This window comes from Euprymna scolopes, chromosome 36 (assembly GCF_053919585.1).
Source record: "Euprymna scolopes isolate OS-2025 chromosome 36, ASM5391958v1, whole genome shotgun sequence".
Classification (NCBI taxonomy): Eukaryota; Metazoa; Mollusca; class Cephalopoda; order Sepiida; family Sepiolidae; genus Euprymna; species Euprymna scolopes.
Window position 1 is genome coordinate 95,112,409 of NC_136517.1, and position 242,500 is coordinate 95,354,908.

The following is a 242,500-nucleotide window of genomic DNA, read 5'->3' on the forward strand; positions in this document are numbered from 1 at the left end:
GGATAGCGATACAAAATAGCTTTAAAACTAACAAAAACAATAGAAAATAAACAAATAAATAAATTAAATAAGCATGAATATACATAAACGATCACACATATATGTATGTATATATATATGTATATATATGTGCATATATGTATGTACACATATGTATATTTATATATATATATAAAAAAAAGGAGGAAAAGGGCTGCCTTAAACCACTAAACTAGTTCTTAAACGGATCCTTTGTTCGATAAAATGCATGCCCATTGGCTGATAGGAAGGGGCGCAGTGGATACTAGAAAGCTGATTGGCTAACTAAAATCCTCAACAGAAGAGAACCATATAAAAACGAGAAACAACAACAGAATTCGCGCATAAGCCTGACGAATCCTAGAGTGAATGAAACGCCGAATATTCAGTGTAGCTTAATCGCCATATATATTTTATAAATTACTATATATATATATATATATATATATATATATATAAAATAAACTATCCATTCACTTGAAATCCAGACCATCCATTCATGTGATATCACCTTTTTCTTTCCTCTATTCCCTCTCCTTCACTATTTGTTACCAAATAAGATCTATGACTTGCTTGTAGTTTCATTAAGTACTTTTGCAAACAAAATCCGATCCCGCATTTTGCTAATTCCTTCCCTCTGATGAGAAGGAAGGTATTTGTTTGAAACTCCGCCGATTAAGGACTATCCACTTATTTTGAGCTTCCATTTTTTGAAATTAAATATGTTTTTAACTCTTTTTCAAAGTGTTTTTTTAACATGTTTTATTAACTACTGAATTTAAAAATTTATGACGTGAAATGTTTGAGTTTCATATCAAAGATTTTTATTATTCTATGCAAGACAAAGAATACATTAGAAATATTTTACTCCGTATCCTATAGGGTTTCGATGTCTACTATGTATATCGAGCAATTCTTATTTAGGTGGGATGATACTTATAGAATATTACTGCCAGTAATATTTTGTAAATCTTATAATCATAGGTTTCCATACCAACTGATTGTTCGATAACTTTATTCTGAAGTATATTTATATATATATATATATATATATATATATATATATATATATATATATATATATATATATATAAAATAAAATAAAAATTACAATTAAATTTACCAAAATGATCCAAGATGGTAAAACTAAAGTATATTGTAAATATTAAAGAATTAATATTTATAAAGTAATCTCAACCAGATGTAAAAGCTCGATAAAACCAAATAGGAGATAGAGCTTATAATAGGAGCAAACAGTTAATAAAACATGTTAAAAAACACTTTGAAAAAGAGTTAAAAACATATTTAATCTGAAAAGGAAACACTTGATAAGTGGATAGTCCTTAATCCGTGGAGTTTCGAAGAAATACTTTCCTTCTCATCAGAGGGTAGGAATTAGCAAAATGCGGGATCGGATTTTGCATACAAAAGTATTTGATGAAACAACAAGTAAGTCAAAGATCTTACTTGATAACAAAAAAGTGAAGCGGAAGGAATATGGTGAAGAAAAAGGTGATTACACGTGAATGGATAGTTTGGTGAATACAGACTATCCATTCACGTGGTGTTGGGTAAGTGAGGACTCTTTATGCCATGGCATTTCGAAGCCTAATGTAAAATAAACAGCCTCAATAATTTATTTTGTTCCTAATGTAACAATCGCTAGATGTTGCATTCACATTATGTTACCTAGCACCTTCTCCACTCTTCTGATGAGAAGCATTAGGCTTCGAAATACCATGTATTAAGAGTTTGTTACAGTTCAAACCTCTCTCAGACCCCCATGCCGACTTCGCTTTTTTTTTAACACACGTCATTTATTACTGTTTTTTCTTTCACTCTGTCTCGACACCAGCTTAAAAGTTTATCTCTGCCACTGCGCTGCCACATGTCCATTTCCACTGGCTAGCGTTTTTCTTTCTGCTCCACTACACGCCAGCCGTAGACGGCCATTTTTCATCTCTAACTGTACATGTCCATCTTTTTCAACCAAACTTTTTATTTTTTTTTGACCACGTGGTGTCCTTTATATTTTCCGTTTCACCTACACTTCCTAATTTGCATTTTTGTTTTGGCTGCTGCTTCTGCTAATATCTTTGCACGCCAGCTCCTGCTGATATTTTCTCATGCACTCATACGCGCGCAGTTACACTTCCATGATAACAAAAATATATGCTCTGCCAGTGTTTTTGCCAACTATTTATCTAAAATATTATAAATTTGTCAGACATGTGTATGCAGTGTGATCATGTATGAATTTGAAACCTGTTGAAGACATGTGTTGCATGGGAAGTAATGATATGATGATAATGATACAACGATGTGTCGGTGTTGCATGGAGGGAACTATTACGTTTCTGAATTTTTGAGATGAGGATTGGTTATTCGTATTATTCGGATTCATCGGACTACTGTTCTCATCTGAAGTGCCATTTTCGCAAGGTTTTGGCTGATGTAACTTCCGACCTTCTTCAGGTGTATCTTGTCGAACTCGGGAATGTTTTTCGTCGAACTTGGGAATTTGGAAGGAATTTCAAACGGAGCCCTTTATTTACTTCACGGGGAAGCATGTTCTTCTGTCAGCCATAACTGGATAGAGGTCCTAAGTAATTCGCACTTGTATTTTTCGGTCGCCCACACTAAGAATTGAACCCTGACCTTAACTTTAAACCCTGACCTTCAGGAGAATATCACTTTTATCATTGAATTTTCCAAATACTCTAATCACTGTGCCACAGGTCCTAGTACGAATTTTGGAAGCCTTAAACCTATTTTTATTTCTAGTTGTAAATACCACTATTTATTTCTCTCTCTCTCTCTCTCCCTCCCCCTCTCTCTCTCTCTCTCTCTCTATATATCTATATATATATATATATATATATATATATATATTTAAATGAACTCATTTTTTCCCGTCTGATTTTGGCATTAATAGGATTAAAAATCAAGATATTTCATGCAAATATAATATGCACAAACGGCAGAACAATATCTGAGGTGTGTTATAGGCTTATTATTTCTCAAATTCCTCGATAATCTTAGATTTCTATACTTTTTCTGCTGAGAAGTCACGGCCAAAATCGGTTAAGATCAATGGAAGTGGTAAAATATTTTCTCTCTAATAAATTCCTCCTCCCCCTGCCACCACTTAACACCGTTTGGGGATCGTTCACAAGGAACAGTTGAGAAGAGAACACCGGTTTGGCTTCGTAGTTCTTTCATGTGAAGTTATTTAAAATCACTAAACTAAGCTGCAGTGTTCTGTGGCGTAGTGGTTAGCGTGCTGGACAATTCACATTATATTTTCACGTTCGCGCCGACCTACCGTAGTCGTTTTTTTTTTTTTCCTAAACAACTGGAATGGACTTTTCTTGGTGGCCGAACTGTTAACGTTGCAGATGTTTTTTTTTTTTTTTTTTTCACACTTTATTTTCCTACTTTTACTCATGACTCCGGGTTTGATCCTTCCTACTTACCTACCATAACATTTTTTAAAACTCCCCCCCGCCCCGTCCCGGAAACAAACACTCGGGCAACGCCGGGTACCCCCGCTAGTATATATATATATATTTAAAAGAGTGTAGCCATCAACAATTGTGGGGTTTTCAGCCGTGTATCATATTTTTATTTTAAAATAAAAATATGATAAAAGGCTCTTTTAAGTATACATTTTTTTCTCTTGTTGGAACTACACAACCATCACTTTATATATATATATATATATATATATATATATATATATATATATATATATATATATATATATATATAAAATTACTGTATTACAGTCATGGCTGATGGAACAAGAACATGCTACTCCATGAAGTAAATAAAGTGTTCCGATGGAAATCCCGAGTTCGACAGAAACATTCCAAGTTTGACAGAAACATCCTCGAGTTCGACAAGATACACCCGAAGAAGGTTGGAGGTTACATCGACCGAAACGTTATGAAAATGACACTCAAGTTGAGGGAAATATTATGAGAATGATACAATAGATGTGAAACTAAAGAAAGTTATAAAATTAAACAGTAGTGAGATATCTTCTGGAGCGGTAGAAGGATCCCATCATTTTCCCAACAACCTTGGCAACAGACCTGATGTACGTGTTCCATTTCAGATCAGGAGTAAAGGTCAAACCCAGAAGCTTGTCAAAACATGTAGCACCCCCAAGACGAGAGCCATCCATTTCAATTAATGCCAGATGGGGATCAGAGCGTTGATGATGTAAAGATAGAAGCTTGGTTTTGGATGCATTAAAAGTGACCAGCCACCTCTTCCCGCACTGTACCACGCGCTCAAGATCAGAAGAGAGAGAATTTGAGAGAACCTTGTTATTTACAGCCTTTGATGTGTTGCCATAGATGGTCGTGTCATCAGCATAGATGTCAACGAATGATTTAAGTATGTGTTTTGGGAGATCATTGATGTAGATCAGGAAGAGAGTTGGGCCCAGGATGGACCCCTGATGGACTCTAGCATTAATACTGCGGGCCTCTGATTTTTGCCCAGCAACCACTACTCTTATGAACCTATCAGAAAGAAATGATTTAATGATTGAGAAAACATTTCTAGTGATACTGTAGCAGAAATCTTGTGAAGTAGGCCCTTGTGCCATATGTTACCGAAGGCCTTTGATATGTCAAAAGCAATTGCTCTGGAAAGGAAGCCTTTGTCAAGAGATTCACTAATTCTATGAGATTTAACTAATGCTGTGGGATATAACCGTCAGCACATCTGCGGTAGATCTTGCAGAGCGGAAACCATATTGTGTGTCACTAAGAAGGTTGTTTCTGTTGAGGTTGTTGACTACTTTATTTGATATGGATTCCAGCAACTTACTCATAACACACAGGAGACTTATTGGTCTGTACTGAGAGGGAGATGACTTATCACCTGAATTCTTAAATACAGGGCATACTGATGAGGTTTTCCAGGGTGTTGGAAAGCACTTTTTTTTTCTTTTTTTGTTACATGGGGGTCACCATTTATCAAGGCCCAAAGGCCACTCAGGGATAGGGTTATTGCGTGTACAGTAATCAATGAGATAGTATTGTAGTAATCATTAGTATTAGGGGTTTTGATAGAGTGTCTTACTTAAGGGGACGGTTTGTCAGGAGTTTGTTTATGTTGGACTTGAAGACGTCCAAGTTGTAGTCAGGTGGGAAACAGGCAAGCAGCAGAGAGTTCCACTGGCGTGCAGTTCTAAGAAAGAAGCTTTGCTCATGGAATCTACGTTTTGATTTAGGCACAGATAAAGAGTGGGGAAAATTATTGACAGTAGTCCTTCTTAAGGCAACGCTTAAACAGTTTTGTAAGTATGGGGGCAAGTTCTGGTTGGAGCTTTTTCAGTACTATAATTGGAATGCCATCAGGGTCAGTTGCTTTACTGGAATCAAGGTTCTTGCTTAGCTTGGCGACCTCATGCACAGATATTTGTATGTTGCATAGCATGTTGTCTGTTATAGGAGGGAATACAGGGAGTTGATGGTCATTGTCGCATAGGGTAGAATTAGCTGCAAAGTTCTTGGCAAATAGTTTGGCCTTGTCTGATGCTGACGAGATGAGCTCAGGACCATTGATGATGGTCGGGATAGAACGCACGCTTCTGTTCAGAATCCTATTTGCTATTTGCTATTTGCCAAAACTGGTGGGAACCAAGCCGCTGCTCAGCTACTTTGGAGTTAACGGACTGAGCATATAGCTCTCTTGCATTTTTTATTACTCTTTTACAGAGGTTGCTGGAAGTCCTGAAAGCAGCTTTAGTCTCAGTACATCTATTACGTTGGTAGTTATGGAAAAAGTGATTTCTATGCACGATGGCAGCAGCACATTTTGGGGAGAACCATGACTGGCTGTTAGGTTTTTGTTGGAATTTTTGGATGGTATGAATCGGTCTATGCCTACAATTAACCATTCAGTCAGGTCTGTTACTATAGAGGACACATCCTTTTTAAACATGGAATGCAGAGGTAGGTCTGATATGAATGTACAGAAGCAATACCAGTCAGCCATAGAGTATCGATATACAATACAGTGGAGCGGTACGTTTGAAGACTTATTACATTTCATTTTTATCTTAACTGCTACAATGGAGTGGTCGGAGTATCCCAGAGGAGACAGAACGGAACATGAACATAGCTCAGGGGAAGTTGTGAGGAAAAGGTCTAGAAGGCTTGCTATCTGACCGGTAATATCGGTCACACGGGTGGGTTCGTAAACAATCTGAGTGAGGTCATAGGCAGTAACATTCAGTCAGGTCTGTTAATATCCTTTTTAAACATGGAATGCAGAGGTAGATCAGTTATGAATGTACGGAAGCATCAGCCATAGAGTATCGATATACAGTATGGCGTAGAACGGATGTGCCGAACTTGAGGGTGTTGTGCATTGTGTCCATGTGAGCAATTAAATTGTATTGAGCTGCAAGTTGTAATAAAATTCTAATTGTCGTTAAATTTGTCGGTGACAATGTGGCAAAATATTCCACTCCAAAAATTTGTGAAAAAAATGTTTAGCAACAAATCTTGCTTTAAAAGTTTCACTGCCAGAAGCTGTGATATTTTGGAAAAAAACCCAGCGAGAAGAAATTATATTCTTATCTTTTGATTTGGCCACCATTTCATATGTATTATTTTCAGATAAAGCTTTCAATTCGGATATCATAGCTTTTTTCCATTCTTGGTGATTTTCTGAATTAATCGCCTCATTATAACTTTCTGGAGCGCTTTTCAAGGAGTAACAGTAATCCACTGCATAGGCTGGGCCCATAACCTATTAAGTGCATTATGTTGAATAAAGATGGCGACAGTAAATCAAAGTTGGCAAAGAATCGATGTAGTCTCGAGCTTGAGTGTTAAGTAATTCCTAGTAACAAAGATGGCGGCGAAGAATCAGTGCAGTTCCAATATTGTAGTCTTTTTAAGAAGTCTGGCCATTTTTACTCCCTTATCAGGTATCAACGTGTCGGGTTAATATTTATGTCAGTAGTTTTACTGCAATTGTCATCAGTTTTAATATTTTCATGATGATTGATTAAGATGCTAGGTAATATTTCCTCACGTTTTTCATCCACTAGTTTGTCATTTTTTAAATTCAATGTATCATTGAATTTCACACATCTAACCTTTTTTTTATGGCATTTTGGTCTGGAAAGTAGATTTAATATGCTGGGCTGCTTTTATTGTAACCTACGAAAATACCTTTTTTGCTTTTAATATGTAGTTTACAGGTATTTTTTATAAATGCAAAGCAATTTAAACCAAATATATGCATTCAGTTCAATTTTGGTTTTACACCGCGAAATGCTTCATACAGGGTTTTGCCCAATCTTCTATTGAACGATCTATTTCTGATATATGCTGCTGCCATTAAAGCGTACGTCCATAAACTATGCACTAATTTTGATTTGATAAGTAGACAGCTTGCCATCTCAAAAAGTCTAGAGTTTTAATTCAGATACTGTTATAATAAAAATGCTAAGAAATAAGGACATTTTTTTTTCTGTTTATTTTACAATGTAAAGCTTACTTTAATAAAAAGATGGAAATTATTTTAAAAGTTTAATTAAAAAAAAATATTTTTAGCTCCAGTTCTTTTTATCACTTATTTTAAAGGCAAAAATTCTTTAAATAGAAATAACCTATAGTTTAAGGCTAAACTAATATTTTTCAAAAACTTTATAACTATACATACATACATTTTTTTTTTTAATCGCAATGACTTATGGTTAAAAATAAATGAAATTATTTCTAAAATTAAAAAAAAAAAAATCACTTTAAAACCAAAGGGTAAAAATAAATAAAAATCACCTATTTTAAAATCCAAAACTAAAACTGACTCATGGGTGATTTTTACTTACACAAGATTAAAATAATAATGTCTTCAATTTGGGTATAATAAAAAAAATAGTATATTCACTTTGATTGTAATATTTTGCTAATTCTTACCCCAATTACATTTTCAAATTGGTTTAGCAAAAAAATTAAAGTGCATATTTAATAAAACAAAAATAAATAAAATAAGAACAATATCAAAAATGTTTATGGTTATTTTGTTTTACGGCATATCACATTCAGTCCTTAGAGGTGACTGGTTTGCAGTAGACAGTTCCACAGAGCAAAATATTCTTACCGTGTCGAGACGAAAAAAAAACGTGTGAAATTGCTACGGAAAAGGTTTAATATTTATGGAGCAATTCTGGTTTCTGATTGGTTGGTAGCAGAACGTGAATTAATTCGATTCGTTAGTTCCTAGCAGCATCGTTTATAAATAGAATCGTCTGACTGTGTGGGACCATACCTCATTATATGTCCAAAATATTGCAACAAAAAGGGTTCACCATACTCTTTCAGCGGTGCCATTTTGAAATGAGGAATACGGCGCCAATTTCTCGTGTGACGGTTAATTAATAGAATTTCAAAGTCTTTACTAGTAAATTCATTCCCATTGTCTGAGCAAATACATTTTACCGAGCCGTACAGGGCAATATCAGCTAAATATTTCTTAGTGGCAAAGATAGTGCCGGATTTGTTTTTTAGAAAATAAACTATAATTAAACCTGAATAATCATCAACAAAATTTCAAACATACCTTAAATTGTTCCTTCCTATCAGGCTTATCAGGCCTGCCAAGTCACAGTGCACAAGTGAGAGAATTTTCGAGGCCTTTTTGTCTGGTGTTTTGCTTATATATTTTGTCATTTTCCCCTGTGCATAAACATCATAATTTGGGAGATCGTCTAAAGGTATTTCATGCCTTCGACTACATTTGGTAATTTTTTTAATATCAGCTGTATTGCAGTGTCCTAGAATTTTTTGCCAGGTTTCCAAGTCGTGACAGGCAGTTTTTGAGGGAACCATACGTTTTAAATAATATAGTCGGCCATTTTCTTTAATTGTCAAATACAGTTCAATTAGGGTATATCAATTTTGACTTGTTTTGGCCAAACTTTATATTCGCGCCTTGTTTAATGGCAGTCTGCACGGAAAATATGTCTTGCTTAAATGTAGGTATGAAAAGAGCATTTTTTAGAATACAGTTACAAATTTCACGGTTATTATTTTTTAGGAATATTTTAGCATCGCCTCTTTTCAAGACTATATCATTTATTTGACTACCATCGGCAAGTTTGACAAAATGACTCTGTGGATGAAAGTTTGAATCAAGCTTAATAAAACCAGAATCCTTGGTGATAATGTGTGCTGTAGTGCCACAGTCTACAAGAAGATTTTTACCGTTTTTGGTATTGTCAAAGTTACATATAAATAGAAATGTATGTTCTTCCTCAAAGTGCTCAACGTTTTTTATAGAGTCCATTTTTGAGCTTTTATATCGACATTGGAAACTTTTGTGGTTGGGTCGTCCAGAATTATAGCAGATAATTTTATTGTTTCTTTTGGGAAAATTACTTTTGGGGAAAACGTTGCGGTGAGATATGTAATTTGGTTGCGCCGGTTTACGAGAAACATTTTTGAACTTCATGATATTGCTATCGTTATTAGTGTTGATGAGCATATGATTAGTCTCTTCGTAACTGTGCAATGCCACTTTAAATTCACTGAAATTTATGGGTTTGTCTTTTTGTGTTATAACAGTTGTAAATGGTTAAAATCGGCTGGAAGTCCCTTGAGGGTCGTTGATATCAGCAAGCTATCGCTTATTATTTCACCCAAGAGTTTTAAAGCATTTGCTGTTGTTTCTGCCCTTATAAAGTAATAGTTTCATCTTCGTTACGTTTTAGAGACGTTAGTTCTGTATATAGTGATATAATTTTCGGTTTCCGTTTTGATAAATAATGTTCTCTTAATATGTTCAATGCTTTCTGTTCATCATCCAAGGCATCTCTTATAATCAGAGACAGACTTCTATCATCTAAGCATTGAATCAGTTCTGCAAAAACAGTCGCATTCTTTTTGAGAAATTTGGGGCCATTAGGATTCTCTGTTGGAAATTGTATCACTTTGTGTAGTTTCCAAATCTTTAGATACTCCAGAAATTTCACCTGCCACAATTTGAATTTAGATTCTGAACCATCAAAGAAGAGACGATGGCTGGGCGCATAACCTATTAAGTGCTGAGACATTATGTTGAATAAAGATGGCGACAGTAAATCAAATTGGCAAAGAATCGATGTAGTCTCGAGCTTGAGTGTTAAGTAATTCCTAGTAAAAAAGATGGCGTCGAAGAATCAGTGCAGTCCCGATATTGAGTCATTTTGAGACAGAGGCCAACGGTGAACTGAGCTTAATCCAAAATTCAACATTTTTTATAGTAACACTTAAGCTTCTGATTGGTTGGTTGTTATAACTGTGGTTATAAAAGTGATCGTCAAAATCATTGCTGTCATACCCTCATTATGTTCAAAAACATTTTAACAATAGGTCTTTAGCTGGTTCCAGTAGTCTTTAAGGGACCAAAAATGGGTCACAATTGAAAACATTGTCATACATTTTGTACATTCATCTTAGTTTATTTTTAATCAGTTCATATACGTGTCACGTTGGTACAGTGGTAACGTCACCAGCTTTGAATGCTAGTTTTGATTTCGGTTTCGATTCTAGCTGATGGCACCCAAATATTTTTTTTAAATCTTGAAATCATGACTCAATAATAATATATATGAAATCTGGACAAATTAAAATATCATATTTAAGCGTATTTTATGACCGGGCAAAGAAGGCCGCCCCCTCCCCCTCCTCCTGCTAGTGTGTTTATAATTAGGAGGAAAAACATAAATTTCCCCATTTTTCTCAAGATCCTTCAAGATAAGTGTTTTAGCTTTATGAATTTTGTGTCTTCGAAAGGCTTTTACTTCTGTGGAATTAATTCTTCGTAATTGTTTTGTCATGGGAAATTATTGTTGTTTTTGTGTTTAGCTTTGTAGAACATAATTATGTTTTATGAAGGGAAATGAAAAAAAACAAAACAAGTGAAGCATCCATGGTCCCCCGTGAGTGCACAGTGAACGAGGCATAAATAAAATGACTAAGTTCAGCATTTATCCTCCCTCCCCATATTAAACCTCAAAAGTCCCCAGGGGTCTTCAAATCCTGATGAAAATGAACAAATGGTGTAGTTTTAGGCCTTAACATATGTAAATTTGAGTTCTGCACCATGCAAAAAAAGAAATGACTAAGTCCATCATTTGTCCCCCCCCCCATTTAACCCCAAAAGTCCCCAAAACCTTAACATATTTAAATTTGAGTTCAGCACCATGCAAAACTGCTAAATAGACATACACATAAAATTTTGGACAAATATAGTAAAATAGTCCCCAAAAATGGAGTGTTTTTATTAGCCCTAAAAGAGCCCCTGGGGCACACCGAAGAGTTATCGCGAAGTATAGACAAGCAAAATTATGTAGAAATGAATTAGTTACAACTTTTCAGAAAGTTTTATAAAAATCCAAGGCATCAATTTTTTTTAATAAGCACAAAAGTGTCAATTTTAGCCATTTTACCCCGAAAGGCACCCCTAGGGGGGGCAACTGGATTTTTCCTGGAAAATCCATTCTGTTACTTTTTTACTCATATCATGTTTAATGTTTGTGCAAAATTTCAAAAAATTCAAAGGCGTAGTTATTGAGAAAAGTGCGGACAGACGAACGGACAAAGGTGAATTTACAGGTCCACCCTTCTTTTGTCGGGGGATCAAAACAGGCACCAATATTTGGTGCATCTTAGGTCAGAAAGCCAATATCTTCACATAGCCTAATCTGGTAGCTGCAGCTTATTTTTGTCACATGAGCTTTTTTTTTTTTTTTAATAAGGGAGTCGTCACTTATCAAGACTCAGAGGCCACTCGAGGATAAGGGTTAATAAGTGTACAGTAGTCATTGGGACAATATCATAGTAATCGTTAGTAGTGGAAATTTGGTAAATTGGATTACTTAAGGGAAACGGCTCATCAAGAACTTGTTTACATTGGACTTGAAGATGACCATATTGTAGTCAACTGGAAAGTAGGGAAATGGAAGAGAGTTCCACAGAGTGTATTGTATTTTTAAAATTAGTTTTGAGAAATTGTTGCCAGGTTGAGTAATGCGATGTATGGTGTCAAACTAAATCTGTTCAATTCAGACGTCAGCAAATTTGGTCTGTTGGCTTTACAATCGGTTAATTTCTCACCAATAAATCATTTAAGATAAGAAATAATTGCAGGGCAAATTAAAATCGATATTTTAGTGGAAAATTCCCAATATTTTAGGTTCGATGGCCAATCAATAATCTAATCGATGGTAGTTGTTTAACTGGCAGATCCGTTGCCAGCATCAACGATCGTGGTTTTTCCAATTTTCGTCCATTTTTTTTTTCTTTTGGCTTTTAGTCATTTTCTTTGTAAATTACTCATCTGCGATAATGTCTTCTTTTTTTTTCTTTTTCTTTTTTTTTTTTTTACTAACGGCAGGGGCACAACTCTGAGAAGATGAAAATATCACTTAGCAGGATTTAAAAAGGGTACCAAAAAAATGATCCACTGAGTCATCCATTGAGCTCGAGAAATTATTTGAATCATGAAAAGGCTAGCTGGCATGCTCAGTTAAATTAAAAAAAATAAAATAAAAACAAAGACAAAATGAGTTGTTCTATTCACTATATATCCTCATCCTCTCTCTCCAGCTATGGGTTAAATAGTATTGATATTTGTGGTAATATTTCTTATTGTTTGTACTGGACTATTCCAATCTTCTATTTTTTTTTTTTTTTACATGGGGGTCACCACTTATCAAGGCCCAAAGGCCACCCAGGGATAAGGGTTATTGCGTGTACAGTAATCAATTAATCTATTAAGAGCAGGGAGAACCAACGTTGCCCGGGATTGAAGGAGGATGAACAAATGTTTCACGCGCCCATATTTTTATAAATGGCTCTCGTCTTGGGGAGGCTCCATGTTTTGACAAGCTTCTGGGACTGACCTTCACTCCTGATCTGAAATGGAACACATACATCAAATCTGTTGCTAAGATGGCTGGAAAAATGGATCACTCTACCGTTCCAGTAAATATCTTACTGCCGATACAATCCTCTATCTGCATAAGAGCCAGGTGCGCCCTAAAATGGAGTATTGCTGTCACATCTGGGCAAGAACTGCTCTGCATATCCTATCCAGCCTTGATAGAGTTCAAAACTGGCTTCGAAACCTAGTAGATAATGCCCCTTTTTCTTCCCTGCAACCTCTTTCCCACAGAAGCGATGTTGCAAGTCTGTCTCTGCACTATCATTATTTTCATGGCAAGCGCTCGACTAAACTTCAATCTATGGTTCCCCTCGCCAAACTTTCACAAAAAACACTCGACTAGCTACAATTACTATATATGATTTCCCCCACTCTCTAGCTGTGTCCAAATCTAAATGCAGATTCCATGAACAAAGCTTCTTTCCTAGAACTGCCCGCCTGTGGCACACTTTTCCGCTGACCTGCTTCCTGATTGAATACAACATAGTAGCCTTCAAATCTAATGTAAACAAATTCTTGTTAAGCCATCCCCTTAAATAATCCAAATTCTACCCAATTTATACCATTAATGATTACTACACTACCACCTTACATTCATTAACCCTTATCCTCGAGTGGCCTTCAGGCTTTGATAAGTGGTGACTCCCAAGTAAAAATAAGTTTAAAATGCAAAAGTCAAGTACGATGGTTCTGTTGTGCTCTAAACAGAAATATTCATTCCAAACGCGCCCCTGTCTTAATAAAGGATCAATTTTTGATTCTATGAAATTATTTTTACATCACGACTTAAATTAAAGCGAAATGTATAAAAGCCAAGTACGTTCAAGGATGGAGTACTGCTGCCACATCTAGGCAGGAACTGCTAAAAACAGCCTATCCTGCCTTGGCAGAGTACCAAATAGACTTTGTAGCCTAGTGGGGGGATGCCCTTTTCTCTTCCCTGCAACCTCTCTCCCACAGAAGGGACGTTGCGATCAGGTCTTTGTTTTATCGTTACTTCCATGAGAAGTGCTCATCTGAGCTCCAATCTCTGGTCCCCCCCCCTCACTAGTCTTTCATGAAAAACGCTCGTCTAGCTGAAACCACTGTCAGTAATTTTCCCCACTCTTTATCTGTGCCTAAATCAAAACGTAGATTCCATGAACAAAGTTTCTTTCTTAGAACTGCACGCCTGTGGAACTCTTCCGTTTGCCTGTTTACTACAACTTGGATATCTTCAAGTCCAACATAAACAAATTCCTGATAAACCACTCCCTTAAGTAAGACACTTTATCAGATCTCCATTACTAACGATTACTACTATATTGTCCCATTGATTACTGTATATGCAATAAACCTTATCCTCGAGTGGCCTCCGGGCCTTGATAAGTGATGACTTCCATGTAAAAAAAAAAAAGTCAAGTATCATAGTTCAATTATACTCTAAAAAGAAACACTCATTTTGAATGTGCCCCTATCTTATAAAAACAATCTACAGTTGAGATTATAGGCTGAGCGTTTCTGCTTGTGCGATAATAAGACTTCTCAGGTGAACTTGTGATGTTAGGTTGTATAAAAGTGTTCATTTTGGTTGAAATCTCCTGTTCCTTTTTTTATATCAGATGTTTTTGTTTATCGATTTTAAATACTTATCAAAGACATTCCAATACAAAACCTATGAAGGACACTCCCAGACACATCAAGTACATTGAAAAATTTGTGAAATTTCAAAAAAAAAATTGGCCGAGCCGTTTCAGAATCGATAGGGAACGAACTCACACACACACACACACACACACACACACACACACACACACACACACACACACAGTTCCTTTTATAATATAATGTATCTATATATCTATTAAAATGAGAATTTGTGTGTGTGTGTGTGTGTGTGTGTGTGTGTGTGTGTGAGAACAAATTGAAATTTGGCGTATAGGTTATTCAGACATGTGGAAAAGTTTTAATCAGTTTTCAACAAGAAAATAAGGCTGCTAAGCTGTCAAAATTGAAAAATTGGTACTTAGGGGTTATCGGATTTTTATCTGTTTGTCAACTGTTTCATGACTGCGCATGCGTGAATCGTTCATATGACAGATTACTTATGTTAAGAATAAGTAAGTTTGAAAACACTTTTTAAAGAACGTGGCAAGCTGACCTAATGGTTATCGTTCTTGACTCACTGTCTTTAGGTTTTGGCTTCAATCTCAGCTCGAGTATTTTTTTTTTTTACTTACGAGAAGTGAACCGTTTAGTAAAAACATAATCCTCACATGCACATGTTTCAGTTTCTTTTTGTTTGTCTTTGTACTTCATATCATTTTAAAGGAACAACGCCGGGTACATCTGCTAGTAGTAGTATAAGAACTTTCAAGAACTTTCAAGAACTTTCAAGTTTACAAACTGAATAATTTCTCAGACTATGCAAGCGAGCGATTTTGCTTTTTCTCTCTCTTAGTGTGCAGCCAATGTTAACTTTTTCACTTACACCCTTTTCATATGAAAAAAATCTCCTCCAATTTTAAGAACATCTGGAATTTATCTTCACATCTGGAATTCATCTTCACATATGGAATTCATCTTCACATCTGGAATTTATCTTTACATTTGGAATTTATCTTAACATCTGGAATTCATCTTCACATCTGGAATTTATCTTCACATCTGGAATTCATCTTCACATCTGGAATTCATCTTCACATCTGGAATTTATCTTCACATCTGGAATTCATCTTCACATCTGGAATTTATCATTACATTTGGAATTCATCTTCATATCTGGAATTCATCTTCACATCTGAATTCATCTTCACATCTGGAATTTATCTTCACATCTGGAATTCATCTTCACATCTGGAATTCATCTTCACATCTGGAATTTATCATTACATTTGGAATTCATCTTCATATCTGGAATTCATCTTAACATCTGGAATTTATCTTCACATCTGGAATTTATCTTCACATCTGGAATTCATCTTCACATCTGGAATTCATCTTCACATCTGGAATTTATCATTACATTTGGAATTCATCTTCATATCTGGAATTCATCTTCACATCTGGAATTCATCTTCACATCTGGAATTTATCATTACATTTGGAATTCATCTTCATATCTGGAATTCATCTTCACATCTGGAATTTATCTTTACATTTGAAATTTATCGTTACATCTGGAATTCATCTTCACATCTGGAATTCATCTTCACATCTGGAATTCATCTTCACATCTGGAATTCATCTCTCTCTATTGTCTCTATCTTTATTTTGATCAAGTTTTAAAAAAATCTCTGGTTTCCAGTGTTTGTTTGTCTTTTTCATATAAATAAAGCAAAATTAATTGAAGCGAATGCACACTGCCTGACCTTCTGGGCCGGGATGTCTTGAAGGCAATCAGCTTTGATCAATGTGAGGGAAATCCTTCATATCAGACAATTGCTATTAATTTGGACACTGCCAAAGTTCCCCTTTCTTTTTGTGGGGGGGGGGGTCTGGTTTTAATAGTACCACTCCCGTCTTTGTAGTTCTTCCACTTTTTTTAGTTAAAAAAGTAGGAGTTTTTATTTTTGGAACGATTCTTGTATTTTGACTTCGTGTAACCCCCCCCCCGCCTCCACCACCACACACACATCTCTTCTACACGCACAACATATGTAAGTTTGTAATACTTCTCCAACTGTGATGCATGACATTGTTTCCTATGGTATATGTCAGAAAAATATTATTTTCATCTTTTATGAGTGCTGTTGCTGACAAAGGGAGAAGAACTGCTGTTTCCAGTTTCAGAATCTATTCATCTAACATTTATCGTTCGATGGTTTTTAACCGTTGAAGTATTATTTTTTTTTTTCTGTTTCTTACATCAATTGGCTTTATGCATTATCTGGAGCGATTTCTATGAAAAAAAAAAAATTGCTCTTTTCTCCTACACCGAACACATTTAGCATTTCACATAAACAGCAGCAATCATTCTTTTTTCTTTTTTTCTTCAACAACAAAAAAAAAAAACAACAAAGAAAAAAACGCGTGTATGATATAATTATCAGACAAAGAAATCCATCTGTTATTCGGCCATTTTAGACTAGCAGCAGCGCCTAAATTTACATAAATTGCCTTCGTTTTGTATTTAAACCACTCTGTTGCATAGCTGGAGTCTGAATATAAACGGCATGCTGTCTCTTTAACATTGTGACCTCTCATATATGTATATACAAGTCACCACTTATCAAGGCCCAGAAGTCACTCGGGGATAAGGGTTATTGCATGTACAGTAATCAATGAGATAATATCGTAGCAATCGTTAGTAACGGAGATTTGATAAAGTGCCTTACTTAAGGGGGCGGTTTATCAGGAGTTTGTTTATGTTGGACTTGAAGACATCCAAATTGTATATTATTTTATTTTTATTTCGGACTACTATTCTCATCTTTATTAGTTGTTGTTTTTCATCTTTTATTGGTTTGTTTATTCACAACGTTTCGGCCAACTATTCCTCTGGCCTTCGTCAGGTGGTAACAAAAATAAAAATAAATTAATATGTATAATGCTCATCTCAAAAATGAATTCCAATTAAGGAATAATATATATATATCCAAGTTGTAGTCAGGTGGGAAACAGGCAAATGGAAGAGAGTTCCACAGGCGTGCACTTCTAAGAAAGAAGCTTTGTTCATGGAATCTACGTTTTGATTTAGGCACAGATAAAGAGTGGGGGAAAAATTATTGACAGTGGTTTCAATAAGTTTCTAGACTCTTTTCGTATGCGCACTTTTATTGATAGTACACACATAAAATTCTAGCGCCCTTTGAAGTAATCTTCTCTGGCTGCGATGCACTTGTTCCATTCCAACAACTTTTGGAAGGCCCCATAGAAGTCCTCTTGTGTGAGCGTGTCAATGACCCCTGTCACAACCTCTTTCATCTCCTCAGTTGTCTCATAACGACAGCCTCTAAGATTTTCGTTGAACTCAGGGAATAACCAAAAGTCACAGGGAACAAGGTCTGGAGTATAGGGAGGTTGAGGAACTGTCTTGATGTCCATCTTGGTCAAATAGTCTGCGACAAAGATGGAGTTATAGACTGGTGCATTGCCCTGATGGAAATGCCATTGACCCAATTTGAAGAGTGCTGGCCTCTTTTGAGGAAATTTCTTCCTGAACTCCTTTAAAAGCTCAACATAATATTCCTTGTTGACTGTCTGTCCAATAGGAACACGATGCATGTAGATCATGCCTGTACTGACAAAAAAAGTATCATCATAAGTTTCTCGATGGATTTGCTCTGTCTAGCCTTCTTGGGTCTGAAAGAGTCAGCATGCTTCCACTGGGAACTCTTTCTCTTGGTCTCTGGGTCATAGCAGTAGATCCAATTTCATCGCACGTCACCAGAGCATCAAGAATCGTGGGATCTAATCTATATATATAAAAGTGAAAATCTGTGTTAGTGTGTGCGTGTGTATGTGTGCATTTTTGTGTATGTCCGCCAAAGGCTTTTTTTTCCGCAGCTTCTCGGTTGGCTCACTCCTTAAAACTTTTTATATGCTGTCTAAATCGTAATATCTACGACTTAAGAACAGGGGTCGCGTCTATCTTCAATTTTCCTGACTTTTACGGGCTATTTTCGAGATATTTTTCGATCGCCGCGTCTTCGTTACGCTTTTCAGTATAAAAAAAGCGAATGATGGGGCGGGGGAAACAGAAACTGGCTTGCAGCACAAAACTAGGTCAAACATCACACGACTTTACTTTCTCGCGCCTGTCAATTTCACTTTATAAACGTTAACTTAAGTCACTTATCGCATCCTCTCCCCTCGTGGCCGAGATGGTTAGGTCTCAGGTTTTTTTTCCATTTCGTTTCCACCTACTAAAACTTTTTTTACACCTCCAAACACCCGGCCAACGTTTTTTTTTTTAAACAGGATTGTTTTGATCTACCCCCCCCTCCGCCAACACACACACCTCCAAACACCCGGGCAACGCCGGGTACCCCCGCTAGTATCTCCTAAAGGAGAATCTTTGAAACGTTATGTTTAACGTCAAAATCTTTTTTGATGGAGAACAGTTAGCTTGCGTCCTCTCCTGAGACTGGCCAAACGTGAATTAATGTAAACGGGCAAAACGCCCTTCTTTACCTCCTCGCTCCTATCAGGGCAAGGAAGGTGACAGCGAGAATAGTTGATGATGATGAGAGGCAAAGAATCTCAGTGCCAGCGCCAGTCACACCAGGTCAAGAACTGTACACTCTCCACTCTATCAAAGCAGAAAGGAATGAACCCCCACCCAACATCTCGGCACCGCTTGATGACTGCTAGGATTAAAAAATAAACTTCTCAAAATAGCAAGGCAGATAAGACTCTCGTATTTGTGCAACTAGCCTAGGAGAAGGAAAAAATACTGAAATGAAAATAGTTTTTCTCTGCTTCCACAGGCAATGCTGGTTCAGGTGAGATGCAGTTGGGGATTGCAGACTGCACAAACCTTGCTTCACTGTAGACTATGTGAGCAGGTACCCTAGCAGGGAGTATAAATTATTTCTTAAGACTGAATTCAAGAGTCCTTTCTGGGCCCAACTCTCTTCCTGATCTACATCAATGATCTCCCAAATCACATCCTCAAATCATTCATAGAAATTTATGCTAACAACACTACCATCTATGGCAACACTTTAAAGGCTAGCAATGATAAAGTTCTCTCTGATACTCTCTCCCCTGATCTTGATCACGTGGTGCAATGGGGAAAGAGGTGGCTGGTTAATTTTAATGCATCTAAAACAAAACTTTTATCTTTACATCATCAATACTCTGATCTGCCATCCGGCATCAATTGAAATGAATGCTTTCATCTTGAGGAGGCTTCATGTTTTGACAAGCTTCTGGGTCTGACATTTACTCCTGATCTGAAATGGAACACACGCATCAAATCCATTGCCACAGTCGGAAAAATGGTGGGATCATTCTACCGCTCCGGTACATATCTTGCTGCTAATGCAATTTTCTATCTGTATAAGGGCCAAGTACGTCCTAGGATGGAGTATTGATGCCACATCTGGGCAGGAGCTGCTAGAAGCAGCTTATCCTATCTTGATGGAGTCCAAAATAGACTTCGTAGCCTAGTAAGGGATACCCTCTCCCCCTTTTCCCCCTCTGCAACCGCTTTCTCACAGAAGAGACCTTGCAAGCCTGTCTCGGCTTGATCGTTATTTTCATGGCAGGTGCTCGTCCGACCTCCAATCCCTGCCCCCCCCCATGCGAAACTTTCACAAAAACACTCGTCTAGTTGAAACCACTATCAATAATTTCCCCATTCTTTATCCGTGCCTGAACCTAAACGTAGATTCCATGAACAAAGCTTCTTTCTTAGAAGTGCACGCCTGTGGTACTCTTTTCCATTTCCCTGCTTCCCAGCTGACAACAAGATGGTCGTCTTCAAGTCTAACGTAAACAAGTTCTTGATGAGCCGTTTCTTAAGTAATCCAATTTACCAAATTTCAACTAACAACGATTACTAGAAAATTGTCTCATTGATTACTGTACGCTCATTAACCCTTATTCTCGAATGGCCTTCGGGCCTTGATATGTGGTGACTCCTTTGTAAAAAAAAAAAAAAGAAAGACTAAAAATAAACAGATTGAAAAAAAAAAAAAAAATGCCCAAAAAGCAGACGACGACTCTTGTGCGCATGCGTGAAGCGCAGGAAGAAAATGGCGGACGCCGCGTTGGCAGATTTGAGTCGGAACAATTTTAACGACGATATTTTTGTTTATTTTTGCCCCCACTTGTGTCCAGCTGTCGGCGATTATGATGTCGAATATTATTGAAGATTCGCTTGACGGAGAGTAAAAAAGAAGGCGAATCATCATGTCATGGCTCGGTGGGAGTCTTTCCACAATAACTGGTCAGTTGTCCAACTTTACGAAAGATATATTGACCGAAGGTACAGAAGAAGTTAGTGGTAAGTCTGGTTTGTTTTCGAAACAAACAATTAATTAATTAAAATAACGGAGAAAATTGTCTTTTACGAATAATAATAATAATAATAAACGATATTTAATTTTATATAAATCTATTTTATTTATTTAAGTATATATATTTTTTTTACTTTGGTTTAAAGGCGATCAATCACCACGTCAAAAAAAAAAAAGATAAAAATAAAAACAACAAAAAACAGTTATTTTTATTTTAAGATTGAGTTTTGTTTATTTTAATAATTGCATTTTTATTCAATGTCGACGATTATTTTATAGTAAAATTACCGAAATAAATGTTTTCATTTTGACTTCGAAGTGTTTAACAATATGTTCAGAAAAAAAAAAAAAACATTGTTTAGATCGAAGAAAAATGTCATTAGAGATCGAAGTCTAAATATTGATTTTAAAAAAAATCGAGCAACACATTCTAAAAACAAATTATATTTTCGAATTATATTTTTTATTGTTAAATAAATTAATTTCCCTGTTTGCATCTAAAAAACAAAATAACACAAATAAATAACAAATCCAACATATTCTAATCTCTCCATATAAAAACTGTTAAACAACTTCTCGTCGAACCGTAACTCTTGGTAATTATTGCAAACGGCCATTAGCAGTCAATACTTTGGACTGACTCCGTAAATACTGAAATCCCTGGGATACCCATTGTATTAATCAACTATTATTTGACGTTGTCGAACACTGGATCTGTATATCGATCAAATGGTACTTGTGCAGTTTAACAGCCCCCGACAAATTTAGAAGGCCATTTCTTAACGTAGGAAAGAAGGAGGAGGACGACTTGTTGGTGCTTCCTGCTTCTGTAGTTTGGTGATCTTTTAAACCAACGCATTCCGGGTGAAAACATTATTACGTATTTACGTGTCATGTCGAAATTAGTATAAATTACGAAAAAAAAAAGAAGAAAAAGATAAATAAATAAATAAAGTTCCCTTGCGCGGACCGATCTGAATGAAAACGATCGATTTTCCGAGAGTTGTTAAAATGCACAAGTACGAATAAAATTCTATGATCACATAAAAGACAATTTTTATTTATATTTCTTAAAATAACAAAAAACTGAAACAAATTGTTTCTCTTTCTCCCTCTCTCTTCCCCTCATCCTCTCTCTCTCTCTCTCTCTCTCTCTCTCTCTCTCTCTCTCTCTATATATATATATATATATATATATATATATATATATATATATATATATATATATATATATCAAGTTAGTATTCACGAATGATAACTAATGAATTTGACGAGGTTATTTGACAAAGTGCTCAATAAAAGAAGAGCAAGCAAGATATATTTTTATTAATATAAACAAATTTACATGGCCACGCACGACACTGGACATGCTAATATTTCGGACAAATGGTTGGTTAAGACCAGAAGTCCTCGTCAGGCGACTTAATAAATTGTTGCTTTCTACAGAAGTCAGTCCTCAGTGTGCGTGGTTGGTTTGTGTAAACATGACTATATTTTGAATTTTTCTTATTCTCTAAGCCCCTCTACCCGGGCGACGCCGGGTAAATATTTTTAATTATTAAGTGTACCCCCCCCCATGTTTTCATTACTTAACTTTCATTAAAAATGTGTTCGTTAATCAAAAGTTAAAAAAAGAAAAAATTTAAAAAATGTCATGTCAGCACGTCGAAATAATAAATGTCCACGTCTCTCGGTTTGTTGTCACTAAAAAATCAAAGAGGGTGGGACCTTTTTTTATTTATAAGTTATCTCCCTTGCTTTGCCAGCCTTTAATTAAGAAAAATGAGGGTCATTCTGTTTTTAGGGATGGGAGATAATATTTGATGATATTCTTTTTTTATCATCATATGTTCCAACTGGCAAAAAAAAAAAAAAAAAAAAATGCGGTGCTTATTTACATTTGTAATTTTTTGAATCTCCGTATTTCAGGTGAAAACATTATTCGTATGTGTAATCCCGAAATTAGTATACATTCCAAAAATTACGAAAAATGATTCCGTTGAAAAATAATTACAATTAAAAATAGAATTTATTGAATTATCGAGTTTTTTTTTTTTTTTTTTTTTTTTTTTTTTACACAGTGGTCACCACTTATCAAGGCCCGGAAGCCACTCAGGGATAAGGGTTATTGCAAGTACATTACATTAGTGTGGAGATTTGATGAAGTGTTTAATTAGGGGGGCGGTTCATTAGGAATTTGTTAACATTGGACTTGAAGACATCCAAGTTGTAGTCCGGAGGGAAGCAGGCAGACGGAACAGAGTTCCACAGGCGTGCAGTTCTAAGAAAGAAGCTTTGTTCATGGAATCCGCGTTTTGATTTAGGCACAGATATAGAGTGGGGGGAAATTTTTCACAGTGGATTCAGATAGACGTGTTTTTCGTGAAAGATTGGCGAGGGGGGACCAGGGATTGGAGTTCAAACGAGTACCTGCCATGAAAATAACGATAAAACAAGGATAGGCTCGCAATGTCTCTTCTGTGGGAGAGAGGTTGCAGGGTAGAGAAAAGGGCATCCCCCACTAAACCACAAAGTCTATTTTGTACTCTGTCAAGGCATGATAGGTTGTTTTTGGCAGCTCCTGCCCAGATATGGCAACAGTATTCCATCCTTGGACGTACTTGGCTTTTATATAGATAGAGAATTGCATCAGTAGTGAGATATCTTCTGGAGCGGTAGAAGGATACCACCATCTTTCCAGCGACCTTGGCAACAGACTTGATGTACGTGTTCCATTTCAGATCAGGAGTAAAGGTCAAACCCAGAAGCTTGTCAAAACACGGGGCCTCACCCAGACGAGAGCCATCCATCACAATTGATGCCAGCTGGGGATCAGAGCGTTGATGATGTAAGGATAGGAGTTTGGTTTTGGATGCATTAAAGGTAACCAGCCACATTTTCCCCCACTGAACCACGCGCTTGAGATCAGAGGAGAGAGAATCCGAGAGAACTTCGTCATTTACAGCCTTTGATGTGTTGCCGTAGATGGTCGTGTCATCAGCATAAATGTCAACGTAGATGGTCGTGTCATCAGCATAGATGTCAACGAATGATTTAAGTATGTGTCTACTAAGACATTCTAAGTTCAATACTTAGTGAAGGAAGGGTCTATAGATTGGCTAAAAAGAGGATTGTTTCCACTATGATAAGGAGAGAATTATAATAGCTGCCCAAGAGCAAGGTTTGATGACCAATGCCTTGAAGAAGATGAGTGGTCTCGGAAATAACAACAAATGCAGGTTTTGCTACACAAAAGTAGAGAGTGTAAGCCACATGACATTCAGATGTAAGGTTCTGTTTTAATGTAGAAGAGTTGTGCAACATATTCAGTATGACAAACAAGGGAGATAACCCTTGGGCTTTGTTCAAATTCTGCATGTCTATGCGTACTCCCGGTTTCTGCTGACCTATCTGCTTGACGATAAATGCCCTGAAAAAGTCTTTTCTGGTGTGTACCCGGTTAGCAAAACATTCGGCGCTTCTACAGAATTGGGACGAGATTTTCGGAAATCATAAAACTGAATTTCACATGAAAACAATGGTATCTACGTATTCTCAGGATGATTATATCAAAAAATTACGAAAATCGATAAGGTAGAAAATTTTTTATTAAAAGAAAATTAAAAAATAGAATTTGATGAAAACGATCGTAAAACACGAGAATTCAAAAAAGGAGCTAATTTTCCGTTTCGATTTAAACAAGATGGCGGAAAATTTTCACCTGCTAGCACAAATTTGTTTTTTATTTGTTTTTTTTTTGATAATTCAATAATATTCAGGTAATTTCAACTGCATAATTTGGGAGCTACCATTGTAACTTATTAGAATTGAAAAAAAAAAAATCAGTAGAAACCATTGTATTTTATGTGAAAACTCCATTTATTGACTACAAAATTTCTTCCCAATAATGTAGAAGCACCAAATATCTGTTATTCTGAAATGCAGCCAAGTTCGTTTGCTTAATTCAAAACTGGTAAACATTAATCAGAAGGGACGTTTTCAGGGCATTCATTGTGAAGCAGTACAGGTAGTAGAAGGCGGAAGTAAACAAACAAAACTTAAACAAAGCCGTTTTTTTTTTTTAAATGCTTTTAGCATGTCATCTACCGGATCATTTATTGAAATTTTTATACTAATTTCTCCATGTCATGTAAGTATGTAATGTTTTTACTTGACATGCGTTAGTTTAAAAAGCCACCAGTATAAACAAGCAGCAGAAATAGTTATATCTTGAAAATTAAAATATAGTATCTGGATACAATTAAAAAAAAATCGACGTCACAGTTCCAAATGACTTTGGCCATAACAGAACTGAACGGGAAAAGATAACAAAATATCAGGCCTAAAAAATGATGGAAAGATGACATGGTCTCTGAAAGAAATGAACATTATACCAGTTGTGACGGGAGCAACTGGCCTAATAAAAAAGAACCTTCAGAAATACTTAGAAGCAATGCCTGGAAAACCAAGCTATAAGGAAATACAGATAGCAACTATAAAGGGAACAGTGTCTATTCTTAAAAGAGCTCTCGGATATAAATTTAAACTATAATAGAATCAAGTGTTAGCCCCAGGAAGGAGCCTCTTGATCTCTTCAAATTAACAAAAGTAAAATAGTAAAAAAACCAAACAAAAAAAAAAAACCAAACAAATAGTTATATCTTGAAAAGTAAAATTAAAGTATAGTATCTGGATACAATTAAAAAAAACCCAGTAAATATAGAACTTCTTTACAAGAGTCAACAAAACAGATAACACAAAGCAAACGAATCGTTTGGTTAGGATTTAAAAAAAAAAATATTAACTCCACAAAATGGTGTCATTCAAATCGTAAACTGTTCGGCCATTTCCTGGACTGACGCAGAATTCTCTATCAATATTTGAGACTGACTCCTTTACAAGTACAATTTTTCTTTAAAGTTTATCGCATCTATAAAAATGCTACCAACATTTTTACTTTAGGGTGCCAACTTGCCATATAAAAAGTGATAAGTTAATTCTCAACTTATTTTTACATTTAAAAAATTAAATTAAGACATTTTGTGGGGGGAAGGGATAGTTATATCTTGAAAAGTAAAATTAAAATATGGTATCTGGATACAATTAAAAAAATCGACGTCACAGTTCCAAATGACTTTGGCCTTAATAGAGCCAAACGGGAAAAGATAACAAAATATCAGGACCTAAAAAATGATCTAAAAACGACATGGTCTCTGGAAGAACTAAACATTATACCAGTTGTGATGGGAGCAACTGGTATAATAAAAAAAGAACCTTCAGAAATCGAGGAAATGAACATACCTGGGTGGGACTAGGTTGGTGGGGTAGTGTCATCCTTATTACCGTATCAATTCGTCATTTGATACCTCATTGTAATAAAGCTTAATTTTTTTTTTTTTTTTTTTTGCAAGGAGTCACCACTTATCAAGGTCGACTCAAGAATAAGTGTACAATAACCAATGGGGCAATAACGTAGTTATCGTTAGTAGTGTAAATTTGGTAAATTGGATTACTTAAGCGAAACGGCTCATCAAGAACTTGTTTACATTGGACTTGAAGATGACCATATTGTAGTCAGCTGGAAAGCAGGTAAACGAGAGAGAGTTCCACAGGTGTGCAGTTCTGAGGAAGAAGTTTTGTTCATGGAATCTACGTTTAGGTGTAGGCACAGATAAAGAGTAGGAGAACTTATTGATAGTGGTTTCAGCTAGACGAGTGTTTTTCATGAAAGTTTTGCAAGGGGAGGACTATAGATAGGAGCTCAGATGAGCACTTGCCATGAAAATAACAATAGAGAAAAGACAGCTCGCAATGTCTCTTCTGTGGGGAGAAGGTTACAGGGAAGAGAAAAGCGCATCCTTTACTAGGCTACAAAGTTTATTTTCAACTCTGTTAAGACAGGATGCTACTAGCAGCTCCTGGCCAGATGTGGAAACAATACTTTATCCTTGGATGTACTTCACTCTTATGCAGGTAAAGAATTGCATCGACAGTGAGATAACTACTAGAGTTTTACCGGAAAATCCGTTCTGTTAGTTTTTTACTGCTGGAAAAATGGTGGGATCTTTCTATCGATCCGGTAGATATCTCACTGCTGATGCTATTGTCTATCTATATAAGAGCCAGGTACGTCCAAGGATGGAATACTGTTGCCACATCTGGGCAGGAGCTGCTAGAAAGGACTTGGCCTGCCTTGATAGAGTTCAAAATAGACTTCGTAGCCTCGTAGGAGATGTCCTTTTCTCTTCCTTGCAACCTCTATCTCACAGAAGAGATGTTGCGAGTTTGTCTCTGATGTATCGTTATTTTCATGGAAAGTGTTCGACTGAGCTTCAATCTATGGTCCCCCCTCGCCAAACTTTCACAAGAAACACTCGTCTAGCTGTAAACACTATCAATAATTCCCCCCCACTCTTTATCTGTGCCTAAACCTAAACGTAGATTCCATGAACAAAGCTTCTTTCTTAGAACTGCATGCCTGTGGAATTGTCTTCCGTTTTCCTGCTTTCCGGCTGACTACAATATGGTTGTCTTCAAGTCTAACGTAAATAAGTTCTTGATGCGCCGTTCCATATAAATTATCAAATTTACCAAATTTTCATTACTAATGATTACTATATTGTCCAATTTCTACTGTACACTCTTTAACCCTTATCCTTGAGTGGCCTCTTGGCCTTGATAATGTGGTGATTGCCTATGTTAAAAAAAAAAAAAATATCATGTTTAATGTTTGTGCAAAATTTCAGAAAAGATCCAAGGTGTAGTTATTGAGAAAAGTGCGGACAGACGAACGGACAAGGGTGAATTTACAGGTCCACCCTCCTTTTGTTGTGGGACCAATAATCCAAAATACGAGATATGGTTCAATTTTACAATAGAGCCTATAAGAATATATCGCTCGTTTCATGTACATTTTGGAGAAAACTGGTCGTTGCTTTTAATTTATAATTTTTATCCTTGAATAAGAATAAGATTGTACTTTATAAAGTTTTTAAATTTGAACTTTAATTTAGTCTTTTTAAAACTAAACACACACACACACATACACACAAAGGTAATGGAGCTCATTAAAAACATCAATACTTCTGCATTTACTTACCACCAATTTCCGCAAAGTTTCTCTGATGTGCTCGGTCGCTGACAGGAATAACGAGAAGTGGCCGATCGCGAAACGTTAAACTGCTACGAGAAAATTATAATAATGAACAGGAAAAAACAAAGAATCAAATTACAAACATTTATCTTGCCCTAACCTGTGCGATTAAAATTCATTTTTTATTTCTTCTAATTTATAAAAAAAGTAATCTTCATAAATTTGTATTAACTAAAAACAACGCGTTTGTCAAAAATTGAGGAACACTTGGCCGATCTTTTTCGGTTATTTTCGTGAACTGCTGAGCGAGCCATAGCTAACTTCATGAAAATCTAAGATCAGTAAATACAGAAGCACCAAAAAATCTTAGGCCATTTACTGTAAGCATCTACTAGTAGTGTAAACATGGGCTGGGCTGAATGTTTTAGTGTTGCATGTGAATAGTAGATATATATTAAAAAATTTGACTCATGCGCTAGAAAGCTACTAATACCCGAAAGTATCCTGTACCTCTATAAGGTCACCATTCGCCCATGTATGGAGTATTGTTGTCATATTTGGGCTAGTGCATCTGCTACTAGTCTCTCGCTCCTGGACAAGGTTCAAAAGAGAGTTGCAAACCTGTCATCTAAGCTTCAGCCTCTATCCCATCGACGAAATGTTGCATCCCTCTGCCTGTTCTACAAGTACTTTAACGGTGAATGCTCTGACGAACTGCAAGCACTTGTACCTCCTCAACATAAATACCCCTACAGACCCGACAAGCAGCTAAATCCCACCCTTTCACAGTAGAGATCCCCAGATGTAAGAGAGCCTTCTACTCCAGTAGTTTCTTCCCCAGAACCGCTAGACTTTGGAATTCCCGTCCGGGACCCTGCTTCCCCAACTGTACTGACATGCAGAAGTTCAAGTGTAACGTGAACCAGCATCTTGCTGCCCAACTCCCTACATAGTACCCCTGTAGCTTATCTCCCTGATAGTAGCCCCTTACATCAAAGTGGCAATGTGCTTTGTTTGGGGTGAAAATGTAATAATAAAAAAAAAAAATGTCCAGATAATCTACATCTAAAATTTCAAGTGTTTAGACCAAAAATTGGTGGAGGAGTTTGGTAGAGTCTGCAAAGATCAACTCTGTCAACTTTGACCTCTTGGCAGCCAAATTTTCGGCCAAAAACTGATTAAAAAGCTTGCTGCATATCTGAATATCCTTTATGTAAAATTTCATATGTTTAGATCCAGAATTGGCTGAATAGTTGTTTAGAGACCTCAAAGGTCAAATCTTTTGAACTTTGACCCCTTGGCAGCCAAATTTTTGGCCAAAAATAGATTAAAAAGCTTTCTGTATGTCTGAATACACTTTATGCAAAATTTCAAATGTTTAGACCAAAAATTGGCTGAGTAATTTGATAGAGACCGCAGAGATCAAATTTTTTTAAACTTTGATCCCAATTTTAATGCCTGAACATTTATTGTTTTGGGATCAAGTCAAATTAAAATGTTTGATCCATGTCCAAGTAATCTACATCTAAAATTTCAAGTGTTCAGACTCAAAATTTGTGGAGGAGTTTGGTAGAGTTTTCAAAGGTAAAATCGTTGAACTTTGATCCCTTGACAGCCAAATTTCTGTCCGAAAATGTATTAAAAAGAATTTCCCAAATATCAATATTCCTTATGTCAAATCTCGAGTCTGTCGACTGAAAATTGACAGAGTAGTTTGGTAGGGAAATGTACACACACAAACACACACACACACAGACAATTTCATTTTTAGAGATATATAGACATTGGATTCTCTTATTGAAGTCGATTAATGAGGGTTCAGCAAATAATTTCAACAATTCTAGTTTCTAGAGTATCGCATGTCATGTGTTTTCAATCTAGCAGATGTCTTGCACACCTTATCGCAGATGATTACTTGTATGGGTTTGTTGGTTCAAAATATTGTCTCAAATGGGCAGCTAACCCAGCTTTGCTTTGAAACCACAGTGACACACACAATCATTGTTTGGTAGATCACTGTTTGGTGGATTTTGCTAATGCTTTCTTTTAAATTTGTACAGAGGGCATCACTATGATGGAGGCAGTAGTTTTCAAATTCTCTAGTGTTCAGAAAACACATTTTCCTCCATTTGCTGCGATCCCCTTCTGCACTCTCCCAGGAGCTCAGAACAATGTCACAACGCTTCAGATTTTCTTTTAGCTTGTCCTTGTAACAAAGAGTAGAACTCTCTATTGGGTAAGAAGAATTTGTCAGGACTTTGTTTTATAAGAATTTTTCGTCTCCTATGTCAGTTGTGAAGGTCAACACTAAAGGTTCTGTTCGTAGTGAGTTCTTTCTTTCACTGTTTCCGTGTTTCAACTACCTAATTGCAAGAAAGCCAGTTGGAAATATCCCCAATTGAACCGTTATTATCTTATTGCTTATGTCATTGTATGTTGTTCTGGCAGACAAGATGAACACCTTACAAGCTCTTACAGTATAGGAAATGTTGGTCAGCTCACAAATTGATCTGACCTACAATCAAGATGAAAATCAAATGCTCTCTTCGAAATCAACCTACTTTTCTCATCAAGATTAAGGGAGGTAATTTGTTTCGCATTAATTATTGTTTGCGATGATGATGGTTTTTTGTGACATTGTACGGATGGACCAGTAAATTAATATTTAGATAATAATTATAATAATATTAATAATAAAAATAATAATTATAAAAATAGTATCATAATAATAATTAAAATAATAATAAAAATAATAAATATAATACTACTACTACTACTACTACTACTACTACTAATAACAATCTATAATATAAATATCACCTGTCTGTTTAAATGTATGTATGTATGTATGTATATCTGCCTAAAATTTTTGATAGAGGTGACAGATTTTCATGAGATTGGTATTGTTTTAAAGCTCAACCTTTCGGATGACAAATATAAAAAAATTGGCTAAAAAACATTAATTCTTTTACCCTCAACTGGGAAGTTTTCTACAAGGAGGGGGGGGTCGCTTTTTCGCTGATATTTTCGAAGGTCATCCCTTCTTTTTGATTGACTAGCCTTAATTTAAACCTTCGCCACTTCCGGTTTGGCGATGGATGCAATGACTAAGACGTCAAATAGGCTAGTAAAATAAGAAAGGAAAAAAGGATGAAATTAAAGTATTTTGAGTTTTTCAAAATAAATGTAATCAACAAGCAAAAACAAAAAAACACGCAAAAAAAAAAAACTTTTTTTTTTTTTTTTTTTTTTTTTGTAGAATAACTAAAATAAAGAATTGGTGTGAGAATTCTCAGCAAATGACTAAAACTAATTCCACAAAATTTGTATTCACGTGAAGACTACAGTTGATAAACAATTGTGTCCACACAAGGATTATGGATTTAGAAAATTTTGCAGCTTCAAATGCTAAAAGCATTTTAGAAATTATGTGAGTGGGTGTTCTTATGACAGAAACACTCGGGGTCTACAGCTAATTAGTGTGTGTGTGTGTATTTTATGAACATTATATATTAATACGATAGCGTGTGTGTTCTTTTGTGTATCATGCTTACATCTTTCTCCTTCCGAGTGATTGTCGTTTGTTATGACCTTCAATTTCTTGTAAAAAATAGTTTTACCAAGAATTCTTTATAAGTTTTTGTTTCAATTTTGATTATAGTTCCTATTTACAATGCCTCCCCATGGGACAGAGTTAGACACCAGGGTCGTTTTTTAACGCGGAGAAAAGGAACCAAAATAAAAATTGTCTCAGTCGTGAAGGATTTCTCCTCCACTGACAGAGAACAAGAAATTGAAGTGCTGCATCTGAAGAACAGATACTACACTTTGATCTTGTCCCGAATTCATTATAGTTGATGACACTCAAGTCATCTATTTTTTATAAATAATTTTACTGAGAATTTTTTATAAGTTTCGGTTTCGATTTCGATTATAGCTGAAGAAAAAAAAATATGTATACAACGCATGTTGTAGATATCAGTTGTAATCTGTTTGTGTGATATCATTGTGAGAAACCACTCTCTAATCGCTAACGCCCACATTTTAGTTGTCTGTCGAAGTTGTTCTCTTGATCTGATCCGAGCAACCAACTGCTGTCAACTGTCCCAAACTGAAAACTGCCGTAAAACTAGCTCTTACTCTTAAATTTATGGATTCAAAATCAGTAAACCCCTCCAGAATTTTGTATAAGTCATTGCCATCTAACTAGGTCAACACTTTCAATCAGCCTCTTTGTTCTCAACTCATCTCGATCTGCTCCGAGCCATAACCTGCCGTCAATTGTTACCAACTGGACATTTGTCAACTGTTGGAAAACTCAATCTCACTCCTAAACTAACTCTAAATATATTGACCTCTACGTTCAGTCTTTGGTTACAGTCACCGCTTCACCTTGATTAACAATCCTATTTCTGATCACCTTTGTGCGCCACCTCCCCTGTTTTCTTTCTACTATAACCTGACTTTCTATACCTTTGTTCTGCTAATCAACTATTTCTTTTTATAAATCACTTTCTCATACTCTGGAGGGGAGGGGCATCCTTAGTAGCACAACAGTAGCTTGCAAGTTTTTGTAGGGAATGATTTACAGGGAAAAAACATAGATTGGAGCTCAGTCGAGCATCTATGATTAAAATAACTGATTTGTGCAATGAAAAATAAGACTGAATCTTGGGAAATATCTCTTACACTGAAAGATTTATAAAATTAGAAAAAATATGAAATTGATCGTAATTTCTAAATTGACTGGCTATTCAGAATAAAATATTGATTTTGTAGAAGTTGTATTAATTATTGATAATCGAAAAAATCTGATGAAAGCAGGAATGGCCTGATCTTGACTAAAGTTAACACTTTTATACAGCCTAACATCCTTGCATTTAAGGAGTTTTATCACTGAACACACAGAAGGGCTCAATGTATAAAATTAACAGTAGGTTCTTTGATAAGACAAGGGTGCATTTGAAATGAATGTTTTTGTTTAGAGTACATAAAATTAACAGTAGGTTCTTTACATTACAATGTAGACTACAATGTACTGTAGACTGTGCTTTCTCCCAGTGCACCACAGTGAGTTTCCAAATAGAACAGACAATTGATTTCATTGAAAAATGAGTGATTTCACCGATTTTGGTGACAATAAAAGTATTGGAAGTGTAGAAGATTCGGTGATTTTTATTCGATCCCAGGCAACGTCAGGTTTCCCTGCTAGTATATATATATATTGCATGTGATCACATATTAAAGTTTCTTTGTTCATATTTCTATTTTGTCTTCCAGATCATGTAACTGAATTACATTTGGCTCAAGGAAAAATCCGTGAATTGGAAGGTGTAATTGCATCACAGAAGTCCGAAGTACGTATCACCCAATTTTGTATTAATTTTGTGTTTCTAGAAACTACTAATTGCATAAACATAAATGAAGAGAAATCCCTTGGAAAGTAAATTCCATGGATGAACATCTTTAATGTCATCATTCGCAGGTTGGTGTTTCGTGTTTTTTCGATGCATTAACTTATTTAAAAAAAATTTTTTTAAATAATTTTTTTAAATAAATTTTTTAAATAAATTTTTTTAAATAAATTTTTTAAATAAATTTTTTTAAATGCTTGAATATGAAGGTCATCTATATATATAAAAGCGAAAATGTATGTATGTGTGTTCGCTTTTTCTGTATGTCAACAAAAGGCTTTTTTCAGAGAAGCGGTCGCTCGCTTCACAACTTTTTAAAATTTTTTTATATCACATATAAATCGTAATATCTCACAGTTAACAACGAAGCTCACCTGCCTATTTAATTTGCTCGATTTCGGGAAGATAAATATTCAATATTTGTCACTCGTCGCATGTGGGTTAGTCTTTTTCCTATAACATCTTGGGGGGGGGGGAAAAAAGCGTTCAGTAGTAATGAATACTATCCCGCAGTCAAACTTGACCTCATTAACTCATTAAAACGGGCACCTGCTAAATCTAAATAATTAAATAAATTCAAACGTGTTTCTGTTAGCATCTCGCGGTGGGGCAACGGTTAACGTCGCACGTTTTTTTTTTTTTCACTTCACACTTTAATTTACAACTTTGCCTCAACGGTTCAGGTTCGATCCTCATACTTACTTTTTTTTTTACCCCCCCCTCCAAACACCCGGGCAACGCCGGGTACTCCTCGCTAGTTCAATATATAAGAAGAATTTTTCAGTACAAGGAGTTTTCCTTATTTTAAACGTAGTCTCCCAACAATATTACACACTTTTCTCATCTGTGTACAACCTTCCATATTCTCAGCCAATCACTCACAACTCTTTTGACTTTATCGTCACTTTCAAATTTTGTGCCTCTTGTGAATACTTTGAAGGGGCCAAACAGGTGATAGTTTGAAGGGGCAAGGTCTGGGCTGTAAGGAAGATGAAGGAGCAGTTTCCAACCCAGCTCATTGATTGCCTGCACCATTTGGGCTGCTGTGTGAGGCCTTGTGTTGTTATGCTGCAAGATGACTCCTTCTGACTGCGTTTGTTCTTTGTCTTTTTTTTTTTTTTACAGGGGGGGTCACCACTTATCAAGGCCCGAAGCCCACTCAGGGATAAGGGTTATTGCGTGTACAGTAATCAACGAGATAGTATTGTAGTAATCATTAGTATTAGGGGTTTTGATAGAGTGTCTTACTTAAGGGGGCGGTTTGTCAGGAGTTTGTTTATGTTGGACTTGAAGACGTCCAAGTTGTAGTCAGGTGGGAAACAGGCAAGCAGCAGAGAGTTCCACTGGCGTGCAGTTCTAAGAAAGAAGCTTTGCTCATGGAATCTACGTTTGGATTTAGGCACAGATAAAGAGTGGGGAAAATTATTAACAGTAGTTTCAGCCAGACGGGTGTTTCTCGTGAAAGATTGGCGAGGGGGGACGAGGGATTGTAGCTCAGATGAGCACCTGCCATGGAAATAACGATAAAACAAAGACAGGCTTGCAACGTCTCTTCTGTGGGAGAGAGGTTGCAGGGAAGAGAAAAGGGCATCCCCCACTAAACCACGAAGTCTATTTTGTACTCTGTCAAGGCAGGATAGGCTGTTTTTAGCAGCTCCTGTCCAGATGTGGCAGCTTGATCTGCCTCAGTAGTTCACAGTAGTTGGCACTGTTCATAGTGTTTCTTTTCTCAAGGAATGAAATGATGATTGGGCCTTGCATATCCCAAAAAACGGTCATCTTCCTTGTGGACCGCTGTGACTTCTTCTTCACTAAAGAGCCTACATGTTTCTACTCCATAGACTGCCGTTTCGATTCAGGCTCATTGTGCGAAGCATATGTTACCCCCTTCATCAGAAACTCATTACCATCCTTCTCATAGCAGGAGAAACACCACTGAAACAACTCAACCTTCCTCTGCAGTAAGCATCTTTGGCACCCACTAGCAGCTGGCTTTTGAGTAGTCAAGGTCGTCATGGACAATTCTGTGTGCTGATAACCTCAAAATCTTTGCAATGTCATCCACTGTATTTCTTCCATTCGAATGATTTGATCATCTCAGGCGACCTCACGTCTCTACGCCTCTCATGCTTGTCTTCATTCTCAACAATGCTCTGTCCTTCTTTAAACAATTTAGTCCACTTATAGACATTTTTTTCAGCCGAAACATGTGATATTCTCCTAGGAATTTCCAAATTCCTAGTTTTTTTCACCCTTCAGTAACCAAAAACTTTGTAATTGAACGCTGTTCAATCCCGGAGTATGTTTTTTTGGTGGTCTATCTTTATTAATCGACTCTCAAAGTTTTTCTTGAATTTGCAAAAGAAATGAAAATCCATTTGAAAAGGAAGTAAAAAAAAAAAAAAAATAAACTTAATTCTGTATTAGAAGTGTTTATATCCCCCCCCAAATCACCTTATTTATTGAATGCCATTTATACATAAAAAAATAAATAAATTCATAAATTGCATCTTAACGAAACACATAATATAATTATTACTGATAAAATATAATAATAATTTAATATGAAACATAAATGCGAATTCACACTCTTGAAAAAAACAAACAAAAAAAACTACCCAACAGATTAGTTGTACATATATTTTTTTTCCTGAAGATGAGATTTACCTTGAAAATTCAAAGTAAATAACACCATCAATACTATCCTAGTTCAACATTATGTTGATAAATAATATCCAACGGTGTAAAGACAAAACTGCACAACTCCTTACACACTATACACAATGCTTTAAGCAAACTACAGCATCAAATTTTTAAAAATGTTTTACTTTTATTCACCTGAAACAAAGCATTAGGATAGTAATTGTCTGTATTTTTGAGATGAGGTGTTTTCATTGATTGAGATTGTCGGACTGACTTCCTCATCTAACAAACGGTTCCCCAGTTCGATGCAAAACGGCCGAAACGTTGTGACTATAACAACCAAGATGAGGAAGTCAGTCCGACAATCTCAATCAATGAAAGCATTAGGAGTCAGATTTTTTTGAGGGGGAGTAACTTTAGTGGGGAGCTAGGCAACAAGATATTTGTTCACATTACATTTAAATTTTTTGCATGATTGTATGATTAAGGAAGCAGGGAGGAATTCCAAAGGAAAGTGGCCTGAGGAAAGAATCCATCAGAGTAGAAAATCTCTCAGCATCTAAAGACCTGTACAATAAAGGGGCAGAATCTTGCTTTTAGTTTGGTGAGCTGAAAGTATTTATGTTGGGTGGAGGTATAAGTGCACTAAGTTCATCGGAGCACATTCACAGAAATACTTGTAAAACAGGAACAGGAATGCAGTTCTGAAGTGATTCAACAGGGGCTGAAGCTTGGCAGACTGTATGGGACCGATTAGATTTGAAGATGCTTTTGAACATTCCATCAGTATCACACTTTAGTCTGAAATTATATTTTAACATCGACTCCTGCATCAATAGGAGAAGTTCTGTTCATTGGTCTGTCATGCTTCAATTGTTTCTCTCCCCTTTTCTTTTTCTTTGCCCTTTTTCATTTTCTCTTCTTTCGCACTAATGTTACCAGGTGAGGCTGGCTGAAGATATCGGCTTCCTGACCTAAAGGTCCTGGATATGACCTTAAACTATATCCAGTGGTGAGGCCCCAGCTTGTGGGTTTTGGGGAGTGTGGAGCCACCCTTTAATTACCATTGCTCCCAGGTCAAGACACAGATGTGAAGAAATCTCGTCTGAGCTCCAATCTATGGTTCCCCCCCTTGCCAAACTTTCATAATGAACACTCGTCAATAATTTCCCACACTCTTTATCTGTGCCTAAACCTACATGTAGATTCCATGAACAAAGCTTCTTTGTTAGAACTGCACCCTGTGGAACTCTGTTCCATTTGTCTGCTTTCCAGCTGACTACAATTTGATTGTCTTCAAGTCAAAGTCCAACGTAAACAAGTTCTTGATGAACCGTTCCCCTAAGTAATCCAATTTACAAAATTCCACTATTTATGTTTACTACGCTAGAATCCCATTGTATACCCATTGACCCTTATTCTCGAGTGGCCCTCGGGCCTTGATAAATGGTGATTCCTATGTAAAAAAAGAGATATAAAAAGGAAGATATCAACATTTTCTTTTGGAGACTTTAACCTGTCATGTTAGTGACGTTCAAGAAGGCCAAAATCAATTGATGAAGACACAATTAAAGACACCGTGGAAGCCAATCAAAAGTAACCAGCAGAGATTAGCTCAACAATTCAATATAACCCATTCCACAATCATTTCATGCCTTCACGAGTTAGGAAAAATTTAAAAACTTGGACATTGGTTTCCCTACGATTTGGCCGACGCTCAACAAGATCAAAGATTGACTGTTTGCATATCTTTGTTTTCTAGGAATCTTTGAGAACCATTTTTGCAAAGAATTGTGACTGGAGATGAAAAATGGATTCTTTAGAAGAATATCCGGTGCAAGTCTATAAATGGTCCACTAGTAATCTTTTTTATTATAAAAATCTGAAAAAAATCCTTATAATGTACGTACTTGTCACTGCATGAAAATGTCATATTCCAAAAATCACATAAATCGATCAAGTAGTTTTTTTTTTATTTAAGAAAATCAAATATTATGAGAAATTTTATCGAAGAAAAACTTCCCACCATCTTGTTTTTGAATGATACACTGCTAGCGACACCTATTGGGAATGTTGGGAATATAAGATCGGCAAGGGGGCAGACAATCGACTTTTCACACTATAGAAAAAAAAACTTGGAAAATTAAGACATAAGTTTTTGAGGATGTTGCAAACGAAAATAACGTTTAAAATTCCAGCAAATGAGTAGTTTCCAAGATATGAAGAAATGTTAGTTTAAAGAAAGTGGGGGATCACTTTTCTATAATAATTTAATGTATAATGATCACCCACTTTATGGCCACCACTAGTGTAAAACTTGAATTTAAGCCGCTGAAATACACATTTGCCGAATTTTTGTTGGAGGAGCGTCAATGTGTGGGTGCTTAATTTACGTAAAATTCTTCATACCTTGGAAACTACTCGTTTGTTGGAATTTTAAATGTTATTTTCGTTTTCAACATCCTCAAAAACTTAAAAATGTCTTAATTTTCCAAGTTTTTTTTCTATAGTGTGGAAAGTCGATTGTTGATCTTATATTCCCAACAGGTGTCGCTAGCAGTGTATTATTCAAAAACAAGATGGTGGGACGTTTTTCTTCGATAAAATTTCTCATAATATTTGATTTTCTTAAATAAAAAAAAAAAACTACTTGATCGATTTACGTGGTTTTTGGAATATGACATTTTCATGCAGTGACAAGTACGTACATTATAAGGATTTTTTTTCAGATTTTTATAGTAAAAAAGATTACTAGCGGACCATTTATAGACTTGCACTGAATATCCAATGCAAAAGACAATGGTCAGACTGAAACCAAAGTAAACACCCTGTTCCAAAATAAGGACTATCTTATGCTCTCTATACTGATTCATTATAAGTTGATGGAACATAACCAAACAATGACAGCAGTAAAATATTATTTGCAGCTGGATGATCCAAGAATTGATTCTGGGCCTTCACCTTCAGGGGTCTATCATTGGATCCATGAATTGCTAGCATTTATAACGGAAGTAGCCTTGAATTGCCGTGCCTGGTCAGCCAGTGTTCAGGATGTTGTGAACTTGTTGGAAAGAGCCAACCCAACTGACCACTGCAATCATGACCATGTATCTATATATCTATATAAGTGAGAATGTGTGTATGCGTGTGTGAGGACACTTCTCAACCTATATACTCAGTGAATTTTTGATCTACAGACTTGAAATTTGTTATATACCGTATTCAGTTATGTGGAAAACTTTTTAATCTGTTTTCATCTGGAAAAAATGGCTTCTAAGGGTTAAAAATTGAAAAATTGGTACTTGGGGGAGGTCATTGGATTTTTATCTGCTTGTCAACTGTTTCATGACTGTGCATACGCAAATTGTTCACAATATGTTAAGAATAAGTAGGCTTGAAAACACTTTGTAAAGATTGTGTCATGCTGGCCTGATAGTTATCGTACTTGACTCATTGTCTTTAGGTTTTGGTTTCGATCTCAGCTCAAGTATTTTTTTTTTACTTCCAAGAAGTGAACTGTTTAGAAAAAACAATGCTCACATGCTAAACAGAAAATAACCATCCTTCGTAATAGTTAGTACTATAGGTACGTGACTGTAGGACTTCACTTCTGATGTTAGCATGTCACATGATTTTTAGTGGAGAGGCCTACTATTACGGAAGCCACGGTCAAGCTCACAAGTAGAGATCTTCAGCTTATTAAAGATATCAGCAACAATGGCTAAGTGATTAATGACATGGATGGACAACCTGGATGTGCCATGTTTGAATTTCACTTAGGGATGTTGGCAACCTTCACATAGTCCCTCCTTTAAGTATTCAATGTTTTTCATAAAAAGAAAAAATTCTAACTTAATTCTTGTGTTAATATCAGACGAGGATCCAGGAAGGATTGAATAAAAAACACAAAATCTTTAGTTAATAGCAGGGCTTTACATTGCGAGTGAAACAGTCGCATTTGCGAGTGATTTTTCAAAGTGGCGACTAGAAATAATGAAGCGCTTATCTTTTGACGATTGTACTTCTTTCATTGACAATCTTCCAAGGTTCACTACTGAGTGAAAAATATCTTTTTAACTTCTATTTTAATAAAAAAATGAATAAAGATAAATTATTTAAACAATAAAAGTTTAATAAAACAATGTAATCTTTTTTTTTTAACGAAGGCTGTTTAAAAAAAAACATCTCAAGAAATTAGAATGTTTATACCTTCAAGTAGCAACATAAAATTTGTTGTATATTTAGAATTACACTTATTTAAAAATATACAGAAAAATCTTTATGATGTACATACTTGTAACAGAACAAAAATGTCATATTCTAAAAATCATGTGGGTTTGGCTAGTAACTTTTCTATTTGGTTAGTAAACGAAAATATTTAGTTGTCAAAGGTTAACTAAAGATAAATTTATCCATAGAGCCCTGAATAGTCAGCTTGTTTCTAATATCAGCATTTCTTAATCTTTCTCAGTTATTCCAAGTATTTTTCTTAAACATTTAATTTCAAAGACATTGAGATTCTTCTCATGATCTGCTATTCTAACCCATGTTTCATTTGCATATATGGCAATAGGAACTATTAATACAATTTAAAGTCTTAGATTCAGAGACGTTGCTATTTCCTTCTTTCTGAATATCTTTTGTTTTGAACATCCAAATACAGAAGTCGCTATTCTTCTTTTGCTAATGTCAAATAAATATACTGGAACCACTAAACGAAGAAACAAAATCTTCAGATTTTTTTTACTGTTTTGTTGTCTATTGAGATATGATCTCCAAAAGAGGAAAAGATATTGCATTTTCCTGGTTTTGCTTTCGTCTCCCATTTTGTTGTCATAAAGTGGTTTGTGAGTGTTCGAGCACGAATATGAAGAAATAAAATGGATGAAAACGATTCTCTAAAAAATATTTTCCCATCCCAAAATCTGAAAGTCAAATTTTATTTGTGTTATAAAATGGTTTGTAAGTTGGTAAAACACAAATGTGAAGAAATAAAATGGGTGAAAACGATTAACTAAAATAATATTTTCCCATCCCTTGGGTTCATGTTTATCTCACATTTCTTGCAAGAGCATCAAGCTCACAAGTAGAAGCCTTCAAGTTGTCAAAGATATCAACAATGGGAGGTGACAGTGGCTAAGTGGTTAACGACATAGACTGACAACCTGAGTTCGAATCGTTCATTTTATAGATACGCTTTCACTTGGGGATGTTGGCAACCTTCACATGGTCCCTCCTATAAGTACCCAATGTCTTTCTAGAAATAATTCTAACTAAAAATATATCGGGGAAACCAATGCCAACAATAGGATCATAAGAAACACTTTTATTTAGGATGTTGGCAACCTTCATGTAGTTCTTTCCATATATACCCAATATCTTTCTAGAAATAATTCTAACTAGAAATATATCTGGGAAACCAATGCCAACAATAGGATCATAAGAAACACTTTTATTTAGGATGTTGGCAACCTTCATATAGTTCTTTCCATATATACCCAATATCTTTCTAGAAAGAATTCTAACTAGAAAGATATAGGGGAAACAATGCCAATAGTAATCATCTGATTCACACAAAATGAATGATAGATGCTCACCAACAACAACTACGTCATGATCATAACAAATATTAGTCATTCATTGCTAAGCATTATTTCTTTTTCTAACGAAATCTCTTATTTTATTTCAGAATGAATGGCTTAAACGACTCAATAAAGAACTCGAAGAAAGAGCTGAAAGTTCCGAACTGCAAATCAACTCCATTTCTAGAGAATATCGAGGCGTGTTGGAAGAAAAGGAGGTAAGAAAAGGGAGTCTTTTGTTTTTGATTACACAACCATTGCTAAATTAGGACAACAATTGAATAAATTGGTTTGTTAGTGATAAAATAAAAATATGAAGAAATAAAATGGATGAAAACGATTCAATAAAAATATATTTTCTCATCCCAAAACCTGAAGGTGAAATTTTATTTATGTTATAAAGTTGTTTATAAGTGGTAAGACACAAATGTGAAGAAATCTCGTCTGAGCTCCAATCTATGGTTTCCCCCCCTTGCCAAACTTTCATAATGAACACTCGTCTGGTTGAAACCACTATCAATAATTTTCCCCACTGTTTATCTGTGCCTAAACCTAAACGTGGGTTCTATGAGTGGAGCTTCTTTCTTAGAGCTGCATACCTGTGGAACTCTCTTCCATTTGTCTGCTTTCCAGCTGACTCCAATATGGTTGTTTTCAAGTCTAATGTAAACAAGTTCTTGATGCAAATCAACTCAATTTCTAGAGAATATTGAGGTGTGTTGGAAAAGAAGGAGGTAAGAAAAAGGAGTTTTTTGTTTTTAATTACACAACCATTGCTAAATAAGGACTACAACGGCACCTAATAAAACCTAATTATCCACTAAAATCAAATTTATAAATGTGGAACCCTTATATATAGGGTGCCTACTTCCCCTAGAATGTCACTTTTTAATTAAATCCAGAATTTTTTTTCTGCAATTGGTACAAATAAACATCAATCTCTGTCTGACTTGCCCACCAGTTTTCAGCCATGTATCTCCAACAGTCTTTGTTTTATCACCACTTAATGGTACAACATACAAAATTGTCACTAAGTTTGATAGCCTGCAATGCAGAGATGTATTGCTATGCCTCCGTTCAGTGTAAAGAGACAATGGATACCCACTGTAAGACTAGCTGCATGTGTAATTGTGAGGCAAAGGTTGCACAAGAAGCAACCACACTTCTCCTGAATCGACACTGCTTGAGTCCAGTGGCAAGAAGAAATGCTAGACGACTGGAAACAATGCCGAGATAAGCGGAGAGAACTAAGCACCTGGAATTCCCAAATGGTCACCCATTTTAGTACTGACCAGGCTCAACGTTGCTTAACTTTGGTGATCTAACGGGAACCAGTGTGTCAACTTGAATTATACCGTACATTAATGTGTGTGTGTATATATATATGATGATGATTGCAATGTCTTGTCAGACGAGTGCCACTCCCTCAGACACTTACAGTCCATGAGCCCAAAAATGACTTTTTTTTAGTCCTACCGGTGAATTCACATGCTCAAGCAGGCATGACACTGAAGATGGTCATTGAGATCAATTATTACATGCTTCCAGCATTTCAAGTCTCCACGTGTCACAACTTTTCCATCGCTACAGGACCATTTTTATAGACAAATGCCTGAGGGAGTATCTATACACAGAGGATGTTACAGAGTCTTAGTTTTGTACGACAGCTAAGTCTTTCTCTCGGTTCAAAATGTTGAGATCCAGCAACAAGCAAGAGCAAGATAGCCAGAAACAAGTTAAACTGCAGACCAGCTTAATGCGGGTACTGGTCTCCCGCTTTTGCATCAGAATTCAATGACCAGGACTTTTTTTTTTTTTTGCGTCAGAGTTCAATGACCAGGATTTTTTTTTTTGCGTCAGAGTTCAATGATCAGGACTTATTTTTTTTTTTGCGTCAGAGTTCAATGACCAGGTAGGTCTTTTGTTGTCGTTTTTGTTTATTTTGGGTGCCCTGATCCTATTACCCAACAATACCTGTTTATCTTTGTAACAATAAATCACATATTTTTAATTATGCTTAGAGGATCTTCATTTAACACTAGTGTATATCCTTTGTCCAGAAATAATGGCAAAAAATTGTGTTTCAACAGTGTTCACACTAATAAGCTGATAAAATCATAGAATTATGTCGCTAACAAAGAAAGGGAGTCAAATTGCTTTTTTTTTCCTTTGCGTCTGTCTCTGCATGCAACGTGTAGGTCCTTGTTTATATGCAGTGACAGCTTAAAAAAATTAGAGGAATAAAATGAACTGACGGCAGAAAGTCATCAACATTTGGTGCTTTTCTTTTCGCACGATATCTTTTCTTCGTTTAGCAATATACAACATCGAGTCAAGGGGATGAGAAAAATGCAAAAATTGGTTTCTATTACTTGAGCCTCAGTGTGTTTAACTTTGGTGATCTAATGACATGGTAATGACAACGTTACACCGTAAGTGTGAAGCCTATTCAAGATCAAACCTCCTACTGAGTGTTTATATACTTTCCGCAAAATTAACCTGGCCCAAGGCCATAAGATGGGAGGCAATTCAAGTTGAAGAGCCAGGCTGGCCTCTAAAAATAGCCTAGACAGCTCTGTTAGAATTCTCCTGTAGAGGCCTTTTGGGCAGTTAACAATTAACTAAGTCCTTTTAAAAAAGGAAAGGCAAGCTCTTGGAGATTGAACCTCCTAGGACTACTCGAGACATATACTACAATCCAACAAATAAAAGTACACTGAAATGCCCAATTTCTGTTGGACTGAGTGCCAAGGATGTATTCTTGACTGGTGTTTAGGAAAAAGAATCCTTAGGCGAGTTTTACCCTTTAAATCATTTTCTACTGATGAGGTGATCACCAAAGTGTCCCTATACATATTATTGAAGGGCAATAGAAAAAATTAAAAAAAGAGTGTTGGACATTAATGGTTGAAAATTGGTGGGCAAGTCAGGCATAGATAGAATTTTATTTGTAGCAAATATGGTTAGATTGCAAAAATGATTTTTGAATTTTATTAACAACTAGTGAAGGGTACTCGGCGTTGAAAAAACCCCGAAATGTGAAAAAAAACAGGTGCCCGTGAAAAAAAAACGAAGCGTTGACGCGCAGTTGGAAAATAGTAAAGTGTGAAAAAAAAAACAGGTGCGCGTTTTTGATTGACGTGACGGCGATAGGTATTCAGCAGTTAGCATTTTGTGCGAGACAGTTTTTAATGAGGTCAATAAATCGGTTTGTTTCTTTTTAAAAACCCGCTCCCTGTTTATTAGGGGGAGCGTCTCGTCTCTCGAAATGAAAGCTACCGTCTGATATGACGAAGTCGACATTGACCAAACGTTACTTAGCTCTCTAGAGACCACTGGCTTTTGGCTAGTAATTAGAGTCGAGTTTCGCTTTTTGTTTATACCAAAAACCGAATGTAACGCGTGCCGATGTGGGAAATGTGGAATAATTAACGTTTGAAAGTCAATAAAATTAAATAGACAGGCGAGCTCCATGGTTAAGTGTGAGATATTACAATTTATAGATGATATAAAAAGTTTTAAGAAGTTGTGAAGTGAGCGAGCGCTTCTCTGAAAGAAGCCTTTTGTGGACATCGAGGAAAAGCGTACATACATACATACATACATTTTCGCTTTTATATATATAGATCACCCATTCCTGGTTCGGCAGAATACAAAACTGACTTTGAAATCTAATGGTGATGTCTGTTTCCCTTGCCTACTACCTCTTTCTCATGAAAGAGACGTTGCTAGTCTTTCTCTGCTTTGTCGTTATTTTCATGGCAGATGCTCAACAAAAACTCATCTAGCTACAACCACTGTCAATAGTTTGCCTTTCTCTGTCTATACTTTAAACTAAATGAAACTTCTACGAGCAAAGTTTCTTTCCTAGAACTACTCATCTGTAGAACACAATATAGCAGAAATGCTTCCCAGCTGACTACAACATGGTCATTTACAAATCCAATGTGAACAAGTTCTTGTTGAGCCCTCCTCGTTTTTGTCCAATATCACCATAATCATTGCTAATCATCACGGTGTTATCTCACCATCGATGTGACACGCGTTTAACTTTTATCCTTGAGTGACTTTTTGGGCCTTGATAAGTGGTGACACGCCAGTAAAAAAAAAAGCATCTCATGGGTGTATCTCCGTACTTTACATTGTAGAGGGAAAAAAAAAAGAAAAGAGGAAGTTTTTAGAAAATATTAAATTCACAAACTGTCTTCAGTCTCGTGAATATCCGAGTCAAGGGAGATGACTGTGTTAGTTTTTGCACTTTTTTACAGGTAAGTGTCGCCATTCTCCTGTATTCAGTGTTCAGCATTCTATTAGCTCCAATCTATAGTCCCTCCTATCCTGACTTTCATAAAAAACACTTGTCTGGTGCTATCGGATCAGGCTGTCTGAAGATATTGGTTTTCTGAGATGAAATGCACCTAATATTGATGCTTTTTTTGTTTTTCTACTTTTTTTTTGCAAAACTTAATGTTCTACAAAACCAAAAACAAAAACAGTCCACCTTTTCCTTTCTTCCCATTTCCCCTTTCTCTTTCTACCTCCCCCTACTTCCTGACTGGTTTCCTAACTTAAAATGTACAAAACATTAATACTGTAACCCCTTTTCCCTCTCCTATTGCAAAACTCATTCATGTTCCGCAGGGCAAGGAACAAAAACGATAAAATCCACTATAAAACAATCAAACCAAACACTACAAACTATCGATTGAAGATACAAAAAGCTTGAAGAATATAAACCTTCTACAAAATAACTGGACGCAACATGAATAATATTTCGAAAATAACTGGATTTGGCATAAAATAACCCAAAAAGGGTTTATATGCCGTAAAACAACCAAACCAAACTCTACAAATAAATATTTGAAGATATAAAAATCTTGAAGCATAAAAACTGTTTCCAAAATAACTGGATTCGGCATTAAATAACCAGAAAAGGGTTGATATGCTGTAAAACAAAACAACCAAACCAAAAACGCTCGTCTAGCTGAAACCACTATCAATAATTTCCCCCACTCTTTATCTGTGCCTAAACCTAAACATAGATTACATGAACAAAGTTTCTTTCTTAGAACTGCACACCAGTGGAACTCTGTTCCATTTTTCTGCTTTTCAACTAACTATAATATGGTTGTCTTCAAGTCCAATATAAGTAAATTCTTGATGAGCAGTCCCCTTAAGTAATCCAATCTACCACTACTACCGATTACTATGATATTGTCCCATTGATTACCGTTCTCTTATTAACCCTTATCCTCGAGTGGCCTCTGGGCCTTGATAAGTGGTGACTCCGAAAAAAAAAAAAAAAAAACCCCAGCTAAATGTTAATTAACTTGAATTATCTAATGAGAATCGATGTTTCAACATAGTATAGAGTATGCTGATTCTAATTTGTGTGTGTGTGGTTTGCTTGCCGATGAAGTTGATGTCAATTTTTGTCTCTGCTTCTAGGGATGTTTTAATGTCAAAAACCTCGTATTAATAAATTGATCTTGTATCTAATTTTAGGGAAAAGTGAGTTTTTTTTTTGTTTTTTTTTTACTGCATATATCCTTTTTTTTATGTATGTTTCTAGCTGTCTAAGATAAGAGGGGTGTATAATTAACCTAGTGGATGCTTTCATGGGCGGTGGAATCGACTCTGCCAAATTCAATTTTTATTGTTTATTTAAGTATTAATGCAGCTGCAGAATGTAAAAATAAAAAACTCGTATTGGCCGTGTTGCCCAGACTAAATTAACTCTTTCCATCCACAGATCTCTCCACAGATCTCTATCTTTCATGGCTATAGGAAGAGCGGGTTTGTATTACTGTACACATAGATTCGAAAAAGTTGTCAAAAAACAAATATAGAACAAATAAATGTTATCAAAGGCAAGATAAGTTACTTTTCTACCTAACTGGATATAATTCACGTGTTTTTATTCAGTGTAACATGTTTATTCAGCTCGAAAAACATGCAATGTTTACCGATGTATTGGAAAATTCAAAATGGCAGCCGACTGTCTCTCGGAGAGGGTACGTTTGGGAAAAGGTATTATAAATAATAAACTAGACAAAATACTGTTAGAAATTCGCTCAATATATGTTACCGTGACATAAGTTGACATATATTCGGTTGTTTTCTAACAGTATTTTGTCTAGTTTATTATTTATAATACCTTTTCCCAAACGTACCCTCTCCGAGAGACAGTCGGCTGCCATTTTGAATTTTCCAATACATCGGTAAACATTGCATGTTTTTCGAGCTGAATAAACATGTTACACTGAATAAAAACACGTGAATTATATCCAGTTAGGTAGAAAAGTAACTTATCTTGCCTTTGATAACATTTATTTGTTCTATATTTGTTTTTTGACAACTTTTTCGAATCTATGTGTACAGTAATACAAACCTGGAAGATCTTTAAATTGTAAGCCAATGTCTTCTGTCAATGATTTTGTGAACGTCTTAACAGGTTTTCCTACTGTATCAGGTTTCCACAGTATCACATCCCTGACGGCCGAATTTTTTCTTCTGTAGCAATGTCCGGCATATCATGTTCTTCTTTTTCTTATTACTGAAGATCTGCTGGGCAACAGACAATACAGACAGCTAATGGTTGGGTGTTTTTTTTTTTTTTTTTTTTTTTTTTTTTTTTTTTTTTTACACAGAGATCACCACTTATCAAGGCCCGGAAGCCACTCAGGGATAAGGGTTATTGCAAGTACATTACGTTAGTGAGGAGATTTGATGAAGTGTTTACTTAAGGGGGCGGTTCATTAGGAATTTGTTAACATTGGACTTGAAGACATCCAAGTTGTAGTCCGGAGGGAAGCAGGCAGACGGAACAGAGTTCCACAGGCGTGCAGTTCTAAGAAAGAAGCTTTGTTCATGAAATCCGCGTTTTGATTTAGGCACAGATATAGAGTGGGGGAAATTTTTCACAGCGGATTCAGCTAGATGGGTGTTTTTCGTGAAAGATTGGCGAGGGGGGACCAGGGATTGGAGTTCAGACGAGCACCTGCCATGAAAATAACGATAAAACAAGGATAGGCTTGCAACGTCTCTTCTGTGGGAGAGGGGTTGCAGGGTAGAGAAAAAGGCATCCCCCACTAAACCACAAAGTCTATTTTGTACTCTGTCAAGGCATGATAGGCTGTTTTTGGCAGCTCCTGCCCAGATATGGCAGCAGTATTCCATCCTTGGCCGTACTTGGATTTTATATAGATAGAGAATTGCATCAGTAGTGAGATATCTTCTGGAGCGATAGAAGGATCCCACCATCTTTCCAGCGACCTTAGCAACAGACTTGATGTACGTGTTCCACGTGTTTTCCAGTTTAACACAGCCGAGAGCATTCTAGTATAAATTTTATTTAACTTACTTTCAAGTTTTTTTTACTGAGAGTCCGCGCTGGTGAACCATAAAACAGCACCGTCTCTACTACGGCTTTAATCTTAGAGCTGCAAAAGGTATGAACCTTTAAATTTACCTTCTAACTATGAATAAAAGAAGTGACCTGTGTTTAATGTTTAGTTTTGGCAAAAATATTGTCTTATATGATAAAATAATTAAATAATAATAAAATAATTAAATAATAATAAAATAATTAAATAATAATAAAATAATTAAATAATCTCAAAACAGTTGATTTGGTAGAAAAAAATCTTTCTACCAATCTTTGCATTTATCAGCCCTTCCCCACCCAAGTACTCGACTCCCCTATCAGCCCTCCCAACCTCTAACTCCCGACTTTACTATTTCTTTTTCTTTACCTCCTCCTCTTACCTCAGTTTATCTTTCCCTGTGACCTACACGACGTTATACCACCACCAACCCACCCACCCCACACTTTTATCTTTCCTTTATGTCCTCTTTACATACACTTGACATCCAAATATCTAGAAAAAAAGAAAAAACAACAAATCATTTTTGAATTTTTAAATCTGGTATACCTCCATTGACGATTTGATGTTTCGCAAAATTGTCGGCCATTAATAAAGATCCACAGCATTGTTTAAGAAACTTGTGTCAAAAATTGAACAGAAATCAATTGGACAAATCCAATTTTTGGTTGAATGATTCAACAGCATGGGTATCAATATGTATACGTTTGATAAACTTTTAATACTTTTTGATATGATCTCCTAAATTAATAAAAATTAGCGGGACCTGTGGAAATTCCACAAAATGAGAAATTATTCATCTACTCTGATGAAGTATCAACCCTTTATTTACTTCATGGGGGTACTATGTTCTCGTTCTATCAGTCATAATTGGATAGAGCTTGATACTCCATCAGACTAGATGAATTCTTGTCCTGGAATCCAGTAATACCAAGCGACCACAAAAAAGACATACCATCACATATTTAAATGGTCAATTGCGGAGACGGAAATTATGTTCTCACCTTCTTTATTAACTCAGTGTTTGGTTAGTTAAAAGAGAAGTTTAATGGAATATCGAATATCTATGTATCTCATAGAGATATCAAGTGTTAGCCCCCACCCCCTTACACTTCACCCCTGGAAGAAGGCCCCTTGATTACTGAGATCTTTGACTGAAGTAAAATGAAACAAATTATTCAGAAGTTTTGTCATCTTTGAGCACAGGGAGGAGGTGGTCCTAGTGTGATTGCAAGAGTTAGGGGTGGATAAAGTTAGAATTTAGGGACCTTTTGGCATGATTAACCCACAGAGTGCTACCACTGTTGACCAAGGAAAGAATCTATCACGCATGTGTGTGCAGTGTGATGATGTATGGAAGTGAAACCTGGTCAGTGAGGGTTGAGGACATGCATTGCATGGAGAGAAAATGATATGATAATGATCTGATGGGTGTGTAATGTGAGGCTTAGATCTGATCAGCTCAGAAAAAAAAATTAAATCTTGATAATTATAGGGAGTTGTATGCAAAACGGAGACTTTGTTGGTATGGTCACGTTGGAAGAATGGATGAGAGTTCTTGGGTTAATAGATGTAGAACAGTTGAGGTAACAAGGTTAGTTTAACAGGAAAAACATGGGATAAAAATGAAGAGGAACAGAGGGAAAACATGAGAGGAAGCGATAAAAATGGACATGATTAAGGGATAAATAAAAAGGCAAAGGTCAGTTTCAAGTCAGGAGTATGTACGATGAGGGAGCACAAGTGCGATAAGTTCATCAGAGTACATTTAATTAAAGTATTTGCAAAACAGACACAGAGATGCAATATTGCAGTGATGGGACAGAAGCTGGAACTTGGTTGATAGTGTGGGATCTATTAGATTGCAGACTCTATTTTTTGGACCCTGTCTAAGAGTGAGAGACTATTGCTAGATGCACCAGCCCAGAAGTGGCACCAAGACTGCATGTGTAAATGGTGGGCTTGTAGAGATATAGGATATTACCAAGCATGAATAGTTTCCAACACTGCCGACGTGAAATTCTTTGAATTCATCTCGTCTCATTTCATTTTAATCTATTTTTTTTTTTTTTATTAAAAAATGTTTCATTTTGATTTTAGAAAGAAAACCAGTCATTGAGGCAAAAGCATCACGAACTCGAAGAAGTTCATGTGAAATCAATGGTTTCGAAAGATAAAGAAGAGACGGAACATCATCCGATCTATTACGGTTCCTCTTCTCACAGAGAACCTGGTAAGGCGACAGTTTTTTGTTTCTTTAAAAGTAATATATTCGTAACTGAAATCGATAAAGATGCAAACTTTAAGCAAAACAAATTTATCATTATGGTAGAAACTCTACACGATTAAAAAGGAAGAAAAAAAAATAAGAGACAGGAAAATACATTTACAAAAATGTAAATGTATTTTCCTGGATTTTTTCTCTTCTGATGAGAAGCATTTAGCTTCAAAATGCTATGGTGTAAAGAAATTATTTTTCCTGATCTGATGATATAATGAAGTTTTATTTAACTTTTCTTGTTTTTTTTTTTATTTATTATAAAAACATTATATATATATATATATATATGTGTGTGTGTGTATGTGTGTTTATAATGGACACATTCATAGAAAGTATTATGTGTGCATGCTGAATGGATTTGGTGGCAAAAAGCGTCTTTTAGATACTTTTTGCCACGAAAACCATTCAGTATGCACACATAATGCTTTCTATAAATGTGTCCATTGTTAACATTTCCTATAAATGTGTCCATTGTTAACATTTCCTATAAATGTGTCCATTGTTAACATTTCCTATAAATGTGTCCATTGTTAACATATCCTGTAAATGTGTCCATTGTTAACATTTCCTATAAATGTGCCATTGTTAACATTTCCTATAAATGTGCCATTGTTAACATTTCCTATAAATGTGCCATTGTTAACATTTCCTATAAATGTGTCCATTGTTAACATTTCCTATAAATGTGTCCATTGTTAAAATTTCGTATAAATGTGTCCATTATAAACATTTCCTGTAAATGTGTCCATTGTTAACATATCCTATGTGTCCATTGTTAACATATCCTATAAATGTGTCCATTGTTAACATTTCCTATAAATGTGTCCATTGTTAACATTTCCTATAAATGTGTCCATTGTTAACATTTCCTATAAATGTGTCCATTGTTAACATTTCCTATAAATGTGTCCATTGTTAACATTTCCTATAAATGTGCCATTGTTAACATTTCCTATAAATGTGCCATTGTTAACATTTCCTATAAATGTGTCCATTGTTAACATTTCCTATAAATGTGTCCATTGTTAACATTTCCTATAAATGTGTCCATTGTTAACATTTCCTATAAATGTGTCCATTGTTAACATTTCCTATAAATGTGTCCATTGTTAACATATCCTATAAATGTGTCCATTGTTAACATTTCCTATAAATGTGTCCATTGTTAACATTTCCTATAAATGTGTCCATTGTTAACATTTCCTATAAATGTGTCCATTGTTAACATTTCCTATAAATGTGTCCATTGTTAACATTTCCTATAAATGTGCCATTGTTAACATTTCCTATAAATGTGTCCATTGTTAACATTTCCTATAAATGTGTCCATTGTTAACATTTCCTATAAATGTGTCCATTGTTAACATTTCCTATAAATGTGTCCATTGTTAACATTTCCTATAAATGTGTCCATTGTTAACATTTCCTATAAATGTGTCCATTGTTAACATTTCCTATAAATGTGTCCATTGTTAACATTTCCTATAAATTTGCCATTGTTAACATTTCCTATAAATGTGTCCATTGTTAACATTTCCTATAAATGTGTCCATTGTTAACATTTCCTATAAATGTGCCATTGTTAACATTTCCTATAAATTTGCCATTGTTAACATTTCCTATAAATGTGCCATTGTTAACATTTCCTATAAATGTGCCATTGTTGACATTTCCTGTAAATGTGCCATTGTTAACATATCCTGTAAATGTGTCCATTGTTAACATATCCTGTAAATGTGTCCATTGTTAACATATCCTGTAAATGTGTCCATTGTTAACATATCCTGTAAATGTGTTCATTGTTAACATATCCTATAGATGTGTCCATTGTTAACATTTCCTGTAAATGTGTCCATTGTTAACATATCCTGTAAATGTGTCCATTATAAACATTTCCTGTAAATGTGTCCATTAACATTTCATGTAAATGTGTCCATTATTAGCATTTTCTATAAATGCTGACATTATTACTATTTTCTATAAATGTTACTGTTATTTACATTTCTTATAAATAGGAAACATCTCTGCATTGTATTGCTTCTTATAAACCTAAATTTCTTTTATATACACATTAAACAATGCTTCAAGCAAACTACATTAACATTTTTCTTATTTTGTTTAAGAATTTTGCGATTTTTCTATTAATAACAAAGATTTTTTTTCTAAAGTCAAATATGCAAAAACGAAATATTTTTTAAATGACACATTCAAAAAAAAAAAAAAGTCTAAATCAAAACGTTGCGAGATAATTTTATTTTTAGAATTGTGTCAAACAAAAGTCAAATTTATGCAAACATTAAAGTTTGTTTAAAAACTTGATTATTTCGAATGGTTTATTTTTCAAAAACAAAAGAGCAAAATATAAACCTATTCTCTTCCCTCCTTTGAACTTTGACCTTTAAAACTTATTGTCACTGCATTTTCTAGTTGCACTCCCTCTTCCTCTTTTTTTCTGATGGTCATAAAAAAATATCAAATCTCTGTGTGGGACATGCATTGTCTGATTGTGGGGCTCAGTTGATTTAACAGCTGAGAAATTTGGAAGGTAATTTTTTACTCTTTTAATTTAAATGTAATGTGAACAAACATCTTCCTGCTCAACTCCTTACATAGTAGATATGGCCCCAAAGAGTAATAATTTTTTTTTTTTTTTTACACGGTGGTCACCACTTATCAAGGCCCGGAAGCCACTCAGGGATAAGGGTTATTGCAAGTACAGTACGTTAGTGTGGAGATTTGATGAAGTGTTTACTTAAGGGGGCGGTTCATTAGGAATTTGTTAATGTTGGACTTGAAGACATCCAAGTTGCAGTCAGGTGGGCAGCAGGCAGACGGAACAGAGTTCAACAGGCGTGCAGTTCTAAGAAAGAAGCTTTGTTTATGGAATCCACGTTTTGATTTAGGCACAGATAAAGAGTGGGAGAAATTTTTCACAGTGGATTCCGCTAGACGGGTGTTTTTCGTGAAAGATTGGCGGGGGAGGGGGACCAGAGATTGGAGTTTAGACGAGCACCTGCCATGAAAATAACGATAAAACAAGGATAGGCTCGCAACGTCTCTTCTGTGGGAGAGAGGTTGCAGGGTAGAGAAAAGGGCATCCCCCACTAAGCCACGAAGTCTATTTTGTACTCTGTCAAGGCAAGATAGGCTGTTTTTAGCAGCTCCTGCCCAGATATGGCAGCAGTATTCCATCCTTGGACGTACTTGGCTTTTATATATTAAAAATTCTTTGTTGCAACATAAATTATAAAAACTGTGAATATCTACTATTATATAAAAGTCACTTTGTGTGTGTGTGAGTTCCTTCCTTATAGATTCCGAAATGGCTCAGACTATCTTTTGCAAATTTCACACAAAGCTAATTTATATTTCTGGTAGTGTTCTTAGATATTTTTTGTACAGAAATACATCTGATAAGTATTAAAAAAATCTGATTCTTAAAATAGTCTTTCTTTCTTAAAGATCAAAAATAATTTTTATAGGGGAATATTTTATGTTACACCAGCCAAGAGAGATAATAAAATCTCAACAAATCATTTCTTTTTAAAAAAAATAACAGAATTATTGACATCTGGAAATATAGCTCGATGGTAGAGCATTCGACTACAGATCAAATGATCCCCTGTTCAAGCCTGTGGCTACCTCACTATTTTATTATTATTGCTTTTTTTTTTTTTATTAGTGAGTTCAATTTACGATAAAACTAGAGGTACTATTTAAAACCGCTGCAAATCATTTCTTTGTTTGCATATTTTAAAACTAAACATTAATCAGAAGTGACTTTTCCAGGGCATTCATCGTCTAGCCAAAATATCAGCTGACATGATAAACAAGAACCGGGATGTAACATTTCGTTAATGGGACAGAAATTGGAGTTTGATTGATAGTGCTGGACAAAATCTGAATTCAGGTGCATATATCCCTATAAGAATGTAGATATTTGAGTTTCTTATTTGAACACCATAGAGATCAACTAAATAAAATAAAAAATATTCAAAGTTCTATCTAAGAAAAATTTGCAATATTCACGCCGTTATCCAAAAGTGACAACTCGGGGGTTAAGCCCCGTAACTTGACGGCCACAATCAACAAAATACAAAAAGAATAAAAGGTCTTGTATATGTCACTTAGCTTAAGGGTTTGATGAATGTTACGTCTGTTTAGAATAGGTTTTAAAGAAAAAGAGCCAACTTGAAAGAGAACTTTGACAAACAAAAGAACGCCGACTGCATGTATCATCCGGAGTTTTGTAACGTGATCTGAAAAATGCTGTTTCATGCGTTCTGATTTCTTGTTTTCTATTTTTTTAAATTTTTATTTTTTTGCTTTCTGTTTTCGGCAGCTTTTTGTGCAATTTCCTTGTGGTTGAACATCGGGGAAACATGTGAGCAGGCCTGGTAACAATACTCCATGCATGGGTGAATGGTGGCTTTGTAGAGATATACAATACTCTCAGGTGTCAATAATTTTCTTGCATGGTAGAGGACAGCTTACCTTCTTCGCAGCAGCCTTGGCAATGTCCTCAGTGTATTTGTTCCAATTCATGTTGTCTGTGAATGTTAAACTGAGGAATTTGGATGGAGAGCTTTCGCCTGTGGAATTGTCTTCCGTTTTCCTGCTTTCCGGCTGACTACAATATGGTTGTCTTCAAGTCTAACGTAAATAAGTTCTTGATGAGCCGTTCCATATAAGTTATCAAATTTACCAAATTTTCATTACTAATGATTATTATATTGTCCAATTTCTACTGTACACTCTTTAACCCTTATCCTTGAGTGGCCTCTTGGCCTTGATAATGAGTTGATACCTATGAAAAAAAAAAAAAAAGAAAAAGTCCAATGTGAACAAGTTCTAATTGAATCGTCCCCCTAAGTAATCCAAGTTTCAAAATTCCCACTGTTTACTATGCTAAAATCACAATGACTAATGTATACCTATTAACCCTTATCCTCGAGTGGCCTCTGAGCCTTGATAAGTGGTGACACCCTTGTAAAAAAAAAAAAGAGAGCGTTCAGGTAGCATATTATTAGTCGTGGCAATCAGTGATTTGAGAAGGTTTCTTGTAATTGGTAAAGGAAACAAGCTTAGTCTTGGCAGCATTGAATGTGACCATCTGTTTATGTCCTCATTCCATTACAAATTGGAAGTTTCAACCATTTCCTTAGATATGTGTTCATTCGTTTTTCTCTCATGTCCGTTATAATGCATGTTGCCATTAGCAAATACACCCATCTCGGAGACCAGGGAGGTCATTTATGAATATCAGGAATAATAAAGGGCCAAGTATCAACCCTGGTGGCCCACTCGCATTTATATAATGTTGTTTTGACGTACGACCAATAATTTGGAGAATAATTTGTGGGGAATTTTACCTGTTCTTAGATGGGCATGTTTTTTTGTTGTATATGAACTGTTTTAGTTTGTTAACTTATTTTCTATTGCAGGTTGTACGGACGAGTTGGATTTTGGTGAAAATATAAGCCTCCAATACGAAGTGAACCAACTGCGAGGACAGGTTAATCGACTCAAGTCAGAATGTCAGCATTGGAAAACGCTTGCCTCACAAATGGTAACGTGCAAAATCTTTTTTTTTTTTTTTTAATTACTTTGTAACTTTTTAGTTTTGTGCACACATCTCTATAAAAAGCATTAGTCTGTTGGTCTGTCATTCTTATATCAAGGAGGGTAGAAAGTGGGACGTGAGTTTATTTTTGATAGCTTTGTAACTGTTGCTTCCTTTCTTTTCTTCTTTAGTCCTTATATTTCATGAACGATGTTTCTGACAAAGAGGGAAGAATTGCTGTTTTCTCGGTCAGAATCGATCCGTCTCGCACTTACGTTTGGCTAGATCTTGACTTTGAAGTACCCTATATACGTGTGTATACGTTGCACTTTTTATTAACTTCTGTCCCATCACTGCAATGTTGTTTTACAAGTACTTTTATGGCGTGTGCTCTGATGAACTCCTAGTGCTTGTGCCCCTTGGATGTGTAGGGGACGCCGGTGACAAACATCCTGCAGTTGAATGATACACAGAAAATTGGCAGTTACAAGGATCATAAATATATGTACATTTATTTACATGAATGAATACAAGTTTTATAAAGATAGTCCATACCTGGACTAGAGTTCAGTAATACGTGTGTGGAGGTAGACGATGCGTATATGAGTTCTTGGTATGCATGTCTAACTTGAGGTGCGATCGTGTGGAGCTAGGGATTGTGCATCCGTCTTGGTCAGAGTCCAGCGACGAAGAGAAAGAAAGGAAGTGACGTATCCAATTTCACCGGATGTATATGTGATGCGTAGCAGTCGCTTACATAACAGAACAAGGAAAGATACGTTGTGTTGCCTTAATGGTTCAGTCTTGTGTCTGTTGGCTGGGAATTTCAATTCCCACAGATGTACATACTCTCAACTAACTCGACAAACAGTAAAATCCCACCTCTTCACTGCAAAGATCCTTAGATGCCACAAAGCCTTTTACCCTAATAATTTCTTCCCTCAGAATGCTAGACTTTAGAATTCCCTTCCTGTTCTTTGCTTCTCTGACTGCACTGACATGCAGAAGTTTGAATGTAATGTGAAAAGACATCTCGCTGCTCAACTATATCTATAACTAGCAGGCCACCCTGCAGTGCTCGGTCGTAAAATAATCACCTGGTAGACATGATCTCGAATAGTAGCCCCTTACATTCAAGTGACAAGACTTGGCCTATGCGGGCTAGTGACCTACACAAACTGGAGATATTCGGCGATCACAGATTTTACTACATCCTCCGTGTCTGCTGGCAACAGTTTGTCCACAACAGTACAATCTGCGCTTGCTGAAGGATCCACTCCCTCCAAAAATCTTTCCTTTCACAGATGCTTTCGTTGGTTCGGGCACACCCTTCGTCAACACTCAGGTGAAGTCATCTGTGGAGTCATCAATCAAAGGCTGGAAGATAAGTCGTGATGGTCAACTCAAAACCTGGTTCAGGACAGTGAAGTAGAATGCTGAACCGATTCTGGGCTCCCACCTTTATGGCGTCCATTGTTGGAACTATGAATGGCTTGCACTTATAACAGAAGCACCCTTGAATTGCCGTGCCTGGTCAGCTAGTGTTTAAAAACATTGTAAAACTCCTTGCCAATCCTCAATATCATAAAATGCATTGTCAATTCTAAAGTACGCACAAACCAAATCTAAATATATCCACATCCATTGTTCTGTGCTTATTTGTTATTATTATTTGTCACATCCTAATTTAAACCCTACTCTTAGCTCTCTTTTGTCTACCTTAGTGAACAGCTTCTTACTTATTGTCTATTGATAAATCCTTTTGTTACTCATTAAACTTACTTCCTTTTCTTTATTCTTTTCTCCTAACACGTGAGGTCGACTATAGTATGATGATAGTGAGAACAATATTAAAGATAAAAATATTATTATTTGAATTGTTCAGACTACAGTTCCCATCTTGAGTGTTATTCTCATAATGTTTCGGCAAAAGTAACTTCCAATCTTCTTCAGGTTTATCTTGTTGAACTTGACAGATTTCCGAGATTGTGTAACATGTTAAAAAGTGCCTTTGGCTCCTGGAAATCATCAGCTGGAATCGAAACCAAAACATTTACTGCGCCAGCCGCATTCTCTACCATTTGAGCTAACCCGGCAAACAGATAAGAAAGTTTTAAAATGAAACCACTTTTATCTATAACTAGCAGGCCACCCTGCAGTGCTCGGTCGTAAAATACACTTAAATAAGATATTTTGATTAATGCAGGTTTTGTATTTATAATTATACTAGCGGGGGTACCCGGCATTGCCCGAGTGTTTGTTTCCGGGACGGGGGGGGGCGGGGAGGGGGGGGAGTTTTAAAAAATGTTATGGTAGGTAAGTAGGAAGGATCAAACCCGGAGTCATGAGTAAAAGTAGGAAAATAAAGTGTGAAAAAAAAAACAAAAAAAAAAACATCTGCAACGTTAACAGTTCGGCCACCAAGAAAAGTCCATTCCAGTTGTTTAGGGAAAAAAAAAAAAACCGACTATGGTAGGTTAGCGCGAACGTGAAAATATAATGTGAATTGTCCAGCACGCTAACCACTACGCCACAGAGCACTGCAGCTTAGTTTAGTGATTTTAAATAACTTCACATGAAAGAACTACGAAGCCAAACCGGTGTTCTCTTCTCAACTGTTCCTTGTGAACGATCCCCAAACGGTGTTAAGTGGTGGCAGGGGGAGGAGGAATTTATTAGAGAGAAAATATTTTACCACTTCCATTGATCTTAACCGATTTTGGCAGTGACTTCTCAGCAGAAAAAGTATAGAAATCTAAGATTATCGAGGAATTTGAGAAATAATAAGCCTATAACACACCTCAGATATTGTTCTGCCGTTTGTGCATATTATATTTGCATGAAATATCTTGATTTTTAATCCTATTAATGTCAAAATCAGACGGGAAAAAATGAGTTCATTTTATTTATATAGAGACTAGCCTGGGTGCCCGGCATTGCCCAGGTGTTTGTAGGTGTATGTTGAGCAAAAAAAAAAAAGTTATAGTAGGCAGGCTCGAACCCATGACATGAAGGTGAAAAAGAAAGTGGAGGTTTGTGCAAGGATGTTGGTTGAGTAAAAAAAAAAAAAGTGGTAGTAGGCAGGCTCGAACCGTAACGCGAAGGAGGAAAAGAAAGTGAAAACGACAATATCGTTAATAATTGAAATTCGGTAAATTTGTTAACTTATATGGAACAGTTTATCAAAAACTTGTTTATGTTAGACTTGAAGACAACCATATTGTAGTCAGCTGGAAAGCAGGAAAACGGAAGATAATTCCACAGGCGTGTAGTTCTAAGAAAGAAGCTTTGTTCATGGAATCTACGTTTAGGTTTAGACACAGATAAAGAGTGGGTGAAACTAGTAATAGTGTTTTCTGCTAGACAGTGTTTTTCTGAAAGTCTGGCGAGGGGGGACCATAGATTGGAGCTCAGTCGAACACTTGCCGTGAAAATAACGATAACGCAGAGACAAACTCGCAACATCTTTTCTATGAGAAAGAGGTTGCAGGGAAGAGAAAAGGACATCCGCTACGAGTCTATAAAGTCTATTTTGAACTCTATAAAGGCAGGGCAAGTCCTTTCTAGCAACTCCTGCCCAGATGTGGCAACAGTATTCCATCCTTGGACGTACCTGGCTCTTATATAGATAGAGAATTGCATCAGCAGTGAGATATCTACTGGATCAATAGATGGTTCCAAATAATCTTCCGTAGTTTGTATGTATGGTTTCATAAATGAAAAGAAATTCGATGTTGAAAGAAAAGCCATTTATTACTGGTCGTTTACACAAGCCGTTTAACACGTATTTCCCAAACCAGCAACTATATGGTAGCATTCTTGCTTTTCCCTTCTCTGGGTCAATTCATTTTTTTCTTAATCTGCAGCTATAACCAGCTGTTATGCATTTAATTCGTTTAACAGTTCACGGCTGCCCAAAAATCTGGCAAAAGTCTAGAGGATTAGCGTGTCTTGCATCTTGTGTAAAAGTTCTTGTCGTCTGCCATGTGGTTAAAAAAAAAACTCTGCCGTGTCGACGCATGCTTTTTTTCGTTCCGCGTCGATGCATGCTTTTTTTTCCTTTTCCTCCGCTGTGACGTCACCTTGTGCCACAGCTTGGTCATTTGCATACATGAGATGCCACCATTGCTACATATGTGCCAGTGGCTTTGTTACACTTGTACCTCTCAGCATAATATCCCTGATCAATCGGACTTGCAGCAGAATCCCACCTTCTTATTATAGAGGTTCCCATATGTCGGAAAACTTTCTTTCTAACAGCTTCTTTCTTTGGACAGCTTTCCTTTGGAATTCCGTCCCTGCTCCCTTGAATGGATTAACATTCAGAAATTTAAACGTAATGTGAACAAAAATCTTGCTGCACAACTCCCTACTTAGAATCCCCACTCCCCTTCCCCAATCTGGCTCCTAATCACATTAACTGCTTGCTGGCAGTCCACCTTGTTTGGGGTCGATAAAAGAAAACACAGAAAACAATTTTTTTTTTTTTTTCGAATATGAGATTTAAAAAAAAATTAATTTAACACTGCTCAAAAATAATTGTGTTTCCAACATCTTCGGACAAAATAAATGTTTACATACTGAGTTCTAAATAAGACCTTATGCCATGTATCTTTTTATCATTTTCCTGGTGAAGCAATTATAGTTGAGTAATTTAACGAACGGCGAAGCACTCTCTCACCTCGTTGGACAATCGCCTAGAGATGGCATCTCAATAAAAAAAATTGGTCCGCATTAACCTCACTGGCTTGCCATCAGGATATGCATCCAGCCTATAAAAATCTTGTTTCAATTAAGAAAATGACTTTCAAACAAACCTTACCAGAGATAAGTTCCTATTTACTTGCCTCCCCACGAGGGCAGAGTTAGGCACAAGGTCGATTTTTAATGTGGGGAAAATCCAGCTCCTCAAAAAGGGGCTCTTATGGATAGGAACAAAAATAAAAATTGCCTCAGTCATGAAGGATATCTCCTCTACTGACTGAGGATAGAAAAGGTGAAGTGTAGCATCAGAACAGATACTACACTTTGATCTTGTTTATATATTTTATTGCTTTTAAAATTTTGTAAATACAATTAAGTAAAAAAACAAAACATTTTCAAACAACAAAATTAGGCACAAGGCCCTACAAGAAATTGGGGAAGGGTTCAGGGTCTTTGTGACTAAAGTGATTAAAAAGTAATAAATGTAGACTTTGGAGTCTTACTCTTGACTGGCAACATTTACCAAAATACCTCATTCACTCTATGGATCTTAAACTAACTAATAAATCCCCAGTGTTTAAGAATCAAAACCATATTTACAATTTAAAAAAAAAAAAAAAAAAAAAAACACTGTGATCTTGACCCGAAGGCTTTTTGTGAAATAAATTTCTAAAAGCTGTCCAGCATATGCCAGCATGTAAACTGGACAGTTATTACAACTACTGTTTTCACTCCTGGTTGCCTCTTCCCATGTTAAGAATGTTTTTTTTTTTCTAAATAGTAAGGCAAAATAAAGCTCAATTCTAAAATTTAACAAACAGAATGTAATAGAGCTTTAAATAAGTAAAATGTCTAATCAATTATATCATACTGTGATTAAATATCAATTGCAGAGTCGGCAAAAAAAATCTTACACATGTTTCGGTAGAAAAATTAACAACTTACTTGAACAAATCCAAGTTATCATATGACCCTCCCTCACTTCCTCCCCTTTCCCCTGAAACACATGTAAGATTTTTTTTTGCTTTGAAATTAACATTAAATCACTGATACCAATATCAAAGCGGCATTCACCCTAGGCAGATTGAACTGGCTTTCTCTAAAGGGGGAAGTTTCATGGGAAATATCAGATTTATAAGCAGTTACCAGTTACTTGTAAGCAGTCCCCAGTCGTTATACCACAGTATGATATAATTTTAATCTAGCATTTTATATATATATATATATATATATACTAGCAAAAGTACCCATCGTTGACTGGGTTCAAAAACAGCCAACAGAAAATGGACTCTGATTTATGAAAATATGATAGGTTATGAAAAGGAAGGGTTGTAAAGAGATAGCTTCGAATTTGGGGGTATGAAAACCAAAGCAAAATATGATGAAAGTAAAAATAAAATAGATAAACCCCATAATTTATTATACCATACCTATTCACACTGCAACACTTATCACAATATTCTGTGAATCTATATTAAAAAACCTTGTTAAACTTTGTGACATATTTCCATTCTATGGAGGTCAGGCGCGAACGAACACCCCATAATTTTATTATACCATATTTCTTCAAACTGAAACATAATTATCAAAGTATACTTACGCAGATAGATATGAAAAGTCTTTATTAAAGTTTGTGCCTATCTCCATTCTATGGAGGCCAGACGTAAACGCAGACCCCACAATTTTATTATACCATCCCTATTTAATTTAAAACATACTTATCAAAGTATTATTATGTACATCTATATCAAAAACACTTAATTTTTAAATTTTTTATTTCCATACTTTGTGGACTAGGCGCGTACGCAGACTCCACAATTTTAATGAATCATCATTATGCCAGATCAAACATACCCATTCCTGTGTCTCGATACATCTTCTATCATTATATGTGATCAGTTTTCTATAATAGTCAACCATATAGGAGCCTATTCGTGACTACACACACACACACACACAGACATTCAGCTTTATATTATAAGATATATATAGTCTTATTTATAGTATTCCGAATTTTACTGGGTTTATATAATTAAAAATTCAGTAATTGTTCATGTACCAATAAGTTTTAAGTAAAAAAAAAAGAGATGACTTAAACTGTAAGCTACAAAATTATCATATTTCATAATTGAGCATTTACATATTGTTTTAACAAAAACCAAGACTTCAAAGAATGGGTTGATAGCACAAATAGTGTATTTCATTGTTAGTTACAATTCTTTCAAGACTATTCGGACAAATTCAAACATTATGTCGTTTGAAAATTTTCACAAGAACAGCTTTTCGTCAGACTTGTAGAAATTTTCATTTTTAACAATAAAACATTATGGAAACCATTTTCCTTATAAGGAAAAGAAAACAAGCGAAAATATTTTACTATATCTCATCCTTGTAAAGTTATATATATATATATATATATATATATATATATATATATATATGCCAGTCATTCAAACACTCTGGATTGTCTAAAGTCTGCGCCTGAATTGAGCATTTATTAGTTCTTCATTATCATGGCAATTGTTTGGTAGCTCGAAGATAAGGGCTTAGCAAATGGAGTCAAAAGTAACTTTGTGGCTTGGTTTGAATCTCTCAACCGGCAGGAATTGTCATCCTACACTGATGATTGCATCAGCATTAAACACCAGTGTCTGTAGATATAAAAGAATAATTATTATTTAATTGTAATATATATATAAATATATATATATATATATATATATATATATATATATCCATACTGGAGCAACACTCACCCTAGGTTGGTTGAAGCAGCTTCCTATATATATGCCTATATATATATAAATAAAAAGGAACAAATTGAATTATGTATACATCAATGTTTTGTCTTTATTTCGAGACTTCCTCTGGATGAATGAGATTAAGAAAACAAAAACACCAGTACAAATATTTGAAAATTTTTCATGTGCAAAGTGTGACGCTGTTCTATTTCAGAAACGGAATAAGACGTTCTAAATTCAAAAAAAGGAGTGGGGATTGCGTTGTTAAAGAGAGGGAGATTTTTAATAACGTCATATAGTCGTTAATATGTTTTTAAAAGATATGAACGCAGTTAATATTCTTTCTGAAAAAAATATATCCGTTAAAATTCACATATAGGTGTGTAACAGAAATGAAATGAGTGTGTGTTTTTTTTATGCAATTCATTGATTGAGATTATATGTATTATTTATTACAGGGTGTGTTTCTATGGTGTGAGAAGGTTAACCTGTGTCTACAGTTAAATTATGTTAATAAAAGTTTACTTATTAATGGCGCTATGTTATAGAAACCTGCATGTTGTTTAATTGTGCTTGAATTTGCGATAAGTGCTGATTAAAGAAGTCTCCGGCGCGGTTTATTTGAAATAAGTTTAACCATTTTTGCTTGTTTAAGGTGTGATTATGCTGCAATGAATGAGAAAATAATGCACTTAGTGAATTGCTATCTTTTATATCTCTTTTGTGTTTATTGATCCTTTTTTCTAATTTACGCTGGGTTTCACCAATGTATCTATGATGGCAATTTTGGCACGAAACAGTGTATACGCCTGCATTGGAAACTGGTTTGTTTTGGAGATGTTTTGTTGTTTTTAATACTTGTCTTATAATTTGTGATGTTGTTTGTATGATTGGAATCAATAGTTTGTTTAGTGCTTTGCAAATTATTGTATCATTGGTGTGTGTGTAGGTAAAAGAAGATGTCTGTTTATGAGAGAAAGGTCTGGTATATATGATTTTTGATTATTTATCCCGGAAAATATTTGTGTGGCTTTTCGCTTAGCATTTAATATGAAATATATGGGATATTGCAAGGTTTTCAAAATGTTTGTGAGGTATTTGAATTCTTCGTCCAGATATTATGTATATGTTGCCATACATTCTGGAAATTCATGTTTCAATTGGCGACCCCATAGCTTTGGATTTGTGACCCACAGGTTGGGAACCCATGGTTTAAATATATATAAAATATCACACCTAAGAGTATTCTCTACAAAGCCACCATTCGCCTATGCATGGAGTATTGTTGCTACATCTGGACTGGTGTGTCTACTGCTAGTCTCTCCCTCTTTGATAGGGTCCAAAAAAGAGTCTTCAACCTAATAGGTTCTGTTTTGTCAACTAAGCTCCAACTCCTGTCCCATTGCCATAATATTGCATCCCTGTGCCCGTTTTACAAATATTTTAATGGAATGTGCTCTGATGAACTTCTTGCGCTTGTGCCCCCTTGACATACATATCCCTGATAAACCCGCTTAGCAACAAAATCATTTCCCTTTACTGTTGAGGTCCTTAAATGCCAGAAATCTTTCTACTCTAATAGTTTCTTCCCTCGAACAGCTCGACTTTGGTATTCCCTTCCTGCTACCTGCTTTCCTGACTGTACTGATATGCAGAAGTTTAAATGTAACGTACACCAACATCTTGTTAACCTTTCTTGTACATGATCTCAATTAGTAGCCCCTTACGTCCAAGTAGCGATATACCTTGTTTGGTTAGAACAGGAGTAAAATAAATAAATTAATTGTAGTGATTCAATGAATTTCAAAAAACCCTTATTGAAATGAAGTGTTTGAGTTTCATATAAAAGATTTTTATTATTCTAAGCAAGACAATGAATGCTTTAGAAATTTAATCTCCTTAACCTATAGGATTTCGATGTCTACCATCTCATCAGAGGAGAGAAAATATAAGCAAATATTTATAAACGTATGTATCCTATTTGCTAAAGTCAGTGAGACATGGAAAGTCAAAATTAAAAGAATTAATTAATCCGAAGTCATGTAGCAAGAGGATGTACAATTTTCATATCCTTTTCTTCAAATCCTCTTGCTACAGGACTTCTGATTAATTATTTTGACTTTGACTTTCCATGTCTCACTGAGTTTAGCAAATAGGGTACATACCTTTATAAATATTTGCTAATATTTTCTCTCTTCTGATGAGATGGTAGACATCAAATTGCACTGTAGTGATCTTACTGTTGATTTTATAAACTTATTTTTATATATATCATGGCTTGAATTGAAGTTTAAAATGGAAAAGCCAAGTATCATGGCTCAGTTACACAGAAACATTCATGTCAAATGTGCCCCTGTCGTCTCAAGGAACCTACTCTTTTTATATGCAGTGCCTTTTTGCTTGTGTGGTAATAAAACTCCTCAAATGCACTTGTGATATTAGGCTGTATAAGGTGTTAACTTCGGTCAAAATCGTCTGTTCCTTCTTTTATTGGATTTTTTTTTATTATTATCATAGACATTCGATACAAAAGCTATCTAAGAACGCTGCCAGATACATAAAGTACATTTGTGTGAAATTTTTGAAGTCCCTAGGGAACACACACGCACAGTTCGTTTTTTTTTTTTTTTTTTACAAGGTGGTCACCACTTATTAAGGCCCAGAAACCACTCGGGGATAAGGGTTATTGCGTGTACAGTACGTTAGTGTTGAAATTTGATAAAGTGTCTTACTTCAGGGGGCGGTTCATCAGGAATTTGTTTATGTTGGACTTGAAGACATCCAGGTTGTAATCAGATGGAAAACAGGCAGACTGAAGAGAGTTCCACAGGCGTGCACTTCTAAGAAAGAAGCTTTGTTTATGGAATCTACGTTTTGGTTTTGGCATAGATAAAGAGTGGGGAAAATTTTTGACAGTGGTTTCAGCTGGGCAGGTGTTTTTTGTGAAAGATTGGCAAGGGGGGACCAGAGATTGGAGCTCAGACGAACACTTGTCATGGAAATAACGATAAAACAAAGACAGGCTCGCAACATCTCTCCTGTGGGAGAGAGGTTGCAGGGAAGAGAAAAGGGCACCTTCCCCACTAAGCCACGAAGCCTATTTTGTACTCTGTCAAGGCAGGATAGGCTGGTTTTAGCAGCTCCTGCCCAGATATGGCAACAGTACTCCATCCTTGGGTATACTTGGCTATAGATAGAGAATTGCATCAGCAGTGAGATATCTTCTGGAGTGGTAGAAGGATCCCACCATTTTTCCAGCGACCTTGACAATAGACTTGATGTACGTGTTCCATTTAAGATCAGGAGTAAAGTTCAAGCCCAGAAGCTTATCAAAACATGGAGCTTCCCCTAGTCAAGAGCCATCTATTTCAATAAATGCCAGATGGGGATCAGAGCGTTGATGATGTAAAGATAGAAGCTTGGTTTTGGATGCATTAAAAGTAACCAGCCATCTCTTCCCCCACTGTACCACACACTCGAGATCAGAAGAGAGAGAATCAGAGAGAACTTTGTCATTTACGGCCTTTGATGTGTTGCCATAGATGGTCGTGTCATCAGCATAGATGTCAACAAATGATTTAAGTATGTGTTTTGGGAGATCATTGATGTAGATCAGAAAGAGAGTTGGGCCCAGGATTGACCCCTGAGGGACTCCAGCATTAATACTGAGGGCCTCTGATTTTTGCCCATCAACCACTACTCTTATGAGCCTATCAGAGAGAAATGATTTAATGACCGAGAAAACATTTCCAGTTATACCGTAGCTGGAAATCTTGTGAAGTAGGCCCTTATGCCATTCTTTATCGAAGGCCTTTGATATGTCAAGAGTAATTGCCCTAGAGAGGTAGCCTTTGTCAAGAGATTCACTAATCCTATGAGATATAACCGTTAGCACATCTGCTGTAGATCTGGCAGAACGGAAACCATATTGCATGTCACCTAGAAGGTTATTTCTGTTGAGGTGGTTGACTACTTCTCTATGTTATATGGATTCCAGCAACTTATTCCTGACACACAGAAGACTTATTGTTTTATATATTAGTAGAAAGGAAACAGATACATTATTACAAGATACTATGAGATATCATAGAATTAAGTAAACAGAATCCGTTTTAATGTTAATATAGTTAGGACAGAAGAAATAATTTTTGCATTTATTCATTTAGGTTAGAAGATTAAATATTTAATTGGGCACTATTATATTCTATACAAATATTTCTAAATAGTATGTATTAATAGTGCTCAATGCTATGACATGTAGAGCAGCTATAATATTATTGTACACTAGATTTTTTAGCCTGTTAAAAACGTGCAAAAGTTACAACCCATTGACTTAGAATAAGTGCTTTATGGCAAATTGATAGTTAAATATGGTTAAATTTGTGTTCATTTTTGCATTAAACACTCATCCTTATTAATCCTTAACTTTTGCATTGAATGGATAGCATTAGTTTGCTGCACCTTGTCATAACAAAGGTCCATACAAAATTTCAGCCAGATCGGGCCAGTACTTTCTGAGAAAAAAATGGAATAGACAGAAAGACAGATGAAGAAATATGGTATAAATGACTTATACCGACGTTCTTTTAACCTAACGGTTTACTTCATAGTCATATAACTTAACGCAAAAATCAAGTTTATTTATTTAAAACAGTAATGTATACAAATTCAAATTTTTTTTTTTCCGTTAATATACACATTGCGCTCATTCGCCAATTCGAAATGTTTGTCAGAAAAAAAATTATGAAACGAAGATAAAAAAATTTCTCTCGCTTTTCACTGAACCTTTCGATGTAAACTCGTTAATTTACCTGAAAAAAAAAAACTGTTGACCTATATGTCTTCTCATATTTCAAATGATAAGATTCCTGGTTGTGGATTTGAAATTGGCGAAACCTTTGCTGGGGTAAATATCAGCATTATACTTCAAATAAAGATTCCCATTTATCATTTGAAAAAAATATACAGTTGCTACGAAGCCAAAAAATGTCTTTTTGTCCACCACATACCCCATGTCCCACCCCAGTAACTGTCGTTATTGATAGCTTAAGCTGTTACAGCCAAGGAGTGGTAGTTGTTGTTGTTACGTCCGCTGTTAGGGCTAATCACTAACAACTGTTATCAGTGGACAATTAGCAGGACACACACACACACGCACATGCTGTGTTCGTTCTTATTCAAAGGTGTGACCTTCGCACATAACAGGCTTTGAGGAATAACTGAAGACGATTAAAAAAAAAAAATTATTTTACTTTTTTGTAAAAAACATTTTTATTGGACGTTATATCACGTACAAACCCACCCTCTCACCGAGGCGGCGACCACTTTCTATTCGTAACGTTCCAAAGTTGCACAATTTAATATTGCTTTTTGCGGCCTGGTCTTACCTCCAATTATTTAACATAAGGTAAGTATTTTTTTTATATTATCGTCAGGTGTTTTAATAGAAGATTGCGATTTTTCTCATTTGTAAATAATTTTCGTTTCTTGTATATCTAAAATGAAGCATAACTTCCATGGACAGCATCTTCCCATCTGCTGAATGCAGTATTACAGTGCTGCTTCCCATGGTCATTTTCAAGTCTTGTTGAACCGTTCTCTATTTAAGGACGGCTCAAGAAGAATTAGTTAATTTCTGTTTCTGAATTTTTGAGATGAGGTTTGATTATTTGGATTATTTGGACGACTGTTCTTATCCTGAGTGTTATTCTTGCAACGTTTCGGCCAATGTAACCTCCGACCTTCAGGTGTATCTTGTCGAACTTGTGAATCTGTATGGAATTTTTCAACAGAACCCTTTATTTAAGCCATAGATAACATGCTCTTGTTCTGTCAGCCATGATCGGGTAGAAAGATTCCCAAGTTTGACAAGATACGTCTGAGGAAGGTCGGAGATTACATCGACTGAAACATAATGAGAATAACGCTTAAGATGAGAACATTAGTTTGAATAATTGAAATAAAATTACATTTCTCACCATTTCGTGGACTATTTTAATTCACTCTATAATATTGTTCATCGCCAGATAACATTTAGCCTTGAGTGGCCTTTGGGCTTTGATTAACGTAGACATATTAGTAAAAAAAAAATTAATCAAACAATCTATAATTTTTAAACCCCCTAAAAGCTGCAGCAAAATTCTTTATTATCTTTTTTTTTTTTTTAATTTTTTTTTTTATTCAATTTTCACCCCAAACGAGGCACAGTGTCACTTTGATGTAGGGGGCTACTATCGGGGACATAAGTTACAGGGATATTATGAAGGGAGATGAGCAGCAAGATGTCTGTTCACATTACACTTGAACTTCTGCATGTCAGTACAGTTGGGAAAGCAGAATCCTGAAAGTTCTGGAGAATAAACTATTAGAGTAGAAGGCTTTCTTACACTTAGGGATCTCTATTGTGTAGGGGTAGAATTTCGTATGAATCCAAAGATTCTATTGTTGGCATTGGTTTCCCTGATATTTTTCTAATCAGAATTCTTTCTAGAAAGACATTGGAGATTACGATAGGGACCATGTGAAAGTGCCAACATCCTAAGTGAAAATAAATCTTGTGGAACGAACTGAATTCGAACTTGGATCACCCAGGTCATCAGTCCGAGTCGTTAACCACTCGACCACCGTCATCTCTCATCTTATATGAAAAAAAATAAATAAATAAAATTCAAATTTGCAATAATTTTCGTATCAATGCAAATTTTAGTGTTCATCTGTAACTGAAGCTACGTCACATTTTACAAAAATCTGCTGACAATATTCAACCATTTAAAAAAAAATTTCATTGCTCTCTTGAAACTATGATTGAATTTCTACTGCATATTATTTTTACAATTTTTTTTCATAACTAGAAGTCTATCTGTCCCAGGATAGGTAAAACGAATCCCCCGAACAGAACAGTGTTTTTTTTTTTTCATTTTTATGCCACTTTATGAAAATAAAAATATAACGATATCAAACCTCATATTTAGAATCCTAATTCCCATTTTGATCAAAATCAATTACATGATTTGTCTAAAATTTAAGGCTTAAGCCTAAGTGATCTTTGGAAGAAATTGAAATTCAGAAAATCTTGCTGCTGGCTTTTCAACCCTTGTGTCACATCTTTCCATTGTTTGGGTGGGGGAGGTAAATAAATCTTCATTATGCCATTCAGTTTAGCATCTGTATTTTACATGCTGTCATGTGTTGAATGGCTTTTTAGAAAATGCCTTCCAAACTAACTTATCTCTGGCCAGGTCTTTATTTATCCCTCTTTCTTTCAAATTCATCCTCCTATGGTTTTCCTTGTTGTACTTCTATCAACTGACCCTGCTATCTCAACTGTTCTGCATCTACTAACCCAAGAACTCTCATCTGCTATTTCAATGTGACCATACCAACAAAGTCTCATGTTTTGCGCATATCCCCCTATACTTTTTGTTTTTTATAGTTGATAGATTTATACGAATGAATTTCAACATGACTTGAAATAGCATCCAGTGATGAGACTTCAATTTGGGATTTTTTTTTTTTTTTTTTTGCGTGGGTGGGTGGGAGAGGGAGTCACCTGTTATCTCTTTCTTTGTTAATAAAATTTTCTCTTGGATGAAATGAATATGTACGATTGGTTTGTCACAATAAAAGCGTTATTTTTTTTTTTTTACAAGGGAGTCATCCCTTGTCAAGTTCCGAAGGCCACTCAAGAATAAGGGTGCATAGGTGTAAGATGATCACTGAGACAACAACATAGCGATCGTTATTGGTGGAAATTGTGTATAATTTGATTATTTAAGGAGACTGCTCAACAAGAACTTGTTTACATTGGACTTGAAGACAACCATGTTGTAGTTTACTGGAAAGCAGTCCAGTGGAACAGAATTCCACAGGTGGGCAGTTCTAGGAGAGAAGTTTTGTTCATGGAATTGGCATTTAGATTTAGACACAGATAGAGAATGGGCAACATTGTTGATAGTGGTTGTAGTTAGATGAGTGCTTTTTGTGAAAGTTTTGCAGGAGCAACCATAGATTGAAGCTCAGACAAGCACTTGCCATGAAAATGATGATAGAGCAGAGACAAGCTTGCAACGTCTCTTCTTTGGGAAAAAAGTTGAAGAAAAGAGAAAAGGGCATCACCTACAAGGTTTTAAAGTCGGGTTTGAACTATGTTAATGCAGGATATGATGTTCTGACCAATTCCTCCCCAAATATGGCAAGAGTACTCCATTTTAGGGAGCATTTAACTCTTTACAAGTAGAGGATTGTGTTGGAAGTGAGCTTCCTTCTTGAAGCAGTAGAATGTTGCAACCATTTATTTCAAACTTACATGACTTGGATGCATCTAAAATGTTTTGATTCAATTTTTTTTAATGAAAATCACTTCAGACAAGGCATGAAGCCACTTGATGTAAGGAGCCCCAAAAAATGCTATTTCAAGGTCAAAAACTTGCCAACGATAAATATTAGAAAGAATAGATTCTGACCCAGAAAACAGCAATTTTTCCCCCTTTTATTACAAACATCGCTCGTGGAATGTGAGGACTAAACGACAAAAATAAAGAAAATTATGAGGGTGCCGAAATGAAACCTAAATTCCACTTTCTACTCTCCTTAAAAGTTCCAAAACTAAAAAAACCCCGCTGAGAGATAGTAGACCAAATCTTCTCCTGTTTGGCAAAAAATTATGAGTTGCAAACTGTTTTTTCTTTCTTCACTCTTTCCCTTTTATCAACAAAACCTGCATATCAACCATTAAAATAAAATCTGTTCCCACGCAGAAAGACAGGTTTGTTTCGTTACAATTTTTGTGGAGAAACATTTTTACAGTTCTGGATTTTTTAGATGAGTATTGGTTATTCGTGTTATTTGGATTAATCGGACTACTGTTCTCATCTTGAGTGTGATTTATACAATGTTTTGGTTGATGTAATCTTCAACCTTCTGTATTTAGTAGTGTTGGGAGGATTCCAATATTTTTCCCAATTCCGATACATTCACTGATTCCAATTCTATATAAATCTCTAAATATTTAACTATAAAATTGTTTCTTCTGATCGCCATAAAAACACACGTTAAATGTGCAGATATTTTCTCAAACGTAAAAATACATTTGTGAGGGATGATCTATCGATTTTAGTTTTACTGGTAATTTATTAAAATCGATAGATTTTCATTATTTTGTCATTGCTATCAGCAGTTGAATGTTTTGCTTTAAATTATGGGCACAAATTTTTCCGATATCCTCAAAAGTTTCGATTTTTTTTGATTCCCGATTCCGATTAATTGTCTCAACACTAGTATTTAGGTTTTAATTAAAAGTAAAATAAAAAAAAAAAAAAATTATCAAACAACAATGGCCTCTCATTTTCAAATTTTTTTAAGAACTTACGATTGGTTAATGGTTCTAATTAAACTTTAACCCCCCCCTCCCTTTTTGCTATAAATAATTTAGAAGAAATATTTCGTAATTTTTTGTTTGATGATTTTTATTCATTTTATTTAAAATTTTGCTTTTAACTAGGACTTAAATATGAAACATTGGAAGTATAGAGCTAACCCTTTCCCATATCAAACATGGTGACTTATATACCTGAAGAAGGTCAGAGGTTACATCAACCAAAATGTCGTACGAATAACACTCAAGATGAGAACATTAGTCCAAAATAAATCTAAACGTAGATTCCATGAACAAAGCTTCTTTTTCAGAACTTCCCGCCTTTGAAACACAGTTCCACTGGCCTGCTTCCCAGTTGAATGCAACATAGTGGCCTTCAAATCCAATGTAAACAAGTTTTTGTCAAGCCATTCCCATAAATAATCAAATTCTACCCAGTTTACACTATTAACGATTACCACACTGTCATCTTGCATTCATTAAACTTTATCCTCAAGTGGCCTTTGAGCCTTGATAAGTGGTTACTTCCTTGTAAAAGTAATAATGCAGAAACTTTTTTGTTTATTTAGTAACAAAAATGTTATTTAGTATTTATTATCTACACTCCTAGAAATTTTTTTTTTTGGTATTGATATTCATATTAAAAACCCATTTTTCTATTTAGTTATTTATTTGATTCCCCACGTAAGCAAATGTGACACAAGGCTGTTTTTTAATGTGGAGAGCGAGGGGAGGGGGATCAGTTCCCCCGAGAGGGAACTGGATAGTGACAATTGGTATGAAGGGTTTCTCCTACATTGACCAAAACTGATTGCTCAAGAGAGCAATGGTCTAATATGTGGGGTTGCCCCCACGTATAACTTTGACTGCAGCATCTGCCGAAACAGCTACTACACTTTGATAACAGAAAAAAGATCTTGGCCCAAAGGCCAAGAAGAAAAAGAAGAAGATTTATACTTGCGTAATATTTGCGTAAAACGGTTATAGTAAACACAAACGTTTTTCTGTATATATTTATGCATGCGTATATATATTTATTTAAAAAATTTTGCCTACCAAACTCCTGTCAATTTTTGATCTATAGACATGAAACTTAATATATAGGGTATTCGAACACACGTAGAACTTTATATTTGGGTTTTAGCCGGGGAAAATCGGTGCAAAAGTGTGAAAATTAAAAAAAGGGAATTTGCCAGGTGGAGATCGAACGACGGCATTACGAATATGCATGTGTAACGTAATAGCTATTGGTTCAGGGGTTAATTTTTAGCCTAGCAGCAAACATTTCTTCCTATCTCAGGCATTAATGCCAAAGGAAAAAGTAAATCATAAGCTAAACGTTTTGGTTTCGATTCTTAGTGATGGCGCATGAGTTATTTATTTTTTTTTTTAACTTTTTAAATCATTACTTTAGTATAGTGTCCAAGATGATCTATAAATATAAAAGCGAAAATGTATGTATGTGTGTATGTGTTCGCTTTTTCTGTGTGTCTACAAAAGGCTTTTTTCAGAGAAGCGGTTGGTCGGTTCATAACTTTTTAAAACTTTTTATATCACATACGAATCGTAATATCTCAGAGTTAACAACGAAGCTTGCCTGTGTATTTAATTTGCTTGATTTCGGGAAGATAAATATTCAACATTTGTTGCTCGCCGCTGGGGGGGGGGAAGCGTTCAACAGTAAATGAAATCCCGCAGTCAAACTTGACCTCATGAACTCGCGCACCTGCTAAATCCAAGTAATTAAATAAATTCAAACGCATTTCCGTTAGCATGTCGCGGTGGGGCAATGGTTAACGTCGCACGTTTTTTTTTCACAACTTTGCCTCAATGGTTCGGGTTCGATCCTCATACTTACTTTTTTTTTTTAACCCCCCACACACCTCCAAACACCCGGGCAACGCCGGGTACCCCTCGCTAGTATGATAATAAATATGAAATCTGCATTAATCAAACTATCATGTTTAAGCATATTTTACAGCCGTGCAATACCGGGCAGCTTGCTAGTTTAACTATAAAAGGCCAACCGGTAGAGAAAGCCTCCTGTAAAGATTGTGTTTATTCAAAAACCAAGAGATAAGAAACATGAGAACATTTTTGTTGTCTACAGATGTTTTTTTTTTTTTTTTTTTTTTCTTCTTTTTTTTTTTTTTCGTTTTTTTTTCTTTTTTTTCGTTTTTTTTCTTTTTTTTTTCTTTTTTTTTGCAGATGTGAAAATTTTTTTTTCTTTTCTTTTTTTTGAGCTTATTTTTTTTCTTTTTAAATTTTTAAATACATTTTTTTTTTAATAAATATCCAAAGAAAATTATCCCTTGTAAAATTTAATTAACCCCAAACTACAGTGAGATGTTTGTCCACATTACATTTTAATTTCTGCTTTTTTTTTTTTTTTCAAACAAGTGAGTAGCCATCAAGTCATTTATCAAGGCCCAAAGGCCACTCAAGTCTAAGTGTTAATGAGTGCATGGAGGTCACCGGGACAAGAATGTAGTAATCGTTAGTGGTGGAAATTGGGTAGAATTTGATTCTTTAAAGAACTTATTTACATTGGACGTGTTGGTACAGTCTTGGAAACAGGTAACAGGAAGGGAATTCCGAAGGCCAGCGGTTTAAGGAAAGAAGTTATTACATATATGCTAATGTATATAAATTTAATTATTAATTGAATAAGGAGAATACATCAATTGAGGTGTAGATTTACACTCTCAATTCATGTATTCTCCCTATTGAATCAATGATTAAATTTACATGCATTGGTATTTTTATATTATTGTTCTTTCTCTTGTATATAAGCTCCTCCTCCTCCTCCTCCTCAGTTGTTGAACTTTGGATTATTCTGATAAATCTCCTTTTAAAGACGTTTTCTAATTCTCTTTGCCCCCCCCCCATATATATATATATAAAAGTGAATGTGTCTGCGTGTCTGTCTATGTACATTTCCCTACACAATAACTCTGTTAATTTTTAGTCTACAGACTCGAAATTTGATATACAGAGTACTGAGATTTTGGAAAATCTATGTGCTTGGTTTTCGGCCAGAAATTTGGCTGTTAAGGGGTCAAAGTTCAACGATTTGACCTTTGAGAACTCTATCAAACTCCTCCGACAATTTGGGGTCTAAACACTTGAAATTTTAGATATAGGTTCCTTGGGCATGGATCTAACTTTATAACTTGATTTGAGCTCAAAACAATAAATATTAACGGGTCATAATAGGAGTCAAAGTTAAAAAAAATTGACCTCTGTGGTCTCTACCAAATTACTCAGGCAATTTTTGGTTTAAACATTTGAAATTTTACATAAAGGGTATTCAGAGATAGGGCAAGCTTTTTAATTGGTTTGGATCGAAAATTTTTAGTTACCAATATATAAATGTATGTATGTATGTTTGCATGTCTGCCTAAAACTTTCGACAGAGGTGACGGATTTTCACAAGATCAGCATCGTTTTGAACTCGACCCTTCAGACAACAAGTACCGAAAAATTGGCTAAGAACATTAATTTCTTCACCCTCAACTGGGCACTTTTCAACAGGGAGGGATCGCTTTTTTCACCAATATTTTTCGAAAGTCATCCCCTCTTTTCGATTGTCTACTTCCAGTTTGCTGGTGGTCATAACAGCAAAGACGTCACATTATTTTCACATTCTTTTCTTCCTTTGCGGTATGGGTTCGAGCCTGCCTTCCTACTACCACTTTTTTTTTGCTCAACACACACCTTCAAACACCCGGGCAACGCCGGGCTAAAATGCTAGTAAATATAAATAAATGTATATCTATAATATAAAGCTGAACGTCTGTGTGTCTGGTCATGAATAGGCTCCTATATGGTTGACTATTATAGAAAACTGATCACATATAATGATAGAAGATTTATCGAGACACAGGAATGGGTATGTTTGATTTGACATAATGATGATTCATTAAAATTGTGGGGTCTGCATACGTACCTGGTCCACAAAGTATGGAAATAAAAAATTTAAAAATAAAAAATTAAAAAAAACGTTTACAAGTGTTTTTGATATAGATGTACATAATAATACTTTGATAATATGTTTTAACTTAAATAGGGATGGTATAATAAAATTGTGGGGTCTGCGTTCGCGGCTGGTCTCCATAGAATGGAAATAGGCACAAACTTTAATAAAGACTTTTCATATCTATCTGCGTAAGTATACTTTGATAATTATGTTTCAGTTTGAAGAAATATGGTATAATAAAATTATGTGGTGTTCGTTCGCGCCTGACCTCCATAGAATGGAAATATGTCACAAAGGTTAACAAGGTTTTTTTTAATATAGATCCACAGAATATTGTGATAAGTGTTTCAGTGTGAACAGGTATGGTATAATAAATTATGGGGTTTATCTATTTTATTTTTACTTTCATCATATTTTGCTTTGGTTTTGATACCCCCAAATTCGAAGCTATCTCTTTACAACCCTTCCTTTTCATAACCTATCATACTTTCATAAATCAGAATCCATTTTCTGTTGGCTGTTTTTGAACCCAGTCAACGACGGGTACTTTTGCTAGTACTAAATATAAATAATTAAATTAAATAATTAAATAAGAGTATTGTTTGGTATTTGTACAGTTTAATCAAGACATTAAAAAATGAAAATATCGAAAAAAAAGTTTATATTGTACGTATCCGGTATGGAATGAAGTTTTCTGAAAAAAAAATTTCACTTAATTTCATCAAGTAGTTTTTGTTTTACAGCGGAAAAAACAATTTGTTATGATACCGAGCAAAAGGTTCGATTTTTAGGAAGAACAGCTAGAATTAAAGATGGGGAGGGAGTGTCGGCATTTTAACTGGAGTTATCTCCCCGTGGCATTTCTAAAATCCAAACAAAAATTAAAAAAAAATCCAAGATGTCTGCTTTCAACGTGCTGTCATAAAAACGTGTTTTTCCGCTGTAAAAAAAAAAAAATACTCAATCAAATTAAATGAATTTTTTTTCGGAGATCTTCAGTTCAAAACGGATATGTACAATATAACCTTTTTTTTTTTTTTTTCGATATTTTCATTTTCTAATGTCTTGATTAAACTGTACAAGTACCTATTTTTTTAGCTTTATAAGAAATCAATTTATATATAAGAAATGTACATAACTTTGAACGTTTTAGATAGCACAATTTCGCAAGGAGGGGATCCATCAGCAAAGAAAATGTTATGTTCTTATCCTGTGTTATTAACTATCTATTCACTCTCTGGAACTGCCAGAAAAATTACATATATATATATATATATATATATATATATATATATATATATATAATTTTTCTAGCAAATCCAATGTAAACAAGTTTTTGTAGAGGGATTAACCCCTTGATCTCTTAAAACTTACTGAAATAAAATAAATAAATAAAATTCAATATTTTCCCAGCAACAAACAAAATTTTAGCATAAATATGATTGAAGGAAGGTCAAATAAACAATCTAAATGCACATCCAATAAACAAAGCTTCTCTCCCATAACTGCCCATTTGTGAAACACTGTTCTGCTGATCTGCTTCCCAGTTGAATACAACATTGTATCCTTCAAGTCCAATGTAAACAAGTTCTTGTTGAGCCGTCCCCATAAATAATCAAATTCTACCCAATTTACACCATTAACAATTACTACACTACCAGCTTACATTCATTAACCCTTATCCTCGAGTGGCCTTAAGGCCTTGATAAGTGATGACTCCTAAGTAAAATATATATATGTATAAAATAAATATTAATAATTATTTTTATTCTTAAACCTACAGACATGTTTCATACCTCTGTTCTCATCAGTATGTATATAATATATATATATATTTTATTGATGGGCGATTCTTTATAAATCTCTAAATATTTAATTATAAAGTTGTTATTTTTATTTGATTACCGTTAAAACACATGTCAAATGTGCAGATATTTTCTCAAATGTAAAAACACTTGTAGAGAGTGTGTGTGTGTGTGTGTGGGGGGGGGTGATCTATAGATTTTAGTTTTATTGGTATTTTAAAATAATTAAGTATTTATTTTATTATTACTACCAGCAGTGAAAGATTTTGTTTTAACCAAACTCAAATATATATATATATATATATATACATATATATATATTTATATATATATATTTATATTTATATATATATATATATTTCTACTAAATAAATATATATATATAATATTTATTTATTTAGTAGAAATGGTAATTAATAAAAACTGAAGAAAGTGCTCAATACTGTTGTAGAGCAAATATGCGTTTTATTTTTTATTACCGTATCTTTCTGTTAAGTTAAATTATTGTTTCAGCTACCCGGCCGTTTTTTTTGGCCATCTGTAGCTTCTTCAGACTTTCTGTAAAAGTCTGAGGAAGCTCCAGACGTCCCAAAAAAAACGGCTGGGTAGCTGAGTCTGAGGAAGCTATAGACGGCTAATAAAACGGCCGGGTAGCTGAAACAATAATGTAACTTAACAGAAAGATATGGTAATAAAAAATGAAACGTATATATATATATATATATATACACATACACTCATGAGCAAAAAAAAAAAAAATATTGGTAAAATCACTCATTTTTTAAGCAAATCGATTCTCTGCTCTAATTAGGAACCCCTCCTTCAGTGTACTGGAAGGATGTATCACATGCCTCCCTGCAGTCATTTAGTCCACAATACATCGTAGTTTACATTGCACTGTAGAGAATCTACTGTTTATTTTATAAAATTATCTGTAAATAATGGCTTGCATCAAAGTTTAAAATACAAAAGTCAAGTATCATGGTTCAATTGTGCTCTAAACAGAAACATTCATTTTGAACGCGCCTCTGACTTATCAAAGAAACAGCTGTCGATTTCATGAAATTATTTTTTACATAATCACTTGAATTAAAATTAAGCGTTAAAAGTCAAATATCATGTTTCAATTGTGCTAGAAAAAGAAACACTCATTTCAAATGCACCTCTGTCTCTATAGTTGATTTTATAGGCTGGACCTTTCTGCTTGTGCGGTAATAAAACTTAAATGCACTTGTGATTGTAGAATGTATAAAAAGTGTTAACTTTGATCAGAATCAAACTTTCTTTAATCAGATTTTTTTTATATACTTATCGGAAGCATTCCGATACAAAACCTATGTAAGAACACTCCCAGATGTATCAAGTATCTTTGTGTGAGATTTCAAAAAAAAAAATCGGCCTGGCTGTTTCCAAGTCCATAGGGAACTCGCACACACACACACACACACACACACACACACACACACACACACACACACACACACACACACACACACACACAGAGTTTATGTTTATATATCAGGTTGGTGCAAAAATAATGTCGTTTTTTACGTTTAACTTCAAAAGATCATAACTCCTTTCATAAATAAACTTCATTAATCGAAATAAGAACCATTAGAATCGACACATCCAACCACTGTGCCGAACATTGCTGATTGTCGTAGAGGATCCACTTCTCATAGCATGCCACAATCCACTTGAGAAATGGGTCATTTTTGTTGCGCAGAAAGAGCATAGAAAACGCTTCAAAATGACGATTTTTTGATTATCATTCAATTCATGCGGTATTCATTTATCCAACTTTTTTGACTTTCCTATATGCTTTAAATAGCGAACGACTATTGAGTGGTCAACCTCAAGTTCAACAGCAACTTTTCCTGCGGTTTTATGAGGATCGGCTTCAATTAAGGCTTTCAAATATTCATTATCAACCGCAGTTGGCTGGCCGCGATCGTCTACATCTTTAAGGCTTTCATCACCATTGCAAAATTTTTAAAATCCTCTTTGTGCACACATTTGTTAGTGGTTTCCGGGTCAAACACATCATTGATATCATAATAATAATCTATGATCCCCCCTTGCTAAACTTTCACAAGAAACACTCGTCTAGCTGTACACACTATCAATAATTCCCCCCCACTCTTTATCTGTGCCTAAACCTAAACGTAGATTCCATGAACAAAGCTTCTTTCTTAGAACTGCACACCTGTGGAATTGTCTTCCGTTTTCCTGCTTTCCGGCTGACTACAATATGGTTGTGTTCAAGTCTAACGTAAATAAGTTCTTGATGAGCCGTTCCATATAAGTTATCAAATTTACCAAATTTTCATTACTAATGATTACTATATTGTCCAATGTCTACTGTACACTCTTTAACCCTTATCCTTGAGTGGCCTCTTGGCCTTGATAAGTGGTGATGCCTATGTAAAAAATAAAAAAAAATAAAAATAAGCTGTCTCGGCAGCTTTTCGGCCTAGTTTGAACTGGAACAAGAAAATTGTGCGGATTTGAATTTTGTCCATGCTGTCGAAAAGCCTGCAAAAGAATGAGTAAAGAAATTGAGAACGGTAACGAATAACACGATTCGATAGAGCAAAAAACGCGCTTCAAAATGATATATAACATGACTATATATATATGAATGAATTAATTCAGAAATCATATATAAAAGTAACATATGTGAGAAATTGATAGTTTTTGCGCCAACATAATATATAGTAGAGTTTGAATAAAATAAAATACGTATTATATACGTTTGAAGCCAAAACAACGCATTATTACAAAATAAACAGGCATTTATTTTGTTTGAAATTTATTTATTTATTTATTTTTTTTTTTTACATAGTCATCACCACATTATCAAGGCCAAGAGGCCACTCAAGGATAAGGGTTAAAGAAATTCATAAATATATTTTGAAGGAAACCTCCATCTTCAGTATATCTTTCTTTCTTGTTTTTGCCATGTTGTTGTTGGAGCAGATAATCAGCAAGTAGAAGTCCGTTTGTTGTTTTTACGGTAGTTTTTTTAAATCTCAGAACAGTGCGTTTGGTCACGTGGGATTCACGTTAAGATTTTTGTTCCTTAGAAGCGCTGGTTGAGTTTGAATAAAATACGTATTATATACGTTTGAAGCCAAAACAACGCATTATTACAAAATTTGGCTTCGAACGTATATAATACGTATTTTATTCAAACTCAACCAGCGCTTCTAAGGAAACAAAAATCTTATAGTAAAGATGTTTATCTTCATCTTGTCAACATCCATCTTCCCCACTTTATCATTCTGCCAACCATATTTCTGATCTGATCAATTACTTTGAACATTTTTTATTCCCAACAATCGTGGCTATGGCACAAAATTCCATCTTCTGCTGAAGTCCTAATAATCAATCCTCATCTAAAAGAGTTCAGAAAAATTAGCTGATCATGATGATATTCATACTATTCAATGGTCTCTGGAAGAAATAAACATTATACCCGTTGTGATAGGAGCAACTGGTTTAATAAAAAAGAATCTTCAGAAATGCTTAGAAGCAATCCCTGAAAGACCAAGCTGTAACGAAATACAAATAGCAGCCATAAAGGGAACAGTATCTATTCTTAAAAAAAAGCCCTCAGATATACATTTAAATCATAACGGAATCAAGTGTTAGCTCCAGGAGGGATTAACCCCTTGATCTCTTAAAACTTACTGCAATAAAATAAATAAATAAAATTCAATATTTTCCCAGCAACAAACAAAATTTTAGCATAAATATGATTGAAGGAAGGTCAAATAAAAAATCTAAACGCACATCCAATAAACAAAGCTTCTCTCCCATAACTGCCCGTTTGTGAAACACTGTTCTGCTAATCTGCTTCCCAGTTGAATACAACATTGTAGCCTTCAAGTACAATGTAAACAAGTTCTTGTTGAGCCGTCCCCATAAATAATCAAATTCTATCCAATTTACACCATTAACAATTACTACACTACCATCTTACATTCATTAACCTTTATCCTTGAGTGGTCTTCAAGCCTTGGTAAGTGGTGACTCCCAAGGCAAAAAAAAAAAAAGAAAAATCTTGATGTTTCTGAATTTTGGAGATGAGCATTGGTTTATTTGTATTATTTGGATTCTTCAGACTACTGTTCTCATCTTGAGTGTCATTTTCATCATGTTTTGGTTGATGTAACCTCCGGCCTTCTTCAGGTGTATCTTGTCGAACTCTGGGAATGTTTCTGTTTAACTCAAGAAGGACCTGTGGTATAGTGGTTAGAATACTTGGAAAAATTGATTGTAAAAGTGATATTCTCTTGAAAGTTGAAGGTTCAATTCTCAGTGAGGGTGACTGAAGATTACTCAGGACCTCTATCCAGTCATGGCTGACAGAATGAGATCATGCTACCCCCGTGAAGTAAATAAAAGGTTTCATTAGAAATTTCATCATTGACTCAATAACACTTATTCTTGAATAGTTTGTAGGCCTTGATAAATGGAGACACATTAGTAATAAAAACTTTGGATCTTTCTTAATTACTTACTCTCGATTTCAGAATTTATTGCTTAACATTTTTTTTTTAACATCACTTATCAAGGCCCAAAAGCCACTCGATGATAAGAGTTAATGAGTGTATGGTAGTCACTGAAACAGTGTTATAATAGTGGTGGAAATTAATTATTTTTTTTGGGGGGGGGGCTCAGAAGGCATTCAAGATTAGAATAGTAGTCCAAAAGGATCAAAATAATACAGGGTGACCCCCCCCCCCCCCCCGCAAAAAAAAAAAGGGCCCCAACACTAATTAGGCCCCGTTTCTTAGTATTTTGTCCGAATGAAATGAAACTTTGGTCATAACTAGTTTATTATATTTAAAACATCACATCAAAACACTAGGGTTTTTGGCCTTTTTTCTCCGTTCTACAGCATATGTAGATATGGCCTCCATTTAGCTTTTATTTTTTTTTGGGTCACCCTGCATAAGTATAAAATCTTTATTTGATGCAGATGAAAATTTTATTTTTGCTTAAATTTCTTGAAACTATGATTCACAATGAAAGAAATGAAGCAATTTGTTTCAGTGCATGAGATTAAATGCTTTGCTCGCTTGACGTGAATAGATTAAGTTTGTGCGCCGCAGTTGAGTATAGACGCTAATCTCGTTTGAGTATCCTGCGTATGTGAAAAACCTTGTCAAAGTCAATCGCTGTTGATTCCATTCCAATCGATCGTTTCCTAGAAACAGTTTGTGACTATAACTGACATTTCTGATAAGAGATAAGACCGCAGTCGTTAACGGATTTTTAAAGAAAAGAAAAAAAATGCATAAATTAAAACAAAACTGATATTCATAAAATATCTTTTCAGTCAATGAATTTAACAAAAAAGAAGCGATTTCGAACTTAAGCATAAGAGGTGAATGGAAAAGTGATTTCAAATTTAAGCATAACAGACCATTGAAAAAAACATTTCAAACTTAAGCATTACTTTTTACATGTGTAGATCAAATTGGAAATGTGTGTGTGAGGCTCCTTGTTTTGACAAACTTCTGAGTCTGACCTTTACTCCTAACCTGAAGTGGAAGGTTTGCAACAAATCTATTGCCAAGGTCGTAGGAAAAATAGTTGTGCCATTTTACTGTTCCAGTAGGTATCTAAATCCCAACTCAAACCTCTACGTATATAAGAACTAGATACATCTTAAAATGGAGTACTGTTGCCATATCTGGGCAGGAGCTCCTTGGAGTACCCTATTCTGCTTTGACAAAATTCAAAACTGGCTTTGAAACCTAATAGGTGTTGCCATTTTTTCTTCCCTACAACTTCTTTCCCAGAAGAGCTGATCGTTGTGGCTCAATTGGTAACCAAGCATTAATTAGAGGCAGAAGTCATGAGTTCAAATCTCACCAAAGTATTTTTATTCGGATTTTATCCTAAAATGAACTAAGACATTTCAAATTATAATATTAAGCAGAAAATAGTTTTATTTTACTTCTATTTTTATGTAATCTATGTAATTTACAAAAATTAGGATCCTAAACAACCACTCTATCTCTGGCCAGGTCTTTATTGATTCCTCTTTCTCTCAAATCTTGTTGCGAGCCTATCTCTGCTCTGTCGTTATTTTTATGGCAAGTGCTCATCTGAGCTTTAATCTATAGCCCCCCCCTCCCCTGCCACGTTGTCAAATTTTCACCAAACACTTCTCTAGCTATATATCATCATTAACAAGTTCCTCTACTTTCTATCTGTGCTTAAATCTAAGCGCAAATTCTATGAACAAAGTTTCTTTTCTAGAACTGCCTGTCTGTGGAACTCTGTTTCGCTGGCCTGCTTTCCAGTTGACTACTATATGATCATCTTCAAGTCCAATGTAAACAAGTTCTTGTGGAGCTGCCTTCCTAAATAATCTATTTCTATCCCCATTTCTACCACTATTATTATGCTGCTGTTTCAGTAACTACCATACACCCATTAACCCTTATCATCGAGTGGCTTTTGGACTTGATAAGTTGTGTCTCCCATAAAAAAAAAATGGTCATCCATGAAAATGCTCTATGAAAATGAAGCACAATAGATTCATTAAAGAAAACTCTTCTTGATGCATGTGACACATGTAATCATTCAATTAAACACAACAAAAACTGCATGCATTACAACACTATGCTAGAAGAGATGGAATTTACGAAATAACGGCAGCTCTTTTCCAGCATTTTTTTGCAGATTTCTCTCCGCAACTGGAAATTGAACAACACTTGTGTCAGTATCGATCAGGGGGTATGTTATGAGCTCAAATGAAGAATAAATCTAGAAAGTTATAGAGAGAGGTGTTCAGAACAGGAGATTTTGTTGGTTTAGTCACATTGCAAGAATGGATGAGATTACTTGGATTAATAGATGTAGAACAGTGGAGGTAGCAGGATCAGTTGGCAGAGGTAAATCAAGGAAAAACATAGGAGGATGGATTTGAGAGAAAGAGGAATCAATAAAGACCTAAGAGATAAGTTAGCTATCAAGGATCCTAAGTTTTGTAAATTACATAGATTATATAAAAATAAAAGTAAAATAAAACTATTTTCTGCTTAATATTATAATTTGAAATGTTTTAGTTCATTTTAGGATAAAATCAGAATAAAAATACTTGGGTGAGGTTAGAAACAATGACTTATGACTCTAAGTAATGCTTGTTAACCAATTGAGCCACACAATCAGTTCTTGTTCTCTCTCTTTCTTTGTCGAATGTCGATTAAAACCAGAACAGACAGAATTCTTTCTGCCTTCCTTCCCTTTCTCTCTTTGCTTTCTCTTTCATTCCTCTTGTCAGCAAAAAACAATAAAAGAAATAAAATAAAGCTAGTGAAAGGACAAACCAAATCTTGCTTTTTGCTAATAAATCTGCAAAGATTTGTCTTACTAATTTTTTTTTTTTTATCTGGTGTCCATGATGAGAGTAGGAGTACATTTGAATTAGGGGGTGAAAAACTTTCATCTCTTTCTTTATTCATGACTAAAGCATATTGATCACGATTAAATATTAAAATCAATGAAATCGATTAAGAATAAAAATGTTCTTATTTACAATGCGGAATAATACTTGTCATATCTGATGAAACAGTTTTAAATTTGACCTTTTGTCATTCAAACTATTAACGTCAAAGAATAGTTGGCTATGTTCTATAGGATTTAAACTTGGTTCATCTAAATGACTGCATTCAAAACGTGGGCGAGTTTAATCTAAATTATGACAAAGGAAGTACATTTTATGCTTTTTTTGGTACAAAGTCATAAAACAAAGAAAATAAAGGCAACGTAATAAAAGTCCAAAATAAAATCGCTTTATTTGCTTACAGAGATTTGTTAAAAATGTTTATTGCGTCTCAGCTATTCATGCTTTTTTTTCATTAATTTTTTTTTGTTATTCTCTCGCGCCTTACGTTTAATCTATTTTCATTCAATCATACTACATTTTCTGTTTTTTTGTTTTTTTATTTTTACTTTTTTATGCGGAAGTATTAGAGATAAACGATTAACTAAAAATAGAATAAAAATCTATACTATATTTCTGTCTGTCTGTCCGTCCGTTACACTTTTTCTCAGAAACTACTGAGCCGATCCGACTGGAATTATGTATGGACCTTTATGATATGGTGCAGCAAAGTATCATGGTATCCATTTGATATACAGTTAGAGATTTATATAGATTAGTCACTACAATACCACAATCTAGAGCTTTTCTATGGAAATTACTGGGCTGATTTGATTAAAATTTTGTATGGACATTTGTTATAATAAGGTGCAGCAAACTAAGTATCATGGTATCTGTTTGATGCACAGTTAGGGATTATTCATCACAATCTAGAGTTTATCTTGGAAACTACTGGGCGATCTGGTTAAAATTTTGTATGCACCTTTGTTATAATATGGTGACGCAAATTAAGCATTATAGTATCCATTTGATACACAGTTATAACTTTTGCTTGTTTTAATAATATAAAATGTCTAGTCTAATATAAATGTAGCGTTTCTCTGTCTTTCTACTTCTCTGTCCGGGATGTAATTAAAAATAAAGCCCTATATTAAGATCAAGCTGGAATAATTCAGAAGTGATGATAACAAAATAAATTTTTGGGGTCTGTTTGATGACCTATTTATGAGAATTTAATATTCACATTATAGATTCTATAAGATTGTGGATAATCCCTCCTTTATGTCTCTCTCTCTTCCCTCTCCCTTTAATATACGCACACACACACACATATATTCAAGCAGGTCTGATTGAACACGATAGAGTTATTCTTTTTTCCGATCTTTCTGGATATCTTTTCCATTTGCAGAGCGGTCTTTTTAATTTCAGCTGGCATGTTATATAGAATGGTGCCCAAAAGTTGTTGTTCGGTTATATTCTTCTCAAGCGCTTTCTATTGGTGCATCCGATTATCATCAGGAGCGATTGTTGTTGTTTTTTTTTTCTTTTCTTTTGAGACTTGGTGTATTTATAGTTTTTTTTTTTTTTTTTTTTTTAATAGACTATAAAGGTAGATGGGGCAAAAATTATTTATATTTTATTTTTATTTTTGTAATTTCGATTTTCCTATTTTATAGTTTATTTATTTAGTTTCATGTTAGTTATTAAATACTGTTAGTGTATTTGTACTGGTGTTAAATGAGATCCGGTTTAAAAAGAGCTGTCGTTTTTTGATAAGTATCTGTTGTGTTCAATCAAACATGCTTGAATAATGACTTGCTGCCAATATATATATATATATATATATATATATATATATATATATCTCATTAAATAAAATACACGTTTTTTTGTCTATTAATTCTATTTTTGATCCTTTCCAACTTACGAATAACGATCTTCATTTCTGGCAGGAACTGACTGATGTAATTGCCATATTTATCGTAAGTCCGAGTACCTTCCAATCCTTCAGTAATAACATCTTGAAATGTTTGCAAAATTATTAAAATAATTAAACAATGAAAAAAATATATATGCTAAAAAAAAATTATATAAATTGTTCAAAACCAGTTAGATTAATCTATCCCTAATGATGATTTCTAAATGATTGGAAAGTACTCTGACTTATGATAAATATGGCGATTATATCAGCCACTTCCTACATTTATAATTTGGAAGGATTTATTTATTTTTTTTTTATGGCCCTGCAAAATATATATATATATATATATATATATATATATATATATATATATATAGAACAACAGGGGTATGAAATGAAGTCACAAAACTATATATTGGTGGATATACATTGGTTCATTTATTGAGTAAGGGAATACAAGCAATTATTTGGGGGATAGAAGGGACTCTTTATCCCAAGGCATTTCGAAGCCTAATGCTTCTCATCAGAAGAGTAGAAAAGATGCTAGGTAGCATGGTGGAGATGCGGCGTCTAGCGTAGAGTTCATTAGGAGCGAAAAAGACTAAGTGAAATTATAGAATGTTGGGGGAATTGAACTCTCTCTTTTCCTCTAACGCATTAAGCTATATATATATATATATATATATATATATATATATATATATATATATATATATATATTACTGTGAAAATATTCTTTATTTACTTATATTTCCTTTTTATATTTACCAATCCTTATTTAAGAAGCTCAATGTAATTACAGAGCATATAATGAAACAGAAACTTGTTTACATTAAATTTGAAAATGGTCATAATATAATCAGCTGGGAAGCAGCCCTGTAGTACTATGTTCCACAGACAGACAGTTCTAGGAAAGAAACTTTGCTCATGAAATTTGTGTTTAGTTGCAAAGATAGAAAAGATACGGCACAATCATGTTTCCACACCGGTTCTTGCCAGATCACTAAAGTTAAGCAATGATGGTCCTGCCCAGTACCAGATGGGTGACCATTTGGGAAGACTTTTGTCATTTATTCATTATATATATATATATATATAATGCTCGTGTGTAATTTGTGTTGCTTTTCATGAGAAATCTTAACTGAAACATGTATGCACATATGTAGCTAATAAGGTTTGTATAAAGGAAGTTATACTATAAAACTGCTCTACTTGTTGATAAGTTCCAGAGTTTCATTGGATTAACATCTCAGAAACTGCAATACAATCATTATAATATTATCTGTAGACACAAGTATTTGAGGGCATCCATTGTTTTTATTAGATCAGAAATATTATTTGGCAAGATTTCAGGTAATGTCTTTTTCTTCTCCTTGCAATCTCTTTCTCAGAAAAAAGACTTTGCGAATCTATCCTTGGTCTGTAAATGTTTTAATGACAAGGGCTCGGGTGACCCTCTATCGTGACCTCCTATAAACCGTTCGCATATATGTACGGCATAATCATGTTTGACATACCAGTTCCAATCAGATCACTGAAGTTAAGCAATGATGAGCCTAGCCAGTACCAGATGGGTGACAATTTAGGACTTCCAGGTGCTGTATGTAGTCTCCGTTTATCTTGGCATTGTTTTCAGTCATCCTGAACTTCTCCTTGCCGATTCAGGAGAATTGTGGTTGGGGATTGCGCAACCCTTGCCACACAATTACATGCTCGGCTGTCCCTATAGGAGTATCCTTTGTCTTTTGAGACTGAACGGAGGCATCGATCAAGAGCATTCGCAACAATCATCTAGCTAAAACAACTGCCAACAATTTCATTTATTTTCTGTCTTTCTTCTTCTTCTTTATGTTTATGCCGAAGATGAAATCATGATTAGCGTTCTTCAAAGGCTTCGGTCCATTGTTGTTCTGATTCCTTTTCTTTTTTAAAGACGTCACATGATTTGAACTTGGCAGAATACATGGGGTAGGTTGCCATTACCTTCCCCAGCGCAGTGGCATTTGGCTCTCCTGTTTGCACGTATCTGTTGTCTTTAGATTATCTGCATAGCTGCAGTCGAATAACGTAATTCTTAATACCATAGAACCGTTGATATGCTAGAGATTCATCCTCCTCCATTCCCATCCAACGTCCTGCTGCCGACGTCATCAGAGTTACCTTCTCCTAGATGCATATTTTAACTAAGACTAGAGGTGCATCTCTCCCAATGAATTAATTTGCCTCCATATACCAATCTGGAAATTTCTTATGACTCGGCGCGGTACATACAGTGCCTAGCCTTCCCAAATGGCCACCCATCTGGTACAGGTCAGAACCATCATTGTTTAATTTCGATGATCTGGCGAAAACTGGTGTGTCAACGTGATTGTGTTCTATCTTTTATATCTTTGCCTAAAACAAAATGAAAATTTCATGAGCAAAGTTTCTTTCCTAGAACTGCTTGTCTGAGGAATATAATACCACAGAGCTGCTTCTCAGCTGATTATATCATGACCGTTTTCATATCTAATGTAAACAAGTTTCTGTTGAGTCGTCCTCTTAAATGAGCCTACCTAAGTTCCACCATTACTGATCATAACAATGTTGTTCCAACAGCCACTTGGCACTCATTAACTCTTATCCTTGAGTACTCTTCATGTCTTGATAAGCAGTGACTCTCAGTTGAATCTGTGGTGTTGTGAACATCAGATGAATAGCATACAGCATTAAAAAAATTTTTTATAAAATGTTTATTAACAACTTGTCCTTGACTTACATGTCCATTAAAATTACAAATGTAATTTTAATATTTTCTAGGGCTCCGATGGAAATGAATCTTCTCAACTGCTCGCAAATATTGCCAACTTACAAACCAGCAATAACGTAAGTAATGCTTTCTAAGCCTTTTTATATTCGCATGTAAAAGAAATGTAACCTGTGCGCCACTGAAAAACTGAGGGTGCAACTTTACTATAGTGTGTCTTTGAAAAAATACATTTCAGAGAAAACCGTTATGTACTTATGTATCATGCCGAAATCAGTATAAATTCCGAAGACTACAAAAAATCGTTCAGTAGAAAAATAATTATAAGTAAAAGCAGAATTTTTCAAAGTCGCGATTTTTTAATGTAAATTGACTCTTTAGATGTTCAAAATCAGGGGGAGATAACTGCTTTCAGATCGTCCATCTTGCTTATTCTCGATAATATTGCACGCTTTTTTTTCCTGAAATAAGTTCTATCACGTCTTCTATTGGACAATGTTTTGTTAATTTTGGAATTTATAATAATTTCGGCAGGACACATAAGTGCGTAAGAATGTTTTCCCCCGAAATGCCTTTGTTCGAAAATGAAGGAAAGAAATAAATAAAAATCTGGGTTGGCATTTTTTCTTTTTTAACAAGAGTTTTTATTACCATTTTCGCAAACGTCTTGACACCACTTGAAAGTCTCTCGCCATCCTCCATCTCGCCCGGTGTACACTTCTTTTCTTCGACCATATGCCGGTCACAGTCGGCCTATTCTTGTTCTTGACTTTACATGTCCATTTTCTTTGACGCACACTTTGCATCTCCCTCAAGGACGTGGTGCATTTTTTCTCCTTTTTTTTTTTTTTCCTTCTCGCGTATACTTCCTAATTTGCATATGTGCATTTTTCGGCTAATCCAGCTGGTGCTAATCTCCTCACAAGCCAGCTATCCTTCGCTACTACTTTCCCACGCGCTCATATGCACTATATTACATTAGGTTGGACGACAAATTAAAGTTGCACCAAACTGAGAATTTGAAAAGTCAAAAAATGTCATCTTTAATTTCTTAAATCGGATCTTATTGTTACGCTTTCATAAAAAAATGTTCATTTTGATTTTTTTTTTCAGTAAAAATACGAAATTTTTTCATCTCTCAAAAGTCTAAAATCGACACAAAAAAAACAATTATTTGTCAAATTAAACTTGTATCATATTTGTCTTTCGATAAAAATGAAATATTACATGTACGTTGTGCACCGCAACCTCATGTCTCGTTCTATCAGATCAGGCTGACTGTAAAACATTTTCAACAAAACCAACAATTTTCTCTACAAACCAACCAAACCAAACATCATGAATAAATATTTGAAGATATAAAGAAATTGAATCATAAAAACTTTCACTAAAATGACTGGATTTGGCGTTAACCCTTTATCATCAGAATTTTTTTTTATGCGATAAATTTTTTAATCATGAAATCCACACGTGATGAAGTTCAGCGTGCAACTGATGCACAAACATAAAAAAAACCCTCATTCACTTGTTGAACCATGCATCATAGACCTGTACTTTGTAGACCAGTTGGACTAACAAACCATAAGAATAAGAAATATTTCCTATACAGGTGTTTTTTGGAAGGCGACTTGAAAGTACAATTTGGCGGTAAAGAGTTAAATAACCCAAAAGCGTTGCTCTGCTCTAAAACAAAACTATCAAACCAAACCAAAACACGGATTTCGTTTTTCGGACTCATTTCCTCATCTTCTGTGTTTTTTCCACTACGTATCGGCTGTATCATCCTTCGGCCTTCTTCAGGTGTATCTCGAACTCGGGAACTGTTTTTTTTTTAATTTCAAACCCAACCCTTTATTGTTACGGGGGTACCATATTCTCGTTCCATTCAGGCCGTCCCTGCTGCGGTAGCTTAATGCTGTTGCTGCTGCGTCTATCGCTGCCATTGTGTTGTCACTGCCACTGCTTTCGCTCAGGATTGAACTCAGCTCCTTGGAGATTTGCAATGTCTGTTCCAACGTCTTAGTCGCCTCAGCCATGGCAATGGAGCTATTTTTCATATAGTTGGTGAAAATTTGAACATATTTCCAATTTTAATAATAAGTATTATATTATTAATAAATTTACTGCCCTCAATTATCAGAGATATCCTGGACTTATAATCTTAATAAAACCTTTGGTCATTTGTTTTTGTTCCTACATCACATTCACCATTCCAGTTTCCTACATTGCTACAGCCTTCTTATACATGTATATATTTTTCTTCTATATTTTTTGTTTTGTAGGAATTACAGCAAAAGTTGCAAAAAGAAAAGGAAAGTCGGCAAGATGAGGTCGCCGCATTGCAGAGTATGTTTGCGCAGAAGATCGCCTTACTTAAGCGAACGCAGCAAGAGGAAACTGGAAGTGATGGTAAGAATCTTTTTCATTGACTGCATCCCCATGTGATCAAGAAACAATTCAATTAAATCTTTTTTTTTTTTTAACATACAGTCCGATCTCCATTCTTTCCATTGTCACTTCCCATCTTTGTAGCCGTTGATCTGGATTGTTACATCGTTTAATTCTGATGGATAACTCGTATGAAACAATGATGGCTTTTTGGTGGTTTTAAAGGTTTTATTTGGGAGAGAGGTACATTGTCAAGGGGAGAGACCAAAATTAACTCCTTATCAAAGAAAGGTTGACGAATGAACAAGTCTCGAGGAAATATACTACATCATTGGATGTCTCGTCCTGCCGCTTCCTCATCGCGGAACCGTCCGAAACTCTGTTCCAACCCCCAAACACGTGATCATTTCTGATGTAATTATCAACACATGCTTTTAGCATGTTTTGTCTAGAGAGTTAGACTCTGAACTTTTTCATCAACAAACATATCTGCTGCATTTGTGGGTTATCACTGATGAACAATAAATGAACAAATCAATAAAAGTCTTTTCTACATATGTTGCACAGTTTCTGCTGGTGTTCTGTTTTTTGTTGTTTTTCTCTGTATGCCATTCCTTATTGCATTGTCTAGTAGCCATTGATTGACTGTTCAACTCTGCAATTAAACCCATGTATGGCACAATGGAGACTTGGTGGCTTTAAAGGTTTTGTTGAGGAGAGAAGTTCGTTCATAAGGGGAAAGACCAAAATTAATTCCTTGTAAAAGAAAAGCTAAAATAAATTCTATTTTATTTAATTTTCTTGGTCTTAAAGAAATGGTCAATGAACGGACAGTCTCGATGAAATCTTCACTCAATTTTCTATGAGTGTTGGGATAATTAATTGGAATCGTTAATCGGAAATTTTACGGGTATCAGAATTGGAACGATGTGTGTCTATTTTCCGATGCCAAAATGATTCTTTTGATTGTCTTTTTTATTTGATTTTTTAAAGCAAAATCTTCCACTGCTGGTAGTAATAATAAAATAATAAATATTTATTGATTTTTTAAACTACCAGTAAATATTTATTGATTTTTAAACTTCCAGTAAATATTTATTGATTTTTAAACTACCAGTAAATATTTATTGATTTTTAAACTTCCGGTAAATATTTATTGATTTTTAAACTACCAGTAAATATTTATTGATTTTTAAACTTCCAGTAAATATTTATTGATTTTTAAACTACCAGTAAATATTTATTGATTTTTAAACTTCCAGTAAATATTTATTGATTTTTAAACTACCAGTAAATATTTATTGATTTTTAAACTTCCAGTAAATATTTATTGATTTTTAAACTACCAGTAAATATTTATTGATTTTTAAACTTCCAGTAAATATTTATTGATTTTTAAACTACCAGTAAATATTTATTGATTTTTAAACTTCCAGTAAATATTTATTGATTTTTAAACTTTCGGTAAATATTTATTGATTTTTAAACTACCAGTAAATATTTATTGATTTTTAAACTTCCAGTAAATATTTATTGATTTTTAAACTACCAGTAAATATTTATTGATTTTTAAACTTCCAGTAAATATTTATTGATTTTTAAACTTCCAGTAAATATTTATTGATTTTTAAACTACCAGTGAATATTTATTGATTTTTAAACTTCCAGTAAATATTTATTGATTTTTAAACTACCAGTAAATATTTATTGATTTTTAAACTTCCAGTAAATATTTATTGATTTTTAAACTACCAGTAAATATTTATTGATTTTTAAACTTCCAGTAAATATTTATTGATTTTTAAACTTCCGGTAAATATTTATTGATTTTTAAACTACCAGTAAATATTTATTGATTTTTAAACTTCCAGTAAATATTTATTGATTTTTAAACTACCAGTAAATATTTATTGATTTTTAAACTACCAGTAAATATTTATTGATTTTTAAACTTCCAGTAAATATTTATTGATTTTTAAACTACCAGTAAATATTTATTGATTTTTAAACTTCCAGTAAATATTTATTGATTTTTAAACTACCAGTAAATATTTATTGATTTTTAAACTTCCGGTAAATATTTATTGATTTTTAAACTACCAGTAAATATTTATTGATTTTTAAACTTCCAGTAAATATTTATTGATTTTTAAACTACCAGTAAATATTTATTGATTTTTAAACTTCCAGTAAATATTTATTGATTTTTAAACTACCAGTAAATATTTATTGATTTTTAAACTTCCAGTAAATATTTATTGATTTTTAAACTACCAGTAAATATTTATTGATTTTTAAACTTCCAGTAAATATTTATTGATTTTTAAACTACCAGTAAATATTTATTGATTTTTAAACTTCCAGTAAATATTTATTGATTTTTAAACTACCAGTAAATATTTATTGATTTTTAAACTTCCAGTAAATATTTATTGATTTTTAAACTTCCAGTAAATATTTATTGATTTTTAAACTACCAGTAAAGCCAAAATCGACAGACACCCTCTCCCCTCCACACAAGCATTTTTACGTTTGTGAAAATATCTGCACATTTAACATGTTTTTATGGTAATTGAAAAAAAAAACCAAAACAATTCTATAGTTAAATATAAAGAGATCTATAAAGTATTGGAATCGGGAATTTAGTATGGAATCAGTAATTGTATTGGAATCGGGAATTTAGTATGGAATCAGTAATTGTATTGGAATCGGGAATTTAGTATGGAATCAGTAATTGTATTGGAATCGGGAAAAATATTGGAATCGTCCAATCACTAATTTCTACATTATCAAGCAGCTAAATCCCACCCCTACACAGTATAGATCCCTAGATCTAAGAAAGCCTTCTACTTCAATAGTTTCTTCCCCAGAACTGCTATACTTTGGAACTCCCTTCCAGGATTCTGCTTTCCCAACTGTACTGACATGCAGAAGGTCAAGTGTAATGTGAACAGACATCTTGCTGCTCATCTCCCTTCATAATATCCCTGCAACTTATGTCCTCGATAGTTGTCGCCTTACTTCGAAGTGGCACTGTGCCTTGTTTGGGGTGAAAATTAAAAAAAAAAAAAAAAAAAAAAAAGCATGTCTTGTGCGATCACTTCCTAAAACTGCCTCATCGTGAACACTTAATGTAATTCCTATCTAATACTTCAATACTTGCTTCTAACGTGTTTTGTCTGGACCCCACTCACTAAGTGCACTGGGTCTATTTCCGTTTGCTGCCAGGTTGTCCTGACATATAACTAATGAAACACTCTCAAAATTCATACTCGTTAACATAATTTTGACTTGTTGGTGTTGGGTTAAAATATCTAACACTGTTACAGAGTTTGAAAATGGTTCTGAGTTCATATTCTATCGGATCTACTGCGTTCGATTGGACACTGATACTACCTTTAACCCTTTTTATCTCAGAAAAACACGTTGCTAGTCTCTCTTTAATGTATTATTATTTCCATGAAAGTTGCTCGACTGAGCTCTAATCTTTGGTTACTTTTTCTAAGACATATACAGAAAAGAACTCATTTTACTATCACGACGTTCTGTGGAATGTCTATTGACAGAGCTTCTTTGCAAGAGCTTCACTCTTGTGGAACGTGTTGCCGTAGGACTACTTTCCTGTTAATGGCAACTCGATAGTACCTTCTCACATTAAAGCTAGAAATGATAAGATTTACATACTCCTTGTTGTACTCTATGATCTGGAGTGCATAAATTTGCTGGCTTCATTGCTGCAGAAAAATAGAAACATTTCAAAATCATCAAACGAGATTCATGACTGACATCAGACTTACAGATCACATTGAAATTAAAGGACTTCATCAGATCGCATTGAAATTAAAGGACTTCATCAGATCACATTGAAATTAAAGGACTTCATCAGATCACATTGAAATTAAAGGACTTCATCAGATCGCATTGAAATTAAAGGACTTCATCAGATCACATTGAAATTAAAGGACTTCATCAGATCACATTGAAATTAAAGGACTTCATCAGATCACATTGAAATTAAAGGACTTCATCAGATCGCATTGAAATTAAAGGACTTCATCAGATCACATTGAAATTAAAGGACTTCATCAGATCACATTGAAATTAAAGGACTTCATCAGATCACATTGAAATTAAAGGACTTCATCAGATCGCATTGAAATTAAAGGACTTCATCATATCGCATTGAAATTAAAGGACTTTATCAGATCACATTGAAATTAAAGGACTTTATCAGATCACATTGAAATTAAAGGACTTCATCAGATCGCATTGAAATTAAAGGACTTCATCAGATCGCATTGAAATTAAAGGACTTCATCAGATCGCATTGAAATTAAAGGACTTCATCAGATTGCATTGAAATTAAAGGACTTCATCAGATCGCATTGAAATTAAAGGACTTCATCAGATTGCATTGAAATTAAAGGACTTCATCAGATCGCATTGAAATTAAAGGACTTCATCAGATCGCATTGAAATTAAAGGACTTCATCAGATCGCATTGAAATTAAAGGACTTCATCAGATCGCATTGAAATTAAAGGACTTCATCAGATCGCATTTAAATTAAAGGACTTCATCAGATTGCATTGAAATTAAAGGACTTCATCAGATTGCATTGAAATTAAAGGACTTCATCAGATCGCATTGAAATTAAAGGACTTCATCAGATCGCATTGAAATTAAAGGACTTCATCAGATCGCATTGAAATTAAAGGACTTCATCAGATCGCATTGAAATTAAAGGACTTCATCAGATCGCATTGAAATTAAAGGACTTCATCAGATCGCATTGAAATTAAAGGACTTCATCAGATCGCATTGAAATTAAAGGACTTCATCAGATCGCATTGAAATTAAAGGACTTCATCAGATCGCATTGAAATTAAAGGACTTCATCAGATCGCATTGAAATTAAAGGACTTCATCAGATCGCATTGAAATTAAAGGACTTCATCAGATCGCATTGAAATTAAAGGACTTCATCAGATCGCATTGAAATTAAAGGACTTCATCAGATCGCATTGAAATTAAAGGACTTCATCAGATCGCATTGAAATTAAAGGACTTCATCAGATCGCATTGAAATTAAAGGACTTCATCAGATCGCATTGAAATTAAAGGACTTCATCAGATAGCATTGAAATTAAAGGACTTCATCAGATCGCATTGAAATTAAAGGACTTCATCAGATCGCATTGAAATTAAAGGACTTCATCAGATCGCATTGAAATTAAAGGACTTCATCAGATCGCATTGAAATTAAAGGACTTCATCAGATCGCATTGAAATTAAAGGACTTCATCAGATCGCATTGAAATTAAAGGACTTCATCAGATCGCATTGAAATTAAAGGACTTCATCAGATCGCATTGAAATTAAAGGACTTCATCAGATCGCATTGAAATTAAAGGACTTCATCAGATTGCATTGAAATTAAAGGACTTCATCAGATCGCATTGAAATTAAAGGACTTCATCAGATCGCATTGAAATTAAAGGACTTCATCAGATCGCATTGAAATTAAAGGACTTCATCAGATTGCATTGAAATTAAAGGACTTCATCAGATCGCATTGAAATTAAAGGACTTCATCAGATCGCATTGAAATTAAAGGACTTCATCAGATCGCATTGAAATTAAAGGACTTCATCAGATCGCATTGAAATTAAAGGACTTCATCAGATCGCATTGAAATTAAAGGACTTCATCAGATTGCATTGAAATTAAAGGACTTCATCAGATTGCATTGAAATTAAAGGACTTCATCAGATTGCATTGAAATTAAAGGACTTCATCAGATTGCATTGAAATTAAAGGACTTCATCAGATCGCATTGAAATTAAAGGACTTCATCAGATCACAACTTTAACACGAGTCACTCCTAACATTAATGCTTTTTGTTTTTTTACTTCCTTTTGCAAAACTTAATTATGTTCTGCAAAACTAAAAAAACAAAATAACAACCACCCTATATATATTATTTAATTGAAATTCATTATTGAGATGAGAATTATTTATTAATTTTATTTATTGTGGACTACTATCCTCATCTTTGGGGCCCGTTGCGCAGTGGATAGAGACGTTGAATCTCTACGGTTCCAGGTGAGAATTGTCTGAAGATAGCGGTTTCAATCCTACGCAAAGCTGGCCAGAGGCTTACTTGGCCAAAACCTGGTGAGACGACAACAACTACGAAAGGCAGTTAGGAGATTCGGAATTCCTATCATGTTGCAGTTACCTCCTGACGAAGGCCAGAAGAATAGTTATCTGAAATGTCGTGAAACAATAACTAAAAAGATGAGGATAATAGTCCGCAATAAATAAAATTAATAAACAACCACCCTTTCCCCCTTTTCACTTTTCTCCTTTTCCTTTTCCCCATTTCCCCTTTCACTTTCTATCTCCCTCACTTCCTGACTGGTTAAACAAAACAACCAAACAAAACTCTACAAATAAATATTTGAAGATATATTTGAAGCTTTTTTTTTTTTTTTTTTTTTTTAAAAGATATATTTGAAGCTTTTTTTTTTTGAAGATATATTTGAAGCTTTTTTTTTTTTTTTGAAGATATATTTGAAGCTTTTTTTTTTTTGAAGATATATTTGAAGCTTTTTTTTTTAAAGATATATTTGAAGCTTTTTTTTTTTTTTTGAAGAAATATTTGAAGCTTTTTTTTTTCAAAATAACTCGCTTCAGCATTAAATAACCCGAAAAGGGTTGATATGCCAAAAAAACAAAACGACCAACCAAAACGAGACACTCCAGTAATCACGAGCAAGATAGTAAAACTCTTTGAACAATACCAAAATGTCTGAAAAAAATCTTCTCAGCACTTGTTCGTAAATAAATGTCTCAGGAAACAGTTAATAAACCTATCCTCTCTTAAATGAGGAGTTAAAGCCTGGAAAGATGTCTTCTTGAGACTAAACAGATACTAAACTTTGATCCTAACCTGAAAGTTGGATAAAAATGCAATTAGAATTTGTGTATGAAGATTTGAGAATTTAAAAATTTTTGTTCCTTATACCAATATTTGATGCATAAAATTAATGAGAAATTAATATATTTTTTTTTCTTTGTTAGTTTCAGTTGAGCAGCAAGATATTTTGCCTGATCGTAATAAATTACAGGTAAGAAATCAAAATGCAATCTAAAATAATGTCATTAAAATCTAATTAAAAATCTAATGAAATTATTAAATTGTTATTTAAAATGTATTAAATGCAATTAAAAAAAAAATGTCATTAAAAATGTTATTGAAATCTATTAAAATGTCATAAAAATATTACAAGTGATATTAAAATGGCATAAAAAAATGCAATTAAAATGTCATTAAAAACATTATTCATTAGAGGAAAATTTATTACATAATATGATACTAGCAGATATATGCTGCATTGCTTGGTATTAAACGTAATGTTAAATTCCTTTTTTAAAAAAATGAAGTAAAAAAAACGGAACAAACTGAGACATGTGCATGCGAATATTGTTTTTTTTCTAAACAGTTCACTTCTTGTAAGTAAAAAAAATACTCTAGCTGAGATCAAAACTAAAACCTTAAGACTGATTCAAGTACGATAGTCATTAGGCCAGCTTGCAACGATCTTTAAAAAGTGTTTCCAAACCTACTTATTCTTAGCATAAGTCATATGTCATGTGAATGATTTGCGGATGCGCATTCATGGAACAGTTGACAAACAGATAAGAATCCGATGACCCCCCCCCCCCCTCCATGTACTAATTTTTCAATTTTGACCCCTTCTCTTTTTTCTGGATGAAAACCAATTAAAAAATTTTCGATCAAGTTTCAAGTCTGTAGATCTAAAATTCATTGAGTATATAGGTTGAGAGTTGTCCCCCCACACACATTCTATCTTGTATAGATATATGGATTAGGCAAATCTATGGGAGGTCACCTAATTCAGTAAGGTCTTGAGTGAGGAACAAGATGAAAATCAGTCAAAGTCTCAACAATGTTTCCAGTCAGAAGAGCCTAACAAGACCAACATTCGAGTCAGTGAATAACGACTGCACCTTATCTATTATTGGCAATTAAACCCGTTTCCCCAACAGATTTGTAGGTTCGATCAAAAAAAGTATAGTAAAATTTTAATACAAGTGTCGTGATTAAAAATACTATGTTTCTGAATTTTTGAGATGAGGATTAGTTATTCATATTGTTTGGATTCATCAGACTTCTATTCTCATCTTAAGTGTGATTTTCACGTTTCGGTCGATGTAACCTTCGACTTTCTTCAGGTATATCTTGTCGAACTTGGGAATGTTTCTGTTGAACTCGGAAATCTGGGCAAAATTTTGAACAGAACCCTTTATATTTACTTGACGGGGGTAGCATGTTCTTGTTCCATCAGCCATGTCCTAAGTAATTTGCAATTATATTTTTCGGTCGCCCACACTGAGAATTGAACCTTCAACCTTCGGGAGAATATAACTTTTTACTATTGATTTTTTTCAAAGTACTCTAACCACTGCGTTATGAGTCCTTGCGGACGGTTGTAGTATGAATTTTGGTAGCCTTAAACCTATTTTATTTCTAGTTGTTTAATAGTTGCTCTCTCCGGTCATCACTGATGGAACAAAAGCATGCTTCTCCCGTGAAGTAAATAAAAGGTTCCGTTTGAAATTCTATCCAAATTTCTGAGTTCGACAGAAACATTCTGGAGTTGGACAAGATACATATCTGAAGAAGGTCGTAGGTTACATTGTCCAAAACGTTCCGAAAATCACACTCAAGATGAGAACAGTTTTCGAAAGAACGCAAATAATTAAAAAAAATGTTTAAATTGAAATTTAAAGTAATTATTATCATATTTAGTTTAACATTCATTTTACGTGATGGCATGTGTTGGCCAGCTTTTAGATCTCCTTTTCTAAACTAACCTACTTCTGGCCAGGTCTTTATTTATTTTTCTCTTTCTTAAATTCACCTGTATCACTTTCTCTCATTCCAACTGACCCTATTACCTCAACTGTTCTACATCTACCAACCCAAGAACTCTCATTCATTCTTTCAAAGTGACCATACCAACAATGTCTTCTGTTCTGCACGCATCTCAATATACCGTTCAAATTTAATATTTCTCCGAGATCCAAGTCTTTCTTGAAGATATTTTAAATGTTTGTATGCGTTTTTAGATGAAGATTTTTGGGCGCTGTTTTACAATTTGCAGAGAGAGACAACTTTGTTTATTTTTTAATCCCATAATTTAGGACGCTCAATGCGACAGTATTTTTTATTAAATCAAAACATTAAAAAAAGAAAACTGCAACAAATTTTTTTTTAATGTAAAATGTAATATAAAAGTTGATAACATTAACAATACAAAATGTAGTCTTTATGCGACTATTAAGAGAATCATTTTTGTTTTCATATCACAATTTACGATGCTAAAACCAACGAACCAACGATATTTAAAAACATTTAAAAAACGTGACGTGTTAGCTGTTGCGCCCATCACCAAACTGGAAGTGATGTAGGTTCAAATTAAGGCTAGACAATCAAAAAAAGCCGATTACTTTTGAAAATATTGGCGAAAAAAGCGACCTCTCCCTGTAGAAAAGTGCGCAGCTGAGGATGAAGGATGTTTTTGGCCAATTTTTCGATATTTGTTGTCCGAAGAGTCGAGCTTCAAAATGATACCGATCTAATGAAAATCTGTTGCTTCTGTCGAAAGTTTTTGCGAGACATACAGACATACATACATTTAAACAGACAGGTGAGATTTATATTATAGACTAGCGGGGGTACCCGGCATTGCCCGGGTGTTTGGAGGTGTAAAAGAAAAAAAAAGAAGTTTTTGTAGGAAGGTAGGCTCAAACCTGAAGTCTTGACATGAAGGTGGAAAAGAAAGGGAATAAAAAAGACTCGTATCCTACCCACTCGGCAACAAAGGGAGAGGAATGAAAAAGCGTTTTAATTTAACGGTTAAAAACTTAAGTGACAGGTGCGTAAACTTAATGAGGTCAAACATCACGCCATATGGGGGAACTTAACTTTGGCTGCAAGCCAGTGTCTGCGTTTCCCCCAAGATGTTAGGGAAAACCTCCTCATAAATAGGAGAGTGTCAAAATGAATAGCAATTGTCTGATATGACAGGTTTTGGCCGCATTGATCAAACTTCGTTGCTTTCTGGACGTCCCGAGCATGAGTGGCAGGGAGGCTAATTTTGCTATGGGATCAGTTTCGTTTATATACGGAAAAGCCAAATAAACATGGGGAGACTAAGAAATACTGTGAAAATAGCGTGTAAAAGTCGCCCAAATAAAAGATACCACCCCCTTGTGTAAATCATAGATATTATAATCTAGGTACCATATAAACGGTACTAAGAAAGAGTAACCACCCAGAGCACCTTCCCCTCCCTCCAAAAGCCAGACATACACAAAAAAAATGCACACACACATTTTCGCTTTTATATTGTAGATGTTATAGTTATTAATATTATAAACTTTGTTCAGTAAAAAAAAAAAAAAGCTGGCACAGCCTTTTCATATTTTTATCCTTGTTGTATTAAAAAGTTTTTTTTGAAAAAAATTATAATTTCTATCATCGCATTTAATCTCTTAGTAAGTCGTAAAAAATGTAGAAAAAAGTTGCCGCAGCTTTTTTAAAAAATGTTTTCATCCAATAAAAATATTGTTGGTTCGTTGGTTTTAGCATCGTAAATTAGGATATGAAAACAAATGATTCTTTTAATAGTCGCGTAAAGAATACATTTTGTATTATTATTGTTATCAACTTTGTTAAATTAAAAAAAAATCAGCACGGCTTTCTTTTTTTTTTTTTTTTTAATGTTTTGATTTAATAAAAAATATTGTTGCATTGAGCATCCTAAATTATGATATGAAAACAATGAATCTCTTAGTAAACGAGAGTTGTCTCCCTCTACACAGTGACAAATTTTAAAACAGCGTCGATTTTTGTTTGAATTTTGTCTTTTAGGAACAAATTGATTTATCTGAGAAGGAAATTACCAAGCTCAAGGAAAAAATATCACAACTGGAAAATGAGCTAGAGTCATCCGAAGGATATGTTTCCGAATTGAAAAAATCACTTTCAAGTAAGAGACCATCTTTATTTTGTACATATTTTTATAGAGACCTGAATGAAATATGGCAGTTGAAAATTAAACTAACAAGAAAATTTATCAGTGAAAAATAATAGTGTATACCAAAAATTACACAAAATTATTGAGTAGAATTTAAATAGAAAAATAAAATTGATTTAGTATTTGAAATCCACAAAATCCAAATGACATTCACATGAAACAAGCACTCGGCACCAAACTCAACAGAGACTAGGCAATTCTTGTAATGACTTGTTGATTGCGGTATAAGAGTGGTCCTGAGCAGTTCTATGAGGTTTGGTTGGTTGGTTGGTTGTTTTTGTTTTACGGCATATCAGCCCTTTTCGGGTTATTTAATGCCGAATCCAGTGATTTTGAAGAAAAAATTTTTAATAAAATATATTTGTTGTTTTCAAGTCGGTTTCTATTTAACCCATAGTTGGAACCCTAACAGGTACTACCACTCTGGGTCAGAGTGGACCTGGGAGTAATGGCAATTATAGGGTGACTCCACACTCCCCAAAGCCCACAAGCTGGGGCCTCACCACTGGATATAGTTTAAGGTCATATCCAGGACCCCCATTGAGGGACTTTTACCCTCTGCAGGGGGGGCAGTCGGTGTATTCTAATGCCCCACCGACAGGGCCTATGAGGTTTGGCCTCTCAGGCTCTGCTTTCCCCTTTGAGAAGTTAGTTTATTGCTAATCACCTGAGGCACCTCTGCTGCGGAATGTAGACGGGGGTGCTTCTCCTCGGGATGCTGACTTTTCAATCCTACTTTCCAACCCTTGTGTTACATTTCTCACTGTGGAATAGAAATAACTATCTTCACGTCAAGCCAGTATAGCATAAAAGATTATCTCCCTTCTTTTGATATGAAGACTCCATACAGTCTTGTCGTGCAGAGTTGTCTGACTCTGAATAGTCTAACAAAGTGGTGCATTCTTATTGTAACAGAGCTTGTCTGAGAAAACCAGCAGCAGCCTATGATAGCTGGTTAGTGAAAATATACAAATTTTAGCAAGTGTGCGCATGCTGACGTCATGGGAAGAAGGAGAAAAAAAGGTAGCACGTGGTCAAACAAAGGAAATGATTGGACGTGTTTTGACTCTTATGTGGTGAGAGAAAATGCACTGCGTGGTTGAAAAAAACGGAAAAGCAAGTGAGGAAAAAGACGTGCATGAAAGAGCATCTCGATAGACATGTTCGACGCATGAGTGATATTTTGAAACACATTGAAGTGCGTTGTCGGAAATGACAGGAATAAATGCTTTTTGTATTCACCTAAAAAAAATGCTGAGTCGTATTTTTATGTCCTTCCTTGTTTGTTTGTTTCTGTGATGGTACCAGACAACGTGCGGGTCTGAGTAATTGAAGTGTAACGGCCATGTTACAATAGTAAATTTTATTTTTTATTCAAATTCTACTTGATGATTTTCCGTAATTTTTTGTGCACTAATATTTTTTTTTACTAATAACTAAGTATATTTATAAGTTTTCTGGTTATTTTATTTTGAACTGCTGGATGAATTATGTTTCAAGGATTTCAGAAAATAAGCAACTTTGAGGCGACACGGGTTGACTTTCGAGGCATATAACATCTGTAAACAAACCGATAATAAACTAGAGTTGTTTGGCTTTTCATAAAAACGTTGATTTAAAAAAAAAATTTTTGATATGGGGAAAGGTTTATTTTAAGAAAAAGAGAGGTTTATTAAATATTTATTTTTTAATGTAGGGTTCTGGTTTTTATTTTTAAAAATTTTTTACAAACTTTTTAATAAAAAACTCTGCAGAGATCATGTTCCTAGTATTCTAAAATCTAAAAAAAACAAAAAAACACACCCTACATTAAAAAATAAATATTTAACATATCCCCCACTTCCTTTTCTTAAATGCATTGAAAGTCAGTTGGCGTCAACCCAGAATTGTCCTTTTCATTGTTTATCTTATGGGGTCTTTGAAACCTAATTGATCCAAACTGCCATATTTTACTTGAATCACAGTGAAAATAAGCACTATTTATGGTATTTATTTGCTTCCCCACCAAAGGAAATTAGGCACAAGGCCGTTTTTAATGTGGGGTAAAAACCAGCTCCCCTAAAAGTAGGCAAAAAGGGGGCACTCTGATTACCAAAAATAATAATTGCCCCAGTATAGAGGGTTGGCCCCTCTATTGACTGGTACAAATTATCTTAAGTGCAGCATCTGCAGAACAGATGGTATTTATTTGCTCCCCCACCGAGCAAATTAGGCACAAGGCCGATTTTTAATGTGAGGAGTGAAGGGAGGGGGAAGGGAAAAAGGGGACCAGCTCCCGAGAGGTGGGAAATGGGAGCTGGTTAAAGGTCAGGCATGTGGGGTTGCCCCCACATCTGGTCTTTGCTAGTCATAGCTAGTCATAGCTTGCAGTATCTGCCGGAACAGATGCTACACTTTGATCCTGGCCCGAAGGAAGCACCATTTATTAAAAAAAATTCTTTTTAAAGACATACATCAAATATCCATTCTCCAACAGACAAAGACCTACCCACCCTCCAACCTTCAGAAAACTCCTCCAAAAGAGATGAAAAATTAATAATGCACGTGTGGTCCCTCTGTTCGCAACTTGTTAAATCATATAAACAACCATCGATAATGATTGTTTAGTTGGATTTCTTGTAGATGTTTGTGAAAATGTGAATTTAAAAAAAATTTAATGCCTATTTAGTATTGAACTTATTTTCAAAACGAAAACACAAAAAAAAATCTTAAAAAACTTTATAATGTACATACTTGGTATGGAACGAAAGTGTCACATCCCAAAATCACATAAATTGATCAATTATTTTTTTTTATAAAAAAAATCAAATTTTATGGTAGAGCAACACCTTATCTTTTGATCCGCCATGTTTAATAAATAAGGGGAAGACAACTCAGTTGGAACTATCGAGATCAGAATCAGCCTTGCAATGGGTACAATTTACTGTTAAAATCGCTAAAAATTGTAAAAAAAAAAAAAAAATGATTTCCTATGTAAAAAAATCAATGATGTGATTTTTGGAATATGACATTTTTTGTTGCATGATGTGTATATATGTCATAAAAAAAATTCCAGTTCTTTTATATAAATAACAAAAATATGAGATTTGGGGGGGAAAAAAAAAAACTTATATTTTTCTTATTTAGTGTCCTTTCTTTTATATCCTGACTGGTGCTCTAGATCAGGCTGTCTGAAGATCCTGGTTTTCTGACCTAAAATGCACCAAACATTGATATTATTGTTTCTTTCCTTTTCCTTTGCAATGTTGTTGTTAATCTTCTTCAATGGTGTGATTACGGTTTAACACTCTGACCCAACACTTTGTGGCTGAGACAGTCGCAAGGAAACAAACAAAAGGAGAAAAATGCAACTCTGCATATTTGTTTCAGTTTTAAGAAAAGTCTTTTTTTTTATTGTCTTTCACTCCAAACAAGGCACAGGGCCACTTAGTCGTAAGGGGCTACTATTTGGGATCAGATTTGCAGGGATACTATTTAGGGAGTTGAGCAGCAAGATGTCTGCTCACATTACACTTGAATTTCTGCATATCAGTACAGTTAGGGAAGCAGGGGCTCGATATGGAATTCCAAAGTGCAACAGTGCGAAGGAAAAAGATATTCAAGCAGAAGGCTTTACAGCATCTAGAGATTTCTACAGTGTAGGGGTGGGATTTTGCTGCTTGTCGAGTTTGTTGAGGGTATTGTCGAAAGGGTACTAGTGCTTTGAGTTTGTCAGAGCACATGCCACTGAAATACTTGTAAAACACGCACAATGATGTCACGTTTCGGCGATGGAACAAAGGTTGGAGTTTAGTTGAAAGTTCAGGACCTATTAGGTTGGCGACTCTTTTTTAAACCCTGTCTAGGAGCGAGAGTCTAGTGGCAGATGCACCAACTGAGATGTGGCAACAGTACTCCATGCATGGTCGAACCGTGACCTTGTAGAGATACAGGATACTCTCAGATGTGAGTAACCTTTTAACACAGTAGAGAGAGCCTATCTTCCTCTCAGCAGCCTTGGCAATTGCCTCAATGTATTTATTCCAATTCATGTTGTCTATGAATGTTAACCCTAGGAGTTTGAGGGAAGTACTTTCAGGCAGTGTATCATTAGCCATGGCAATCAGTGGTTGAGAAGGTTTCTTGTAATTATTAAAGGAAATAAGCTTAGTCTTGGCGGCATTGAACGTTACCAACTAATTACGATCCCATTTTTCCAAACAACATATGCCATAAAAGAAAAGGACCAGATCTATTATATCTTGTCTTAGTTTCATAGATATCAATGTCTTCAACTGATAAAAACAATGTGAAAAAAAAAGAATGATTTGTGATTGTATTTGTTTGGTGAACTATGAAAATCGTTTTAATGTCAATGCTGAAAATAAAAGTTGACCTGTTCTAAGCTGAAATTTACTTGTTCTACTCTTTCATTCATAAATTTACTTGTTCTAGTCTTTCATTCATGAATTTACTTGTTCTACTCTTTCATTCATAAATTTACTTGTTCTACTCTTTCATTCATAAATTTACTTGTTCTACTCTTTCATTCATAAATTTACTTGTTCTACTCTTTCATTCATAAATTTACTTGTTCTAGTCTTTCATTCATAAATTTACTTGTTCTACTCTTTCATTCATAAATTTACTTGTTCTAGTCTTTCATTCATAAATTTACTTGTTCTACTCTTTCATTCATAAATTTACTTGTTCTACTCTTTCATTCATAAATTTACTTGTTCTACTCTTTCATTCATAAATTTACTTGTTCTAGTCTTTCATTCATAAATTTACTTGTTCTACTCTTTCATTCATAAATTTACTTGTTCTAGTCTTTCATTCATAAATTTACTTGTTCTACTCTTTCATTCATAAATTTACTTGTTCTACTCTTTCATTCATAAATTTACTTGTTCTATTCTTTCATTCATAAATTTACTTGTTCTACTCTTTCATTCATAAATTTACTTGTTCTACTCTTTCATTCATAAATTTACTTGTTCTACTCTTTCATTCATAAATTTACTTGTTCTACTCTTTCATTCATGAAAATTTTATGTACTTGATGAAGGTAGCATGCTCTTGTTCCATCAGCCATCATATTCATCAGACTGGATAAAGGTCGTAAGTAATTCGCAATTGTATTTCTCAGTCGCCCACACTAAGAATTGAACCCTCAACCATCAGAAGAATATCATTTTTACAGGGTTTTCATATTCATGCTCATTACAAACTTGTATTCAACTAATTGTATACAATTAACTGTTCACGATGTGTATGTATGTGTCCATGATGTGTATTATTTTGGCATTAAATGACAAAAAAGAGGTTGATGTGCTGTAAAACAGAAATTTCGAATGTAATCATTTTTTAATTTTCTTTCATTTCCTTATAATTTGAGTAAAATGGTGTTTTTTTTGTTGTTTCAGGGGCTGATGAAGAAATCGAAAAATTGAAAGAAGAAAATCTAGAAGTAAGTGACTCGTTTTTTTTTTTTTTTTTCATTCGTCGATCGGATGTGACGATAGAGTCATTGGAGTATGTTTTTTGCATAGGTGACTGACAACGCTGAAAAATATCTGATCCGGGCATAAATCGGATTGCTGGTGTTGATGTGAACCCTACATTCTGATCAAGACCAGATTTGCAGGGAAACTATTTAGGGAATTGGACAGCGAGATGTCTGTTTACATTACATTTGAATTTCTGCATGTCAGTACAGTTAGGGAAACCGGGACTTGGGAGGGAATTCCAATACACAGCAGTTTGAAGGGAAAAAGCTATTTGAGTAGAAGACTTTACGGCATCTAGGGATCTCTACAGTGTAGGGGTGGGATTTTGCTGCTTGTTGGGTTTGTCGAGGGTATTGTCGTCGAGGGGGTACAAGTGCTTTGAGTTTGTCAGGACACTTGCCATTGAAATAGTTGTAAAATAGGCATGAGGATGCCACGTTTCGACAATGAGACAGAGGTTGGAGTTTAGTTGAAAGTTCAGGACCTATTAGGTTGATGCAGAAATCAAAAAATTGAAAGAAAAAAAATATAGAAGTAAATGACTCTTTTTTTTTTTTTAAAATCATTCATTGATTGGATGTAACGATGGAGTCACTGGAATATTTTTTTGCGTAGGTGATGGACAACGCTGGAAAATATCTGAACCGGGCAAAACCAGTTATAAATCGGATTACTGGTGTTGATGGCAAGCCTAGATTCTAATTGAAGAATCGGGATTATGAAAAAATGCGAGAAGTATTTAACTCTGGATTGGAATTGCTATAAATCAAAGGTCGAAATAAGAGGTCAGTTAAATTCCAATCAAGAAATGTAAAGTGATGTGAAAAAAAAAAAAACAAGTCGAAACAATCAGACAGGGGGAAGGAACAAAGCTAGCGACACACTTCTGCCATCATCCATACCAACCAAATCACACGCCACCACCCCGACTGACCTCAATTCTCTCACCTGTCAGATTACCATTTTGTAAAATAAATAAACTTTGTTGATTTAATAAGTTGTCGTTGATTACAAAAACCATGGTCATCGAAGTTTACGCATTTTGTAAAAGTGCCTCTATGAAATATATAGATGAAATGTAACGTCGTTTTGATGCTGTGACCATCAGAAATTGTTACAATATTTTCACGCCTTCACGATTGATTGATTATAACCTTGTTTAGTTTTACATGATAATTATTTTATGAAAGTTTTTTCACTGTTACCCTGAAGTAATTCCTAATGCAATAAAGATGTGATCAATATTGAGGATAAAACATTACTTCTTTTTCAATCCTTGGACCATTATTATTCCTGATATTCATAAAAGACCTCCCTGATATTATTGTGTCCGAGATGGGTATATTTGCTGATGATACAACGCTATAATATGCATGAGGAAAGAACAGATGTACATAAATCTAAGACAATGGCAGAATTGTTAGAAAATGACCTCCAGACCATAATAGAACGGGGCCGCAAATGGATGGTAATATTTAATGCTAGTAAGACTAAGCTGCTTTCCTTTGATTACGAGACACCTCTCCAACCACCGATATCCATGACAAATAATCCCAACCTGAGAAGTCTTCCTTCAAACTCCTTGGCCTAACATTTGCGGGCAATATGAACTGGAACAAATATATAAAGGATATTGCAAAGGCTGCTGCAAAGAAGGTAGGTTCCGTCTATCGAGCTAGAAGACTACTCACGCCTGAGAGTATCCTGTACTTCTTCAAGGCCACCATTTGCCCATGCATGGAGTATTGTTGCCACATCTGGGCTGGTGCATCTACCACTAGTCTCTCCTTCTCGAATAGGGTCCAAAAAAGAGTCAGTCTAATCGGTCCCACTAAGCTCCAGCCAAATCACAGCTCAAATTAAGGTGACCTCCCTTTACTGTGCTAGAAAATTTCTCACATCTGCCAGTATTCTATATTTTTATAAAGCCACTATTCACTCATGCTTGGAGGATTGTTGGAACATCTGGGCTGGTGCACCTGCAACTAGCCTTTTCCTTTTGGACATGGTGAAAAAGAGAGTTTCTAACCATCCCTGTGTTTGTTTTACAAGTATTTCCATAGAATGTGCTGCAACGAACCTCCTGCTCTTATGCTCCCTCGACATAAATACCTCTGACCAATCCAACTAGCAACAAAACCCCACCCCTTAAATGTAGAGGTATCCAAATGCCGGAAAAAATTTCTGCACTAACAGCTTTTTTCCTCGGACTGCTTGACTTTGGAATTACCTGCCTGTGTTATATATGGAAGGGGACAGATCCTAGTAATTAAAGAAAGACGTAAATAGGATTAAAAATAATATTTATTATAAGGAAAAGGCTAGAATCGAACCCAGTATTCAAAATTTAAAAGTGAATAATTTAGTGAATTGACCATTGTGTTTAGAAATGACTAAATCACAATACAACTAGTTGGTCAGATATTGGACAATGTAAATTAAGGAATGTTTTTATTTTGTTAGAAATGTGTTGGACATATGTGTATGTAAATCCACGTGAGGAGAGCACGTGTTTGAGCACGTTTCTGACGTCACAAAGAAAGATAGATTTTCAATATATTCAGTTAAGAGGCTTCAAGTCAGTCAGATCAGAGAGAGCAGTAGAGACGGATCACTCAGGGTTGAGTCGTGAAGGAAAAGAGTTAGTTAAGCTCCTTTCGGAAGCGAAAGAAAGGGAAGAAAGATGACATAGAAATCAGCAAAGCAATTGAATTCCTGATCATCATCTCATCTGGATGGAATAAAGATCATCATATTTATAAGTCTTCGTTTGTCATCTTTGAACTTGAAAAGTTAATGTGTTTTTGTGATCATTTGTATGAAACACCTTTCCAAAGTGTAACTGAGTCCCTCTCCTCAAAAGTGTTAATGGAATCCCTTCCTTCAGTAATGAATTTGTATCTCATATGTGTTATAAATATTGCCATCACAGTTGTCAGCGTGTATACAAAATTATAAATGCTGCTATCAGTCCCCGTTCTATGTACCCTCCACTATTTAACACCCACTCCCCTGACTTTAGACCGACATTTCTGCATGTTGGTAATGTGAACAAAAATTTCTTGCAGCACAACTCCCCACTTCAGACTCCCCTTCTCTCCAAATTTGCCTCCTTAATCACAGACCCCTGAGGTGTAAGTGGCAGTGTATCTTATTTACAAATGTAAAAAAACAATTAAAAAAAAAATGTTTGTGGAAAGATCTCTTCTTTAATAGCATCAATAAAAAAATGAATTATTTTTCAAATAGAAATGCTTGTCTTAAATGCTGGAACAAAATTGTTTGAAGTTAAGAAATATCAGTAAAAAAAAATGATACTTATTGTACGAGGAATAACTTTTTTTCTTGTGTTTTACAAATGTTAAACGTTTCATTTCTTATATAAATTATTTTTTGTTTCAATGAAATATTTTCAGATTGAAGAATTAAAACAATTGAAATTAGAACATGAAGCGAAAATTAAAGAACTTTCTGAAAATTCCACTCGTTCTTCACAAGGTTTGTTTCTGTTTTCTTTTTTTTTTGTACAAAGGAATCACCTCTTATCAAGGCCCAGAAGCCACTTGTGGATAAGAGTTAATGAGTGTACAGTAGTCAATGGGAAAATGTTGTAGTAATTGTTAGTATTGGAAATTTGATTACTTAAAGAGATGGCTCATCAAGAACTTGTTTATGTTGTACTTGAAGATGACCATATTGTAGTTAGTTGGAAAGCAGGAAAAAGGAACAGAGTTTCATAGGTGTGCAGTTCTAAGAAAGAAGCTTTGTCCATGGAATCTATGCTTAGGTTTAAGTGCAGATAAAGAGTGGGAGAAATTATTGATAGTGGTTTCAACTAGACAAGTGTTTTTCATGAAAGTCAAGGCAGAGGTATTATAGATTGGAGCTCAGACAAGCACTTTCCATGAAAATAACAATAAAGCAAAGACAGGCTGGCAACATCTCCTCTGCAGGAAAGAGATTGCAGGGAAGAGAAAAGGGCATCACCTACGAGGCTATGAAGTCTATTTTGAACTCTTTCAAGGCAGGATAATTTGCTTCTAGGAGCTCTTGCGCAGACACTGCAACAGTACTCCATCCGTGAATGTATTTGGCTCTTATACAGGTAGAGAACTGCATCAGCAGTGAGATATCTACTGGAGCGGTAGAACAATCCCACCATTTTTCCAGCAGCATTGGCAACAGACTTGATGCACGTGTTCCATCTCAGATCAGGAGTAAAAGTCAGACCTAGAAGCTTGTCAAAACATGGAGCCTCCCCAAGACAAGAGCCATTCGTTTCAGTTGATGCCAGATGGGGATCAGAGCGTTGATGTAAAGACAGAAGTTTGGTTTTAGATACATGAAAATTAACCAGCCACTTCTTTCCCCATTGTACCACGTGATCAAGATCAGAGAAGAGAGAATCAAAGAGAACTTGGTTGTTTACGACCTTTGAAATATTGCCATAGATAGATGGTAGTGTTGTCAGTATAAATGTCTACGAATGATCTTGGGATATGATTTGGGAGATTATTGATGTAGACCAGTAAGAGAGTTGGGCTCAGGATGAACCCCTAAGGAACTCCAGCATTAATACTGTGAGCTTCTGATTTCTGCCCATTAACCACTACTCTTATGAACCTATTAGAGAGAAATGATTTAATAATTGAAAAGACATTTCCAGATTTTGTGTAATAGACCTTTATGCCATACCCTATCAAAGGCTTTTGATATGTAAAGAGAAATTGCCCTAAAAAAGAAGCCTCCATCGAGAGATTCACTAATCCTATGAGATATAACTGTAAGCACATCTGCTGTAGATCTAGCAGAACGGGAACTAGATTGCATGTAACTGAGGAGGTTATTTTTGCTGTGGTGTTAGACTGTTTTTCTATTTAACACAGATTTCAACAACTTACTCATGATGCTCAGTTATTTTATGGTTTATTTTTTTTTCTTTGCTTTCCTCTATTTTTTTGCTTCTCTTTGTTTCTTTTTATTCTTTGCCTTCCGTCTTTGCCTTTTTATTTTTACCTTTTAATATTTTAGCCTTTTTATTTTTGCCTTTTAATATTTTTGCCTTTTTATTTTTACCTTTTTTTGCCTTATTTTTTGCCTTTTTATTTTTCGCCTTTTTATTTTTCGCCTTTTTATTTTTCACCTTTTTATTTTTTGCCATTTATTTTTCGCCTTTTTATTTTTTGCTTTTTATTTTTTGCCTTTTTATTTTTCGCCTTTTTATTTTTCGCCTTTTTATTTTTCGCCTATTTATTTTTCGCCTTTTTATTTTTCGCCTTTTTATTTTTCGCCTTTTTATTTTCGCCTTTTTATTTTTCGCCTTTTTATTTTTGCTTTTTTATTTTTCACCTTTTTATTTTTAACCTTTTTATTTTTGCCTTTTTATTTTTACCTTTTTTTTCCTTATTTTTTGCCTTCTTATTCTTTGCCTTTTTATTTTTTGCCTTTTTATTTTTCGCCTTTTTATTTTTCGCCTTTTTATTTTTTGCCTTTTTATTTTTCGCCTTTTTATTTTTTGCCTTTTTATTTTTTGCCTTTTTATTTTTCGCCTTTTTATTTTCGCCTTTTTATTTTTCGCCTTTTTATTTTTCGCCTTTTTATTTTTCGCCTTTTTATTTTTGCCTTTTTATTTTTCACCTTTTTATTTTTAACCTTTTTATTTTTGCTTTTTTATTTTTACCTTTTTTTTCCTTATTTTTTTCCTTTTTATTTTTCGCCTTTTTATTTTTTGCTTTTTATTTTTTGCCTTTTTATTTTTCGCCTTTTTATTTTTCGCCTTTTTATTTTCGCCTTTTTATTTTTCGCCTTTTTATTTTTCGCCTTTTTATTTTTGCCTTCTGTCTTCAAGTTTTTATTCTTTACCTTCTGTCTTCTTCATTTACTGTTTTTTTCATCTTCTTCTTCGCCTTATTCTGCTTTGCCTTTTTCATTAACAGATATATTTCTAAACTGGTCAAAATCTTCCAAGGTTATACTAAAAAATTGAATGTAAAAAATCAGTTGTTCATTTTTTTCAGGTGATTTAAAAGAAAATTCCAATAAAAATACAGAACTAAAAAACTCAAGGTAAAAAAAAAACACTTTTTCTTAATCACCCCATCTCCTCTTCATCCTGTACCCTTTCTTGTAATAAATGATAAAATCCATCTCAGAATTAGTAAAAATTGTTTGTCTAAATTTTAAACGTGTGAAATTTGTGTTCATTTGATTTACATGTGAATTTTGTTTTATAGAAATAATTTTTGTAATATTATATTTTTCCCATTACAATATTTTCATTTGATTTTTATAACAAATTACAATTGGTTTCACGTTTTTTTATGTCTATAAATTGAATCTGTATACATTACACATTTATATCTATAAATTAAATCTGTATACATTACACATTTATGTCTATAAATTAAATCTGTATACATTACACATTTATATCTATAAATTGAATCTGTATACATTACACATTTATGTCTATAAATTAAATCTGTATACATTACACATTTATGTCTATAAATTAAATCTGTATACATTACACATTTATGTCTATAAATTGAATCTGTATACATTACACATTTATGTCTATAAATTAAATCTGTATACATTACACATTTATGTCTATAAATTAAATTTGTATACATTACACATTTATGTCTATAAATTAAATCTGTATACATTACACATTTATGTCTATAAATTAAATCTGTATACATTACACATTTATGTCTATAAATTGAATCTGTATACATTACACATTTATGTCTATAAATTAAATCTGTATACATTACACATTTATATCTATAAATTGAATCTGTATACATTACACATTTATATCTATAAATTGAATCTGTATACATTACACATTTATGTCTATAAATTAAATCTGTATACATTACACATTTATGTCTATAAATTAAATCTGTATACATTACACTGTATTAGAATTTTTCTTTTTTTTTGTTTACAAAATGTTATTTAATTTGTTAGACTGTTTTATGCTTGAATATTTCAGTTTCTCCCAAAACTATTTTTTGTGTTATGTTTAATTAAAAAAATAATCCAATCATTGTGTACAATGTTTTTCCACCACAACTCATCAAAAGTCTATTCAGTCAGCCATGTTCGAGTAGAAGTTTTAAGTAATTTTTATTATTAGTAGCACTCATACTGAGGATTGAACCTTTAGCCTACAAAAATTTCTCATTTAGAACTTATTAGTCTGGGTTCCTGGCATTGCCAGAGTGTTTGGAGGTGTGTGTTGAGCAAAAAAAAAAAGTGGTAGTAGGCAGGCAGGTGCAAACGAACCTGTGACACGAAGGCGGAAAAGAAAGTGAAAGAAAATCTGACGTCTTACCACTACTCCATGATACGACCGGAAGTTCGGAACGTTAAAATTAGACAAAGTCAGTCCAATCAATACGATGACTTGCAAAAATAGCTCGCAAAAAATCGACCCTTCCTTGTAAAAAAGTGCCCAGTTGAAGGTGAAGGAATGAATGTTTTTGGCCAATTTTTCGATATTTTTCATCTGAGATATCGAGCTTCAAAATGATGCTGATCTTGTGAAATCCGTCGCCTCTGTCAAAAGTTTTAGGCAGACATATATACATACATTTAAACAGACAGGTGAGATTTATATTATAGACTAGCGGGGGGGGGGTACCCAGCATTGCCCGGGTGTTTGGAGGTGTGTGTGGTTTTAGGTAAATCAAAACACCCGGGTTTTTGTGTCTGGGGGGGGGGGTTAAAATAAAAAAAAAAGTTTTTGTAGGTAAGTATGAAGGATCGAACCTGAACCCTTGAGTCAAAGTTGGAAATTAAAGTGTGAAAAAGAATGTGTGATGTTGACCACTGGGCCACCACGAAATAGTAACGGAATCATGTTTGAATTTATTTAAGTATTAAAACTTGGCAGGTGCCCGTACTTAATGAGGTCAACTTTGACTGCGGAGCAGTATTTTATTTACTGCGGGGCAGGATTTTTTTATTTTTTTTCTTGTTTCCCCAAGATGTTGTGGGGAAAACCCGCTCCCCATAAAAAGGGGATTGTACAAATTGAATAGCAATTGTCTGATATAAAGAAAAACTCCACATTAATCAAAGCTGATTGCTTTCGGACGTTTCCGGAAAAATGCTGCTAGAATTAGTTTCGCTTTTATTATACGAAAAAGCTTAATGCACATGCGGCGATCGAAAATTGTTGAATATTTATCTTTTCAAAGTCGAGCAAATTAAATAGACAGGCGACCCCTGTTGTTAACTCGTAGATATTATCATTTAGACGTGATATAAAAAGTTTTAAGAAAAAGTGAGTCGACCGATTGCTTCTCGGAAATACACAAAAAGCTTACAACCGGAAAAGCTGACTTGGAAGTTATGACTGTCCCTTGCGCCTTTGGTGTGCGATGATGGAATCAAAAATGGCTGAGACATGCTGAGAAGTCGGCAGCGGACAGACCTGGATGGACTGCTTTGATGTGTAATGTGGTCAATTCACTTGGATCACGGGTGAATGCGATCGCAAGTACAATATCATTCTTCGTATGCAGCTATTGTAGACCTTATCATTGGTAATAATTGGGATGGCTCAGGACATTACGATTGGGAGAAGTTCTTTAAAACTTTTATTTCTAATTTCTGCTAAAGGTGGGTATGTCGGCTCGGCATAAATATTGTCAATACTTCTCTAGTTGTTTGCTGTTTTTGCGTGATGCTGATGATGATTAAATGTGTATCTTATTTATTTTCTGTTCGTAGTGCCTCACATTTTCAGAGTCCTGCCGACCAAGCAAATGCTAAACATTCATCTCCTTCGAAGACTCGGATCCTAGATGAGCAGGTATCCATGTTACAGAAACAAGTTGAAAAATACGAGCAAGAAATTGAGCAATTTGAATTCATGAAATCTGATTGGCAAACCGAAAAAGAAGCCTTGGAGGAAGTTTTATTGGGTTTAAGAAATCAATTGAAGGAAAAAGAAACGTCTTTAAATGTGGCACAAGCTCAAAGGGTAAGCTCCCCCTTACTTTCTCCTGTTTTATTTCTCTTACCCTCTCCCCTCTATCTTACCTTCTTCCATCTTACCCTCTCCCCTCTCTCTTACCATTTCCCCCTCCCCTCTTTCTTTTACCCCCTTATTTCTCCTCCCTCTCTTTCTATCCTCTTTCTCCTACCCTCTCCTTCCCTTCTTTATCTCTCTCACGTTTTATGTAAACTAGAACATTTGTAACCCGTTAGGTCAGTATTTGTTGTATATACAGAGTATATACAGATTGATAAAAGTTGTTGCCTTAAAGAAAACAACACTACAGCATTATTTTAAAACTTTTATTAAAAAATCAATTCAGGTAACTTGATTATGTAGTAGAGCTGACATCTATTCAGTCCTGGATATGACCTTAAACTATATCCAGTGGTGAGGCCCCAGCTTGCGGGCTTTGGGGAGTGTGGAGCCATCCTTTAATTGCCATTGCTCCCAGGTCCACTCTGACCCGTAGTGGTATTACCTGTTAGGATCCCAACTATGGGTTAAATAGAAACCGACTTGAAAACAACAAATATATTCTATTAAAAAATTTTTCTTCAAAATCTTTGGATTTGGCATTAAATAACCTGAAAAGGGTTGATATGCCGTAAAACAAAAACAACCAACTAATGAACGACATCTATTGAATGTAGCCACCTGTCCTGCTGTCGCACCCAGGGTTTGCCAGCAGCCACTTGATTGCACCAGAAGATCATCACACTCTTCAGCACCTCTAAGTACACTTTCGGGTTGACTTTTAAGCCAACTATGAAGATGTGAGCTGGCATTATGTTGACCTCATTCGAAACCAAAGATCATAACGATCATGTTGCATAACTTGGATCAATAGACAGCGTAAATTGTACAGCAGTGCATCTTTGATCTCGCTCATTGAACATCGTGTCACTTTCAGACATGATAGAATACTTCTATCGCTCTTGGGATTTGTACACAACTGGCCAACTAGTAGATGGTCTGCAACAAAAAAAAGGAAACGGATTTTATCAAACGGAAATGGAATCATGTCGTCTTTTCTAGGGCAACAATGTTATCGTTCCACTCTGTAATATTAAACAATGATGGAAAAAAATTGTTGGTGTTTCCCCTCTCGCTATCTAAATATGTTACTAAAATATTCGTCTGTAATTACAGAATTGTATCAGTAATTTAATTTTTCATATATAAATTACTAGAACAGCGCTCGGCATTGCCAAGTCATAAAATACGCTTAAATATGATATTTTAATTTATGCAAATTTCGTGTTTATAATTATAGAGTCGATTTTCTATTGATTATCATATTGTACCCAATATATAGTAGTGATTTCAAAAGTAAAAAAAAAAAATGATTTGGGTGCCATCAGCTAGAATTGAAACCAAAACATTTAGTGCTCTAGCCTTAGTCGTCACCGTTTGAGCTATCGTCAGATATATAAGAAATAGTTAAAAATTTGTGCATACGTACAAGAGTACTTTAAGTCGATTTATACATACCAAGTTCCATTTTTTTTGTTTTTCAATTTTTACTCTTTAACAGCTGTTTTTATTGACCTAAAACCTAGAAAAGCTGAAAACGGTGTTTAGCTATTTTTGTATTAATTATAGTTAACGATTGATGGAAATACTCTCAAAGTATTTAATTGCTATAAAGTAAACATATGAAGTAAACATTATATCAGAGACGGATTTTACTAGCATGGAGACCCGCATTTAACTGGGAGTATGTAAGGACAAATGATATTTTAACACTCGCAATACTTTTATTGTCATCGAAATCGGTGAAATCGTCCATTTTTCAGTCTAATCTTTATTGGCCTAAAACCCAGAAAAGAACAGTCCACAGAAAATGCAATCATTTGGTCTGCCTCATGCCGCTCTGTGACCTTGTGTCTTGGAGGAGATGAACTTTGAAAAAATGGAAACAGGCAGACACATAAACATATTGAATTTTATAAATTAGATAATCATTTTTGATGACCTAATGTAAAAAATAGCCATCGTTGGTTTTGTATTATAGAATCAAGGATTTCTTTTCACATTTATTTCAAAGGTCCATCCTGAGCCCATCTCTTTTCCTGATCTACATCAATGATCTCCCAAAACACATACTTAAATCATTTGTTGACATCTATGCTGATGACATGACCATCTATGGCAACACATCAAAGGCTGTAAATGACAATGTTCTCTCTGATTCTCTCTCCTCTGATCTTGAGCGTGTGGTACAATGGGGGAAGAGTTGGCTGGTTACTTTTAATGCATCTAAAACCAAGCTTCTATCTTTACATCATCAACGCTCTGATCCCCATCTGGCATCAATTGAAATCGATGGCTCTTGTCTTGGGGAAGCCTCATGTTTTGACAAGCTTCTGGGATTGACCTTTACTCCTGATCTGAAATGGAACACGTATATCAAATGTGTTGTCAAAGTCACTGGAAAAATGGTGGGATCCTTCTACCGCTCCAGAAGATATCTCACTGCTGATGCAGTTCTCTATCTATATAAAAGCCAAGTACATCCAAGGATGGAGTACTGCTGCCATATCTGTGCAGGAGCTGCTAAAAACAGCTTTGACAGAGTACAAAATAGACTTTGTAGCCTAGTGGGGGATGTCCTTTTCCCTTCCTGCAACCTCTCTAACACAGAAGGGATGTTGCGAGACTGTCGTTGTTTTATTGTTTTTTCCATGGCAAAAAGAATTGTTTGGGGGTGGGAAATAAATAAAACAAGTGAAGCATGCATGGTACGGCACAATCACGTTGACACACCGGTTCTCGCCAGATCACCGAAGTTAAGCAACGTTGAGCCTGGCCAGTACCAGATGGGTGACCATTTGGGAAGGCTAGGTGCTGCATGTACCTTCTGGGAAGGTTGGGCGTGGGGCCAGCACCCTCACCCCTTAAAAAGAACTCCTCGCTACTAAAGCATCTACAAAAAAGTTGCAGATGGCCTATGCCCCTCCCCCAGGGGCTCAAGGGTTATGGATGGATGGAAGCATGCATGGTCTCCCGTGAGTGCACAGTGAACGAGACATAAAAAAAAATGACTAAGTTCAGCAAAAGAAAATCCATTCTGTTACTTTTTTACTCATATTATGTTTAATGTTTGTGCAAAATTTCAAAAAAAATTCTAAGGCGTAGTTATTGAGAAAAGTGCGAACGGACAAGGGTGAATTTACAAGCCCACCCTTCTTTTATCGAGGGACCAACTAAAGTAGATGTCATAAAACATTAGATCTCTTCCCCCTCCTCCATTTTGTCGATTATTGTTCACATCTCATGAGCAAGTTTTCTGACAGAAGGGGAAAAATTGCTGTTTTCTGGATTAGCTGTAGTAAGTCGGTGCTAGTTGAATATGTTCAATCCTCTCATAATATTCATCATTATTCAGCTGTCAATTTATCCATTTCATTAACATTTATCCTCGAGTGGCTTTTTACTTTGATAAGTGGTGTCTCAAGGACAGAATCATCTAAAAAAAATAATCGACAAATAAAATATCTTAATATTATCGAAGATCATTGACTCCGTTTTGTCTTGAAAGTCAATGGATACTTGCTGTAAAGTTAGCTGCACGTGTAATTATGAAGCAAGGGTTACGCAATCCCTAACCACCCCTCTCCTGAATCGGAACTGCTTGAGTCCAGTGGCAAGGAAAAGTTCAGGACGATTGGAAACAATGCTGAGATAAGCGGAGAGCATATGCAGCACATAGAATTCCCAAGTGGTCACCCATTCTAATCCTGACCAGGCTCAACATTGCTTAACTTTGGTGATCTAACAGAACTGATGTGTTGATGTGATTGTGCCGTATTATCAAAGATAGATACAAGATAACATTTGAAAATTATTGAAAAAAAGAATTACATTGGAATTTCTACAAAAATTTTTACGAAAATGATTGAATTTTATAATCTGAAAAAGGGTTAATATTGCATAATACAAAAAAATAATACAAAGAAAAAAATAATTTGAAGAAAAAAGTGCAAAGAAAAAATAATACAAAGAAAAAATAATTTGAAGAAAAAATAATACAAAGAAAAAATAATACAAAGAAAAAATAATACAAAGAAAAAAAATAATTCAAAGAAAAAAATAATTCAAAGAAAAAAAATAATTAAAAAAAAAAAATAATACAAAGAAAAAAAATAATTCAAAGAAAAAAATAATTCAAAGAAAAAAAATAATTCAAAGAAAAAAATAATTCAAAGAAAAAAATAACTCAAAGAAAAAAATAATTCAAAAAAAAAATAATTCAAAGAAAAAAAATAATTAAAAAAAAAATATAATTCAAAGAAAAAATATAATTCAAAGAAAAAAATAATTCAAAGAAAAAAATAATTCAAAGAAAAAAATAATTAAAAAAAAAAAATAATACAAAGAAAAAAAATAATACAAAGAAAAAAATAATACAAAAAAAAATAGTACAAATCAACCTACCAACGAATCCATAAGCATTTTTACTTTTTATTCACACAAACTTTCCAAGCATTTTTTTCAGTTTTATCAGCAGGATCTTCAAATCTTTCCTGTGTTTGTCCAATGAAAAATGGTTAATAGATGTAGAACAGTTGAGGTAGCAGGTTTAGTCTGCAGAGGAAGGCCAAGAGAAAAGATGGGAGGAGGGATAAATGAAGACCTGGACAGAGGTAGATTATTTTGGAAGTCAATTTCTTCAGCCGTCCAACACATGTCAGTCAGTAAAACAGATGTTAAATCTAATGATGATCAAAGAATGGATGAGAGAGTTAGTTTGTGGGGGGGGGGCAAGAAAACGTGGGTGGAAATGATAAGGATGGACTTGAGGGATAAATAAAGACTTGGCCAGAGATAGGTTAGTTTGGAACTGAATTTCTAAAACATACCTGGTGTTAAACCAAAGACGATGATGATGCAAAATTTATTTATTTGTCAACTTTTATCTTCATCTTCATAGTTTTTGTTCTTTCATCACATTTCGGCCAACTCATCCTTTGGCCTTCTTCAGGTAGTTAACTGCGACAGAATAGGAATGCTGTGTCTTGTAACTGTATCCCCAGTAATTACTGCCTTCCATAGTTGTTGTTGTCTTACCACGTTTTGCCAACTAATCCTCTGGCCTGCTTTTGAGTAGGATTAATACTGCTATCTTTGGACAATTCTCACCTGGACCATAGAGAGTCAACGTCTCTATGCTCTGCGTCATGGGCCTCAAATAGTAATCACGGTTGGATTTTTTGGTCTTATAAATCCAAGTTTTGTTCGTATTTGGTCTTCCATTGTTGAGTTCATACCGAATGGTATTATATATTATTTTTAACTATGAAGATGAGAATAACAGTCTGCAAATGAATAAATACACAAGTTATTTATCTCAAAGGATTCCAATAAAAAAAAATAATTATGATCCAAAATTTGGGTGCTAGTGCAGAGAGTGATCTGCGCTATTTTTTAAATCGTATTTCCAAGTTTAATTAAAGTTTTATGGTATGTTTTTTTTATTCAATTGTAAGGTTAAAGTATAGAATAGGTACAACACACCATCCCCTCCCCATATTAAGAATGACTTTTTAAATAATACCGTTATTATTTACGTCCGGATCACTCTCTGCACTGGTACCAAAGTTTGTTTTTATTTTGATACTTTTCTGTATCTTGAATTGAAATATTTTGAATAAAAGGTTACACATTCTATTTTTCTTTTCCAGGGATTGGCAGAAGTTGAAGAACAAGAAATGGATGAGAACATGTCTTTTGAAACGGTAAATATGAAAGAAAGCATTTGACATTTAAATTGGGATCGATCCTGTTATAAACATGTCTTTCATTCACAGCATTCATACCCCCCACCCCCCCATTTTTGCTTGATGCATAAGTATATCAAAAAGTTATACTTGTACATATTACAAACCGGATTTCTGTAAATGTCTGCTCAGCACCTATCGTAAACTGCAGGAATATTCCAAGCACCACCAGCAGATCTTAAAAACACTAGGAAACAGAAAATAGCAACATTCATCAAATACAAATTACAATAAAAAAAACAATGGAAAAGTAATAAAATAAAATTTAACAACATATGTTTTATGAATGAATAGTTTTTTTTTTTTTGTGTAAATAAGAAGAAATATATATATTTTTTTCTTATATGATTTAAAACTAAATTTTGGGTGGTGGCAGTTAGGGTTTAGGATTAGGGTTAGTTCCTCCAATCAGCAATGCTATGTTCCGAGCCCATTTCCTATTTGACTCCATTTCAGCTTTTTTTTTGTTGCGATGTCTTTCACCTCATTTCAGATCTCATCAGGTTGTTCCATTGACAGTCATCTACAACTTGCTCCTGCGTTTGTACTAACTTGTCCAACATAGATTAATTGCTATGTGCTGCTCCGTGATTTAAAATTAATAACTAAAGCTGTCTTCTTATAGGCTAATTTTTTTTTTTTTTTTTAATTTGTTTACACGGTGGTCACCACTTATCAAGGCCCGGAAGCCACTCAGAGATAAGAGTTATTGCAAGTACAGTATGTTAGTGTGGAGATTTGATGAAGTGTTTACTTAAGGGGGCGGTTCATTAGGAATTTGTTAACGTTGGACTTGAAGACATCCAAGTTGTAGTCAGGTGGGAAGCAGGCAGACGGAACAAATGTGTTTGTTGTCGCATTCTGATTGGCTGATCAACTTGACCAATGCTCAGTATATTCTGACAGTTTGTAAGTTTCTGGTCCAGCACTACCTGACATGTACAAAAATCCGGTTCACAATATTCATTAGTACTGAAAAAGTTTTACTGTTAATTTATTTTGGACAGCCATATTACATTTGTGTATTTCTATCCATAAGCACCAAATTAATTATTCATTCATTACAAATTAAGTTATTCCCCATTTTTTTTTTTTTTTGACATTAAAAAGTTTGGTGCCGTATCTTGGACAATTGCTGAGAACTCTGTGACTGATTTATGCTTGATATAACTTTGCACTATTTACTAATATTTATTGTTCATTCCAAAGGAAAGGACTTTAAAAGATTTTAAATACTAATTACTATTAATTAACTACTAATGCAAAACTAATTAATCCTATACTAACACTAAGGGAGAGAACTGTGGTTATCTGTTTAATACGTTTGAAGTATAAACAAGAACGGTGCTTTACAGTTTAATCAAGACATTAAAAAATGAAAATATTGAAAAAGTTAGATTGTACGTACCTGTTATGAAATGAAGCTTTCTGAAAAAAAAAAATTCACTTAATTTCATCAAGTAGTTTTTTATAGTGAAAAAACAATTTTTTATGACGGTGAGCTGAAGGTAGCCACGTTTTAACTTTTAGACCAGGAGGAAGGGAGGGGAACGCTACGGGAAGATAACTCAGTCTAAAGTACCGACCCCCATACTCATGTTAAATAATAGCTTCTCTTCTTTCTGTATTCAAACATGGCTACCTTCAGCTCACTGTCACAAAAAATTGTTTTTTTGCTGTAAAAAAAAAACTACTTGATCAAATTAAGTGAAATTTTTTTTTGGAGAACTTCATTCTATAACAGGTACGTACACTATAACTTTTTTTTCAATATTTCAATTTTTTTAATGTCTTGTACATTTAACTGTACAAGTACCACAAGAACATTAGTCAGTCTTGAGATAGCTTCCCTTTTTCCGATAGAATAAATGAGTCAGTTTGTTACCCACTCATCTTAGCATGTCCAGGCAGATTTTGTTCACCATTGAGACTCATTGTGGCTATCACCCGAGGTGAGTTTTTGTTATGTTTTTTTTTTTTTTTTTTTACAAAGGAGATACCTCTTATCAAGGTCCAGAGACCACTCGAAGATAAGGGTTAATATGTGTACGATAATCATTGAGACAATAGCATAGAAATCGTTTGTAGTGGAAATTTGGTAAATTTTGATTATTATTTGATTATTGAATCAACTCCCACCAATTTGAAGAGGAAGATCGTATATTGCTGCAGGACAGACGTTGTGATTTTGAACTTGTTCAATCACAATTTGTTCATTATTTTAACATCTAAGGCTGTAGATATTGAGGCCAGACATGAGTTCGAGTTCTCTTTTCGTATACGATTGTCTCCTTTCTTTTACTGGCCCCCAAAATACGAAAGCTGTTGCAACAAGTATGCAACATCAAATCATTAAAGATCTTTTTTGATATAGCCAACAATTTATTGCAGTAGAATGTCAACATCCTCTTAGCACACTTTATCGATATAGTTAACTGTTTAATTCCAGCTCTGGTGCTACCAGATCACGCTGTCTGAAGATATCGGCTTCCTGCCTCAAATGCATTGTACATTAAATTTTTTATTTTTTATCTCTTTGCAAAATCTTTTATTCTGCAAAGCCAAAAACAAAAACAACAAACTTTCCCCCCATCACTCTTTTTTTCTTTCTCCCCTATTTTACTGTCAGAAGTTACCGGCTTCCTGATTAAAACATTTCGCTTTGGAAAACAAGTTGTTCAAATAATTGACAACATTTTACCTTGAAAACAAAATTTTCAAGAAAATGACAACATTTTACATTGAAAAGAAAATTTTCAAGAAAATGACAACATTTTACTTTGAAAAGAAAATTTTCAAGAAAATGACAAGATTTTACTTTAAAAACAAAATTTTCAAGAAAATCACAACATTTTACTTTGAAAACAAAATTTTCAAGAAAATGACAACATTTTACCTTGAAAACAAAATTTTCAAGAAAATGACAACATTTTACTTTGAAAAGAAAATTTTCAAGAAAATGACAACATTTTACTTTGAAAAGAAAATTTTCAAGAAAATGACAACATTTTACTTTGAAAAGAAAATTTTCAAGAAAATGATATTTTACTTTGAAAAGAAAATTTTCAAGAAAATGACAACATTTTACTTTGAAAAGAAAATTTTCCAGAAAATGACAACATTTTACTTTGAAAAGAAAATTTTCCAGAAAATGACAACATTTTACTTTGAAAAGAAAATTTTCAAGAAAATGACAACATTTTACTTTGAAAAGAAAATTTTCAAGAAAATGACAACATTTTACTTTGAAAAGAAAATTTTCAAGAAAATGACAACATTTTACTTTGAAAACAAAATTCTCCAGAAAATGACAACATTTTACTTTGAAAAGAAAATTTTCAAGAAAATGACAACATTTTACTTTAAAAACATGTTGTCATTGAAAACTATAGCAAGAGGATGAAGAGAAAATATTGTTCTAAGTTCCCCTATAAACTATTTTTATGGTTAAATAGGTTTAAACATAAATAAGTTTCTGGCCTTAAAAAAACTTGTACAGGTTGATTGGCTGTTAAAAACAGCCAATCAGCCATCTTCAATTTCAGTTGGGGAGAGTAAAAGCTGGAACTCACTTTAATCGTCAGTCTTGCTCTGATGTTTTTCCCCTGATCTCCTCTCAGTTGGTGACATAATTTCGCTGTTGTTTTTTAATATGTTTCTCAAAGCAGCATACCTCAAAATATAGGCAATTAAAATACTTATAATTTCAATTTTAGTCTCAACTTTGAAATTATCAAAACAATCATAGTCGTATTCCGAATGCAATGTCTACCCACACATCTGATCTTCACTTTGTTACAATCTAGGTAATAATCCTTATTCATTATTCTGCTTTATTCAGTTAATCTGGTTTAATCTTGTTACAGTAGAGAGTTCTGTCTTTTTCACCAAGTGGATATTAATATCGGTGAGCAATTAATTTCCCCAACAAAGTCCACATGAAAAATTAGGTTACAGTTATTGAGAGCCAGATGTAAATATTCAACTTCTACCCGTTGTATATTTTTAAAACACAATCATGTTCTGCATAGTTAAGAACAAAAATCAATTTTCTCTACAAAATAATAAAAACCAAGCATCATGAATAAATATTTTTTTTTGTTTTTTACATTGGCAACACCACATATCAAGGCCCAGAAGCCACTCGAGGATAAGGTTTAGTACAGAAGTTAATTGGACAATATAGTAATCGTTAATAATTAAAATTCAGTAAATTTGTTAACTTAAGCATAAAAACTTTTATCAAAATTACTGGATTTGGCATCAGATAATCCGAAAATGGATGATATGTTGTAAAACAAAACAACCAAACCAAACATTATGAATAAATATTTGAAGATATAAAGAACTTGAAGCATAAAAACTTTTACAAAAATTACTACATCCATCATTACGTAACCCAAATTTTCCAAATTTTCATTACTAATGATTACTATATTGTCCAATTTCTACTGTACACTCTTTAACCCTTATCCTTGAGTGGCCTCTGGGCCTTGATAATGTGGTGATGCCTATGTAAAAACAAAAAAACAAAAAAAAAACCCAAAGAGGGTTGATATATGATAAAACAAAATAGCGAAACAATTTTAAAAGTTCACAATCGTCTACTCTTTACCGATAAGATTTTTATTTCATTGCTCGACATCTTTGTATAATTGTTGCTTTGAAATTGTTTTTGAATTCATATTTGAAGTTAATTTTGTTTTTCTTTTTTATGTACAAAAATCTTCTTTGCGAATGCTAGGTGTATAAACTAACAAAAGGAAAGCGTGTTGCATTCGGTACAAGTTACAAAATGATGGAGATTGATGCTAGGGTGTCTTGTTATTTTGAAGGCCGAGTACCTGCTTGACAAAGCGGCAGCAAATATGTATCCACTTCGGATGGGATATCGCCGCGACTCTCGCTCGTTGATCAACGAAGATGAAGAAGACGATGACGACAGTGACATGAGTGTTGATATCGAGAAATTTGATCGGCAAGTCGCTCTCCTTACGCAAGCAAATGCCGATCTAGAAAGGGAACGAGAATACCTGCTTCACGAAAAGGTTCGCATTAGCTGTGGCGGCCATGCATTCGCGTTGAATATATTTTTATTTATATGGCTATGGTAGTTTGCTTGAAGCATTTCTGATAAATAAGTATATCAGCATTTAATAAGGATGTTTGCAATGTGGAAATAAATGGAACAGTGAAAGATGAGATGTACAAAAAATAATAATTGGAGATAATATATGCAATATTTTTTATTCAAAAACTTGTGCATTTATTTTTCAGTAAATATTTTGCTTATTATAAATAGTCTGTGATGGTGAGAAATATTTTGATATTTCAGGAGAAACTCTCTCCTTATCAAAAATCAAAAACATTTCATCTGTATGCAGAAAAGAATTGGGGATAATATATGCGATATTTTTATTAAAAAAATTTATCTATTTAGTTATCAGTAAATATTTCTTTTACTGTTAATAGAATCTGGCGTGGTGAGAAATATATTGATATTTCAGGAGAAAATCTCCTTATCAAAAAAACAAAATAAATTTTGTTTCTTAATTTTTAAAAATTTTTGTAATATTTGTATTTTTTGGACTACTCTTCTCATCTTGAGTTTATTCTCACATTTCGGATAATGTAATCTCCGACCTTTTGTAGAACTCTGGAATCTTTGTCGAATTTGTGAATCTTCGTGAACCCATGGCATAACGGATAAAGCATTAGGTAATGCAGTTCTAAGTGATGTTTTCTGGAGGTTGAAAATTCAATCCTCGATGCGGGGAAATACTAAGAATGCAATTTTGAATTAAGACTTCTATCTGGTCATGGCTGACAGAACGGAAGCATACTACTCCTGTGGATTAAATAAAGGGGTCTGTTCAAAATACTGTGCAGATTTACGAGTTTGACAAAATGCACCTGAAGAAGGTCGGAGGTTACATCGTCCAAAATGGTGTGAGAATAAGATTTGATACAAGAACAATAGTTCAAATACGAGGTGCCTCAATAAGTTTCCAGACTTTTTCATATCGGCACTTTTATTGGTAGTATACATGAAACTCTGGGCACCTTCGAAATAATCTCCACCGGCTGCAATGCACTTACTGGATTTGGCATCAGATAATTCGAAAATGGATGATATGTCGTAAAACAAAACAACCAAACCAAATATTATGAATAAATATTTGAAGATATAAAGAACTTGAAGCGTAAAAACTTTTACAAAAATTACTACATCCATCATTACGTAACCCAAAGAGGGTTGATATATGATAAAACAGCGAAACAATTTTAAAAGTTCACAATCGTCTACTCTTTATCGATAAGATTTTTATTTCATTGCTCAACATCTTTGTATAATTGTTGCTTTGAAATTGTTTTTGAATTCATATTTGAAGTTAATTTTGTTTTTCTTTTTTATGTACAAAAATCTTCCATTCCACTAACTTCTAGAATGCTCCATAGAAGTCCTCATGTGTGAGAGTGTCAATGACTCTCGTCAGAGCTTCTCTCATCTTTTCAGTTATTTCATCCCGACAGCTTTTAAGGTCTTCTTTGACCTTTGGGAATAACCAAAAGTCACAGGGAGCAAGGTCTGAACAATAGGGAGGGTGAGGAACTGTCTTGATGCCCATCTTCGTCAAATAGTCTGTGACAAGGATGGAGTTGTGGACTGGTGCATTTGCGCAAATCTTCTGCAATTTCAGTTTCTTGCAAATAATTGTGTGTACAGTTTCTACATTGACATCAAACTATGATGCACTTATTGTCTCTAGGGACACATGACAGTCCTTATCCATGAAATTCTTTATTTGGCCAATCAACTCTGGTGTTTTGACTTCCTTACCCCTCGCACAACTTTCATCATCCCTCATAGACTTCCTGCCTTCCTTGAATCTCTTATGCTACTCAAAAACTCATGCTTGATTTATGCAAGATGGTCCAAAAGCAGTCTGAAGCATTGCATACGTTTCTGTGGCATTTTTTCCAAGTTTAAAACAGAATTTTATTGCATATTGTTCTTCTAAAGTGTCCTTACGTCCAGATTTCATTTTTGAAATTCACCAGCTGTGACAATCAGGCTTTAGTAGGGTGTATTCCAATTCCTGCTGTAGCTGTTCATTTGAACTTGAAATCATAAAAATCAGTCATCTCATAAGATGTATAGCAATAACACAGTGAATTTTCCAGTGTTTATAACAATTTTAAATGCATGTACAAAAAAATCTGGAAACTTATTGAAGGTGCCTCATAATTCAAATAATACAAAACGCGTTCTTTCTGTTTGTAGAAAAGAAACGTCCCAAGATGGTTGTTCCTTAAAGGATGTGCGGTTCATGTTCAAAATTGCCCCTATATTAAAAAACAAAATTAAAGAAAATCTGTTTGATGTATATACCCATGACAAAATGAAAATATCGTATTCCAAAAATCACGTAAATTGATCAAGTAGTTGGATTTCTATGAAGGAAATCATTTTTAAACGATTAATGCGAAATCGGTAGACATAAATCTAATAACTATGAATTATTGTTGAGTTATCTCCCTTTGTTTCTTGACATTTTTTTCAAAACGGCAGGCAAGAGAGTCACTCCAGATATACATAAAATTTGATTTTCTTATCTAAAAATAAAATCACTTGATCAATTTTATTTTTGGTATATGATGTTTTCATTTTATCAAGTATGTGTACATCGTAGAGATTTTTCTTTACTTTTGTTTGTTAATATAGGGGAAATTCAAGACCAGCACCAAATGTCATGGAAGGAACAGCCGTCTTAGGGCATTTTTTTTTTTTTTTGAGAAGGGGGAGTGTTTCTCCTGAAAGATTTATTGAAAAATACATTTTATAAAGTTTTTGTCTTCAATTATTTTTTTTTTCACATTTCTGGTTTTTCTGCATTGCAAACAACCTTATTAAATACGTATATAGATATTTTTATTCTTTTATTTCTTCTATTTTTATTTTTGCTCACTGGTTGTTGGTGGTGTCTTGATTCTCGTCTCAATTTCTGCAATATTTTCTGAGCTTTGGTGCACATTTTTGGTGTAGAATTTGGTTTTCTTTTGTATGAATATTTGTTATTTACCATAAAAGTGTCTTTGTATTTAAAAAAAAACTCTTCCAATTTTGGGATTGAATAGCCAATAGTCATGAACCCGTAAAATCATTGAATATTTCAATGAAAAACAGAAAGTTTTTGTTTTTTAAAATTTCGTTTTAAATTCAGAGATTATAATTTTATAATAACTCAACATATTAAGATTTGCTGAAAATACTAAATTTGGTGTTTGTGAATTATAATTGAATATTTAAAAAATTAAAAAAAGAAGATATATTATTAACTAAAAACACTATCGCAGTGGAAGAATGCTGGGCCCATAACCTCTTGAATTGAAAGCCATGCTTAATTTATAAGAGTTTCCAATGGGTAGCTATTCTGTACAAACGAAAATCCTCGAAACTTAGACTAGCTGAAGAAGTTAAAAAAAAAAAAAGGGTCAAAGTCAAAAATGTGTCAACTACTGTTGTACCTTTTTCGAAAATGTAATTTGGTAAACATAATTTTCTATATGTTTTGTTTGGAATCGTTTTGAAATTATTTTAAAGATTTTAAATCATTTGGAAATTATGCAGAGAAAATACCATGCTATTTTTTTAATAGTATTTTCAAGTTGAATTAAAGTTTTATTACATATTTTGTTTATTAAATTGTGAGGTGAAAGTACAGAATAGTTACAAAACACCCAAGATGTGCTGCAGTGACTACAATCTGGCAAGGGCTTTGCCACTGTTGCAGGCCTCCGATGAACAACACCAGTATCTTTCTGCCTGCATCGGTGGAATGAATCAGTCAAAGACAACAACAACGTGGCTCTTCTGGCACTGAAAAAAGACCTCTCAGCAGCCTCTGAACATTCAACCGGGTCTGAGTAAAGACTGCCAATGTAACAACCTACACAAGTGGAACGATGTACAGGACACTCGGTGTTCCTATGGTGCTGACGTGCAAACTATCGCACACATCCTCACAGATTGTCCCTTAGCAAGGCATGCTTCGATGTGGATCTGAAAAATCTTGAGATGGAGGGAAACTATACAATGAAAACTCTTATGTTAAGAATGGTTTACTAAATAATAACATTATTTCAGCATGGTCTATATTCTGCATAAGTACCGTTTCAACAGTTATATAGCAGCTGTATCATGAGTATAGCGTTATATACGAGTTAATGATTGGCTTTCACCTTGTCTTCTCTTGCCTGTCTGCAACGCAATGACAGATTCATGATTGGATGAACCTGCAAATTGAAATCTGACCAAACCCAACACGTTAGGTTGGAGGATTTGCTGAAAGCACTATATTTATCCTTAGGACAAATTAGTTACATTCGTATGGTCAACATGGGGTGTTCAGCCCTTGGATAAATTGTTGAAGATACATGCTTTGAATCGCAGGAAAACTTGGAAGCAAACGACACAACAACAGTCGTAATAAGTAAACAAAAAATGAAGAAAACAAAACCAATTTCTTTTGTTCTTGAAATGCATTAAGATTCTATGTTATTATGACTATTGGAACATTCTCTAAAAAATTGGCAGATTTCAAAATAATAAAACACTTTTGTTCATGGTTGGGTGATTATAAAGTAGCAACCTTTTATTTATTTATTCAAAGCTTGCTTCATTTCTCATCTCGTATATTTTATGTGTCTGACAAGTTGTTTGTTGTTTTGTGTTTTCAATATTTAAAAAAAAAAAAAAAGTACTTATCCAGGACCTGACCCAAGGCCATGTCGGCATCTTCCAGCAGTTCATGGTAAGAATCCGGAAAAGTCGCTGGAAAAAGCCAATGCGAATACTGTAGATGGTAAATCGAAAACACTGAAAATAAAACTTTAACACAAGAAGCTAAGTTTAATTAATGAAAGAAATTTTTTTATTTTTCCAGAAAATTATATCAAATTTTTTTAACAAATGTTTCAAAGAAATATTTTTTAAAGGCGAAAACATGGAAAATTACTATGAGTGAAAATTAGAAATGTTTTTCTTTTTTTACATAGAAAGTATCTAAGAATTTTCTTTCTTTTTTTTTTTTTTTTTTTGCAAAATAATTTGGTGCTTTTTCAGATAGTTGACAGATCGAGTTTTTAATTATGTCCTTGTAACCAAAAAAAAAATTACTTACTAAGTTGTTGAAAATGGTAATATATTCAAATATTATAAAATTTTATTGAGTAGAAAAACTGCTATTGCGTTTTTAGTAAAAAAAAGTTTATTGCTATCTGCTAAAATGTTGGTTGCCATTTGAAGGTGGTCAATGTCCCTTGTGTTTGGAATCTTACCGTCTATGTTAGGACATATATGAAAAATACAATTTTCTTCCATTTTTCGTAAATATTACTTTCAACTACAAATAACTTTCTCCTTGAATTTTCGTAATATTTGGATATATTACTATTTTTGATATGATAATTAAGTAAATGATATTATTTTCGCTTACAAATTATATTTAAAAAAATTATTTAAAATATTTAAAAATTAATCTGTTGACTATCTTAACAAGACTAATAATTTTTTATTTTCTCTTAAAACAGAAAATTTTTTTTTCATGGAAACAATTATGATTGAAAACATTTTTTTTTTCATGGAAACAATTATGATTGAAAACATTTTTTTTTCATAGAAACAATTATGATTGAAAACAATTTTTTTCCTAGAAACAATTATGATCGAAAAAATTGTTTTTTCATAGAAACAATTATGATCGAAAAAATTGTTTTTTCATAGAAACAATTATGATCGAAAAAATTATTTTTTTCCTAAAAACAATTATAATTGAAAACAATTTTTTTCATAGAAACAATTATGATCGAAAAAAAAATTTTTTTCATAGAAACAATTATAATTGAAAACAATTTTTTTCATAAAAACAATTATGATCGAAAAAAATTTTGTTTTTCCTAGAAACAATTATAATTGAAAACAATTTTTTTTCATAGAAACAACTATGATCAAAAAATTATTTTTTTCCTAGAAACAATTATGATTGAAAACAATTTTTTTCATAGAAACAATTATGATTGAAAATTTTTTTTCAAGAATAGTTTCAGATAAATGATGTTTTTCCTATAATGAAAAATGTCTGCTGAGAGCTAATTACTGATTGGCTAATGGCATTAACTTTTTTCAGGCAACTTACCCTAAACTGCCAGAAGATGCCACTGCAACCATGAGTCACATTCTGGATCAGTATAAAAATAGAATTTTTTTAAAAACAAATTTTTATCCAATTTATTAAATTATTTCTTTTTGTCCCACTTTAATTTGGTTTATATTGTGATTCCATTACTGTGATGTTGCATCATTTCTGTTTGGTGGAGTTTTTACTTTTTTGTTTAGTTTTGTATCGAATTTGTGTTGTTTGTTGTTAAAGATACAAGTGTTAAAAGCAATAACAAAAAGATGTTTGTGTATTTTTTAGATAATTTGGTTTATTAGGACTCGGTGTTCGCACAGACTTGAAAATTCCTTGAATTTTGTCTTTTACCTTGAAAAGGTCTTATTTCTATTATTACTTGAAAATATGGAAAATGTCTTGAAAATCGTATTCTTTATGTTCAGTAAAAATTTGTGTCAAAATATTAAAAATAAAATCGAAATAAATCTCCTGCTATTTTTGCTCTCATTTATAATTTATTTTTTTTTGGGGGGGGGGGGTAGTGTGGCCCCCATAAATAAAAATAACCTCTTTCCTCTATAAAACCTTTGCTTCTGCAGACAGGGCTCTCCAATGGGGATTCTCCCCCCCCCCCCTACCCCCTCCCACAAATGAAGCTGAACGGGCCGAAAAAATGGACAAAACAGTAGCAATCTGGTTTGGAAATTTAAAAGCCGTAAAGAGAGTTAATATTATAAATGATATAAAAATCATTTAAATCTACTTAAAAACACCAAAAAGTGATGCAGGTTGCAAAGTAACTTTGATTGGTTATTGCTTTGAAAAGGCCTTATTTTTGTTATTACCTTGAAAAATCCTTGAAAATATGGAAAATTTCTGGAAAAAAGTTTTTAAAAAGCCTTAAAACTTGCATTCTTTATGCCCCCTCCTCAAAAAAAACAAACTTTCCTTGTGTGGACAGGACTCTCCAATGGTGAGCCCCAACCCACCAACCCCAAAAATTGTGATAACTAAAGATGAGGCTGGCCGGGACAAAAAGTGGGAAAGACAGAAGCCATCTTGGTTGGAAATTTAAGTCATAAAGAGAGTGAATATTTGAGATGAAATAAAAAGTATTTAAAACTACTTAAAAACGTTTTTAAAAAATGATGCAGGTTGCAAAGTAACTTTTATTGGCTATGGTAACATTTATTTGTTGTATATTTGATTTTTTTACCACTTTTTCAAATCACTTTGGACTGTAAAACAAACTCCAAATTTTGTTTTGAAAACTTAAATTTTGTCTAGAGAAGGCCTTGAAAATCTGTATGAACCTTGGAACTACTGTTCTCATTATGGATGTTATTCATACAACGTTTCAGCCGATGTAACCTCCAACCTTCTTTGGTGTATCTTATCAAACTTGTAGATGGCATGCTTGAGTTCTGTCAACCATGAAGTTTTAAGCAATTTGTATCACCCACACTGAGGATTGAACCTTCAACCCTGAGAACATCATCACTTAGAACTAAATTTTACTTAGTATTTTATTCTTGATGCTATGGGGTTTTGATGTGGTTTAAATAAATGGTTCCATTCCAAATTTTATGAAGATTCCCGAGTTCAACAAAATATACTTGAAAAAGTGTGGAGGTTGCATCGGTGAAAATGTTGTGAGAATAACATCGAAGATGAGAAGAGTCATGCAAATAATACAAACAGCAACAAACTCTAAAATATTTTATAAAATTGACAGTTCTTTTATTTTAAGCATCTCAAAATCAGAATCCATTAAGGGCCATGTCAGTCAATTTGTGTTTTCATAAGGAGCGCACACATGACTGATAAAATTGCGGTATCTTTTATATGGGCTGCCAAGGACTGCATGCATGTGACCCAGAGGCTGTTATGTTTTGGAAGGGTGTAACAGTATATATATATATATACAATGTTCATGTAATTGTGTACATATAATCAAGTGTGTATATTTTTGCTGTTTCTTGTTGTCGTTCCTAATTGTTCATTGGGTATGTGTGACATACAATACGATCCACCATATAACATTTAATACACAAAATGGCACTAAATTGCTGTGTGTTGCATTGCGCGTGCACAGATATGAGATGACATTTATAATAGAAGAGAAAGACGGTGCAATTCTTATGACGGATTAAGAGATAAATGTAAAGAGAAGTGTTAATGAAAGTTCTTTAAACAGGAGGGATATGCATTATCGAAGAGGGACATACAGTCAACCTTTGGAAGGAGGCTTTCATGCAAAATTCTTTATATAAGACGATGAAGACAAAACGCATTACCTTTGAATGACGAGCGAAGACAAAAAGCTTACGTAACAAATACAAGACGTTTATTCATCCAGATGGTGATGGGAATTCAATGCCTGCTATATTGTCATCATTTACTGACCCTCTTCGCTTCCTAAGGAGTTTCTGTCAGTCTTCCCGACTCACTTGTTCTCCTCCAACTGACTGCCCTGGACTGTCTCTTTTCTAGTCTAACTTAAGTGTATATATTAATCCTATACTTCTTTGTGACGTCAACACGCGGGCGAAACATGTGCATCCCATACACATGGACAATGCACATGGCTTCGAACACGTCGCCTGGCAACAAAAGTCCCAGATTTTCTCTGTGGAGATTCTTTAACTCATTGTTCTATTATTCTTGCTCTGACTTGCAGGAGCTGCTAAAAACAGCCTATCCTGCCTTGACAGAGTACAAAATAGACTTCGTGGCTTAGTGGGAGATGCCCTTTTCTCTACCCTGCAACCTCTCTCCCACGGAAGAGACGTTGCGAGCCTATCCTTGTTTTATCGTTATTTCCATGGCAGGTGCTCGTCTGAACTCCAATCTCTGGTCCCCCCTCGCCAATCTTTCACGAAAAACACCTATCTAGCTGAATCCACTGTCCAAAACGTTCCCCCACTCTTTATCTGTGCCTAAATCAAAACGCGGATTCCATGAACAAAGCTTCTTTCTTAGAACTGCACGCCTGTGGAACTCTGTTCCATCTGCCTGCTTCCCACCTGACTACAACTTGGATGTCTTCAAGTCCAACGTTAACAAATTCCTAATGAACCACCCCCTTAAGTAAACACTTCATCAAATCTCCACACTAACGTAATGTACTTGCAATAATCCTTATCCCTGAGTGGCTTCCGGGCCTTGTTAAGTGGTGATCACTGTGTAAAAAAACCCAAAAAACTTAAACTTTGCTGCATAGTTACCGTGTATTTCGTCTCTGTTGAAAGTTTCAGGCATACATACACAGATACATTTACACAGACAGGTGAGATTTATATTGTAGAAGGCTGAGAGATATGAAAGGAGAAGGTTTTAATGAACAGTTCTTTAAACAGGGTAGGGGAATGCATTATTGAAGAGGGGGACACAGTCAACCTTTGGAAAGGGTTTGCATACAAATTCATTATACAATCAATGGAACAGCATGATGGTATAAACAAACAGAACACAACACATTATCTTGGTTGAAATGACCAATGGAGACATTTTTTCCAGCTGGTAATAAGAATTTGATGCCTGCCTAAGTTGCTACATTGCCTCGTTTTTGTCTCCCCCTTCGCTTCCTAAGGAGCTAGGCCAACTCAGTCATTCTGCCAGACTAACTCGAACTGTTCTCCAACTCGCCTTAAACTCTCTCTCCAACTGAACTGACTTGGACTCCTTAACTGTATATATAAATTCTATGTGACGTCAACACGCGGGCGAAACGTGCATCCCAAGCACATGGACAATGCACATGGCTTCAACACGTGTCCTGGCAACAAAAGTCCCAGATTTTCTCTGTGAACATTTTTTAATTCCATTGTTCCATTATTCCTGCTTTGACCCAAATTAACACAACACAACTTTCTGCTTACCGCATTCTTTGTTTTATAATTTATTTCTAATTTGCATGCCTCACTACAATGGATAATTCACTGCATTCCTGGAATCGTATCTTAACTAACAAAAAATGTATTCATTTTAACTTTTAATAACTGCGTTCAATTTCAAAATTCTTTTCAATAATAATATTAGATCCTAATTAGTTTGTTTCGAACTAAAAACCGGGAGCTGTCCTCTTCAATATACAACACTGTACGTTTGATGTATTTAGCATATTCTGTGATTTGACGATTTGTATACATCATGATGTATCAAATGTTTTTTTGCATTACAATTAATCAGTATCTTTTCTATAAGAGAATTTTTATATAAGAGAATCAAGGCCTGAAGGCCATTCAACAATAAGGGTCTTATAAGTGTACAATAGTCACTGAGACAACAGTGTAGTGATTGATAGTGGTGGAAATTGGCTAGAATTTGATTATTTAAGGCGACGGCTCAACAAGAACTTGTTTACATTGGAGTTGAAGATGACCATGTTGTAGTTAGCTGGAAAACAGGACTACAGCACAGAGTTCCATAAGTGGGCAGGTCTAAGAATAAAGCCTTGTTTGTGGAATTTACATTTAGATTTAAGAATAGATAGAGAGTGGGGGAATTGTTGACAGTGGTTGTGGATAGATGAGTGCTTTTTGTGAAAGTTTGGGAAGAAGGGATCATAGATCGAAGCTCAGACGAGCACTTGTTATGAAAATTACGATAGAGAAGAGATTGACTAACAATGTATCTTCTGTGAGAAAGATAACATTGCAAGGAGGAGAAAAGGGCATCGCTTACTAGATTCCAAAGACAGATTTGAACTCTGTCAAAGCAGGAAACGGTGCGACGCGCAGGTCCTGCCCAGCATATACTGTACAAGAGGAACTACATACTCTCCTTCTTCTTCAACGGTTGTTGTCTTGGTTACCATTTTGTGCATGTTGGTGTTGTTGCCCCCCCCCCCACACACACACCTTCACTGCATGTTTAGAGGTTTTTATTTAATTTTTTTCGGGGGGGGGGATAAGTGTAGATTTTTTTAGATGAAGATCGATAATTTGAATCATTCGAACTATTGTTCTCATCTTTGCTATTATATTCACAAAAGTTTTGCTGATGTCAGCTTTTTGGTGATTATGTAAAATAATGTGATATTTTTAAAAAAAATTAATGAAAAACTTGTTTTTTGTTATTACATGATCCAATTACTTTTTTTTCTTTTTTTTTTTTTTTTTACAAAGAAGTCACCTCTTATCAAGGCCTGGAAGCCACTCATGGATATGGTAGTCAATAGGACAATATCATAGTAATTGTTAGTAGTGAAAATTTGGTAAATTAGATTATTTAAGAGGACAGCTATTCAAGAACTTGTTTACATTGGACTTGAAGACAACCATAATATTGTAGTCAGCTGGAAAACAGGCAAACGGAACAGAGTTCTACAGGCAGGCAGTTCTAAGAAAGAAGCTTTTGTTAATGGAGCCCATGTTTAGGTTTAGGCATAGATAAATAGTGAGTGGGGGAAATTATGGATAGTGGTTTCAGCTAGACGAGTGTTTTTCGTGAAAGTTTGGCAGGGGGGAGGGACCATAGATTGGAGCTCAGACAAGCACTTGCCATGAAAATAATGATAGAGCAGAGACATGCTCGCAACGTCTCTTCTGTTCCATTTCAGATCAGGAGTAAAGTTCAGACTTAGAAGCTTGTGAAAACATGGAGCCTCCCTAAAACAAGAGCTATTCATTTCAATTGATACCAGACGGGGATCAGAGAGTTGATGATTGAAAGATAGAAGCTTTGTTTTAGATGCATTAAAATTAACCAGCCACCCTTTTCCTCATTGCAATATGTGCTCAAGATCAGAGGAGAGAGAATCAGAGAGATCTTGCGTTTTTGTCTCTATTAAAACATTAGTGCGAAAATAAAATCCATATGGCATGAAAACATGAAAATAGCATTTTGTGGTCTCATAATTTTTACAAAACACGTGAGTTCTCCACTTTTTCATGAAATTCTGTCTTTTTTAATCCAGAAAAAGTGGATTTCCACTTAAAATTGCTAGAGCCACCCCTGGTTATTCAGCTTTGATCGAATATATTTTTGTTTTATACGAAAATGACCTCCCTGATAAAATTGTGTTAGGGATGGGTATATGACACTATGCTCTATAACAGAAATATGGGAGCAAGGCATATCAAAAGCAATGGCTGAAACCATAGAAAATGACATTCAGTCTATAGTGGAATGGGGTTTAATGCTACTGAGATTAAGCTTCTTTCCTTTAACAACTACAAAAACCTTCTCAACCAAAGATTGCCATGACAAATAACACCCCACCTGAGAACCCATCGTTCAAATTTCTTAGCTTAACATTTACAGGACCAATTATGTTAAAGATGTTGCCAAGGCTGCTGCAATGAAGATGGATTATCTCTATGCTAGAAAACTATTCTCATCTGATAGTATCCTGTATCGCTACAATGCCACAATTTGCCCATGCATGGAATATTGTTGCCACGTTGGGGCTTATGTGTCTACCACTAATCTTTCCTTCTTAGACAGGGTCCAAAAAGAGTCTTGAATCTAATATGTCCCGCACTATCAACCAAGTTCTAATCCCTGTCCCATCTCCACAATGTTGCATTGCTGTGCCTGTTCTACAAGTATTTTAATAGAATGTGTTCTGACGAGCATTGTAGCATTTGTGTCCCCTTGATGTAAATTTGACCAACTAACTCAACAAGCATCAAAATCCTAGCCCTTTATTGTAGAGGTCCCTAGCCTTCTACTCTAATAGTTTCTTCCCTCGGACTGCCAGGCTCTTTGGAATTCACTCCTTTTTTAAAATTTTTTATTTTTGCTTCCCTGACTGTATTTCTATTCAGAAATGTGAAGGTAATGCAAACAGTCATCTTGCTGCTCAACTCCCTACATAATCCCCTGTAGACATGGTCCCAAACAGTAGCCCCTTATGTCCAAGTGGCAATATACCTTGGTTGAGGTGAATAAGAGTTAAAAAAAAAAAAAAAAAAAAAAAAAAGAAGCTGATTCATTTCAAATCACTAAAACCTTACCTTCTTACTTATTCCCCTCGCCACTCTGCAAATTCGTCTCAATTTCAGGATTTTTTTTCCATCGTCTACTCATCTTTTTGGTTTTAATAAAAAGACAACATGTTCACACCTGTAATCAGATAAATGTCAAAGAATATAAGAAAGGATTGTCAAAAGATAAACAAATTCTTTGAATTTGATAAAATCTTTTGGTAATAATGTAAAATAACAAATTAAAAAAAAAATGTTATTTAGACCCCCCCCCCCCCCCAAAAAAAAAACCCAACAATTTTTATTATTAATCCTCTCCCTATATAATTTTTTCGGTCTACTAAATTTTCAATATTAAATTGTCTAAAATTTAAAAATTAATTTCTTCATTTGTTTTTTTGTTTTTGTTTTAGCAAGGCTTATAAATTGTAAAATTGTTTGTGTTTTTTTTTGTGTATATTGTTTTCTATTTTTAATATTTTTATTTTCAAAAACGTTTAAAAAATGTCATTTCTATTTAAATTGAAAATTATCAGAAAACATTTTAAGACATTAAAACTATTGCTAAAAACGGAGGAAGAGATGCCATCACAATTTTCAAACAGTCTTCTACCGTTCAAGACTTTTTCTGACCATAATGTCCACCATTTGACCAACTGTGAAGGCGGGAGTGGCACCATAAAAACGAGCAACTTTTTGTGCTGCAGATATTATTTTTCACCACCATTCTCAATGCATTTTTGCCAGGTATTCAATGACGCATCTCTACTTCTGACACACGTCCATGACAGGGGTTGTTTTCTTAGGGTCTCATATCATCAATATCTGCACCAGAAAGATAAAACTTTCAGGTTATGAATGCATAAATTCAGTCATCATAACAATGTAATTTGTAATCCCCTCTGATCCATTTGGGTGGAATAAAAAATAGAAGATACTACTTTTGGAATACTCCTTGTACAAGGCTCTACATTGCAAGTGAAATTTTAAAGTGGCGACTAGAAATAATGAAACGCTTATCTTTTGGCGATTGTATTTCTTTCACTGACAATCTTCCAAAGCTTACTACTGAATGAAAAATATCTTTTCAACTTTGTTTTTTTTTTGTTTTTTTTTTTTAATAAAACGAACAAAGTAAAATTATTTAAAAAATAAGTTTAATTAAACAATATACTCTTTTTTCTTTCTTTTTTTTTTTTAACGAAGGCTGTTAAAAAAACACCTGAAGAAATTAGAATCATTATTAGAATACCTTCAAGTATCAACATAAAATTTGTTGTATATTTAGAATTACTTATTAAAAAATACAAGAAAAACCCCAACTTTATTATGTACATAATCGTCATAGAACGAAGATGTCATATTCTAAAAATCAAGGTTTGGCTAGTAACTTTTCTATTTGGCTAGTAAACGAAAATATTTAGTTGTCAAAGGTCAACTAAAGATAAATTTGTCCATAGAGCCCTGTTGTATATATAAGGATTCTGTTTAAACTTCTTTCGAGATTCCGGAGTTAAACACGATGCACCTGAAGGTTGGAGACTACAAAATGAAAACAGTTGTGTAAATAATATTCAGTGTTTTATATTTACAAATATTTTTTATTACATTTCTGAATTTTCGAGATGATTGTTGGTCAGTTGTATTATTTGGATATTCTTCGGACTACTGCTCTCATCTTGAGTGTTATTTTCCAAATGTTTCGTTTGATATAATCTCCAACCTTTTCCAGGTGTATTTTACTCGGGAATGTTTCTGTTGAACTCAGGACCCGTGACGTGATATATATATATTAGATCTTTTAAATCTTTGAGCAGTTGTACCAAAAAGAGTGCTTGGTTCTGCACAAAGTCTTCACCATTATAAACAAATCATCTGTGTGGATTTCCGAATAACTTAGTTTTATGGCCGAGCTCATACGTTGAAATCGACAGGAGAGTCCATCATATATATCTCTTAAATCTTTTAATATATGTATATATATATATAAAAAACTTACATAAACATTATATGGAGTTCACGTGGATTGACTGTTTCAACATTAAAATCTCATCATCAGGACTCCAAAATACTTTTTTTGTTTTGAGTCTTGTTGATGACATGCTAATTTTGAAACAATTGAAAAAAATCAATTGTAAAAGTGTTCTGAAGGTTGAAGGTTCAATTCTCAGTATGGGTGATCAAAAAATAAAATTGTGAATTACTTAGGACCTCTATCCAGTCATGGCTGACGGAATGAAAGTATGCTTACTCTGTGAAGTAAATAAAGGGTTCTCTTCGAAATTCTGTTCAGATTCCTGAGTTTGACAAAATACATCTGAAGAAGGTTGGAGGTTACATTAGTCGAAACATTGTGAAAATGATGCTAAAGATAGAACAGTAGTTTTTGCAATTTTGTTTCAAGAATCTTTTAAAGATTTCCTTTTTTTTTTTTAATGTTTTTACAATTTTGTTTCAAGAATCTTTTAAAGATTTCCTTTTTTTTTTAATGTTTTTACAATTTTGTTTCAAGAATCTTTTAAAGATTACCTTTTTTTTTTAAATTTTATTTTTAATGTTTTTACAATTTTGTTTCAAGAATTTTTTCAAGATTTTCTTTTTTTATTTTAATTTTATTTTTAATGTTTTTACAATTTTGTTTCAAGAATTTTTTCAAGATTTTCTTTTTTTTTAAAAATTTTATTTTTAATGTTTTTACAATTTTGTTTTAAGAATCTTTTCAAGATTTCCTTTTTTTTTTTAAATTTTATTTTTAATGTTTTTACAATTTTGTTTCAAGAATCTTTTAAAGATTACCTTTTTTTTTAAATTTTATTTTTAATGTTTTTACAATTTTGTTTCAAGAATTTTTTCAAGATTTTCTTTTTTTTTTTTTAATTTTATTTTTAATGTTTTTACAATTTTGTTTCAAGAATTTTTTCAAGATTTTCTTTTTTTTTTTTTAATTTTATTTTTAATGTTTTTACAATTTTGTTTCAAGAATTTTTTCAAGATTTTCTTTTTTTTTTAATTTTATTTTTAATGTTTTTACAATTTTGTTTCAAGAATTTTTTCAAGATTTTCTTTTTTTTTTTTAAATTTTATTTTTAATGTTTTTACAATTTTGTTTCAAGAATCTTTTCAAGATTTTCTTTTTGTTTTAAAATTTTATTTTTAATGTTTTTACAATTTTGTTTCAAGAATTTTTAAAAGATTTCCTTCTTTTTTTCACCTCATTTCAGCACATTGCTAATGATGAGATTAGTTACTTTAAAGCGAGATTATCCACATTGGAGGAGAAATATATTGAAAAAAACAAAAATGAAAGTAAGTTTCTTTTTCTTTTTTTCTTCTTCTTTCTTCCCTTTTATCTCTTCTCGTGCCATCTTCATTTCTTGTTGCTTTCTTTCTCTTTTTTCCTCTTCTCATCTTCACAATCATATCTTCTTCCCTATACTTCACCCCTTCTCTTCTTCTTCTTCTTCTTCTTCTTCTTCAATTATCTCCTTTCTCTGCCTCTCTTTTCACTCTTATTCTCTTCTACCCCCTCCTTCTCTCTCTCTCTCTTGTCCACCCCTCTCTCTTATTTCCTCTCTCTCTTGTCTCCTCCCTTTCTCCATCTCATGTTCCCTCTCCCTTCCTCACTCTCATCCCCTCTCCTTTTCTCTCTCTCTCTTGTTCCTTCTCCCTTTCTCTTGTTCCCTCTCTTGTCCCCTTTCTCTCCCGTCCCCTCTCCCTTTCTCTCCCATCCCCTCTCCCTTTCTCTCCCGTCCCCTCTCCCTTTCTCTCCCGTCCCCTCTCCCTTTCTCTCCCGTCCCCTCTCCTCTCTCTCTCTCGCTCTCTCGTCCCCTCTCTCTCTCTCTTGCTCTCTCTCTCGCTCTCTCGTCCACTCTCTCTCTCTCTCTCTCTCGTCCGCTCTCTCGTCCCCGCTCTCTCTCTCTCTCTCTCTCTCGTCCCCGCTCTCTCTCTCTCTCTCTCTCTCTCTCTCTCTCTCTCTCGTCCCCTCTCTCTCTCTCATCCCCTTTCTCTCTCTCTCTCTCTCTAGCTCTCTCGTCCCCTCTCTCTCTAGCTCTCTCGTCCCCTCTCTCTCTCTCTCTCATCCCCTCTCTCTCTCGCTCTCTCATCCCCTCTCTTTCTCTCTCATCCCCTCTCTCTCTCGCTCTCTCATCCCCTCTCTTTCTCTCTATTTTCCCCTCTCCCTTGCTCTCTTTCTCTCTTATTCTCCTCCAATTTTTCTCATCTGTATTAATATTACTATTTACTACTATTAAAAAAATTTGTTGCTGATTAGAAAAATGGTTTGCATTTGTAATTAACAAAATTGCTGCTGAAAATAAGAATGGCTTCATTGTGGAAAACATTCTGAGTAGAATAAATTGTACCAGCAAAGGAAATCAAATTAAAATTCATCATTTTTAATTAACATGCACCACTGTTCAACAAAAGAAAATGGCTAAACAGAATCAATTATCGATTTGTCAGATACAATGCTATATGGGCCTAAAGACGAGAATGCGACTGACTAAATTTTGTCTAATTATAAATAATACAAGCAGATGCAATCTATCTTTGAGTATCTGACATTTCTTTATTATTATCTTGTAAGGGCTTTAGTTTAACGGAAATTTTATTGGTGTGATATGCTATAGTTTGAAATAGAATTTTTATGGCTAAACATCCAGATTCTATAAACAATGTCCATTTGGAATTTATTAATTCTCTATTTTTATTTTTAGGGAATGTTTTTTGTTATCTCTATATAAATAAAATGAACTCATTTTTTCCCGTCTGATTTTGACAGTAATAGGATTAAAAATCAAGATATTTCATGCAAATATAATATGCACAAACGGCAGAACAATATCTGAGGTGTGTTATAGGCTTATTATTTCTCAAATTCCTCGATAATCTTAGATTTCTATACTTTTTTTGCTGAGAAGTCACGGCCAAAATCGGTTAAGATCAATGGAAGTGGTAAAATATTTTCTCTCTAATAAATTCCTCCTCCCCCTGCCACCACTTAACACCGTTTGGGGATCGTTCACAAGGAACAGTTGAGAAGAGAACACCGGTTTGGCTTCGTAGTTCTTTCATGTGAAGTTATTTAAAATCACTAAACTAAGCTGCAGTGCTCTGTGGCGTAGTGGTTAGCGTGCTGGACAATTCACATTATATTTTCACGTTCGCGCCGACCTACCGTAGTCGTTTTTTTTTTTTTTTTTTCCTAAACAACTGGAATGGACTTTTCTTGGTGGCCGAACTGTTAACGTTGCAGATGTTTTTTGTTTTTTTTTTACACTTTATTTTCCTACTTTTACTCATTACTCCGGGTTTGATCCTTCCTACTTACCTACCATAACATTTTTTAAAACTCCCCCCCCCCCGTCTCGGAAACAAACACTCGGGCAACGCCGGGTACCCCCGCTAGTTTATAAATAATTTTGAATTTATTAATTCTCTATTTTTATTTTTAGTGAATGTTTTTTGTTATTTTTAAATAATTTACAATTTTAAAAATTTTTTGTCTGTTTTCTTTTTCAGAAGTTCTCAAAGAAAAATTAAAAAAACAGGAATCTTTACTTGGAGAGAAAGATGCAGACATTGAAAGATTGAATGCTGAGAAATTGGAACTCCAAAACAGCCTTGAAGAATTGGACGCCCAACACCAAGAAGTCGATATTCAATTGATCGAAATTCGCAACGAGCTTAACAAGAAAGTGAAAGAAAAAACCGATGAAGTTGAACGTTTGACGAAAGAAGTTGAGTCATTGAAGACGACCTTGGAAACGACGAAGGAGGATTTCTCGAGGCAGAAGCAGGAGGCTGAAAAGGCGTATATGAAAGAGATCACAGGTCTTTCGTCGGCCAAGAAAGATGCGGATGCCATCGTGGAAGATCTGAAAGAAAAGTTGCAGAAAGGTGCGTACGTTGTTAACGAACTGCACATGGATAAGACGGAAATGACCGAGAAAATGTCCGCCTTAAAATCCCGGTCGGAAGAATTGAGCAAACAGAATGGGCTGCTGAAAGAAGAGCTGCGTGAACTTACGGAGGAAATGAAGTCAAACAATTCCGAAGAACTGCGGACCGAAAATAAAGGCTTGTCTGAAAAGATCAATGAATTAACGGATCATTTAAATAGGCAAATCGAAACAAAAGAGAAAGATGATAAAGAGATATCTGACTATCGGAATAGATGTTTGCAATTACAAGAGGAACTTGAATTATTGAAGAAAGAAAATTATTTATTGAATGACAAATATTCTATGCTTAATGAAACATACGAAGCTTGTGAAAAGGATCCTGACACAGAGCATACGAGTACGTCCACAGATGGAGCCAAAGGCGATGAGTTGCGGTCTAAAATAGAAAACCTGTTGTCGGATAAAAACGCGTTACTTGAATACATTACCGAAGTAGAGAGAGTTTTTATGGACTACATCAGTGGTAGCAAAATGTCAGAACATCCGGAAGTACGGAGTCGGATTTTTGACTTTGAAACGTGCGTGAACAGTTTAAAACGGAAACTTGATGTCAGCGGAGAAAGTTGTAAATTTGATGGCGTTTCGGAGTTGATAAATTCGCTGCATGAAAAAGAGAAAGAAGTTTCTGATTTAAAGTCTGAGATCCCTTTTCTCACCCAAAAAGAAAAGAGCGAGGATGCGGAAGAGTCCGAACAATATGCCGTTAACTTAAATCGGATTGAAGAGCTTGAGGCGGAGTTAAGCTCTTTAAAACAAACAAATGCAGAACTCCGGAAGGAAATGGAAGTTTTGGTGTCATTCCAAACGGATACAGATTGTAAGGAAAGCGCGAGTTCGCAATCGCAGACTTTAGGATTAATCACAGATTTGGAATCAGAACTTGCGTTGGCCCATGATAAAATCGAATCTTTGCAAGAAACCGTTTATCGATTGCAAGAAACGTCGCAGTTAACTCAGAACGAAAGTATACTAGCACCTTTTGATGATACTGACGATACGATTTCACGTGAGCAAAACAATCGTATTCATTTGTTGGAAGCTGAAGTTTCCCGTTCCGAAGAAAGTATTTTGTATTTTAAAAACATGCTTCAAGAAATTGCTCGCGTTTTTGAGAGTTCAAAGATGAAGAATTTAGATAGTCGGGTGGCGACTTATTTAACTAATTTGCGAGAGGAACGGTTTAACAACGACTTTGTTTTGGATATGGCAGAGAATGATGTGGATGTTGATGAAGAAAAGAATGATGATAATATCCGGGATCCAGAGTCTTCCAAAGGTTACAATGACGATAAAATCCTTCCGTCTGTCGCCCAGTGCCAAGAAGGGGTTAACGAATGTGGGCAGAAAGATTTTGTAGCTGATGAATATAAAAACGGACATTCTGACGACCTTGACCAATTACAGCAGACTGTTCTTGAGAAAGATAAAGTTATCCAAGAATTACAGACTAATAATTCTATGTTGTTGAATATGATTGAAAATAAATCGATTTCCGTTTACGGAGACAAAAGTCTTTTAGAGTTGCACCAGTTGTCGAATGATGTAAAGAATCTAAAACTTGAAAAGGAACAAATGATTTCCGTTATGGAAGAGAAGATGCGGGAATGTAGTCAGTTAAAGGCGGAGGTTCATCGACTGATGACCATCATCTCGGAGGAGAGGAACGCCATTGATCGACTACAGATGCAAAACCAACAACTCTCCCAGTCGAAAAGCCGTAGTGTTTCTGTCTCGGAAGATCAGGATGACGCCGGCAGCATGCAAAAGGAAGCCTTACAAAGACTCTCTAACATCATTCGCGACAAGGACGTCGAGATTGACGCACTGAAGCAGAAAAATGAAACGCTCCTTGCGATATTCCAGGACAGTTCCCAGAACGGCCCTCAGATTAACTCCCTCATACAGGAGAAGGAAAATTTCAAAAAAGAATTAGCGCTTCTTCAGGGTGAACGAGACCAAATCGGAAGCTACTTAAACCAGAAGCATCAAGAGAGCGTCGCTTATCACAGCGAAATTCAACGGTTGAATGCCTACATAAAAAACGAGTCTGAGAAATTTGACCAACTAAAACAAGAACACGATCAGCTGATGCTGTTATTCGAAGACAAGAATCAGCTTTTAGTAAAAACGCAAAATGAACTCGTAAACTATAAACAGAAACATAGCGAAATGGAATTAAAATACGAAGAGTTATTTCAAAAAAGCAATGCCAGTGAAGTTGTTGATGTGATATCGTACAATAGCAAAGTCGAAGAGTCAAATACGCTAAGCGAGCGACTGTCAAAGCTGCAGACACACATAGCAGAACTCGAGCAGAAGCATCAGAATCTTGTGCAGAAGAACGGCGAACTCGAGAACAGCTTCCGACAGATGGAAATGGAGAAGAACAATGCCAAAAAGCACGTCGACAGTCTCCAGTTCCAGCTGAGCGAATCAAACTCGAAATTGAACGACTTTCAAACAGAAATGGCATCATCGAAACAGCAAAGTTCCGAGCAGAACGTGGAGAATTCAAAGCTTACGGAAATCAACAACAAGCTCAGCCTGACTATACAGCAGAAGGAATTTGAGTTGCGGAACATGACGGAGAAGGCGAACACGATGACGGCGTTACTTCAGAAGCAGCAGGGCAACGAAAGCCAGATCGACGTGTTGATTAAAGAATCAGAAGTTCTTCGTCAACACACATTACAGTTTCAACAAGAAAGGGACCAAATAATCCTATCGCTTAAACAGGTGCAAGCCGAAAAGGGAGAAATGATGAAAGAGGTCAGTTTATTTGGCTTTTATTATTAATACTAGCAGATGTACCCAGCTTTGCCTGGTATTAAATGTAACGTTAAATTCCTTTAAAAAAAATGAAATAAAATATCAAGACGTGTATGTGAGTATTATATTTTTTCTAAACAGTTCACTTCTTGTAAGTAAAAAAAAAACAAATGTACTCGAGATGAGATCGAAACTAAAACCTAAAAACAGTAAGTCAAGTGTGATAACCATTAGGCCAGCTTGATACGATCTTTAAAGTTTTCAAACCTATTCATTATTAACATAAGGAAGCTATCATGTGAATGATTTGTGCATGCACAGTCATGAAACAGTTGGAAAACAGATAAAAATCTGATGATGCCCACGTACCAATTTTTGAATGTTTACCCCTTAGCAGCTCTTTTTTCTGGATAAAAACTGATTAAAAAGTTTTCCACATATCTGAATACTCTATATACCAAATTTCAAACATGAAGATCAAAAAGTCATGGAGTATGCAGGTTAAGAATTGTCCTCGTGCACACACACACACACACATTCTCACTTTTATGGATATACTAGCAGATCTACTGATGTTGGCCGGTATTAAATGTGACATCAAATTCCTTAAAAAAACGGAAAGAAATTAAAACACGTGCATGCGAGCATTATGTCTTTTCAAAACAATTCACTTCTTGTAAGTAAAAAAAAAAAGAAGATATTCGAGCCTAGATCGAAACCAAAACCTAAAGACAGTGAGTCAAGTACGATAACCATTAGACCAGCTTGACACGTTCTTTAAAAAGTGTTTTCAAACCTACTTATTCTTAACATAAAGAAGCTGTGCATTCAAGAAAAAATTGACAAACAGATAAAAATCCAATCACCCTCACGTACCAATTTTTCAATTTTGACCCCTTAGCAGACCTTTTTTTCTGGATAAAAATGGATTAAAACGTTTTCCACATGTCTGAATACCCTATATACCAAATTTCAAGTCTGTAGATCAAAAATTTGTTGAGTATATAGGTTGAGAAGTGTTTTCACACATACATTCTCACCTTTATAGATATATAGATTATTTATACTCATTAGGAGTTTTCACATAGGCCATCATCAGAGATTACTCACTAATAATAACCAGTGGTGTTCCCTGGAGTCTCATTTCTCATTATCCATATATTAATACTGTAGTACCTTTAATGTACATACGTGTGTCACGGTTTCCAGATTATTAATTATTTGATCGGGAGATCCTATTTATTAAAAAGGAGGATAGAAAGTGATAATATACTGCGACCATAAAATTAGTGTATAGATACGCTAATTTAATGTTCGTAGTATGTTATCACTATGGTACTATCGCTTTCCTGGAGGGTTACTTGGTTGGGGAACGTCTTGGGAATGCAACCAGCTCCCCAACGGTATCTAACGATAGACACATGTTGGAGACATCAACAAAAATGGGTTGATATGTCGTCGGCTATAACTGTCTGGCATGGGTCGCTTCTTATGTGTTCATTGCGTCATTACAGGCAGCTTTCCGTCGTCGCATTAATGGGAGGAACTGCGGGCTGAAATCGAACACTTGTACAAAAATAGCGAACAAATGCATGTTTATAAAAAATATATAATTTATTTAACAGTTAACAAGTAGGAAGCATATTTAGTCGACCCATTGCGTGCACACCAAACTACTATATCCATGCGTATGGGGTGCAAGCTTTAACTGCTATTACAATGCAATCGTATTTCAATTCTCTCTTTTTTCATTGAAAGAGAGAGAAAGAAAGAGAAAGAGAGAACAAGAGAGAGAAATATGCATTTCACGCAATGTTTTGTTTTTCAAATTATAATGTCAACATAGTTTAACTTTTATTGTGCATTGGAATCATAAGCACCTGCCAATCTTCGTGTGCCGATAGTTTTAACCTTTAAAAAAATGTGTCCGCACTGAAATGTGGGTGTGTGTGTTTGCCTCCACATAAGTGCAAGCCAAGTTAGGCACAAGGTTTATTAATGTAGAAGCCCCCAGCTCTCTGAAAAGAGGCTACGCTATTGTGTCACATCACTAGGGCTATGACAACAGCATATTCTTTTCATTGTTTTGACTCTCGAGTGTGTATCCGTTGATATCTTATATGCTTTTATATAGACTGATGTGGTTCTTGGTTGATTAACTGTGTCTGTGTCGGATATATACTCGAGAGTCAAAACAATGAAAAGAATATGCTGTTGTCATAGCCCTGGTTATCATCTTCTATCCTCTTTTTTAATAAATAGGATCTCCTGATCACTGAAGACGCAATGTAAAAAAAAAGATTTTAAATTAAAAAAAAACGTGATGTGTCTCTTGGGCCGGATGCGGAACTAAAATATACCTTCTTGATCTTCTGGCTAGGATCCAAGGGTAGTATCTGTTATGTCTATAGATGGTATAATGACACTGTCGGAGTTTCTGTTCGCGCCAGGCGTCCACACAATGAAAATATCTCACAGATTCCTCTAAGCATATTGGAGATAAACTGTAGTAACCAGATCTATTTGTACACTACATTAACAAGATTACTTGGATAAATACTTTTACAGATTTAACAAAAGGGCTACAACTGAATTTTCAGCTAAATAAGTCAATAAAACAAATGTCACTTTTTGAAAATGTATTTTATTTAAAGATAGCAAGGTGACCCAACGTTGAATGATGATCAACGAATGTTTCACACTCCGATATTTTTATTGGCATCGACATCAGTGAAATTGCGCATTTTTCAATCAAATCAATTGATTACCTGCTCTAGTTGGGGACCCATCATGGTGCATCGGGAGGAAGCTTCACATGTCTTCCCGCAGCGACTTAGTCTACAATACATTGTAGCCTACTGTTGAGTTTATAAAAGTATTTTTTGTACATAACGACTTGAATTAAAGTTTAAAATGCAAAAGTCAAGTATCATGATTCATCTGTGCTCTAAACAGAAACATTCATTTCAAATGCGCCCCTGTCATATCAAAGAACCTACTGTTAATTTTATATGCCTGCCCTTACTACTTGTGTGGTGATAATCGCTTGAATTTAAATTTAAAGTGAATAAATCAACTATCATGGTGCAATAGTGCTTTAAACAGAAACATTCATTCCAAACGCGCCCCTGTCATATCAAAGAACCTACTGTTGATTTTATATGTCGGGTCTTTTGGCTTGTGTAGTAATCAAACTTCTTAAATGCACTTGTGATGTTAGGCTGTGTAAGGTGTTAACTTTGGTCAACATTGCCTGTTCCTTCTTTAATCAGATTATTTTGATTATTGATACTTATCGAAGACATTCTGATACGAAACCTATCTAAGAACACTGGCAGGCACATAAAGTATCTTTGTGTGAAATTTTATAAAAATCGGCTTAGCAGTTTTCGAGTCTTTAGGAAACGAACTGACTCACACACGCGCAAACACAAAATTCCTTTTATATAATAATAATAGAAATTGTACACTTTTTTTAAATGTTTTGATTTTGAATAATTTGATTTTGGAACAATTAATTTTCAAATGTATAGAATCCAATTATTTGACCATAACACCACCAGATTAATCACTAATCACCATCTTTTTTTGGATCAGACGATCTCATTTTTTAAATAGATGTTAAGAGATAATGTGTGTACGAACATTATTATTATTCATGTTTTTAGTTTTTGCTAGCATTTCAGCCTGGCGTTGCCCGGGTGTTTGGAGGTGTATGTTGAGCAAAAAAAAAAAAGTGGTCAATTTTTTTAACTTTGACCCCTATTATGACCCCTTACCATTTATTGTTTTTAGCTCAAATCAAGTTATTAAGTTTGATCCATGTCCAAGGAACCTATATCTAAAATTTCAAGTGTTTAGACCCAAAATTGTTAGAGGAGTTTGGTAGAGTTCTCAAAGGTCAAATCGTTGAACTTTGACCCCTTAACAGCTAAATTTCTGGCCTAAAACCGATCACAAAGATTTTCCCAAATCTCAGTACCCTGTATATCAAATTTCGAGTCTATAGACTGAAAATTGACAGTTATTGTGTAGGAAAATGTACACAGACACACACACAGACACGTTCACTTTTATAGATATATAGATTTATCGCTTTCGATTTAAAATAGTAGCTGATAAATTTTTCTCTTTCCAGTTGCACAAATTGCGAGAAAAAGATGTGAAACAAACAAGAGAGCTCGAACGATTACGGATGCATCTTTTGCAGGTAAACAAATCTTTTACAATTTTCACATTTTCAAAGTTAAAAAAAAAGAGAGTTTTTTTTTAATGGGATATTTTTTTTTAATTGTATGTATTTACTTGGTTAAACCGTGCAAGTGAGATGGATTAAAACACTTAAGATAACCAGTTCGTGTAAGAAAGAGATGGATGAAAACTCAAATGTGGAAAGTTGTATGATGAGCCTATTGAGGTTTTTTTTTTTTACAAAGGAATCACCACTTATCAAGGTCCAGAGGCCACTCGAGAATAAGGGTTAAAGAGTGTACAGTGGTCATAGTAATCGTTAGAAGTGTAAATTTGGTAAATTGGATTAATTAAAGGGAACGACTCAAGAACTTGTTTACATTGGACTTGAATACGGCCATATTGTAGTCAGCTGGAAAGCTGACAAACAGAAGAGAGTTCCATTGGTGTGTAGTTCTTAGAAAGAAGCTTTGTTCATGGAATCTACGTTTAGGTTTAGGCACAGATAAAGAGTTCATATTATTTGGATTATCTGGACTGTTGTTCTCATCTTGTGTGTTCTTTTCACAACATTTCGGTCAATGTGACCTTCGACCTTCTTTAGGTGCAACTTTCTAAAATCTTTGTCAAATTCTGAAATCTGTGTCTCTGGTGTGATATTATGGATGTTCCTTTACCAAGAGCCAAGATCCCCGACAATGAAAGTAAAAGATTCATTAGCAAAGTAAAAAGTTGGATCATTCTATCGCTCCAGTAGCTATTGCACTGCTGATGCAATCCTCTATCTGTATAAGAGCCAAGTATGTCTTAAAATGGAATACTATTGCCACATTTGGGCAGGACCAGCTTGGCACGCCATGTCTTGCCTTGATAGAGTTTAAAACCTTGTAGGCGATTCACTTTGCTCTTCCCTGCAACCTCTTTCTCACAAAAGAGATGTTGTGAACCTTTCTCTGCTCTATCATGATTTTCATGGCAAGTGCTCATCTCATTTCCAATCTATGCCCCCCCCCACTTGCCAAATTTTCACAAAAACACTCGATTAGCTACAACCACTATCAACAAGTTTCCCCACTTTCTATCTGTGCCTAAATCTAGACGCAGATTCCTTGAACAAAGCTTCTTCCCTAGAACTGTCCGCATGTGAAACACTGTTCCGTTGGACTGCTTACCACTTGAATACAACAATTCAATGTAAAGAAGTTCTTGTTGAGCCGTTCCCTTTAATAATCCAAATTCTACGCAGTCTACACCATTAACAATTATAAAACTACCACCTTACATTCATTAACCCTTATCCTCAAGTGGCCTTAGGGTCTTGATAAGTGTTGATGTTCTTATATATAAAAACAACAAAAAAGTGAGATAAATACAAATACGAAAGGAGAGGGACACCAAGGTACCTCAAGGTCGGTTTCAAAATAGTCAGCTAGGAGTATGTAACGCAGGTATTATTCTTCTTAGACGATGTTGTTAGATTTTAACACTGGGGCCCACACATTGTGTCTAAGATAATTGCAATGAAAAAGGAAAAGAAATTCGGCTTGGCTTTTTTAGTTGAAATGAAATGCATTTATTCATGGTACTTTCCAAAATAACGCATTGCCTCTCGTTTTAAAAGTTTCTTAGTTTATGTTGTCTGCCATGTAGTTAAAAGTCTCTCATAACCATGGGCCAAACGTTCATCTTCCACAGCATACAATATTTTCTCCGGTCCTTACCATGTGGTACATATTTTTTTCTGCTTTTCTTTCTCTTCTCTTCCTCTGCTGTGACATCACATTGCGCACTGGCTCAGTCATTTGCATATGTGTTATGTGGCTGCCGCTGCTACCAGCATTAGCAGCTCTGTAGCAAGTGATTAATAGGGTAATCCCAAAAGTATTCAAGTATGAGGGTGACTAAGACAAAAGAGTGGATGTAGGATTTCTGATTTTGAGTCGATAAAATTAAGAGTCAGAATAAGTTTATGGACAGTTTTCAGTTTGGGACAGTTGATGACGGTTGACAACTTGGAAGTGGGAGTCAAGTTCAGGAAGAGTTTTTTAGCAAATGTGATGAACTGATTAGCAAAAGATGCCTCGACAGACAACATTTAGGGTTTCCTTTATCACATATACTTGGAGCGCCACGGGTTCAGAAGAGTGTAACTTACAACTGAATTTTACAAATTAGTTTATCTACTATGCCATAAGGTTTTTGTGGACAGTTCGGTACTTTTGCAGAATTTGACTTGGATCCTCAAGATTTCAAGTCAATCATGGCTCGAGCTCAACCAGCAGATACAGAATTAAGCCGAGCGAAGTAATAGACGCAGATGAATAAACAAACTGGAAAAAAAAGAAATAAATAAAAAATTAACAAAAGAAAAATACAATAAATAAAAAAAAAACAATAAATAAAAAATTAACAAAAGAAAAATACAATAAATAAAAAAAAACAATAAAAAATTAACAAAAACCATTTACTGAATATATATATATATTTTTTTTTCAAAAGAAGTTGCATTTTGCATTGTTTATTAAATTTTATTATTTATTTAGTAAATGTCAGTACAATTGAGGAAGCAGGAAGAGAATTCCAAAGTTGAGCAGTACTAAGGAAGAAACTATTAGAGTAGAAGGCTTTCTGGCATCTGGGGATCTCTACTGGGTAGGGGTGGGATTTTGCTGCTTCATGGGTCTGTTTACCGAGGGGGTACAAGGGCTTGTAGTTCGTTGGAGCATCTACCATTAAAATACTTGTAAAGCAGGCAGAGGGATGCAACATTTTGTCGATGGGATAGAGATTGAAGCCTAGCTGATAGTGGTAATAAAGGTCCAAGTATCAACCCCTGAGATACATCCGCATTTATATCATATTGTTTTGATGTACGACCTTTGAGGACTACCTGGATTCTTTTATTTAAGAAGGATTTAATTATGTTAAGTATTAGTTCAGTAATATCATAGGATCTGATTTTTATGAGAAAACCATTGTGCTATACTGAGTCAAAGGCCTTAGATATATTTAGTGCTACTGTCTTATCCAGTGCATGATATATACGTTCAAAGATTACAGTTATATATATCGCTACTTATTACTATATATATATATATATATATATATATATATATAGTAATAAGTTATAAAATATATATTATAAATTACTCCCTAGCTCTACCTACGTATTGAACACTGTTCTTCGATAGGTTCATAAGCGTAATGGTTGATGGGCAGAAATCAGAGGCCCACAGTATTAATGCTGGAGTCCCTCGGGGGTCAATCCTGCGTCCAACTCTCTTCCTGATGTACATCAATGATCTCCGAAAACACATACTTAAATCATTTGTTGACATCTATGCTGATGACACGACCATCTATGGCAACACATCAAAGGCCGTAAATGACAAAGTTCTCTCTAATTCTCTCTCCTCTGATCTTGAGCATGTGGTATAATTGGGGAAGAGGTGGCTGGTCACTTTTAATGCATCCAAAACCAAGCTTCTATCTTTACATCATCAACACTCTGATCCCCATCTGGCATCAATTGAAATGGATGGCTCTTGTCTTGGAGAGGCTCCATGTTTTGACAAGCTTCTGGGTTTGACCTTTACTCCTGATCTAAAATGGAACACGTACATCAAATCTGTTGCCAGAGACACTGGGAAAATGGTTGGATCCTTCTACCGCTCCAGAAGATATCTCACTACTAATGCAATTCTCTAAGTTTATAAAAGCCAAGTACATCCAAGGATGAAGTACTGCTGCCACATCTGGGCAAGAGCTGCTAAAAACAGCATATCCTGCCTTGACAGAGTACAAAATAGACTTTGTGGCTTAGTGGGGGATGCCCTTTTCTCTTTCCTGCAACCTCTCTCCCACAGAAGAGACTTTGCGAGCCTGTCTTTGTTTTATAGTTATTTCCATGGCAGGTGCTCGTCTGAGCTCCAATCCCTCGTCTCCCCTTGCCAATCTTTCACCAGAAACACCCGTCTAGCTGAAACTACTGTCAAAAATTTTCCCCACTCTTTATCTGTGCCTAAATCCAAACGTAGATTCCATGAGCAATGCTTCGTTCTTAGAACTGCACGCCAGTGGAACTCTCTGCCGCTTGCCTGTTTCCCACCTGACTACAACTTGGACGTCTTCAAGTCCATAAACAAACTCCTGACAAACCGCCCCCTTAAGTAAGACACTCTATCAGAACCCCCAATACTAATGATTACTACACTACTATCTCATTGATTACTGTACACACAATAACCCTTATCCCTGAGTGGCCTTCGGGCCTTGATAAGTGGTGAGCCCCATGTAAAAAAAAAAAAAATACTTAAAATTCACGCATAAATTTATACTTTCGTATATCAATTTATGTGATTAAATGAAGTAGTCATATATATATATATATATATATATATATATATAAATTTATAGTTTTTTATATTTATATTTCATTCAAAATAATATAATTTTTCAAAACAAAAATTTATTATTTGAACAAAGAATAAAATTCAAAGTAATTTCCTTAATCCATATATTTTCGATGTAGGCTCGTCTCCTCAGAAGAAAAGTCATTAGCAAAATATTAAATCTGGTTTGATATAATTTTGCTATTCAACACATATAAAAAAATATTTTAAAGATTAAATCTAAGAAGAAAATAAGGGTTGAAACAAAAAAAGGGATATGAGATTTTGGTGTCCAAATGGAGTAATAATCTTTGTATGGAATCGGATGATGATATTAGATTCCAAATCGGTTGAAGAAATCTACATTGAAAGTAAATTCCAATTCTTTTTGGTAATGATCTTTTGGGAATAGAGAATTATAAATTTATTCTGCCTCATTTTTTGGTCGTATAATATCCCAAGAAAATATCCATAGAGAGATGTTTTCTTTTTTAAAGTAAAATTATATTTATTTATGTGCATAAAAGTATAACTATGGACAAGTGTTATGCACATAAATAAATAAGTTCCATAAAAAATATATATACAAGTTAGAAAAGCATTTCATCCAAGGCATGAAAATTGTTAAACAAAATGTTTTTACTATAGGCTTTAAAAATAAAGGTACAAGATTCAATTTGAAATTTATTTATCTTCAAAGTGCACTTTTATACATTTTACAAAGTAAGGTATTAAGTTTTTATACCTTACTTTGTAAAATGTATAAAAGTGCACTTTGAAGATAAATAAATTTCAAATTGAATCTTGTACCTTTATTTTTAAAGCCTATAGTAAAAAACAATTGTTTAACAATTTTCATGCCTTGGATGAAATGCTTTTCTAACTTGTATCGTATCTTTTTAAGATTATATTTTATTTAATTTATTAATTTAGATTTAAAAAAAAGATGAATATGCTTTTGTATGTATTTATAAAAACTCTCCGCCTCTCTATTTCAGATTGTATTTCTCCTCACACCACAACTCATTTTTGCAACCCCCTCTTTGTATTATTACAGGTCTGAATATTCTCTCTGTTTCAGTTCGTAATTCTCCTCACACCACAACTCTTTTTTGCAACTCCCTCTTTGTCATACATGTCTGAATAATGAGAAAATCTGAATTTTTTTAACAAAAACTTTAAAATAACTTTTTTAGATTAAATTTTTTTGAACTTCTTTCAGAATAGAAAATCTTTAAAATTTAATAAGGAACATATTTCATATAGGTTTCATTAAAAATATTCAGTAGATAACGAGAAAAATAGAGATGAAAATTTCAAAAGGAGTGTATAACTGGTTACGGTCAATAGTAGTCCTCGCTAGCGAAAGTCTTTGTTATTGTTATTCTATTATTATTATTTAAAACATTTTGTGTTCTGTGCTTTCGCGCAAGGACTAATGAATAACTAATAGAGCTTATAGCTCTTTAAAAAAAACGCTGAGGTAGTGGAAAAAAAAAAAAATAACAGTGTTTCAGCGTTGTTAAGATTGCTAAAACATCACCAACAACAAATCTTTTATATACACACACATTGGGTCGTGGCTTCGTTTATAAATTACAATCTAAAGTTGGATTGCAATATTCCCAAGTAAATCGATTTGAAAAGAGCTGGAAAAATTATTTTCATCCAAATTGACGGCCATAGTGTAAAATAAATATGTAAATAAAAAGCTGCCGAATAATAAACTGAAAACAGTCATCTGATTAGAAAAAACAAAACATTGAATAGTGAAGTAATGAGATATCAATTTTAAAATGAATATGCAAATTAGGCCAATTATGTCAATTGCATGAACATTCTAATTACATTTGAAGAGTGAAAATCTATTTTGTATATGAAAGGAGAGTTTTAATCTTATGGTCAGTGCAATAAACAAATTAATGCTAAGCTTGTCTTTTCTTAGATTGAAGAAGGATACACCAAAGAAGCCTTAGAATCTGAAGAACGTGAAAAAGATTTGCGTAATAAATTGGCAGCAGCCGAAGAAAAAGCTTTTACGGCAACGGCGGCCATAGAATCTGCCAGGTAAGAAGACTGATTACGAATTGGCTATCTTTATTTCTTCATATTTTTTGTGTTTTGGAGAGGTTTTCTGGCGCTAACGGAGTTTGAGACAATTATGTAAGGGAGATAACTAGTATCACCTAAGCAAAAATAAGTATGTTTTGAAAGAGATGATTTAAGACGCTAAAATAATCATCCAAATAATGAAACAATTTCAAGTAAAAAAAAACAAAAAAACCTCGTCTTTATAAGAGGATAGTCCTGGAAATTGCTGAGATAATTTTTTAAAAGGACATACACTAAATAAAAGAATTGTATTCTTTCAAAACTGGAAAATAATCTGTGATCATAAATATATTATTATTATAATTTCTAGTGGCGTGAATATATGGTTCACTATTTATTCTTTGTTAAAACGAAAACGTCCTAAATTTGACATGTTATTCAGTCTTAAGAATTTCTTATTAATCTATATAATTATAAAACTCAAATGACCTTGTAATGGGTGTTGTAACCCAACATCCGGTGGTCCTGGATATGACCTAAAACTATATCCGATGGTGAGACCCCACTTTGCGGGCCTTGGGGAGTGTGGAGCCACCCTTTAATTGCCATTGCTCCCAGGTCCACTCTGACCCGGACTGGTAGTACCTGTTAGGGTCCGAACTATGGGTTAAATAGAATCTGACTTAAAAAACAAATATACTCCATTAAAAATCGTTCCTCAAAATAACTAGATTCAGCATTAAATAACCTGAAAAAGGTTGATATGCCGTAAAACAAAAACAACCAACATCCAGTTTACAACTTCCGGTTGCGCATGCGTACATAAACATTAACCTATAACAACGTAAATGTACCTATAAGTATGGCAAACCACTTATAATTCAATGGCTGTAAGTTTTTTTTTTTTCCAAAATAAACAATTATAGACAGAACGGCTCATAGAAATCTATCTATATCCTTTTTCATTTTAATATACTTTTATAGAAATGTTTCTGTTCTGTCACAAAAACTATTTTCTTTACATCACAAGTGTCACGCTCATACATTAATTTCATAGCTAATATGACATACTGACCCAACGGGTCACGGGTAGTCTAGTCAATGATAAATGTTTACCTATGTGAAAATAAACCTTTTTTTAATACAATTTTAATTTTTTTTTCTGAATGTATATAACTTGTAATAAAATAATAGGTTTTCATCAGGAATGTTAGTTTTGTTATAGAAGCGTTGATTTAATTTGAATAAAAAGTACTTGTGCAGTTTAGTCAAGACATTAAAAAATGAAAATATCGAAAAAAGTTTAAATTGTATGTATCCGTTATGGAACGAAGTTCTCCGAAAAAAAATTTCACTTAATTTTATCAAGTATTTTTTTTTTTTTTTTTTTTTTTTTTACAGCGAAAAAACAATTTGTTATGATACCAAGCAAAATGTTCGATTTTTAGGAAGAAAAGCTAGTATTAAAGATGGGAAGGGGTGTCAGCGCTTTAACTGGAGTTATCTCCCTTTGGCATTTCTAAAATTCAAACAAAATTTTTTTTAAATCCAAGATGGCCGCCTTCAACACGCTCTCATAAAAACGTGTTTTTCCGCTGTAAAAAAAAAAATTACTTGATGAAATTAAGTGAAATTTTTTTTTGGAGAACTTCCTTCTATAACGGATACATACAATTTAAACTTCTTTTGATATTTTCATTTTTTAATGTCTTGACTAAACTGTACAAATACCGAATAAAATAAAATATGGATCAAGTGTGCTTGAAAGCCAAATCATAACATTATATTATGAAAATAAACAAATATTTTTCTTGCTTGAAATAATTTATAATGTAAATATATTTAAATATCTATTTAAGTTGGAGAAAGAATATCTTTACTGACTTTTCTTACTCCAACTTGACAACATAGCAAGAAAGAAGAAGAAAAAAAGGAAAGAAAAAAAAAAGATGTACAAAGAAAAAGAAAAAAAATTTATTTGCTCCCCCACCGAGCAAATTAGGCACAAGGCCAATTTTTAATGTAAGGAGTGAAGGGAGGGGGAAGGGAAAAAGGGGACCAGCTCCCGAGAGGTGGGAAATGGGAGCTGGTTAAAGGTCAGGTATATGTGGATTTATTTGCTTCCCCACTGAGCAAATTAGGCACAAGGCCGTTTTTTAATGTGGAGAGAGAGGTAGGGGGGAGGGAAAGGGGGGACCAGCTCCCGAGAGGTGGGAAATGGGAGCTGGATAGTAATTGTTGGTATGAAGGGTTGCCCCTACATTGACCAAGGTCTGATATGTAGGGTTGCCCCCACATCTGGTCCTTGCTTGCAGTATCTGTTGGAACAGATACTACACTTTGATCTTGTCGCCTGGGCCCCGGAGATGTACAAAATACTGAGGATGGAGTTTGTGATTTGGCTTTCCAACGCACCTGATCCATATTTTATTTTATCCAAATTAAATCAACGCTTCTATAATGGAACTCACATCCCTGATGTTAATCTTGCGTAGCCAACACAGGCATTTAAAAAATCCAACCGCTGAGAGACAGTGTGCAGATCTTTACTAACTGACTTTCTTTCTCCAACTTTACAACATGGCAAGAAAGAAGAACAAAAAAAAAAAAAAATACTGAGGATGGAGTTTGACTCCGAAATATATTTAAATTATAAATTTCAAACAAGTAAAACATCTGTTTATTTTTATAATATTGCATTGTAATTTGGCTTTCAAGCACACTTGTTGCATATTTTATTTTATTCAAAGTTTTTTTTTTCGCAATATCAATACATTCATATTTTATTTCACAATTATTAGTCGATTTAATAATACTAATAAATCGTAAACTGCTTCGGTAATTATTATTATTAAACAAGTAGACCCGCCCCACAAAATTTTATTTTTTTCATAAACTGCTTAATAATAAAAGGAAGAAGAAGAAAAAGAATTGCCGAAACAGTTTACAAAAAATTAAAAAAAAGAATTGTTTATTTTTATTATTACTTGCAATTGTTTCATTGTTCGATTGATTATTTTAGCGTCTCAAATTATCTCTTGAAAAATATGCTTAGTTTTGCTTAGTTTATACTAGTTATCTCCCTTATAAAATGGTCCTGGATATGACCTTAAACTATATCCAGTGGTGAGGCCTCAGCTTGCGGGCTTTGGGGAGTGTAGAGCCACCCTTTAATTGCCATTGCTCCCAGGTCCACTCTGACCCAGAGTAGTAGTACCTGTTAGGGTCCCAACTATGGGTTAAATAGAAATCGACTTGAAAAAAAAAAATATTCTATTAAAAATTTTTCTTCAAAATAACTGGATTCAGCATTAAATAACCTGAAAAGGGTTGATATGCCGTAAAACAAAAACAACCAACCAACCAACCAACCCTTATATAATCGTCTTGAACTCCGTTAGCGCCGGATTTCTTTGTAGCATTTGATTTCAATAGTTTTTGTTGTTTTTTTTTTTTTATTTCTAGCCAGGAAACGAATTACCAGGTCGAAAATATGAGTCACCAATTACACATGATCGCTTCCCAAAGGGACAACGCTTACCTTCAGCTTGCCGCATTACAAGAACAATGCAAACAATATGCCACGTCGCTAACGAACCTTCAAATCGTTTTGGAACAATTTCAGGCTGGTATGTTGCCTCCCGCTCTTTTCTGATTTCATGGTTTAAAAAAAAAATAATTTGTTCAGATTCAAACTATGTCGTCTTGCAAAGGTTTGGAAACCTAACAAAAGCTATGGAAAATGAGATTGTTTTTCATTCCCTACAAATTTTTGGGTACCGATCCAAAATCTGATCCAAAGCCACATCAATGTCTTCCAGCAACAAGACAAAGTCGCTGCAAACATTTGTTGCATATTTCTATCTATACTATGAGTGTTATTGTGTGTCTGTGTCAGCAAAGGCGTCTATATTGTGCAAATGAGTGTGTGGGTGTGCAACATCTATATATATATAAAAGGCAAAAGAGATGCACGTGTTTTTGTCAGCGAAGGCTTTTTCGCGGGGGTTCTTGGGGGGGTGGGTTTACTATGTTTTAGAACTTTTTATATACTCCCTAGATTATAATATCTACGATTTGCGAAGGGACGTCGTCTCTAGATTTATTTTGATTGACTTTTGTAAAAATCACGCTGTGCAATCCTCTCGCATAATGGAACTTTTTTCCTTTGAAAACAAAAACTGAATTATTTTACTTAAACTCTTCTATTTTTTTTTTTTTTTTTCACACCTCCCTCCTTAGGCTGTGTGTCTTTTTTTTTTTTCTGGTTGTATTGACTCCTTGCTACACCACCTCTCCACACTCGGACAATGCCAGGTACCTCCACTAGTAATATATAAAAGTAATATATGTGCAAAAACAATATTGTTTTTGCACCAACCTAATAATTGATATAATTTTATTTGCATTTCGAAGTTTTTTTTATTATTTTTTTTATTCCTACATTATGCTACGGTCACGTTTCCCCCCAGCTTCCCCTCAACAGATTTTAAAATATCTAAAAGAAACAAATTTATTTAAACTCCTATAAAATAATCTAGTAACATTCTATTCTAGAAAAAACGAAAACAAACTTTTCGGAAAATTTAAAGCATATTGCTTCTGGAAATAAACTTTTTAAGAAATTTAAAACTTCCTATGTCAATAAAACTTTTCTTGGCATTAAATGACCCCTAGAGGTTAAAATGCTGTTAAGTAAACACACTTACTCACTCCCCCAGCTTCCAAACGCAGAGATGATATCTTCCATGCTTTTGTACAAGTCTCTCCTCTGACTCCAAACAAACTAAAAACTGTATGTGTCCCTTCCGAATTTCGTTATGTCAATAGTACACGTAACATTAAGATCACCTGATGCCATTACTAAAATCATCTTTGTTGTTTTTGTTTTGATATTCCGCATTAACATTACCGATGTGTGGCTTCCTTCAGTCTTGACAGAGTATGGATACCCATTGTAAAGAGTGTCTGCGCGTGAAATTTGTGTGGTAAGAGTTGCGCAATCTCCAACAACATCTCTCCTGAGTCGACATTGTTGCATACCTGTGGCAAGTTGAGGTATAGGACAACTGGAAACAATACCGAGATGAGCGGAGAGCACGTACAGTGCCTAGAATTCCCAAATGGTCACCCATCTGGTACTATCCAGGCTCAATGTTGCTTAACTTCGGTGATCTGGCGAGAACCGGTGTGCCAACATGATTATGCCGTATAATTCCCGATACGTGTCTACTATAAATATTTTTATCTGTAAAAATACCTAATTCGCCTCGATATATATTTTCTAAGCATCAACAACGATCATAGTATTAATTGTTAAGGTTACTTGGCATCCCTCAGCAGTGCTCTATATAACTCATTGCCAGAAGAGAAATACAAAATGCTGAAAACAAAGCTTTGACACAAGAAAATAAGACTTGCTAGAAATTAATTATAAAATAAATTAAAAAAAAATTTTTTTAAAGAAAAGGATATGAAGACTTTATAAACAAATATTTCAAAAAAAATAATTTTTTCTTTTTAAATAAAAACATGGAAACAACTATGAATGAAAATAAAAAAGTTTTTTCTTTTTTCATGGAAAGTGTTTAAGAATTTATTTCATAGAAACAACTAAAATAGAAATTTTTTAATTTTTTTTTAAGAATAATATCAGTTTTTTTTTTTCTATTAATAAAAAATAGATTTTGTAGCTTGGTGGGGGATGCCCTTTTCTCTTCCCTGTAACCTCTTTCCCACAGAAGAGATTTTGCAAGCCTGTCTATGCTTTATCATTATTTACATGGTAAATGCTCGTCTGAGCTTTAATCTATGGTTCTCCCCTTGGCAAACTTTAACAAAAAACACTTGTCTATCCAAAACCACTATCAATAATTTCCCACACTCTTTATCTGTACCTAAACGTAGATTCCATGAAGAAAGCTTCTTTAGAACTGCACGCCTGTAGAACTCTTTTCTGTTTGCCTGCTTTCCAGCTGAGTACAATTTGATTGTCTTCAAGTCCAATGTAAACAAGTTCTTGATGAACCGTCCCCCTAAGTAATCAAATTTGCGAAATTTCCACCATTTATGATTACTATGCTATAATCCGATTTACTAATGTATACCCATGAACCATTATCCTCGAGTGGCCTCCGGGCATTGATAAGTGGTGACTCCTTTGGAAAAAAAAAAAGTTTAAAACTTTTTTATGTAAGGAAATTCTTTTTAATTTTTATGATAGAAGGAAAATATTGAATTCTGATCATTCGGACAACTAGTGTCATCTTGATATTTTCACATTTTTTTTTTTTTTTTTGTACACGGTGGTCACCACTTATCAAGGCCCGGAAGCCACTTAGGGATAAGGGTTATTGCAAGTACAGTCCGTTAGTGTGGAGATTTGATGAAGTGTTTACTTAAGAGGGCGGTTCATAAGGAATTTGTTTACGTTGGACGTGAAGACATCCAAGTTTCAGTCAGGTGGGAAGCAGGCAGACGGAACAGAGTTCCACAGGTGTGCAGTTCTAAGAAAGAAGCTTTGTTCATGGAATCCACGTTTTGATTTAGGCACAGATATAGAGTGGGGGAAATTTTTTACAGTGGATTCAGCTGGCTGATGTAAACTCTGACGTTCTTCAGGTGCATTTTTTTTCAAATTTGGGAAATTTTATGCTGAACTTATGGGAAACTTTCTTTATAGCCATCTTGCTTTCTTTTTTTTTTTTTTAAATTTTTCACTCCTCTCACACTCTTTATTCTCTCCCCTCTGTCACTCTTTCTTTATTATATTCGCCTCTCTCTTTATCTCCCTCCATCCTCTTTATCCTACCCTCTAACTCTTTATTCTTCCCCCTCTCTATTTATCCGTTTCCCTCACTCTATCCTTTCCTCCCTCTGTTTATCCTTCTATCCTTTCTCTTTATCCATCCCTCTCTCTATTCGTCCCCTCTCTTTTTATCCCTCCCCCTCTTTCTTTATATTCATCCTCTCTCTCTATTCTTCTTCTCTCTTTATCATTCTCTTTCTCTATCCTCCCTCTCTCTCTATCCCTCCTCCTCTCTCTATCCCTCCTCCTCTCTCTATCCCTCCTCTCTTTATCCCTCCTCCTCTCTCTTTATTCTTTCACCCTTTCACTTTATCCATCCCTCTCTCTATTTCTCCCCTCTCTTTATTCTTCTCTCTTTCTCTCTTCACCCTTTCTCTTTATCACTCTATATTTTCTCTTTATCCCTATCCCTTTCTCTCTCTTTATTCCTCCTCCTCTGTCTTTATTTCTCTTCCTCTCTTTAATTCCTCTCCTTCTTTATCTCTCTCCTTTTACTCTTCTGTCAGACATCCACCTGCTTTTAGCCCCCTCCTCTCTGTGTCCCTCTCTCTTTTGTTATTCATCCCTCTATTTTTTTTGTCCCCCTACCTTTTTCTTTGTCCCTCCTTTCTTTTTTTATCCCCTCTCTCTTTCTCAGTGCATTTTTCCTAGCTTCTTTTTTTTTTTTTTACATTGAATTCAAGAAACTGTAACGAAAATAGAAAATGTCAAGGGCAGGTTTTATTGATTTCTTTTTTGTCACGAATAATGATTTTCAACAAAAGTTCAATTTTCAAATCAGAAAATTTTTTTATTTGTTTTATTTTTATCGAAACACTTTTCATACAAATGTTTATTTTTCTTCTTCATGTGACAATCTTTATCGGATCTTTCTATTTTCTTTCTCACTATTTTATTTGTTTTGTATTCTCTGAATTTTCAGTAATCATTACTTTTGTCAACATAAATTATTTTAAAGCAAATATCATTAGAAAATTATTCAAAAACAATCTATTTAATTTTTATTCATTTCTGACCTATTTGCACTAAAACAATTTTAGGGTTTGTATTACTGTACACATAGATTCGAAAAAGTTGTCAAAACGACAAATATATAACAAATAAATGTTATCAAAGGCAAGATAAATTACTTTTCTACATAACTGGATAAGTTTTTAGTGTTTTTATTTAATCTAACATGTTTATTCAGCTCGAAAAAACATACAATGTTTACCGATGTATTGGAAAATTTTAAATGGCGCTGGACTCCCTGCTGAACACGGTAAGTTTGGGAAAAGGAGTTAAAAATAAAAGACTATACAAAATACTGTTAGAAACTTGCTCAATATGTGTTACCGTGACATAGGCTGACATATATCTTGCCTTTGATAACATTTATTTGTTATATATTTGTTCTTTTGACAACTTTTTCGAATCTATGTGTACAGCAATACAAACCCTAAAATTGTTTTAGTGCAAATAGATCAGAAATGAATAAAAATGAAATAGATTGTGGATTAGTTTATGTTGGTATTGGTAATGCTTAGTGAATGGTGTTGGTGGAATGTGTGTGAATAATAAAACGGTGCTACTGAAATGATGTCTTAAACGCGTCGTCGTCGTTTTGCAATGCGTAAAACTTGTTTTGTTTTTGTTTAGAACGTGAGACGCAGATGACTGCTGAAAAAGAGAAGAATGAAACTGAACAAAGAAGGCTCAATAAAATGGTGGAACAATTACAATCGGAATTGGAAGATACCAAGGTCAGTGGCAGGGAACAAAACAGCAAGGATAGATTGGTTCTGTTGATGGCGAGTTTGGAATGGTTTCCAGTTTTTTCTAGATTTCCTGTCAAAAAAAAACCCCAACCTTAAATTACAAATGTGACCAAATCCCCACCTGCACATTCCATTTGCTAACCTATATTTTGCTTAACCTACTGATTATCACGTTAAATATTGTTACGACTGCATGCTCATTTGATCTCATATCAACACATTTGTGGGTTAGTAAAAATCTAATATATAAACGGCTATATGTCTGTCGGTCTGTTTGTGTGTCTCCATATATTCAAACTTCATCTTCTCCGAAACTAAAAGTCACAGAGTGGTACTAGGGGCCTTAAATGATAGGACTTTTTACAGGCCATTCTTTTAATGGTTCTTTAACCAGTTACAATTGCTTTTAAAGGATCAAAATTGAAAAAAAATCGTTAAACATTTTGTACATTCGTCTTAGTTTATTTTAAATTTTTAATCAGTTCATATACGTGTCACGTTGGTACAGTGGTAACGTCACCAGCTTTGAATGCTGCAGTTTCGGTTTCGATTCTATCTGATGACATGTAAATACTTTTTTTTTTTTACTTTTGAAATCACGACTCTATGATAATATATGCAAAATCTGGACAAATTAAAATATCATATTTAAGCAACGCCCCCCCCCCTCCACCTCTTGCTAGTAATTTATAAAAATAAAAAAAAATAAAAATTTGGGTCAGCATTTTTTTCTTTTTCAACAAAATTTTTTATTATCATTATTCTCCCGTTTCAACACCAATTAAAAAATATCTCGTCATCATCTATCTCGCTTTTTTTCTCCAATCACATGCCGGCCGTAGCTAGCCATGTCTCGTCCATGCTTAAGTAGGAAACACGAACTCCAAGTTGGCATAAACTTTTACTCCTCATTCCTGGGTGTAAAGTATGGAAGTTGCTGAGTTTCACTCTCAAAAGCAAATAGCTGCTTCCGTATGTTGTTATATGATCCAAAATGGCAGATAACTCATCAGTACTTCCTGTATCAGGGGCAGATAACTCTTAGGTACTATTTCAACGCAGGAGTAGATAACTCTTTTACCTATACATTATTCTTAGTTGTTTGAGTGTTTTCTGCTGAACCAGAAGGGATGGCCATTAGTAATTGTACAGTTTAATCAAGACATTAAAAAATGAAAATATCGGAAAAAAAGTTATATTGTATGTATCCATTATGAAATGAAGTTCTCTGAAAAACATTTCACTTAATTTGATCGAGTAGCTTTTTTTTTTTTACAGTGAAAAAAAAAAGGTAACTATGTTTCGATTTTTCAAAAGAAAAGCTATTATTTAAGATGGGGGGGGGTAGGGTTAGACCAAGTTATTTCCCCGGGACGAGTTCTAAAAATCCAAACATGGCTACCTTCAGCATGCTGTCATGAAAAATTGTTTTTCCGCTGTACAAAAAAAACTACTTTTTTTTTTTACAAGGGTGTCACCACTTATCAAGGCCCAGAGGCCACTCGAGGATAAGGGTTAATAGGTATACATTAGTCATTGTGATTTTAGCATAGTAAACAGTGGGAATTTTGTAACTTGGATTACTTAGGGGGACGATTCAATTAGAACTTGTTCACATTGGACTTTTTTTTTTTTTTCATAGGTATCAACTCATTATCAAGGCCAAGAGGCCACTCAAGGATAAGGGTTAAAGAGTGTACAGTAGAAATTGGACAATATAGTAATCATTAGTAATGAAAATTTGTTAAATTTGATAACTTATATGGAACGGCTCATCAAGAACTTATTTACGTTAGACTTGAAGACAACCATATTGTAGTCAGCCGGAAAGCAGGAAAACGGAAGACAATTCCACAGGCGTGCAGTTCTAATAAAAAAGCTTTGTTCATGGAATCTACATTTAGGTTTAGGCACAGATAAAGAGTGGGGGGAATTATTTCAGTCCAAAACGGATACGTACAACATAATTTTTTTTTCGATATTTTAATTTTTTAACGTGTTGATTAAACTGTACAAGTACCAAACATTTTGATCGTCATGGGACAGTTTAAATGTTTCATTTCTATTTATACTTGATATTTTTTTGTTCTCACTTATAAACTTGAATTTCTCTCTTTTTTTTTTTCAATTGACATTGATAGCACATTTATACGACATGAATGTAAATAATTTCAGGAAAAATTGGTCGATGCGGAAGAAGGTCTTTTAGCTGCGGAACGGTTGAGTGAACAGATTGATCTCAAGGAAAATATCATCCACCAATTAAAAGCAGAAGGTAAGACACTAACCCAACGACACGATTCATACTAGTTAAAATCTATTATGCATTTGTAGGTGTGTAGATTTTTTGATTTTCACAAGATATTTCTATTTTTGACTAATCGTTATTTTATAGTTGTGCAGAATTCTGGTTTACATGAGAAATGAGAATGACAATGGCAAATTGGAACGGTCTCACGTCTAAATTTTTGGTGCTTGTCCAGAATTCCCCATTATATTAAAAAAAACAAAATAAAAGTATGTAGCATGTATATACATGTAATGGAAAGAAAATATTGTTCACCAAAAATCACAGAAATTGATCCAGTAATTTTATTTTCTAATAAGAAAATAAAATTTTGTGTGCAAACAGAGATGCCATTTTGAAAATAAAAGAAAGTAATCCCAAATAATTCAAACTTGCAATATTTTAGAAAAAAAAACCCTTATCTTTGTAAAAAAAAAAAAAAAAAAAAAAAGCCAGGGGGCATTGGAAAAAACTGAAATATGCTTAAAAATTATTTTCTTTATGAAAATAAAACTGCTTAATCAATTCATGTGATTTTTGGAATACGATATTTTTTTCTATCATGTACATTATATGGATTTTTCTTTTCTAAAAAAAATTTTTTTTTTTTTAATATAGGTGAATTCTGGACGAGCAGCAAACCATTTTTACTAACCAAACTTGCATGTTTCTATTTTAATTACGTATTTGTTTCAATAATTAACAGACATGCATGCGCGATATGGTTACTGATATTAGCTCTACTGTAATCATTTCCGATATATTTTTACATGATTTGATATTATTACTGAATTAATGACTGTGAATACACCTGAGTTCCTTTTCACAAGAATATTATTGGCTACTGTAAGCCGTAAATACAGATGGGTATAACAGCCTGGGACGAACAGCAAAAAATACACCCAAAATCTAAAACTTAAGCATATTACCAGTTATGATCACAAACATTTGTTCATAAAAGCGACTTCCTAGATTCTATTATTCGAGCATGTAGCCAAGACCACTCAGCTACTTCCTTTTCCATGACATATTAATTACTATCGCAGTTTATCTATACTATTAATAAAATTCTAAATGTTTATTTATGTGCATGTGTATATATACCAATAAAACTTTCAAACGGATGCACTGAATTGAAAAATTCTTTTTTTTCCTGAAAGGTGTGAGTCCTTAGATTGTTCTTATCTATATATACTTCGTAACGAACAACGCTGAGTCACACAAAAAGCCTGAAATAAGTTTTTTTGGGGCCATTTTGTGCAAAAGTTACCTGCCCATATCAACGGAATTTAGAACTGTCTGTATATAGTCGCGGTAACATCTTTCGATATATGGACAGGAGTTGTGGCACAATGGATTGTATGTCTGACTACGGATCAAAAGATTCCAGGTTCGAATCCTGGCAAGTTCGTAATAATTTTAACCATCGTTTTATCCAACGTTTACTCATTATCTTTTTAGTGATTTTGTTTTGTGAATATGGGAATTTCCCATACTCCGAGTTCAGAAGGTAAGCGTTGATAGTAAGACGATGTTAAGTGTACTCAATTTTGTGTTTGACTCGGCGTTGTGTGTGCCGACGTATCAAATATATAAAATAAGAGTCGTAAGTAAAAATCTATATAATATTCTGCTTGTTCCTACTTTAGTCAGTCTGTAGGTTTTGCTTTGAAAAAGGCCAAGAACAGATTTGGATGGTCAAACTGCTTCAAAAAAAAAAGGCCAAATTTGTGAAATTGTTCTTTTAAAAGGCCGATCTGACAACCCTGGACATGAATATGAGAGTGACCTCCCTTTACTTTAGCCTCATTTTCGAATATCATTATAGTAATTTCAATGTGCAGCGATTCTTAACCGAAGAAAGAAGTTAACAAAATGTTATGTAAAAAAGGGAATGTTCAAAATAAATAGAGAAAAAAAATGACATTATCTGCAAAGCAGTGTTGGATTGAAAGACTAAATTAAAGATTGTCTCTTACAATGTGATTTTATTATTTATATTGAACTATGTAACACAATATTACTTTCTAAGTATTTATTAGTATTTATTAATTTATCTCGTTTGGGCAAGTTCTATATTTAAAATACAGTGGACGTTATTTTCATAGAGACGTTAATGAACTCATATTTGCTTTGTGTTTTTTTGTCTAAAAAAAACTATTTTTGCATTATCCAGAAAAATATCAGTTTTATCAAAACATTTTTTCATTAAATATATTTCTAATTTCGTGGAAATTCCATGGATCTTGTTAGTTTGTATATATGTTGGTGGTATTGTCAAACAACAGTTTAAGCTGAACAGATATTAAACGATCATAGAGTTTATGTAATTCCAGGGCAATTGGAATTGAGAAATGTTCTGACAAAATAAATAATTATTTAATCTTTATAAATAAAACAGCAGATGTATATGTGTGTGTCTGTCTGTAAATATTTAACAAATAAACTCTTAAACTACTGGTTACATAACACTGAAAGTAACAGGAAATAGTATTCATACACCAAGGATGGTTTATAACGAGTAAAATCTTTGTTTGGATGGATATATAATGCGTACAAAAATATGTCAGCAAGTTGAAATGCAAAATGTTCATTTCATTCAAAACGTGGATTCCATGAACAAAGCTTCTTTCTTAGAACTGCACACCTGTGGAACTCTGTTCCATCTGCCTGCTTCCCACCTGACTACAACTTGGATGTCTTCAAGTCCAACGTTAACAAATTCCTAATGAACCACCCCCTTAAGTAAACACTTCATCAAATCTCCACACTAACATACTGTACTTGCAATAACCCTTATCCCTGAGTAGCTTCCGGGCCTTGATAAGTGGTAACCACCGTGTAAAAAAAAAAAAAAAAAAAAATCAACTTTCCGATATATTTCTATTACTTTTGCGCATATGCAAATTCATTCATAGTTTGAAGTGGCTTAATTTTAAACCTTTCTTATCTGTCTGTTGATATCTCAAATGGTAGGGAATGTGGTTGGAGCACTAAATGTTTTGGTTTCGATTCTAGCTGATAGCACCTAAGTTATGTTTTTTTTAAATTTAATTTTTTGAAATCAGTACTATATATTAGGTACAATATAATATTCAATAAAGAATTGTTTGTAATAATAAATACATAATCTGCATGAATTAAAATATATTTAAACATATTTTACGACCGGGCATGCTGGGCGCCCCCTCCCCTCTCCAGTAATAAATATTTAATATTATCTGCATATGTATATGTTTCATTTTAATGGAATCATCAGTATTGAAGATAATGGTCCACCAGTTGCATGATTTTTTAATATATCTGTATTAACAGATGACATATAAACAAATTCAGATCAAGCATTAAAAAAACAATGCTTATATTTTAGAGTTTCTGTTTTCTTCTGAGGAGTCCATGGAAGCAATTGTTTGATGTATGGATCATGTTTTTCCTTTATTGGGTATAAAACTGTTGAGGAATTTGTAGTAAAACTACTTGAACTAAATCTGGATTTTATCTTCTCTGTGTTGCTGGGTTCAAATCTACCAACCAGTAGCAATCATCACTTCCTGCACTGATAATTGCAGATGCATGGAACACTAGTATCTGTAGGTATAAAAATGATTGTTATTATTTATAATTATTAAACCCCTTTAAGAGTATAAAAGTTGAGCACTGTCTAAAAAATAAAAAACAAAAAAGGAATCAACTAGCGTTTATGCAATGTTCATGATTTCCATTCGTTCAAACCCTCTCATCTGTTTACTGTTGTGCCCAAATTTTGCATTTATAGGTGTTAAATTTCCCTTAATTCTCATGGCAATTAGTGGCCTGGAGATAACATTTTAGCAAATAGTCAAAGGTGACTTTGTAGCTTGGTTTGAATCTCTCGACCGGCAGGAATTGTTATCCTACACTGATGATTGCAAAAGCATGAAACACTAGTGTCATTAGGTATAAAAAATGATTATTATTATTTATAAATATATATATATTCTAAATTTGTCTTTACATAAGCAGTAATGTGTTGCTACACAGTCATGAGCCTATTTCGGACTTCTAGTATTTAATAACTAGAGACCTCTTCAGGTAACAACGCTTATATTGTGATGTTAAGAATTCCACTTTTCAATATAAGCGTCATTGCCTGAAGAGGTCTCTAGTTGTTAAACACTAGAAGACCGAAACATGCTCATGACTGTGTAACAACACATTACTGCTTATGTAAAGACAAATTGAAAGTGTAACTTGCTCTACCCAGGTATTGAGCACTTTTGTATTAACATCGTTATATTTCACTGGTTACCTTACCTTTGGAAAATAGCAACCTCAGGACAACCCTCCGAAAATTCCATTTATGAAATGTTAAACAAAATTCACAGTCCATATACAAATACAAAGAAACTTCAGTGTATGAGAGTCAGGTACGTCCTAAAACGGAATACTGTTGCCACATCTGGGCAGGAGCTGCTCAACGCACCCTATTTAGCCTTAACAGAGTTCATAACCAGCTTCAAAACTTAGTAGGTGATGCCGTTTTCTCTTCCCTACAACCTCTTTCTCACAAGAGACATCGCGAGCCTGTCTCTGCTCTATTATTATTTTCATAGCAAGTGCTCGACTGAACTCCAATCTATCATTACCCCTTGCAAACTTAAAAAAAAAAAACACTCGGCTAATTACAACCACTATATACAATTTCTCCCACTCTCTAACAATGCCTAAATCTAAGTGCAGATTCCATGAATAAAGTTTCTTTCCCAGAACTGCTCGCCTGTGGAACACTGTTCCGCTTCCCAGTTGAATATAACATGGTAGCTTTCAAATCCAATGTAAACAAATTCTACCCAGTTCACACTATTATCAATTACTACACTACCACCTTGCATTCATTAACCCTTATCCTCGAGTTGATAGAAATAGATACTCCCAGGGATGACCACATACAGGTTGCTTATCTTTCCAGTGAAAAGTTGCGTTATAGATGTGATCAGACTTGAACATGGCCCACCATGTGGTTAGCCTATCAGTGCATACACAACATTAAATTTTCATCATCGAACCAAATAATATAACAGTTTTAAACTCTCTCGCACACGTCCTTGATGAGGGTTGGGGGTCATATTCTCAGTGATCGCTGCTGAAAAACAAAATGGATTTATTTTGAAGACATGAAAATTCTTATTTTATTGTTGGAATCCTTTGAGATGAGTAATTTGTATATTTATTTGTTTGCCGACTGTTATCGCCATCTTCATCATTGTTTCATTGCCATGAACAACGATGAAGATGAGGATAACAGTCTACAAATAAATAAAAAAATATACAAATTAATCATCTCAAAGGATTCCAATAATAATATACCATTCGGTACGAACCCGGCGATGGAAGATCAGATAAGAACAAAAATCTTGGATTTATAAGACCAAAAAATCCAATCTTGATCATCCTTTGGCACCCGTGGCGCAGTGGATATAGGTGTTGAGTCTCTACGGTTCCAAGTGACATTGTCTGAAGATACCGGTTTCAATCCTACCTAAAGCTGATCAGAAGATAAGTTGGTCAAAATGTGGTGAGACGACAACAACTATGGAAGGCAGTAATTACTGAGGATAGACTCAGCATTTCTATCCCGTTACGGTTAACCACTTGACGAAGGTCAGAGGAATACTTGGTTGAAATGTTGTGGAATAACAACTATAAAGATGAGGATAATCGTCCACAAATAAATAAATATATAAAGGATTCCAATAAAAATAAATAATATGTAATTATTTTTTACTAAATGAAATGAGAAGAAAAATAATTTTAGAAGAGCAAAAGTTATACACATTATATTTAATTTATGAAACTCACAATGTCTGTCTGCCTCCATTTTTTTCAAAGTGCATCTCCTCCAAGACACAAGGTTGCAGAATGGTGCCAGATGGATCAAACAATCGCATTTTTGTGGACCGTTCTTTTTTATTAATGTTTGGACGATTAATTGGAATTGAAAAAATCGGAACTTTTTGGGGTATTGGAATCTGAAAAATTGAAACAACTACGAAGATGAGGATAACCGCCCGCAAAAAAAAACAAAAAAAAAACAAAAATTCTTGTTTTACATTTTTCCAGAACGATTCTATTCCCACAATTGTTACATTGTTTTCTTTGACGTTGTCATTGTTTCCCTTCCCTGTCTCCGCCTGGTGTGCCACACCCGAAATATTTGGGGGTGCTTGTATAATCTCAGCTGGTAAATAGGAGTGATTAAACGTCTCGACCTTATCAGCTGCGATTGAACTATCACCTTGCACTTTCATCTCGACCAACCTGACACATTGGCTGCTTCCTACCTGGATGGGAGCTGTCTCTTCTCCTTTCGACAATACTCCAACCCCATCCCATTCTTTTTTTTTTTCTTGCAGTTTTTCTTTTTATTTCATCAATTTTATTTTTTTTTTTATTTTTGTAAGTTCAATTCTTGTAGCAAATTAGATCATTTTTTTTTTAATATGAAAAAGTTTAATGTTTTGTTTCATATTCATCTGTTATTTCTACAAAATGTACTTTTTTTTAGTTTTTGCATTTAAAAATGATAAAACGTGAAATCATAAAGTGTGGGTATTCAATTTGAGAATTAATTAATGAAAAATTATTTCAAACTTGTGCATCACAGACTGGTCGGTGAGGGTTGAAGACATGCGTTGCATAGAATAATATAAGAATGATACGATGGATGTGTAATCATTTTTTTTTTTTCCCATCCTTTTAGAGGGTGGACACTAGTGTTTAATAATATATACAACAAATACTGACTCAATGGGTCACAGGTGTTTTAATTTGAATTATAAGTAAGAGAGAATAAGAGAGAAGGGGAAGCAGGAAGAGAGAAGGTTGGAGAAGCAGGGTAGGAAAAAGAGAGGCGAAAGCAGAGGAAAAAGAAAAGGGAGAAAAAGAGCAGGAAGGGAGGAAAAGGGAAGGGGAAAGGTGGAAGAAAAAGAGAGGGGAAAGGTAGAAGAAAGACAGGGGAAGAAGGAAGGTAAGAAAGAGTAGGGGAAAGATGGAGGGAGGTAGGAGAAAAAGAGGGGGCAAGTAGTAGAAAGAGAAGGGAGAAGAAGGGTAGGAAAAAAGATGGGAAAGTAGGAGAGAGGGAGAAAGAGAGCAGGAAGTAGAGGGTAGGGGAAAGGGGAAGGTAGAAGGAAGATGAGGGAAGGAGGAACGTAAGATAAAGAGTGGGGGAGAGATGGAGGAAGGTAGGTAAAAGAGAAGGGCCAAATAGGGGAAAGAGAGGGAGGGAAATGAGAAGGGAAGAAGGAGGGTAGGAAAAAAAGATAGGAAAGCAGGAGAAAGAGCAGTAAGGAGAGGGTAGGAGAAAAAGAGAGAGGAAAGGTGAAAACAGAGAGAAGGGAAGGGGAGAAGGTAGGAGAAAGAGAGAGGAGGAAAGGGAGCTTAGCCTTTGATCTTGTATCACATTTAAGGATGTTTCCTTTATTTTCCAATTGATTTCATGGGGAAAAATGATATAAGAATAGTACAATGGATGTGTAATGTGAGTTTTAAAGACAGGCTTAGATCTGATGACCTCAGAGGAAGATTAAATGTTGACTGTATAGCAAAAAGCGTGCAGAATAGGAGACTTTGTTGGAATGAGTTTTTGGATTAGTAGATGTAGAACAGTTAAGGTAGCAGGTCCAGTTCATAGGGAAAGTCCAAGGAAAACGTGTCAGGAAGTGATAAAAATAAACTTGAGAGAAATAAGGATAAAGATCTGACCAGAGGTTATTCTGGAAGTCAATTTCTTAAAACTGTCCAACACATGCCAGCATGTAAAATAGACGTCAAATCGAATATGACGATTTGCTCCAGTGGTGATTGTAAAACAGAAAAATAATGACGTGTGTATTTGTTCAGATTTCTTGACATGACTTCTACCTACAACCTTGGTTTTTTTTTTTCGAGACTATGATCAACAGGCATCTCCCGTGTTTGCAAAAATCAGCTTTCGTTCTTGTTAGCTCCTTACATCAAATGGCTTTATGCCTTGTCACAAGCGATTGTATGAACCTCTCGAAAATATGAGCCTATATATATAGGCTCATATTATTATTTTTAAAAATAATAAATAAATAAAAAATACGTCCAAATAAAAAATGGACGAATTTCTAAGAAAAACATCGGATCTCAGAGGCAGAGACGTTAACCTTAATATCGTTTAAAAAATCAACAACAAAACTATGCAAACAAATAAACGATAAAAAACTAAACAGTAAATGGTCTATGGCATCATAACATAATGGGTTAGGGCGCTGGATTGAAATAGAGCTCCGAAACACGCGTGTCTGTAGATTACTGTTTTTAAAAATAATATATATACACACACACGCACACCCTACCCTAAAGGAAAAAGGGAAAAAAAAAACACAGGCAGAAAGAGAGAGTGACTACAGCCGAGGTCAGCGGTTTGGACAAGCCCAATAAAAGAGTAATAAAAATTGAACATGCCAATGAATAATAGACACTTACACGCCTCCATCCCTTCGAAACACTTCAAATGAACTACGAAAATGCCATTTTTACATCTCCAACATATTTGAAAATAATTTCTGACGAGGACGCTTCACAGAACATCTGAAACGCGTAAAAACGATTTCAATGATTTAAAAACATAAACAGAATTCTCAATGAAAAACCAAGACACGGAATAATAAAATAATGTTAAAAAATACACATTGTTGGTGACTACCCCCTTATTTAAATATATATATATATATATATATTAGATAAGATTTTTCCAAATGTTTCATATATTAAAATCTATCAGCTAATGGCAATGTACATATATCAATAAGAAAAATAAGCCATGTAAATTTGACTCAAATATTAAGCAACATGATTGACATTTCGATAATCGAGCATTCATATATATATTTGCAAAAAACCAGAACAATAAGGAGAAAGATAAAATCATATTTGTATTTTTTCAAATATTGCAATTGTTTTGACATCAACCAGACAATTTTAAATTTTATCTCATTTAAAAATTTTCATGGTAAACATCTCATCGGATAAGTTGAAAAAAAATACAGGGTTAAAATGTATCTTAACAGATTTTTATTCTGTTATTCACTGTATTAAGCAGTGTGGATGGTCTCATTGTGCTTTTAACCCTTGTAATATATATATATATATATATATATATATAGAGAGAGAGAGAGAGAATTTTTTTAAAAGCCAAAAACAATGCGGAGAAAGACCGGAATCATGAAAGTAAAGAATTGATTCTGGTCTTTCTCCGCATTGTTTTTGGCTTTTAAAAAAATTCTATATATTTCTTTACCAACAATGCTTCAAGCAAACTACTACTTACTCTTTTATATATATATATATATATATTAAATTTATTTATACAAACATTGATGGCTACATATGTGCATACATGTTTCTGTAATGACCTGTGCTAGGGAGATTATGTCTTCAGACCACGAACTAGCACGGATGATTACAGAAACATATATGCACATATGTAGCCATCAATGTTTGTATAAATAAATTTAATATACCTACTCTGTTCACTAATTGAGCACTCTTTGGTAGACACATGTTGTTTCATTGGATGTACTTTTAGGAAACTAAACTCTACTGCCATAATATATATGAGGAGGGGTAGATAACTATTTTAAAAATAAATAAATAAATTAATAAAAATATCATTTGTTTACGTCCAAAATAAAAAATGGACAATTTATTAAAAAAAACAAAAACATCCGATCTTCAAGGTGAAGACGCTAACCTCAATATCGTTAAAAAAAAATCAACAACAAAAAACTATATATATATATATATATATATATTTAAATATTTTGAAAACTTTAGGTGTCGGGAAAATGATAAAATCATTTTTTATTTCTATTTGTTTTCAAAATATTCAGATTTCTATTCAAAACAAGTGTCTTCAAATAGTGTGCAACTATTTTCTTATTTCATATTCCTGCTCGAAACTGGAACGAATGCACACGTCAAAAATGTACGGCTAGTACTTTTAAATTTCTTCTCCAGGACTTTCTTCCTCTATAACAACAAAACGAAGAAAAAAACTACGAATTGATTAACTACCCTGACGAAGCTATTTTTAGCGAAATATTGGACTAGCAGTCCATCTATGAATTCTGACGAAGCTGGTCGGATCTCTCCTCATCTTCAGAGGATATCTTCCTAGCGGAAACAAAATGTAAATTCATTCTGTACGCACAGCAATAAATTTCCTATATACTGCTCTGGCTACACATTGAGCACTCTCATCCGGGGTTTTATATATATATATATATATATATATATATATATATATATATATATATGGAGAAGAAATTTAACAACAAAATTAAGGAAAATAAAATTACGAACTGACTAACTACCCTCCTGAAGCTATTTTTAGCGAAATATTAGACTTAAAACACCAACAAAAAGGACATAAAAATGATTTTATCATTTTCCTGACACCTAAGGTGTTCAAAATATTCAAATTTCTTCTCCAGAACTTTCTTTCTCTATAACAACAAAATAAAGGAAAAAAAACTACCTAACCCTAACCTCTTCCTCTATAACAACAAAATGAAGAAAAAAAACCAAAAAAAACTATGAACTGACTAAAATTTGATAATTTTGTAGCTTACTCTTTAAGTCAACCATTTTTGGCTTAAAACTCATTGGTATATGAAAATTTACTGAATTTCACGAACTCAGTATAATTACATATAAGTCTCTCTATATATAATGGCAACATTCTGTCTAATATGACGATCGCATTCTTCATCTTGTCTGATGCACTGCAGCATCTGCTGTGGCTACAGTTTGGAGCTGGAATTGGCTCTTCGGATGCAGGCCTAGGCGGGTGATAAGGAGACCTAAGTTTGTCCAGTTACCAGAATCCCCCTCTCGGCATTGCAGGCAAAGCCCTATGGAAAGGCAAGCCAATACGGTCAAAACCAGCATAGCTGTAGGAGTTGCCAGAAAGGTGTTGCAGTTTTTCACCATCCGCTTATCGGGACTCCAAACCAGATTTTATGTCAGAGTTTACTCTCTTAACGTTTGCCTGCAAAACACACACACGCGAGATGTTATATACACTCAAACGTTTTTATTATGCATACATGTAAAGACACTGCACAATATTTTATATATAAATGAGAGCCTACCATTTGATGGTTTTGAAACTTGACGTTGCATATGTAAATTTTAAAAAGGCTGATATACTGTTAATGAGATAGGCATTATACAACAAACAAAATCAATTTAAAAAAAAAAATTATTGTTAACTTTTGAATCTGTTTTAAAATCGGGAGAAAAGAAAATAATTGTATTTTGCTGAAAAGAAAAAATTAATTTGCTAAAAAAATGCTGTGGAGCTATTTGCTTATAGCTGGTGAAAATTTGAAAATAACGGAGATCCTCATTGTGCCTATGAAACCAAAATCCTTAGAAAGTTCATGTGTTGTTAAATAACTGTCCCTTAAGTAGGTAAGAGAAAATCCGAAAGCTCAGATGAAAGTCCTGTCTGTAAGGAAAGGAAAATAGTTCATATACGAAAAAATGTTTGTAACGTATCAGTCAGGTTGTGGGTAAGTAATTGCGTTGGTAGATATTATATTAAGTCCATGTGCATTCAGTGGTAGCCATGATGGATTCTTGTGTCTTCTTGTTGAACCTTACCAGGCAGCCCAGGGAACGAGATCTGTTGCATCCCAAGAAAGAAGTTTTGAGGTTGAAAGAAAAACTATGGAATAAGTCAGCTTGCTGTGATCTCCTGTCTGGAAAGAGAAAGAATCTAGCTGGCACTCCCTTTTATAAACTTCTGTTGTGTACTCAGTGTTGAAAACCAGAAAGGAAGTTAAATGATTGCACCAATCAGCATCAAGCTTAGAAATTAAGTACAGATTCAAAATTGTGAGCTGCTGTTGCTGTGTTTGTTTATAATTGCATTTTCTAATAGCAACACTACTGAAATTTAATCTGACTCTGTATGACAATGATTTATTAAATTTAAATGCTTTTTATTTCATCTCCAATATTAATTCTCTTTATGATTTACAAATTTCTAACCAAGATGTCTGCCGTCTTGTCCATTTTCTTGTTCAAGTTTTATCCGATGCCAATTTTTGTGTTAACAAAAGAATTTTTTTGGCTGTGGTTGTTTGGTTTCTTAATATCAGCTGGTAATCCTGAGCAAAAGAATCTCTCAGGCGGCTAGTTGGTATTGGGGAAACACAACCGTTAGGGACTCTGCCACTGACACCATTTCAGATGGTGTTGACGATGATTGATGACACTTTATTCTCCATCTTTTTATTTTGTTTTGTTTTCATGTCATAGGAAAGGAGACATTATCTTGCAGTATCTTTTTGATTTCATTAAAATTTAATTTTTTTTAATTTTTTTTTTTAACTTTTCAATACAATTTAACCAGCTAAAAATGATTTGAAATTTTAGAATTAAAAAAAAAAAAATTCTTTTAATTTTTTCAAATAGATTCCTTTTAATATTAACCATTTTATAAACATGTAGATTCCACGAACAAAGCTTCTTTCTTAGAACTGCACACCTATGGAACTCTCTTCTGTTTGCCTGCTTTCCAGCTGACTACAATTTGATTGACTTCAAGTCCAACGTAAACAAGTTCTTGATGAACCCTCCCCCATAAGTAATCCAATTTACAAAATTTGCACTACTTATGATTACTACGCTATAATCCCATTGACTAATGTATACTCATTAACCTTTATTCTCAAGTGGCCTCCGGGCCTTGATAAGTGGTGACTCCTATGTAAAAAAAAATGTTAGATATTATGGACGGGCAACGTTGGATGTCCAGGGTAGAGGTGTGAGTGACGGACAATTAAACTAGTAACACTGTTATGAGACTAGCAAAATATTTCAACAGCAAAAGAACGTCGTTAAAATAGAAATAATAAAAACAATAACACAAACGAATGTTTTCAGTTAAGACTGGAATTGTTAACATCAAACGAGTAGGTTATAATATAAACACAGGATTTTGAAAGGGTTCGTTAAATGACTCAAAGAAGTGGCACATAGCTTAACCCCCCCCCAAAAAAAAAACTAAACAAAAAAAACAACTAAACAAACAAAAAAAACAACTAAACAAAAAAACCCAAAAAAACAAAAAAAAAAGAACTAAACAAAAAAAACAACTAAACAAGAAAAAAAAAACCAAAAACAACTAAACAAAAAAAAACCCCAAAAAACAAAAAAAAAACAACTAAACAAAAAAAAACAAACAAACAACTAAACAGACCATAGAAATTAGCAGCATATGGAAACCTCTAATTGTAGGAAAAACAAAAATTTGTACAACACTGCCTTAAAATTAAAATTTCAACAATAAAAGGGAGATAATACCCTGTTGAACTTTATTAGAGTTGTCTCTCTTTGTCAACTATATATTTTTTTTCATACATATGAAACCATGGCAAAAAAAAACAAAAACCAACTCCAAGAATACGAAACCATCTATGGAGCCAGTAACTTTTTCCTTTCTTTTCCAAGATAACGACTAATATGCCTGACGAACTTGGAAAGCTACACCAACCGAAACTTCTCGCAAATAAAATGCAAGATGAAAACAATAGTCCGATTGAAACAAGTAATATAAACAATCAGCCCTCATCTAAAAAATTCCGAACTGAAATGAAATAAGTAGGTAATATAACACAACATTTCGGTTCATTAGTTCCCATCACATGTGAGTTTATATATGACCAGAGATTTGCAGTCGAGTCTTGGCCTTCGGACCGACTGGACACAAAATCAGGGGAAGAGGTGGCTGGTCACTTTTAATGCATCCAAAACCAAGCTTCTATCTTTACATCATCAACGCTCTGATCCCCATCTGGCATCAATTGAAATGGATGGCTCTCGTCTTGGGGAGGCTCCATGTTTTGACAAGCTTCTAGGTTTGACCTTTACTCCTGATCTGAAATGGAACACGTACATCAAATCTGTTGTCAGGGACACTGGGAAAATGGTGGGATCCTTCTACCACTCCAGAAGATATCTCACTACTAATGCAATTCTCTATCTGTATAAAAGCCAAGTACGTCCAAGGATGGAGTACTGCTGCCACATCTGGGCAGGAGCTGCTAAAAACAGCTTATCCTGCCTTGACAGAGTATAAAATAGACTTTGTGGTTTAGTGGGGGATGCCCTTTTCTCTTCCCTGCAACCTCTCTCCCACAGAAGAGACGTTGCGAGCCTGTCTTTATTTTATCGTTATTTCCATGACAGGTGCTCGTCTGAGCTCCAATCCCTCGTCCCCCCTCGCCAATCTTTCACGAGAAACACCCGTCTGGCTGAAACTACTGTCAATAATTTTCTCCACTCTTTATCTGTGCCTAAATCCAAACGTAGATTCCATGAGCAAAGCTTCTTTCTTAGAACTGCACGCCAGTGGAACTCTCTGCCGCTTGCCTGTTTCTCACCTGACTACAACTTGGACGTCTTCAAGTCCAACATAAACAAACTCCTGACAAACCGCCCCCTTAAGGAAGACACTCTATCAAAACCCCCAATACTAATGATTGCTACAATACTATCTCATTTATTACTGTACACGCAATAACCCTTATCCTTGAGTGGCCTTCGGGCCTTGATAAGTGATGACCCCCATGTAAAAAAAAAAAAAAAAAAAAAATCCACTTGATATTAGTTCAGGAAGGGGGTGGCATAAAGAATCAGACACCGATGCAATTGTGACTCTGACAGAATAATTGACGTCAATAAAAAATAAAAGCTTATAAAATTACCAAATTGTCCATCGGGTTGTTAAGAAGAAGAAGAAAAAGTATTCTCTATGTTGTATTTGTAAAATCCACACGAGATGTTATATACACTCAAACATTTTTATTATGCATACATGTAAAGACACTGCACAATATTTTATATATAAATGAGAGCCTGCCATTTGACGGTTATGAAACTTGACGTTGCATATGTAAATATTAAAAAAGCTGATATGCTGTTAACGAGATAGGCTGTATACAACATGCAAAATCAATTTAAAAAAAAATTTATTGTTAACGTTTGAATCTGTTTTAAAATCGGAAGTTTCCTTCCGATTTTAAAACAGATTCAAATGTTAACAATAATTGTATTTTGCTGAAAAAAAAAAATAATTTGCTAAAAAAAAACAAAAAAAATAGGTACTTTTATAGACGGAGACCCATATCAACCCAAATGTTTCCAATTAAGATTTATGCAACAGGCTAGAAATGGCGGAATTAAGAACTGAAATCTTTTTTAATCCTAACCTCCGTATTATTTAAATTCTTTGGACTACTGCTCTTATCTTGAGTGTTATTTGCACAACGTTTCAGTTGATGTAACCGCCAACCTTCTTCATGCGGGTAGTATGCTCTCGTTCCGAAAGCTATGACTGGATAGAAGACCTAAGAAATTCGCAATTGTATTTTTGCTCGCCCACACTGAGAATTGAACCTTCACCTTCAGAAGAATGTCATTTTTGCTACTGAATTTTTCAAGTACTCTTGAGTTCGACAGAATACATCTGAATAAGGTTGGAGGTTACATCAACTGAAACATTATGAAATCACACTCAAGATGAGAACAGTAGTCCAAAGAATCCAAATAATATGAATAACCAATCCTTATCTAAAAAGCAATCAGAAATGTATCGCTAACCTTACGCTAAACTAAGCTAATTTTGCAATTCTTTGCTTTAATGTCATCTGTCTTTTCATGTTTTTTTTTTTTTGCTTTTGAATTGTAAACTGCTTTGACCATTTCTGGTTTGTTCAATCAAATCTTTCCAATTGTGATTAACAAATGGCTAAGCCATCACCGAACAGTCAATTAGTATCAACATTAAATAAAATAAAACTTTTCTCAGTTTTTTTTTCTGACTTAAGGTTAATTATCCCTTCCTCTTCTCCCCCTCTGTTAAAAATGTGTTTTAAAAAATGGTTCTTCAAATTATTAACTTTATTTATTTTTTGAGGAAAGAAGGGGGATAAGTTTGTTTCATTTTTAACTCTAACTCAACCTGGTTTTCCATTCATATGCCTTAGTGGCAATTTTGACTAATTATCTATTCACTTCTGAGAAAACAAAATAGTTTGTCTCAAAGTTGTGTCAAGAAGCAGATGTTGATTTAAGAAGGAAAAATGGAACGAAATAAAATAAAACTTTCTTTTTTTACTTTTTTTCTTTTTAAATTGCAACACTTATTTTTAATTACTTTATTTTGTGGAATTCATTTTTTTTTTTACATTTTTTTAACACTTTTAATTTAATTTTTTTTTTTTAACACTTTTTCATTGCTTCTAGTGTAAGAACCATTCAGGTTAGTTTTTAAAGTTACAAGTGCATAAAAAGTATATGTGCTGCTTTGATAAATATTTTGATTACAATTGGTTGTTAGGGATTAGTTCCGTATATTGGTAGGGTTATTTTGAATAAAATAACAAAAATAAGTACTGCAAAATAATTAAAAATAAAAAATAAATATTTTGGAATAAAATAATAAAAAATAAATATTTTGGAATAAAATAAAAAAAAATAAATATTTTGGAATAAAATAATAAAAAATAAATATTTTGGAATAAAATAATAAAAAATAAATATTTTGGAATAAAATAATAAAAATAAGTGCAATAAGATAATTAATAATTATTAAAAATAAATATTCTGAATAAAATAATAAAAAATATAAAAAATAAGAGCTGCAAAATAATTAAAAATAAATAAATAAGAAAACTACATTTCGTTTTGTTTCCAATTTCTGGTTCAATGTTTTGATATCTTAAATGAACTTTGAGATGAACTATTTCGTTGATTCGAATCACAGAAGACAATTAGTCAAGATTACCTAGCCTTTTTTTTTTATTTTACATTTTTTTTTTTGAATCAGAAATTGCTTTGTCCATTTCCAATTTGTTCTATAAAGTCACAATCAAAAGCATTCAAGTCGATATGGGTCTCCATCTATAGAAGCATAAAAAAAGTTAAAAAAAAAAAAAAAAAAAACCCTAAAAAATTTGATGTCAAATTTTATAACATTTTCTTGCATGCTTTCAGTGTAACATTAATCAAATCTATTTTTTTTCTTCCATCTAAAATATTGCTTTTCTGTTTTTCTTCCGAATCGCAAGAGGCTGACATTTATTTTGCATGTTTTCTCCGTGATCTTTGTATAATCTCAGCTAGTAATTATGAGTAGTTTCGATAGTCTCAAGTTACTAGCCAAGATTATACAAATGTCTGACTAAACAGCATCGAATCGACACGTCGACTTGCACAACAAGTTGGATGCTTCACGCACGCATGTAACCCCTGACCATTGTTGAACTCTTTTATTTTCCTTATAAATGCATCTTGACTAACTCACATTCTTTTTTATTCTAAAAATGATAGCAAATATGATACCTGGCGCATGATGTGTCATTCACTCTGAGTTGAGCCAGATACCTCCGAAGGTGGAAGTTTCTAGAAAATATTTAATTTACAAGCGGTCTTCACTTGTATGTATGTGTCCTGTTCAGGGGAGATGACAGCAATGATGATGATGATGTTGGTTTTGCAATTTTTTTTTTCTTTGCAGACAGGAATAACTGTCTTTCTAGTGTACAGCACCCGATTATGCTATACAATTAATTAGTTGCACATGGATGTGTGGTGCAACGGATAAAGGTGTTGAGTGATGGCCATTTCTAAGTGATAGTCTTCTTTAAATTTGATAATTTTATTGAATTGTGTGATTTGATAATTTTATTGAATGATGTGATTTGATAATTTTATTGAATTGTGTTATTTGATAATTTTATTGAATTGTGTGATGTGATAATTTTATTGAATTATGTGATTTGATAATTTTATTGAATGATGTGATTTGATAATTTTATTGAATTATGTGATTTGATAATTTTATTGAATTATGTGATTTGATAATTTTATTGAATTGTGTGATTTGATAATTTTATTGAATTATGTGATTTGATAATTTTATTGAATTATGTGATTTGATAATTTTATTGAATTATGTGATTTGATAATTTTATTGAATGATGTGATTTGATAATTATATTAAATGATGTGATTTGATAATTATATTGAATGATGTGATTTGATAATTTTATTAAATTGTTTTATTTGATAATTTTATTGAATTGTGTGATTTGATAATTTCATTGAATTGTGTTATTTGACAATTTTATTGAATTGTGTGATTTTATAATTTTATTGAATTGTGTTATTTGATAATTTTATTAAATTGTGTTATTTGATAATTTTATTGAATTATGTGATTTGATAATTTTATTAAATTGTGTTATTTGATAATTTTATTAAATTGTGTTATTTGATAATTTTATTGAATTGTGTGATTTTATAATTTTATTGAATTATGTGATTTGATAATTTTATTAAATTGTGTTATTTGATAATTTTATTGAATTATGTGATTTGATAATTTTATTAAATTGTGTTATTTGATAATTTTATTGAATTGTGTGATTTTATAATTTTAATGAATTGTGTGATTTGATAATTTTATTGAATAATGTCATTTGATAATTTTTTTTTTAATTATGTGATTTTATAATTTTATTTGATGTCAGCTTACATTTTTGATTCTAATATAATTTTTTGAAAATTGATGAAAATAGTTATTCAAAAATACAATTGATTTCATTTTTTTTTTCATTTTTAATAACAAATTTTTATATCTATTTTACTTTTATGGTGTATACATGCATATTTATGTAAATTGATAATTTTAACGAATTGTGTTTCGATATGTTTTTTATCTGCAAATTGTGGATCCAAAAAGATGAGTTTCCTTCCATATGAAAATGTTCATCATTAAAACAAAATAATGTAAGAAAAACAAACAATGAAAAAACAAAACAGCAAAAAAGACAAAACAACAAAAGTCTTCTGCTTGTAATGTTTTTAATTTTCTTTCATTGAATGTACAACTTGTGAGTATTACATCAGGTACTGATGATCAATTCAACTTTAGTACATTTTGTAATATTTGCAGATTGTTTTTCGTTCTCTACAAGTCGTCATTAATGATTCTGCCAATCAGACAACAATTTCAGAATTTATTTTTCTAGTTTCCATTTTTTATTTTATTTTATTTTTTTGATAAACTTGAGTAAATTTTGTATATTTTGTTTTCTGTTGTTAAAACAAAATGGCCGCTTTTCATGTTGCGAAGAAATCGTTTGTTGGTGGAATAACGTTTTTAGTTCTTATGATTCTTTCAACTCCTGTTGGAGATGCAGACATTTAATAATGCTTGCATATATAAGGTAAAAATAACCGATTATATATACCCGATCAATCGTTACGCATTACATCAGTGGTTATTATGTTAGTAAATACATAATTTCTTTACTTTGATATTCATTATGTTTTTATAAGAATTACAGAGTCAGAATACATTGTGATGTCATAATAGACCTCTTCTCTTTCCTTCCCTTTACCTCCCCATATTTCCTTTTTCTCCTTCCTCTGCATCCATGTTCCTTCTCATCTATCTCCAACTCCTCATCATCCTCATTCTCTCTCTCATCCTCTTTTTCTCTCCTCTTTTTTCTTTTTTGCGTTCTGTCCCTGCTGTCGCCAGATCAGGCTGTCAGAAGATATTGGCTTTCTGACCTAAAATGCATCAAGCATCAATATCATTTTTATTTATTTATTTTCACAATGTTATCCTCACCTCCATAGTTGTTGTTGTTTCGCCAGAAGGCCAGAGGATGAGTTGATCGAAACATTGTGAAACAACAACTATAAAGATAAGGATAACAGTCTGCAAATAAACAAATAAAAATACAAATTACTCATCTCAAAGGATTCCAATAAAGATTATATATAATTAATGATAATAATTAATAATAATGATAATTGGGAATGATAATAATTAATTATAATAATAATAATTCCAATAAAGAATAGTATATATAATTAATAATAATAATAATATAATTAATAATAATATAATAATAATAATAATTCCAATAAAGAATAATATATATAATTAATAATAATAATAATAATAATAATAATAATAATATAATTAATGTCATTGATTTTTATTTCCCTTTACAAAACTCAATCATGTTCTGCAAAACCAAAAGGACAATTTTTCTCTACAAAATAACCAAACCAAACACCATGAATAAATATTTGAAGATATAAACAAATTGAAGCATTAAATCTTCTGCCAAAATTACTTGATTTGGCATTAAATAACCGGAAAAGCTAAACAAAACAATTTCCCCATTCCTTCCTTCCCACTGCTTTCCATTTTTCAGTTCTATTTCTCCATTCTTTCCCATCTCCATAAACGTTTTTATATTTTATTAACAAAAAAAAAAAAAAAAACCAGCATTTTTTTTTATTTAAAGCCATGATGCCATTTTATTTAAATTTAAAAAAGAAGACAATAAAATAACGATTTTCACTTTAACATTTCAATTAAATTTATCAAATCGAAAAAAGGAAAAGAGCCAAGCTGGTTGTTTCAAATTCCAACATTTCTTCAGACGACAATTTAACACATTTTTCAAAATTTGATATTTCAAGCAAACAGTATACACAGGATTTTGGTAAATATGTTTGAATGCGTTTGAAACTTTTTGAAAAAGAAAAGAAAAACGTCATATCTTGGCAAATAATTGATATATTCTTAAAATTGGATCTCATAAAAAATCTTTTGCTAATGTTTGACCTATACTGCCTCTCCTGAATTCTGCGAGTCTGCTGGCATCATTTTGTCTCCAGTACTCAGTTCAGGATGCAGCGCAGGATCATTCTGCTTAACCAAGCTCTTTTAAAGAAGAGACTTTGTTGGTTTGGTCATGTTGTGTGCCAGGAGTATTTATCCAATGGAGCAGCCCCAGAATCACTCCAAGATGGGCAAAGACACTTGGGAGGCCAGCTGAAGACTTGGTTACACACTATCAAAACTGACCTAAAACCTAGCTCTGAGCCACAGATTTATGGTTTTCACTGCTGATCCTGGGTCTGGCTGCCCATCACTGCGGACTGTTGTGTCTTTGTCCAGGATACTGAGTGTTCTATGGGAGAAGCCAACTCAACCTATCATAGGTTAATGTTGTCTCAAGTCAAGTCAAGGATCTTTTGCCAAATATGGTTCACTCAAAGAAGCCATGTTGAGCCTCCAGCATGGCCATCAGGCGTGATCTGATCCTGGAGCATGCAGCATTCACACCAGTTTTATTCTTACAATCGGCTCATCTTTCATGTTGCAGGCAATATGGTTTGTGTGTTTTCTAAATCGTGTCTTACAATAATCCATGAAGTTATAATCAGATGTGTTGTCAGATGATTAGACTGCTGAAGTCCCGGTGTAGACTTTTGTTTGAAAAAAAAAAGAAGAAAAAAACGTTAATTTATAATTTCCGTATGCAAAGGGGAGGAGGGAGTTGTGGAGATTATCAATATAAGCAAAGGAAAAACGCAAGTTGGTGATTTGCTTCTACTCGGCTGAGGAGTCTACGTCCTTCTAATATAGCCCCCTGTATATAGGGATGCTGTCGCCAACTAAAAACACAGAGAACTTGAGAAATTAAGAATCCAAACGCCAATTCCAAAATACTTAGAAAGTACGATAAAACATTTTTTTTTTTTCCCCAAACTCAATATTGTAACAATGGAAGTTCTTGGACGTGCGCTTCTGGGTTTTCCTGGAGATTGAACATGGAGCTGAGTGTGTGACAAGATATTCAACGAACACTGAGCTGAAGCAGAAGTTTCTAAATTTTTTAAACCAATCACAAATCATCATGATGCAGATCACTTTCTTCCATATATTCTGGAGCTTTCCTGTTGTTCATGATTTCCAGCCGTGAAACCCACTAATAATACACGCAGATATTTGTATCCGATGCATTTTATCACAATCAAATATTTCAAATTGTTTTGAAATGAAAGAATATTTTAAAAAAATTATCAAATTTATCCCAAACATCTTGTCGACATAGAAACACAATTGAATGTTTTATTTTTTTTTTTAAATGTTTTTTTGTGTTGAGTTGTTATTTTGAATGATTTTTATTTATTTTTTTAATTTTTGTTCAAATTAGCTAAGATGTACAGTTCCTTGAAGGATTATTTCTCTTGAGAAAAAAAAAACAAGAAAGACTTAGTAAAGATTATTTTATCGTCAGGGTGTGAATTCCGTTATACGTTAATCTTGCATAGCCAAAATACAATTGTTGAGAGACAACGCACAGATCTTTACTTTTCTTTCTCCAACTTTACAGCATGGAAAGAAAGAAAGAAAGAAAAAAAAAAAGGTGTACAAAATACTGAGGATGGAGTTTGACTCTGAAATATATTTAAATTATAAATTATTTCAAACAAGTAAAATATTTGTTTATTTTCATAATATTGCGTTGTGATTTGGCTTTCAAGCACACCTGATGCGGGTTTTATTTTATTCGGATTATTTTTTTTTTAGATTTGCAAATTAAAAAAAAAAAAATCTTATTTGCTTTGCGTGACGATTTGTTTGTTTTGAAATACAATTTTTGTTGCCGTTTTCTTTTTCGATTTTAGTTCAGGAGAAAGATGGTTTTCTTAAGTCGGCTGATGAAGAAATACATCGTTTAACGTTTGATTCTGAGGCTTTTGTTGAAAAGTAAGTAAAAAAAAAAAGCTTATTTTTGAGAATTTCTTTTTCTAAACATTCAAATGTCATTCCATATTTTGATGCTTCTTTTTTTTTTTTTTTTTTTTTTTTTTTGTTGGATGTACTTGTTTCTGAAAGCAGAAAGATGTAGCACGAGGCTAAAAGATGGAGGTGACACCAGTTGGGTACATAAATCGCTGAGAATAACCCGATCAGAATTATTAAGTAGCAGTGGTTCAGTTTTGTTTTTTTTTATTTAAGATTTTTTTATTCACCGCCAAACATGCATATTGCTACTTGAACATAAAAGGCTAAATGAACACTATGTAGGGAGTTGAGCAGCAAGATATAAACTTCTGCTTGTTAGTACAGTCAGGAAGCAGGAGACCAGGAGGAAATTCCAAAGTTTAGCAATTCGAGTGAAGAAACTAATAGAGTATAAGGCTTTCCAGAATATAGGGACTTCAACTGTGAAGGAGTGGGATTTTGTTGCTTGTAAGGTTAATCAGGGGTATTTATGTTAAGAGCATCTGTGCTAAAAGTTTGTTAGAGCATGTTTAATTAAAATTTTTTTATTTTTTTACAAAGAAGTCACCACTTATCAAGGCCTGGAGGCCACTCAAGGATAAGGGTTAATGAGTGTACAGTAGTCAAAGGGAACATGTCGTAGTAATCGTTAGTAGTGGAAATTTGGTAAATTGGATTACTTAAGGGGACAGCTTATCAAGAATTTGTTTACGCTGGACTTGAAGATGACCGTATTGTAATCAGCCGGAAAGCAGGAAAATGGAATAGAGTTTAGGCACAGATAAAGAGTGGGGAAATTATTGATAGTGGTTTCAGCTAGATGAGTGTTTTTCATGAAAGTCAGGACAGAGGGGATCATTGATTAGAGCTCAGACGAGCACTTGCCATGAAAATAACAGTAAAGCAGAGACAGGCTCGCAACGTCTCTTCTGTGAGAAAGAGGTTGCATGGAAGAGAAAAGGGGGGGGCATCCCCTACAAGGCTACGAAGTCTATTTTGTGATGGGCAATAAACCAAAACCTAATGACAAAAAAAAAATGTATCCCAAACCTAAGTTAGACGTAACAATGGATCGACTGGTGGAAAGATGGAACCAATTATTGAGGTATTTTAGACGCATCTAAATATGCTATTTTAAAGTTTAACATGACAGTCCAAATATAATTCTCTTTTTTTTAATTTTCTTATCAGTTTGTTTTCAAGCTGGGGATGGGGCATCCTACCAGATGCCAAACATTCACCTGCTATTTTATATATTCCAACCGAGAGATCTTTTTAAGATTCTAACCATCCCTTTAAATGCAATTGTTTTAATCTCTCTTTCACTTGGTCCACTGGGTATATTTGTCAGGTAGTTTTTGAAATTCTTTTTCATGAGTCCAGTTACTTCTATAATTACTGAAATTATAGACATCTTCCTAAGATTCCAGTTTCTTTTCATGCCATCCATAAAAATCTGGTATTTCGTTATCTTTTCCCTTTCAACACTGTTTAACCCAGCATCACTTGGAACACTGACTTCTACTAAGGTTGCTTCTTTCTCTTTCTTGTCCCATATCACTATGTCAGGTTTAATATCACCGTTTTCAAGGTACGCAGCTGTACAAACTGCATAGTCGTAGTGGATAACTTATTTCCAACGGTTCTTTCTGGTTTATGTTCCCAGGACTTGCTGTTACATTCGGTATTCAACTTTTACAGATTTTCCAGTGGCGATATTTACAACTTAAATTGTGTGATATCATATAGTAGCCGTCTCCGAACTGAACCTTACAACTGGATGTCAGGTGTCTCACATTCTCTACTTGTGTTGCAGAACCTGTACTTGTTGTCATTGGTGAGATCACTCATTTTTTTAAAAGCATTCGTCATCAAGCCTTGATCTTGGACAGCCATTATAATCCTCTCCCGATCATAGTGAAGTGATCGTCTTTTTAACCAATCTAAAAAAAGCCTTCTTTATCTATATGGTCCCGTGTTAATTCATCCAGAAAATACTTGGCACGCTGTTGGTTGGCCTATTCTTCCAGTTTTATGCAATGAAAGTTCTTTGTGTATTTTTTGGCGATTCTTTTGGGCTATTTCCGTAGCAAACTTGTTTTCTAATTCTGTTTCAATTGTAAGACCGTCTTGTCCAAAATGTTTGGCCAGTCTCATGATGGCGGTTGTTCTGCTGGCTCGTGTTTTTGGAGCTCATCAAATATTGCACAGTGTTCACAATAGTGGCACGATGCTGATGGTTAATTTCTGAGAGACCCAAACCGTCTGCCCCTCTAGACAGATACAACCCGGGCAGACACTGGTTTCTGTATGTTATTTTGAACACTGTCAACATTTTCTGCATTTTAGCGTCCAATCTATTTATGTCATTTTGTGACCATTCAACAATGTCAAAGCTGAATGTTATAGGCATGGTTAGTTGGTTAATACCAGTTGATTTTTTTTTTTTTTTTTTTTTTTTTGTAAGCTTTTTTTTACAGATTTTCCTTACGCAATGTATTTTTGTCAATTTTTTCTTCCATCTTAGCATGTTGACTTGAATCATTCTCTTCTATGAGATTTGTATTTTTCTTGCTCTTCTAGGCCCTTGATATCAGTATCTTCATCAAATTGTATGTTTTCCGTTTGGATCTTCTTTCCAGCTCTGATGGATCACTTGGCACATTTGTCCGAACCAAATCTCATTCCAATATCTCTGGAGAATTTATTATGTATGACCTGTAAGAGTCATCTTCAATTAGTGTCTGAGTTGGTATACAACTTGAGGTTATCCATAAAAAGCAGGTGGTTAACTCTTTTGTTTGGATCTTGTAGGCAGCCCTGGCTCAGATTGTAGGCACTTTGACTTTTCCAGCTTGTAAAATAATTATCTGAAGTTATACATGTCAGGTTTAAGGTTCAAAATTTTTCAGAATTTTAAAATCTGGTCCAATATTGATTATTGAACTTTCCCCAGGATCCCAAATGCCCCTAAATCAAGCTAATTTTACTATATTAATAGTATGGACATTGAAAAGCCTGTTTTCGAGCCAATTCAGATCCAACATTGTTTAATTTATTGAGTAACTTGCTTAATGGATCTGTCGGTAGGCAGAAGAATAAGAGAGATATCTCCTTGGAAGATTCCTCTTCTGATGTTGGAGATTTTTACAGTTCCATTAGTGTGGCGTAAATACCATTTTAAATTTAAGCATGACAGGCTTCATAAAATACAATTTCAAAAAAGCAAGCAATAAAATGCTATCTTAAACTGAATTATAATTAGGGCTATGACAAGAGAATATTCTTTTCATTGTTTTGACTCTCGAGTATATATCCGACACAGTTAGACAATCGAGAACCACATCACTCTATCTAAAATATATAAAATATTAACTGATATATACTCGAGAGTCAAAATAATGAAAAGAGTATTCTTTTATCATAGCCCTGATTATGATTAACCGACAAACCAATTGACAGACAAAGCCTTTTCTAGGGATGTCTGGTTGCGTCTCAAAATAACAAAAACAAAAAAAACTATAATCTTTTTGATGTTTTTATAAAAAAAAAAAATTTGAAATACTAAAAATGATAAAACTTTGTTTTTCTTATGCCAAACGAATCTTTGAATTATTTTTATTTGTAGAATTAACCGATCATCTTTTTTTTTTTCTTTTCCTCTTCTTCTCTCTGCCAGAGTTATCATGAAGAACCTTCTTCTGGGTTATCTGACAACGCCTCAAAATAAACAGAGCGACGTCTTACGACTTATTGGAGCCGTGCTGCAGTTCACGCCAGAGGATTTCCACAAGGTACAAAAAAAAATACATGCATCTTTCATTGGCTATCATATCGACAATCGTTGAAATTTGTTAATGAACTCTCACTCCTAGCATTGTTAGGTTGTCAAAAAAAAAAAACTTTTTGTCCATCGTTGTTGATGAAGACTACGAACATCACTAATGATGCTGCGACTTGTGCGTGAAATTTTTATGATAAGAGTTGCGCAATCTCCAACCACACCTCTCCTGAATCAGCATTGTTGGTCCCCCGACAAAAGGAGAGTAGACTTGTAAATTCACCTTTGTCCGTTCGTCCGTTCGTCTGTCCGCACTTTTCTCAATAACTATGCCTTGGAATTTTTTGAAAGTTTGCACAAACATTAAACATGATATGAGTAAAAAAAGTAACAGAACAGATTTTCCGGGAAAACTCCGGTTGTGCCTTTCGGGTTAGAATGGCTAAAATTGGCACTTTTGTGCTTATTAAAAAAAAAAATGATGCCTTGGATTTTTATAAAACTTTCTGAAAAGTTGTAACTAACTGATTTCTATATAATTTTGTTTGTCTATACTTAGCGATAACTCTTGAGTGTGCCCCAGGGGCTCTTTTAGGGCTAATAAAAACACTCCATTTTTGGGACTATTTTATCATATTTGTCCAAAAATTTTCTGTGTGTGTCTATATAGCAGTTTTGCATGGTGCTGAACTCAAATTTAAATAAATAGCTTCAGCCTCTGTCCCATCGACGAAACGTTGCATCCCTCTGCCTGTTCTACAAGTATTTTAATGGTGAATTCTCTGACGAACTGCAAGCACTTGTGCTCCCACAACGTGAACACCCTCGACAAACCCGACAGGCTGCTAAATCCCACCCCCACACTGTAGACTATTCTTTAGAATTTTTTATATACTCCCTAGGTTATAATATCTACGATTTGCGAAGGGACGTCGTCTCTAAATTTATTTTGATTGACTTTTGTAAAATTCAGGCTATTCCATTGTCTCAAGTGTTTGTTGGTGTTTTTCGTATAAATAAAGTGAAACTGTCGAATCAGATCAGCTCGCTGGCCTTTGTGGTCACACGTCTTGAAGTCAATTAGCTTTGATCAATGTGGGGAAAACCCTTCATTTGAGAGCACCTCTTTTTTTTTGATATTTGTAATTTTTTTCTATTTTTAATTATTTTTAACACTTTTGATTTCCTTTTCATTTTTTTCTATTTTTTTTAATTATTTGAACATTTTTGATATTTGTAATTTTTTTCTATTTTTTTGATATTTGTAATTTTTTTCTAATTTTTTGATATTTGTAATTTTTTTCTATTTTTTTGATATTTGTAAAATTTTTTTCTAATTTTTTGATTTGTAATTTTTTTTCTATATATATGTAATTTTTTTTTATTTTTAAATTATTTTTAACATTTTGATATTTGTAATTTTTTTTCTATTTTTTGATTATTTTGAACATTTTTTATTTCTTTCTTTAAAAAAATAGTATTGATATTTTTTATTTTTATTTTTAAAATTTTTGATATTTGTAAATTATTTTTTTCTTTCTATTTTTTAAACTTTAACCTCCCCACTCTTTTCTAGGCTGAACAATTGAGCCAGAAGAGTTGGATGCCAAGTTTCTTGCGATTAGGACCAACCATACCCTCCACGCCATCAGCCTCTCCGATGACAACCCCTTCAAGGTTCAACAAGGTAAGGGCCTCTTTGAACTGCTGTCTCTCCCTTTTTTAAGATAGTAATATGTTGCCTGAATGCTATACTCATTCTTGAGTATCAGGCATTTGTTGAGTATATAGGTTGAGAAGTGTCTTCACACATTCTCACTTTTATAGATATATAGATAGGTTTATGAAATTATAAAAATAAGTTTGTTTTTCGATTTTAAAAATAAGCTTTTTAGTTGAATTTATATAATATATGTTTATGAAAGTATAAAAATAAAATATTTGAAATCCAAATAACAAATAAAATTATTGAAATCAAAACAAAATTTCGAAAATCATAAAAAAAAAAAGTCTCCAATATGTAATATTCCCAAAATAGTTTTTAAAGATTTTAAAATGTATTTACAATAATTCTTTAAAAAAAAATAATTTCAATAATTCTTGATTAAAATAAGATAGAAAAAAAAAACAAAAAAAACTCCAAAAGTCATACGGAGCAAGGTCTGGGCTAAAGGGAGGGGGAGGAACTGTCTTGATGCCAATCTTGGTCAAATAGTCTGTGACAACGATGGAGTTGTTGTTACATGATAAGGGCTGTCCCCTTTTCATGTAAGTATAAAAATAGAGAGATTTAGTTAAAATGAAAATGAAATTGAATAGACGAAATTCGAACCTCGTAATTTAGGTTTAGAAATAGATTACGAGAGAAAATTAGCAAATGGAATGTAAAACAAACCATTGTTAAGCTTAGAGATAAAATAGTTTGAAGAAAAGAATGTGCATTGTCAATTCTGTTATGAAAATTCAATTGAGGAATGCAACTATACAAGATAATTTAATAAACACATTTTTAACATATTGGAAAAATAGGTTACTGGGAATATAGGTTAAAATTCCTTTTGTAAACAAAGGAAAAATTTTTGGACACGCATTTCCAGAACACGTGAAAGAAGACACATGTTTTAACATGTGTATGACGTCATGGAAAATGGAAAGTTCTCGATATAGTTAGAAACTTTAGAGTTAAGCGGGGAGACGGAGGGAGAGTCAAAGAGAGTCTGAGAGAGAGTCAGAGGGAGTCTGAGGATGACAGACGATAGTCTGGAGTTGGGAGTCGAACGTTTAGAAGCGAGACGGTCACCTTTGAAACATAGAATGTGAAACTTTGAATTCCTGAAAGCAAAGCCACCGGCCGGTCCATGGAAATAAACCCATCATGTGTTTTTATAAACGTCGTCTTTGTGTTGTAATTCTACCAAAAAAGTAAAGTGGAAATTGTCATTATATGTCTTCTATATAATGGGGTTTAAAATGTCTTTATATACACAATGTGAACACTAAGACTGTCTCAACACTCAAAGAGCTTCTACACTTCTAAGTATGAACATTTTATATATATAAATCTCTTCATAACACGAACACAGAACGCAACAACATCCCTCTCTAAGACTCTCACTATTAATAAGACTCTCTAACATGCACTTTTAATAACAACAATAACAATAATAATAAGACTATTATATAACATTGTGGACTGCATCCTTGGGACAAACTTTGTGCAAATCTTCTGCATCTTCAGTTCCTCACGAATAATTGTGTGTACAGTTCCCACACTGACATCAAACTGTGCACTTATTGTCTCTATAGACACATGGTGGTCCTTGTCTATGAAATTCTTTATTTGGCTAATCACCTCTGCTGTTCTGACTTACTTACTCCTACCACACTTCTCATCATCCCTCATAGATTCCCTGCCTTCCTTGAATATCTTATGCCATTCAAAAACTAATGCTTGATTCATGTAAGATGATCTCAAAGCAGTGTGAATCATTCCATATGTTTCTGTGGCATTTTTTTTTTTTTTTTTTTTCAAGTTTAAAGTAGAATTTTACTGCATATCGTTATTCTAAAGTGTCCTCACGACAAGATTTCATTTTTAAAATTCAACCGCTGTGACAATCAGACTTTAGTAGGGTGTATTACAGTTCCTGATGTAGCTGTTCATTTGAATGTGAAATCATAAAAATTGGTCAGTCATCTCATAAGATATATAGCAATAACATACTGAATTTTAAAGAGTCTTTGACAATTTTAAATGCTTGTATATAAAAAAAAGTTTGGAAACTTATTGAAAGCACCTCATATTTCTTTTAATTGGTTATAATAATTTTATTTATTTTTTTCTTTTCTGTTTCACAGAGTTTCTCAGAATTATTTGTCAAGTTTTTAGAGCGAGAATCGTCGCCGCGATTACCTGCGTTGAAGATGAAAACCGAGGAATTAGATTCGGACGCGTCCAACAAGAATAAAAGTGGCAAAGCTCTTGCGACTTCGTCAAATTTCAATCCTTTTACGGCCCCTCGTCACGTTGCCCTTCCCGTTTCTGTTGATGATCATTTGTCGACGCACGGCCAACACCTTCTCATGGCTCCCATGGCCCCCGGCTTTCCTGTGATGTCCCCGGTAACTGCCACAGATTCGTCACAACCTGGCAAAACAAAGAAACACTCAAATTTATCGTCAGCCATTTTGAATGATGTCCTTGCTAATAAAACGTGACACGCGATGAAAACGTGACACGAAGGAAAAGAAATTATTCCATTGGCCGACTAATATGTCTTTTTTTTTTTTAATCTATGACCAAACCCGTTCAAATTGAAAACCCAAACGAAAACTAATCGAGAAGATCACTCCTCCCATGCGAGTCGATCTTCACTGAAATTGATAACTTGTTGTTATGGAGATGAAAATTATTTCTCGTGATGTTCGCCGTTAATTTCCGTGCGTAAATATGTTATGATTGGGAGATAAAAGTAATTTTTTTTGTTTTCTGTATTTTTTTTTGGAGGGGGGGGGGTCAATCATTTCCACATTTGGCACATTTTTGCGTAAAATTCAATAAATTTTTGAAGAGTAGAAGAAACTGCTTACCCCTCCGCTCAGAAATTATTGTTCAAATGTTCCAAAAAATATTCTTGAAGAATGAGAGATTCTTCTGATTTTCATATTCCATGATCTCTCTCTCTCTCTACCTTCATCTCCTCTTCTCTTTCTCTACATCTCTCTGTCTTTCTTGAAGAATTAGAAACTTCTTTCATTTCACATCTCTCTACATATTCTTCCTTCCACTCTCCTCCTGCCTTTCCTTGCATCTCCCACCTTTCCTCTTTCTATACATTTTTCTCTTCATCTCTCTCTCTCTCTCTCCTCGCTTTGTATTTGTCTTTCTCTTTCCCATTTCTGAATCTAATTACCTCCCTCCCTCCCTCTCTCTCTCTCTCTCTCTCTCGTGGTATCGTAAGATACTGCTGGGGTGCTCTGGGTTAGTGGTAATAATGCCTCGGCCCCAAAAATGATTCCTGAACCCAGAGCCTTCAATTAATGAAGGTTTTGTTTGAAGCAATGCTGCTATGCAAGCAACAGTTATTGTATAAACATTTTAAATATATATATATATATATATTTATATATAAATCTTTTATATATATATATATATATATATAAATCTTTTATATATATATATATATATATATATATATAAATCTTTTATATATATATATAAATCTTTTATATATATATATATATATATAAATCTTTTATATATATATATAAATCTTTTATATATATATATATATATATATATATATATATATATAAATCTTTTATATATATATATATATATATATATATATATATATATATATAAATCTTTTATATATATATATATATATATATATATATATATATAAATCTTTTATATATATATATATATATATATATAAATCTTTTATATATATATATATATATATATATAAATCTTTTATATATATATATATATATATATATATATATATAAATCTTTTATATATATATATATATATATATATATATAAATCTTTTATATATATATATATATGTATGTATATATATATATATATATATATATAAATCTTTTATATATATATATATATATATATATATATATATATAAATCTTTTATATATATATATATATATATATAAATCTTTTATATATATATATATATATATATATATATAAATCTTTTATATATATATATATATATATAAATCTTTTATATATATATATATATATATAAATCTTTTATATATATATATATATATATATATTTTATATATATATATATATATATATATTTTATATATATATATATATATATATATATATTTTATATATATATATATATATATATATATATTTTATATATATATATATAAATCTTTTATATATATATATATAAATCTTTTATATATATATATATATATAAATCTTTTATATATATATATATATATATATAAATCTTTTATATATATATATATATATATATATATATATATATATATATATATATATATATATATATATATTATTCTTTAAATCTGTCTGCCTATTTGCCTGTTCATTCGAGTATTTCCTGGAAACTACTGGGATAATCTAGCTAAAATTTTGTGTGGATCTTTTCTATGATAAGGTGCAGTGATGTAAGTCTTATGGTATCCATTTAATGCACTTTTTATGAATTAATAGGAATTAGTATTTAACGCAAAAATGAGCACAAATTTAATCTTCAACTATCAATTTGACACAACGCATTAATTCTATATATATTTATATATCTATATTTATGCATCTATATTTATGCATATTTATTTCAGGCAATACTTTTTGACTGTTTTTAATGGCCTAAAAAGTCTTATATATATTAGACTAGTTGATGGTCGATTCCGGAAACTTAATTACCGTACGATGAGATTGTAATTATATAGTATGTAAATAAATAAGACACACACACACACACACATATATATATATATATATATATATATATATATATATATATATATATATATATATAATGTGTGTGTTTGCATATGGTAAGCGATGCTGAAATTGGAAGATGTCCACACAATCAGAATTTGGTACTCGTTGACAGGAATATGTCTCTTCTTGAACCATAGAATAAATCTTCTCTAAGTTACAGGTAACTCATGTAGAACTCTCATAACTGAATGCGTCTAAACAAACAATAAGCAGCACGTCTTATAGATGAAATAAATAAAAAAAATATATTACCCCCCCCCCACCTTTCTTCTTATGTAGACAATAACAACAGGCAATTTTTATGAACACAAAATATTTTGCTATGAGGAACTGCAAAAAAAATGAGCTCTGCCTGATTTAAGCCGCTGATTGGTGTCTTTTTAAACAGTGTTGATGAGTCGATCTGGTTCCTAGCCTTTGGAAATCTTCGCCATCGCTTGTGGAACGAAAGGGGTATTCGACTAGACACAAAAATCCTTGTCTACCGTGCTGTTGTTCTTTCCATTCTTCTTTATGGATCTGAGTCATGGACTCCATACAGACATCACATTAATCAGCTGGACGTTTTCGACAAAAGCTGTCTACGTTCCATATGTGGTCTTAGCCTCCGCGACAAGGTATCAAATGCCGAATTATTCACAAAATGCAAAATATCTGGCATTGAATTATTCCTTATTCAATCGCAATTGCGGTGGGCTGGTCATGTATTGAGGATGCCTGATGACAGAATTCCAAAAATTGCGATGTACAGTCAATTTGAGGGTGGTAAAGAAATTGTCGGACGTCCTTGGCTTAGGTACAAGGACAAGTTGAAGAGTAACTTGTCTGCAGTGAACATACCATACAGGAGTCTTGAAGATGAGGTGAATGACCGAAAAAGATGGAGATCAAGGTGTTTTGAATGTCTCCAGAGGTTTCAATCTGAAAGCTTAAGGCAACTGAAAGAAAACAGAGTAAGAGCAAAACGACTAGCAGCCGCACCAATATCTGCAGCGTTAAATTCACATTCATGTTCTATTTGTGGCCTTGTCTGCAAGTCCCTTGCTGGACTAAAAAGTCATCAGAGGCAAAAGCATAAATGAGTTTTAGAAATATGGGTTGTCCGAACCTCATACGTCGAAATTGACGGGGAGAGTCCATCATCCATCATATATATATATATATATATATATATATATATATATATATATATATGTGTGTGTGTATTTATGTATGTATATATATATATATATATATGCTAGTTGGCCGTTGACCCAGAAAAAGAGTTCATTCGCCCTTTGGAAGGTCTTGTTTTTAATCCTTCAAGGAGACTAGCCGCCCTCCTCACCAAACAAGTCTGGTGGGGGAACCAGTTTAGTCACAGGTGACTCGACCATGACGCAGGTAGTACTGGGTTACATGGTACCAGTAGTATATGACATGACCTGACGTGTATATTTGTGTGTGTGTATATGTGTATTGGGGTGGAGAGGGCTCCCGTAAGCCGTGGTGAAGGCAACCTTTCTAGGAGAAGCAAATCTCTGATTTAAAAAACCATAAAGTGGAAAACCAGTACCCGCATTACGCTGGTCTGCAGTTTAATATGTTGCTGGCTATCTTGCTCTTGCTTGTTGCTGGATCTCAACATTTTGAGCCGAGAGAGAGACTTAGCTGTCATACAAAGCTAAGACTCTGTAACATCATCTTTGTATAGACACTCCCTCAGGTATTTGGGCTCATGGATTTTAAATGTCTGAGGGAGTGGCACTCGTCTGACAAGACGTTGCAATCATCATATATATATATATATATATAACTCAAACTGGCTTTTATGAGGAATGGTTCATCTTCTCCAGGTAATGTTACCTCGAGTAACAGCACAACGCTGGATATTTCACCAGACTAGATGAATTCTTATTCTGGAATCCAGTAAGACTAAGAGACTGTGAGAAAGGTTTACTATAATATTTTTAAATAATCAATTGGGGAGATGAACATTACGTTGTGAACTTCTTTACTAAATGTGTGAAAGATAAATGGGAATTTTAATAGAAAATTTGAATATCGGAGTATCTCGAGTAGAGTCCAAGTTAGGCTATGGGAGAAGGCTCTTTGATTTCTGAGAAATGGAACAAAAAAGTATACGTATGTGAGTATGTATGTGTGTATGTGTGTATATATATATATATATCTATATATATTATTTTATGTATCTATTTTCAGTATTTACTTCGACAATGCTCGATACATAAGTAAAGCTAGATAGTAAGTTTTGAAAATATATGTGGCTACACAGAATTTTCCATGTTTCATCCTCGTGAAGATTCATGTAGCTTAATTGCCATATATATTTTCAAAACTTTGTATATATATATATATATATATATATGGCTTTCCACATTTGCTTTTCTAGCATAAGTTTGATGATTAATGCGTGGTAGTTGGAATTGCACAGTGGTAACAAATTGATTTCAGTAAATGCATGTCAACATTCCTGCTGAAGATCGCATGATATTCGAAATACTGTATAATAACAAAAAAATAAAACAAATACATATTTTTATGCTTCAGCTACCACCCATAAAATCCTTATATATATATATAACTACTTCATTTACTCACATAAAATTAATATATGAAAGTATAAATTTATGCGTAAACTTTAAGTATTTACTTCAAAAGTGCTCAATACGTAGGTAGAGCCAGTTAGTAAGTTATAAAATATATATGGCGATTAAGCTACATGTTTGTTGCAGCGAATGATGACATCTGCAGTGTGTGCGACACAAAGTTGCGACTCGTGAATCACCTAAAATACTTTGTAACTGAGGCTGGCTAATGAGCAAAATGTATACTTGTATCCAAGTTCTGCCAATGACGATATATATATATATATATATAGAACACTGAGATGCAGCATAAAAATTAGGAACAAAATACAGTACAGCATATATAATAGACATGTATATAATCAAATAACATTATAAATAACACCGTAAGGCGGGGCAAATACTATAATCTGGGGCTGGAAAAAAATTGTATTCCACATCATAACCTGAAAAAAATGTATCCTAGGGCCACTGTATTCCGGGGTTCTACTGTATATATATATATATATATATATATATATATATATATATATAATTAATATATTATTTAAATATTTATTTATTTAAATATTTTCTACGTGCATAACATTAACTTAATTTTATGCACATAGAAAATATTTAAATAAATAAATATTTAAATAATATACTAATCACAAATAATATACCCCAAAAATGTGGGGGCGACTAGAATATAAACAAAGGGCAGATAACCTATCCCTTCAAAGCACTCAGGGAGTGAAAAAAAAAACAAAAAACACCACAGTATCGCATATAAAAATAAATAAATAGATAAACAATCTTATATATCTATTCACACACACACTAGGAGAATACCCGTCCCAGGACAGGTAAAATAAATTCTATAAACACAACAATTTTACACCAATTTTATGTCCTCTTATGAAGATTGAAATCAAGATATGATGACACTAAACCTGTGTTTAGAATCCTTGTTTCAGTTTTGATCAAAATCAATTACATGATTTGGATTCTAGAAAATGTTTGACGCACAAATTGAAATTCAGAGAATCTTGCTTAATTTGTGTCTGATGATGATGGATGAAATTGAATGCAAATCTGAAATATTTGAATAATAATAAAAACCTTTGGAAATCCACTAATATAAGATTTATTTCTAAACTAATGAACCGGTCATTATGAATTATGGAATACATATTCTGGACAACATGGTGAGTAACGTGGGCACATTTTTTGAGAGAGATTGATTGTACATTTCATCTTTTTCACAACAATGATTTCTTTTTTTTTCTTTTTAAATTGAAAACAATTTCTTTGTGGATTGCTCCCCCACATTCTCTATCCCGCCTCCTACCCGTCATCACAACCTGTTTTGTTATGTTGCAATGTTTGAATTTTCAGTAGTTGTCCAGAATTCCCACATATAAAAAAAAAAAAAAAGACAAAAGTAAAGAAAAATCTGTATGGTATACGTACCTGTGACAACAAGAAAGAAAATATCATCTTCCAAAAATCACATAGATTGATCAAGTACTTTTATTTTTATAAAGGAAATTATTTTTAAACGAATTTGATATTTTTCTGTGTCCTCCCCGTGTTAAAAATGGCTTTTTTTGCAAGTTTGAATTATTTGGAGTAATCTCCCTTGATTTCAAGATGGATGTTTGTTACTGCTTGTTTGGCCACAAAATTTGATTTTCTAATCTATCTATATATAAAAGTGAGAATGTGTGTATGTATGTATGTGTGTGTGTGTGTGTGTGTGTGTGAGGACACTTCTCAACCTATATACTTTGATCTACATACTTGAAATTTGGTATACAGGGTATTCAGACATGTGAAAAACCTTTTAATTGTTGTTCATCCAGAAAAAATGGGGTCAAAATTGAAAAATTAGTACATGGTGTAATCGGATTTTTATCTGTTAATCGTTCACATGACAGATTATTTATGTTAACAATAAGTAGGCTTGAAAAAACTTTTTAAAGATCATGTCAAGCTGGCATAATGGTTATCGTACTTGACTCGCTGTCTTTAGGTTTTGGTTTCGATCTCAGCTTGAATATTTTTTTTACTTACAAGAAGTAAACTGTTTGGAAAAAACATAATAGTCGCATGCACATGTCTCAGTTTCTTTTTAATTTCATTTTTTAAAGGAATTTAATGTTACGTTTAATACCTACAGTGTTTCTGTTTATAATAAAACGCCCAAAAGTATTCAGTACCTCTAGAAGGCCACCATTCGCCCATGTATGGAGTATTGTTGTCATGTTTGGGCTGGTGCATCTGCTACTTGCCTCTCACTCCTGGACAAGGTTCTAAAGAGAGTTGCCAACCTGATAGGTCCTGAACTGTCATCTAAGCTTCAGCCTCTGTCCCATCAACGAAACGTTGCATCCCTCTGCCTGTTCTACAAGTACTTTAACAGTGAATGCTCTGACGAACTGCAAGCACTTGTGCCCCTATGACGTAAATACTCTCGACAAACCCGACAAGCAGCTAAATCCCACCCCTTCACAGTAGAGATCCCTAGATGTAAGAGAGTTTTCTACTCCAGTAGTTTCTTCCCCAGAACTGCTAGACTTTGGAATTCCCTTCCGGATCCCTGCTTCCCCAACTGTACTGACATGCAGAAGTTCAAGTGTAACGTGAACCGACATCTTGCTGGCCAACTCCCCACATAGTATCCCAGTAGCTCATGTCCCTGATAGTAGCCCCTACACCAAAGTGGCAATGTGCCTTTGGGGTAAAAAAAAAAACAAAAAAAACTACTTGATCAATTTATGAGAATTTTAGAATACAAAACCTTTTTTCCATCACGGGTATGTACACAATATAGATTTTTCATTATTTTGTTTTTTTGGTAAATTTTTACCTGGTTTCCACCTCTACATTTTCCTTTAAAATGATGACTTTTATTGGCTTTTGGGTATGCTTAAAATGAATATCGCATTTAAATTTTTCAGAAAAAAGTAGTTTTTTCGGATATTAAGCAATGTCATTTCTTATGTTATTGCTTGTGGCCATCTTGATACGTGTGAGCGAACGTGCTTGTAAATGCAATCCTGAGAAACTATGTGCAAGCGTGAACACCTACCAAGATGGCCACGAGCAATAACATAAGAAATGACATTGCTTAATATCTGGAAAACTATTTGCAGAAAATTTAAATACGATATTCGTTTTCAGTATACTCAAAAACTTTTAAAAGTCGTCATTTTAAAAGAAAATGTTAAGTTGGAAACCAGGTAAAAGTCTATCTTTTTTTTTTTTAATTTTTTTAATTTTTTTTTTTTTTTTCGGGGGAATTCTGGACAAGAACCAAAGTTTCTCTGTTTTTTTTTTTTTTGGGGGGGGGGGTTAAAAATCCTTTTTGCTTCTTTATTTGCTCGAATTGTCAAACATATCATGTTTTCCTGCTTTTTTGGATTATCTTCTCAAAATTATTGACCAAGCCAGGAATGCCAACGAACATGCGATGGACACAGCTTTTGGGTTTCAATTTGTTTTGTAAATAATTTTTTTTTTTAAATGAAATAATCTATGACCACATTTATCGTCTTTAGAAACGATTAGAATCGGTGGCGGGACTTTTCTATATTTTCTCATTCCTTGACTGGTCCCTATCTCTCGATAAAACGGCTGTGGGGCATGCCAGGGTCCGATGGCAGCAAGGGTTTTGTAGAATATCAATTTGTAACTTAAAATTGCACAGGAAATTAAAAACGGCCAAAATAAATACTCAGATTTTGAAAAAAAAAACTGAAACTCCAAAGATTTTTTTTTTTTTTCAGGGTGGAGGGGTAAAAAAAAAAAAAAAAAAAAAAAAAAAATGGTAACTTATTCCAACCATTTTATATTTGAAACAGATTAACAGCTATATATATATATTTTTTTTTTTTTACACATACCTGTAAAATATTCTTTGGTAAGATTTTTCTGAATGAAAACAAAACAAAAAAAATTTCTGATAAACTGATTTTTTTTTTATTTGTTTTTTTTTTTTTTTGGTGTCCACCTTTTCAATAAAAACAAACCCATGTTACCTCGGGTTTCAGTTTATTTTCTTGTTTTTGTTACAATTGTTTGATGCTAATACAATATAAATTGTTTGATGCAAATACAATATAAATTGTTTGATGCTAATACAATATAAATTGTTTGATGCTAATACAATATAAATTGTTTGATGCTGATACAATATAAATTGTTTGATGCAAATACAATATAAATTGTTTGATGCTAATACAATATAAATTGTTTGATGCTGATACAATATAAATTGTTTGATGCTGATACAATATAAATTGTTTGATGCTGATACAATATAAATTGTTTGATGCTGATACAATATAAATTGTTTGATGCTGATACAATATAAATTGTTTGATGCTAATACAATATAAATTGTGTAGCTCATCTGCTCTTTCTTTTTAAAGTCCGGAAATAAACTCAAACAAAATTTGGGGTTTTATTACAATCCACAGATGGATGAAAAGTTGACAAAAAACAAAAAACAGATAAATGTTATCAAAAGCAAAATAAGTTACTTTTCTACCTACCTGGCTAAGTTTTTAGTGTTTTTATTTTATTTAAAATATTTATTCGGTTCGAAAAGCGAAAAAGTCAGAAAAAAGGGACTGTAACTCTTACATGACTAGAGGGGACATTACAAAGGATCACACCGTTTTTTTTTTTTTTTTTTCACATAACAAACAATTACTGAAGTTAACAAGTGAAGCATGCATGGTCCCCCGTGAACGAGTCATAAAAAAAAATGACTAAGTTCAGCATTTGTTAGGGGATGTCAAATTCTGGTGAAAATGAACAAACGGTGCAGTTTTAGGCCTCATCATATGTAAATTTGAGTTCTGCACAATGCAAAAAAAGACCCTCCCCCATTTAGCCCCAAAAGTCCGCAAGGCCTTAACATATTTAAATTTGAGTTCAGCACCATGCGAAACTGCTAAATAGACATACACAGAAAATTTTTGGACAAATATGATAAAATAGTCCCAAAAATGGAGTGTTTTTATTAGCCCCCAAAAAGCCCCTGGGGCACACCCAAGAGTTATTGCAAAGTATAGACAAACAGAATTATATAGAAATCAGTTAGTTACAACTTTTCAGAAAGTTTTATAAAAATCCAAGGCATCAATTTTTTTTTAATAAGCACAACAGTGTCAATTTTAGCCATTTTAATCTGAAAGGCATCCCTAGAGGAGTGGGGGAGGGGGAACCAGTGTTTTCCTGGAAAATGCACTCTGTTACTTTTTTACTCATATCATGTTTAATGTTTGTGCAATATTTAAAAAAATTCCAAGGCATAGTTATTGAGGAAAGTACAAACAGACAAACAGACGGGGTGGGGGGTGGGGGTGAAATTACAGATCCACCCTCCTTTTGTCAGGAGACCAATAAGTATTTTATTTTTAAACAATACAGAACTTTATAAAATAAACCTTTTAAAATTTATTTTTTTTAACATTATTTAAAAATTTTCTTTAATAAGTTCAAAGTTCTGCGCACATTGTTTATAAATAAAATATTTATTTAAATTTCCTTTTTGTTTAAAAATAAAATATTTATTTAAAAAGTTTGACATCTGCCTAATATTGAGCACTACCGGGGAACAAGAAAAAAAAAATGGCAGCGATGTCTTTAAAGTCTCGATATTAACTTAAAAATAAGAAATAAAACAAAAATGGCGGTAGAAAGCCACCCATAAATGTTACTGTGACATTTATTGGGTGGGTTTCTACAGCCATTTTGTTTTGTTTCTTATTTTGAAGTTATTATCGAGACTTCAAAGATGTAAAGAGACATTGTGGCAAAAACAACATAAGTTACTTAACGGGATAAGTTTTTAGTAAGTGCGGGCAAAAATGTCAGGAAAAAATAGGGGACATTGTTTTGAAAGCCGGTTTATCATAATTGTTTTTGTCGGTTTCCGACTACTTTTTGATTGTATTTGAAAGATTAAAGTCTAAAGATAATTTCCAAAAAGAAAAAAAATATTTGTCCACGGGGGGAAAAAAAGTGATGATGAAAAAATGTTTTCATGGCGACATTCGGAAGCTGACAAATTCAGCTAAATTTTTAAGTTAATTAAATTCTTTGTAAAAATCCTTTGAAAGATAAATATAAGTTTTCTGGGTTTATTTCAAAGATAATTAGTAAAGTCCTAAGATATTGAATTAAATAAAAAGAACACCTTGTTTGTACAAATAATAGCTTAATTAGCCCCCCCAAAGCAAGAGATTCTGGCTTCGTACAATCACAACAATTAAAAAATTGTCTAAGTGTGGATTATACAGAAGCCCAAAATGTCAGAAAATCAAAAGTCCATCTGAAAATGGCGTCAGGTAGTTAAAGGGAGGTAGGGAGTGCTGGTTTTCTTCTTTTTTTTTTCTTCCTCAGCTGTGCATCCGTATATTCCTATCGTGAACGTTTGTATAATTTTTACCATTTTTTAATTCAATTATTTTTCTATATTCCTGCTTTTAAATTATAATTTTTTTTAATTTTCAAGATTGTATAAAAATTATTTTATGCTGAAAGTTTCACGTTCATTCAAGTAAGGAATATATTAGAATCTTGCATATAAAAATTATGCGAAACGTGATCTTAATTATGTTCCATGATCATTATTTGATAAATACTGAAAGTTTAATTAAAATTGGTTAATTTTCTGATTTTTGGTGAATTTCTAAGTAAAAGTATGTGTCAAAATGTTTAGACATTTTGAGCATCGGCATTCATTTTAAACATACCTAGTTTGTAGTGTTTTTATTTAATGTAAATTGTTTATTCAGTTTGAAATACAAGTCATATTGAACTACTGGAGAACAAAAAAAAATGGACGCAACGTCTTTTTGCAAACAATTTTGGTGCTTGTGTAGATTTGTGCTAGAAAGTTACGTCTGAAAATATCCTGTACTTCTACAAGGCCACCATTCGCCTATGTATGAAGTATTGTTGTCACATTTGGGCTGGTACATCTGCTACTAGTCTCTCTTTCCTGGACATGGTTCAAAAGAGAGTCGCCAACCTGATAGGTCCCAAACTGTCAGCTAAGCTTCAACCTCTGTCCCATTGACGAAATGTTGCATCCCTCTGTCTGTTTTACAAGTATTTTAATGGTGGGTGCTCCGATGAACTACAAGCCCTTGTGCCCCATCAATGTACATACCCACGACAAGCAGCAAAATCCCACCCCTTCACAGTAGAGATCCCCAGATACCAGAAAGCCTTCTATTCTAATAGTTTCTTCCTCAGAAATGCTAGACTTTGGAACTCCCTTCTGGGTTCCTATTTCCCTGACATTACTGACATGCAGAAGTTCAAGTGTAATGTGAACAGACATCTTGCTGCTCAACTCCCCTCATAGTATCCCTGCAACTTATGTCCCTGATAGTAGCCCCCTACTGTGGCACTGTGCCTTGTTTGGGAGTAAAATGCAATTAAAAAAAACACACATTTCAGCTGAAAACATTATTACATACATGTTGAAATTAGCATAAATTCCAAACATTACAAAAAATGATAAAGTAGATGATGTGTTACAAGATTTAAAAAAAAAAAAATGTTTATCGCCTGTAATAAGGATTGAACCCTCAACCACCAGAAGACTGTCACTTAAACATAATAAAAAATTCCAAAGTTTGACTCGAAGGTTTCCAAGAATTGAAAATGGTAGATGTTATATCGACTGAAACGTTGTGAATATTAAAAAAAAAAAATCAAGATGAAAATGTATAATCGAGCGATGCATTTTTATCGACAATTTATTTCGGTCAAGTTACGTTTATTGGCAAACGAAGAATTCGTTTTGTAGAAACAAATTCTTCGTTTATCATTTGATAACATGCACGAGGGAAGAACGGATGTGCATAACACTAAGACAATGGCAGAATCGTTAGAAAATGACATCCAGACCGTAGTAGAATGAGGTCGTAAATGGATGGTAACATTTAATGCTACTAAGACTAAACTGCTTTCCTTTAACAATTACAAGACGACTCCCTACCTGAGAATTTTTCCTTCAAACTCTTTGGCTTAACATTCACGGGCAATATGAACTGGAACAAATACATTGAGAACATGGCGAAGGCTGCTGCAAAGAAAGTGGGTTCCCTCTATCAAGCTAGAAGACTACTCATACCTGAGAGTGTCCTGTACCTCTCTTAGGCCATCATTCGCCCATGCATGGAGTATTGTTGCCACATCTGGGTTGGTACATCTACCACTAGTCTTCCCCACTGGATAGGGTCTGAAAAGGAGTTTTCAATCTAATAGGTCCCACTAGTCAACTAATCTCCAACCCCTGTCGCATTGCCGCAATGGTGCATCCCTGTGCTTGTTTTACAAATATTTTAATGGAATATGCTCTGATGAACTCATTGCACTTGTGTCCCCCTCGATGAACATATCCCCGACAAATCCGCTTAGCAATAAAAGCACACCCCTTCACTATTGAGGTCCCTGAATGCCAGAAAGCTTTCTACTCTAATAACTTCTTTCTTCAAACAACTAAACTTTGGAATTCCCTTCCTGCTACCTGCTTCCCAAACTGTACTCATATGCAGAAGTTTAAATGTAACGTAAACCAACATCTTGTTAATCTTTTGTAGGCATGGTCCCAAATAGTAGCCCCTTATACCCAAGTAGCGATATGTCTTGTTAGGTGAACATGAAAAAAAAAAGAAAAAAAAAAAGATAAATCGACTCACATTCGTGGCAGTTCTTAATGAAATTAATAGTGATGGGACAATTTCTAATATTTTTCCCCGATTCCAATACAATTATCGATTCTGATTCTTTAAAAATCTCTAAAAATTTAGTAATAGAGTTGTTTTTTAATTTCAGATTACCATAAAAACCCTTGTATATTTTCCCCACTCTTTATCTGTGCCTAAATCAAAACGTGGATTCCATGAACAAAGCTTCTTTCTTAGAACTGCACTCCTGTGGAACTCTGTTCCGTCTGCCTGCTTCCCACCTGACTACAACCTGGATGTCTTCAAGTCCAACGTTAACAAATTCCTAATGAACCGCCCCCTTAAGTAAACAATTCATTAAATGTCCACACTAACGTACTGTACTTGCAATAACCCTTATCCCTGAGTGGCTTCCGGGCCTTGATAAGTGGTGACCACCATGTAAAAAATATAAATATATATATATATATATATATATATATATATATATATATATATATATATTTTCTCAGATGTAAAAATACAGACCCACCTCATCAAACCGAAATAGACATATATATATATATATATATATATATATATATATATATATATTAGCCTGGATGCCTGGCATTGCCCGCGTGTTTGGAGGTGTGACAAAAAAAAAAAGTGGTGGTAAGCAGACAGGCTCGAACCCGTATCGCGAAGGAGGAAAAGAATGTGAAAAAAAAAATAAAACGTGATGTCTTTGCTGTTGGGCCCATCGCAAAACCGGAAGTGGGGAAGATTTAAATTAAGGCTAGTCAATCAAAAAGAGGGATGACTTTTGAAAATATCGTCGAAAAAAGTGACCCCCCCCTCCTTTTAGAAAAGTACCCAGTTGAGGGGGGAAGGAATTAATGTTTTTAGCCAATTTTTCGATATTTGTCGTCTGAAGGATAAAGCTTCAAAACGATACCGATTTTGTAAAAAATCCGTCGCCTCTGTCGAAAGTTTTAGGCATACATTCAAACATACATACATACATACATACATTTAAACAGACAGGTGAGATTTAGGTAGATTCATACATTTATTAAATAGAAACTAGTGACTGCGGCGCGTCGGCACACACAACGCTGAGTCAAACACAAAATCAAGTACACTCAACATCATCTTACCAACAACGCTTTCCCTGTGAACTCGAAGTATGGGAAATTCCTATATGCACAAAACAAAATCACTGAAAAAACAAAAATAACTAAAGGTAAGGATAATGAGTAAACGTTGGATAAAATGATGGTTAAAATTATTACGAACTTGCCAGGATTCGAACCTGGAATCTTCTGATCCGTAGTCTAACGCGTTATCCATTGCACTACAAGTCTTGTCCATATGCCGACAGATGTTACTTCGACTGTATACAGACAGTGCTAAATTCTGTTGACATGGGCAGGTAACTTTTTTGAGAATTGCACGAAACGGCCCCAAAACCTTTATTTCGGGCGTTTTATGTGACTCTGCGTTGTTTGTTACGAACCATTTATAGATAAGGATAATCTAGGGACTCACACCTTTCAGGGAAAAAAATAATTTTTCAATTCGGTGCATCCGTTCTAAAGTTTTATTGGTGCATATACAAACATAAATAAATAAACATTTAGAGTTTTAATAATAATATACACAAAGCATCTTCACGTATAGCATATAAATTTGTATCGTCTGAATTTGTAGAATTCTTTTAGCATTGATTTCCGGCCATTTTTTTCATAAAATAATTTCTGGAAAGAGCAGTCTTAGATTGGATTGGGATCAACAATTCCTTCATTAAAAAAAAAATTTCTTTGTTGTTTTTTTTTTTTTTTTTAAATTATTTATCGGTTGTGTTAAAAAAAAAAAATTTCTTTGTTTTTTTTTTTGTTTTGTTTTTTTAATTATTTATCGGTTGTGTTAAAAAAAAAAATTTCTTTGTTTTTTTTTTTGTTTTGTTTTTTTAATTATTTATCGGTTGTGTTAAAAAAAAAAAATTTCTTTGTTTTTTTTTTGTTTTTTTTAATTATTTATCGGTTGTGTTAAAAAAAAAAAAAAAGAAAAAAGAAAAGCTATTCAATATTGCGGACCAATCATTTTTTTATTTTTTTTTATTGCCAACGCCGTGTAAAGTAGAAACAAAAAAATTTGTAAATCAGAAGTAAAAAACAATGGAAGTAAAAAAAAAATGGAGTCTACAAACAAATTTAATGGCGTCGTAAAAACTGGGCTATATCATTTTTTTTTTTTTTTTTTTTTTTTTTTAATGGATTAAGAAATAAAAACTAAAAATTTCTATCTAACTTTTTTTGGTCAACACAATTTTCAAAGATCTTTCTTTTTCTTTGTAATATGTCTTTGGTTAACCAAAGACGTGTGTGTGTGTGTGTGTATATATATATATATATATATATATATATATATATATATATATATATATATATATATAATTTATTCAAAGGTAAACAGTTACATTTGGTCCCTACAAACAACCATCTGTTTCAGTCAATGAGCCTTCGTCAGGCGACCCTGAACCATTTGACGCTATAGAAATAAAGTTTTTTTCCTATAGCATTGAACTGAAACAGATAGTTGTTTGTAGCGACCAAATGTAACTGTTTACCTTCAAATAAATAATAAAAAAATATTTTGCTCTTGTTATCGAGCACTATCTAACAACCTCATTGTATTCATTAGTTCCTACTTTTGAATATCTTAAGCCTGGATATATATATATATATATATATATATATATATATATATATACACACTTCAGAATAAAATTATTCAACAATCAGCTGGTATGGAAACCTGTGATTATAAGTTTTACAAAATATTACTGGCAATAATATTCTATAAGTATTATCCAACCTAAATAAGAATTGCTCGATATACAAGATAGAGCAAATAAATCAAATTTTGGTCATTCAATGAATTTAAAAATTTATGACGTGAAATGTTTGAATTTCAAATCAAGAGATTTTTATTATTCTATGTAAGACAAAGAATACAGTTGAAATATTTTAACTCCTTATCCTATAGGATTTTGATGTCTACCATCTCTTCAGAGGAGAAAATATTAGCAAATAGTTATAATGGTTTACTCCTTATTTGTTAAAGTCAGTGGAAAATCGCAATTAAAAATTGATTAAATAATTAAAACTCATAGAGTAAGGGAAGTTAAAGAAAAGGATATAAAAGTTAACATTCAAATTGCATGGTAAAATCCGCTGAAGAGATGGTAGACATCAAAAACTTATAGGATAAGGAATTAAAATATTTCTAATGTATTCTTTGTCTTACATAGAATAATAAAAATCTTTGATCTGAAATTCAAACATTTCATGTCATAAATTTTTAATTCATTGAATGACGAAAATTTGATTTATATATATATATATATTTATAGTGAATAAATGACCAAAAAGTATATTCCAAAATTCATGATGTTGACCATCTTATAATTTATTCCTTTAATTCAGTTGACATTTACAATTCTTGACAGTATCCATTTCGTAGCGCAAAATCAATCACTTAATTATTATATCAATCAGTGAATCTATTATGCCCTTAACTCATTATATATGTATATATATATATATATATATATATATATATATATATATATAACTACTTCATTTACTCACATAAAATTAATATATGAAAGTATAAATTTATGCGTAAACTTTATTTACTTCAAAAGTGCTCAATACGTAGGTAGAGCTAGTTAGTAAGTTATAAAATATATATGGCGATTAGGCTACACTAAATATTCCGCGTTTCATCCACTCTAGGACTCTACAGGCTTATGAGCCTGAAGAGTCCTAAAGTGGATGAAATGCAGAATATTCAGTGTAGCTTAATCGCCATATATATTTTATAACTTACTATATATATAGTTAGTAAACAAATCTAATACCACAAGTATATTTATATAACATCCATACTATTTTATTGGTTGTATGGTATGTTTTATACGTGTTTTGTTGAATGGTATAGATTGACCAAACCATTCATCATATAAATCCGTAATAAAAATTTCTACAGGTCCTGCTGGTTAAATATAAATGTCAGATTCACTAATCCATAATATTTAATGGTGAAAACAAAAAAAAAACGTATTAAATAGTATTACATGTTTATTCAGCAATTTATTTGAAATATATTAATTATTATATCAATCAGTGAATCTATTATGCCCTTAACTCATTATATATATATAAGGTCCTGCTGGTTAAATATAAATGTCAGATTCACTAATCCATAATATTTAATGATGAAAAAAAAAAAAAAACGTATTAAATAGTATTACATGTTTATTCAGCTATTTATTTGAAATATATCTGGCCAGCTTTACGGTATTTCTAACACTTAATATAATCATGAATCCCACACGGCAATTGTAGACAAAAAAGATTTCAAATCGAAATTTGTTGAACACAGTCTGCATTAATATCACAAAATAATTTTTCTTTTTGTTCCTATTTTATGTTGAAAAATTTTAGATTAATTTTAAAGCCTTTTTAGACATTTTTTGTTTTGTTATTGTTAGAATTTTTTTTTTATTTAATTTAAACTAACAAAAACCAAACCAAACAACAACAAAAAAAAAATACTTTTATTCCTGATTCTCCAAAGACTTTTGCTAATGGTCCTATAAAAAAACAAAAAAAAACAAAAAAAAAAAAAACTGATGTACTAAAAATAAAAAAAATATATTTTTGGGGATAAAATAAATTCATCTGAATTTTCAATTGCATTTTTTTTTTTTTTTTTCATTCAAGTTTCATAAATTTTTTTTCATTCAAGTTTCATAAATTTTTTTTCATTCAAGTTTCATAAATTTTTTTTCATTCAAGTTTCATAATTTTTTTTCATTCAAGTTTCATAAATTTTTTTTCATTCAAGTTTCATAAATTTTTTTTTCATTCAAGTTTCATAATTTTTTTTTCATTCAAGTTTCATAATTTTTTTTTCATTCAAGTTTCATAAATTTTTTTTCATTCAAGTTTCATAAATTTTTTTTCATTCAAGTTTCATAATTTTTTTTTCATTCAAGTTTCATAAATTTTTTTTCTTTTACATATGTTGATTTTCTTTTTATTTGAAATAAAAAATATTAAAATATTAAAAAATTTCATAAAAAAAAACAAACAAACAAACACGTGACACATGCATGGATCCCCGTGAGTGCACAGTGAACGAGGCATAAAAAAGGACTAAGTTCAGCACCCCCCTCCATTTAGCCCCAAAAGACCCCAGGGGTGTCAAATCCTGATGAAAATAAACAAACGGTGCAGTTTTAGACCCTTAACATTTGATTTCCGCACCATGCAAATAAAGAAATGACCAAGTCCATCATTTGCCCCCCCCACACCTTCCCATTTAGCCCCAAAAGTCCCCAAGGCCTTAACATATTTAAATTTGAGTTCAGCACCATGCAAAACTGCTAAACAGACATATACATCAAATTTTGGACAAATATGATAAAATAGTCAAAAAAAACGGAGTGTTTTTCTTAGCCCTAAAAGAGCCTCTGGGGCACACCCAAGAATTATCACAAACAAAATTATATAGAAATCAGTTAGTTACAACTTTTCAGAAAGTTTTATAAAAATCCAAGTCATCAATTTTTTTTAATAAGCACAAAAGTGTCAATTTTACCCATTTTAACCCAAAAGGCAACCCTGGGAGGGCAACCAGAGTTTTCCCGGAAAATCCGTTCGGTTACTTTTTTTTACTCATATCATGTTTAATGTTTGTGCAAAATTTCAAAACATTCCAAGGCATATTTAGTGAGAAAAGTGTGGACAGACGAACGGACAAGGGTGAATTTACAGGTCCACCCACCTTTTGTCGGGGCACCGATAAGTATTTTATTTTTAAACAATACAGCATTTTATAAAATAAACCTTTGAAAATTTATTTTTTTAACATTATTTAAAAATGTTCTTTAATAAAGTTCAAAGTTCTGCGTACATTGTTTATAAATAAAATATTTATTCAAATTTCCTTTTTGTTTAAAAATAAAATAGTTATTTAAAAAGTTTATTGACATCTGCCTAATATTGAGCACTACCGGGGAACAAGAAAAAATGGCTGTGATGTCTTCTGTTGGGGGGACCAAACGAAAACGGATGATATTCCGGATGAGAAATAATAAAGATCGGAGTACCCCCATTCCCTGGAGCCTCCGCACATTATGTTGTTCGGATACACAACTATCGAAATGAACCTAGATTTTACATATAACACAATTCTAGACATCTCACTGCTGATGCAATTCTTTATCTACATAAGAGCCAGGTACGTCCAAGGATGGAGTACTGTTGCCACATATGGGCAGGAGCTGCTAGAAAGGACTTGTCCTGCCTTGATAGAGTTCAAAATAGACTTCGTAGCCTTGTAGGAGATGCTCTTTTCTCTTCGCTGCAACCTCCATCTCACAGAAGTGATGTTGCGAGTTTGCCTCTGCTTTATCGTTATTTTCATGGCAAGTGCTCATCTGAGCTTCAATCTATGGTCCCCCCTCGCCAAACTTTCACAAGAAACACTCATCTAGCTGAAAACACTATCAATAATTCCCACCACTCTTTATCTGTCCTTAAATCTAAACGTAGATTCCATGAACAAAGTTTCTTGCTTAGAACTGCACGCCTGTGGAACTGTCTTCCGTTGTTCTGCTTTCCAGCTGACTACACTATGGTTGTCTTCAAGTCTAAAGTAAACAAGTTCTTGATGAGCCGTTCCACTTAAGTTAACAAATTTACCGAATTTCTATTACTAACGATTACTATATTGTCCAATTGACTGCTGTACACTGTTAACCCTTATCCTCGAGTGGCCTCAGGGCCTTGATAATGTGGTGATTCCTATGTAAAAAAAAATAGCAAAAACAATGAAGCATATGATTACGAGGTGGCTTCAATAATTTCACATGGATCAGTGAATCTATCAATAAAGGTTTCTTCTTTATTTGGATGCCATCAGCTAGAATCGAAACTGAAACTGTAGCATTCAAAGCTGGTGACGTTACCACTGTACCATCGTGACATGTGTATGAACTGATTAAAAATTAAAAATAAACTAAGATGAATGTGCAAAATTTATAACGATTTTTTCTAATTTTGACCCCTTAACTGTCTAAAGACGCATAAAAAAACGGCCCATAAAAATCCAATCATTTGAGGCTCCTAGAGCCGCTCTGCGAATTTTAGTTTCGGAGGAGATAGAGTTTGAAAATCTGGAGACAGACTAACATACAGACAGACAGACGTATAGCCATTTATATATTAGACTAGCGAGGGGTACCCGGCGTTGCCCGGGTGTTTGGGAGGGAGGGGTTAAAAAAAAAAGTAAGTATGAGGATCGAACCCGAACCGTTGAGGCAAAGTTGTGAAAAGAAAAACGTGCGACGTTACCCATTGCCACACCGCGACATGCTTACGGAAGCACGTTTGAATTTATTTAATTAGTTGGATTTAGCAGGTGCTCGTTTTAATGAGTTAATGAGGTCAGTTTGAAACGCTTTTTTTCCTCGCCCCCAAGATGTTATAAGAAAAAGACTAACCCACATGCGGCGAGCGACAAATATTGAATATTTATCTTCCCGAAATCGACCAAATTAAATAGACAGGCGAGCTTCGTTGTTAAGTGTGAGATATTACGATTTGTATGTGATATAAAAAGTTTTAAAAAGTTGTTAAGCGAGCGACCGCTTCTCTGAAAGAAGCCTTTTGTAGACACACAGAAAAAGCGAACACACATACATACATTTTCGCTTTTATATATATAGATTTATTTGCCAATGTAATAAGCCAAAAAAAAAAACATCAATTTGGGAGGGGCTGTATGCTCTTTATATCTCTGTATTTTAAAGCCTAATGCTTCTTATCCATATATATATATATATATATATATATATATATATATATATATATATATATATATATATATATATATATATTACTTGTTTATTGTTATATAAACATGCTCACATCCCGCTGCTACAAACAGCCACTTGTTTCAATCAAACAACAGATATCATCAGGCAGCGACTTGACTATTCAAATATTCATTCATTCACGTTTATTCAATGAACATTTGAATAGTCAAGTCGCTGCCTGATGATATCTGTTGTTTGATTGAAACAAGTGGCTATTTCTAGCAGCGGGATGTGAGCATGCTTATATCACAATAAACAAGTATTATCAGCTCTTTTTATTGAGCACTATCTAACAACCTCGTTGAATTCACTAGTCCATTACTTTTGAATAAAAAAAACCGAGTATATATATATATATATATATATATATATATATATATATATATTATTCAGAATAATGAAATACAATAAATCTACTGGTGTGCAAATCCATGATTATCGGTCTTACAAAATATTATTGGATGTAATATTTTATATAAGACTATCCCAGCTAAATAAAATTGCTCAATATACTAGATAGAGCAAATAAATCATAATTTAGAAATTTAAAATTTGTGATTTGAAAAAGTTAAATTTCAAATATAGAAATTTTATTGTATGCAAAACAAAGAATACAGTATAGTAAAATATATCTCCTTAACCCATGAGTTTTCGATGTTTATACATCTCCTCGGAGGAAAAATGTTAGCAAATATTATAAAAAATTCAGTTCAAGTTTTCAATCATGATGATGATTATTATTATTATTGGCTCACATGGAGCTTTCACACAAGTCAACAAACGATCTGATTGGAAACCTGTGGTGTTCTCTGGAAGCTGAGTGACAACAAGTCTCCCCCAGACGTCCAGCCCTCTCCACCTCCTTCGATAGCATTTGCAAATGAATTTGCATCATCGCAACAGCCTCTTACCATTGATTTCTCGCTGGTAGTGGCCATTGGTTTATACTGGAATTTGAGGGACACTCAGCCTCCCCAAGGTCCCAGTTCTCTTTGCGCTTGTCCAGCCGAGGTCTGGTTGGCGCTTGCTCCTCGGTCTTTCAGTCCTTATTGACCCTTCTCGGCCCTTTGGTATTTTTTTTGGGGGGGGGATCGGTGATGGAGCAATGGGGGGAATGCATGATGGGGGGTATGCAGTTTCGGTGTTCTTCATTTCCTGTAACGCTTATTCGTTATATTGTCTTGTATTATTCTCTGCATTCAAGGGTTTTCCTTAATATTTCAGTCGTTTTCATTATCGTTAGTCGTTGTACTTTTGCAGTTATTCCTCTGATTCCAATTTCTGACATTCTTTTTTCGAAGTTTTTTGGAATTGTTCCTAGTGCTCCTACTATTATCGGTACTATTTGGACTTTCTTCATCATCCAAATCCCTTTTAACTCTCTGGCTAGCTCTGTGTATTTGCTTTGTTTCTCCTTTTCTTTCATACTCACTCTGTGATCAACTGGGACAGCAAAGTCTACGATTTGATAGGATGTTTCTTTCTTGTTAATTATTACGACATCTGGTCTTTTTGATTGGATGGGTTTGTCCGTCTGTATGTCCATGTCCCATAGGATTTTGTGGTTCTCGTTTTTGAGTGCTGTTGCAGGTTTATGCTTGTACCATTTGTCTGTATGCTCAAAATGCAGTCGTTTGCACAATTCCCAGTGTACCACCCTCCCCACTTGGTCATGCCTGTTTTTGTATTCCTTTTATTATTATTATTATTATTATTATTATAATAATAGCAGCAGCAATAGCAGCCTCGACTGCCACCTTGCTCACACTTGGGTCCCTGCCGGTCGTCCGTTCCTTAACACTGACCCTACATTCTCAGTTTCATCCGTTCCTTAACACTGACCCTCTGTTCTCAGTGTCGCACGTTCCTTAACACTGACCACTCCGTCTCAGTGTTCACATCCGTTCCAGATGGCCTAGACGTCAAGCTGATCGTTCCAGACCCAGCGAGCAACCCTGAACCACGCTACGTCTAGAGTACCTGTTCCCGACCTTAGCCTCCAGTGACGTGCGGCCTTCCAGGCGACCAGCATCCAGATCCAACGATTATTTTTTTGCTTTCTTTAAAAAAATAAAAGGCGAACCCTCGCCTTTAACCAAACAACCCATGTCTGTCGTTTTTCTTTGCCTTTTTGCTGTTCACCGTTTGCCTATGTCTACCTTGTTAGTTGTTGTGTCTACCTTGTTAGTTGTTGGGTCGATTGTCCCCACAACAATACTTAAAAATTTTTTTTTTAAATTGAAAAAAACAAAAAAAACAAAAAACAAAGAAAAACCTTCACCTTTCATATAAACAGATAAATTATTGTAAAGAAACACCCACAAACTCACCTTTCATAAAAACAAATAATTTAAAGCTGAATCCACTGCGAAAAATTTCCCCCACTCTGTATCTGTGCCTAAATCAAAACGTGGATTCCATGAACAAAGCTTCTTTCTTAGAACTGCACGCCTGTGGAACTCTGTTCCGTCTGCCTGCTTCCCTCCGGACTACAACTTGGATGTCTTCAAGTCTAATGTTAACAAATTCCTAATGAACCGCCCCCTTAAGTAAACACTCCATCAAATCTCCACACTAACGTAATGTACTTGCAATAACCCTTATCTCTGAGTGGCTTCCGGGCCTTGATAAGTGGTGATCACTGTGTATAAAAAAAAAAAAACAGCCACAAATTCACTTTTCATCAACCAAAAACTAAATAAGTTAAAAAAAAAAATCGAAACTTTATTTTCATAAAAAACAATAAAAAAAGTCATGTTCATTCTATTTTTTTTTCTTTGAGAAACAAAAATATTTCTGACTTACAAATGCAGTAGGCTTGTGTCGTTTTTACTTTCTATGGTTTTGACATACCCGCGTTTTTATTGGTTACAAAATGGGTGACCGATTTACCAGAACGTTGTAACTAAAAAATGAGCACCCCTTTCAAATATCGAAATAATGATTTTTTTTTTCATTTTTTTCATAATCTGGTTAATTAGTGGGGGTGATGGTTGTACAACTCCGCCAAATGCCGATCCGGATTTTAATTAATTTCTTTCCAGTTTTATTTTTATGAATTATTAAAGCAAAGTGTAATGACATGTGACGTTACATTGTCACGTGATTCATAAAAGACAACAAAAATTATACTTTGAGTTTGACATGAATTTTATTTGCTTTTTTTTTTTTCTTTTCATTATTGAAATTTTTCATTGGATGAAAGAGTTGAGATGTTGACAAATCGACACGATATGCAAGGCGCGTTCCTTCCCGGCATCGGTTCGAGTGTTTAATTGTCTTCCATGTTGCTTCAGCTGGTATATAACGAAGGCGCCGTTAACGATGCTAAAAGAGGAAAAGAAAAAAAAACATCATTAATTTTGGAGAATTGAAATACGAAAAAAAAAAATCATTAATTTTGGAGAATTGAAATACGAAAAAAAACATCATTAATTTTGGAGAATTGAAATACGAAAAAAAAAAAATCATTAATTTTGGAGAATTGAAATACGAAAAAAAACATCATTAATTTTGGAGAATTGAAATACGAAAAAAAAAAAACATCATTAATTTTGGAGAATTGAAATACGAAAAAAAAAAAATCATTAATTTTGGAGAATTGAAATACGAAAAAAAAAAAAAATCATTAATTTTGGAGAATTGAAATACGAAAAAAAAAAAATCATTAATTTTGGAGAATTGAAATACGAAAAAAAACATCATTAATTTTGGAGAATTGAAATACGAAAAAAAAAAAAATCATTAATTTTGGAGAATTGAAATACGAAAAAAAAAAAATCATTAATTTTGGAGAATTGAAATACGAAAAAAAACATCATTAATTTTGGAGAATTGAAATACGAAAAAAAAAAAATCATTAATTTTGGAGAATTGAAATACGAAAAAAAAAAATCATTAATTTTGGAGAATTGAAATACGAAAAAAAAAAAATCATTAATTTTGGAGAATTGAAATACGAAAAAAAAAAATCATTAATTTTGGAGAATTGAAATACGAAAAAAAAAAAATCATTAATTTTGGAGAATTGAAATACGAAAAAAAACATCATTTATTTTGGAGAATTGAAATACGAAAAAAAAAAAAAATCATTAATTTTGGAGAATTGAAATACGAAAAAAAAAAATCATTAATTTTGGAGAATTGAAATACGAAAAAAAACATCATTAATTTTGGAGAATTGAAATACGAAAAAAAAAAATCATTAATTTTGGAGAATTGAAATACGAAAAAAAACATCATTAATTTTGGAGAATTGAAATACGAAAAAAAAAAAATCATTAATTTTGGAGAATTGAAATATGAAAAAAAAAAAAAATCATTAATTTTGGAGAATTGAAATACGAAAAAAAAAAATCATTAATTTTGGAGAATTGAAATATGAAAAAAAAAAAATCATTAATTTTGGAGAATTGAAATACGAAAAAAAAAAAATCATTAATTTTGGAGAATTGAAATATGAAAAAAAAAAAAATCATTAATTTTGGAGAATTGAAATACGAAAAAAAAAATCAACAAAATTTAAAATATTGTAAAAGTGTTAAAAGTAGGCATGGCCAAAAAGTGGAAGAAAAACCAAGTTTTTTTTTTTAGATGAATTAAAATCTATTAAAATCTATTAAAATCTATTATTCTTGAACAGCATTTTTTCCAGAAAGAAATTTGCCTGAATTTTATCAGATGAAAAGCAGAATAATATAAAACTTTTTCTATTCTTAATAGAATTTTAAATTTTAAATCCCGCCCCCCCCCCAAAAAAAAACAACAACACAAAAGCAAACAAAACAAAAAAAAAAAACAAAACGAAATACCATTCACCGCCATTTTTGCCTCGATGGATAACACATTAAAATATTTTTAAAAAGGTTTTTGAATCAATTATTATTTTTTATCTAAATTGATGATTTGCTATAAGAATATGCAAAAATATAACATAAGTACCTCAATTTCAAATAATTCGATCTTCTAACTCAGACTATAGATTTAGCGAAATTAACAAATCCGAAATTTAATGATTGTTTGGAAGAAAATACGGTAGTCTTGATAGGACTAAATAAATTAATTTAGTTCTGTTTATATATATATATATATATATATATATATATAGTAAGTTATAAAATGTATATGGCGATTAAGCTACACTGAATATTCCACGTTTCATCCACTCTAGAGTCATAGAGTGGATGAAACGTGGAATATTCAGTGTAGCTTAATCGCCATATACATTTTATAACTTACTATATATAGAGTCTTAGAGTGGATACATTTTATAACTTACTAACTAGCTCTACCTACGTATTGAGCACTTTTGAAGTAAATACTTAAAGTTTACGCACAAATCTATACTTTCGTATATTAATTTTATGTGAGTAAATTAAGTAGTTATATATATTTTGTTGCCTACATATCCCATGAAGTTAAGCGGCAATGAGGCTGGCCAGTACAAGATGGGTGACCATTTTGGGAATGGTAGGCTCCGTATGTGTTGGAGACAACACCTGCATCTGGTATCATGCTTGGTCGTCTTGACCCTGTCTTGCCATCAGGACCAAGTGTTTCTGGACGAGAGAGAGTGCGTTAGATGCAAGTCCCCCACACTTTAAACTAAGTCAAGCGCAAGTCTCAGCAAAAAGGAAAATAGAGAGGTAACACTAGATGTAAGTACGAACAACTGTTTGTAGGCCTTATGGTCTACCATAGGTGAAGTAATATCACGTGACGACAAATTGCCGTAAGAAATTATCATATTTTTAGCAAAATGCGCAGTTATTTATCGATTTTTCCATTTTTGGTATCAATTCTTCAAAGCATTTCTTATTCAATGGTATATAAGTAATATTGGGCTCACTAAAAGAAAATTATTAATTTATTTTTCAAAGTAGTGTTTATCGTAAAAATAATGAAAATATACAATTGTTTTTTTTTGCTAATCTGAAAGATAATAATTATTATTAACATATTCAATGAATTTCATAATTCAAAACACAATGGATGAAGAATTAAACGCATTCAAAACCGGATTTTCAACCTTAAAATCTGATACGTGCCCCCTTTTTTTTTTGTTTGTTTTATCTACAATCCTCACCCCCACCCCACAATACAATATATTTTGTTCAGTTTCGGCTGATTATTTTAAGCATATTTGTACCCACAAATGAAGGAGGGGTTTTGTAGGCAATATATATATATATATATATATATATATAGATTATAAAAACAAAGTGGATAATTATAAAGTTCACTCGCCACTTAATAATCGGTGAGAATTTCATATTCATTGGAAAATTACCTGATTTTTGGTAGATTTTAAAGAGACACTCAATCAAAAAATACTTACTCCATCCTTCCGTCTTGGCCGTACCTAGTCCGGCATAAATACGTTGACACACCGATTCCCTCTGGATCACCGAAGTTAAGCAACGTTGAACCTGGTCAGTACTAAATGGATGACCATTTGGAACTTCCAGGTGCTGTATGTGCTCTCCGCTTATCTCAGCATTGTTTCCAGTTGTTCTGGACTTTTCCTTGCCACTGGACTCAAACAGTGCCGATTCAGGAGACGTGTGGTTGGAGATTGCGCAACCCTTGTCTCACAATTACATGCGCAGCTGCCCCTACGGAGGGTATCCTTTGTCTTTCGAGACTGAACGGAACTATCGCACCTAGTTGCATAGTTGAAAGTCTGAACGCTTGGTGAGAAAAAAAATGAATGTTTTTACATATACATATACCCCCCATACATACATACACACACACACATATATATATATGTATATATCATAATTATGTCAGCCCCTGTAAGAAACTCGTTTCTTATCGTTGAGCACTTTCAGTTGAAATAAAAAGTCCGTCAATTTAGCTCTTATAAAATGAATGTTTAAATTTTAACAGTATTTCTTGCGGTTAACGGTGGCCGAATGGATTAGGCCCTTGCTAATGGAATCAGAAATGGCTTCTGTTACCGGGTTCGAATCTATCGACCGGTGTTAATCGTGACACTCTGCACTGATGATTCCCAAAAGGATGAAACACTAGTGTCTGTAGATATTTGATAATTATCTTAGTAAATAATTATATTTATCTATCTATCTATCTATCTATATATATAGAAGACAGATTTTGAAAAAGAGAGGACCTTTTCTCTCGAAATTAATCAAAGTTCCACACCACCCACGGACTTTACATACACCGGACATACCAGCAACTTGGTAATAAATAATTATACATTGAAGTGAAGAATGATAGTCAAATAAAGGTTAGACACTCCTCTATTCAGCCATACTCGTCTATATCTGTTTGTTTTTCTTTTTTAACTCATCTTTTCCGGTCTTCCTCCGCATTGTTTTTGGCTTTAATATATATATATATATATATATATATATAGTTATGTCTCGGAAGTAGAGTGAAAAGCACATCTTATTTTTCTTTTATTAATATTATTTTTTCCTTGTACACACTTTTTTGTGAATTATTCCATGGATTTCTGCCTTTGGATTATTATGGACCATCTTCTTCCAATTACGGGATTTCTTTGGATTTTACTTGTACGAATGGAAATTCTTTTAACTTTCTTGAAGTTTTACATTTGAATTTTACCGTCACTGGATTTTTTTTATCTTCCACCAGATTATCCATTAATGTGTAATCACCTTTTTCTTCACGATATTCCCTCTGCTTAACTTATTTTGTTTTCAAGTAAGATCTGTGACTTATTTGTTGTTTCATCAAATACTTCTGCATGCAAAATCCGATCCTGCATTTTGCTAATTCCTACCCTCTGATGAGAAGGAGAGTATTTCTTCGAAACTCTGCGGATTAAGGACTATCCATTTATCTAGTGTTTCCTTTTCAGATTAAATATGTTTTTAACTAATTTCAAAGTGTTTTTTAACATATTTCATTAACTGTTTGCTCATATATATACATATATATACATATATATACATACACATTAAAACGATTGTTCAAATATATATGTACATTTAATTTAATTTTTTTTATCTTATTTTTTTGTTTAAATTATATGAGGAGAGACGGTTAAGGACATATAGACTGATTACCCAGGATCTGTATTCATATTTTGTTTTCTGGTTATTATATTTCCTATAATAGGGGCTAAATTGTAGAAACCTTTTCTTTGCGTGTTTAGTATTTGAAATAAGTGCTGATTCTAGAAATCTTTGTATAGTTCTATCTACAACGAATTTGATAATTTTTGCATGATCAAAGTCAAACGAGTGATTATGTTCAGCACAATGGCAGAAAAGTGCATTTAAAGAGTTTCCATTCTTTATGTCTCTTTTATGTTCATTAAGTCTTATTTCTAAATTACGTTGTGTTTCACCTATATATGTTGGATGGCAGTTATTGCAAGGGATAGAATATATGCCGGCGTTGAGTGTGAGGGTTTTGGGGGGGGTGCTTAGTGGTTTTTAATGTTTGTTTTATTGCTGGAGAAGTTGTTCGTATCGAATATATACCAAGTCTATTGAGTGTCGCAAATTTTTGCATTATTAGTATGGGTAGGGATAAATAGATGTCTGTTTAGTATCGAGGTATCTGTTGTTTTATATATTTGTTTGTATTAGAATATATTTTTGTGGCTTTTTTCATTTGCGTTAGAAATAAGTTGGATATTGTAATGTTTTTAAAGCGTTCGTGATATGTTTAATTTCATCATCAAGATATTGGGGCTACATATTCTAAAGGCACGCAAGACAAAAAAAAAAACATGTTTCTAGCCAATTTTTCGATATTTGTCGTCCGAAGGGTAAAGCTTCAAAATAATACCAATCTCGTAAAAATCCATCGCCTCTATCGAAAGTTTTAAGCAGATATACATACATACATGATGATTGCAACCTCTTGTCAGACGAGAGCCACTCCCTCAGTCACTAAAATCCATGTGCCCGAATATGACTTTTTAGCCCTGCCAGTGACTTGCACACCCTCAAGCAGACATGACACTGAAAACGTTCACTGATTTGTATGAAACTAACAGCAGCGGAACCTGTATTATCGTGGGCTTTCATGTGATTAACAAAACCTGCCTTCGACAACAGAGCCCGATCACACACCTTACAGATTCAGAGATCTCCATGGTTGGGCGGCAAGGTTTGGCATTTCCTACATGCTCTCTTAAGCTTCTCTCGGTCTATTTTGGCTGCTTCATAGTGTTCTGCACCCCTATATATTAGTGCCCTCCACTTCTTGCGATCATACGCTAGTGACTCCCAACTGTCAACAGGAATATGAACGCTCACCAGACTCTCCTTGATGCTATCACGAAAACGTTTTTTGGGCTTGTGCTGGGGTCTTTTTCCAAGAAAGAACTCACCATAGAACAATTGTTTTGGGAGTCGATAGTCTTCAAACCGGATGAGATGACTGGCCCAACGCAACTGGTTCTTAATAACAATGGTAGCAATACTGGTTGTGTTGGCCTTATTTAAGACATATGTATCAGGGACAAAGCTATACCACTTTAAACCAAGAATGTGTCTAAGGCAGTACTGATGGAACCTCTCGAGCAATTCTATATGTGTCCGGTAAAAGATCCAAGTTTCAGATGCGTAGAGTAGGGATGGTACAACACATGCTTGATATACTGAAATTTTAGTTGTCAGAGTTAGATCACCATCAGACCAGACTCTATCTTGTAACCTTCCAAAAGCATCAGATGCCTTGCTGATTCTCTGTCTTAGTTCCGCATTGAGTGCCATCATTTGATAAGGCACTCCCAAGGTAGACAAATTTTTTTACGACTTCAAAGCGCTTTCTACAGACGAAGATATCAGGTTCCACATAGAGATCATCGGGAGCGGGAGTGTAATGACTTTAGTTTTCTTATTGCTAACTGTCATACATACATACATACATACATACATTTAAACAGATAGGTGAGAATATATTATAGATTTCCGAATTAATTCATTGATATATATATATATAGCGATATTATATATCATTCTGAAGCGCGTTTTTCGGACTATCGTATCGTGTTAGCATTCTCAATCTCTTCATTCAGTTTTTGCAAGCTTTTCGACAGCATGGACAAAATTCAAAACTGCACGATTTTCTTGTTCCGGTTCAAACTAGACCGAAAAGCTGCCGAGACAGCTTGTGATATCAATGATGCGTTTGGCCCAGGAACCACTAAGGAACGTGTGTCACAATGGTGGTTCAAGAAATTTCGCAATGATGACGAGAGTCTCGAAGATGAAGACGGTCGCGGCCGGCCGGCTGCAGTTGTAACGAACATTTGAAAGCCTGAATTTAAGCTAATTCTTGCAAAACAACACGAGAAGTTACTGTTGAACTCGAGGTCGACCACTCAACAGTCGTTTGCGATTTAAAGCAAATAGGGAAGTAAAAAATAGTTGAATAAATGGGTGTCGCATGAATAGAATGATAATCAAAATAATCGTTGTTTTGAGGTGTTTTCTATTCTCCTTCTGTGCAACAAAAAACGACCCATTTCTCGAGCGGATTGTGACGTGTGATGAGAACTGATCCTCTACGACAACTGACGACGTTCAGCACAGTGGTTGGAGAGGTGTGTCAGAAACTGACCTTACGAATGCGTGAAAAAATATTGAATAATTCGACTCCCTGTCTTTCCAAGCTTATAACTACTCGAAAAATTTAATTCAAACCCTTATTTTTTTCAATTAAAGGAGAAAGGACCAAGGTTTCATTAAAAAAAAACAAAAAAAAAACAACGTGGTTTTTTAAAAAAGAAAAAGTTTTAAACTTCGGACTTTACAGGTAAATTTCTAAAAAAAACACTTCTTTTTTTTTGTTTGAAATTTGAATATATTATTTATTGATCTTTTATCTTCAATTTCTGATACATAAAACTTTGGTGAGTAAATTAATTATTTACATTTCAAAATGGGGGGGGGGGCGTGAATTTATAAAAAAAACGTTTGCTTAAAATATTATATTCGGTTTATTGGAAAGAGCATAAAATTTCACATTGACCCTGAAAATATCGTAAAAATTGAATCAATAGAAAAATTTTGATAGATTTTTAAAGTTTAAAAATTGAAAAATCTATCAAAATTTTTCTATTGATTCAATTTTTACGATATTTAAAAATTGAAAAATAATTAACTCGTAAATTTCAATTGATTTCATTACTGTTTTTTAAAAAATAAAAAATAATATTTCTATTATTTTTATACAACTTTAATAGTTTAACCCTTATCCTTGAGTGGCCTCTGGGCCTTGATAATGTGGTGATGCCTTTGTAAAAAAAAAAAAAAAAAAAAAAAAAAAAATTTTTGGAAGTATAATCCATAAAGAAAATAAACAACCCACTTTTAAAGGAGAAATTACGAGTTTTTTTAATATTTTATTCGCAGTTTCGTGTTAGGGGTGTCAAAAATCCCCCAACAATTCTGATACACCTAGTGGTTGGATGCAGGAGAGGCTCCACAACACTTCCCGAAACCGAAATTGCGTTAAAAAAAGGTTATGGTGATTGTTTCGTGGTCTTCGGCCGGTCTCATCCATCACAGCTTCTTAAATCCGGGCAAACGATTGCAGCGGAGAAGTACTGCCAACAAATTGACAAAATGATCCAAAAGCGCCAACGTATGAAGCCAAGATTGGTCAATATGAAGGGACCAATTCTCCTCCATGACAACGCTCGTCCGCATGTTGCTCAACTGAGCTGAATGAATTGGGCTGCAAGGCTCTGCCTCATCCGCCATATTCATCGATTATCATTTTTTTAAAGCATCTCAATAACTTCCTGTGCGAAAAATGGTTCAAAAGCCGAGATGATACCAAATCGGCTTTCAATAACTTCATCGCTTCCAGAACTCTGGATTTCTATGCTAATGGGATTAATAAACTTGTTTCATGTTGGCAAAAATGTGTCGATTCTAATGGTTTTTATTTCAATTAATAAAGTTTATTATGAAAGGAGTTATGATCTTTTGAAGTTGAACGTCAAAAACGACATTATTTTTGCACCAACCTAATATATATATATATATATATATATATACTAGCAAAAGTACCCGTCGTTGACTGGGTTCAAAAACAGCCTACACAAAATGGACTCTGATTTATTAAAGTATGATAGGATATGAAAAGGAAGGATTGTAAAGAGATAGCTTCGAATTTGGGGGTATCAAAACCAAAGCAAAATATGATGAAAGTAAAAATAAAATAGATAAACCCCATAATTTATTATACCATACCTGTTCACACTGAAACACTTATCACAATATTCTGTGGCTCTATATTAAAAAAACCTATCCTGCCTTGACAGAGTACAAAATAGACTTCGTGGCTTAGTGGGGGATGCCCTTTTCTCTACCCTGCAACCTCTCTCCCACAGAAGAGACGTTGTGAGCCTGTCCTTGTTTTATCGTTATTTCCATGGCAGATGCTCGTCTGAACTCCAATCTCTGGTCCCCCCTCGCCAATCTTTCACGAAAAACACCCGTCTAGCTGAATCCACTGTGAAAAATTTCCCCCACTCTATATGTGTGCCTAAATCAAAACGCGGATTCCATGAACAAAGCTTCTTTCTTAGAACTGCACGCCTGTGGAACTCTGTTCCGTTTGCCTGCTTCCCTCCGGACTACAACTTGGATGTCTTCAAGCCCAATGTTAACAAATTCCTAATGAACCGCCCCCTTAAGTAAACACTTCAGCAAATCTCCTCACTAACTTAATGTACTTGCAATAACCCTTATCCCTGAGTGGCTTCCGGGCCTTGATAAGTGGTGATCACTGTGTAAAAAAAAAAAAAAAAAAAACCTTGTTAAACTTTGCGCATATTTCCATTCTACGGAGGTCAGGCGCGAACGAACACCCCATAATTTTATTATACCATATTTCTTCAAACTGAAACATAATTATCAAAGTATACTTACGCAGATAGATATGAAAAGTGTTTATTCAAGTTTGTGCCTATTTCCATTTATATGGAGGCCAGGCGTGAACGCAGACCTCACAATTTTATTATACCATTCCTATTTAAGTTAAAACATACTTATCAAAGTATTATTATGTACATCTATATAAAAAACACTTGTAAACGTTTTTTTTATATTTAATTTTTTATTTCCATACTTTGTGAACCAGGCGCGTACGTAGACCCCAAAATTTTAATGAATCATCATTATGCCAGATCAAACATACCCATTCCTGTGTCTCGATACATCTTCTATCATTATATTGTGATTAGTTTTCTAAAATAGTCAACCATATAGGAGCCTATTCGTGACCAGACACACACACAGACGTTCAGCTTTATATTATATATATATAAGAGAAAGAAAATTAAAACTGTAAGTTGAAAATTATTACCCAAGTTTATTGTTTTTTTTTTTTTTTTTTTTTTTTTTTTTTTTACAAAGGCATCACCACATTATCAAGGCCCAGAGGCCACTCAAGGATAAGGGTTAAAGAGTGTACAGTAGAAATTGGTCAATATAGTAATCATTAGTAATGAAAATTTGGTAAATTTAATAACTTATATGGAACGGCTCATCAAGAACTTATTTACTTTAGACTTGAACACAACCATATTGTAGTCATTGTTCGACTGAATACTCCAAAAAACAATTTAAAAAGTCCTTATTCCGCGGAGTTTGTAAATTATTTTTTGGAGTATTGAGGCGAGCAATAAATTTTGATTCAACTTAGTTTAAATTTTCTTTTCTCTTATAATAAGCTCTACTCTCTATTGCGTATTGAGCTTTTTTTATTCGGTTGAGATTAAATTATCTATAAATAAATACTGGTATTTATATTAGTTTGAAGTTTACCATTGCGTATATCAGGTAAACACTACATCCTTTTGATTTCATTTCTTAGTATATATACTAGCATTTCAGCCCGGCGTTGCCCGGGTGTTTTGATGTGTATGTTGAGCAAAAAAAAAAAAAAAAAAAAAAGTGGTAGTAGGAAGGCAGGCTCGACCCCGTACCGCGAAGGAGGAAAAGAACGGGGGGAGGGGGGAAACCTGACTCTCTTCTGTTACGACCACCGCCAAACCGGAAGTGACATTTTGTAAAATTAAAGCTAGACAATCAAAAGGAGAGGATGACTTTCAAAAATATCGGCGAAAAAAGCGCCCCCCCCCCTGAAGAAAAGTTCCCAATTGAAGGTGAAGATATTAATGTTTTTAGACAATTTTTCGATATTTGTCGTCTGAAGGGTCGGACTTAAAACGATACTAATCTTGGTAAAATCCGTCGCCTCTGTCAAAAGTTTTAGGCAGACATGCATACATACATACATACATACATACATTTATATATTAGTAACTAAAAATTTTCGACCCAAACCGATTAAAAAGCTTGCCCTATCTCTGAATACCCTTTGTCAAATTTGAAATGTTTAGACCAGAAATTGTCTGAGTAATTTGGTAGAGACCGCAGAGGTCAATTTTTTTTTTAACTTTGACCCCTATTATGACCCCTTAAGATTTATTTTTTGGGCTCGAATCAAATTATAAAGTTAGATCCATGTCCAACTAATCTATATCGGAAATGTCAAGTGTTTAGGCCCACAATTGGCGGAGGAGTTTGGTAGAGTTTTCAAAGGTATAAATCGTTGAACTTTGACACCTTAACACAAACATTTCTGGCCGAAACCCGATTAAAAGATTTTCCCAAATCTTACTTACCCTTATGTCAAATCTCGAGTCAGTAGACCGAAAATTGACAGAGTTATTGCATAGGGAAATGTACACAGACAGACACACAGACATTTTCACTTTTATATATATACTAGCAGTTCCGCCCGGCTTTGCTCGGGCCCTATAAACTGTTCATAAGGTTATGTGCATATGTATATATTAAAAATTGTGAATATGTAAAGTAATGATTTTCTCTATAATAGTCTTCCTTAACTACCATAGAGAAAAGACGGGCAGACATTTTCACTTTTATAGATATATAAATAGATAAATAGATAGATAGACAGATTGGTGCAATATCAAAGTATAAAAAAAACATAATCCTGTGCAACCACCGAGAATCGAAACCAAAACGCTCAGCTCACGATTTATTTTGCCTCTGCCGTCAATGTCTGGCCTATGAAAACATGTTTACTGCAAGGTTAAAAATTAAAACATGAACCAATAGCTACTACGTGATGCATTCGACCTTCACCTGGGAAATTTCATTTTTTTTTAATTTTCACACTTTTGCACCGATTTTTCCGGGTTTAAACCCAAATAGAAAGTTTCGCGTGGATTTAAATACCTTATATATGAAGTTTCATGTCTGTAGACCAAAAACTCTAGGAGGAGTTTGGTAGGCAAAATTTGTTAAACAAAAATATATACGTATAAATAAATATATATGGAAACACTTTTGTGTTTACTATAAGCTTTTTACGCAAATATTATGCAAGTATAAAGCATGTAGAATAACTTGCATGAATATAATTACACGTAATAGTTAACTAAACATGATTATCCCATTAGAAAACGGAAGCAACTAATAGGGAATTAATTAAAGTGAATGTTTAAAAGAATATGCAAATTAGCTAGATTTTTTTATAGTGAATGCAATTCCATAACCCATAAATAAGAAAATTGTATTTTCTTTTCAAATAAGTAGAAAAGAGGGGTTTTAATATGAATATCGATACACGCAAAAGAAAAACGAATTTATAAAAGTGTATGTATGTATATATATATATATATATATATATATATATATATAAACTTCCTCAAAACTCGTTCCACACACTACAAAAGGGGTTACAAAATGCAACAAACCGCGATGTGGAGTATGTGACATAATAATAGAAGGTAACACATACACATTCAAAAACCCAGCACAAACATTCAAAATAAAAAAGGATCTAAATTGCACCTCCAGAAATTTAGTTTATACACTAAGATGCACAGCATGCAACAAATCCTACATAGGCGCCACCAAAAATTTCAGCAATAGAGTGGCCTTACATAAGAGCAACATCAAAATTGCAGACAACAGACACCTTTATGCTTCAAAACACGCACACACATGCAGTGGAAATAGCTTCAAAATAATGCCAATCTTCCAAACAGACAATTATTTTTATTTACTTACACAGGAAAAAAATTTTTATAACAAGATTCACTCCTGAACTGAACAGAGCCTAATATCAACGCACAAAAACATGAAATGCAAGGCACACTCGCATGCACATACATATACATATACACACCCACACATAAATCAGAACCGACACATTAAAACACACACACGCACGCACGCACGCACACACATACACACACACACACACACAGACATGGCATCCCTGTCTCTAATACAACACATTGAACAATATCAACCCTACTTAACCTCGAAACCAACAACACTAGGAAACACCTAGAACCATAGGATAATATCTGTTCCAACACCTCACTCCCCTCTCAGTCAGTGGAGGAGAAATCCTTCATGACTTAGATAACTATCATCCCTTCTATCATCCCTCCTCCCATACCTATACCCCTCCAAGTGGTCCCTCCCCTCTGGGGAACGAGATCTTCCCCACACTAAAAACCGATCCTGGGTCTAGCCATACCCTCATGGGGAGACAAATAAATAGAAACAGTAAAAAATCCCCTACGTATATTT

General features: G+C 33.8%; 1 protein-coding gene across 4 annotated transcripts; it reads left to right on the forward strand.

The window, feature by feature from the left end:
- Window positions 1-20,614: 20,614 nt before the first annotated feature.
- On the forward strand, window positions 20,615-204,432 carry LOC145260690 (thyroid receptor-interacting protein 11-like). Of its 4 annotated transcripts, none has more exons than XM_080119089.1 (26): window positions 20,615-20,907; window positions 33,294-33,370; window positions 41,760-41,870; window positions 51,138-51,270; window positions 56,763-56,887; window positions 91,609-91,674; window positions 93,838-93,964; window positions 101,029-101,075; window positions 104,909-105,026; window positions 110,483-110,526; window positions 113,983-114,064; window positions 116,584-116,632; window positions 119,318-119,570; window positions 125,273-125,326; window positions 130,204-130,416; window positions 146,699-146,783; window positions 148,998-152,209; window positions 156,348-156,419; window positions 162,737-162,858; window positions 166,309-166,472; window positions 171,290-171,393; window positions 173,584-173,683; window positions 196,280-196,361; window positions 200,059-200,173; window positions 201,737-201,847; window positions 204,019-204,432. In XM_080119089.1, exons 1-26 carry the CDS (start codon window positions 20,814-20,816, stop codon window positions 204,376-204,378), a joined length of 6,120 nt encoding a protein of 2,039 aa, XP_079975215.1. In that variant the 5' UTR covers window positions 20,615-20,813; the 3' UTR covers window positions 204,379-204,432. The 4 variants fall into 4 exon arrangements, with proteins under 4 accessions (XP_079975215.1, XP_079975216.1, XP_079975217.1 ...); XM_080119090.1 differs by having other exon boundaries at window positions 101,035-101,075; XM_080119091.1 differs by lacking the exon at window positions 130,204-130,416.
- The last annotated feature ends 38,068 nt before the right edge of the window (window positions 204,433-242,500 follow it).

What these genes read in the sequence shown, in the direction of transcription:
- LOC145260690 (XM_080119089.1), top strand. Translation starts at nt 20,814, where the DNA reads ATGTCATGGCTCGGTGGGAGTCTTTCCACAATAACTGGTCAGTTGTCC. An exon ending in ATGTGGCACAAGCTCAAAGG is followed by an intron (nt 119,571 to 125,272) that starts GTAAGCTCCCCC and finishes TTTCTTTTCCAG; the next exon opens with GGATTGGCAGAAGTTGAAGA. An exon ending in GCGGCCATAGAATCTGCCAG is followed by an intron (nt 162,859 to 166,308) that starts GTAAGAAGACTG and finishes TTTTATTTCTAG; the next exon opens with CCAGGAAACGAATTACCAGG.